We start from the raw sequence: 264,889 nt of genomic DNA, 5'->3' as shown, positions 1-264,889 counted from the left end.
ATTAAGAAGCGCCGACCCAAACTCCAGTGGACAGGCGAACATCGTTTACAAAGCCAGCTTGACCATACTTTGAATAATCTGAAGTCAGAACATTATTCACGTTCCCTGTCACGGACGCATTAATTTAGCGGCTCAATTTCTAAGTCCCTTTTGTAATGTGGCATTCATCGTCGAAATTCCGACTTTCAACTCAACCTTCATCTTTCGACATTTTCTCCCCATTTAATAAAAAAAAAACACCATAGACATGAAGAGATTTATAGCGACTAGTATAAACTTTTTGACATTTGCAAAAGTGTGTTGTGTGACGAAACAAGTCACATTGTCAAATATGCAAACATTCCAGGAAGCATCGAATACTTCCAACGATAAATGTTTGTTTTTTTCCAGCTTCATAGCGATAGTAATCAAGTATTATTATAGTCGTATACTAAATGACGTCGACTGACCTTGGAGTAAATCGAATCACAGACCGTGTCATATCGATGACGTCATATTCACCTGCAAAACGTCTCGTCCAAGTAGTTCAAGCTCACTCACACACCAGATACAACAGCTAACAGTTAGTTAGTATTTCACGTGATCATAAGGACTATAACTACTGAAAAAAAGTTTCTAACGACATTTATGGACCATCCACGGTCTGAAAGACATCCGCTTGAGTATTGTGTAATTTTGTCATCAATTTGCCGTTAGAGTAGTATTCTGATCAACTATTTGATATTTGACTTTAAAGTTTTCAACATCATCGCCGGACAACTATACTTTTTAAGTAACGCATGTGTAACGTTTACGCGTTAACGATAGCATCTGTGTGTTTCTAAATACTTTACACAAAAAATACGACCGTGTCATTCAACTTCGGCGTCTCATACATATTTCATTGAAGATGGCATTTTACACATCTTGTCGGTTGAAACTTTTTATACTGTGTGTTTACACGATGGTGAATATATTGACTGTTACGTCACAGCGAACAACGTACGACTTTTCACCAATATACACGAGAACAACGACAGTGAGGTAAGATTTAGTAGATAGAATAGAATTAGACAGATTTGTTTTTAACCTTTTTCTAATAAAATATAATTTGACGGTGAGGGGCACAAGCGTTTATGGGATAAGGACGGTTTAATGAGCTATTAACGCTGGTTTGAATTTCATACCAAATTTTGTTTCAGAAAATATACAAACAATAGATTTATTGCAGCCGTGCAGTGGCCTATTGCCAATATTGAAAACAAATTTGTTTGGTGGCGATTGAAAATAACGTTTAACGTTTAAAGCCGTTAGTTAGTCCTCTTAAAAACGTTTTGTGAACAACATGCACTATCATAGTATATAGGCCTAATTAATATGATGGATAATAGGATTGTGTTACATCACCAAAAATAAACGTAAAACACGTCGTTAGGCTATCATACAATGTTAGCATTCAAAATAAACATTTGATATAAAACATGCCATCATACAGCCAAGGAATCATTAATTACTGGCTACATGCACAAGTATGTTCTAAAAATAAAGGTGTACTATGAGCTAATTACCTCACCGATGGTGCACATTATGGAGTCACCCGATAATATGGTCGTTCAGTGGAAAATATAATTTTGAATTTCCCAATCCAGGGATACAGTAGTACTAATAAAAAACATATACAATTGAATCGTCGTAAGCGCAACGTAAGTGTTGACCAATCACACGCGATGGATTGTTAACTGTCGCTTGTCATTGGTCAACTCGCTTTTGCGTTGCGCGTACGTCTTACGTTGCGTCTCTCGATAAACTACTCAGTGTGTGAAAGCCAAGCACTTTTTATTTAATCTGATATATTAAAGAAATAATAATAGTAAGTTTACATATATGCATATCCGATATAGTAGCTGTCTTGTTTATTATTGTAGGCCATACTGTGAATCGCAAAGTCACTTGGACTTAGATCCATGACGCCTATTTAATTAATGTCACTTTATGTACATATGAACATTTTACTGTTATGTTTTACTTTCTTTTCTCTCCTATTTTACATCTTCTCATCAAAAAAAATTGTTTGATCAAGTGAAAATGTCATGCTTCTATAATTTTGAAATTATTTTCTGTATAGGCCTATAATTATCTATCGTCGATCTTTATGGTCTGTAGTATTAAACGGGCCTTTGACAGTCGGTAATTGTTCGTCTGTAGTATAAACGGGCCTTTGGCAGTCGGTAATTGTTCGTCTGTAGTATAAACGGGCCTTTGGCAGTCGGTAATTGTTCAAAATGTCAACGTTACTACAACGATAATCAGTTATCTAATAGAGGGACCACAAACTATAGCCAAGAACTACACCAATCATCAAATCATTCATCCATCATTCTTTCTACAGTATTTGGCCTGTGTCCATTGGTTGTTGGCGCGTGCACCGACGTGTGCTGACCAAACGTGCCATGTTTTCACTCGTTATATCCTGTGGAACACACTGCCGGAAGTCCCACTCATCCCAAAAGCTGGCTTACGTTTTATTCTCCTCGGGTGTTTTCTAACAAATCATTCATGTTGGTTTAATGTGCGCACAGTACTTGAGATTACACACAGTTGACATTGTTTGTGTAAGAGTGTTAAATCTAGTATCTAGTAAATTGTCATTTGGTAAGACTCAAGCAACTCAACTCAAAACAATTTGTCTAAACATTGCCAGTGTAGACCATGTTGAGAAATTTTTGCCAGAAAAAAGTTTGCAAAAGTTTGGAAAAGAAAGAAAAACTTTAGTTTGAAAACAAAAGCTTAATAAAGTTTATTACTAGTGGACCAGGTACTCATTGTGTGCAGCAATGGTTCAATTTCCTTATAGGCCTAGTGTCCAACTTATACCAGTACGGTAGTGGTAAACGTTTAGTGCAGACGTCCAAGTTTGAAAATGGACGTCTTCTTCATTGTTTGTAAATCTCTGTTGGTATGTCAGGTAGAAGTTTGATGTTGACGTACTCGTAACGGGACTCGTGGGCGTTGAGTAGTTGACGTTTGGACGTCTTCGTCTGACATGGACGTCATCGTTTTGATATAAAACGTCAACGTGTGGCGTGGACATCATCACTCGACTTTAACGTATCGTTTTCTGTGAGCGAAACGTGTGGAATGATAGCAAACACAATAGACCTAATAGGCCTCTTAGTTTTATATTGTAGTTTTTAGCAGAAAAAATTCACGTGACGTATCAACCCACCTCTGGGTTGGTAAAAATAATTATAGCACAACTTTTATTATTACAACTTATTGAGGCCTTAATGGTTTCAAAGAATGATACCATATTAGATTATATAAATAAATAATTTAATATTATACCGTGTTCGATAATAAAAAACCAAACATTTCAATTTTTTGTTGGCAAACAACTTGTTTCATCGTCGGTTAGTGAACTTGCATGACCTCCTTAAAACCGGATGCCATTTTATATAACTTGGTTTCAGTTAAAGCGCCTTTTCTCAATTTCTTTTTTGCTTTGTCAGAAACTTTTAAAACAATTCGTATATTTACGTCAAAAAATATGAGTATTCTGGTATGTTTAACTTATTTTTCTAAGCTTTTATTTGTCTGCCTCCAAAAATTGTCTAATTTTTTTGGAAATTTTAGAATCAATAAAGGGTCGAGCGTGTTTATCAGACTGCTAATGAATAATTTCCGCCATAGTTTTCCAATTAACTTTTATTTCTACGTTATTCTTAAAACTTGAAATCGCAAACTCGTGTGCAGACTGTCGTCGTCGCGGATCTCTCCCACGTGCGTCGCTCTATATAATGCCAATGTTTCTAAGTATTACGACAACAATTAATTATAAAGACATGGGTATAATGATATTACAATTAGTTTTAGCCTATCATCAGATCACCTTGTGCCTACGCAAAGCGGATGGTGTGGCTGCCCTTCCCATTGTTGAGAGAAAAATGGTCGCAGTCGTCGACAGTGTAACTTAGGCCTATAAGTAGGCCTACTGAATGTTGGGGGTATGGCAAGATAAACAATCGTGTCCAGAGGTTGAAACCACGTACCACCAAGTCTTTTGGCTATTATACCCCTTTTACACCAAAAGCAAAACTCCGGAAACACACTGGAGTTGACGCCCCGGTGTTTTGGTGTGAAAGGTAAAATCAAGCAACTTTGGAGTTTAAAATGCGGGGTTGAACAGCTGAACATTCTCCGGAGAGCGAAGGGGTATTAGACTTAACATCGCGCCACAACAGCAACAAATCGCATTAAGTTGCTGAAACATATTCAAAGACTCTTCATTCTTCCTTATCACCTTCCTTTATAGTATCCATTAGGATCTCAGGTAAGGATCTGATGTGGGATGCGGATTTTGCTGCATACAACGGTATGGACTTAAAAGAAGAGGTTACTAAAGTAAAACTCTCTAACATATCATTATGCTTAAATTTAATTTTATAAAAAAAGTGTGCAAGTGTTAAGTATGCCGCGCTTCCGTGTAAAGTATGTGCCATTAAAAGGGCATGGTAAGGTCTGGTATAAACGGAAGCTTGTAGCCGTTCTGACGTCATATACCATGAAGCTATACTTACGAGCTGTGAACTTGACTCTGATGAGATTTGATTGAAAGATTCAGAATAAGTGGCAGATGATGAATAGATGTACTATAATGTAAGCCAAGGAATTTTAGAGGTCAAAACATGAAGAAACAATTGATTCCAATTAATCGAAATTAAATTGTACTCAATTGAAAATTCCCCGAGGTGCATCTTGTCGCCTGGCTCAAACATGTCACCATGGAATAACATTTTTTTTTAGTTTTTAGTAAAATGGTGTGTCACTTTGGTTTGGCTCTCCAAGGGTATTCCACAGTTACACATGTAAACTGATTTTACGTCCAAACAAAGCCAAAGAAAAGTATTTGATGAAACATTGCAGAAAAAGAGGAGAATAAACTTCGAAGTTGTGGAATAAAATAAAATGATCTTTCATTGAATTTTACTATGACGTTTAAGAGTTTTATTACAAAATAGTTGTTAGACTAACTAACTTTACATACTACAAAAATTATCAAAAAAATAAACTTTTATAATTATTAAATTGTTTCGATATCGTATAATCGATTAGTATCGATTTTTTTTTATTTGGGTGCAAAACAGCGACACCAGCGTCAACTTCTTGTATTCTCAACCACTAACACACCGACGACCGACACCATGTGGCAATTACAATTTTATTTTTAGGTAATCAATAAAATACAAAAACTGTGCTTTATAGTCTTAGTTTACTTACTCTCGTATTGCGACGGATTGCTTTAATTGTTTAATTTAATTGTCTAATACCGCCGAGACTTTTTCTTGTACCTATCTGGGGCTGGAATCCAGGGACTTACTTTAAGTTACTAGGCCCCTGGATCTTGCAAAACCTAAGCCTGACTACTCTGGCTACGCAGGTGAGTAGGCCTACGTCGGCGTCGGGTTCTTCATAGGCTTACCGAAACTTTTAGTGCTTAGAACGTCTTTGTCTTTTTTAATAAATGTAACAACCATAAAAATTGTCCGCTACAACACCACACAGTCAAAAGGGCGAATTTTTTATATTTGATATATTTCATTACCACCCTTTTAGGCTTTTCAGCTGCAATTTGTAAACAATTCAGGCCAGCCAGAGGATATGATTGATAAGTTGTTGTACAGTGTGTTTTCCGTAAACCTATACGATTCAGTGAATTACATACCGTCCTGAACATTTTTTCAGTGCTATGCCCTAGATTTTAGTCATTATATTAAAACATTATTTTTGACCTTGTGTTAGAACAATAGTCATACCATGAATACTGTTAATATGAAAACCATGTTCTGTTACGTTGGAGTCCTAGACCTATTTTCATTTTCAGATGTCAAATTAAATATTTCTGTCCATTTCTTGGAATGGTATCATACATGGCGACGACAAAATATATTTTATTTAAGTTAATTCTATTCTCGTCTTTTTTTTTTCAATTGTATTATTTCCATCATTTCGTTGTGACCTTTAAAAAACATTAGCAATTCATCGGAGAATTTTCAGAATAATTTTTATTTGTTTTAGACCTTCGGTATTAAGTTTATATGACAAGTACATGTGTTTCAAAACACTTGAACATGAGAGGCTGAGACTTAAATCAATTTTACAACTGTCACATGTCAAGTCACATTAGCACTTTTGTTGAAATCTGATTTTATGTTGTTAACGGAATAGAATTTTATGATATAGTTCAGAGATGTAGCTAAAAGAAGTATAATAGTACTGCTTTTACATCGACTAACAATTAAAACTCTAGAGTTTATACACATTACAACGGGGCATCAACACCAGACTTCTGTATGGTGTGTGCCCCACCGTGTGTAGAGTTTCTCTGTGAAAATGAAAATTTAGGTAGAGGTTTCTTGGTTGGGTGGATTCAATTGAACCTAAAGTCATACTGTACATATTTGTTAAAGTGGGCAAAGACTTTGAAGAGGGTTTGAGTGTGTCTGTCCTGCCCACTTCTGCAGAGAACAAACATCAATGATGGTACTGTGTCTAAACTTGAATTTGGAGGATCTCTGCTGGGGAATTGGGGTGGGTAGTGAAAATTGAAAATTTCAGACAAGGAGAGCGCCTCATCTGCTTCATGCTGGCTACGGCCCTGGAATTTTAAGTTACACTCAAGGAAGCACCGTTTCAATTCAATATTGCATGTATCATGTTGCGATTCTTTTATTGGATATTATTTGACAGTAGACCTACACAAACCATAAAACAAGGAGTATAAGAAGCGTTACATTTCACCAAAGTCGAGAAAAATTAGTAGTCATTCTGTTTTGCATTGAATTCAAAATTGTTTTGATCAATGTCAGCCTAGTTGGGATAGCCCTGCCAGATTTAATCTCCACCCAATTATGAATGAAAATCCCTGATGTATGTCTGATCATTGCAAAGCATTGTCTAGGCTTTTCCTGTAGTGCAATGAATTTGTCAAAAGGATAGTTTTGCTCAATATATTATAACAGTTGTGATATGTTGTAAATTATACAGAAACTACATTTTTCAGGTCAAAGTTCACAGTCTTTATAACTGGTCTACTGTAAAATTTCCATACACATCCACGGCCAATCATCCAGCTACAGTAGGACTTTCACATTTTAGTTAGTTTATTGAAGTATATAAAGATCTCACTGAACTCAGTTCAAATTGAGCAAATCAGCAGATCAAATTGACCTAAAAACAACCAGTCGAATTTGTGCCTACTATAGCTTACCTGGATAAACCAACATAGGCCATTTCCCCTTTGAGGAAGAACAAAACCATGAACCGACTACATGTGAATAATCCAAGTGCAAACAAACCATGGTTAAATTTAGTACCATTTTTTCTAGTGTGAACAATGCTTTAGTGTCCATTTCCATTACAGTGTCCGTTTACACTAAATAGATTATTATCTTATTTTGTAATCTTTTATGTTATATGTACTATTAATGTTATTCCCAGTTGAGTTTGTATTTAGTCACCAGCTTGTAAATAATTTATTTTGGATGCTACAATTTGATGATATAGTGTATTTCAAGCTATTTATAATCAGGTATCCGGTAACTATTTGATTTTGTTGTAATTTGTTACAATTGTAATTCTCAAGTGGTGTCTAGATGGTTTTCCTAAATTGTATGAATTGGTCATTAAAAAAAGTTGATGTGAGTAATATTACTGCAACGCGCTGTGTATAGCTTTGGTGTATTACTGAAAGTGAGTGAAAGTACAGAATTCAGATCTATTTCATGACAAATTAACTTTTATTTTCTTAAACTCTGTCTACACTATCAAACTCTATGTGTAAAAAAAATGCCATGTGCCCATATGGACATGATGATGTCATATCAGTACCATATATTTGGGTACATCACACTTTTGTGTCAAACTAGTTTGATAGTGTAGACATGCGTTTTACTGCTTTGTTATTCTTATATCAACATCTGGACAATTAATTGAGAAAACACTTTAAAATCTTCAATAATACTATATTAAAGGTTATTTATGGGAGCTTATTTGTTCAAAAACAAATTTATCACCGTAGTTAAATAATGTATCATAGGTACAGTATGTGCCACAGTAGTACAGCTCTATTAAAGTAGGAAAAGATCCTGTAGAGAGTTCTGTTGACTTCCACTTCAGTGCTCTGATGTCTCCTTTTCAGTGTTCTGATGACTCCTTTTTATTGTTCTGATGACTCCCTTTCAGTGTTCTGATGACTCCTTTTCAGTGTTCTGATGACTCTGAGAAAGTGGAAAGTGACACTACTGATTAAGAAATCTTGATAAACAAAAACCTTGTTAATGTTCTACTTGCTCAACTTGTAAACTTTTGTTTTTGTCAGATATAATATTTGCGGGGGTAAATGTTGCACAGGCTGGAGTTATGACTCATCAACAGGATCATGTACAAAACGTAAGTACTGAGCTAATCCCCCCTCCCCCTCCCCAATTTACCTGACCTTGTGTTCCAATTTTTGTTAAAGGTCACTGTTCTAATCTAATATTTAATAATTAATATAATATTAAAAGTATTTTTTTTTTTAAACCTTTTGGTTTTATTTATAAACTTAAATCACCCTGAGCTATGTTCATTGAACCGCAAGAATGAGTTAATTTTGACTTAAAAAAAAAAAATGTTTTTATTATTATTATTTCATTTCCAAAAACACAACGCGCCACCAGCTGTGGCAACAAGACAAAAACACAAAAAAATGTTTTTTTATAAATACAATAGATGAATAAATTAAATTTAAAGATATAAATTTGAGTATCGATACAAATAATTTCCCCTTTTTCCAATTTTGATAACATTTAAAAAACATTTTTGAAGAAAAAAAAGTCACAAAACCCATGACAAAAAACAGTATTGCTTTTATCCGTCATTTTAAGAAACAAGAAATCTTTATTTATGGAGCATATAAATGTACAAAAATGAATTATGCCTTTACAATTATGATTTATAGTGCAAAAGTTCAAACATGTACTGTAATAATTAAATTGCAATTTCAACTTGCATGTTTTGTGTTCCAAGAACTAAAAATAGCCAGTTCTGAAATCGGTACCAGATATCAATTGTTGCTCACAATTTATTTTCCAGCGGTATGCGTTCCGTACTGTAAAAATGGTGGGAAATGTGTTCGTCCAAACTATTGCACATGTCCTACGGGATACACTGGAAGTTATTGCGAAAGGCAAGCCATATCGTCCACGAGAACTCAGTCACAACCGGTGGGCGGATATAGACAGCTATCCGTTTACCGAACGTCATGGAATTACAATAGTAAGTTTCCAAACCGAAAATTTCTTTTGATCTTAACTAACATTTGTTCTTGTTTTATTATTTGAAGCGGTACCAAACCCATTAACAGCTAACTTATGCCGCATGCCTATCAGTGCGCCAGATAATTTCCCCAGATCGACACAATATGAATTGTTTTTTTCATTCTCGCTCAAAACATTAACAACGCTTGAAAAGTATTACCGGCTAATATCAAACATATTGTGCATGTGTAACAGCATGATCTTGCAGATATATACTAAGTTTATTTACTACTAACAATTTTTTAGTAACTAGCTTTTATCAAAGTGTGACGAATGAAACATATTTACAGTCAACAAAATCCCTAGTTTAGATTGATATTAGTAATTTTACTATGCATTACAGAGTACAGTTAGTCTGTGAATACTAGAGTTCTTTGTATCAACGTGAACTTTAAACTTGAGAATAAAATCCATGGGTGGAAACAGTTATTTTCTATTTTGTTGGATAAATAAATTGTTTCAATGTTATAAAGAACTTACTGTATTCTTGAATGCAATATATTTTTGATTAACACCCTAATTAAAATAGACAGTTTTATGGTTCTTGACATTTTCTACAAATGTTATTGTTAAATTATTTTGACCAAGGACTTGTATTGTGGGAGGTACAGTAGACAAACCATATAATATAATATAAAACTATTATTATACTGTAATGCCTCTTACACTAGTACCATTAGGTGAATTATAATTATTTAGTTAAATTATTTTACATGGAAATGTTATAGATTGTGAATCTAATACGTATTAATGTACAGTATCACATTACATATTATCTCAATTAATCAATCAATCAGTGAATTAAGTGAAATAGTTATTGGCAATAATTTTGATGTACAGAATAGATCCATGTTATGTTAGTACTAGTATATTTATGTCAAAATCTATTTATAGTATTCTTTGGGTGAATACAATAGTGAAATTATGATTGGCATAGATTATAAATAAATTTAAATGAATGATCAATACTGTATGGTCAATAAGTATAATCTCTCAGAAGAGTGTATTTCCAGAAACATTTTGTCATGCCACCTAAGAAGATAGTCATTGCTCAAAAGATAAAAATAACCTTTAAATAGGTTATGATTATACTAACTAATCCACAAGCCTTTGGGACGTCGTTATAGATACCGATTTGGTTAAGTGCAATCAGAAGTTCCGGTTTTATTACGCTTAATAATTACATGATGGTCTACCGGTGTTTTCCAATTTAAATTTGTTGGTGTATTGTATATTCGGAAATCTGTTAATCCTCTAGAATATCCTCTGTTTTTGTTAATCCATTTTGGATTTAGACTCAATTAGTATGTTGGTTTACAATGATTTTAACAGAAAGAAAACATAATGCTTAACAGATTTTTGCTTTTAATTAGATTTTCTGGTTTTTTAATTATAGTCTCATGTTTCATTTTTTAAGGTGTGTCATTTTCAATTACTTTAAAATATTGTTTTTTAAAAGTACTTCTTTTGCAGTTTTAATAATAGTATTTGGTCAGATGTTTTTCCCTAATCTGACCTAATTTGTACTGTATATTAAAATACATTGAGAATACTTGTGAAAAAATGTAAGTAAGTCAGGTCTCGAACCCACGACCTCCTGATCATTAGCCTGGCGTTCATACCTCTATACCACTGAGCTTGCTAGGTGTTAGATTCAAGCCCAATTAGTAAGCAGCATGTACTGCACCAACATGATTGTAATTGTTACTACTACTACTACTGTGGAGTAGCAAAGCTACTGATTCATCCTTATGAAGTAATCTGTCTATTATATAAAAGAACTGTAAACCGAACAAATTAAATTGTTAAAGACCTTTAATAAATATAAAAAAATGTACATAACTGTAGAAATAGACATTCTCTTTTGATGTTCTTTCATTTTCTTTAGGAAACTGAAGTTCAAATATTACTAACTCAATTGCATGTATGTTTCAAACTAGATTGGTTTATATGAAGAGATGACGAGAGTTTAGACAGTGTATGAAAATGGTGAGATAATATTAAAAAAGGAATTAATGGCTAATATATTATTATTGAATATATTTCATGCTATACTAATAATTATCATAATTGATAACTCATCATCATCATAGCCACCGCCACCACTACCACAGTCATAGCCACCGCCACCACTACCACAGTCATAGCCACTGCCACCATCACCACCACCATCACCACCATCACCATCATCCCCACCATCACCCCCACCATCACCATCATCATCACCATCATCACCATCATCCCCACCATCACCATTGCCACCACCACCATTGCCACAACCACCACCACCATCGCCACCACCATTGCCACAACCACCACCATCGCCACCACCATCGCCACAACCACCACCATCGCCACCACAACCATCACCACCATCGCCTCCATCACCATTGCCACCATCACCATATTCCACCACCATTGCTACCAGCATCACCATAGCCACCGCCACCACCATCGCCACCATCACCACCACCACCGCCACCACCACCATCGCCACCACCATCGCCACCACCATCACAATTGCCACCATCACCATCACCAGCATCACCATAGCTACCGCCACCACCATCACCATTGCCATCACCACCGTCACCACCACCATCGCCACTACCATCGCCACCACCACCACCACCATCATTATTTAATCAACATAATCATTACATGTTGAGGTTTCTTTTGCAGCTTTGTCTTGCACTACATATCATAGTCATAACGTGCATGCTCACATCCTCTAATACAATTATTAGACTCATGTTCATTAATTAGGGTATGCGCCTAAAAAATCCATAGCTATAATAATGCAATAATAATAATAGTATTATAATAAAGATATTTTTGTAAATTATAATGTAAAAATAGAATATTTAAATAAAGTATTAAATAAACAATAAACCAGAGTTTGAACATTTAGACCTTGAAGATTTTCAAAATAAAAATAAATTAACCAAATAGTTAAAATTAATTATAATTTTTCTATCACGCTTCTGAGACGTGTTCTCAATGTGTATTCTTTGTGTCATAGGAGGTACACAGATATCGTCACAAATACAGCCACGCCCCACCACCCCAGGGGCGTGTTACCGCAGGATAAGCGGTAGTCGTTGTGCAGCGCCCATTACAGACATGACTACCAACATGGAGGATTGTTGCAATTCAGTAGGGATGGCCTTTGGATCGCCTTGTAGAAGCTGCAGTTCCTATTACAGTAGGTAGCTCTCAGCAAAAACAATCATTTTTACCTTTTTCTATCTCCACCTTACTAACTTTTCGATTTTTTTTTTTTAATGAAAATTGTAGTTCTAAATCTGAATACCCCTTTTTGTATAGTGCAAGAGAATATAGCAGCTCCTATAATACTTACTGTTATAACAATTATCTGTGTATGAATATATAGGTAACACTTTTTTGACACATCTTGAAAATATTTCACCCACAGAATAAACATTTTCTGCAGACAGATTTTTATAAATCTACATATTATACGGTTGAATAAATAACTTAATAGTAAACTTATCATAAAGTAAAAACATGAAAGTGTGTTTTTATTTGTACATTTATAGTTTGTTTAGAATGTATTCATCTTTATCAATAGCTTACAGTACATTAGCTAACATACTTCTTGGGATATTTTTAAATACTTGACTGGTTTTGTTGTTAAGTGATGGCTGTGTAACTTCCATATAACCTTTTACAAGTTTGTTATACTGTAAGTTGACAGATTAAATTTCTGTCAAAGTATTCAATTATTGTTGCTTATGAGCGTTTTTTTCCTTCTAATATTGAATATGTTGTAGTTCTTGATAAAACATTCATGGAGAATTTAAAGAATTTTAAAATTTTGTATAATTGAGTACTCATAATTCTATACATTTCTTTTGAAAAAATAAAGAGTACTTATACAATAAAACGGCTTTACCACAGTGCTCGTCAGATCACCAACGTTGGGTCTGCTTAGATCATCTGGGAATATCGGGTACTGTGTATGGAGCTGAGGTCCCATTAGGCATTGCTGACTCTTGTGGCAGCCCCTGCATCTAGTGTCTGCCTCAGAGGTATTTGTCCATGCCTTTCCTCTGGTCAAGGTGGGCATTGGATTAGAGAAGCCCTTAATCAATGATATGACCAAGCAATGTGGTTTAAACAGTCCTGGCTTAGTTTCATCCATCATTCAGGTGAATGTAAAACTAATTGTCATTGGTGACAGACGTCGGCCATAAACTAAAAAAAACAAAACAAAAATTTCCATTAGGATGCACATATTCAGAGGACATCTCTATTAAGTGGAAAATGTTTTGATATTAAAACCAACACTTTTCAAGAGACACTCTTTAGAGGACACTTTGTTTGGTCCCAAGCTAGCATTCTATTGTATTTTATAAACTGAATATTATTTGACAATGCAAGAATTTACAGATAGGCTAATGTATGACTATGTACATGTACATATTGGTTTAAAAATATCTGCTGTTTACGTCACGTCTGCATCTATTCAGGATTATGTTTTAACCCTCTGACATATAAAGTTAAGTATAAATAAATGTTGTGTTTAATCCCTCAATTAGGAAAATGACAAATGTATAACTATAAATTTGAAATAAGTATACAATGATTTGCACAAATGTAAACACTTACACAGGGTTTTAGTTTGTATACCTGATGTTTCATCTCATTAAGTCATCGGAATGATCCATTATAAATGATTAAAATTACTTACATTTTTAATAAAATTGTTATTTTTTATTTCATGAAAAATATATTTTGCTTGTGATAACATTAAATAGTTAAAAGAATTGATAATAAAGCGTGATAACAAATTTAATCGCATCCCGGTTGGATTATGACCAACATTTAATCAATTCGTCCTTTTAAACGCCCACTACGTTGTTCAAACCTTTATTTTTACATTATCTCGTTCACAATCACACTCACAAAAAAAGATAACAAACAATTTATTCAAATTCAATTTATTCAAACCTATAAACCTCATTGAAACTAATCGTAGCAATATTCTACTGCAGTTATTGCAGTAACTCAATATTTTGTGCCTAATTTACCTGGATAAACCGACATTGGTCTATTCTCTCTGAGAAGAGAGCTACAACTCGAATATATACAATTTTATGAAATACACCTCTCAAATAATGGTACATTCCATGAACACACAACTATCATCATTTTTTTTGAATACATTAATATGATTTTAGTTTCTTTCAATGTACTGTAGAAGCCTTTATGATGATAATAAACAGTGTGTATGATTGACCTAAACAAGTTTAATTTAATTGCATAATAGATTAAGGAAGAGTAACCAAAATATAGTATATGCAGTGAATAAATAGGCCTAAAAGGATTTTTAATGAGATTTTAATGTCAAACTTTTTATAAAAAGACCCAAATTATATTACATAAATCTTGTTATCTAAATTTTAAATCGATAGAAATTATGAAGTTGTATATTATAATAAATATTAATATGTGTTTTTTTTTTTTAAGCTGCTCTTTTTCACCAATGTTAAACTTCAATTCGACTTGTTTTATATGAAGATAATAATAAAGTGTTATCGTATTGTATCTTATAATTGTGACATGTCCCTAAACAGTTGACTCAATATTTGCAGTTTCTAGTTTTTATTCCTATTTTTCATATATACAGTTCTTTGACCTTTGATTCAAATTGATAGAATCCTTTTGACTTCCATTTGTCCCACAAACGACTTTGTTGCTATACCTGTACAGGAAATTAAATTATTATTACAATAATATTTTATTATATTTTATTTCATTTTAATTTGCTGTTGAAATATAGAAATGTAAATCCAGGTTATGTGATAGAAATGTAACGGCTAAAGTTTGTCTCAATTTTCTACCCAGGTGATATTTTAATAATCCCCACAGGTGTACTAGTACCAATGTTATTTTTAAACATTAGTTGAAACTTAAAATAGATTTCAACGTATCTAGGTAAAATTAAATTTAGATATTTAATTCATTTCACAGTGAGTTTTTGATTTAGATAAATATTGAGAAATGATTGGCTAACTTAGTTTTCGTTGCCAGGTGACACCTGGATTTTCAATGACACCTGCTATCGCATGCTAATGTTATTTAAAATACATTCAGTTTAAAGTGATGTTTTATATTTTATGTTGGACTTATTTCTTTTATAATAATATATGCAGTGTAAGTTCTATTGCATATGAAATTAATAATTTGACATGGAGAAATCAAATATTGATATAAAGTTTTCGGTATACCATGTATATATAGTTCTGACAATAACTGTTGAGTTTCTCAAGGTTTGGATCATATACTTTGAACTTTTTTATAAAATGTTTCTATATATAACTTATGTTTTTAGGATTTACGAGGAAAACCCATAATTAATTTTTAGTAAAATGATTGCCAGGAAAGTAATATGGTAGAATACTTCTCGGCAAGACACTTCCCATGCCTATTGGCATTTTCTAGCCCTATTTTCCCCTCTGTATATTATTATACGATAACAGATAAGTGCCTACAGGCTATTCGGATATCAAATTATGACCAAAATCATAACTTCATTTTCGCTCATTTCCTTCTTGGATGAGTTCAGCTGAAACTAACATGAGATGTCTTTTCTTTTCTCAAAAATTTCCAGATTCCAATCCACCTTAATCATTAAAAAAAAGTTTGTTATATTGGTTTTTGTAGCCCATAGTTTCAGCAAATATGGAGGTTGTTTCATACCCGCTGAACACCCACTAGCTAAGCCTTGATGCAGATACAAAATCTTAATATTTTTTAGCAGACATCTATGTTTCAATATATTCAATCACATTTGTATTGTCAAAAACAGATACTTTTCTAATATCTTGTGCCTTTAGTAGGTTGGTCTTTCATTTGGAAAGTCGCCAACATAGTAGATCCACCTTTCAAGAAGTCTGAAATAAAGTGAAACTAATCTTGTTTGATGGTAATCAAATTTAGATGATTCCTGCTCTGGGAGTTTCTATCTACTTGCTGTGCTTTGCAATTATTTTATTTTATAAGTCTTGAGTGTTAGTGAAATGGACAAAATATTTCCCAAAACAACTCAATATCATACTTATGTAGTTACTGTTTGAATGTGCAGTTTTGTATTAGGAAAATATGTAGCTTTTAAAGACATGTTTGAGTCAGAAAAAAGGTGTTTGTGTAGTTCATACTATACACATTCGTTCAGTATATTAAACTCTGGGTAAAAAATGTCTGTTGTTAATTATAACATATAAACATTTGCAACAACATTGATAATAATCCAACTTATTTTTCATCAGCAGTAAAGCAGAACAAGCGTTGTAATATAAGCAACTTTTTTAAAAAGTGGTGCTACTGGAGCTACCCTTTAACCTCTGTCTACACTATCAAACTAGTTTGACAAAAAAAAGTGTGATGTGCCCAAATATGCTAGTAATATGACATCATCATGTCCATACAGTATATGGGCACATCACATTTTGTCACATAAATTTTGATAGTGTATAGACAGAGCTTTAAATATATTTTAGAGCCCCCTTAATTTGTAGTCTAAATCTCCTATGCGATGCATTATATACAGTTTCAGTAGTAGTTTTTTTATTACAAGGCTAGTACTTTAATAGTTTAATATTACTGTATGTATCAGCTGCAATAGGCAAACATTAATAAAAAGGAAAAATAAGTCAACATTCATCCACTGTACACCTGTGCTTATAAGCACAACTTTAGCTGTATGTTATAGATAGTATTCCTACCTTACCTTACCTTTCCTACTCAATTAAAGCAATCAAAGCTAATAATTACATTCATATTCTCTCATCAAAGGCAATTCACGCCGAGTGTTTCTTATTCAATTACTTAACGATACTAAAAGCACACAACATGAGGACTACAGATAAACAAAATATCAGTACTTAAAGGGGGATTCTGGGTTTAAAATTGCTTTTAAATATCGTTTATTTATTAAATAAAAAATATTATAACAATATAGACATGTCAGAATGAAGAAGTAATAACGAGAATTTAAAAAAATTAAATTTCATATACATTTTAGGGTAAATTCATGGAAAGTCTGTTTTTCAGCAGCTTAGGGAAGCTCATTAATATTCATGAGATATTCACAAAATCACGTCATCAGTGGATTCCAAACTCGCGACGTCAAGCTTGTACGTTGTGTTTGTCAACTTGCATCTCTAGCTCTCTCCCCTGTCAAACGACGACCACCCGATCATTGTGAAATACATTTTTGTAGATTTTCTAAGCTAGGCCTAAAGTGTAATAATAACAGTAGTAGCATATATTTATTTGACATTTAATGAAATACAAAATTTACTAGTACAGATTACGGAGTCATAAATTATATACTATTTTTATACCTCGAATAGTACAGATCGTATATCGGCTTCACGTACTAGGCTAGGCCTAGCCTAAATCATTTTATTCATGGGTGAGAGCCATTTCTGACTAGGGATTCCATGCCACGATGGCTACGTTAAAACATTGGGGCCATCATGGGCCTAGCTAGCCTACTACTAAAGTAAACGATTGGCCCATAAATATCAAAACTCAGTGGATTCCAAACCCATCCTATCAACCAAACTCCTAAACAATCTAAACCTAAAACGTTCTACAAAATCGGCTGTAAATATTGAGGCAAAACGAGGTCCGATCGCCTTCCGCACGTATGGTGTCCCGATCGTCTAATAAGTAGGCCTAAAATAGGCCTAGTTTACTCTCCAAAAAAGCGGATACTGCATCAAGCAAGTAGACCAGGTAGTAGGAAGGAGACCTAGCCGATCCGGCCCAGTTGAAAATTGAGCTAGCTAGTGTAGTAGACCCTATGCGAATTGATACTACCAGGCTTTTTACTATAGGCTACACTTTTTAAAATTAGCAATACTGTACTTATGTTTACAAATATTCCAACTCTCTCATTCGAGCTATATTATATATACCATTCCGGTAGGTCGGGTCGACCTTCAATCAAATACTGTGTACATCGTTCATGTTGTGATTATAGACGGGGTATACTCGACCCGACCAGTTTGGTATTGTATATTGTATCTGCTTATCACGTGACGATGCCAGGCATGGGGGGAGAGAGCACGTGTATCGTCGTCTCGCTCTCCTCGCTCAGGAATGTATACGTTACGCTTCATTGATTTTGAAGGCTTTCCCTAAGTCAGTGCGAAAATCGGCAAACGTAAAGTGCAAACATATCTAATTTTTCACTGTTTTGATGGATTTTCATAAAAAATTGACTTTATAAATGGGAAGACCGACTAAAATTACATCAGATAAGTATAATTTTACAAAAGTAATTGATATGGTTAATGATAACGAGTCGTCGGAAGATTGACCATTTCACGAATTTCCTATTCTGTAACCACAGTGTGATTTTGCCGTAGCTGCACTTGTAATCTGGCCTCATTTCACAGCCTTCGTTCTGCTTCACTGGGCGCTTATATAAATTGAAACTTTTACCGTTCAAGAGACAAACAAATATATTTTACATTTTTTACTATTCATTTTAAACCCGGAACCCCCCTTTAATGTTAGACATAATGCAGACAGAGTTAGCAACATGTAGGAACAAATTCATTACCTTTACTCAGCTTTCCCTATTTTAGTCGTCGATAAAATTTCCAATTCCTTACGGATCTAAGAATGCGAGACATGGAAGTAACTTTTTTTTTATTATTAATAAGTTGGCCTGTGTTACATAGCATTCTCACGAGGCATTTCTGTACAATTAAGGCAAGTGTGTTGTATTTAGCTATCAGCACTGTACCTTGGCCTAAGCACCAACACTCCCGACATCCTTATGATTAAATAGAAACACCTTGTGGTTCCAGGCGCAAGCTGCAGACGTTCCCGTTGTCTCGCATGTCCATGTGGCGCTGATCATACACGTAGTACTGCCTATTCTCTTGAGGGCGGTCTAATCTTGTTACAGGTGGTGGTCATCGTGTGGATTTTAAATTTGATTATATGCTAATACCCAGCAAGTATGACATCATTAATGTAATGTGCAATCATACAGTACAATAATGATTGATTGATAGTTGGAAAAGAAAGTTGAAAGATGAAGAATATTCTCAAGAAAAATTCCAATCATTTGTTAAAATCATGCACGTACAACTAATAACGTCCAAGGTTCAACTTTTTTAATCATGTTTCTTGACAAAACATCCCTTCTACAAATTAACAAGTCCTTCAGAACTTACAAAATACATATTTTTAATAGTTACTTTATCACAAACATTAGTTTTTTTGATAGTTAGATTGAAGGCCATTATGTATTTAATTTGTGTTCAGTGATCATAACTTTTAACATCATTAATTTTTATAATTTGACATTACTTTTATTTTTGTAGCTCAAGGCCACCAATGCCCCAGAGGATTTAAGTCTGACACCCATAGAAGATGCATTGGTAAGTACTATTTAATCGTTCTAGCCCCCACTCCCGTATCCTGCCTGGTTGAAGGCCAATTCTGCAATTAGAATTAAAAGGGTGAGATTTAAGGACCATTACTGTAATGTCACAACATACTTTTTCTTATAAATCCAATTAGATTTTATATCTATTTTAAAATCTTAACAAGACTGATCAGAAGTCCAATGCCAATAAAATGGAATTCCAATTAATGTCTTAATATATGAACAACCCTTGTTGAAAGTTTCCACATATCACATACCTAATTTATGAACCTTTGCTGTTTATTTACATCTTTTGTAGTACTGCTTCTCAAAATGTTCCAGTTATAACCTTTAAAAGTAAAGTAAAGTTAAAACACCTAATATATAAATATATACAGAAAAGTTGCCCAAAACTCTGAAAATTTGTCTGGCTGTTTTACTTTATTGTTTTCAATTAGCTTTTTTTTTGTATCTCCATTGAGATCCAGCCACTGATACCCACAGCATTGTCATTTTTCAGTGCTTATTTTATTTTGTATCTCCATTGAGATCCAGTCACTGATACCCACAGCATTGTCATTTTTCAGTGCTTATTTTATTTTGTATCTCCATTGAGATCCAGCCACTGATACTACTCACAGAATTGTCATTTTTTCAGTAATTTGCCTTTGGATTTATATACAGAAAAGATCAATCTATCCTATCCCGATGTGTAGAATTTGGTATACATAGGGAAAAATAATTTTAAGAATGGAAACCGAGGAAGGAATAGCATACCCTTACACTCTGAAAGGATTATTGTGTGAAAAGTGTCATTTCAATCGATTGTATAGTTTCATAGCCTTTGATTCTCAAATTTGTGATTATCATACAATCATATGATATGAAAACTTCTTACAAGAGAATATACAGTATTAATAAACAATTTTAAGTCTGCTCTAAAAAATGATTTAACTCCAAAAGAAAAACCTCAACGTTTTGTATAGTATTGTAGGCTATATTTTTGTATTTGTATATATTTTTTTTAAACATAGTTCATCCGTTCTTTTTTTTTTTCATATTTTGTTTTTTTATAATGATTGTCATTGGTTGTCTAGAATAAAGTATTATTAACAAAATCTTCTTAGAATCGGAGGTGACGTGATGATTGTAGGTAGTTGAAGTACCATAGAAGTTGATCTAACTGATAAACCAGGTTTCAGACAGATTGAATCTTAAAAGGAAATTAAGCCCAAAAGTATTTCCTTTGTAAAGTGTTGTTCTTAAGACATAAGATATTCGGACAAAATTTAAAGCTAGATGATCATAGAGGGAGTTTGATTTGATTCCTGTTTTTTTTTTGGACCATATTTAATGAGGGTGATCCATCCAGCAACTGCTGATCATTAGGGACCATCAGAGGTTCACAAGACAAACATATACACAATATGCTCTACATAAGCAAAGTCTTATTACAAGTCTTTGGGAGTTGTAATTTTGTCTGTAGAAAAAATCCTGACATGTGACGGGACTTGAAAAAGTTTTTTGACTCCCTCCACCCCAAATGCACCCGTAGCCAAAGTTGTAAAACGTTAATAACACCAAATTGGAAAAATGCTCAAGGTAAAAGAACCTTTAAATACAGAGCAACAAAAGAATGGAATCTTTTACCAACTGAAACTAGAACAAAAGTAACTAGAAAAAATATCTATAAATTCAAAAAAATATCAACTCAAATGTCATGTCTAACTAATCCTGCATATATGTTTTTTATATACTTTTATTATTTTACTTTGTATGTATATATGTGAATGTATGTCTTTTATACAAAAGAAATTTTTGTGCATATCTTTAAAATTATGTATGCTTTTATTTTGTGTATATATGTTTACTTACTTTTAAACATTGTTGAACTGGACCATTTTGAAAAGCAGTACTACGTTACTGAAAATGCAATCCAGTCAAAAGAAAGAATAAATAAATAATGCAAGGGTTGATCGTGGAATTTTCCCAAATAATGTTAAATTATGTGTAAATTATTCGTTTTTAAATAATTTTTTTGGAAATACAATTTAGTACTAGAATCAATTCAGTCACATCAATCAATGTATAATTCTCAGTTATAACCTTTAAATGAAAATACATATTTGACAAATATGTTCATTTTCTGGCGTCAATGAGGGAAAACGGGGAGTGAAAGGAAAGTGTTTCACGCTGATCTGGCACAAGCAACCTGTATTTCCATTAGTGTTATATCCCTGTGTTCTATCACAAAATGAAACCTATATGATTAAAGTAAAGAAAGCATTAGTTTACTTTGATGCATTTATCCAGTTAAATACTTGTTTATCTTTATATGGGATAGATTTAAGCCCAGTAGATCCTTTAGAATATTAACTACTTTCTGGCTGCTTGATAGTGTCATTTCTTTGTCTCCAAAATAGGTTTTGGCCAAATTATTTACTGTAAAATACTTAAGAAATGTTAAGATACAGTGATCATTTTAATCAAAGTTTCATTTTACGGACATATCTATCCCTGATTACATCCATTCAATACCTCAAGTTCTGCCAGAAAAAACCCTTCAGTTGTAATTAATTAAACTTGAAAAGCCTAGACATTTAAATGCGTATTAGTCTACCTACAGCTCTGTCCACACTCAACACACTTTATGTGACAAAAACTGTGATGTGCCCATATGGACATGATGACGTCATATCACTACCATATTTGAGCATATCACTACCATATTTGAGCATATCACTATCATATTTGAGCATATCACTACCATATTAGGGTACATCATTTGTTTTTGTCAAACTAGTTTGATAGTGTAGACAGTTAATGAAACTTCAATATACAATGTTGTATAAATTATAAAAGTTTGAAATTATTGAAAGATAAACTACTGTTTAATGATTTGGTCTTTCAATTTATCTTGGTACCGATTTTAAAATGTACTTAATAATAATTTTTCTATTTCTGGAATCGATTTTATCAACATAATAAAAAAGTGTATAGATAGAAGGCATGGCCTCCTGCATTTTTGTATCTCTACAGATTTTAATGTATTATGTGCATTTATATCCCATCAAAAGTTTATGTAATTATTAAAATTGAAATTAGTTTTTCCATTTTTAGCAACAAGACAACCGCAATTTAAAACCAAGAAATCATGACCTCTTCATATCTGATATTGATCTTTCTATTTCTCTTGATTCTAATTTCACTGACATCTTGTGTCATACAGTCAAATTAAAATGCACATTCCATCAAAAAATATTCATTAATGCTGAAATCTGTCTACTTTTAAAGTCATTTTTAGCAACAAGACAACCGCAGCCAAAGTTTATGAAATGCATGACCCCCTACAAAATAATTTGACGATAATCTTTCTCCTTATTTTAATTAGACTGTATATGCAGTTGTGTACATTCCTATTCCATCAGTCAGTTTAGTTTAAAAATTGATTATTCCTTTTTTAAGATAGGAGGCGGCCAAGTCCTGAGAAGCCAGAGACTCAACTGGTGCTAAGTGCAGTTCATTAGTTCGAACTCTGGTTAGGGCCTTACTTAGGTTTGGGTGGTGGTATGATTTTCCACTTTCTTCTCTTTACTTGATCTTCCACAAAACTTTTGGTGTTCTTATGTTTTCAAATTCATAATGAGATATAAAACAAAAATAAATCTTATTTAAATTTGTTGTTTTGTTCTTTGTAGACGTGAATGAATGCAGCAGCTTTGAGCATCTATGTATGCACGGTCTTTGCATCAACACTCTTGGAAGTTATCGTTGCGATTGTAACTATGGTTATGTGAGCGATTCATCCAACACGCAGTGCGTCCGTAAGTTACAGTACAAAATTATAGCGTTATCCTTTAAGCTCATTATCATTAATGTATACATAGAGTAAACACCTGTTTTGTGTGTAATGAGACATGGATTATTCATTTCAAATATGTAAATTAGCAATTCATTCAATGATGTTAATCATCGGTTTTTCCATTTTTAGCAACAATCATCTGCAACTAATGTACATACAAATCATGTCCTCAATCTGATATTAATCATTTAATGTCTCCATTTTTTAATTCCACATGTGAAACACATGTAGGAAAACCCATTAACAAATTTTGTACATAATATTTTAATCTTTTTAAACCAGGAATACAAGCCAACTATAATCAAATCAAAACATGACCTGATAACAATCTTTTTTATTTCTATTCTAACTCCACTTCTCTCGATTTCAATTATAACTTTGAATCTATATGATGTACAAACTTCTCAAAAACTACATTTTCTTGATATCTATTCTGTCTATCTGTCTTGTCGTAAAATTTGGTCTTCCGTTTTTAGCAAGAAGACAACCGCAACCGAAGTTGTAAAACATGACCTCTGTGTAATGACTGGATCTCGTACTCAATCTTTCATTTATGCCGATTTTAATTATCCATCAGTCAAATGTAATATGTACACACCCAACCCCTAAAAAAAAATCATATATGACTGAGTATAGTCCCACCCTCATGTATAATCCCAACCTCATGTATAATCCCACCCTCGTGTATAATCCCATCCTCATGTATAATCCCACCCTCGTGTATAATCCCATCCTCATGTATAATCCCACCCTCGTGTATAATCCCATCCTCATGTATAATCCCACCCTCGTGTATATTCCCACCCTCGTGTATAATCCCACCCTCATGTATAATCCCACCTCTAAGTTCACTGATACAAGACTTTTCTAAATCCCAAGCTTCAGTATTAATCCCAAGCTTCAGTATTAATCCCAAGCTAAGATGATACAATACGAATTTAATCCCACCCCCCTAATTTTTGTCAACTTTCATATCCCAAGGACTTTACCTGGTATATTTTAACACGCTTGTTTTATTTTCTGTAGGGCAGAAGCATGGGAGATGTTTTACTAAAGACCAGTGTGTGATAGATAGTTTATCAGGTTTTATGTCCGAAATGGATTGCTGTTGCAGTGGAATCGGCAAATCATGGGGGGATACATGCATCACATGTCCAGCACCTGACACAAGTAAGTCTACTCTAATTTTCATACGAACATTAAGAAATCATTCGGACAATTAAGCACCAACTAAATTTTATTTTATTCACTTACAGTATCTTTGACTACAGTAGCATTACTATTTAAGTGTACACCAGGACTTAGCATAGCTTAATTTTCAATTAAGATCACTTTAAAATCTTACTGAATAACATTGTTATACCAAGTCAAACTGTCTTCTTCACGACCTGGTTTTAATAAAACTTAATATAACCAACAGCTTTCATCATTGACACTATATAGTTTGACATAACTTTGCGATTCTTCTTAACAAACTTGGTGTACGTAACATGGAAAACATTTCAAGATGATTTAGCATTATTTGTTGGTACATTTTTATATGAAACCAGTGAATTGAGCGCATCATGGCGGATATTATTGTTTGCCAGCCCATGCTTTACTTATTACTTATGTCATGGCAAGCTAAATTTCCACGAACTAATACACATTGGAGAATACTAAATGCACAACTTAACCAAATACAAGGGTTCCTCTAGGGTTAACATCTCTATTTGTGGCACTGTAGCTTGGTAGGTAACAAGCTTGCTTACCAATCTCAAGGTCATTGGTTCAAATCATGTCATGGTACCAGGAATTTACTCATGATAAAGTAATGATCTATCAATGTCAAATTTGCTAATGTGTATAAATATATAATATAAAATATTAAAAGTGTTAATACAGTATATGTTACTCATTGTTAAGTAGTAAGAGTACATTACTGTAGAATGCCTATTAAATGGACACATTCGTTCCCACACTGTGTGTCCCTTCAATTGGAGTGACTCCTGAATAGAGGTTGGCTTTAGTGTTAAAATATATATATATATGCTTGTCATTCATTTCATGGGAAACTGTGTCTCAAAAGAGGGGTTCTGCCCTATACAGTATTTTGGTTTATATTCCTGCTATCATTCAAATGATGTACATTTAATAGTTTTATGAAAACCACCTGGAGGGAATAATAACAGTATGTTAAGCTTTATGTTGCCAACTAGGCCTCTTTAGGTATTTCAATTATACCTCTCACATTATAACTTATGAAAACTTCACAGTTATTTCTCACATTAAAAACTTTACATCCTGTTGATGATGTGCACGGGTCAAACTCTTTAAATTAATGGTTGAAATTAAAGTATATTTTGATTGTTTAACGACGGTAAAGGTAAATAAACATGATTATATACAAACCATGATGGACATATACAGTTTCCATAAACCTGTCATTGCATCCTAGAATATGTGTTCTGATTTCTTTAATATAAAGATAATACACAAAGGTGGCCTCTTAAATTGTAACTTAATAGAGCTGAACATCCTTTTTGTAACATTTTTAACAAATGTTTGGCCATGATATAAGTTACAAACACATTGTTCATTTAATGATATCTCAATCTTTAAAATTAATTATTTTGTCCAAAAATTCATTTACAAAAACATCCTTTTCAGCAAAATTGCTTCTTTTTTCCAAGAATTTCAGTAAATAAAGACTATCTTTATATTAAATCCTAGCTTAATCTCCACAATTGCTTTTTTTGCCCAAAATTTCAATGTTTAAATCATTCAAATTCAACCCTGACAAATAAAAGAGTTATATGACAAATGGAAAATTACAATATGCCATTAAATCAAAATGTGCTTTAGAAGAGATTTGTTCTCACAGTAGAATAATGAGTAGACTGTTCTTATGAAACTAAACCTTCAGTATTGAGGTATTTTGATAGAATAATTCAGCGGAATACCTCCTTAGGGACATTTAAAAGTAACACTTTCTAATAAAACGAACAAGTGAAAAATGTTCTAACAATGTGACCAACCAACACACAACCATTCATGGGGCAGCTGTATTAAGGCCAATTTACCTAGATGTGCAGTAACGGTAAACTGAAAACTGCGTAGCTTGTCCCATGTATAGAATCTGTATCTATCCTCAGTGGACTGCCCATCCGCTCATAAGGAATAACATAGATAATATATTATTATTACTGTTACCGCTTGTCTGTGTAAATCGGCCTCTAAGGGCTCTACTATTATAATATCATGACATACTTTATGTGGAATAATGGTTTTTGGTAAACGGAAAACTGCGTAGCTTGTCCCACATATAGAATCTGTATCTATCCGCAGTGGAAACTGCCCATCCGCTCATAAGGAATAACATAGATTCTATATTATTATTACTGTTACTGCTTGTCTGTGTAAATCGGCCTCTAAGGGCTCTACTATTGTAATATCATGATACTTTATGTGGAATAATGGTTTGACAGTTTTGTTTCCTCTGCTAATTTGTTAGAGTTTCCAGCTTCAGGAATGTTTACGTTCAAAATGAGCTATTATACCCTGCAGGTGTTTGTCATTCATGTGACTTTGCAAATTCCTATCTATCAATGTTAATAATAGTTTGTGAAATCCAGTGTTCATAGAAAATATATAGCCTGTGGGTTACTTTGACAAAGTGTTCTTTTATTAATGTTTAAATGTTATATTTCCCCATATTTTTATCCTAACATTTAAACGTAATAAAATGTGTATAGCATGGTATAAACGTAGATCTCGAGTACACCAGCAGTGAAGTCAACTGATACTAAGTATCCGTCAATGACGGCCATGTGTCTTCAGAAGAAGACGGCTACAAGAACAATAACCGTAATCACTGCATCTATTGGTTGAAGGGGTATTGAAGGAATGCATTGAAAACTGTCCCAAATTGTGTTTTAACTTCAGCTGGACGTTTAAAATTTGATTTGTTGTTTTTAAACATTTTATAACTTGAACATTTTCTTTTATAATTATTTCAATTTTGTTTTTATTACAGTGGAGTACCGTGCACTATGCCCTCAGGGTAACGGGTACAAGTATTTGCCTGCAAAAGTACCAGACACAGACACAGAAGGTAGGTAACAAGATTTCTTAATGTAATTCTATTTCTATCTAAATTCGGATTATAGTGCCTACAATGATCAGTACACGTATAGTACAAGTATGCATTTGCAATATAAACTATCATAAACCAGTTATTCTACAGACAAATAAGTACACAATTTTTTTTTTTCTGCATGACTTGGCTAATGACAAATTGGCACTAAATCAGTATAGGACGTAGCAGGATCTTAAAGTAGGGTTTTATTTAAGGGGCGAGCACGCAAACTAATTCCACAAATTCAACTACTAATACTTTTAATGAATTATTTGGCAATATCTCTGACTATTGACTTTAACCATTTGAATATTTCATAAGTCAACTACTAGTTCAGGATAATAAACTATTTTGATTGGACACTAAAGTGTCATTTTTGATTTACTTTCTTCTGTTGATTGTTTTGAACTGCATTGTCATTCATTATATCAGTTTTTTATAGCTTTATTATTATATTTGGGTGGGGGTAGGAGGTTAAAGGTAGATCACCTATTAACACAGGTAGAATTTGGGTGTAATGGGAAGGGGTAACAATACACCTTCTATCTGAACACATATAAAGAAATTGAGCATGGTATCTAAAGCTCTGTCTACACTGTCAAACTAGTTTGACAAAACAATTTGTGCCCAAATATGGTAATGATATGACATCATCATGTCCATTAGGTACTCATCAAATCTTATATGTGAAGTCTAAAGCTCTATGTACACTATCAAAGTTTATGTGACAAAAAAATGTGGACATGATGATGTCATATCACTACCACATTTGGGCATATCACTACCATATTTGGGTACGTCACACTTTTGTTGTCAAACTTGTTTGACAGTGTAGACCGAGCTTCAGGATAATGATTTGTTCATTTATATTTTTCAGTGGTTCATGACTCAAGCAGCCAAACACAAACAATGTGTGAAAAATTCAACAACTTGTGTTCAAATGGCAAATGCGTCGGGACAGATCAACGGTCATACACATGTACTTGTAATGAGGGGTACCAGACTTCAAGTAACGGTCTGGCGTGTGTGCGTAAGTGCTATAATATGTTATTTTTATAAGGTTATTTTTTTAAGGTCTTTAAGTCTAGTGAGCTTATTTTTAGTCGCGTGGACGCGACTCTATAGTTCACTATGTCGGTCTGTCTGTTGGTCCGGTATCACTATGCGTTTTAGCACGCGACTTATGGCTGTTGGCCTTGTTCTTATTATGTTACAGTTAGGAATAGCCTATGATACAGGCATGTGTACATATATTATATTGTATCACAGAATTTGTCTATTATACTGGAAAAATATTATAGATAAAATAATGGGGATCAGTACTGTATTTTCTTTTTGTATTATATAAGCTTGGTGTGTTTTTTGTTACAGCTAAAGCTGTTGATAGGTGTGCAGCAAACACTAATCTATGTCCAAATGGACGTTGCGTTAGTCTAAGTTCTAGTTATCGGTGTATATGCGATGATGGATATCGTCCCACAACTAATTCTGCTTCATGTGTTCTGGGTAGGAATACAAACTTTTCAATTTTTATCAATTGTGGTAGAGGCCTGTTTCTTGTCAAAAGCTTATAAATAGATAATAATATTTAGTTGTCGACCTCATTTCAGTTAAAATTTGTTTACATCCTAATTTTGTTGACATTTGGGTTCAACATTTTACTGAAGAAGCCACCCTATAAAACATTTTCACTTCTGTCAATTATTATTATTTTTGTGATGCTAATTGACTACAATTTTTTTCAACTAAGATCCGGGATGGATACTCTACAGTAGCACATAGTTATACAACACTTCAAAGGAATTATTATAGATATTTTGTTCATCAATTTCCAATCAATTTTCTTGCAGCTACACCAACAAACAAATGCACGTCAAACCGTAATTTATGCCCTAATGGTCGGTGTATAATGTCCGGTTCAAATTATCGGTGCATATGCAACAGTGGTTATAGAGCCTCTAGTAATGGGGCAGCTTGTATTGGTAAGTATGTGTATAATAATATAATATCGTTTTGATTTAGTTTTTCGCTTTTTTATCTCCACTGAGATCCAACCACTGATACCCACAGCATTGTCATTTTTCAGTGCTTATTTTGTATCTCCATTGAGATTCTGCCACTGATACCCAAAGCATTGTCATTTTTCAGTGCTTATTTTATTTTGTATCTTCATTGAGATTCTGCCACTGATACCCAAAGCATTGTCATTTTTCAGTGCTTATTTTATTTTGTATCTCCATTGAGATCCAGCCACTGATACCCACAGCATTGTCATTTTTCAGTGCCTATTTATTTTGTATCTCCATTTAGATTCTGCCAATGATTTTTCAGTAATTTGCCTTTGGATTTATAATAATATAATAAAATCCTGGAGGGTACTTTGGATATTTTTCAGTGCTTATTTTGTTTTGTATCTCCATTGAGATCCAGCCACTGATACCCACAGCATTGTCATTTTTTTCAGTAATTTGCCTTTGGATTTATAATAATATAATTTATACAATTGTAACTAAATATTTTGAAATAATTTATCAGGATCCATAATAGTTTCCTACTTTTATAATTCAGCTGTACCAACAGATTTGTGTGCAGTCAACCGTAACCTGTGTACAAATGGCCGATGCGTCAGCTCCGGTACAACCTACAGGTGTATGTGCAACAGTGGTTACCGACCTACAAGCAATAATGCTGCCTGTGTGGGTAAGTCATGGATAAGTGCATGAAGTGTGAGTTTCCTCAATTAATGATGGACAATCTGGTATAATACTTGGAGTAGGAGATATTTTTTGGCATGGCTTGATCGCTTTAATGTGTTTGTGTGGCTTGAGTCATGTGTTTTATTTAAATTGACTACATTATAAAGAAAATTATTGGAGAGCCACTTTGATAGTGCTTGCACTGTTGGCAATCCACAGGGTACTCCATCCACACTTCGTTTGTTAATGTTGGTTTCTTTCTGTTTGTATACCTGGAAATTGAATAAATAGATAAAAAAAGATGACTGCACTTTTTAAGTTTCAATAATCCATGGATTAATGAAGAGAAGGATACGTATCGACGTGCAGTCTTTGACGTACAGTGACATACATGTTTACGAACGACATGAACATACAGTAGTACAGATGATGAACTAAAGGCCGGAACAGTAAACAATAAAATGTTTTCGTTTATAAAATATAATATATTTACAGCAATTCCTACCGATAAATGCGCAACGACCCCCAATCTTTGTGTTAACGGTAGATGCGTGAGTGCCGGTATCAATTACTTATGTATATGTAATAAGGGATACCGTCCCACAAGTAATCGGCGCACTTGTCTTGGTAAGACAACTTTAAGCATGTATCTGGACTATGCTGCTTGAGTCAGTCCTTCTCTTCGTTTGTATCATCGTCATGTTTATATCTTGAACCAAATCAAGTACTGAATAATATAATAAACCATGATCTTCACTTCTGTTTCAGTATTCTGCAGAACATGCCATTCAGATTTTGTTACTTTTAAGCTTTAAAACAATAAACTAATACTTAGAATGGTACTTTCCAACACTGTAAAATGTTGGTCATGTTCGAAATGGGCAAATAGTCTAGAAAATGTTTAGTAAACAATATCCAGCTAGATCAGTTTGGGAGGGGCTTATAAACTGAGGGAATGTTTTAGTAAGGGCATGTGGCGCAGTGTGTTGGACTACTGATCATGAGATCGAGGTTCGAATCCAACTCTAGCCGCATTGCTTGTATCCTTAGGCAAGATACTTTACTTACGTTTGCCTCTCTCCACCCAGGTGTATAAATGGGAACCCGGTTAGATTAAGATACAACTTTGCGCTGATTACTAGCTGCATTATAGGAGTTTGATCAGGAAAAAATGACTGGGGTAATAATGTTCAGCGCTTAGAGGTTTCACAACATTAGGCGCTATATAAATCCAGGATATTATTATTGTTATCTAGCTAGATCAATTTGAGATGGGCTTATAACTGAGGAGCTGTTCTAGTAAACAAGAATATCCACCTAGATCAGTTTGGGATGGGCTTATAACTGAGGGGATGTTCTAGTAAACATCAACATCCAGCTAGATCAGTTTGGGAGGGGCTTTTAAACTGAGGATATGTTCTAGTAAACATCCATATTCAGCTAGATCAGTTTTGGATGGGCTTATAAACTTATGAAATGTTTAGTAAATAATATCCAAATATATATTAACACTAACAATATATTGTAATATCATCATTCCTATAACATTGATATTAATAATGCTGGTTCACGTTGCCAGTTACCGAACAGCATGTCACCTACACAGTACTTCACCTGGAGATGTTCCATAAACTCCATATACTATATATACCTGTAATTTTGATAAAATTAACATCATTTTAAAAGCATATGGTATTTTCTATTACATTAGCAATAATAATCTTTCTAAATCATTTTAATCTACAAATCCATTTTACTGTTTAAAAGCATGATAATCATTTGATGAGTGCTTTTTTTGCTCTGTTAAACATTTTTGTTAATTTGTAAAATGTATACATGCAGTAATTCACAATGATTATTTTCCTTTTTGAAAGAGAAATATCTGATCATCATTGTCTCAATATTATATATTTATTAGTTTTCTTATAGATAAGTAAAAATTAATGAAAAGAGAAGACAATATATTTTTTGCCAGTGTAGCCAAATGCTACACAACACCAACTTATTACTAAACATTTATAAAAACTATGTTTCGTACCCCATATTCAGATTTATCAGCAGTTGAAAACGTTCCCTGCTTCCTTCTTCCCGATGCTATTAATAACGGTTAATGCCTTTGATCTTTTCAGCTGTAGCGACAGACAGATGTGCAGCAAACCGTAACCTTTGTAGCAATGGCCGCTGCATCAGCTCTGGTTCCAGTTATCGATGCATATGCAACAGTGGCTATAGGCTTACAAGCAGTGGTACAACATGTATTGGTAAGACGTACTGTCAAACTTACTGAGAACATTTATTAATCAAGAAGAAAAGATTTGATTTTAATCTTAATGACTCTTCTATTTTTTGTAGCTTATTCTATTAACAGGTGTACGGCAAACCTTTGTGCAAATGGTCGATGTGTAAATCTAAATACTGGGTATCGGTGCATCTGTAACCGTGGATATCATGCTAATGACAACGCTGCTTCATGTGTTGGTATGTTTATGACACAGTCAAATCTTTACCTTACCTTAGTTCGGCCCCATCATCCACTGTTGAATTTAATCTGAAGCCTCTGCCATTCCTTTCTGTGCTGTCCTAGCCCAAGTTGTACCTGTTTAAGATATGATGTCGTCCATCTCTGTGTTTTTGTCTTCTCCTTCTTTCGCAATTCTCGGCTGCCATTCCATCAATCTTTTGGTCCATCTCTTTTCTCCTTTAATTATTCACGTTTTAATAGTTTATTTAATTTATTTATATTGGATGGATAACCAGATGCCCATAATACATTACAATACAGAACATGCGGTTGAAGAGGAGTGTTATACAGAGTATTAATGAGAATGTGTAGAGGGAAAATATGTCTTAATACTATGACCTGTTATTCATATATATAAATAAGTTATATTTTAAGCAAATTTGTTTTGTATTTCTGCATGCTACTACAAAAAGCAGTACACACTTTGTTATCAGAGTTACTTTACAAGTTACTAAAATGTTACCTCTTGAAGGGTGGGTGGCCAACAAAAATGTGAAATTAACATTTTTCAAAATGTTCATTTATAACAATATATTAATTAAAATGTTAACGCTTCAGATGTGAATGAATGTTCATTAAATAATGGACGAGCAGTTTGCATACACGGTACTTGTACCAACACACCAGGAACATACCGTTGCGATTGTGGTAAAGGTATGGTTCACCGTGGAAATCATTGCATAGGTTAGTAGCTATGTTTCATTGTTTTTTCTATCTAAACAAAACAAGATTGTTTTTTCTCTAGATTTCAGCAACTTGGACAGAAAACAGTAATTTTCTTACTAGGTCTAGGCCTACACTTTGTTAGGTATTCCCTGTATACTACCTGTATTTAATGTTTCATAACACACATTACTGTTCTATTTTTTTTACATGAAAGCCCCCATAGGAATAGGCTAACAATCAAAATCTTTATTTTGTATTTTATAATGATTTTACCAGCAGACAATGCTGACGTATATAGGTCACAAAACCTCCCACACATCCTAATAAAAACATTGCAATACTTTCATTTTTAACATTTTTTCTAGTATAACATCTGTAAAAACATTTCATTCACTATCTACTCTGTACATTTCTAAACATTTCCTGAATTAGTTACTGCAGTAACTGCATTTGTATTATTTTTTTTATAAAGGTGCGAATTTATTTTCTATTTTTAGATGTTGATGAGTGCAAACAGGGCGACATATGTAATGGTGCGCCCTGTATCAACACACTGCGTAGCTATGTGTGTATGACTCCTAATTGTAACACTGGATATACCTACAAGGATGGAAAATGTGTTGGTATGATTGTTAAATATTTGTTACATTTTTCAGAGAGGAAAACAAACGAACAAAATGAAAAAGCAAATGAAATAAGAACACAATAATTTATATCGGCCTGAATAAATGTGACAATGAGTTGTCTTAAAAATGTGTTAAAATATATTTTTTTTACCTCAATATTCTTTCTAAAAATTTTATTTCATATAATTTACATTATAGAAGAATATTAGAAAATTATGAAAAAGGTGAATATTACAAGAAAGGAATAAAAATGAAGCAATTCTACAAATTATATTTAATAAATTGTTCTTGATTATATTTGCACAATAGAAAATATGAGGTTAAAAAAAATCAGAATAACAATGAATATGATATTAGATATATTGAAATTATGTATTGATCTTTTGAATTTAATATGAATTGGTGGTAGTAGTAGTAGTGATGAACGCCACAAAAGAGAAGAAAACAAATTTACATTATTAACATGATTATTATGTACAGTATTATTATCCCCACTGGTGCATCCTTTTAAACATGATATTGTATTTTTAAGTATAGCGCTATCGTATATGTTTTTCAGATGAAAATGAATGCGATGGCCAGCCTAACCTTTGTCCCTACGGAGATTGCGTGAACGTTGAGGGCTCATACCGTTGTGATTGTAATGAAGGCTTCCGTGCTATTAACCAACACTTATGTGATGGCAAGTTAATTTTTTGTTTTTTTATTTTTTTTTTATTTCATAATTTATGTGTATTTTTGAACTGCCACAGAGTACTGAAATAGACAAAATGATATATTTTCAACAAAGTATATTTAAAGATGTATTGTCAACATAAAAAATAAAGGTGTATAAAATCAAATTTGAAAAGGCCATTTTATAGTTTAAATAACGTTTAATTCACTTTTGCCAAATAAAAAACAGACCAAAAAACATGATTTCGCTTATAAAAAAGAAACAGTTACATTTAACTAGAAACCTATTGAGTTCCAGACAATGAGATTACGGTTATCTATTCAATCATCAGATACTTAATTTTATTTGTTAAATAGAATAACTATATATGCGACATTAAAATGAACAATTCATCAAATTTAAACTAATTAATTTTTGTTTTAAACAATATACAATATGTAAACATTAAAGTTTTTTGTGTGGTTTTTTTTTCTATCAATTTATTTAGCCAATTAAATGTTAAGCTGCGTAATTATTCTAATGTGAGAGGTGGTTATCGATTTCCTGTTTGTATTCTAATGGGGCATGATATTATTAAATTCCAATTAATTTAAAAATATCTTGTAAAATATTGCATGATACACACCTACAACATAATTAGAATATTGCTTTGTTTTTGACAAATTGTTATTATAGCAATTATTATTTTATTACTTAAAATTGTTTTTGCCAAAAACACAATTGTTGTCTTTCCACTAGGACCTTGTTCAGTCTCTATTTACAACAAAGCGGTTAAGTAGAAAAAACTATAGTTGGTAATTTAAAATGCACACAAATGAGCTAGTAAGCACGATATATATAGAAACAGTACTAAACAATCTTAAGCTCTGTCTACACTATCAAGCAAAAAGGTGTGATGGACATGACGTTGTCATATCACTAACATATTTGGGCATATCAACACCATATTTGGGCACAACACACTCAAACTGATAGTGTAGACAGAGCTTTACTAAATGTTTTTATTTTAGTTTGGACGTCCATCATCAAATTTGCATTTCAAGCTGTTGGGAATTTTAGAATGTAGACGACCTCTTTGTTTCTGCGTTCCTATGTTGATGACATTCAAACGATTTTGAAACATCAGCCGAGACTTATGTTTCATGACAGCCCCTGGGGGTGGTCATGTCCCGTTATTTTTTTTGATGCAGTGCTTAGTCAAAGAGAATCACTTTAGAAGAATTAATTTGAAAGTTAAAACAGCTGAACCTTTTATTATGAATGATATAAAAAATAACCACTGTAAAGACAAACAAATTTAAGTTTAGGCCTAATAATGAAGATTGTGTTTTAAAAAATCCATGGGTAGAATAAATAATCCTATTTTTCTCAGGTAGAACTCGAAAACCCACAACCTCCCGTTCACTAGCCCGGTTGTCATACCACCCAGGTATGTCTAAGGTTTTGATTGGAGCCCAAAGAAGCAACGGGTACCGTACCATCAGGATAATTGTTATTTTATATCCATCTTTAAAGGATACTCTTCCACAATCAATCAAGAATGCCAACTCTATTGACATCTTCAAACAGTTGCTGAATCTCTTTCACATAGCATATGAAATGACATAATTTATACCTAGTTCGAGCCTTGTCGTCATAGAACTTTAGAGAAATTTATTTTGGTTAGGGGCTATACAAAAGACAATTATTATTAATTTATTTGAGATCCTGCAGGTGACAAGAAACTTGTTTTCTTCTAATACAGGATCCCCAATAATGGTCTTCAAATGTCTTAATTATATTATATATATTGTTATTTTCCCATTATTGAAATTAATAAATGTTCTTGAAATTAAATGAAACTTCTACGATAAAGGATTTTATAGTAAACTGTAGTTACATTCTGATAATGCAGTATATATTTTTTTTATTTAGCACTGTTTTTTTTAATGATTTTATTTGACTTGTGTTATTTGTACACATGCCAAAAGAAGGCATTGCTAGGATTGCCATGGGACACTCTGGTTAGTTTATTGTCAAGATAAATGATGGCAATCTCTATCTTTTTCTAAGACAGGATATATTTTTATTATGTTATTTGTGAAATGAAATCAATTTTGAGGTTACAATTTGTCCTTGTTAATGTTAAATTGTATAGTGAGGACTAAAGGTATGTTCACACAGAGAGTGAACTCAATTTAGACCGGTACAATTTGTTAACTGATTGAGTAGTGAAGATTATATAAAAGTCTGTTCACACTTAATCTATTGGTTTTTGTCCTGTGTTTCCTGTGAGGTACACTAATCTAAATGTGCATTCACACTAAGATTTTAATAAATTTCATGGTCAACAGTTCGTCCTTATTTGGAACACCAAACAAGTCATTATTTTATCTGTAACAGATTAGTGATTAATATTTTACTTAATTTTGACAGTTTAAGAAAATCATTAGTAAGTATATCGTTTATAATTTTTGCATATTTTGTTTGTTTACAGATATTGACGAATGTTCCACGGATCTTGATTTATGTGGAAAGGAAGCCAACTGTGCGAACAACGAAGGATCATACAGATGCTTCTGTCCAAATGATTTACAGTTTGATTTTCAATCAAAGAAATGCCATTGTAAGTTAAGAGGAATTATACACAGTAGAACTCTTCATTTGGGACATTTCTATTGATAAATAAGAGGAAACTTTCCTGTGAAACAAATGAGTGGCAATAACCTCTATTAAAGAGAAACCGTTCTGAAGGTGTCCCCTTAATAGGGTTTTTACTGTATTTCTGAGGTCTTGAACTAGATTTTCAGAATTTGGTGTAGTTACAAGAACTATCACAATTTTCTATTTGAATGCTTTCTAATCATTATCGTTATCTAATTTACAGCATTAGACTCTGAGGAACGCAAGATGTGTTTTGCCGACATTACTGACGCAGAGTTGTGTGAACAAGTTATCAGTAATAACGCAACACGACAGGAATGCTGTTGTACTATCGGGACTGGCTGGGGTGACGATTGCGAGTTTTGGCTTTGTCCTCTCTCAAATACAGGTAATGAAAGCCACAACAAATTACCCTTTCAATCAATTATTTATTTTTGCCTACCGTTCCATCCTTTTTTTTTTAACAACCATTCTATTTCTTTATCTTGAATCTTCTTTTTTCTTATTCTGAGAAACTTTTTTTTGTCGTCCCATGTTGGTGAAAGAACAGATGTACATAGCATGAGTACAGGTGGGACTAAAGTTCAATGACCCTAGATGATGCGCAAGTGAATTGGGAATAAGGATATACACCCAGGAATTCAAATACATCTCTGGTTTATATCGTTTGATTTGTTATATTTGTAAAAACATCTGCAACCTTTCTTTGCCATCACAACTACTTATAGTCTTAGATTTCCTTTTGACATGTGTCAATCTTTACGAGATGTCAAACTTTACGTCAAAGTTTACTGTTATCCCAGTCCACTTTCTTAAAGAATTGGGAGAGACCAAAAAAGTGGTTCAAAGTATATTATCCCTCAATAACAAATGTTTGCTCTTATCTCTTATTATTTATTTACAGAGGAGTTCAAAAAGATATGTCCTAATGGGCGTGGTCGAAAGACGGTTGTTAACCCAGAAAGACAGTCTACATCGGACCAGTCCATTTATATTGACAGTGGCGCTCTCGCTGGTGATCCTAAATATATGTCTGAACGAGGTAAGTCAAATAAAAGTAGATAAACAATAATGATTTGAAATTAGATAAACTGTGACAATGACTAAATGTATTGTTAAAAATAACGGCCAATTTACACAGAAAAGCGGGAAACTGTGTAGCTTGTCCCATGTAAAATCGCCCGTCCGCTCCATGCTTTGTGTTAATGGTCATTAAGAAACAACATAGATTCTATATTTTTGTTACTGTTAACGCTCATCTACAAATTGGCCTTGATACTGTTAATCTGCATAGTGTAATTAAAATTGCGATTCTGCTTTTCACAGGTGTTGATGAGTGCAAAACCTTCCCGTCAATATGTGGTACCGGTATGTGTGTTGACACGCCCCTCAGCTACAAGTGCACCTGTCCGGGAAGGTACTACTTTGATATGAAGCAAAAGGTGTGTCTACGTAAGTAAATGTTTATTCTTTATCAAGTGTTGTATGTCCCAGAGAGTTGTAACTCCCTGGTATATCCATACTATTTTCGTCACTGTCCTACAGGTCTATGGGCATTTATTTCTTCATTATACTGGGTGACCTTTTCAGTACAGGACTGTTCTCCCAGAAAGCCCAGTTCAGAACTCACAAAATTGGATACACAATACACCACCACCCAGCACACATATCTACAGTATAGCTGCCATTCTGAATCTTAGTTTCTCAGAATAAAAAACCCTTCTAAGACAGATTCAAATTAGAAAGGACATTGTTTTGAGCCACTCTTCTGTAAAATGCATCCAAATATCTCTTTCTAAAAGTAAATGGAAGATTTTATAAATTATTTTCCTATTAATATTAATCCATTTCTATGTTTTCAGAGGAAAACGAGTGTTTTAAATACCGCGGCATATGTGGAAATGGAACATGTATCAACACAGATAAAAGTTTTTTCTGTAAATGTCCGCCCAACTATGCCTTTGATAACGCAGGCCGCATGTGTAAACCAGATGACTTGTGCGCCAATCACCGATGTGGAGATGGAGAATGCGTAGTAACGAATGGCGCTGCTACGTGTCAGTGTCAACAAGGTTACAGGCATAGCAGTGTACTTGGCTCTTGTCAAGGTATATCTAGCCCGCTGCTGTTATTTTCTAGGTTAAGAAACCCTGTGTTTTAGACAGAATTTATCAAGAAAAACAATTCATAAAGAAACTTAGTACTATTATTTGCATGTAATGTATACTATTAACTTTTACTTAAAGGTTTCACAACATTAGGCGCTATATAAATCCAGGATATTATTATTATTACGATTGAATGGTGTAAGGTCGAAAAATTAATTACAGATCGAAACAGAATAATTTACAAACGGTGTACACAGAACGTGTGGCGCAGTTTGTTGGACGTTGGACTACTGATCGTGAGATCGAGGTTCAAATCCAACTCTCGCTGCATTGCTTGTATCCTTAGGCAAGATACTTTACTTACTCTCTGCACCCAGGTGTATAAATGGGTACCCGGTTCGATCAAGACACAACTTTGCGCTGATTACTAGCTGCATTATGGGAGTATGTTTCCATACGTGTTTGATCCAAAAAAATAATATGTTATGTAATAATGTTCAGCGCTTAGAGGTTTCACAACATTAGGCGCTATATAAATCCAGGATATTATTATTATTATTAAACAAGTACCATCCTCATTACCATGCATGGTATATTCTATCAACAATTACAAATTATCTTTTGTGTTTGCAGATATTAATGAATGTAATGAGCAAGCTGACATTTGTGGCAATGGTACATGTGTCAACAGACCGGGTGAATACAAGTGCTACTGTCCCAAATTCTACGAATTTAATGAACAACTTACGGCTTGCAAAGGTATGTATGTAAAGCATTGCAGTTATTGCCTTACTTCTGTATCCATAACGTACAAACACAATCTCTGGTTATCGCATATGTTTTGTTAGGGTCATGTGCAAAAATATTATTTTTATAGCGAAGTGTGCTTTTGAGAAATTAATTTCGATGTCAATAGTGTTCAGTTGGTCTTTAAATGGGCAATATTTGGTGCAGTTCTAATGTTCTGGTCTAATTGGTTGCATTCAGGAATTGTCTTTGGATAGAGCGAGTAACGATAACAATCTTTGTTGATTGCTATATGTTTTCCAGTACTGGATTGTCTATTCGTCATGTTATAATTTGTTGATTACTTGATTTACTTGATTAAACAGAAAATATTAATATTATGATTGCTCGATTTGAGATGTGTGATTGACGTGAGGATTGGAATGTCAACAGAAATCGCACAGATACCCAATTTTGTGGACAAAACAAAAAAAAAGATTATTTATTATTTCTTTTTTGTTTATTTGTTTTATTATATTATGCATGTGTTCAATTATATTATATCTGCAGCAACAGATATCGCACAGATACCCAATTTAGTGGGCAAAACATGAAAAAAAAAGAATATTTATTATTGCTTTTTTGTTTATTTGTTTTATTATATTATACTAATACATACTAATTATATTATTTCTCTATTTAAATATATTCTATCTGCAGCTACTGATTTCTGTAAAATAAACAGAGAAGTGTGTGGATCAGCAACGTGTCAGAATTACCAAGAAGGCCCAGGATATGTGTGCTTGTGTCCTTCAAACTATTTCTTCAATGCAACAACACGTTCTTGTCAGAGTAAGTTAGCTAGACAAGTCTGTTTAGAAACACCAAACTGCACTGCAGAATCTTTAATCTTAAACTACAATATCAAACTTGTATGTGCCCATATATGGACATGATGATGTCATATCACTACCATATTTGGGCATACTACTACAGCTCCCATATTTGGGCACATAACATTTTTTTTTGTCAAACTAGTTTGATAGTGTAGACAGAGCTTCACTGAGAAAGCGTATAAATATGTTGTTTTGTTTTGTTTTAAAATTATGTTCAACATTCTCTGTTTTTATTAGGTAATGATGTTTGTGTTCGGTTCGGTGTTGATTGCGGTAATGGTACTTGTGTTACGTCATATGGTAGACCCGTTTGCCGTTGCGCAGAAGGATATAAATTTGAACGTACTCGCAAGACATGTGAAGGTTTGTTAAATCACACCCAATATTTGTAGATTATCAAATGAATTAAATCAGATAAGAAAAATTTACATAACGCTTTACACTACTTGCAAAACAACTTTAAAAGCAAAACAAGAAAACTTACCCCAAAAAATACAATCCAGATCCTCCACAGACGTTACCAGGCTATTCAGGAAATTAAACTCGGAGATGTAATTTTAATAAAATGTTGATTGGACGAAAATTAGTTGCTAGGTCATTCCAGAGTTGTGGTCCATATTTTGAGAAAAGATTTATCACCAGAGGTGGTAGTGACATGTGGAACATTGAGCCTGGTAACATCAGTGGAGGACCTTGGACCACTTCTACCTGGTTCATACCTAATGAGAAAATATTTGATATACAGAGTTTCAATAATAATAATAATGTTGATACATTACTTTCTTGAATGTTTCATGTATTTCAGTTGCTGATATTTGTACAGCATTCCCTGATATGTGTGGTAATGGGACATGTGTATTGTTAAGATCAGGACATCGTTGTGTATGCCCTTCTGGATTTGAGTTTGAATCTCTTTCTAAAAACTGCTTACGTAAGTTTGAAAGAATTTACCTCAGACCTACAAAGTTTCTGGATAACTGTTGTAGTATCTATAATATATAGATGGCAGAAATACCACCCTCTAAGTTCGGATGATTTTTGCAAAAATAGCACCCTCTATGGGTTGGCCACACTAAGTTACTCAATATTAATTTTTTTTTCTCCATAATTCAGTTGGTGTAACTACTTTTACACTGTTTATTCTGTAGGTGTTGACCAGTGTCGAAAGTTAGAGGGAGTCTGTGGAAACGCAACCTGCACAGATTTACAAGGAATTATCGATTGCACATGCCCAGAAGGTTATGAATTTGACGCTCAATTAAAATCATGTCTCGGTGAGTCCATCTTGCTTTGTTTTTTTTCCCTCACAGTAAAACTTTTTCACAGCTAAAATGAAATTGTGAAATACTATTTATTATTATATAGAGCTTTCCTGTTTAGAAGTTTAGTCTTACTAACTAACTGCTAAAAAAATTTTAATACTAAAATATTCATTGCATCATTCATCAGAGTTGGGTAGCCGAGAGGTTAGGACATTTCACTGTCATACAGAGAGACCCGGGTTCAATTCCCCACAATTCAACTGAAAATGAGTATGTGGTTGAAAATACTAGGGAGGATAAGGCAGCGTGGAAAGGCCACCCTGCCACATAATACAGAGGCTTAGTACAATGAGCTCCTAACAGCTACCCTATGTTTAAAAATGAATATGAGACTTACCTTTATTCATTGCAACAGTGATATTTTGTTCCTGATTACCGATTTCTTTATATTTCAGTCTCTAACGAGTGCCAAGTTTTCCCTAGAATTTGTGGTAATGGAACTTGTCAAGATACTCCAACACATTATGAGTGTTCGTGCCCGGCACAGCATCAGTTTGACGAGACGCTACCAGGATGTATACGTAAGTTTAATAGTTACTAAACAATTTAATTCATTTAAATATCTTGATAATGCTTGACTGTGTGTGTGTGTTTGTTTTTCAAACAAATACTCCTTTTACATCACCTAAAAAATTCCGGAGTTTAAAGCTCTGTCTACACTATCAAACTTTATTTGACAAAAAAATGTTATGTGCCCATATATGGACATGATGATGTCATATCACTACCATATTTGGGAATATCGCTACCATATTTGGGCAAACTAGTTTAATAGTGTAGACAGAGCTTAACACATCAACACCTGCATTTGATATTGGATGTAAACTTTAGTGTTTTACTATGCAATGTGAAAGGGATTTAAGATGCATGAAGGATTGGGTTTTACTTACTTTATTTGTTGTTCAGGTATTGGTATGTGTAAACTGTACCCATACACATGTGGAAATGCTACTTGTCTAGATGACAATGGCAAAATAGTGTGTGTCTGTCCTGCACATTATGAATTTGATACTGTCACCAATGTATGTCTAGGTATGTACTATTGTAAACCAACTTTTATACTTCACATAATACACACCCTTAAAGTAAAATGGAATAATCCATGAAAATACTATAATAAGCTTTATCTACACTATCAAACTTTATGTGACAAAAAATGTGATGTGCCCAAATATTGTAGTGATATGTTGTCATCGTGTCCATATATGGGCACATCACATTTTTTGTAACATAAAGTGTGATAGTTTTTGGTGTTGTTATGCATGTTTTGATGTACTTATTTGGAGGAGAAATAACAACAGCCTTGTAATTTTGTTTTTATATTTTATTCATTCATTGCTAACTTAAGTTTTCGTGTCTTAGCTACAATTTAAAGAAAAAAATAAAAAAATATTAATATTTAATAATAATAAAATTTAAAAAAATAAATACAAATGCCATGGTATAGCAGCTTAGAATGAATGTACAGTAGTAGTTTATAATTAACAAGGTCATATACATGGCTGTAGTCGCGTGCTCAAATTTGAGTTAGTGTTTACTGACCGACCATCCAACCAACCGACCGTCATAGTGAGCTGTAGAGTCACGTTTCACGTCACTAAAAATTATGCGTTACTATACTTTGTTTCTTTTAGCTTCAAATGAATGTTATTTGTATCCAGACGTTTGTGGAAATGGAACGTGTGTTGACCTTGTAGACGGATATCAATGTCGCTGTAACATTGGATATGATTTTGATTATGACACCAAATCATGCATAAGTAATAGTTGTCTTAATTTTAACGACTTTCTATCACATTTTTAAAATTGATTGGTTAGAAATAAAAATTAGACGAGCAGCAGCAAATACAACATAATTTTATGTACATTTTAACAATGTTTTTTATTTTTGCAATTTTATTTTTTTATTTATTTTTTTTTTATTTTCAATCTTTCTTTAATACATTGGAATACAAAAAAAAAGCAGACATCACACAGAGTAAAAATAGAAAAATTTTATTTTTGCTTAGACCTACACAATTTTTTAAAATAAGTACTTATCTTATCAGTGCAAGGTGTAAGTACAAATTACCCTTTCAAATAATAGTTGGTGCTTTGTTTTTAGGATCCAGTGTTTGTAATAAAATAGTTGGCCTCTGTGGTGGTAATGCCACATGTCAGGATACCATATTTGGTCATCGTTGTCTTTGTCCAGAATATTCCTTCTACGATCCTAACGATGAAGTCTGTAAAGGTAAGTCTATGAATAAATTCAGGACAGTAACATCTCTGACAAACATGTCACTAGCACTGCATTGTCTAGGCAATCTTAGCAATAATCTAAAGCTCTCTCTAGACTATCAAACTTTATGTGACAAAAAAATTTGATGTGCCCATTTATGGACATGATGATGTCATATCACTACCATATTTGGGTATACTGTATCACTACCATGTTTGGGCACATCACAATTTGTTTGTCAAACTAGTTTGATAGTGTAGACAGAGAGCATGGTTGTAGTTACATACCTGTAGTTCATTGTCTATATATTTTTCTTGACAGAGGAAACACCATATGATCCTTGCACACAGATACCAGACGCATGTGGGGCTGGTGCTACATGCTCGGCTGCTGATGGCCTCATAACATGTACCTGCCCATTAGATCAGGAATATGATGTCACCTCAAGAACCTGTGTTAGTAAGTATAAAATGTAAAATGATTTATATATACAGATGTTTGTGTTTATGGTGATGCTCTGCTGCTAGAGTATGGGTGTTACCTCAGAATGTTTGTTCCTATTTAGAATCATAACGTAACGGTCTTTCATACCTGTTCTGGCACAGTTCTGGTCCGGTACCAGCACATCAAATCAAACATCAATGTTTCATTTTCACGATACCCCCACACGGTTATGCACCAATCGATATGCGCGTTGCCGTGTGAAAACGAAACATTGAAGCTTTGATTTTATTTGCCGGTGCCAGACCAGAACCGTACCGGAACAGGTGTGCAAGACCCTTTAATCAAACCAAATTCAAATTCAACAAACATTTATTTCGTCAAATGCTATACAAATAATACAGAGCATAAAAATGAGGACCAACCTAGAAGTAAACTTGTCTCAGTTAGCCCTTAATTGCTGGTCCCCAATTAGTATTCCGTAATTATCTATACAGTAAATCTTTTTCTCTGTTACAGAAAACCTTGATTCATGTATATTATTTCCTGAGATATGTGGCAACGGCACTTGTGTCAATCGTGGAGTTAGAGATTACATCTGTGAATGTCCAGCAGGATATTACTTCCAAAGTTCTGAAAATATTTGTAAATGTAAGTAACAAATTGTTTAATTTACTATAATGACTAGTTATGTTTATAATAAGCTCTGTCTACAAACTTATGTGTCAAAAAATGTGATAAGCCCATATATTGACACGATGATGTCATATTACTAGCATATATGACCATTTACACACAACGCTGATACAGATTCTATGTGGGACAAGCTACGCTGTTTTCCACTTACTGTTACCGCTCTCGTCTGTGTAAATTGGCCTTTAGGCAGATCTGGCAGTTTTGCAACAGCCCAGACAAGTTTCTGGAATGTTACTCTCTCTTGTTAATTTCTTACAGCTTCAACAGCAGCTCTTAGTGACAGTGTGAATGAGTGTCAAATCCAAGGTGTGTGTTTGAATGGTGTTTGTTTTGACTTGCCTGATGGTTACAGATGTGATTGCTGGGAAGGCTTCATAAAGGTCGGCGACGAATGCAAAGGTAAAACGTTCAATCAAATAGATCGGCCATCTAATCTACGATTTTTCTCTCCAATCTGAGCCCATTTTTATAAGGCCTAAGAGACCATTTCAAAATTATTTTATACTACAGCAGTATTACTACATTTTGTTACTCTTCAACTTGTTTATGTAATTATTTACCTTTTTTTTTTTTTTTCATTTCATTTATTTTTTATATACAATATAAAAAAACATGAAAATATCACACAAAACCAGGCAGAGACAGGATTCCTAAAATACGAACTTAATCACTATCTAGTAGGTCTCCTATTGCACTGATAGCTTTTGCTATCCTGTACAGTACTGTACTTACACATTCAAAATGATATTTCCAGCATTGACAGAAGGCACATCTTCTAGGCCTATTGTGCATCTTCCCCGTAACGTCTGTCTAAATTCGCCTTAATATCATTATTGTTTTTAACCTAACATAACTTCTCCCTAACGCAGCATATTTCAATTAAAGATCCTGGAGTGGTCTTTAATAGGAGGTATATACGTGTAGTTTTCCAATTTGTTTCTCTTTTTCCGAAGCATTATCCATGTAACAAATTAAATGCCATTTGAAATGAAACGGAATGTACTATTAATATTTTTTTTCATTTTTATCAATAAATTGTTTTCTTATTCATTATAATATAATTTTCCTTCAAATCTAAATGTATTGTCTATGAAATAACAGTGTTAAGTGACAGTGACATTCAACCTCTATTAAAGGGACATATTTGGAACATAACAAAGTGTTTCCTAAACAATGGTGACCCCTGTTAAAAGGTTGGCAGTACAGTGTGAATATATAATATATACCTTGTTCGTTCGTTTCATGTTCTCAAAATAGCCATTCAGGTGATGGAACACTTTTCTTTGAAACAAACAAAGAACAAAATATATTTTAAAACTATGGCCAACCCCGGTTCTACTACTGTATGGTAATAAAATTGGAAGTACAAATTTAAATCTTTAAGGAAAGGTTAAACAATATTTATATTATAACTTGGTGATTATTTTAAAGACAATACATTTCTAAACCATGTATGCTCTATTTTAAATAATATAATATAACATTATGATATTTCATAAACTTAATAACCAGATGATTTGTTTAGATGTGGATGAGTGTGAGGACATAGACGTTTGCCAGTTTGGTACCTGTGTCAATGCTCCCGGTACCTTCTGGTGTGAGTGCGAACCCCCTCTACAATTGGATAGTACACAACGACGGTGCATAGGTGAGGTATTGAGTGTGTGAATACACATTAGAAATCCCTATGAAATTTGTGAATTGATTTGAAAGTACAATGTAATGAAAGGAATAAAAAAGTAGTATTTTCACCATTATAATATAACGTTAAGTTTTGAGGTATAGTGACAAAATTGACATTTGACAAGTAATAATAATTTTTTTTTAATTTCACATTTACAAAAATGTTCATTACAGATTAAAATGGCTTAATTACATCATTTGGATAACATAACAATTCTTATCTTGATAATTTATCATATCTTTCAAAATTAATTTATCAACTATACTGTATTTATTCAAATTGAAATAAATACAGTATGAATTTAAATTCTTTTTTCATCATTTTTTTTTATCGAGAATTGCAAGCATTTCATCGAGAATTGCAAGCATTCCATCGAGAATTGCAAGCATTTCATCGAGAATTGCAATCAATTCATCGAGAATTGCAAGCATTCCATCGAGAATTGCAAGCATTTCATCGAGAATTGCAATCAATTCATCGAGAATTGCAAGCATTCCATCGAGAATTGCAATCAATTCATCGAGAATTGCAAGCATTCCATCGAGAATTGCAAGCATTCCATCGAGAATTGCAAGCATTTCATCGAGAATTTCAATCAATTCATCGAGAATTGCAATCAATTCATCGAGAATTGCAAGCATTTCATCGAGAATTGCAATCAATTCATCAAGAATTGCAATCAATTCATTGAGAATTGCAAGCATTCCATCGAGAATTGCAAGCATTTCATCGAGAATTGCAATCAATTCATCGAGAATTGCAAGCATTCCATCGAGAATTGCCAGCATTTCATCAAGAATTGCAATCAATTCATCGAGAATTGCAAGCATTCCATCGAGAATTGCCAGCATTTCATCAAGAATTGCAATCAATTCATCGAGAATTGCAATCAATTCATCGAGAATTACAAACACTTCATCGAGAATTGCAAACATTTTCATACGCATCTGCATGATTATAATCTATTTTTTTCTAAATGCTTTTAATTCTAAATTAAAAACCTGTTCTGTAAATTTGTTATCCTTTATTTAATGCATTACATGTAGTTGGAGAGAGTTCAGGTAAGTGTATATTAAAAATAATTTCTGAAAACAATTATTATTTGTTATTAAAAATTGAAATTCTTTCAAAATAAATGAAAATTGGAAATACTGTGTATACAAAATAGTATACACATTCATTTTGTTTCGTTTATGTATTCAACCACCAAAAAATAATATAATGTTAAGGATACAAACAACATATAAAAATAGAAAAAGCCTGGCAAGGGTTAAGCAAATGGGTTGAGTACGTCTACTACTGAACAATGGCAATGTCATATTATTGTTAGGAGTCGAGCCTGTTTACACAGAACCTTTCCTAAAATATCAACAAATTGAAAGTACATTGTCCCACTGAATTTTTGTTGAACATTTTTTTGTTGAATATGCCTTTTTAATGTCATAATAGTTATTTACTTCACAAAAATTGGATCGAAAACTAAAATACAAAAAATGTAATTTAAAGCCAAAAATAGTCCAAATGGCTGATAGCCAATGGGTTTTTTAAATTGAATTTAACTATTTATTTTGTCATTTTATAGGTGAAAACATTTTTCTTTTTTTTCTACAGTAAGTGATTACAAAATAACCTATCTAAAGTTTTTTAATGTTATTAATCTTCATGTTTACGAATAATCTATTTTGTAACATTTCAGAATTTATCTGGCAACCAGGTGGTCCCGGTATGAATGGCGCCACCCATGAGGAACGTAGAGCAACCTGTTGGTCTTCCAGCGATTGTAGTGGTTTACAGGCTACTTCACAGACCTACACAGAGTGCTGTTGCGGGTCTGGCATCAGTTGGGGTGTCGCTTATTGTGATGTTTGCCCGAAAAAAGGTTCAAGTGAGTGTAAAGTTAAATGTCATCAACTTTCTACTTAAGAGATGCAACAACAAAAATCAAATGTTCAACAATTTCAGAGCAAAATAACTATATACACAAAGCTAGCTCAAAAGCTGTATACCTGCATATTTTTATCTGTTGAGGGGATATAGTTTAATTATTATTCATTTTTTCCTTTTATGCAGTAAATTATAATATTATATGTGGATTACCGAGTGGAATCGACGAGATTGCAGAATTTTATGGTCAAACCGGTTTAGTCGGGAAAGATTCTGCACCTGAATTGTTATATACAAGTATGTAGTTCAAAGTTCATAGTTATTTAACAGTGATTTAACTTTTAATGAAACAGAAACTATTGAAATGACCCTGATTTCAAATCTGAAATCTGCCATACTATTACCTTAATACAAAAATTGTGTTTTTAATCTACCTTTACCACTTGCATGAACAGTATTACAATTGCCAACAATTCTGTTGGTCAGATGGTTGTATATGACATTCCTGTATTTTGCTCCGTCTGACTGGAGTGAAACTTATAAATGACAGCCTATATGCTGTAGTCGTAGTTTTCCCATTTTTGACAACATAGAGTTTAAATTTAATTCTCTACATACAAATGAGGGATATAATTGTAAATTATTATAAATATATTCAATCAATTTTTTCTTTCTCATCACAGCTGAAAATCCATCAAGTATTATTGTATCAACATATCCACCAGTTACTGAGGCTGCAGAGTCATTGACATTCTGTGAGCGCCATCCTAGTATCTGCCCTAATGGTAGATGTATCAACCAAGATAACTCTTATACCTGCGTTTGTAATTCAGGCTTTAAATTAAATAAAAAGAAACGGTGCAGACCCCGGAAGCAGTGAAGCGTAAAATAAGTACTGGCTTATTATGACCCTAGCAACTTAGCAATCCAAACAACATTATTATCGTTGTGATGGGTAACATTAAATTAAAACTAAAAGATTATTCTGGGGCAGATTGCAATAAGGGCTAAAACCTAGAAATTAGACCACTGCAATGGAAAGTCCAAGCCTACAGCTAGTAGATTCTAACCTTCTCAGCTGGCTTAGATATTTAAACTTCAGTCTAGCTCCATTGTAATCTGCAGTTTTTTATGACCTTGATATCAAAGTGTATAATATTTATTTATAGGTCCCCATTCTGCATCGATAAACATGAAATTGCATTAATGACATACTTTTTTTTAAATGAGGTTGTCTGAGACCTACAGCATGAAGATAAAAATGAACTCAGACAAGGCTAGGTTTCGGTTTATGCTTGCCGAATAGGGATCTAGTTCCATAACAATTCAAAAACAGAATGAGGTTTAGTCTTTAATAAGTTTCCCCCCCCCCCCCACCCATAGCAAAAATGTAATTATTTTATTTGCCTGTAATTATCACCACCGTTAAATGGCATTCATGAAAACAGAAGAGTATAAATTAATTAAAATAAATTTTTATAGATTTTTATATTATAAGAACAAAATATTATATTAGTTTACTATCTATATACAAAGTTTTAAATTAATTTATTTTAAAGATTAAGGATTTGGTTTTTGCTGTGTCCCAGACCCTGGGTATAGACACTGTCACACTTACTGCCATACTATCTCAGATAAGCCCACCCTCCTTAATCATTGGGGTGGGCTTATGCCTGAGAACCAACTATTTTGTGTTTACCTATAATCTTATAATACATTACACCAATTTAAGATATGTGCCCAGACCAGGCCACTTTCTTACACCAATATCATTAGTCAACCATTATTTTTAATCTGATATAAATAAAGAATTTCATAAACAGCAAACATGATCCTGGCTGGATCTGCCTTCTGACTAAAGAGAGTGTTCAATTTGCAACAACCGATTTCCGACAAGTTAGTTTATGTTAATCTATTGTACGCATATCAATGCATAGCTCCTATTCTAGATCGTAGCAAATGGAAAACTCCCTACCTTACCTGGCAACGGAAGAATATTAACAAAATAAAATCATTCTTTTATTCAATATTGAAAAAAAAACACATCATATACCGTAGACTAGTCCACCAGTCGGTGTTTCGATTTTTGTCTGAATACGAGCACATGTATTATACATATGAAACGCCATATATGCCAAAATATGTATCTTTTACTAATTTTGGTCTAGAACGTAGACTACATATAGCACTTCACATCTCAACCGGTCAACATTTTCACTTTTGTGTCGGTGTACTTCTATGAATGGATGAATGAATGTTTTATTGGTGCAGCCCCATCTAATGCATAATACACTTCATTATTGAATCACCCAAAAGATGATATTCATTAGTTTTATGCTTTGTTATGAAATTCTATGAAACTAAAATTATTAGTTACTGTTTTTCTCAAGAATTCATCTTATAAAGTCAATGTAAATATGTGTCAATAAATGTGTCAACTTTTATCTTTAAAAAGTTGTGTGAAATGTTTGTTGTTGTGTGAAATGTTTGTTGTTGTGTAATGTTTATTGGTAGTAATTGTTTCACCAGATTCTCTGTACTGTATCTCCACATACAGTATGGTATTAGTTGTGTAGTATCACAGGCAAATTCTGTAATACAGTGTCACAGTGTTACACATGTGATACCTGTATCATGTCATGTTATGTAGGCTTAAAGCCTATGATACATGTGTGCCACAAAGTTTGCCTATAATACTGCTGGTCTTTAAATTGTATTCAGCAGTGCCTATGTGTAGACATAATTACAGTGACTGCTTCATAAACATACGTTGGAACTAACTCAAATCATAAATTCAATTATCTTTTATTGGTCTAACTTCAGAAAAAAAATCTTGTCTACACCATCAAACTTTATGCGACAAAAAATGTGATGTCATATCACTACTATATTTGGGCATATCATTATCATATCTGGGCAGAATTTTAGTTTAGAAAAATGTAGTAACTGCACTGCAGTAGAATCATTTTTTTTATATTAAATATCTATTTATTTTTTGCATTTTTATTTGTAATTTTTTTTATATTAAATATTTTTATTTTATTTTTTGCCTTTTGTAAAATAAAAAATTTATATAATTATGGTTTTCGTTATTCATGGTTTGCATGTGGTTGACTTTTTAAAACATATTCTAAGCTGTTGCATGCAATATATATGTGGGAATGTTGTGATATGTGGATCTACACAGATGTTTAATTATTGAGCGGTGTTACCACATTGGACAGTTCTATCCAAAATGTAGGTATGCATATGTTATCACAAGAGAACTACTGGACAGCTCAACATTGTTGAAGGTAGTATCTGAGGGCCTGTTTCTACTGCATAAAAATAACCGGTTAAAAATGGTGTGAATAAATTAAGTCCAATTTCTTGGGAGCAGAAACAGGGCAATTTTGTGGTAACCGGTTAAAAGGCAGCGCAAAATAAACGGTTAAAAACACCCATTCAATTCGGTTTTAGAACGCCATTTAACCGGTTATTGCTGAGCAATTTTTAGCTGCAACACGAAATAACGGTTATTAGGTCGACAGCTGCTGATTTTGAGTCAACTACACTGCAGTAAAGTTTGAATTAACTGCCAGGACCAATTGCATTTTGGGTAATTCTAACGATTTTTGTCAATGACCACCCACTGATTCAAACGGTTATTTTGGAGCAAAAATTGAGCAGAAATGCAGTCAATATAAAAATTACATTGTTGAAATAATCGGTTTATTCGGCGCTCTGCAGCAGAAACAGACGCAAGTCACCCCTGCCAATACAGGACACACTTCTTAGGCTGGCCTAATGGTCTGTCTACACTATCAAACTAGTTCAACAAAACGAGTGTGATGTACCCAAACATGGTAGTGATATTACATCATCGGGTCCATATACGGGCACATCACATTTGTCACATAAAGTTTGAGCTTTATATATTATTTCAGAGTCTGGTACTGTAGTTAGATTCTATAGTATGACAATAACAAAAATTATTTGCAAATATATGTTTTATTACAAAATAATTGTCAAATCAAATGATATTTTTAAATTTAATTCTTTTGTCCAAATATAAGCGTCTAAAACATTTTACTAAATCAGTTGTAGATTACACATTGTATCAAAGCCACAAACGTTTTTGAATGCTACACTGATCCGTGATTTTATAACTGGTTCTGTGGAGTTGACCACAACAAGAATGTTAAGTGGCCTTTACTGACTGTGAACTTGATATTGTTACTTACTAATAATAGTAAAGTTAAGTCAACTTGAATTATGTAAAAACCAGAATAGCCTTTTAGCACCAAATTCTCTTAACCATGACGGAATTTTATCAATTATCGAAATAACCGCACTTTGGATACAGTTTTAAACAGAAGCCCATTGGGTTGTAGATAGGGATCTGGCTAATTAATATTTGTAAAAAAATTTGGCACTTTTCATATAACAATGCTTGAGATCCAATCCAAAATCAAATGCATTGCTTGAGGTATTTTTACCATTAAAACATTAAACTTGGGGCCCAGTTCATATACTAAAAGTAATACTTAATTCGTTGGATTGTAACAAGGTCAATTTGTTTATAAATATTGATAGCAGTTACTACTACTAGAATCAATAAAAATAAAATACTGCTGACTTTGAATTGGGACTAGTACAATTATTTATGTATGTTAAATATTGTATTTACTATTGAAATAACACAAACATCTGTACACCAACACAAATTTTAAAAGTCGGGGACTTGTACAGTTTACAGTAGACTTGGCCCAAGTTATTTGATTTTTTATGTTAGTCCATCACCTGGCGTTTAGATTTTTGACTGGTTTCAAGCTCAAGTATTATACGTATGAAACGCCATATGTGCCAAATTTATCTTTTTACTAATATTAAGTCAACACAGTCTACAAACTATGATGCATTCCTAAAGCTTTGTTCTTAGGACTAAGATGCAATTGATCCACCAACGAGGGCTTAAAACCAGAAACGTCTATGTTTAAATTAATAAATTAAATTTAATTTTAATTATACTGAAACCAATATTTTACCCAATTTGCTTTGAGATTGTCTCACCATGGTGTAAATATCTAGTTTCATCAAATTATTACTGTTAATTAATAAATAATAATAATACATTATTTATGACATGCGTGAGTGTGTATTATTAATTAATACACACTCCTGCTCGTCATAAATATTTTTACCCATATCTACTTTAACTGAAATTGTTAGTTAAAGGATTATTTTTCTAAACTAAAAACACATAAATCAAAACAAGAAATGTTATCAAATTAAACGAGTACATCAAGGAGAATCTCAAAAATAAATTCCAGAATCATCATAAGGAGTGAACCCCTTGTTTCGTCGTCGTGAACATCATCATCATGAACAAAACTGTCATCATTATCTAATCTGTACGTTATTACTTTCAACTCAAAAGTGCTGTTATCATAAGTTGGATGCCCGTACACTGAAATCGAAAGCGGTTTTGATAAACTTGCAGGTATATCAATGTAGTCATAGCCACATGTTGCCGAACTTATGTCATAATTTTCAAAGTTCGCTTTCTCTTCTTGACCTTCTTTGATATACAAGTCAGCATCACCATCTATTGTGTTCAAGATGATCTTTAAATTGCCGTTAAACTTCCCCAGCGTATAGTGTTTGTAGTTTGCAGCGGCAACCGTTTCATATTTTGTCATGACTTTCGTGGCTTCTGCCGCAAGTCCTACGTATGTTATCAGTGACATCATCAGACCGCAAACTAATTTACACAGTACACTTGCACGTCGCATCTTCACACATTACGCCTTCTTTCCTCCAACTCCACCTTCGGTAAATCAATCTAGCAGTATTAAATTTATAATAAAATTGATGAATATATTAAAATAAAAAACCGTTTCATTCACTGTTTGCAAAAATACTGACCGAGTGCCAATCCAAAGCCATAAATGTAAAAATGTGTTATTATTAATAAAAATTGTCTTAAAAAGGTTAATCGTCAGCAGTCTTCTGGCGCTTTTTTGTACCGGATCAAGCCTTGGTTGTCGCTGTCGCTGTATGTATTAGGCCTACCTCTACTGTAGCATACCTAGGCCCGGGCCATCCACTAATAATGAATAATCTAATAGGCCTAGCTAGTAGGCTAGGCCGTCAATATAGTTTAGGCTAGGCCTAGGCCGTCAATATAGTTTAGGCTAGGCCTAGCCTAGTGTTAGGCCTTACTACAGTAATAAAGGGCTAGAGGCCTAGTATTATTATAGGCCTAACTAGGCCTAGGCCTCTATCCTAGTTAGCCTCTATTATTGGCTAGGCCTAGGTATATATAAGTATATAAGTTCCAGTCTAGGCTGGGTACAACCTACAGGACTGTATAGTCTCGCCGCAGTGACGGGATAATGGATATATAGGAAGAGGGTGGTGGATGAGGGAGATAGAGAGAGCCACACGACGTACTACACAGTGTGGTTTTAGTTTTTACCGTACCACGACGCGACTGGACAACGGCAGCCGGAGATGTAAAGAGGCATTTATCTAATTACACGGAAACCCGATTTTCCTCATGTCACTCGTAAGAATGTCTTTGTGTTGGTTAATAATTGATCAACTGACCTGTTATTTATTTGTTCCATAAACCAGACATATATGGACAAATTGTTTTTCTCGACAAAACGTAACAATATTATAAGTAGATGATGTTTTTCCGGGTTCGTTTTTCCCCTACCAAAAATGGCAATTTTCAGTGACGATGACTATTTTTTTTAATGTAAATTTCCAGAGTGTTTTCAAACTAAAAAAGAAAAAAATAAAATCTTCTTTTGAACTTTTGAACAGAATAATTATTTGTAGTGTTTTACGGCACTACCACGTGACTTTTTTTAAAGTCTGATCGGTCACAATAGAAAATATAAATAGCTTAACCTCACAATAGAAATGAAACGTGTGGGATAGGCCTGTGTATGATGAGAATCGTTAAAGCTCAAAATGAAACGATATTTTGTAGCAGTAATGTGTAGCTTTGTATATATTTGTGATTTTTTTTCAAGAATAAATATTAATATCGCAATTATAGATAAATGGTAAAACCGCTAAACTCTACATCAATCAATCAAGTCAATGTAAGCCATTTGTATTTTTATTGTACGTTAACTAGGCCTATAGGCTACTAATTAATGCGGCAGGAATGTATCACCAACAGTAGGCCGCGCCTATATACAGCTGGGCGTACAGGCTGGTGGTGGAGGGGGAATTGTAAACGTGGAACTTTTTCCTTTGACCGACCCACTTCCCTGGAGCTGACCTGAGCAAATTTTGAAAAATAGTAATATTATAATAATTGCTTGGGACTGATGTAAGACAATTGGGGGAAATAGAGCTGTTAAGTCCACAGTAATGGAACTTTACATGATTTGTTGGAAATAAAAAAACTCAATAATAAGATTCACCAGGACCTTAAATCCACCATGATTGGAACTGCGAGCTAAGAACATTTTAAAAAATAAATCTGCTTGGTCCGATCCCCGGAATTTGCACTTATACTATTGAAATATGAAACACAATTATAAATCTACAACCCACCATGGTTGGAATGAAGCTAAGAACATTTTAATAATAGTCGAGCTTTCGCACTGCAGTACGATGTTGGCTATAGCTTGGTGTGATTGATTGTTCGGCCCGATCATTGGATCCTCGTAGGTTCAATCATGGAGTTATAAAATTTATAATTTATAATTTTATAACTCCATGGTTCAATCCTTTTCAGAATTCCACTTTTAAAGACTTCCAGAGCCGCAAAACCAACTCAAAACGTCAAATATCCTTAAAAAATCAACGTATGCGTAAATTTTTTTTTCTCCAAAAAAAGAATTTGAATTACCGGCGACAGTTTGAATTGAAAAAAATTATTTTACGAATTGCGTTGATTTTTAAGGGATTTTTTGGTTCATTTTTTACGTTTGGTTGATTTTTACATTTGCTTGGTTACGATTTGTGGCTACTTCTTAGACATTACCAGTCCATCTCTTTTACAAACCCGCAACAGTTTTTATATAATTTTTTGTTTTTAGTTAAAATAATTATAGTGAGACATTTAATGAATAAGCAAACTGCCTTAAAATGTGACATTATCATCATCAAAACAGAAAACAACACCTAGAGTACTTATATACCAATAGGAAAGGTTGTATGTAAATGAGGAAGTAATTAATTGTTTTTCCAGATACCAAGGTATGATTGGGACGATACAACACAACAGCAGATACTAGGATCATTTTATTACGGCTTTGCATTTAGCGCATTAGTGGCAGGTTGGTTGGTCGGTAAAACTGGCGGGAAACCAACAATAGTGTTTATTCTTTTCTGTCAAAGCTTACTATCTGTGTTGATTCCTTGGGCTTCAGGCGTGAGCAGTATATTTGTGATAATAATACGGATTTTACAAGGATTGATTGAGGTTAGTTCTCAGTAAAAATATTAAATATTTATGTTCACTATTTAATTAAGCGTGGTTCCCACTAGCGACGCAACGCAAGGACGTAACGCAACGCAAGTGAATTGACCAATCACAAACGATGGCTTATTATGTGATTGCTAACTGTCTATAACTTCGCTTGTCATTGGTTAAAACGCTTGCGTTGCGTTTACGTCCTTGCGTTACGTTCTAGTGGGAACCACGCTTTAGCATTCTAGTCTAATCATCCTAGATCTTCAGTACAAAGTACACTTATAGAACCAAGGTGTATAAAATAATACAACATTCAGGTTTTTCCTATTAATTGATTTTCCTGGCGCAAAAATTCATTTTCCCCTATACATTTATTTTTCAAGTTGATTTTAAATAATTGAAATTCCAATAAACCGCTCACCGGGGCGCAATATTTCTTTTCCTTCTTCTTCTTCTTCATATTTGGAGCCATCTTCATATGTGAAGACTCTGCTCCTCCAACTCTGATTTGCTAGCTCTACTGTATTTGGTTGTGTATTATTATTCTATTTATAGTTATTCTTTTACAGAGAATTTCTATTTAGTTATTCTTTTCTATTTAGTTATTCTTTTACAGAGAGAAACTGACTCCCTTATTTATTCATTATTATTATTATTATTATTATTATTATCATTATTATTATTATTATTTTTTTTTATTTTTTTTTCCCTTACTTCTCCTTTTACTTTTCTTTCTCTCTTTTCTTCTTCTTTTCTTCCCTTTCCCTTATCTCTTTTTTTTATTTTACTTATATAAATATATATACATGTTAGTATGAATATATATAATTAATTATAATTCTCCTATTATTTATTCTTCTATTTATTTTTCCTATTAGGTTAAGGCAGAAACTATAGAGGGCGTGCATATATCATGAATATTCATGATGCATGCATCATCAGTAGGATACAATTATAGAACTGTTGTTAGGGAAATATTGCTGTTCCCTCAATAATTAAATGTGTATCGTTATTCACCAGGGATTAATCATGTCGGCGTTCTATGCCACTATAACAAGAACGCAAGAACGAAGTACACTTATATCTATTGGTCTTTCTGGTAATATCTCATATACGACATTTTAAAAACTTTCCAGTTTTGTACTGACACAATAGGCATTATGATTTAAGAATGCCTAACTATGAAAACGTAACTAATTCCTGAAGTGAACAAAACATTATTTTGCCAAGTATAACTGTAGTACTTGGTATGTTTAATTTCCGGTTTTTTGGGCATTAATAATATGTATACTTAAAGACCGATTTATTAGTGACTTCACCAATTAGAACAAATCCCAGTTATTATAGGCCTTATTACGTCACAATGTAATTCTTAATTGTTTCTGTCCGTGACTACTCTTTGATTAAATCCAATATATTAATTTATATTTTCTTTGTAGGTGCGTCAATATCTGAGGTTTTCTGTTATCCTCTATCTTCATGGATTTGTACTGCTAGTTCCGCTGGATGGCCGATGTCATTTTATACTCGTTCGGTGGAGAGGGAGACTCGGTGGGTGGAGAGGGAGACGGGCATTTGAAGGTGCACCACTGGGGAATAAATATGTATAATTATTTTATTAATCTTCATGTAGCGTTAGGCATATAATTACACACTTCAATATTTAGATATAATGCTTTATAAAACCTTTTTAATACGTTCTTACAGTCTTGTAAACGAATTAATGCGCAGAATGACTGCTGAACGCTGGCTTTCTCTCTGGACTCGCCACTGCGGCCCTCCCCAGGACTCGCCAAACTCAAGCAAAGTATAATAATTATTTCCAATAAAAAGAAGATTAGGAATCACATCAATCGTTATCCACACTGTATTTGTTTACAATTAATTCAACACTGCTACATCCGACAATTTTAACCGTTATTAATGAAGTGATCTCTGGCAATTTCTTTGGAATCGTGGTGGTTGTGTCAAATGTATAGATAATACATACGTTTTTTTTTTAAACAGGCTGTATCTGTTTCATGGCGTGACATAATGACGTCAACTGCTGTGTGGTCATTAATTATTGCTTATACAGTATATGTTATAAGTTTTACTTTTATCCTCACGGAAGCACCGGTTTTCTTTTCTTCAATATTAAAAACGGATACAACATCTGTAAGTAAAGCCAGTGTATGTAGTATAGTCCATTCAAGTATATAAAGCTCTGACTACACTATCAAACTAGTTTGACAAAAAAAGTGTGATGTGCCCAAATATGGTAGTGATATGACATCACCATGTCCATTATGTCCACATCAAATTGTGTTGTCACATAAAATTAGATAGTGACGAGAGCTTAAGTTTTGTCTTGCGCATGAATGACTGATGTGTGTTAAGTTTCATGGACAACACATCACAGAAGGTTCGCTCGAAATAGGAGTGTTTTGAAAACTCAAACAATTTTACTAAATTCAATTTAAAATACGCGTAGACAGCAACAAATAAACAGACTTCATTTTAGTTATTTCGTGATCGAGTACTACCAATAGCAATTCCACAACTTCCTGTTTCTAACTGAATTGAAATTTACCGCTTATTTTCATTTCTGTGTTTTATATATAGGCCTATGTTTTGTTTGCTTTTGAATGTTTTGTTTTGGCGTCCCTGACACAATATTTTGCTTTTTTTGGTGACGCCACCATTTTGAAAATAAAGGTTAATTTTGAATGAAATGAACAATAAAAATAACTGAATTGCACACGCTACGTCTATTATATAGGCCTAATAATTTGCATACATAAAAAATGTTCAACCTTAAAGAATTAATGCAACAATGCACATATAGTACATTTTAAACAAATAATTTCTGACGAATAAGCTTATATTACATGTGTGTTTGTTTCCTTTATAGATCGGTCTTATAACTTCAGTTCCAGCTATTTTAGAAAGCATTGTTATTATTCTGTGTGGAATATGTGCGGACGTCATTATTAAACGCAAATACATGACTGTTATACATACTAGAAAGCTCTTTATTATACTAAGTAAGATACATTTCTTTCTTTCGTCATCAGTGTATATTAGGTAAATTTTCGTATACAATATAATAATACTTGTTTTCATATTTGTACCATTACTGTCTGTGATAATCAAATATACATAACGTGAAGTCTGGTAAAAATAATAATAGGCCCCGGAGGTATTTTTTTTTTTCCTATGAGACTAAGGCAGAATCTTATTGTTCCCTATCACAGTTTTAATGGCCTAAAATAATCAGTATGCTGATGCATTCTCTCTTTTTTTTCAGTGCTTGGAATATCTTCCTTGTGCATGGCTTGTATTGGTTTCTTCGAACATAGTCCAGTAGTTTCAGTAATTCTTCTTACATTTTCGTTTGGTTGTCTTGGGTGTTATACGTCAAGCATCATGCCAAACGTAATGGAAGTATCAAAAGAAGGAGCTGGAAAGATCATAGGCATAATGACGTGTATATCACATGCTGTATTTAATATTATTATGCTTATTCTTGAGATGTTGTTAAAAGATGGCGTAAGTATCTATATAGTAGGCCTGCAGGTCGAATTCTTCGAATGTGTTTGACCCGCATTCTCTATCTTCACAAGAGAACTCAGTGCCTTAAAAAAGAAGAGAAGCCAAAACGCAGACAATCGCAATCTCTTTCTTTTAGTTAATCACACTCCTGTGATCCTACGTAGTTTTTAATTTATATCTCTTTATTTTTTTGCAGAATACAGCGAGTCAATGGTCTTTGATGTTTAGAATAATTGCCGCAATCAATCTATTTGGAATGATTTTCTTTCTAATATTTGCAAAAGCAGAGCAACTAACGAAATCAGATGGAAATATTACAAATCAAGAGATGAAATCTTATAAAACTATAAAAGATTGAAATTACTGAGTTAGGCCCTATTACATAGGTTGTCAATTGAAGGAAACGACTTATTTCCAACTTACTTATGTGGTAGTACATCGACAATTTTATAATTTGGTTGGGTAACTCTATAAAAATGAGGCTGAAGATGCGTAAGTAAGATGGTTAAGTCATCAATTGTTTAGGGCATCTGGATCTAAAGTAGTTTTCTTTAATTTTGGGACGGATATGTGCAACCTTTCGAGTATCAGGAAAACATCCACTCATAATGGTGTTATTTACAGTTCGAGTTATAATAGGAATGAAGATTCCAGGACTAGCTTTTATAAAAGCTGTGGGTATAGGATCAAGTGCACAAGTTTTAGAAAATGAGCCTTTAATAATGAAATTTATTTTTTCTTCACTTGCCATTGCTCCGACAGCTTAATAGTGTTAGATAGACAAATATCATGTTCATCAACCTGGTGTGCAATAATAATAATAATAATAAATAATAATATATTTATACAGGATAAAACAATCAGATAACAGTGTATCTGTTTTACATTGTGGTCCTGTCTTAATCAAAATATACAAAAGAGAAACTTAATTAAATATAATACATGCCACTTTTTATGAAAAGAAATGAGATTTGTATTCTAGCCTTAAAGGACGTAATTGTTGGTGCCGATTTAATATTAATTGGTAAATTGTTCCATATTTTTGCGCCTGCAACTTTAAAGGAACGAATTCCAATTTCAGAGTCATCACTAAGATTGGGTGACAGTGAATCCCTAATAAATTACAATTTTACTTTTGAAAAACTTCATTTGTGGTAGAAGAAGGTAGTATTGGTGATTTAAAGCGGTTTAACAGGTTATTTACAATGTTTTTCTGGTCACATTCTCGAACCAAGGCAGAATAATAATCTTAGCCTTCTCTACCAGTTTGTTTACCATGCATCGTTGATAGCAATAGTTTTTTTCTATCAGAAGGAAGTTTGGATTTCATCCAAGTTCTTTCAATTGGCCATATCAAAGTAATATTAAAGTTATTCACTTTAAGTCAAAAATTCGAGCCAAAAACAACAAGTTTACGTAATTAACAGGTAAATTAATTTGATTACATTTTGTCTGGAAAATCGTCGCGAGCGAAAGTAAACAAAGATTTCAAACCACAAGTATGCATTATGCACGATGCTAATTAGTATTGTTTACAACTCATCGCGGTTGAGAAGGTGTTTTCACACAGATCGTGAGGAAGTTTTATGATTATGCATACAGAGTAGCCAAACAAGCGCGTTGCATTATGAGATATGTTTTTGATAAATAAGTATCATAATAGTTATTAACTTCCACCAAAAATTAGTCGAAAAAAATCATTTAACTGAAATACAGACGTTTTTTTGTTCAAAACATTCATCACAATACCAATGAAGCCTAGTGCAGTGGAATGTGGACTTTATAGAATTATTAGTATCATGAGCCATGTTACCAACATTCTACTCAGGATAATAATAATAATGGCAAGAGCAAAGAACAAAATAAACTCAGAAATAGACAGTGTGGTTGTGTGGTCGACTCCGGAATAAGAAATGCAATTCTAATGCTGAGGTCTCTAGTAGAAAGATCAGTGCAGGTACAAAGAGATGTCTTTGCATGCTTCATCGATTACTCAAAGGCATTTGATAGAGCATGAACATCTTCTAGACATACTACAAGGGTTGGAGGTAGATGGTAAACACTAACTAACTAAACACTAACACTAATAGGATATTATAAGGAACATGGTACTGGAATCAACTGGCAGCTCTTCGTGTGGATGGAGAAGTAAGAGAATGGACTCAAATTAAAAGAGGTGTCAGACAAGGTTGTATCTTTTCTCCAGATTTATTTAACCTATATAGCGAGATGATTTTCAGGAAAATTGAAGGTTTACCTGGCATCATAATAGGAGGAGTAAATATAAACAATCTAAGATATACAGACGACACTGTACTTATTTCCAGTTCCGAAGAAGGTTTACAGAACATTCTAGATAAAGTGGTAGAAGAAAGTGAAAGGAAAGGTCTTAGCATAAATATTAAGAAGACAGAATGTATGGTATTTTCCAAGTGCCAAGAACCACCTACATGCATTTTAAAAATCGGGACTGACACCATTTCTCAGGTCACCAAATTCAAATACTTGGGAAGTATTATTACAGCAAATGGTAATTGTGATGAAGAATTGAGATGTCGTATTGGTAATGCAAAAACTGCGTTCTTATTCAGGAAAATGGATACAATTTTATACAACAGCAGAATTTCGATCGAGACACGATTAAGAGTATTGCAATGTTATGTCCATCCAATCTTAACATTGGCATCGGAATGCTGTACCATGAAAGCACATTTATGGAGAAGAATCGAAGCCACAGAAATGTTATAAGTTGACAATTCCAGTAAAGGTGATCGCTTATACTCGCATGACATTGAATGTGAGTTCAGTTAGGCTTGGATATTCCGACTAGAACTTATAGGCTATTTCAGAAAGTTGTAGCTTGGTTAAGGTGCTCGGCTAGCGATTCCAGGGTCCTGGGCTGAAATCCAAAAAATGACAAACAACCACTCCCAAAGTCTTTACTACTTAGTTTTGTGTAGAACATCTTGTATATAATGTTTGTATTGTGAACGGGATTGCCACCTTGAGAAGGATAGTGAAAGAGATCACAATGATTATCCATTTGACAGTGAAAGTAATAACGGGAACACTTAAGCAACAACAAGCCGCTGTCATGAATAACTGAATAACTGAATAACTAATCGTGCATGCTTACTTTCTTTTTTTAATGAATAGGTCAATGTAAATTTTACAAACAAAACGATATTAAGCTGGTCACGCGTCAACAAAGAAGAATTGGCATTCTATATGAAGTTTCTATAAGATACTATACAAAAAAACAGTGAGTAGAGATTACGAATAGAGTCACTAGATTCATTTGTATTATAATCCAAACGAATGGGATCGACACGACTTCAGTTTATAAAATGAGGCGATATTTTGTAGCAGTAATGTGTTGTTTTGTCTTCATTTGTACTTATTGCGTACGAATAAATATTAATATTGCCATCATACACATGGTAGGACCGCTAAACTCCACAGAGGAACAGAAACCAAACACAAATGTGTCTACGATTTCAAGTAAAAACTCAAAAGGCAACTCCGTAAGCCATCTTAACCTTTTGTTCCGACGATCTACTACAGACTATGGTGACAGCAACACGCTTGGTTCCCACTTTGTCGCAACACATCGACGCAGGCGCAAAGTACGCAAGTAATATTATATTGACCAATGACAATTAATAATAGTACGAATTTGTAACGCGCCAATTCCAGCATTTAGTGATCAAATGCGCGGTGTATGAAAGAGCTCCATCTGAAAGAAAAAGATGATTTTTCAAGGCAGATTTAAAGGCGATAAGTATCGCGTCGTCGTGATTGGCCAAGTTGCAGTGCGCTGACAACGTCCGTTCGCGTTTCGCGTACTCTCCAGAAATGATGTTCGCTTTTCAGATGTTGTGAACTACGTAGACGCATTACACTTACGCTAATGCGGCATAATAGGGATATTTCGTGACTGTGGCGTAGGGCCTTGCTTGTTGACCAATCACGAATAAAACGACAGTCTTAACTAACTGAGATATTCGATAGATTTAGTCAAAGTTTGCTCCTTTTTCTGTAAATCCGTTTCGTATTCTAACATCGTGAGTTTTGTGACGTCAATTTACAAACTGGATTCATTATGTATTTGTCAACAAGCGATGTAAAACCTTTTTAGATTTTTTTAAAATAAAAATACTTGTGCGTAGATAGGCATAGGCCTAGTCTTTCTCTATGTTTGTTACTACGTTGTTGTACGGCCAACAAATTCAACGTTGACTGACGTAATAATTGATTTATTTAAGTGTACTTTTGTTTTTATGCTACTTTTGTTTTCTAGATACCACTGTATAATTGGGACGATACAACACAACAGTATATACTTGGATCATTTTATTACGGTTATACATTAGGCGGAATCCCGGGAGGTTGGTTGATCGGTAAAACTGGCGGGAAACCAGCAATTGCAACTGTTCTTCTCTTGGAAGCCGTATTAGCATCGTTGATTCCCTGGGCTTCAGGCGTAGGCAGCATTCTTCTCATAATCCTGCGAGTTTTAGAAGGTGTAACACAGGTTAGTTTTGTAAAGATTTCATTAAACAAATAACATAGTGCCTATAGGGTATTTTTCAAGATGGACATCCATTGGACACGATCGGAAAACACCCCTATTTAGGGAAAATCGTTCGACCTAATTGTCAATAACTAATTATCTACCTCAATTTAAATAGTAAACAGGGTTACATCAGGTGGTTAAAATCAGTACCGAAAGTACGAACCAACTTTATATACCATCGAGTAAACATTGTAGAAGTAACGCGCGATTTACCGAATTTTGTCCTTACGTAAATTTATATTCAGATGTTATTAACGAATACCTTATTTTATTTCATTTTTTAAATTATTGTTTACCATTTTTACGTCTCAATATTTTTAAACATTGAGGAATTTGTCGTATGTAAGCCTGTGTTCCCGATTGAAGTGCTCTGCTCTAAAAGCCAGGCTTCGGCCCATGAACACCGACTGGTCCCCAGCCCAAAGTTTCTCGCAACAACCATCCAAATCAAATCCTGTCCTATTTATTCATTAATTCTTTCATTTATTTGGTAGAAATTTTACTTAAGTTATAATTATATAAATCCAAAGGCAAATTACTAAAAAATTGCTGTGGGTATAGTGGCTGGATCTAAATGGAGATACAAATATAATAATTAGTTATCCGCTTGGTATACCAAGCGGATAACTCCTTGTAATTGTATGAGATCAATATTTTTGGTTATCCGCAACTTAGAAGTTGCGGATAACCCTTGTGATTGTAAAAATCATTTTCATCTTTATTCTTCTTTCTTTCCCGGATTTTTGTGAGCAGCATATCCCCTATTTCTTGTAAATATATCTTTTGTATAACTTTGTCATTATATGGACATTTACCTGAAGTTGTGCACCTCCATATTTTGAATGACGTCAGAGTTGCGCAAAGTGACTTACGCGCGATTTTATGAATTTCAATGATTGATCATAGGATAAAAAATAAAAGTCATTTTGTATTGACACTTGGTGAAAATTTAGGTCATATCAAGGGCAAACTTTCTATGGATTAAAAATGGCATGTTTTACAAGAAGTTACGCGCGCACGCGCATTTAAAGTTTCAAAATGCGCAAAATTAATTTCTAATCAACTTTCTGCGCTGATCATGACATTTTGAGCATGTCAAAAATTCCCACGCGCGCGAAAAATTTTACGCGTAAGGTGCGCACGGAGCATGAAAAACATGTTTTTTTCTCTTGAATTGTGATTTTCCAGCCTTTCCTAGTCATTTAAAAAAAGATTGACATCATTTCAAATTAAAATGATGTCATACGAACACGTTGATTTATAACATTTGCGCGCGTTTTAGTTGAAAAAGTTACAAAATATTGTCAAATATATGCCTATTTTGAATCTATTATAGCTCTTCAGGATCAAAGGTGACCCCCAATTTTTTTAACTTATTATGCAAGAAGATAAATTGTAGATATGAATTCATGCAGAATTTTTACCTCTCGGATGTTATGACGTCATCGTATGGCCACACAAATGTAAAATATAGGATTTTTTACTGTTTCGTTATTGCTCATCACATTACATAGAGCGCATCTCGCTTATACGTATTCCATTTCACCCGATATTTTAATACTGTCTAGGTCAATTAACTATATTTCGCATGAGTTAAAAATATTTTAATTTTTATGACGTCATCATGTCTAAAAATGTAAATAACGTGGGTCACCTATTTTCATCTTTACAGTAAATTTCAATCTGCTATAGCTCGTCAGAATAAAAAGTGATAATCATAATTAAAAGGTTTTCTGGAAGCTATTGGATTGTAGATACGAATTCATGTGAACATTTTTTCAAATCAGATGTTGTGACGTCATCATATAGCCAGTTGAATAAAAAAAGTCGTATTTTCATCTCTTGCGTAAAAGTTCATTGCGTTTAAGCGAGAGCGCATCTCACTTTCACGTGCCCAAAATTCTTCAAATTTGTATTAATGTAATTATTTAGATAATTATCTTCTAAAATAGTTATCTTTATAAGTCAATTTGATGACGTCATCGTGTTAATAATTGGCTTTAAAAGATGGGTCTCGTAATTTCGTCTATGCTACCACTGTATATAACATATACAGTGTATTCTGTAAATACTGTAATATGCTGTATGCTACAAAATAGGTACAATTCAGCACTGTAAACATATTTAATTCATGTCATAGGATGGCATAATAATTTTCGGCGTTCATATATTTTAAACGTATGTGCATGTTGTGTTTGCGCGGATAACCCGAACTCGTCAAAGTGACGAGTTCAAATCTAGTTTTTCTGTATTATTCTTCTTTCCTTCCTTCCTTTTTGTGAGTCGTGTTCCTCTAAAATGTGTAAACATAACATTTCATAACTTTGACAACATATGGGCATTTACGTGAAGTTGTGCACCTCCTATTTTTGAATGACGTCATAGTTGCGCAACGTGACTTATGCGCAATTTTATGAATTTCAATGATTGATCATAGATTAAAAACCAAAAGTCATTTAGTATTGACACTTTGACAAAATTTAAGTCATATCAGGGGCAAACTTTCTACGGATTAAAAATGGCATGTTTGACAAGAAGTTACGCGCGCACGCGCATTTAAAATTTCAAAATGCGCAAAATTAATTTCTAATCAACTTTTTACGCGTTTCTTGTCATTTTGAGCATGTCAAAAATTCCCACGGGCGCGCAATTTTTTATGCGCGCGGTGTGCACATAGCATTAAAAACATATTTTTTTCTCTTGAATTATATTTTTCAAGCCTTTCCCAGTGATTTTGAAAACAATTTAGACCTTTTCCAGTTTAAATAACGCTATACGAACACGTTGAATTAGACAATTCGTGCGCGTTTTTTATGAAAAAGCTTAAAAAATCGTCAAAATTATGTCTTTTTTTAAACAGTCATAGTTTCTAAAGTAAACCGTTAACCGTTTATTTTTATTACAAAATCTAGAAGTTGATGAGTTGTAGATATCGGATCATGCATCAATAAGGCTAAAAAAACATTGTGACGTCATCGTATGGCCACACGAATGTAAAATATAGGATTTTTGTCTCTTTCGTTATTGCTCATCACATTCAATGGAGCGCATCGCGCTTATCTGTATCCCTTTTTCTCCTACATTTATATATTGTGTAGGTCAATCAACTTTCTTTAGCATGAGATAAAAATATTTTAATTTTTATGACGTCATCATGCCTAAAAATTTTAATTACGTGGGTCATTAATTTCATCTTTACAGTAAATTTTAATCTGTAATAGCTCGTAAGAATAAAATGTGATAATCACGATTAAAACGTTTTCTGGAAGCTATTGGATTGTAGATACGAATTCATGTAAACATTTTGCCAATCGGATGTTGTGACGTCATCATATGGCCAGTTGAATAAAAAAAGTCGTATTTTCATATTTTGCGTAATAGTTCATCACATTTAAAAGGGTGCGCATCTATATTTTACGTATTCAAATTTCTTCTACACGTTAATATGTTGTTCCTGAGATAATTTCCTTCTGAAATTGCTATCTAAGTGTTTCATTTTGATACCGTCGCCATGTTAAAAATTGGAATAAATGGCGGGTCCCGTAATTTCACCTATTCTACACTGTATGTAATATGTATACAGCTTATACTGTTTGCATGTATATACTATATGACACAAAATTCAGCACTAACAGCATGTCATATTCTTCAGTTCTTGTCATAATGCCATAATCTTTATCTGTGTGCAATATTCCAACGTATGACGTGCACGTGGCGTTTGTCGTGGTGCGGATAACTAACTCGTCAAAGTGACGAGTTTCATGTCTAGTTTTCATATTGTTATATATAAATCCAAAACAAACTAGACATGAAACTCGTCACTTTGACGAGTTAGTTATCCGCACCACGACAAACGCCACGTGCACGTCATACGTTGGAATATTGCACACAGATAAAGATTATGGCATTATGACAAGAACTGAAGAATATGACATGCTGTTAGTGCTGAATTTTGTGTCATATAGTATATACATGCAAACAGTATAAGCTGTATACATATTACATACAGTGTAGAATAGGTGAAATTACGGGACCCGCCATTTATTCTAATTTTTAACATGGCGACGGTATCAAAATGAAACACTTAGATAGCAATTTCAGAAGGAAATTATCTCAGGAACAACATATTAACGTGTAGAAGAAATTTGAATACGTAAAATATAGATGCGCACCCTTTTAAATGTGATGAACTATTACGCAAAATATGAAAATACGACTTTTTTTATTCAACTGGCCATATGATGACGTCACAACATCCGATTGGCAAAATGTTTACATGAATTCGTATCTACAATCCAATAGCTTCCAGAAAACGTTTTAATCGTGATTATCACATTTTATTCTTACGAGCTATTACAGATTAAAATTTACTGTAAAGATGAAATTAATGACCCACGTAATTAAAATTTTTAGGCATGATGACGTCATAAAAATTAAAATATTTTTATCTCATGCTAAAGAAAGTTGATTGACCTACACAATATATAAATGTAGGAGAAAAAGGAATACAGATAAGCGCGATGCGCTCCATTGAATGTGATGAGCAATAACGAAAGAGACAAAAATCCTATATTTTACATTCGTGTGGCCATACGATGACGTCACAATGTTTTTTTAGCCTTATTGATGCATGATCCGATATCTACAACTCATCAACTTCTAGATTTTGTAATAAAAATAAACGGTTAACGGTTTACTTTAGAAACTATGACTGTTTAAAAAAAGACATAATTTTGACGATTTTTTAAGCTTTTTCATAAAAAACGCGCACGAATTGTCTAATTCAACGTGTTCGTATGGCGTTATTTAAACTGGAAAAGGTCTAAATTGTTTTCAAAATCACTGGGAAAGGCTTGAAAAATATAATTCAAGAGAAAAAAATATGTTTTTAACGCTATGTGCGCACCGCGCGCGTAAAAAATTGCGCGCCCGTGGGAATTTTTGACATGCTCAAAATGACAAGAAACGCGTAAAAAGTTGATTAGAAATTAATTTTGCGCATTTTGAAATTTTAAATGCGCGTGCGCGCGTAACTTCTTGTCAAACATGCCATTTTTAATCCGTAGAAAGTTTGCCCCTGATATGACTTAAATTTTGTCAAAGTGTCAATACTAAATGACTTTTGGTTTTTAATCTATGATCAATCATTGAAATTCATAAAATTGCGCGTAAGTCACGTTGCGCAACTATGACGTCATTCAAAAATAGGAGGTGCACAACTTCACGTAAATGCCCATATGTTGTCAAAGTTATGAAATGTTATGTTTACACATTTTAGAGGAACACGACTCACAAAAAGGAAGGAAGGAAAGAAGAATAATACAGAAAACTAGATTTGAACTCGTCACTTTAACGAGTTCGGGTTATCCGCGCAAACGCAACATGCACATACTTATAACTATATGAACCTCAAAAATTATTATGCCATCCTATGACATGAATTAAGAATGTTTACAGTGCTGAATTGTACCTATTATGTAGCATACACCATATTACAGTATTTTACAGAATAAACTGTATATGTTATATACAGTGATCATAGACAAAATTACGAGACCCATCTTTTAAATCCAATTATTAACACGATGAAATCATCAAATTGACATATAAAGATAACAATTTTAGAAGATAATTATCGAAATAATTACATTAAAACAAATTTGAAGAATTTTGGGTACGTAAAAGTGAGATGCGCTCTTGTTTAAACGCAATGAACTTTTACGCAAGAGATGAAAATATGACTTTTTGAATTCAACTGGCCATATGATGACGTCACAACATCTGATTGGTAAAATATTCACATCAATTCGTATCTACAATCCAATAGCTTCCAGAAAACGTTTTAATCATGATTATCACTTTTTAATCTGACGAGCTATAACAGATTGAAATTTACTGTAAAGATGAAAACAAGTAACCCAAGTTATTTACGTTTTTAGACATGATGACGTCATAAAAATTAAAATTGTTTAATTCATGCTAAAGATAGTTGATTGACGTTGACAATATTATAATTTCGGGGGAAATGGAATATGTATAAGCGAGATGCGCTTTGTTGAATGTGATAAGCAATAATGAAAGAGTAAAAAATCCTATATTTTACATTCGTGTGGCCATACGATGACGTCATAACATCCGAGTGGTAAAGATTCTGCATGAATTCATATCTACAACATATCTGCTTACATATTAAAATTAAAAAATTGGGGGTCGTGGATGATCCTGAGGAGCTATAATAGATTAAAAATAGGCATAATTTTGACAATATGTTGTAACTTTCGCATCTAAAACGCGCGCAAATGGTCTAAATCAACGTGTTCGTATGACGTTATTTTAATTTGAAATGATTTTAATCTTTTTAAAAATGACTAGGAAAGGCTAGAAAATCACAATTCAAGAGAAAAAAACATGATTTTCGTACTCCGTGCTCACCTTACGCGTATTTTTTTTCGCGCGCGCGGGAATTTTTGACATGCTTAAAATGTTATGATCAGCGTAGAAAGTTGATTAGAAATTAATTTTGCGCATTTTAAAACTTTAAATGCGCGTGCGCGCGTAACTTCTTGTAAAACATGCCATTTTTAATCCATAGAAAGTTGACCCATGATATGAATTATAATTTTATTAAGTTTCATGAAACAATATTTGTTGGTTCTAAAGTTATGATCAGTTATAGAATTTCATAAAATCGCGCGCAACTTACACAACGCGGATCTGACATCGTCCAAAAGCTTGGCTGCACATCTACACTTCAATGTCAATCTTTTTACCAAGTTATACAAAGTTATGTTCACAAGCAATAGAGATATGCTGGTCACAAAAATCCGGGAAAGAAAGAAGAATAACAAAGAAGATGAAAAAGATATTTACAATCACATGGGTTATCCTGCAACTAAGTTGCGGATAACCAAAAAATATTGATCTCATACAATTACAAGGAGTTATCCGCTTGGTATACCAAGCGGATAACTAATTACTGAAAAATGTCATTGTGGGTATCAGTGGCTGATACTGCCAATGTTTGTCTTTCTTTCAGGCACTGGTTTTCTCGGCGTTCTATGTCACTGTAAGAAAATGGATTGTTCCGCAAGAACGAAGTACAATAATATCTATTGGTATTTCTGGTAATAGTTTCAAACTTCTCAGTTCAACGATTGCATGGATGATTGGGTCAGACTGGATTGGGGCAAACTGGATTGGGCCAGACTGGATTGGGCCAGACTGGATTGGACAAATTAAGTGCTAATCATAGCTATCTTTTTATCATTTGTGTTGTTTTTTGCTTCTAATTTATACTATTCTCATGCGAAGTTAGGTATTACGGACGTGTAAGTGACATGCGAACTATTATCATTGTTGTCATATAACCTTTTTTTTCTTCTTTTCACAATAGAGGCTCTTTGTTCAAAATCCATATAACTTTCAATGCTTTTGTATTTCTTTTAGAAATTATTTTTTGTATTTATTGTAGGTTCGTCAATAGCTGATGCTATCTGGTATCCTTTATCTTCATGGATTTGTAACAGTTCCGCTGGATGGCCGATGTCATTTTATACTTGCAGTAAATTCTAGCTCTGCTCTGTCAACACTACCAAACTAGTTTGACAAAAAAGTGTGATGTGCCCAAATATGGTAGTGGTATTCCCAAATATGGTAGTGATATGACATCATCATATCCATATATGGGCACATCGCATTTTTTTGTCAAATATAGTTTTATAGTGTAGACAGAGCTTATAATAGTAATTAAAAACTAACTTAAATGTTACTGTTTTCAGTTTTATTAGATTTATAATAAATAAATAATATCATACAGAATCAAGAAAGGGTCAATAACCTTTATGAACTATAAACAAAAATCACAAACGATGTTGAACTTTTACTAACTCTGAATGTTGTTGAAAACAACTTTGAGACATTACTGAAAGAAACACGACATTAGGCCTAATATCTTAATACAATTCAAAATTTCGGAATTTAAGGGTTCATTTAAAATTGTTCCTCTCAGTATGTGATCATTGTAGACTACCGTACAGTAGGCCTATACATTCATCAACCTAAATTACTACTTAAATGTCACCTTTCTCTCTCTCGTATTTAGGTGCATTTAGTGTTATTGTGTTGATAGTATTTATGCGATTTGTCTATGACGATCCTGAGGAAGATCTTTTTATTTCAAATGATGAACTTACGCTTTTAAAGAGTTTTGATGAAACAAACAATGATACGGTAAGGCTGTACCACGTGACACTTGGGTGATAACCTTAAAGCGTGGTTCCCACTAGCGACGCAACACAAGGACGTAACGCAACGCAAGTGAATTGACCAATCACAAGCGATGGCTTATTCGCTTGTGATTGCTAACTGTCTATAACTTCACTTGTCATTGGTTAAAACGCTTGCGTTGCGTTTACGTCCTTGCGTTACGTTCTAGTGGGAACCAAGCTTAATGTTCATAATTGAGGTCCGTCTGTGCACAGGGAAGTAAGGGTGACTAAGCTCTAAAGCTCTGTCTACACTATCAAACTAGTTTAACAAAAAAAGTGCGATGTGCCCAAATATGGTAGGTGGTATACCCAAATATGGTAGTGATGACATCATCATGTCCATATATGGGCACATTTTTGTTTGATAGTGTAAAAGGGACAGAGCTTTACAAATAACTCATCATCATCTTTTCAAAATAAAGATCTGAATATCAAGGTATCTAACACAATGTATCTTGTATCTCATTGCATAAACATTTTTTTAAACTTCTTATTGTTTTATCTTTGCTCAGGATACAAAATCTGTTTCACTTTGTGATCTGGTGACGTCATCAGCTGTGTGGTCAATAATCATTGGTTTCACGGTATATTGTTTAACTTTTTCTTTCATCCTCACAGAAGTACCTGTTTTTTCTTCTTCGATATTACGAATTGATAGAAAATACGTAAGTATGATCCATTAAGCGTGATTCCCACTAGAAACGCAACGCAATGACGTAGACGCAACTCAAACGAGTTGACCAATGACAAGCGATTTCGAATAATCCATCGCTTGATTGGTTAAAATCATGATGGCTAAAAAACTTAGATATCGCTTACTACGTCCTTGCGTTGTGTTATGACCAAGATTAATACTGCATTTAATTCATGTTATTTTGCCGCAATCATATTATAACAAACAAGCACATTTTAGATTTTTTAAATAAGTTTTTTACAAGTGAATCCAATTTACCGATGTTGACTTTTTTTGTCGAAGTAGTACAATACTATTTCATATGCGATAATAGTACTAATCTTTCCTAGGCCCTAAAGCTTGGTTCCCACTAGCGACGCAACGTAACGCAACCTACGCAACGTAACGCAACCTACGCAACGTAACGCAACCTACGCAACGTTAGAAAATGCCCTTCCAATAACTGTGTTTGCCCCCGCCTGCGTGAAATCAAACATGCGATGTTTCCCGGTTACATTGCATCGTCGGTTCCAATTACGCAATACATCACTTTGCGTCGCTACGTCGCTACGTTAAGCTTCGTTCCCACTAGAACGTAACGCAAGGACGTAAACGCAACGCAAGCGTTTTAACCAATGACAAGCGAAGTTATAGACAGTTAGCAATCACAAGCGAATAAGCCATCGCTTGTGATTGGTCAATTCACTTGCGTTACGTTACGTCCTTGTGTTGCGTCGCTAGTGGGAACCACGCTTTACGTTACGTTACGTTGCGTTCTAGTGGGAACAACTTGTGTTTAAAATAGCCTACAATTATTAGAAATTCTTAACATTCAGTAGGCTACTCTTTTCAAGTATTATAATATGTTTATAAAAAGACTTTATTTTATGACAATGTGTTTTGCTGTTGTAGGTCGGTCTTATAACGGCAATTCCAGCTATTATAGAAAGTATTGTTTCTATTATGTCTGGAATATATGCTGACGTAATCATTCAACGCCACTACTTCAGTGTTATTAATACTAGAAAGTTCTTTATAATAATAAGTAAGATACAGTATATTATCTTTATCTATACCAAGTCGATACTCGTCTGTTCAGAAGGCCGGTAGTTAAAACGTTGTTCTTATATTCATACATCATTTCTTTTCTTATAGCTCTGTCTACACCATCACACTTTAAGCTTGGTTCCCACTAGCGACGCAAAATAACGCAAACTACGCAACGTAAGAAAATGCCCTTACAATAAATGTGTTTGCCCCCGCCTGCGTGAAATCAAACCTGCGATGTTTGCAGCATTGTTGCATCGTCGGTTCCCCACGTGTGATTATGTAAAGCTTGGTTCCCACTAGAACGTAACGCAAGGACGTACACGCAAGGCAAGCGTTTTAACCAATGACAAGCGAAGTTATAGACAGTTAGCAATCACAAGCGAATAAGCCATCGCTTGTGATTGGTCAATTCACTTGCGTTGCGTTACGTCCTTGCGTTGCGTCGCTAGTGGGAGCACCACGCTTTTTGTAACAAATACTTTATGTGATTTGAACGATTGTGGTAGTGATATGACGTCATCGTGTCCATATATGGGCACATCACGTTTTTGGTCACATACAATTTGATAGTCTAGACAGAGCTTAAGACAAAATGGATTTGTTGCCTCAAAATGTTGTCAACAAAATGGAAAATGTTTCAAACCGTCATTATTAAGTAAACAATCAATATGTCAATAACCCGACCCACATCCTGGTTTATCATCCGTAGAGTATGCCTCGAATATTTTCTTTTTCGTTTTTTAAATCCAATAATCGATTGAAATTATATCTATACATTCTTTTTTTTTTGTAGCCCTGGGAATACCTGCCTTGGGCATGTCTTGTATTGGTTTCTTCGAACACAGTCCAATAGTGACATTGACACTTATTACATTGTCGTTTGGTTGTCTTGGATGCTATGCACCAGGTGTCATGGCAAACATTATAGAAGTATCAAAAGAAGGTTCGGCAGTGATCATGGGAATATCGATATCTATAGGACATGGTGTTGTTATGATTGTTCTAATCTCGCTTGGAATATTGATAAAAGATGATGTAAGCTACAAATGTATATAAGCTGTTTTTTAGTTTTATTACAAAATTGTTTATATCTACCAAGCTATCTTCTTTGTTTTCTACCAAGCTATCTTCTTTGTTTTCTACCCAATACTATCTCCACCCTCTATTCACCAGCCTTATGCCTCTTTTGTTTTATTTGTTTTATTCCTGTCCACTCAGGCAGCGCTTGCCTTATATACATCTATCTATCTTGTCCAAGTACATTCGCTTGCACTGATGAAGGGCTAGTGATAATAAATAAATAAATGTAAGGGCGTGTGACGCAGTGTGTTCGACTACTGATCGTGAGATCGAGGTTCGAATCCAACTCTAGCCGCATTGCTTGTATCCTTAGGCAAGATACTTTACTTACGTTTGCCTCTCTTCACCCAGGGGTATAAATGGGTACCCGGTTAGATCAAGACACAACTTTGTGCTGATTACTAGCTGCATTATGGGAGTATGTTTCCATACGTGTTTGATCCCCAAAAAAATGACTGGGGTAATAATCAGCGCTTAGAAGTTTCACAAAATTAGACGCTATAGTAATCCAGGATATTATATTATTAATAATAAAACAAAAACTAATCAGTACGAAGTACAATCAAAAGAGACAATCATAAAAGAAAATACAATATTCCAGGACAAATGCTTACCATAGGCATTTTGAATAGCCAAAGCAAAAATTTGCTTTTCCTTCATCCAATCTACATGGTAGATGGATGAAGCTATTGTTTTTAACCACGTGACTATGTGGCGTAGGTTTTTTTTATATATCTATATATATATATACTTGCACTGATGAAGGGCTAGTGTTGCCCGAAAGCTCTGCTAACTTTTCTGGCTGTTTTACTTATCGTTTTGATTTAGCTTTTCGCTTTTTTTTTATCTCCATTGAGATCCAGCCACTGATACCCACAGCATTGTCATTTTTTCAGTAATTTGCCTTTGGATCTATCTATATATATATATTGTTGTTGTTTATATATAATTTGTTATTGAGCTATGGGGAATTACTTTTTTTTTTCGAAATAAAAGATGAATGAATGAATGGCAATGCACATTTTAAAAATATATCATTTAAAACGTTTAATGTATACCTTCTATTTATGTTTTTACAGAATACAGCGAGGCAATGGTCTTTGATGTTTAGAATAATTGCCGCAATCAATCTATTTGGAATGATTTTCTTTCTAATATTTGCAAAAGCAGAGCAACTAACGAAATCAGATGGAAATATTACAAAGCAAGAGATGAAATCTTATAAAACTATAAAAGATTGAAACTATTTTATTAATGTGATAATCAAAGTAAATCTTGCGATAATGCATCGCCAGATTGGTTTAAATCAAGTAATTCGGTAGTAAGATTTTTTTAAATCTAATTTTTCAAGTTTGAGCAATATATAATAACCAAGGACTTTATTTACGTGTATTACTCACGCTCTAAATAAAAACATACCTAAAAAAAAAACAAAATATGTAAATTAGGCCGGATTCTCTCTTGTAATCATTTTGATTACTGGTGATTTTGGTTTTAAAAAATTATTTTTTTTGGTGACACCATTTTATATTTAAGATTATTGTATTAATCAGTAAACCAAAAGGTATAGCATTATTTATCGATTTTGTGACATTAAAATGGCATATTTAAAAAAAATTAGAAAAAAAAAAAAATAAGGGGACAATAATATCTTTAAACAAATTTTGACACAAAATGTTAAATTTTCTTGTGTTACTGTGTGTACGGCGTCTTGTATGTCAAAAAGTTTTCAGCCAACAGAGGGCGGCATAAATTGTTTAGATTTTTGTTTTCAAAATTCAATTGGTACTGTATATTGTATCTGTCATCGTCGTCGTCGTGGTGTGGAGATCATATCGAGATCGGAGAGAGTGCTAGGCCTAGGTTTACTACTGGGCATCCGGTCATTTGTTTGCACCTGTTTTACAACCTTCATAACGGTTTATTTTCAGTCAGATTTGAGGTAATATACAGTATTTTACCTAGCTAGACTATAGGGAGGGGCCTAGCTAATAATAGGTCTACTAGTACTATCATCTGAGAGTATCACTATCTACTTTGGGGGTTTCTAGGCCTAGTTAGGGGCTACTACTGTAGTGTAGGCTATGACTCGGAGGCATAATAAACCCCAACTTGCCTAACCAAGTTGGGCCCAAACCAGGTCTAGGCCTAGGCAGTATTATAATATAATAATATACACAAATATTATAATATATTAATAGGCCTAGACTAGTGGTACAATATTAAAGTATAGGACAACCTATGCAGTAAGTTGTGTAAGCTACTACCTAGTCCTAGACCTAGGGCGGCTACTTTATAATAATAATGTTTACTCAGTGGCTGCATCTAGGCCTAGCTAGCCTACTCTTGTTGGTAGTAGTTAGTACTAGTCGTAGATCCAAGCTAGGTTCTATCAAGGCCTATATCTACGCCTATTGACTATTGACCTGATCAGGCCGAAAGCCGTCTTTCTCAGGCCTCTGACCCTCGTAACCTAAAAAAAACATCCCTCTAGGAAAATGGTGAGAAAAGACAATGGTCAATGAAGAAAATGGTAAGTAAAAAAAAAAAAAAACCAACATTGCATCCTTATTTTAAACAAAAGTAAAACATTTAAATATGTATTTAAACATAGTTGCTCTACTTGAGCTGTTTACATCCCTGGAATTATCACGCCACTTGCCATGCTTGGACCATGCCATGTCATTATCAGTCAAGTGTACACAGTTAAAAGATAAGGCTTTATAATTATTAGGCATTTGTTTATTTAAAGTCACAAATACCAACAGCTGTATGTACCAGTAGGCCTAGAAAGTAATTATTTTTTTTTTTTTTTGAAATGTTTAATAATTAGTCACAAATTCAAAGTTTCCATGCCTAATCAAGCTATTTGTATATTGAATACAATAACAATTACTAGGTATGTACACTGAATAACAAATTTGTTTTTATTCATTTTAAATAGTCAACAAAAATTGTCACAATTTAATAACCCTAATATCTCTTTAATCCTAATTCTTTAATCTTAATATTTCTTGAATCTCAATATAAAGTGTTCTCTACGTATGTGTCTTCGGAAAGTGGGTAATTGCAAATATTGGTAAAAATTGATTTCAAAGCTCAAAAAAAAAATTAATTTGATTTAAAACATCTTAACTTGATATTATTTCCTTTGTAATAAAAATACATTTTGCTATACTTTTTCAATTAAATTAATATTTTTGGACGACATTAACTTTTTTTGTGATGGATTATAATTGTAAAACTTAGTTGGTAGGTTCTAACATTTCATTTCATTACATTACACTAATACATTAATAAATTGTACAGGTATCTAATACCATCTACTTTCAACCCCAATATCAAGAATTCCTAAACATAATTTGCCTAATATTGTCTACAGAAAGTATTACTATTTTGTTTTGTTTTTTTTTCATTTAAAAATTAACAAACCCAACTCGGACTCTTTTCGTACTATTTTTCCTACCTACAGTATTATGTTAGAAAATCTGGTTATAAAATGTTGGCATTATTATAATTATGTTTACTGGTAGTATCAATTGATATGGTAAAGACAGACATCAAGATAGATTACTGTACACCACCTGAAGTTAATATTTTATTTAAAATAGATTGATCATTTTGTTTAAAACTTACTGGTTCCTGTACATACTACATAAGATCACCTGATATCAGGTGATTGTATTTCATTTGATTTCATTATTGTTTGTTTAACATTACAATAGAATTTCTTTCATGCACCAGAGATAATTAGTTAATAGTAGGTTGAAAGATCATATACAGTACCATGGGGTATGACCAAGTTATAATTCCTTGCATTTGTTTAGTCTAACCCCCTAATTTACAGTAGACTAAATTCTGACACAAGATTTTAATATATTGCATTGTTAATGCAATCTGTGTATAATCCCACCCCTAATTTTGTATAATCCCATCTCCTATTATTTTTCCCATATTTCATACCCAGACCCCATGGGATTATACTTGGTCATATAGTGCAGTGCTCTTTGATTTGACCCAGCATGAACATTTGTCAATTTTTCGTCCACAGAGACAACTATCTAAGAACAATTATGCTGTGGTATATAATAAACAGCGGGCAGAGTGCAGCCGAAGAACAGTTGATTTCAAGGATGGCAATGGCATTGGCGTTTCTATCCATCTTCGTTATGGGCCTGCTGCAGTGGTTTAAGGCTACATACGGTCGTTATGGTCATCTCACAGACTCCATGAGGATCAATGTGAGAGTAGCTTGGATTGTTCAAGAGCTTCCAGCATTGTCAATACCACTGGCGTTGGTTCTCTTTACAGATAGTCCTCAGACTAAGAACCCAGTGAACGTTATTCTTTGTGGTCTCTTTATTATTCACTATTTTCAAAGGTATGTTTTGTTTTTTGTTTGTTTGTTTTTTTGTTTTGCTTGTTTGTTTTGTTTTTTCAAAAGTATGTTTTGTTTAAATAAAGACTATTGATAAAGCACTTTTAAATGTAAACCTACTACACAGTGTAGTGGAAGAGTCAGTTTTATTTTAGTACCAAATGAATTTGGAAATCGCTACTAATTTTTCTAATTTAACCATTTCTGTTGATTGGTTGGAGTTCAGACTCTGTATAATAATAATAATAATAGTTCATTCTTATATAGCGCATATTATAAGCAAGCTCTCAATGCGCTGGACATTATTACCCCAGTCATTTCCTGATCAAACACCTATGGAAACATACTCCCATATATATGTATGTATGGAGTTGTTTATGAGGCAAAACAGTAACTCCGCCGTATGTCTGAACAGGCCATTTAGAGTTCTAGCTTTTTGTTTATAATTGATTAATTTGTTTATTTTTAAATGTCTGTATTTATAACATTTTGTTTTTTTTACCAGAGCCCTTGTGTTCCCGTTTTTGATACGTGGTGGAAAGGATACTCCCATTCTACCGTTTGTTCTGGCCCTTTTGTTTTGTATGTATAATGGATATATACAAGGAAGGTATCTTACAATGTATGGTGAATATCCAAGTAGTTGGATTTTGGATCCTAGGTTTTTAATGGGTAAGTTTGTTTTTAATAAAGAATTTTTTAAAAGAATAATTATTTTAAAGATTAATATTGTTGTTAAATAGTTGACAGATTTTCCTTTATAATTTCAATATTATGTTAATAATAATACGCTGTGAAATATAGAATTAATCTGTAATTTGTTTAAAAGATTCATCAGAATTATAATAAGCATATAACTTTGAGATACTTTAGTAAATCCTTTCTGTTGTCAAAGTTTTAGTTTTTCCAGAATTACGCCACATAGAAATCTGTGTAATTGTTTTGTATACTGGTCATGACATTAATTTTTACAGAAAAAATGTTTTAATTATACATTTATAGTGCTTTGTTTATTCCAGGTATTTTTCTTTTCTTTGCCGGGATGTCCATTAATTTGCACTCGGATTATATTCTCAGAAATTTACGGAAACCTGGTGAGACTGGATATAAGATACCAAAAGGTAAAATGAATTTAGTTGATGTGGACTGCTGTGTGGTGGAGTGGATTCAGAGTCTGTAGGGCAGGGGTAGAGATGCTTACATTTTTTAAGGATCTTTTACAAAACAACAGCTTAGCACCTTCCAGTGTAATTGACAAATTCTCAAATACAGTCCTCTGTAGGCCATACGTTTAACTCTAACCTTAACATAATACAGACAGCACATGTGATACATGTGACACAGAATTGCTTATTATACTGGTATATATGTGGAGAATAAAGTACAGTACAAAGAATCAGTTGTTAAATAAGGGCTAAAATAATATAATCGTAAACAATGTAGCAATGGTTTGAAATTTCTAATCAGTTATAGATTTGCTACACAATCAATCACTTAACACTACTGTACTAGGATTCTCAACACAATCATAGATTTATTTTTTATTTATATTTACAGTTATATTTGCCTTTTTTCAGGTGGAATGTTTAACTATGTGTCAGGTGCTAATTTCTTTGGTGAGATTCTGGAGTGGTTGGGTTTTGCAATAGCCAATTGGTCTTTCTCTGGATTTTCATTTTTTCTTTTTACTCTGTGCAACATTGGACCAAGAGCTTGTCACCATCACCAGTAAGTGCTTAAATTATTTCTGATTTATGAACTAAAACTGTGTTCACACCATGTCGTCTTTTTTTCTAGTTGCTTTAATTACTAAAACTGTGTTCACACAATGGATTATCCCTTATTTATAGTTTAATTAAAACTGTGTTCATGCCATGATCCCTTATTTCTAGTTGCTTAATTAAAACTACATTCATACAATGATCCCCTATTTCTAGTTGCTTAATTAAAACTGTGTTCACACCATGATGCCTTATTTCTAGTTGCTTAACTAAACCGTGTTCACACAATGGTTGATCCCTTATTTCTATTTGCTTAATTAAAACTGTGTTCACACCATGCCTTATTTCTAGTTGCTTAACTAAAGTGTGTTCACATATGATCCATTCTACTTGCTTAATTAAAACTGTGTTCACACTAACTTATTAAATAGGGATGTCTCAAAGCGGAGGTTCTACTGTTAGTTGTTATTATTACATTTTCATACTGTATAGTTACTTGTGCATGATGAAAAAAATGATCTTAAGCCCTGTCTACACTATCAAAGTAAATGTGATGTGCCCATATATAGACATGATGATTTCATATCACTACCATATTTGGGCACATTACACTTTTTTTTTGTCAAACTAGTTTGATAGTGTAGACAGAGCTTTACTGTATAATGTCTTTTTCTCTTTAGGTATTATCTTGAAAAGTTTGACAATTATCCAAAAACAAGGAAAGCTGTGATTCCATTTATTCTCTAAATAATAGAATCAATAACTTTGAACTTTGACATGGGAACAGAGAAAAGGAATAGCTGAAGGAGTAGATTTGAGATTTACCAAGATAGCCACCGTTTTACAGTTGAAAATGTATAATTACATAATATAGTATTGATTATTTGATTATATAATATTTGTTCAATTCAATTGAAACAAAATATATATATATTATGTAGATAGAAATGTTTCTATGTTTGTTTTGATGATTTGTGAAATCAGTCAGAGTCACTAAAACTACTTTGAAAATAATTTTTACTACAAACAACCCAAAATCTTATAAAATATATAACTTATAAAAGATTATAAGATTAGATGTCAGCGTGTATTAGTTTCAGGCATGCCAAAGGCAGAATGTTGGAGCAATGCATTTTTAGCCTTTATTTGACTATAGCCTAGTAGAATAATGTACCGTATATTCCCAATTGTAATCCCACTTCTGGTCTAATCCCACCTCCTACTTTATGTCTGATTTCACAAACAGGCATATCTCCTCTGGTATAGTCCCAGTATTGACTTTTAATGTGGATGTACTTTAGGCCTCTCTCTAGCCAGTTCAGATGAGTTTTGTGCTTACCAATAATTGTTTCCCCTGAATTAGGGTTTCCCGGGTATAGTCCCACCCCGCAAAGTCAGCCCAATTTCGTGTTCTAGGGGGTGTGATTATACCAGAGGATATACGGTACAGTATACATTAGTAGTAACATGCAATGGGGAATTGTGCATTCTGTCATATTATTTAACTTCAACATTGCAGGGTGTAATTTTAAAATATAAAGTAGTTTCAGAATAATATTTTTATAAGGTTTTATATTGTACAATTTAAGTTACATTATTATAACTAAAAAAATAGTTTCTGTAGTAACTGTATTGAACTTTTAAACTTTGACACAGGGCCATTTATTTAAGGCGATAAAACTACACTGATGGAGAATTTGTCATTCTATCTCTCTATCTATTCACTGCTATGAGCTGCCCAGCGCAATTAAAATGTTTTGCCTTAAAACTGATCCGGTCCACTGATTTAAATAAACAGTCCTATATACAATAAAACTTACGTCTTTCATTTAATTTGCATTAAAACAGATTTTTAAATATTAGTATTAAAGATTAGTATTAAAATGTTATTTAGATTTATGGTGTTTGTAACCTAATGTAAATCTGTTTTCAATTTTGTTCAATGTATAGTTTTTTGTTGATGTATAAAAGTACAGAAAAGAAATAATATATATGTGATTTTGTCTATTTGTTTTTTTCATTGTTTTTTTCGTATTATTATTTTATTTAAAGATGTATTGTCCCCCAAAAACATGAAAAATAAAGATTAATAAAATCAGACTTTGAATAGATTATTTTGTAGCTTTAATAAAGTTAATCATTTCTGTAGGAAAAAAAATGGAAAAAATTAATGTTTTCACTTATAAAATTACAAAATAAATGGTTAAATTCAACCAAAAACCCATTGGCTGGCAGCCAATTTGACTATTTTTTGCTTTAAATTACATTTTTTTAGGTAAATACTTTTTTTTTTCGATCCAATTTGTGGTCAAAGTGGATAACTATTTGGTGACATTAAAATGGCATATTCAACAAAAACATTTTTAAGAATTAATTTTTCAGGGGGACAATACATCTTTAATTAATAGTCCCTATGATTGACAGTTGTGACAGCCACCACCAGAACGTAACTCTGAAAAATGACAACGTGTTTTCCCCGCCCATTTTTGTGTAGAGGTCGAAGGTTTAATACGACGACGGACGAACCTTATAATAATTAACCAGCTGCTTTTTTGAGAGAGAGAGAAAAGGTCACTGGTGTTTACACGGTAATTATTGCCTTATTTGTTTACTTTTTACTTGTGTGTGTTTAGAAAAGATTCTAGTTAAGTTTGTGGTTCAAGTTGTTGTTACGTAAACTAGAATTTAGCGTGTTTGTTCTAGTGTTTTTACATTAAATGGCTAGGCCTAGGCCGGTTGTACAGAGGCCGAGCTATGATGATACTCTTTCAGTCAGACAGGCATTTGTTGTTTAAAGGCTGATAATGAGTGATCACCTACTGTACTAGGCCTAGCCTATATGGGGCTGAAATTTTGCAAGCCTAGCTTGAAATAGATAGATTGTAACAAGTATTTCACAAATATTATCTAATGTTACTTACTTATGCTTAATCAATTCATTTGTAGGATATTTTACATTTTCTTTATTTTTCAAAAATCATTTTATTATCTCTATTCTAGCCTAGCTAGGCTAGCCTCTAGCCTTTCTTGTTTAATATGAAAATAGTAACAGGTAGGCCTATACACTAGGCCTACCAGGTAATTTCAGAAATTGTTATAAATGTAGTGGTACTGTATTTATTTATAAATTAATGGCCAAACACCAATTTATACTTTATGAACTACAGTACCCATATACTGATCAGCTCTAGTAGGCCTATTCTATTGTAAAAAATAAGAGGGTTCAAAACTAAGAATTTACTGCAATACAAGCAATACAAATTATTGTAATTATTTTAATATTTTTTGTCATTATGTTAAACTTGCAAGCAAAAAAAAAAACACATCTACTGTACAAAAGATATAGTTTTGACTTCTGAAACATTTTGAGGCAATTTCCAATGGCAATAATTTAACTTTTAGAATAAAATCAGTGGTTTGTTTTTGCAAGTAACATAAAAATAACTGTCTTCTAACAGATTTTATCGACTTGCAAATAATGTGTTAGTTACTGTACATAACACAGTCAATTACCTGTTTACCAAACTGTACTCTATACAAACTTTGACAGAAAATATGTTTGTCGTCTGTCTCGGCTTTCAGGAAATATATTTCCTTGTTTTATTAATCTTAACATCCTTTTAAAATACTCTGTGGTAATATCAATTTACATATAAAAATGTCATTAAAAAGTATTTTCTTTGTCTAGTAGTCATACTGAACTATGTTGTTCTAATTTGTGACGAACTTAAACTTTAACCTTTGACCCTTTTTTTTTTTATCCAGGTCAGTGTATAATAATTCATGTCTTCCAAGAGTTAAGAACAACATGGCTGAACAGTTAGTAACAAAGATGCCGGTAAGAAAATAATGTTATCAAATGTAGTGGAAGCTCTATTAAGGGGACACCTTTAGGATCCATATACTAGGGATGTCTCCTTACAAAATAGAGATGTCCCTTGATTGAATAGGGATTCCCACCATTGAATAAAAGTTTAAATCTGTTACAGTAAATATGGGTAGTACCCTTTTAATAATGGGGTCCCCTGATTTATATTTAGGAGTTGTGCTGTACAGTATTGTTAAAACATACTGTACTTTCCCTTTGTTGAACACTGGAATGTGTCCCCTTGCTGTAACACTGTATACATTATGGATGTCCCCCTGAGGGATGTCCCAAGGAGCTGTTGTATTATATCAATTATGTCTCACTTAAAAGATACTTACAAAATGTTTATAATAAAAATGAAGTTCATGTGTCTATTTTGTTATGATCACAGTGACGTAATACAGTATTAGCCATACTGCTTAGACTACTTTCTAGAATGTAAAAGTATTCCTAATAGTAAAAGGATATACAATAATTTATCAGGAAGCTCAATGCAATATGGGAAAAATGATGTATGCTTGCCACACTGTGAAGTTTAGCTATACAAACATGTTCATGTTGTCTCAATGCCACAGATAAAAAATCATTTTAGTTGTATTAATAACATACATACCTTACAAAATGCACTTATTTGTTAGGATTTTGACACGATCATTATTGGATTGTCTTATTTATAACGATTCTTTTGTTTCAAACACTGAGTCTAAGCAATTAGTATTAACTGCCTACTTAACAACACACTTGCACTTCTTGGCATTCCCTACTTTCTTTGTTTTCATTTTTAGCATTAGCATTCCTGATCAGTAATACTGTAGTATATGACTGATCTAATTTTGTAGCTCCATGTTACAATTATTTTATGCATATTTCATATTCAAAATATTACATTTTTTGTTGATTATTCAAAGTAAGTTTAATTTATTTATGTCTTATGTGAATATATTAGATATATTTTATAAATAATTAAAAATATTACAGATTATTGAACCTGGTAATAATCTATAGTGGTAGTAATAGTGAGCTGTAGCTGGTTTAGTATAATTTTAACATCTTTCGTCATGTGTTTCCTATTAGCATTGATCTTTCTAACCCAGGAACCATTAAATGAATCATGTTTTATCTTAATATTAAATAGAAAACAACATTTGAAACCAAATGTAAATACTGTATGTTATGGAACTTTTTGCCATAAAAAAATTCAATAAAAATATTTAGTATGCAAAATTAATAGCTAAATTATAGAAGATGTAATCCCTCATTATAATAATGCTTGGCTTTTCTAATAAGTAAAATAGAGTTTCTAAGCGTTTTTACACCATCACCTAGTGATACTGGGTTGAATCCTGTGTTGCCACCATAATTGAAGAATTAGCTGTAAATTAAATTATAATTATCAACCGTAAATCAAATTGTTAGAAGTATGTACTTGTTGGTTCTATTTAATTATTTTTATTTGAAGTACACATAATTAATGTAACATCTGGCCTTACTCGAGACAAATAGTATTCTGTCTATGGATAACTTCTTTGTTTAAATTGTGAACTCGATCATCAAATTAGTCATGTTCATCTTTAATATAGAATATACTGTATGTACAGTATGGTCATTTGAAATAAGCATTAAACCTACTAGTATTCATCATTCCTAAATCTCTGTCTACACTCTCAAACTTTATGTGACAAAAATGTGCCCATATACTGTATGAACATGATGATGTCATATCACTACTGTATTTGGGCATATCACTACCATACTGTTTTTGTAAAACTAGTTTGGTAGTGTGAACGAACAGAGCTTAAGTGTGGATTGGTGGCACATAGGATTGGTAAAACATAGATTGAAATATGGCATGAGATTCACTCAAATACATTTGTCTTTGGAAAATGGGCTTTACTTTCAGTTCATTCACATGATTTAAATTACTCTAATTATACTCTTGTTTTAGCTGGCTCAGCAATTAAATGATATGGTCAAGAATTTTACTCTACTGGACATCCTAAGCAAAGAAGAGCAAGAAGACCTGTTGTCCAGTAAAATTGACCTTATCAGAAAACAAAATGAAGAACGCATAAAAAGACATCAGGTGATTATTATTAGTCTGAGAGTCTGGATTAAGAGTCTAAACTGAATCCTGATGCATTGTATTTGTACTACTGTAGTGCTAAAATATATAGAACATCTGGATTAAGAGTCTAAATCCAGAGGCATTGCTTGTGTAGAGCTAGAAATATGTAGAGAATTATTTGGCATCTTTCCAATAGTCCTAACATTAATTTTGAACACATATGTATTTTGAATGCATAAACATGTTTTTGCTGCAATGCATTATAGGCTGTATATTGATGGCTGCATTTTTTTGTGTGCATATTTCAATAACAGATGCACATTATAATAAATATTTTAATGTTTCTTAATTCTGCAACAAAATTAAATTATACTTCAATACAAATTATTTATTAGTTGATGAATTTTTATTTAGGAAATTGAAGAAGATCGGTTACGAGCGGCAGGAAGAGAAGGAGACATTAAACCACCGAATAATCCAGATACTGATTCTAAAGCAATGTCACCCAGTCCAACTTTTCAACAGGTATTTTAAATGCAAAGTAATTACTGTATATGACGCAATATCCCATGGTTGCGAAAAATCCAACTCCATAACTTAGGCTATAATGTAAGGCTCTATGCTGCTACACACCATCTCTCCACTTCTTCCTGTAATGTGATTTGAACCAATGACCTAGAAATGTGTAGGCAAACAATAATCCTCTACCATCATAAATAGAGTACATTATTATGCAAATGCTGCACCACATGATTTTTACAGATTCCATCTCCGCCACAGGAGTGTACATCTCCTCATAGTGCTCGTTCTCAACCACCGCAAAATAGCAGCCGTTCTCCCCAAGATACTAGATCTCCCCCTGGGGCGCAGCAACAGAGCGAGAAGTTCATATGTATACAACTACGCAACGAAGGTAGTGGTCTCGGATTTGGACTAGTTGGAAAGAAAGGAATCGGCGTAGTTGTTAAAACTATTGTTCCTGGTGGAGCTGCTGCTAAGGTAAGTGACTGTCTAAGTGACTTTATACAAATAATGCACAAGTCACAGTGCGTTAGTGGAGATGTGACGCACTTGAGGGAATTTACAATGGTGCAACAACATTGTGAATACCCGAGAGTGCGCCGCATCTACACTAACGCACAAACACGAAGGCATACCAAAACACCCTTGAACTTATTTTATAATTTGGTATATAACATTCTACACAATCAAAGTTTATACAGTTTTGCAAACCTTTAAATTATATTATACGATAAAATAAACTTATTAATATTATTTGAAAAAATATGCAAAGTTCTGTAACCTGAAAAAAAGTGTTTGCTGCCATCACTTGGTGAACATCTGCAATCAATTCAGCATTTGTACAGTATTATACTAATAAATAGAATTTGAATCGTACATCGATCTTAAATTTGTATTTAAAATTTATAAAGTTTAATATTATTAATATCGGTACTTAATTATTGTTATTAAATACAACTTTGAAATATTTAGAAAAAAGATTAATTTAAAAATGATGTACTATATTTAAACTCGGATAGAGTAGCTTATTTTTTTTCATACGCATACAACAGCGAGTAACTTGCCAATTACAGGATGGCTAAACTATTTAATAATTTATCATGCTTATAAGTCTCATTTGAGGCTTAGAGAGTGGAGTTGAAAGAGTTGTGAGTAACAACCCTGGCACTAGGTCAGGATTGAACCTCTGACCTGGGAATTTGAAGGGAAGCATGTTAACCACCAAGCTACAGCTCCAATATGTATTGTTGTAGTGTACACTACTACATTTAAAAAGTAATATTTCACTATGAGAAATGTATTTCAATTTTGTCGACTTTGAAACACAGGATGGTCGCCTTCAACCTGGAGACATGATGGTATACATCAATGACACATGTGTGAGAGGTTTCACAAGAGACCAGATTGTTGATCTACTTATAAACTTACAAAAACAAAGCACAGAGCTTACATTGAGAGTTACACGGGTAAGTCACGACACTTTACATACGGCACCCGTTTACATAAACGCATGAGCACTTTTTTTATGTCTCACTCAAGCATTGCTTATTTCAAAAGATATATAATTGTCCCCCTGAAAATATTATTTTTTTAGAATATTTTTGTTGAACAATCAAACTTTATGTGACAAAAAAAAATTGTATGGACATGATGAAGCCATATCACTACTATATTTGGGCATATCACTACCATATTTGGGCACATCACACATTTTTGTCCTCAGTTTGATAGTGTAGACAGAGCTTTATAAAGAACACCTGGTGATAATACTTTCCTATGTTTAAAAAAAAAGCATTTATCATTATTACTATATATAGTAGATAATATGATTTATCTTTTGGTCAGAACAGCTGTACTAATTCATAGGGTTTAGAAAGCTTGTGTTACGTTCACCTTGGCTGGATCAATCTTTGTGCTTTGTTGAGAAATACTTAAATGTCTTTTTCAATCCTGATTTATGAAAAGAAAGAAAATATGTAAAAATGTTTGCTTAGGTTATTGTATTAATGACTTCACCCTTTCAATGCATATACCCGGTACTACCGGGTATAAACAAATGTCGTTGAACTGCGCACACCTGATATTACCAGGTAATGGAAAAACAATGGTTTAACCGTATTAGCCTATATAGCACCCTCTATATTTTTCGATAAACTTAAAGAAATTTGTAATTCATTAAAACTATTTCATTTTAAATTACTTACAGTCTTTCAGGTAAATAATTGTTTTTATTTATCCAATTTTTGGTAAAAGTGAATAACTATTATGTTACATTAAAATGGCATGTTCAACAAAAAAATATTTTTAAATTATTTGTTCACGGTACAATATATCTTTAAGCAAAGTCATGACTTTTTAAACCAAAGTGTTTATAAATTAATGAATTATTATGTAGGTATTTTGTTTTTCATTTATATTTTTATTCGCACAGGGTCCGCAACAACAATCAATAGGAAATCTCACAAGTCCACCAAGTTCAGCACACAGACTTCACAATGCTGGACGAAATGCATATGGCCCAACCGCCGATAGGAAAATGGTAAGTACTTCTTTGAATATATTCTCTATTAAAGTTTGTGTATTAAGCTCTGTCTACACTATCAAACTAATTTGACAAGAAAGTGTGATGTGCACAAATATGGTAGTGATATCCTCAAATATGATAGTGATATGGCATCAGCATGTCCATATATGAACACATCACATTTTTTTGTCACATAAAGTTTGATAGTGGACAGACCTTTAAACCGTTAAAAATAATCCTTCGACTAACACACAATGTTTTCTGGAAATTTCAGAATGAACTATTATTATTGTTATTAGGTAACTGATAAATTTGGCAGTAATTAATATTATTATGTATTACTTTTTTTGTGTGTTTTTCCATACTCATCCAACAGCGAGCAACACCCCACTTTACTTTTTTTTCACTCATTACCATAAATCATTTTTTTTGTTGTGAAACATGACCACAGACCCCCATGCAGCACTTACTTGCAATGTATATTAATTTTGTTGTTAAGGTAAACAACAAAAATATCATTTTTGTTATAATTGGTAGCATCACATTCATTTTATATAATTTATGCTTTTTAATATCCGATCCAACCAAGAAGTAGTAGGTTTAATATCAGGCTCACATTCAACTACATCAATTTCCATTCATCAAAGCAGGAAATAATACTCGCATAGAAATACTATTCAGGGTTAATACAATGAAAGTGTTACATACATTAAAAAGTGAGAAAAAATAGAGAGCAAAGAAATTTCCGGTTTTCATAGAGTGCCTTATTTTACCAGATCTTATGTTTCATATACAGTACTCTCTGATGTTTTTCATAGAGCAGGGCTAGCAGCATATTGAAAATTCATGCCGCTCCAATTGTCGTGAAAATGAAAAGTAACTAATACTGGACGAGCAAGCTCCTAAATTGGAGCTTGACAGGCAGGGGTGAAAAAGTCTTTAACCAGAGTTCGTAAAGGGATTATTCTTTTATATCACACCTTTTCTTGCCATTTGATAGATTCATTTCAAATCTCGCATACTATACATTGTTTTCTCCCATCATAACGATTGGAGATTTTATTTAATATTGGTAAATGATATGCGTTGACATACCAATCTGTAGAGTGCGCCATCTACAACTGCTGTACTCCACTGCTAAAATACGAGAGCCGCTTTTTTTAATGGCCAGCCTTCGATATTGATGGAAGCAACAGACTATAGTTAGATAAAGTTTGTTATATTACAACAGTAGGTGTGTTATAAAACAAATAATGAATGAATTTTGCATTCTATTTAACTCGGCACTCTCACTCCATGTTTTTTTATGTATCATTATCTACCATTGTTCTCTTGATGATCAGGAGTTTACGGTTGTTAATGACCTGTACATAAAAGAGGACAGGTTTTCAAGACGCAGGGTATCTGAAGATGTTAGTGGAAAGGTAGCGTAGAAAATGCATAAGCACCAAATAAATATATATTTCCTTTAGTGTAATTACTGTATATACAGTACTGTACACTGTTAAAATGCTATATACTAATAGGTGGTAAGGTAAACTTACTTAAAGATGTATTGTCCTCCAAAAACATGAAAAATAAAGATTAATTAAATCAGACTTTGAATATGTTATTTTGTAGTTTTAATAAAATTAATCACTTTCGTAGAAAAAAACGGAAGCAAATTTATGTTTTCACTTACAAAATGACAAAATAAATGGTTAAATTCAACCAAAAACCCATTGGCTGGCAGCCAATTTGACTATTTGTTTGCTTTAAATTACAGTTTTTTAAGTAAATACATTTTTTTTTCGATCCAATTTTTGGTCAAAGTGGATAGTTCTATTAGGTGACATTAAAATGGCATATTTAAAAAAAAATTTTCAGGGGGACAATACATCTTTGATTATTTTGGGTATTACTGCAAAAAGTTATATTCAAGGCTGTGTTACATACAGTAACCTTTAATAATGAAATAATCATGGAGGACGTTTACTTAACATTTTACACCTCATAAGATTGAGTGCTGACATTAATAGAGCTGTTCCCTAATTTATTATTATTCTTATTATTAAATATTATTATGGATTACAATTTAGAATTCTCGCTTAGTTACCAAACAAATATCATACACAATATATTCAATTATGATGTTTTTACTCTTTTTGTTCTGTTATTTTAATTTTAACGTACAAAAGGATATCATAGTAACTTTAGAAAACTCTGAAAGTGGTCACATGACCCGTGTTACTGAAATTAAAGAACATAAGGTAGGGTTTTAATTCCATATATGGCGTATATGCATTTTTGTGATTTACACTAAATTGATTTTTTTTAAATTTTTAAAATGAGTGGTAGAAAACCATTTAATTAATAGACTTTAATTTCATTAAAAGACTTATTAATTATATATATTTGTTCATAATATAGAAGAACTTTTTTTTTAACACTCCTATTAGGGGACACTTTCTTGCAACATGAATATAAATATTTTTTTAAATGGCCAATTTCTATTCATAAGGGACATTTTTTCCCCTGAATGTGTTCCCTAATAGTAGTACATGGATACCATGCCTGATATTTAAATCAACATTTAAAATACAGTATATAGCCTTTTTGTTTTTTCCATAAACCTTTTTGCTGTTGAATTTTAGGCCTAATATTTTAGTTTATTGTGTGCCTCCCTTATACATTGATTGTCGGCATTGCTTAATAATGATATCAAATTTTAAAATTAGTTTGTGCATGCATTGTACAGTATTTAAACCTTAGTTTCTCATCATTCATTATTTACATAATTCTGAACTGGGAAAATCTAAAACTGCCATACATACTTCTGTTTTAATGAATATCAAACAATGAGAGCATGTTGTGGCTTCAATTGTTACATTTATCCCCTCCCCCTCCCCAAAAAATATATTTTATATTGAAACTTAACATAGTTGATTGCTATGGTCAATCAGCTATACTTATTCATCTACACTTGCGATGATATTATAATGTATATATTGCAATGTTTCAAAGATTGTGTGTTTACTGTATACTGTATATTAATTACTAGATTTTACTATTATTATGCCAGTAACATTTTTTGTGTGTGATTAGATACCTATTGTAGTTTGTTCAACTAATATTTGGGTTTCATTTATTATATCATAGATAAATTTATTGTGTATCCTAATGCAGATGGAGAATTATATTTAATTGATAATGTAAAAGACTAACTTAATACTTTTATGATATCAGTAATCTAGGCTACAGGTACACTACTTCTTTTGGTACTGGTCCTAGAAAACCTTTTTGCCAGTGTTAACTAGGCATAAATGTTCATGTTAATTACTATAATACAGTTAAACTTGGGCATTAAAGAATAATTTTATTGATTAATTAAATTCATAATTTAGGACAGATTTTTTACTCATTTCCTTCAAGATATTGTTGATACATTATTGTTCCACGTATCCTTTCTTCAAACTTGCTCTTTGACCTACTATTTCAGACTCTGAATGTGGAGGTGGATTTTGAGGGCGTGCAGCAAAGGCTAACAGGCCATCATCGTGGGCCAGTTGACCAACGAGTCCCTGGTAACCCAGCTCAAAATCCTCGGGTAAACGGTTGGAGTTACAACAGCGTTCTAAGTTATTATCAAAATGTATACAATACCTGCTTTTTAGCCTCTGCATTCAGAATATACTGTAGATCATTAGTTTAATAACCGCATCTTCTTTTTGTTTCTTTATTTTTCATATAATTACCAAAAATGGCAGTGCATTGTTTTTATTGGTGTATTTAATACTGAATTGCATGTTGCATTTTGAGGTTACAGTAAAAGTAATATGTTTTTTTCAACTTTCAAAACTAACTAGTCGATCGATAAATAAAATGGATGTGTGTCTGTGCATCTTAATTGCATATGAGAGTTTGTATAAATCTGGTATTAAAATGCTGAAACTCTGCTCTTGTTTGAGTTTAAGCCCATCTGTACTGGAATTAAGCCTTCTCACCATCTCACCAATGTTCCTCTGAAAAATTCATTTCCGTCTGTTCCATTTTTCTGAACTAAGACTTACTGAGACAAACTTATTATTTCCTAGTTTTCTGTCTTTGGAACTAATTCCCACTTTTCTAAAAAAATTCATCCACTTTCGACTTTTCAAAAATTATTTTTGGAATATGAATGTTTTATTATTAATATCTCCAAATACGTAATTTTATGCAAAATTGTTGTTGTTTGACTATTTACCAAAATGGATGTTGTTTACTTCCCTTAAACAATTTAGTTAAACCTCCATTACAAAAATCCTGCTGATGCCCATCAAAGTACTGTAGACTCATATGCATTTTTCCTTATTCTAAATTCTTCATTCTCTTCAAAAGTTGTCCCTGTCAACGATTTTATGGATTTGATTGACAAGATTGTGATATTTGTTGTTGTTTGGAATGAATGTGCAACTTTATATTGTATTTCCTATGGAATAATGCACTGCTGTTTATTGTATAAAGCTCTGTCTACACTATCAAAATAGTGTGATGTGTCCAAATATGGTAGTGATGTGCCCAAATATGGTAGTAATATGACATCATCATGTCCATATGAGGGCACATAACATTTTTTTGTCAAATAAAGGTTAATAGTGTAGACAGAGCTTTATGTTAGATTCAAACATAACATCATGATACCATGCATCTCCTCCTGTTGTCAACAGACCTCTCAAAACGCGGTCGTTATTCCATTCAATTGATTTCATAAATAATAATAATACATTAATCTTATAACGTTTAATTTAATGCAAAAAGACTCTAAGCGTTTCACATTATTATCCCGGTGATGTTTTATACCAAACATGCCTGGAAACATACTACCATAATATTGCAGCAGTAATCAGCGTAGTTGTTTTTTGACATATACCAGGTGCCCATTTGTAAACCTTGGTGGAGAGAGGCAAATGTTGGTGTCTTTCCTAAGGATACGCAATGCGACAAGCTTTAGATTCAAATTCATATTCTCACGATTAGTAGTCCAATGTCCAATACACATTTAAATTTAAGGATTACTATACTTTAAAATCAGATTTACTGACAACAAAAACGTTGAAATGATAATATTAATAGTAACGTAATTATATTACAAATTTATTACAGTTCAGATGCTGTAATTAAAATTTGGTTTGAAGTTAAAATCGTTGGCCGCGACAGATTCACTAGTATCGTTATGTCATGTTTAGAACTCTATAACCTTAATATATATACATGCATATGCATTAGTTAACATAATCATTTTTTTCAGTTAATTTTTATTTGAAAAACTAACAGTATTTGGTTGCAGGCTGAGTGGATGCATCGCATGCCATCAGAATAATTCAGAATATTAAATTCATCCTCACTCTTTTTAATAATTTATTATCTATATACCTAATTAAATTCTAACAGCATATTTTTATTTCAGGCCCTATATATTATATTTCATTACATATATTATTAAGTACTATTATGTTTATCTGAAAATTTTTTTTTACATTAAATTATTATTAGTCTTTTTTTACTGCTGTATATAAAAATACTAAACAAATACAAAAATATTATTTTATGGTGGTGGTAAACAAACTATGTACTGTATAACAAAGGGACATAATGAATATTTTTTTCCAAATAAATACTTTATTTCATACTAATTTTGGTGATATTTAATTAAAATATTAAATATTATAAATCCTAATAACATCATTTATGTATATTAATTTACTTTTATCATTTTACCTAAACTAATGTACAGATTATGTACTGAGTTTTACTTTAAAGCTCAGGTACAGGCATAGATTTTAAATATAATATCTGGTTAATTGTACATAAATCAAATATTTGTAATAGAAATCAAGACAAAAAAAGCATGAATTTCCCTTAAAATGGTCAAATACAAAATTTGGCAAAATTCTGCTATAAAAACCAGAAGTAGTTTAACCTAATGTAATAACATGTATGGTGACTCCCTAGAAGGTTAAAAAAGATGGATATACGGTGGATAATTTTGGTTATAGCATGAAAATAAAACTCTGAAGTTGAATAAAAATACTAGAAACATAAAATTCAAGTTATATTACATATATGTAGTCATCATTTTTTACCACACCGTTTATTTTTCATAGTTAAAAATGCCTTTCTATTTACAACATTTGTGTACAAAAGAATATAGATTTTAGTGTGTAATTTGAACTATCCCCCCACTGATAAGAAAGTGCTTATTTCCAACAAGCTTGTGTAACACAAATAAAATCCAAAAAATTATGAAACAGAAGGGGAAACTATAGATTGATAATTATTGGAATGTATGATCAATAGAAATTGTTTGCACGCACCTGGCAATGTTAATGTCCTCTAGTGTAGTACATGATAAAGTTGATAAATATTGTACACCTGTATGCAATGTATCAATTATGCAAATTAGCTACTAAATCATTGCACACAATATAATAGATATTAAAATGTCAAAGTAGATGTTAGGTTAGTTATAAATCCATAACCGTATGTATTATAAATATTTCAAACATTTATTGAATTTTTAAATTACAGTATTTTTTTTTTTTTTTTATTTCAGTAGAATCCATATCAAAAACAAAATCATTGAATCTAAATAATAAATTTATTTCTATTGTGGTTGTATTATTAATAAAAATAATCTTACTATTATAATAATGAATAGATAAAAATAAAAATATCCAAAGATGAAATTATAAGAAGAAAAATGAATAAAAGGTGCAATTTTAATTCAGATGACACTACTGTTATTAACATTTTTCACTTTATAAATAAACGTTCAAAGCACACGATAGCATGAAATACAAAGATTAACAAAACAATGACATGTTTGCATTGCACCAATATAAGCTATTAATACTACCATCGTGATGTTTATATTGAAGATCCACTTTTTTAGATTTAAAAAAGTCGGTTTTTACAGAAAACCAATTCTCAAGGTTCCAATTTAAGCTTAGATAGAGCTGTAGAATTTAATAAAAAATGTAAATTTTAGTTAAAGAAAAATATTAAAACATACAATAATTGATAATCTTTTATGTTAAAGTTTCACCTTTTCTTTGAATTCTGACTTTAGGAAGAATGGTCAGAGAAAAGAAGACAGAATATAGATCGTGTAGAAGCAGAGATTCTAGCAATGAGAGAACAGTATGAAAACCAGGTACAACACATGTGGAGACTTGCTTCAGCTTTAGCTGACTGGGTTCTGTGTTTCAGTCTTTCAGTTTCTTTTCTTTCTTTCTGGCAACATTTTAAATGCTACGCTTTGATTTTGGTTTTCAATTATTTTATGGAGGCTAAAGCCCTGTCTACATTATCAAACTAGTTTGACAAAAAATGTGTGATATGCCTAAATATGGTAGTGATATGACATCATCATGTCCATATAGGCACATCACATTTTTTTGTCACATACAGTTTGATAGTGTAGACAGAGCTTAAGGCTATAAGCTAGAGGCTTCGTGAAATCATGGGTATTTTTTTAAGTCTCCTTTCTTGAAGTTAAATCTTGTGCATGTTATATTTGTGTCTTTTTTTATATTTAGGTGATCATTTAGAATAAAATGATCACCTATTGTTATTGTATAAAATCTTTATTTTTTTTTTTTTTTTTTTCTTTTTATTGTTTCTGTACACTATTTTGTGTAACAATTATCTCAAAAAGTTTAATGTCAATGATTACAAAAATTTCAGAATATCTTTCAAATAATATAACTTAATCCTAATAAGCTTTCCAGCGTGATCACTCATCCGTGACGACATTTATACGCCATTTTGCGAAATCACATTATCAATCATATCTCCATAATTCATTATCACATATTAATGAAATTCACTACACGTAAACTTCAGATCAAGGGTAAAAATATTAGCAAATAAAAACGCACGCGCACGTAGGTTCATGCGCGTGATATCGTGCGTTAAAAATTTAAAACGCTCAAAATTAAGTTTTGATCAATTTAGAGCATGAATTAGGCCATTTGCGTGTTTCAAAAAATTACTGCGCAAAAATGCGTTTTTGCGCGCGCGATACTTAAAAAGCGTAAAAAACATGAATTTTTTTTACAAATCTCATTCTACTCACCATCCTTAGTACATTCACCAAATTTGAGTCAGTTCCGACTTAAAATAACGCTATACGAGCACGTTAAAAATGACAAAATGCGCACATTAATTTTACAAAAGTTCTGAAAATGGTGAAAAATAGGTCTTTTTTAAAATGAAAATAATTCTTCAGAATGCAAGATGACCCCCGATTTTTTTAACTTATTCTGGAAGCCATTGAGTTGTAGATATGAATTCATGTACACATTTTACGTACAAAATGTTTTGACGTCATCAAATGGCCACTTGAATTTAAGAATTAGGATTTGTTATCTTTTTGTGTAGATTATCACATTCAACAGAGCGCATCTTGGTTATGTGTGCTCGAATTTCGCACAACTTTCAGTATGTGCTTGCTTAATTAATTATCTTTATCATGAGTTGACACTATCTTCATTTTAATGACGTCATCACGCGTAAAAACTTGAATAACGTAGGCCGTGTAATTTCACCTTCGCAGTAAATTTGAATATCTTACAGCTCTTCAGAATTGAAGGTTACCTTGATGATTATAATTTATTATGAAAGCTGATGAAATGTAGATATTAATTCATATAAAAATTAAGCCTATCGGATGTTGTGACGTTAACATATGGCCAGTTGAAGTGAAAAAGTAGTTTTTTCATATTTTTCGTCAAAGTTATACACAATTCAAAGAGCGCGCATAGCGCTTCTACGTGCCAAATTTTTTTCCAAATCTTATATTTTTTTGCTCAATTAATTATCTTTCGAAATTGTCATCTTAAAGTTTAGTTTGATAACGTCATCATGCCAAAAAATTAGAACATGTGTGTCCCGTAATTTCACCTATGCTACACTGTATATAGATATACAGTATATACTGTACATATTGTATATGGCATATAGGCACAACTCAGCACTATAAGCATATAATAGGATGGCATACATCAACATTTTCCGATCGTATGTTAACGTACGTGCATGTTTAAAAAAAATTAATTTCAGTAAAATGATAAAAATGATCACCTATAATTCGTCAAAGTGACGAATTAAATTCTAGTTTATTTTATCATTTTTTGGTACCCTAATAAATACCTCAAATGGCATATTATGGCCTCAATGGCATTTCGTAGCCAATCAGCTAATTATGATAATATATTTTTTTAATTTATGTGCGTTTGGATAAAGAACCTTTCACATTTTCACAGAAACAACAAGGTGCTGTTACGTCGCCCCCACCCCATTACAGTCGCACCAATTTCTTGGATGATCCGTCAAGAGACGAGGACGATCTTTCTAAAAGAAGTCCTAAACAACACGACAGTTCACAAAAACAGTATGGGGGGAGTAGACGAACCCAACATAGCTATGGGGGCACTGACTTTGAAGACGCTGCGACGCTAGTGGCTAGACAGAAAGGACAACAAAGGCAACAGGTTAGTTGATTATTTCTTTACTTGGTTTATTGATTGTCTTTATATGTTCAAATAATACCTGATTTGCCCATAATAAAATCTTGTAAAAAAAATGTAACATTGGGTATAAATGCCCCTTCTCCCAAATGATGAACATATCTTAAAGATATACAGTATTGTCTCCCTGAATGGGTTTTTTGTTGAATTTAACCATTTATTTTGTCATTTTATAAGTGAAAATATTAATTTTTTCTGTTTTTTTTTCTACGGAAGTGATTAAATTTATTAAAACTACAAAATAATATATTCAAAGTTTTATTAATCTTTTTCATGTTTTTGTGGGACAATACATCTTCAAGCTGCCCGTTGACGTATTAAATTTAACATGTTTGAGAAATATAACATATTTTTTTACATGTAATTCCATAGTAGTTGCGTTGAGTAAGGGTTGATGTACCTTTTGAATGAATGTGTGTTATCATGTACTTACTAATGTGATAACCTTTGACATACTTATCTGACAACTGTTTCATAATCAAGCTTTTAACATTGTTTGCATGTCATTTGCTTGTGCACCTTGGGAACCTTGATAAACCGCCCAGTGATAATGGGAGCTTTTTATACTACAGTAGGACTTTTGAAGTTTTAAGTATTGGCATACATCCAATTTAGTTTGGCAATTTGACAAAATTTAGTTGAACTTATAATTCTGTTCACATGCACATGGCACATTTATTCTTTTTTTAGTGTAGGGTTGTGTTCTAGAGAGAATATTAAACATTCATCTTTTTCCCATTTGAATCTACAATAACAATGTTACTAACCTACTTTAACATTTTCCTACTTTCTTTCATGGAAAACTATCCCATACCCCTATTACTCTGTTTTTTTTTATTAATGGCTCACTTCTTTCCTTCTAATATTAAAAAATTATTAATATTTGGTATCCTGTATGTTGCAACTCCTTGCCTGATGAATGTATACATAAATAAATTGTATTCAAACAATTTTAAGCCCACTTAATTTGGTGTATCTTTCAAACAAAATGATCTATGTAGATATAGCCAAACCCACCTCACTATGTTTTAAGCCAATGTGATCTAATTTAAGTAAAGTTGTTACTATTTATGATGTGTATTTTGGGAGTTTGCACCAATAATAGCTTAATATATGAAAATTTACTTTTACATTTATTAAGCTCTGTCTACACTATCAAACTAGTATGACAAAAGTGTGATGTGACCAAATCATGTCCATATATGGGCACATCATATTTTGTTGTCAGTTTGATAGTGTAGACAGAGCTTTACATTACTAATATGGTAGTGATATGACATCATCATGTCCATATATGGGTACATCACATTTTGATAGTGTAGACAGAGCTTTACATTACTAATATGGTAGTGATATGACATCATCATGTCCATATATGGGTACATCACATTTTGATAGTGTAGACAGAGCTTTAGATTAATGTAGTCATTTGATCTAAACCACACTATTAAATTAATATTCTTGTAATAATTAAATTGAAATTATTATTTTTTAGGCACAAAAAAGTACAGAAATAAGCATGACAGGAAAAGAAAGGAAGAGATATGAAAACTGGAAAAAAGAAAGGGACGAAATCGACGAGCAGCGCATGGCACGCCACAAGAGTTCATCAGGTGAATGGAAAAGAGAATGGGACAAAGCAAAGACAGGAAATTGGTTAGTGTATTTACTTCATGTAATTAACACCCTTTTCACACTACATTAAAATGAGCCTACTAAGATTTCACAGATGACTGGTAAATATCAGATTTTTCAAAACAATATGTAACTATATAAATCTGGTGTACAAGTTCTTAGTAGCAGTGTGAAAAGGGTGTTATTATAATTTTAAAATTCGGTAACAGGAATTAGAGCCTATTCACACTTACAGGTGAAGTAGGCTTATTCTGTGAACCATAAAAAAACTTATTCTGTGCAATTATTTCTTAATCACAATATTAACAGACCATATATTTTTTTTTACAATGTTATTTTTAAAAATGAATAGTCAAAACGATCGGAAAGCAAAACCCACAAAAGGTAAAATGTTGTACTTATTTTTTTTCACAAGCTTGCTTATTGCTCTGCAGCTCACATAGAATTACCTACCAGCATATAACAGTTTGTTCTCTTAAATGTATCTATAACATGGAAATTCATATGGAAAAATACCACCAGATAAAACCCTATTATGAAATGGGTTGTCCCATATTTTTGCGATTTTTTAAAAAAAACATCCATAAGAAAGCAGTAAATTTGTATATCATTTGACGACCTTTAACTGTATTTATCTCAAAACGAAGAGGCTAACTTTTTCTCACATGAATGTTAAATTCCTGGGTGAGGTTTGATAAGCTAATTGTAAGTGCATACTTCATAATCAGTTTTAAACACCATCTGCAAGAGTGGTCTGAACTCATCCAACTCCAGGTAGCCTTTTTTAACATTTCTCTGATAAGAATTATGAAATCATAATGTCACAACAGCAAAATATCTGTCTTGTATGCCAAACAAACTGTAACACTATTGCTGTATTGCGCACTGTATGCTGACTGCCATGTATAAAAACATAATCCTGCATACTTATTTATTTTCTCATTCCAAATTATAATTTTTTGCTGTGCTGTGCTTGTATTGTTTTTGTACATTTATTTATTATTGTGAATTACAGTTGTAGAGTGGTGGTGGTAGTTTATTTGAAATATTAAAAATAATCCTTAGAAAATGCACATTGGGATGTTGTTATCAACACTTAATGCCCTGTTGACAAATTTTGGTCCGTACTGTTCCTTATTCAATGTGTGCCGATTAATGCTACGTATTGTCACGCATATGTTACATTACAAATAGTACCTGCTTTGTGTGAACACTACGACTCGCATTGTTATGTACACTAGGTCATGTGGTATGCGTTGGAAACCTATACGCATGTTGGGCTAGCCCAAAGGTGTCTGAAAGAGTTAGTAGTAGTATTAGTAGTATTTGGTTGTTTTGTGTACTTGTGGTGGTGGTTATTATGCAATAGTAGAGTGTGGTAGTGTTTGGTATATTAATAGTTTTTCAATATTCATGAAGAATCATTGTATTTTTAAAAAATTGTAGAAAGCTTAAAAGGTTGCATTTACAAAACAAATACAGTACAAATAGAAATGTCAGCTACAAGAAGCAAAGCAGTGGAGTAACAGCTATGAGCACTCGCTGGCTAACCCAGGCCCAGAGAGAAAACAAGGCATTCGATGTTGGGGGGCCACTTAGGGTCATAAACCAGGGGCCTCAGACCTTTGCATTACGCCACTGCTTATAAACAATATCCAAATAATCACCATTTCATTCATTCCTCTTCGAAGGATTTGATTTCAATTTATACTGTAGGCCTTTTGCTCTTGTATTGTGACTACATGATCTAGTAATATTTAGATAGTGTTTTAAAAAATAGTCCTTTATTGTAACTCTATTAACATCCACTACAGCTCAATGATCCTCAGTATGCTTAATACTGTACTATATTGCATGGTTGCAGTGTGTCTATTGCTAGTTTATTCTAATTACACAGTTATGCGCATGAGCAGCATGTTTGTAAGACTTTGAGTTATTTTCTACTTCCTTCAATTTCCAATTGACAGGGCGATTTGTTAATACTGGCAATGAGAAGGAAGAGGCTCCTCTGTGCTGGGGTCGAGGACGGGGTCGTGGTCGAGGTGTTAAGAATGAAATGAAATACTCCAAAATAGGGATTGCAAACAAAAAGAAAATGGAGGAGGAAATTAGGCAACAGATTGTAGAAACAGACAGTTTGAATATACCACAAGCTAGCATTGATAATGCGCATGCAACAGGAAATGGCACTAGTAAGAGGGATGATTTATTGACAGGAACTGATGTGACTGTGATATTCCAAGATGCTGAAGTAAGCTTAAAAGAGGCTGAAGGTGTTACAAAAGCAGCTAAAGAGATACCACCTCTTCAGGACATAGGTGCGGAAATGAGAAGTACTCCAAAACAGCCTAAAAGTGATTTACATATAAAAGTACCTGACCCTGAACAGGTTGATTCGATAACATCACCGGATACTTTCAAAACGCCGCCTGGTTTTAATCATGTCCTTAATTGGGCTGAAGAAATGGACAAATTTGATTCAGGCAATGAACTTTGACCCCATTGAATTGATATTTCCCAACTTATATCAGCCTGGTTACCCTTTAATGGGTACATGTATATGCAGCCAAAATGGAAACATATGGTCAAGGATTATGTAATTGGACTATAAGTAGCTTCATGATACTAATGTGGTTATATACTAATGATTTTATCTGTATCTGTTACCTTAATGTGGGGAACGAACCCAAAATTCCTGTGCTGGTTGTATGTCCATACTACCCAGCCTCTCAGCATATGTTTCATTACTTGTGTCAAATTGCGCCATAAATATCTAAACATGACGTATGATATACATACATACATTTCTGCCCTTATTACCACTTGTCATTTTGGGCTCTGATAATATCTACTTGACCGTTGAAATATCCCTGTAATTTGACCAATCACAAGCGATAAGTTATTGGAAATGTCGCTTGTCATTGGTCAATTCACTTTCGTTGAATTTGTGTCCTTGCATGCTTCCTAGTGGGAACCATGCTTTACTGCTTTACAGGTGACCCTTAATTTTTATCAAATTTGGGAATCACTAGTTATAGAGATAACTAACAAATCATAGTATAAACAGTTAAAATCAGGATTTTAATTGTACTGTATGTTGATTTTTTGTAAATTGAGAATTTATACCCGCATGTAGATAAATAATTGTAGACGTTATTTTCTGACTTAATAATTCAAAAAAAGACTTGACTGCAAGAGATGTTTCAATCAATCTTGTAACTGCAAACATCCAAAAGATATATTTTTAGTTTTTAATTTTTAAACAATTAACATTTATTTATTTTTTATCATGTGTCACAATTAACCTCAGGTCACATTGTCTTCATTTGTATTTATTTTACCAGCCTTTAAAGACTATTAAATGTTAAAATAGCATCGTTGCTTTGTTTTTATTGTCATACTTACATTTACGTATAGAAATGCTGGTACCATAACGAACAGATGCTAAACCATTTATTAAGATATTTTGATACTTTGGTTCCGTACTTTATTCCGTTATGTTTATGGCAATAGTTCTTACCAGTAAGAGTTAATGTGTGTCTTTATAGACTTTTAGCTTTATTATGGGGGTACAAATATCGTGTCATCAATATATTTTTTTCCCAAATTCGCTATGTTACCAAAAACTACCACAGCTTGTATGAACAAATAATATATGGTAATATTAATATAGTGTTTAAACTGTGTATTTCAGACTTAAGGTATAGGCAAAAAAAATCCATAAAATCTTTTCTTTTTTTACGGCAGCACTTTGTAAAAAGTTTCTCTATTCAATAGCAACATGTTATACTCATGGAGCTTATTCAAACAACACCTACCTATTCCATAAATTGGACTATCAAACATCAGTATGTATTTTCATGGTTACTAAATGTTTATCTAAGTATAACAGCAAAAATAATTATTGGAATGTTTGAATATTTTATTTTCTTTGAACATAAATTGTTAGATTGTACAATAATGTAATCATAAAAACAAGAAAAATTAAAGAAAAGGGGAAAGTCCCAAAAAGTAATGCTTGTAATATGAGTACCTCATTTGTGCATATTACATTGCAACATTGGTACAAAGTTCTTAAAAATGAATAGTTCTGATCTAAGAGAGAAGAAATAAAAGTGTAAACAATTTTCAGTTAAATTATATTGCAAGTTAAATTAACACAATATTAATATAATCTAAATGCAAAAGGTACTATAGGTGTTATAGCTTACTCCTCCTATCAAGATAATCTAACAACAGGATGCTGACCTCTGGAGATCAAAGGGTTTATCTGTGGCTGTGACACAGTTTTTTCACACTTCTTAACACTACTGACACCACGCACAACAGAGAATGTACATAGTACAGTACTGTTGGTATTTGTCGCAGCCAGACATAAGATCAAAGGACTGTTAGGAGTTCCTATCTTGGCAAGGCGAGCTCAGTTGTCCTGTTGTTATATCTCTTTCCCATGAAACAAACAAGCCAATTAATTATTTGTTTTATCTCCATATATATAATATATCGAACTACAAAAATAGCCAATTTTTTCAAATGGTAAGCATAATTTCTTTAACAATTAGACAAATTAGCCACAGATGCCCAAGGCTAATTAGTGTACATGGTTCAACAATAGCAATAACACTTTGTTATATCCTGAAGAAGGTGTCCCCTTAATAGAGGTTCATTATCTTGCACTGCTTTTATATAAACATAATTTCATCAACAAATAGACTAATTGAAATATTGTCAGAATCCTCCACAGATGGCCAAGACTAATTACTGCACATGGTTCAACAATAGCAATAATTTAAGCCTATTCAAGAGAAAGAAGTGCTTAATTGCTCTTAGCTGACAAAGCCTATCATTCTTAATAATATTAGTAGTTAAGTTAAATTTTCAGATGTTTTGCCCTACTCTCTGATGTAACTTCAGGTGTGGATCAAGGCTTTTTTAAATGGGGGGGGGGGGGGGGGGGGGGCAGTATTAAAAATAGATACAAGTAGTAATTTCAGTTTAGCTGTAAAAAGTAGAAGAGCACACCCCTAGTGCTACAGCTACCCCCTAGATCTGCCCCTGTGTATTTGGTACATTGAAGATGCTTTGCCAAAAAATTGGTACAGTACAATTTACCTAACAAATAACTTGATAACTGAAGCAAGCACTTCCTGGCCAATTATCAAAAGATTGGTCCGAGTGAAATTATGGGTAAACGAGAAAAAAATACTATTTGACCTAGAAACTGGTTCTCATGGAAGGCCTATCTGAGTGTTCTTTTGTGTTCTAAAAGCTAGACAACTCATGTTTGACCTATCGCATACATTTTCTAGATCCAAAAATTAAGAGGTGAATTCATTATCTGAGATTGATATTTGTAGTTCAAGGATTTTATATAATATATACAACTAAAAATAGACAAGTTGCAGACGGCTGATGGAATTTTGTGATTGAATTGTGTCGCATTGTCTCCCTGTTGTTAAACTGTCATCAGATGGCGAAAAACTTGCTTAGCCTATAATAAACTAAAATAAAAAAACTAAAAAATAAAATCAAACTTTTAATAGACCAATTTTATTCACTTTTTAATACAATACATTATACAAGTTTATTCATCATAAAAATATGTATATATTATAGAAAAAGAGTGGCATAAACAAAAGAGGTTATAAAACATCTTTTTGATTTCCTGAAACAAAAATAGTTTAAAATACTTGCCACTTAAGCAAATAAATGATTTCGCTTATAAAAAAAAGATAAATTTAACTCAATACTTCCAGTTGACTTTTTCCCCCAAATTACTTTTTTATAAGATACATTTTGTTTTTTGATCCAATTTTTGGATTAATGTGTGAAATTAAAAAGCCTATTCAACGATTTGTTGTTAGATTTTTATTTTTTCAGCGGAACAAATATTGTCTTTAAAATATATATAAAAATGAAAGACAAATGTAGGCTACCGATTGTACACATGTTCGTTAAACAAATGCGTCCACAACAAATGTTCACTCCAGAACTCATAAATGCAGAAAAGAACAAACTAGTAATTTCAATAATATTATTTCTATCATGACACATGCTTGCTATAAGAGAATAATGGATATAGATAATGTATGTATGTATTTTAATGAAAATGAACAATACGTACATACATGTAGACCTAATTAGTATTCATTATCTTTTTCCAAACAAAACAGCAGCATGCACACAGAAGAAATCTGCACCGTTGCTTGCACGCTACAAAATGATTTTTAATTACACTACTTTTTGTTTACTATGCCAGTGGTAGGATATATATTTTTTGTAATTACGAGAATTACAGCATGATACGACCAGCGAACCAATGGAAATGAAAATAATCAATGCGCTTGCGCAAGTTTTTGACAGTGGACGAATCGGAAGAGTACAAAAATATTGCGCCCCGTACTTTTGCAAACCATTCAAGTGTGAAATCCTTACGAAAAGATAAATATTCTAGGCCAAAAATAGCGAGCGAGTGGGATCGGCTGGATTTTGGGGCTGCTAGGCCTAGCCTATAGAAAACCATATAAAAACGGTGATTTGCAAATGTTTATCGTTGGTATGCAATAAGGTTCCTGTATTGAATACATCCTAATTTTGATCGAAGAACATTGTTATTGAAACCGGTAGTTTTGAGGTGAGTTTTGTCAATTGACCTGGTCCTTCATCATTTTTGGTATTGCCTTGCTTGTTGTGTGCTAAAATAAAACATTAAATAAGCCTAGGCTTGGCCTAGGGCCTAAACTAAAAGCATACCATAGTAGTAGGTAGGCTACCGCGGGCATATGCCTAGGTCTAGATCATAGAAATAGAGTAGGCCTAGAGTTAGTAACTACTTTCCTCTAGGCCTATTTTCATACTGCTTGTAGTCCCCTGCTGGACCAGCTGTTTATAGGAACCCTAGCCTACTTTTAAGATTGCCTGTTCATATGACTGGCTAGGCCTTAGCTAGACCCAGGGCTATAAATTATAATAGATAGGCTTGCCTAGTCACTATACATTTAGGCTATATTATAAAATAAATGGCCCATAAATGAATATAGCCTGAGTTAGGCCCTACATACAGGTCTATCTATAAGCCTACTCTAGCCTAGTCTAGTAAAGAAAGTAGTAGTCGTGTTAAATATTGTTAATGTTGGTCGCAATTCAATTAATTTGAATAGTCTGGGGCTTACATAGCTAATCATAACATATATATCATTTGAAATTGGATTGCGTATTTTTTGTAAATTTATTAGACTTAAGTTTTTTTTTCTTATACATTTTTATAGAAAAAAAATGAATCTGCATGAAGTTGTGTTTCAAAGTTAGAAAGGGTCACTTTATGTCCAAGCGACGAAATGGTACCCCAAAGCAGCCATAAATGATGATTGAACAAGATGAAAATAGTACAATATATAAATAATCTTTTTTTTTGGTTGTAGATTCTATTAATGGTGATATGACCTCAAAAGATGAGCAGAGTTTGAAAGGCCGCCTCTGTCTTGTTTGCGGTGATGTTGCAAATGGCGTCCATTACAATGTGCTCTCTTGCGAGGGATGCAAAAGTTTCTTCTTACGAAGCATCAAGTCGGAAACCATTTTCAAATGCAATCAAGGTGGCAATTGTTCTATGGACTTGTACACTAGAAGGCATTGCCCTGCCTGCCGACTAGCCAAGTGTCGGGACCTAGGAATGACTGAATCAAGTATGCAATGTTAATTTACAACTATATTATCATCAACACCACTTCAAACAAATGGTGTCATCTTACCATTTTTTTTCTCAACAAATTAAGATACTTGAAAACATCAAAATTATAATGTTTATCATGCCAAGAATCACAGAACTTAATCCAAAACAACATACAAATCAACTTTTCTGAGAGTATTTCAATGAAATAGTGATGTTTCAGGCCAGGAATGTTTCGTCCCAACAATTTAGGCCGAAAAAGTGGTTGGACACACGACATAAAAATATAAATCAATTTTTGTTTAGTTATAACAAGCTATATTGTTTTTTAATTTTATTATATATTAAAGATGTATTGTCCAAAAATGCCCCCAAAAAATACGAAAAATAAGATTAATGAAATCGGCCATTTTTTTAAACAAAATTAAATCAATTAATACAAAATTAATGTTTTCACTTATAAAATGACCAAATATACCATAAAAAAAAACATTTGCTGGCAGCCAATTTGCTTTAAATTACAGTTTTTTTTAAATCTAATTTTGGAATCATGAGTGAATCATCTTTTATGTGAAATTAAAGTGGCATATTAAAAAAAAAATTGTTTTTATTATTTTTTTCAGGGGGACAATGCCTTTAATAAAATTAAAAAAGCAATTTTGATGAATATATTTTTTATTTTGGACTTTTAGAAGTGTGGGATCAAAGTCGATTGAATACACGGAAACCTTTAGTAAGAAAAGTAGGCAAAAAGAAAAAAGAAGAACCACCAGAATTGGAGAAGCCGACAGATGCACAAACCAAACTTGTTGAGTTATTGGAAGAGGCATACAAGATGTCCAAAAAAATCTGTAGAGAATATTTGGTAAGAAATTTAACATTTGTGTTTTTGTTTGCTTTCTAATTTTTTTTTTGTAGAATCCAATCTGAACTTGAAAATGGAATGTAGTATTGTTATAGGGATAGTTTATGTGAATTAATTTTGTATTATGTTTTAATTATTCAAAGTTGAAGAAAGCTTCATAACTCTTTCATCTGAATTAATAGTTGTAGATGTGGCATTATTCTAAAAAGGTCGCGTTCATTCATGCGTATCGCCTATTGTTATAATATAACAATACAGAATTTCTTTACTATATATTTTTATGGATCCTTTTTGTTGCATTTAATTCAATAATCAAATTTAATCCCAAGCATTTATTTACCATAGTGTGAATTATTAACAGCATTTTAGAGTCTTTCTAAAGAGTACACCAGAAAGCCAAGCAAGGTTGGACCCATTTTTACCCCCTTGTTTTATATTGCACAGTATTTATTTAAGCTATTTAATGTAAATTTCACAATTTTGAACACTAACATTTTTTCATTCTGTTTCAGGAAAGAGCACCTAGTGGAGAAAAGGTTGAAAAACATATGTTTGAGTCTGGAACCAGCAAAGATTTGATGAATGGTACTGTCAACACAGAAAAGTCAGAAATTGAAATCTGTCAAGAACTTAGGAAATACGCTATGGACACATTTGCAATTGTTGTTCGACAAACTATTGGGTTCAGTAGAAAAATTCCTGGGTTTTCACAACTGGAAAGTCATGACCAGGCTGTTCTGGTCCGTGCTTCTGTTATAGAATCGATGCTGTTGCGGTTATCAGAATTCTTCGTCATCGCTGAGAATAAAATTGTCAATGATCTTGGAGATACTTATGATTTAAAAATGATGTCTAGCTTAGGTTTGCCAACATTTAGTGAATCTTCCTTTAAATTTTTGAGGCAAATTAAGTCGATGAATTTAACAACAGCGGAGTATAGTTTAATGAATGCTGCTGCTGTGATAGCACCAGGTAAGTCATATTTTTAGATAACATGTCATAATCATTCTACTGCAGTTACTGCAGTAACTGCGACAATTTTGGGTAATCGTACCCACATGTTTATCGCATTGATTGCATCATAAGCATCTACATTGAAACAAATTGCAATGGAAAGGTGTAATTACTGCAGTAACTGAAATAACTACTGTTAATGCAATCATACATTATTGTGGTAGAAAAATGGAGTTACTGCAGTAACTGAAATAACTGTTAATGCAATCATACATTATTGTGGTAGAAAAATGGAGTTACTGCAGTAACTGAAATAACTGTTAATGCAATCATACATTATTGTGGTAGAAAAATGGAGTTACTGCAGTACAATAATGTTGATCCCTTATATATTTGTATAATGAATTGTGTGATAATGAAATGATCGGGCTCTAAAGTCTTGATCGTTTAAAACATGTTAATTTTTATCTGAAAAAAATAATTAATTTGGGGACCTGAAGCATACAGTAGACAACCCGAAAGGAAGCTAATATATATTATATAACGCTCTGTCTACATTATCAAACTAGTTTGCCAAAAAAAAGTGTGATGTGCCCAAATTTGGTAGTGATATGATATATGGGCACATCACATTTTTTTGTCGCATAAAGATTGATAGTGTAGACAGAAATTAACACATTCTTTTTAATTTGACAGACCGAGATGAACTCATAAACACACAATTAGTAGAGGATATCCAGTTTGAAATAATACTGTCATTGCAGGCCATAACAAAAGTGAACCATCCAGAAAAACCTACACTGTTTGCAGACCTTATTAATAAACTTGCACTTATGCGCGAAATCTCACAGATGCACCAGCAAGATATTATGAAAATGAAGTTACTACAACAGGATTTCACTCCACTAGTGGCAGAGCTCTTTAACGTCCATTGAATTATTGCTTATGCACCAGCAAGACATAAAAATGAAGTTGATATAACCATATGTGGCACCACTAGTGGCAGAGCTCTTTAATGTCCGTTGAATTATTGCTTATGCACCAGCAAGACTTAAGAATGGAGTTATTACAAGATTTCACTCCACTACTGGCAGAGCTCTTTAATGTCCAAGTTGTGAGGCACATGTGAGCCATCTGTTAGTGTTATAGCCATTGGTGATTTACAATACACCAATAATGTGTCCCCTGAAGGGGTTGTCCTTTATGGTATAACATATTTCCCCTCATTTTTCATGGGAAGTGATCTTAATAGAGTCCTCTGAATAAGGGGTTTTCACGGACAGATTCTACGTATGTTTAAATTCTATTGAAATTATGCTAAACAAACTCAAAATACCATGCACCTTTAAAGCCTTTTAATTGTATTCAAAAGATGAAATTGTAGGCTAGAAATTACCAATTCATTAGTAAAGATGAATAAGCATAATAGCTATATATATTCTTCATAGTTTACAGTCAGTGATTCTGTTATTCTTTTTCTTTTGTTCAGTTGTTGCTCAGTTTTCTTTGTGTGTTATACCACATTTTTGCTCAATTTGCACAACAGACCCTCGCAGGGGGTATATTTGTGCACAACATGGAATCCTTTTATAGGCTACTAGACTAATATAACCAGGGAGCTCCCTGAATACAACAGTCTAGTATTCATTATGAGTGTAGTAATATACTGTAGTTTAATTGGCAACCTTTTGTTTTCACAATGGTAATTATATAAATAAGATTCGTTAAGCGCATAAGTCTTCTGAGTGTGTGTGGACAGCTTCGTAGTTGCATTAAACATGAACACAAAAGTCTGTAGTGTTAATAAGTAACCCTTCATCTGCAAGACTGTTTTCAGGCCATGCAAATGCATCTCACTTTAGTAGAAAACTGTTACCTTGATTGGTGTATTTATGTGGTCTGAAATAATGTGTGATGGCTATTAAAATAACTTCATAAAATGTTCATTACTTGCCATATGTTAAATGTTGTAAATAAGATTATTTGATTGATTATTGATCAATTATTGTACGCTGATTTTTGATTAATTTCTTTTACCACAGAATTTAGCAGCATTTTTTTTATAATGTTTTTTCTTAATAATATATTTAGATTCAGAAGAATGTTTAAATACAAAAATTGGATTTGAAATTCCATTTATGAAGTTTAAATAAATTTATATTACTAACTACTGTACTATTACAGTAATTGCATTCCACTTTTGTGCAATTTACAACACAATTTATTAAAATTGTCTATCCAGGGTGATTTCAAATCATTGTTTTTGAAGTTTTTTTCAAATAATTCTAGGGGAAAAATATTCAATTTACCTATGGTGTCACCTTGTTTTTCCGAAAATAACCTTTTATTTATAAATATTTTATTTGCACCAAATTCAATTTATTTTTTTTAGTAGTACAGTAGTACAGTAGATTGGCAAAGATGTTTGAATATCATGTACCAGAATGATGACGGTCACAGGAATTTTTTCCCCTGTAGTCTGAATTCTTTATCAGTGTCAGATTTAATTTGGCAAATGACGAGAAATTCAAGTGACAATATTTTCTTTGTCTTGATTGGTGGAGTAATCATAGATAACATTATTTGTAATGACAACCACTTAGTTTGTCATTCCCACAATGCTTTGCTGCACTAGTTACTCAGGTGCGTTCACGTGTGTCACAGTCCACAGTTTTGATGCCTTAACATGTTTTTTAGTATTAAGGCATAGTTTAAGTACAGAATATGTTATTGTATCAATGACTAGAAATGAAATTTTGATATAAGTACTGTATTGTTGAATTTAAAAGATTTTATAATCAAAATGACGACCGATTCTCAGTACTGCATCTAAATTTGTCCAGTGTCACATGTGTTGCCTGTATCATCTAATCTAACCTTCCATGATAACAGCAACACATGTGATACATATGAGATGCTGTATTGAGCAAATTGGCTATGGTACTGGGCAAATATTTTCATATGTGAAGATACAGCACTGAGAATCGGGTGAAAAATTTGAATGATGTGTGTGAACTATATGGATCGTTAAGGGTAATTAAATTTATTTAAGAAAAGATGATAAAATGGATATTACCTCTTGAAATTACTGTATAGGAATATTTGCAATTGTACAGCAGTGTTGTATGTGTGATTTTATATAATGAAATAATCATAAAATGAAGTAAATATGAATTTTAAAATTCAACCTTTTAACATTTTTTAAGAATCTCATCTGATCAGCCTCAATTTTTGATCACATTTTCAAAAAAACTGAATATTTACTATTCTGGGGAATCTATATTCCAATCTTGTAGAAGACGCCTCGTAAACTTTTGCTTGTACAACTTTCGTGTTTTCTTAAAATTGTCTGTATTTTTGTTGTAATGATATTGCTATGCAAGTACTACTGCTTTGTTAAAACTACCAGCATTCCATATGGTTAAAAAAAAAAACCAAATAAGTTATAATCGGGGCAGATCCAGGGAAGTATTAACTTTGACAGTTAAAATGAATTATGTGTTAGTGCTCCTGGATGTGCCCCTGATAATGAAAGAAAGAAGTAAAAGCCTTAAATTTTGCATTTTGAATTGTATAGGCAAGAATATTGTTATATATATATGACACAAGTTCTATATGCTCTGTATGTTTCACTTGTGTTTTTGTAATCACATTGCATATACAGCTTCTGAATAATTCAAAACACTAAAACATTTTTTTTTCCTCAGAATTTAGTGAATAAAAATAAAAATGTAAATAAGTTAATTTATTATTGATACTGTTTTTGGGATTCTTTCTGTATCGATGTCGTAAATTTGCTGTTTGCTCTCAGAAAGAGATTGGCCTACAGTTGCTAATGATACTAAAGAGAACAGATATATTGTACAATATTCCTCAATACCGCAAACTATAAAAAGTATCTAAATTTAATATACGGTGTTATGTTAAAATTATTTTTGTGGTTCACATGTATAGTTTATTTTGTTTTTTGGTAGCTTTTAACATCAAGATATATAAAACAGTATATTTTTATATCGTATATAACTTGATCATAGAGCTAAACCATTGTTAAATGCAAAGTATATATTTAATATTATAATATTCACAATGTCAGGTTATGTTTATAATTAAGAGCTTTCCTATCTAAAATTATGCAATCATAACAAAAATTTGTATTGTGGCAATTACCAAAAAAAAAAAAAATCAAAGCAATTATGATGTAGTATATAAGTTCAAAGAGTATATATAATAAAGTTGATTATAAACTCTTATAATATGGCACCATGTCAGAATCATTCTAGAAAGGAACCAAACCCATACATAATTAAGTGGTAATGCACTTTCGCACAACAATCTCTCCAGCTTGCCCAATTTAAAAACATTCACCCGCTGGGCGGCGGTGATGGTGAGTGACCGGGAAGTCTTATGCCCAGTTTTAGGTGCGAAAGTGCAGTAGCGCCCATAATTGCAGTAACTGCAGAAGAATCATTTTGACACTGTCTCTAAAGCTCTGTCTACACTATCAAACTAGTTTGACAAAAAAAAGTGTGATGTGCCCAAATGTGGTAGTGATATGACATCATTGTGTCCATATATGGGCACATCACATTTTTTTTGTCACACCACATTTTTTTTGTCGCATAAAGTTTGATAGTGCAGACAGAGCTTAATAGTGCTAATAGATGGATATAGATCAGGAAATCACAAACACAATGTTATGACAATAGGGGTTGCTTAAAAACTTGTTGTTGACCAATTATAGGGATTTTTTTAATTTGATTATGTTTTGGAAAAATGTTTCTATCCATTCTAACTATTACCAGGAAGATATGTATATTACATCTCCCTGGTATCACAATATCTAGATTAATTTTTTAAAGCTTTTTATATGATCAGCAATAATAATTGATTAAAATCACAATTTTTGTAATTGTGTGTTTGGCCAAAATGCTATGTAAATGTGAAGTTGAGCATGGATAAAATGAAAAATTATATATATTTTCAATGGTTTGAGTAAAGCCCCTTTTCCACTAGATGAATTTGTTCACTCGAATTGAAAGTTTTGACTAATGGCTGCGTATTTCATATTTTCATCTAGTTTTTGTGACCAAAAATGCACAACCAATCAGAACTCGGGTAGGTTACGATTTGCACGAATAAATTCACTAATGGAAAAACAGGCTTTAGAAAGTACTTGTATTATATGATGTAATCAGTATTGTATTTATTGACATGATATGTACTTTATTGATTTTGTTGTGATTGGCACTAGTGATTGGTGAATAAAATGAAAGGAAAATAGCGTGCCTTTATTTCTTCTTAAGCTCTGTCTTTATGTGACAAAAAAAAATGTAATGTACCCAGATATGAACAAGCTGATGTCACTACCATATTTGTTGGCCATATCACTACCATATTTGGGTACATCACACCTTTTTTGTCAAACTAGTTTGCTTTAGATAAGTTGTCTGAAAAAAATCAACCAAATCTGGGCCTGTTTCATCTTCATCATGTTTAATCCAAGAATGTCGCCATCTACAGTTTGTCAAATTGAAAGTTCAGTGGAGGAAATATTTCCTCCATGATAACGGATCAAAATTGATTTATCATTTTCATTAGTTCTTTATGTAGGACAAAAATAATGGAGTAAATTGAGGCCACCAATATTTGATGTTGCCATTTATTTTAAGTTCATAATTATTATATTATTAATAATTGTTATTCATTGTACAGATATTTATATTTCTGTAACTATATCTACATACATACATACATGCCTTCCAAATCGATAGAAATACAATAAGGATAAATTAACAGTTCGTTTGTTTATTTTTTCCCATGTTTTTTAAATATTTGTTTAGTAATGTATTATTTCAGCTTTTATCTACACAGTATATAGGTTTTATACAAGGATCTATAAAGTTTGTTATGTCAAGAAAATTGGGCTATCAAATATCTCTCCGACCGTGGCAACCTTTTTATATTAAGTCTCGTCTTTTTCTCACGTACTAACTGTGTTTTGTTGACAGCAGACGATCTCACGACATATGTAGTGGTGGTGTCATTCGTTCCAGTTTCACTATTAAAATACTGACGTACTGCTAAGATACAACCGTTATATTAAGCTAATATTTGTCTATATATCCGTGGAATAATTTATAACAAGACAGCTATATCTGAAAGAATTTATGCGATCTCGTTCTTTAGGCCTTAATCTGTAGTATCTAAGATTCAGGAGAGCATGAATGACATAAAGATGGCTAATGCTGGCGGTACACAAAACTCTCATGCTAGGCATGTTAATTACGGACATGGGGCGAACCAAGACAAGAAGAATGGATCTGGAAATATGGCGAACAATCTGAAAACGAATAAGAAATGGGTGCGTTTAGCCACGGTCTTTGCTTATGTACTCTCGGTGTCACTTGTGGCTATCGTTCTTGCTATTTACTACAGTTTTGTTTGGGAGCCGTCCCCAAGTCCGGACCAATGCCCTTCAGCCACTGCTACGGTAAGTACTCTCTTTAGATTTTATTTTTGATTAGTACTTCGTATCATTTTCTGACCCCATCGGGGAGTTGACCCCAATTGCCAACATGTTTTGTATGATTCTTTTGTATTTTGATTTAAAGATAATATAATTACATTGTAAAATCAATAACTGTAATTAATTAATTAAACTGTATATATATAATAATATTGTTTTTTGTACTGTATATGTTGTCTTAGTTTAAATATTTTTTTTAAATGCATTTTATTTATTTATTATTTAGGGCCTATATTAAAATTAACAATTTTAAGTTTTTTCAATGATACTTTTTAATCAAATTTCCTTTACAAAATCTTAAATTGTTGCGAGTTTATAAAAATTGTGCAGGTAGTGATTTGCATATCATGATTTGCATATCATTTTTGTGTTATCTACAATAGATACTGAGTATATACTCTATGAAGTGAGTTCACTATAACATCTATGGTCTAAGTATAGTAAACAATGGATTAAACATGTTATTAAATAGATTATTGTAAATTATTAGGTGAATAACCCCTGATATCATTAGTTTTAATACAGTAAACATATCTGTATCTGCTGTACATATTGTTGAATGCTTGAGTAAAGAATAATTTAATTAATATTAATATTCTCAAGGTTAAAGTTATGTAAAAGCTTTTGAAAAAATCTTTAGTTGAACATGGACATATACTATCATACCATATTATCTCGCTTAATGCCCGAAGCCTTTAGATCTTATGTTCATATTTCAAAGCTTTCACTCTGTTTAATTTTTAAAATCTTTAGCTAGTTGTTATAAATCAAAAATTATGTCTATAGGCTAATTATTGAGAACTTCTTTCTTAGCTATTAAATTAAAATTGGTCTTACATTTTCACTAACATACCTGCTAGCAACAAGTTTGCTTTTACAAGGATTGATTGATTAATTTCATTTAATCGCCTCTTATCAGTTTAATTAAGTTTTTAATGAGCTGATGTTACTAATTAAAAGTACCATTATTAATGAAAACTCACAATTCATTATGTCATTTTAAAACTCAACTACTGTACAGTTCACCATTTATAGTAAAACTGTAAAACTAGGTTTTACTAGTCAATCATTTCCAAAAACCAGGCCTCTCCATGTTTAAAAAAAATTGTTATACTGTAGTACACTATTCCGAACTATCTTTATATTCTGTTAAACATACTGCTCCATACATGTACGTGTATCACTCATTTCACCTATGTATTAGGCTATTGGTATAAATTACTGTAGATGAAAAAAAAATGTCACTGTCAATAATAACCCACGCATTAGTGCGGTAATTATAAATTATTACCATTATGATTCATCGTTTAAACGCAGGGTTGTTAGCTAGTGTCGTTAAAATGTGTGTATTTTGTATAGCTGTGTCTCGTCAACATGCATATTTATTGCATCCTGTATTTACATATGATTTACTGTAAAGTACATAACTTACATTCAACTTGCTAAAGGCAACCAGTACTGTATTTGGGAAAGTGTTAGACTTTGAATGCACTGTTGTTTCCTTGAAAAGAAAAGAAAATGTATAATTCATAAAATAAATTGAACAAAATAATTGTTATTCTTAAAACAATACATAATAAATTATTAAATGTGTGCATGAATAGAATTACTCAATATTTGGTGGGGAGGGAGTTGTTAATTAAAAAGGCTTCAAATTAAGACCCACCCAAATAAAGTGAATATTAACTGTAATATATATTTTTAAAATGACTTGTTCAAAAACAACAGTTTTACTTGATTTACAGTCGACTCTACAACACTTTAATTAGTTAAGTTAGTTTGTCCATACAGTACTTACTACTGTAGTAAAAAATGCAGAAAGTTGTTTTTATTAGATAAAATACTGGGATATCAAAGTGGAAACGCCTTGTACAGCTTTGCTTACTGTAATAAAAGACCTTCCACTCAGCCAAATTTAAACACCACTCCCATCTATCAATACCTGAAGGTATACAGTAGTAGCCCTGCTGTTTTCCACCCTTTTAACTACCCATCCTAAACTAAATACAGGTAGCCTTCTTTAAAGATGTATTGTCCATCAGAAACATGAAAAATAACAATTAATTAAATCAGACTTTGAAAAGGTTATTTTGTATGTAATACTTTCACTTATAAAATAACATTAATTAATCAACCAAAAACCCATTGGCTGGCAGCCAATTTGACCAATTTTTGCTTAAAATTGCAGTTTTTTCAGGTAAATAAATTTTCTTTAGATCCAATTTTTGGTCAAAGTGGATAACTATTATGTGACATTAAAATGGCATATTCAAAAAAAAATTGGTAACAATTATTTTTCAAGGGGACAATACTTCTTGAACTATGTACATCTTTAATAAATTGATACTGAATGGCAAATTCAAATGTTCACTTTAATTCAAGACATTGCATTGAATACATTGTGTACTGTTACATTTTTAATTGGTTGGGATTGTTGCCACCTGTCTCTAAATGTTTATGTTTTTTGTATTCTTCTTATACAGTAGAATGCCATAAAAATACAATGACAATATTGTTTAAACCTATAAATATTGAATAAATATACGAAATACAGTTAGGAAAAATTTCTAACTGTCTTGCCTTTTACCAAACTGCCACTCGAATCTCTCTAAATTTTCCCAGTCTCATAGGAAAATTCCATAATATAGCATCACGTGTTCACTTTTGTACTGTATCATAGACCCAAACCTAACCTTCCATGATACTGGTATCACATGTGATAAACATATCATGCTGTATTATGGAATTTTCCTATGATATTGGGCATTGTTGTATTGTATTTGGACAGCAGCACTGAGAATAAGATAAATCTACTGTAGACTAAAGCCTGGGGTAGTATACTTCCGTGGTAGATCCAAGATTTTTAAATAGCTGGGGGGTTGGTTGGATTTCTTTCTTATATTTCCCATCTTCTATCCTGTTGCTATTAAAAACATCTTCCACCAGTACTTAGCGACATAAAATGAAATGGCAATTCCAATTTTATCTTACAGACTTCAACGATAGCTCAGTGATATTTACAGTTTGATTGAAGACCGATTTGAACCCACCTTTTTACTACGGTTGAATGGAGAGAGAGAAAAAACAAAACAAAATTGTCTAAGAATTACGGTAGACGAGACAGACTTTGAAATGGACCTATTGTTTTTGTGGTACTTTACTCAATATGGAAAAATAATAATATTAGGTGGCAATATGTTATGTTTTATACTGTTATCTTTGTAGAAATCCTATATATGTACAGATGTATTAACAAAGATTTTAGTGTGGGAATTTTGGTCCAACTTTATTTTTAATCACGGAAGAATATATTAATGCCTGTTTGTTGACAGTACAGCCAAGTACTGTATATATCAAATATTGTCTTTACTAACATTATATATCTGTACAAGGTTTACTATAGTGATTCAAATGAACTATGTTTACATGCATAACAGTATTGAGAGATGGCATACACGATTCTTGATTTCCTCCTCATTTCTGCATAATGGATTTATAAATTATTATCACCGGAATTATTGATTTATACTTTGATAATCTGGATTATGCAAAGTTTTGGAACGCAGAATTATATATGTATTTGTCTATTTTTCATTGTATTTATTTTAGTGTGTGAATGGGTGTGAAAGTTTTAACAACTCTACTACAAACTTTTTTTTTTACGGTCGTATTTTCAAATTCAGGCGCCAAGTGTTTCTTAGATATTTTACTATGAAAACATTAACTACTGTATGTATATATTTATTATTAATAATAATATTTATTTTGTCACCAATTATTAAATCTGGAGTGAGAATAGGCTAGCCCAAACAGATTATAACACTTGCTCCATATTACAGCAATTAGCAGAATAAAAACAAAAACAATAATTACAGTAATAAAATATTAAGCAATACAAACTTAAACCCACAATAATGTGTGTCCACACACAGATGACAACTAACATAGAGTAGTTCCATTATACCATGTGAACAATGAGAAGTGTACTGTAACATCCAAACTTAAAGCCACAATAATGTGTGTCCACACACAGTTGACAACTAAACATAGTTCCATTATACCATGTGAACAATGAGAAGTGTACATTAACATCCAAACTTAAAGCCACAATAATGTGTGTCCGCACACAGTTGACAACTAACATACAGTAGTTCCATTATACCATGTGAACAATGAGAAGTGTACAGTAACATCCAGACTTAACATCAGACTTACAGTAGTATTAAACAGTACAGTACCATGAAAGTGGTGTACTAGTAGAGTGTAAGCTCAAGTGTTTAAGTTCAAACATTTTCTCATCTTTCTATTATAATTATTATACAATTATATTTTATTTTTCTAAGTTAAATAATTTTAATGATAGTTATTTTATAATAATATTTGTTTTGATTTTTATTATAGTGTATATATATTATTTAAGACAATAAGACAGGTATAAATATATAGTAAGTTTATATAATGACACTAAATTATTTAGACAATTAATACATGACCACCATGCTTTCAAAATATGTTTTTTAATTCATGTTTTTATGTTAATAACTATGTGCAAAGTCCAATGTCTTAAAGCAGCTTTCCTGTCAAACAGAGACTTACTGTACTACTATATTCACTATCTAAAAATTGATCAAATGGTAAAATCTTTATTGCACTCCCAAGGTTGTGATGTGTTGTTACATTCTAAGTGCACAAATGATCTCGTCAATTATTCCATTCTTGAATTGATAGCCATAACTTTAAGCATAGACCAGGGACATACTGTATGTACACAAATATTTATGGTTGTTGTTGTTGAAGAGAAAATATGAGGTACTGTATACTAAAACTTCAGCCTGAGTACAGTCTAATAGGCTTACAGTATTGATTAAAGTATTCTGTGGTAGATTTAAAGTGTCCAATCTCAATATTATATTTATAATTTCTTACCAATTATAAGAGGTGGGTTATTCATTACACCACATGCTTCCCACACCCTCTTTGGCGACTCCCAACCCCAACCTCCTCCTCTTCCATTGTTGCACAGTTACTTTAGAATACCACCATTAAAAAAATGTTTATACCAGTCTGGTTGCTCACAACAAATTAACATAGGTCAGCCAATTCAGTTCCCAATCGACATAGATCAGTCAACCAAATTGAAATTGGTCAGTCAATTCAGTTCCAATTCCGCATTGGTCAGTCAACCAAATTGACATTGGTCAGTCACTTCAGTTCCAATTCCGCATTGGTCAGTCAACCAAAATGACATTGGTCAGTCAATTCACCATCGGTCAGCCATTAGTGTCGGACGGTGTTGTTTCCCTGACATTAAAATACAACGTGCAAACATAGAAAGCCATTCCAGGTCACACTACCAATAATTCCAAATATTTTGTTAATACTGTGATAATATATTCATGTATAAAGTATTATGTAATAGGGTTCTTGTCAAAATTATTCTACAGCAGTTGTATTTATTTATTTATTTATTTCCCACACTTAACCTTTAGAACGGTGGCGCTCACACTAACTGTGGTGCTGTAAAAAAAACCATAATTAACATTAAATTAATAGTAGGCATAAACATCACTAATTGCGCTAATTACATTTTCTTATAAATGCAAATAACGTATAATGTTATAGTAATCCTTTTAACATGGTTCTACTATATATTTTAATAAAAAATGTACCTATAACCTAACAATGTTGTGGAGTGGTGAAAGATGTAGCAGATGCCTCTCTGAAATAATGATCAATTAATGTGAAACACAACTCTTCATATTTCACTAATGACCTGTTGTTACTGCAAAACATGCTCTAATGAGCATATAGTGATGTTTCTCACTATTTCATTTCTCCTAAACAAAATGTTAAGAGAAATTGTAAATTAGTAGAGTTGTCATAATAAATAAATTATAAATTTAAGACTTAAGGCCAATTTACACAGACAAGCGCTAATGTTAATTAAAAATATAGACTCCGTGTTATTCCTTATGACCATTTACACACCCAACGCGGAGTGGACGGGCAGTTTCCGCTCAGGATAGATACAGATTCTACAGGTATGTAGGACACATCTTTTTTTTTTGCTTACCGTTACTGTGTAAATTGGCTTTAGGCCACTGGTAAGCTGCAGGTGCGAATCCAGGATTTTTCCACCCCTGGTTTGAATATACAGATTGGATAGTTCTCTTGCAAACCCCTCTGGATCCACCCCTGATTTGAATGTAAAACATAATTCTCTTGACTTGTCTGTATTACCTTTAGTATGGTAATATTAAAGTGTGAAATTTGTATTCATAAGTACACACTGTCTTGCAATAAACTTTGCATTTTATGTATGTACTACTGTAGATAAAATGAATTCATCATCGGATGCGGTGCAATGGTAAAGATATTTTGTATTCTGCAAATTCACAATCTGGGAAGTTTAGAAAATATAACTGGTACAGTAACTATACATGATAAAATGAATGTGTTTTCAGGGTTGTACATACACGGTATATATGTATATATAGGAATGGGTTTTTTAAATAGACTACTGTATATGCTTTGCTTTAGAACATAGTTTGTATGTCAGATATATTGTAGACTAAACTTTCTGTCATAGCGTTTAAGTTCAGAATTTATCACCAATATGTATAACATGAATTAGCATGGTAATTCTCCAGATAATGGTGGTTGTTTAGATCATCGACTTTGATTTATGGTCGTAACTGATCATTATATTTGTAGCATGGATAAAAATAATTGAGTAGATACATTCATTTCACATTTTGACATAACGTAATGGATATGCTTGCCAAATATGGCTTCATGTACTGTATAACGCACAGCTTCTCTTTTAATGGCATTGAAAATTCAATAATTTAGATATACTGGTATATGTACAGGATATATCATTGTTGAATCGTGGAGGTACCTTCACAGTTGTGTCACAGATAAGGAAATACATTTAGGGATCATGTCAACATTATTTTAGTTACTGCAGTAAATACATTTCTTTACTGCAGTAATGTATGATTTTAGTATGTTTCAATGTAGTTTATGAGGTAGTCACTGTAATAAACAGTGTGTACAAAAACAGCTTGGTAATATTTCAAACAAACATGTATGTATAAAGACAAAATGCAGTTACTGCAGTCACTGCAGTAGATTAATTTTGACATGGTCCCTGCAGATATCCTTATGGTTATACATTATATAATTTCTCTATGTTACTGTATATAGTAGATGAGGACAGCAGGGTGGTTTACAATTTCTCTGTGTTGGGTCTCCCTTCATAATTAAAATACTGTAGTCATGCTTGAATGATGACATGTCACGCTTGAGAGATTTCTTTTCATTGACATTTGATTTTAGTACTTTTATTAAAGAACAGATGTATAGAAATTTGTATTTATATAGCCTTAAGTACACAAGGGAGGTAAAGAATATAAGACAAGGTCATTGAAATGAACAGCAATATTTCTATTTTGTTTGTATTAATTCTTGTCATTTTTTAATTCAACGTTGTGAATAACATTGGTATAGATAGAAGGTGAATTTACCGTATAACTCTATTAGTAGACTGGTACATGCTTACTGTACATGTTTGTGAAATGTACATTTTTAAGCGGAGAAAAATCCTAATAAATTTGTCATTTGATGGATTCATTATGTGGATTGTCTAAAGTTGTTTTAGTTTGTCGACGTTTCTGTATGTTTACAGTAATTTTAACAATTGGGGATACAGTATATATAATGTATATTATTGACAATTAAAGTTGTTAATTTTGATGATATGTCAAAATAAACATTTATTTATGTTTCATTTTAAGAATTTTCTCCATTCTAAATGTTTTCATACTTCAACCAATTTCACCTTACGTTTTCTTCTTGTGCGAGGTGTTCTTAAGAGTGTTCTTAAGCTCTATCTACACTATCAAACTTTATGTGGCAAAAAATGTGATGTGCCCAAATGTGGTAGTGATATGCTTAAATATGGTAGTGCTATGACATCATTATGTCCATATTATGGGCGTATCATTTGATAGTGCAGCCAGAGCTTCAGAGATCATGTCACAATTATTATACTGCAGTTACTGCAGTAACTACATTTTCAATCATAACAAAAATGTTTACTGCAGTAACTTCAGCAGAATAATTGTGACATAGTTCCTTATAAAATAAAATGGTATAAGCTGATCAATTGAATATTCATCTTTGTTTAACACAAATCTCATGGACATATAATACTGTATCGTTAGTAATAAACGAGTTTCTAAATGTGTATTAAAGCACTCTGTTATTCAAATCAGGTTTTTGTGCAAACTTAAATGTTTGCTTAATAAGTCTAGCATAATTACGTGACTGCGTTTAACTGACACGTTAGCCTTCCCTTCTGGACAGCAATAATCCGGATAATTCACCATGAGTTAGTAGAATAATCCGTAGTAATATTATACATTACGGTGTTGCTGTTCAGTATTATATCAGGGAGTTTAACAACTCGTTGACAACGCTTCTGAAACACTTGTCGGTTAGTTTAGAAGGTTTGGGTAGGCCTTACCAGAAAAAATTCTTTTCTGTGTAGAATATATAGAGATTTTATAATCATATTGTAAATATATCTCTATGGAAATGGGACGAACAACAAATATAATACATCAATTAATATTGTAAAGCTCTGTCTACACTATCAAACTAGTTTGTGTGAAAAAAAAGTGTGATGTGCCAAATACGGTAGTGATATGCTCAAATACGGTAGTGATATGCTCAAATATGGTAGTGATATGCTTAAATATGATAGTGATATGCTCAAATATGGTAGTGATATGCTTAAATATGGTAGTGATATGCTTAAATATGATAATGATATGCTTAAATATGGTAGTGATATGCTCAAATATGGTAGTGATATGCTCAAATATAGTAGTGATGGATATGCACAATTATGGTAGTGATATGCTTAAATATGATAGTGATATGCTCAAATATGGTAGTGATATGCTTAAATATGATAGTGATATGCTCAAATATGGTAGTGATATTCTCGTATATGGTAGTGATATGCCCAAATATAGTGATATGACATCATTATGTCTGTATATATGGGCACATCACATTTTGTCACAAAGTTTGAAAGTGTAGACAGAGCTTTAGAAATATCTAAGTGAATTGTTATATAGGCGCTGCCGACTTGCGTTATTTTATATTTGAAACTTAAGGTTAAAATTTGACAACATTGAAGGAACTGTCTTGTGAAAAAGAGACTTGAAGTTTATAAAAGCTGTTTGACGAATTTCTTATTAACGCAAATATGTTTACTTTAGAGGACCGCCTTTCTGGCAAAACCCCAAATACAAGACCTATAAAAATCGACGATTTTAGCGAAAAAAGTTACAACTTGGACGCAAATCGTCGTCCATAATAATTTTGTAGAATAAGATAAAATAAGTTTAACATTTAAGATGTTAATTAAAGATGAGCCATTTTAATTCGAATAACGAACATTGGCGCCCATGACCGTAATTGTCATTTTTGTATAAAAACTACGATCGATATCTTCATTAAATAAGTTTGTTGATATTTGAAAATCATGAAAACATATGGCATGATTGAATAACGGAGTCTGTAACAACACTTCATGATCGTATTTTTTTTGCATTAACCAATATTGAATTCCGTTTTGTTTAGACATATATAAATTACCTATACATTAGAGATGCAGTCCAGTTGACAACAGGACAATAATATGCAAATCATATTCTTTCATTACATGCGTGGTACAGTATTATTATTATGCACCTGCAGCTTTCTATACAGTGTATTCATAGAACACAAACTCATTGTGATTACACATCACGTCATATTGATCTTTGATTAGCTGTGATGCAGCGCGTACGCAGATACATACGCGCTGCATCACACGTCCTTTGATCGCCGCGTTATTTACTAGAACGATAGTTTTGACATCAAGAGATTTGTATGCGAATACATGTTTAATGATAATGTGCTTTTATACCCATCGGCTTAAAAAAAATCTCATTTTCTGATCAATCGTAGTTTGCAACGCAATACAATGTAAACGTGATTATATAATGTCATTTGTTATTGTAATGCGATTATGTATATTGCCGTAAACCAAAACCGATTATTCTGCAAGGAGTGTGCATATCTGATTGAAATCACGTTATGTGTGCCAACGCGCCGAAGGAGATGGCTGAGAGGAGGGGGCGAACGATCCATTTGGCTTTTCAGTCAATATTATCGCCATGTTGTGTTTCTTTTTATAATTAAAATTGAGTTACAGATAGGCATACAATGTGGTACAGCACAGCAAGAAAACGAGAAATATGTAGTGTGTAGGTGGCATTGTCATTCCAGCCTAGTTATAGTTATGTTATGACAGGCTTATGTCCTATGATACAGGCGTCACATGTGATACTTTTTATAGAATCTGCCTATGGTACTTGGCAAATTGTGGATAGAGAATCATTCGGATTAATTACTTATAATATTACATTCGACATACATTTTATTCAACAAATCTGTATACAAAATGATTCAGTTTTCTAAGGCGGTGGAATTATGATACGAAATATTCGTGTGATCAGAATTTCTTTTATTTCCCAGAGGTCACCAAATTATTACGAGACTTAATTGGAAATTAATATCTAGTCATTTCTCGTCCATTATATACTTTTCGTAAATGAGATAGTGATCCCTCTGTTTTTGTAATATATTTTGTAAGTTTATTACGGTATTGATTAATCTGAAAGGAAAAAATATAATAATATACCTACTATGCAATAGTGTGCGATCCGTAAAGCTCAGTTCCCACTAAGACTCGTAAGCGCAACGCAAGCGCTGACAAGACACAGTTTGTATAATCGCTTGTGATTGGTCTAATTAAGCTGAGTTCACACTGCAGACCCAACGCAAGCTCTTAGACGCAAGCGAGTTGACCAATGACTGCCAGTTCAAATAATCAATTGCTTGTGATTGGTCGATCACTTTCGTTGCGCTTACATCCTTGCGTTGCGTCCTAGTGGGAACCAAGCTTTAAGCGTTGATCAATCATCTCACCTACGTCATTGCGTTGTGTCCTAGTGGGAACCAAGCTTTAATCGTTGATCAATCATCTCACCTACGTCATTGTGTTGTGTCCTAGTGGGAACCAAGCTTTAAGCGTTGATCAATCATCTCACCTACGTCATTGTGTTGTGTCCTAGTGGGAACCAAGCTTTAAGCGTTGATCAATCATCTCACCTACGTCATTGTGTTGTGTCCTAGTGGGAACCAAGCTTTAATCGTTGATCAATCATCTCACCTACGTCATTGCGTTGTGTCCTAGTGGGAACCAAGCTTTAAGCGTTGATCAATCATCTCACCTACGTCATTGTGTTGTGTCCTAGTGGGAACCAAGCTTTAAGCGTTGATCAATCATCTCACCTACGTCATTGTGTTGTGTCCTAGTGGGAACCAAGCTTTAAGCGTTGATCAATCATCTCACCTACGTCATTGCGTTGCGTCCTAGTGGGAACCAAGTTTAAGGACCGCAAGACGTCACAGCATTTAAGCTTGGTTCCCACTAGGACGCAACGCAAGCACCTAGAAGCAACGCAAGCGAGTTGACCAATGACAACCGACAGTTCAAATAATAAATTGCTTGTGATTGGTCAATCACTTGCGTCCTTGCGTTACGTCCTAGTGGGAACCAAGTGTAAGGACCGCAAGACGTCACAGCACAACGCTTTAAGCTTGATTCCCACTAGGACGCACGCAAGCATCTAGAAGCAACGCAAGCGAGTTGGCCAATGACAACCGACAGTTCAAATAATCAATTGCTTGTGATTGCGTTGCGCTAACGTCCTTGCGTTGCGTCCTAGTGGTAACCAAGTGTAAGGACCGCAAGACGTCACAGCACAACGCTTAAGGCTGGTTTCCTGTCGACGTAAGAACATCACTTTTGTTGCGACTACGTCGATTTGTCGTAAGAAATGCGGATTTTACAGGAAACCGATTACGATTGAAAATTTATAAAATCGACGCAACGTAAGAAAAATGGTAACGACAAACGATTTTACAGGAAACCGATGACCTAACAATTGTTGCGTTACGACGTTGTCTTCCGATTTTACAGGAAACCGGGATTTTTGATCTTACGCTTGAATGAACGCCCTTGCGTCACGTTTCTTACGTCTCTTACGAAAGTTGACTTGAAGTCAACTTTCGCAAGAGACGTAAGCGCAATCGTAACAAGCAACCAATGAGCGAAAAGAGTTATGACGTAATGTGTATGTCCTTATAGTGAAATAAAGCCGGACAATAACATTTGTATGTATTTACTACTATAATTTTAGCCTAATCATGTTCTAATCAGGGAGTTTACAACTCATATCAAAATATAATACTCTTATTTATGGACGTGCAATAAACAATCAGCATCGGTAGAAACGTCGCGAAAATGAACATTTGCAACAAGATAAGATATAGAAAGCCCCTTTGTAAGCAATATGATATTATTATGTAACTTTAACAAAAAATTATTTGCTTGATTTTGTATAATTTATATTGTTTTGTTAAATTTATTCTTATTATAGGCCTGTAAATAATGGGTATCTTACTGCAGTAGTACTATCTCATGCTCGATTAGATATGCTTATAGGCCAATAGGCCAATGCCTAGTCTAGGGCCTAGGTAGGTCTAATAATAATAGGAATCTCGAAATGATTTGCCTTTTTTTTAATTTTGAAAACTATTTAAGGCTAGGCCTAGAGGGCCAGAATAATTAATTCATGTTGATTTATACAAATAATACATAGGCCTACTAGCCTAGGCTAGGGGCCTAGGCTAGTTTGATTATTTGGTCAAATCAATTCCTATTAGTACAGTATTAAGCCTAGCTTATCTACTGAAAATAACATGTTGGTGTGCTGCACTGACACTGCTGCTGAGTAGCTACAGGTACAATAACAACATCAACATTTTGCGCGAAAAATGATAAAACCCGCTCTAAAAAGAAACACCAATCAGAGATGTTGTTTCAAATGCGTCATAAATCCGACCGACGTAAGAAAAAAATTTCAACTTTCGTAACAACACTAAAATCGACGTAAGCATACGACGTGTGTTTCACAGCCAAAATTTCAACTTTCGGGAGCAGCATAACTACAGATGTTTCTCTGCGGCCCGACACGATCTTGACTTAGGTCAACGACGTCAAGTTTTTCTCAACTTTCGTAAGAGACGTAAGAAACGTATGAAACGCAAGAATCGTTGCAAAATTCGACTTCTTACGTCGACAGGAAACCAGCCTTTAGTCACCAATCACGTTAATAGATTGTCCGAACAGATCACTTGCGTTACGCTACGTCGTGTGTTGCGTGCAAGTGGGAACCAAGCTTTATGTGACTATCTACGCTGCAGCTATACGAACGTTAATGACGATGATGATAATGACGATGGTGATTAACAAGATCATAATCTGCCAAAACAATTACTCGTCATCTAATCCATCATGATCAACGTTGATTAATACGCGTAAAATATTAATCAGACTATTATTAGAGACTCGTAATGGATAAAATTAACCTAATAGACCAAGCTGCCGGAAATTTAGCGAATGAATTATGCATCAACGTATAAATAGAGCGATGTATTCATCCTTTACGATGCTTATTTATCTGTATCTCTGTCGTTGCTGATTAATACTCGCCTTCATTTCAATTTATATTAATAATTAAATATATTAATAATTATATTTTACCATGTTGCTGATAATCGGCCATTTGAGTTATGATTTTGCAAATTAAGATGATAACAAAGAACCAGTTTCTATGTATAGTAAATGTCAGTATTGTTATTACTATGGATTTAAAAAAGCAACCTCTTTCGTAATAATTACTATAACAACGCGTTGTAGCCATAGGCAACAAGCCTGTAACGCTGGCGGTGCCATTTTAATATAATATTCATATTCTCCATATTATGGTGAAAGTATTAAAATAATTATGCTTCTTGTGCTGTTGTAGATGTTGAGCAGTGAGGGAGATCTTAACCTTATAAGAACTTAATCAAATAGCTTCGTATTGAAAAGTACAAGGAAAAGGTTGATTATGGAGGTATAAAAATAGAATACTCCATGATTGAAGGATGGGTCTTTATGTTTTTGAAAGGTGGAAACAGAAAACATTATATTATATTATTATAAAATTCGATGTTTTCACAACAACAAAAAATGTGGATAACAGCATGAGTCAAAGAACCGGGAAACTTCGAAATCAAAGTATAGAAAATAAAGAGAAGATATAAAACAGCAGCCAACATATTGTAGGCCTTCATGTAACCTTTTCGCAAACAAAATTGTCTCAAATACACCACCACTAACTTATTGTATGATCAGTAGAATTTGTTGTGGTTGAGTATTAAGTCTATACACTTAACAAAGTGACGATTCTCACCTCGCATACCTTTTGTATACAATTGAAAAAAGAAACGCATCGTTGACCAAATTCTAAAGAAGTCAACTTCACGCTTAAATCTCCCGATAAAAAAGAATAAAAAGTCACAGATTTTTTGGACAAAACCAGTGTTTGTCAGACATTTTACATTATGGCGTTTTAGATTTCTGCAGAAATGAACTGAGAGTTGACATACCATGTCGTTGAAAATTAAGTTGAAGTCAGTTGTAGGGTTTGGGAAAGTGTCGCGTGATCGACAACTCGAATTCTCCTTCAGAGGTACGTGATTTTATAAATTTCTGATTTTATTGTTATAACTTTATTTTTTACATTGGCATATGAATATACTTTAACTTATATTACGGCTCTGTGGCCTGAGATGTGTTCCGTATGGGGGGCCTGGTTGGTTCCTGGTTGGTTAAGCACCGAGATTGAAGGTTTTTACTTATATAAAGTGGACGAAACTTTTAATTATGTATAAATATTAGTGATATACAGCCTAGCTGTCATTCATTATCTGGAAATATCGTTTTTTTATATTAGCCTATCCAATCGAATTTTAACCATCCATGCCAAGCCCGACATAGTCTAATGGTTGGATATCTGCATAGGCCTATAGCAAATTATATTATCAGGCACAAAATGAATATTCTGAATCAATTATATAACCAATATTCTAACTGGAAATATTATCGAAGAAATACATAAATTGTTCTCTTGTAGGAACTGTTCAAAAATCCTGCGTTCAGACGAACACTTCATTTGAATTGGTTTGGAATGAGGTAAGAATAGAGTAATATGGAGGTAAAAAAAAATCTCAGGACGATTTACACCCGCCTACCCTCTTAAAATAATGGAATAAACTTTTATGAACCAAGTTGGGCCGCGGCGCGCGAAATTCTATTTTGTTTGCATGCTTTTCTAAAAAAGTGTTGTTTGTCGTCTGCTGCTCCCACGATCGGAAATGGAGAGAAAAGGGGGGTTTACCTGCTGTGGATGGTGGATGACTGATTCTAAAATGTCATTTTGCATAATGTTTATTTAAGAAAATATTTAGTTTTGGCAGCATGCCTACTAGATAGGGCGTAGCCTGGGCTAGAGGAGGCAGGCGCGCAACGCCAACGTTATTTAGGCCTTGCCTAGCATATATAGGAGGCTAGGCTAGCCTAGGGCCTAGGCCTAGGCTAGGCAGGGCTAGCCTAGGCCTAGGCCTACTATACTAGGCCTAGGCATAGGCCTAGCCTACTTAGGTCTAACTAGCTAGGGAGGCCTAGGCTAGGTAAGCTTATAGTTTGACCTAGCTAGGTAAGCTTATAGTTTTGACCTAGCTAGGCCCGGCAGGTAGCCTACTACTAGCCTAGGTAAGCCTAGGCCGTAGTCTAGCCTAGGCTTATAGTAAGTAGGCCTAGCTAGGCCTCTAGAGGAGGGCCTAGCCTAGGCCCCCATAGCTAGGTTCCATGATGGCCATCCAACCATGATTTCCATCCAACCATGATTTGGCCAGGGACGATTCAGTTCAGGCCAGGTTTGTTGTTTTTTTGGTGGTATTTATCAAAAAGGGGTGCGCATTCCCTTTTCACATAGCTAAAAATTAACCTGTCTGTGCTCCATCACAGTCGAGCCATGGTCGATCCATCCTGCTGGGTATATTGACCTTGGTTTTGAATATACCTTAATGACATTAACTTTCATTGGTAACTAGACAGGTTGGGAAGTCTGAAAATCATGGTTCTTAAACAGATGTTTATTAGAAGACGTCTATATTATAATATTACTAAATTGTTTGAAGTACTATATTTCATTTTCTTAAATTCCCAGACATTGACATGGCCAGTGGGAACTGCGATCACAGAGAGAGAATGTGTCAATATCACATTAATCGACTACAGTAAAATATTTAGCAACAAGTAAGTCAATCTAACAAATTTAATTTATTGATTATGTCGCTCAAAAGAGGTGTCATGTTGTAAATAATACATTATATTTATATATTTTATACTTTAAAAGTGTTAAGTTTAACACTGGTGTAATTTAATATGTATTGTAGTAAGTTTGCCATTTAAATGCTGAGTTATATTTTGCATTTCACACATTGGATGATGGCACTGTACTTGTTAAACCTTAAAAGGTCACTGAACTTTATGTTTTGTTGCTGATCTTAAACATGAGCAAAACAAGTCTGACATTACATACATTGTCAACTAAATTTAAGTACAGAATCTCAAATGTCATATTGTTATGTTTATTATCAAATATCTTTCACATTTAAAATATTTAAAGATATATTGTCCCCCTTTTGTTTTCAATTTTGTTGTTGAGTATGCAATTTTAATCACGTAATAGTCACTTTCTTTGACCAAAAACTGGATGGAAAATGATTTACCTAAAAAAAATTAAGAAAAATTTACCTGAAAAAAATTTAAAGCAAAAAATACTTTAATTGTATGTCAGACAATGGTTTTTGGTTAAAATTGACGGTTTCGTTTGTGAAATTGAAATATTTTTTTTTTTTTTAAGAGAAGTGAATAACTTTATTAAAACTACAAAATGTCCTATTTAAAGTCTGATTTTATTCTTCATTTTTTTCATATTCTTTTTTTTGATATCTTTGTTACAGACCAGTTGGCACTTTCCAATTATACCTTCAACACCTGATTACGACTGGAAAACTTGAGATCAATGAGCGTCTACTTGACAGCAATAACCGTGTACTTAACGTAAGTCTCGTTTTTATCAGGCCTATAAACAAAGAATAACACGTTCTTAGCGGTACTAAATGATACATCTAAAATATATAGCTTTCTTACCAAAAATTATTTAGTAATCATTTGTTACACACCTAATTGGTGACAGTGGCTTAGGCTGCTTTTGTGCTTTCCTGGCAGCTAGTGACTATGATTTTTTTATATTTTCTTCTTGCGTCATGTTTGTTGATTTTATTATATTTTGTAAAATGTATCTTTTGCCTGAATAAATAATAATAATAAATAACTCAAATGACAGATGTAATTAGGAACATGTCAATCAAAACAAAATATGATAATGAGAGATTAAAAGAAAGATGCTAAAAATCATTGTTTCTCTGTTTTTTGGGGTTTTTTTTCTGTTTGGTTCATACTCAATACAAACTAAATAATATATTTATTTTCTACATTTAGATTTCGATCCTTCTTGACCTTACGTATATGCACCCAGAAGGCCTTGTTGGTGATTGGTCAGATTTCCGCAGCTCATATTATCATGCCCACTCTATGGACGAGGTCCTTTTGGAGAATGAGTTCTTTGATTCAACTCAAAAACCAACCAAACAAACCTCCAAGAAAAAAAGGTAGAAAAAGTTGTTGCCAAAACAAACGAATGGTTTTAATACGTCTTAGACTTTTTTTTCATGGCAGAGACTTAGGTCATTTTGGAATAGTACATTTGATGCTTAATTCCAGTTTACCGAAGGGAAAATTATAATAAGAAAACACTATATGATATGTTTTAATAATTAATAATACTTAGAAAACTATATTGATTTGCAATGTAGTTAGCTGGCCTACATTTTTAGAGACAATTACAATAAATGATATGTACCACATGATAGGGTATTCATATCTGCACATATTGTCAGCATATGGTGTTTAGTGTTAGCCTCTCTAAATAAGGTTTAATAAAAATAAAATTAATATAATGTTAAAATAAAACAGTTAAAACAAAGTGAAATGATTATGTCTTAAAGGAAGAAGAAGACCAAAAAGGCAACTGGCGACACAAATAATGATGAAGAAGTCTCCTATATTGATGAAGAGGAAGGTAAGTTCACAGATAGTGGTACTGTAGCTTGGTGGTTAACCTAGTTGTTTACCAATTCCAGGGTCTTTGGCTCAAATCTTTGGTCTGCCCCTAAGTATACCACAGGCTAATTTTTCTTCGGCATATACAGTACATTGACACTACCTAATGCCTCAACATCATGGGTATTTTTCATCATGTAATTGTTGTTTCTGACTGTTGTTGATGTTTTCTAATGTATACAAAAAGATATTTTTTTATGATATAAACTGATAATAGCAACAATAGGAAAAAACCAGGCACAATATAATAATCAACATTTAAGTAAATGTATTTAATAAAATGTATAGATCATAGAGGTATTATAAAACTAGAGAGTCAACTCTAACTTACTATATAGTTAGCTGTCTTGTTTTATAATACCTCTACCAATCACACTTAAGTGAGGTATTTCCCTTAAATCCTAAGAATTTCCCTTAAATCAAGAAAAAATTAAGGGTTTCACTTAAGTGGTATTCACAAAGGGTTTAAGGTGAAACTCTTAACTTGACCTATTTTCCCCTTAACTTTTAAGTGAGCTCAGAGGTCCCTTAAAAGTTTCCTTAACTATTCAGGTATTATAAGACTAGAGAGTCAACTCTAACTTATTAGTTAGCTGTCTAGTTTTATAATACCTCTATGGTACTGACCTGGTTCTTCATAAACTACACTAGCATCCTATTTATATGCACCTTTCACAATGCTTATAAAAGAGTGATTTTTTATTTTTAAGAATATGAGGATGATAGCAACTTGACAGACAATTATGTTTTCCAAAATCAGCAAGATATTCTGAAACTAGGAGATGCTGGTGTGGAGATGAACACACTGCCAACACAGAAGAAGGACTTTCAGGTATTAATGACAATGAATGATCAATTGTTTGTTTGTACCAGGTGACCTCTTTAGTCTCCCAGAGGTCCTAGTTATGAACTGTGGCTGTGATGTACTTGTACAATACACTAGGGTAACTCCATACTCATCTTGACAGATGTACTAGGTTCTTTAAAGTGCACATGAGCTAAATGTGTACACCGGACGGTTTATAGTCCTTATCTCGTTCTACCACCAGAACCATGATGATTATGATGGCTGTGACAATTTACATTATTATCTTGACAATGATGGTTATTGAGTATTTTGATGACATTTACCTTGACAGCAAAAACTGTTGATTATATTTGTGCCAATTATTATCTTGACAATGACAAATGTTGATATATTGGTGACAACAACCGTCCAATATGAAATCTGTTGGTTATGGTGGTGAAAATGACGTTAAATTGGTGACAATCTCTTCAATGAAAACATGTTAAATATATTTGTTGCAAAAATTCACATACATATGTATGGAATCCGAAATGAGTGTTTAAATGGTTCTATTCTTAAACACTATACCTATTTTCGTGATTTGTCTATCCGAGCTTAGTGTGAATGCAGCTTTAGTGCCTGCAGTAAGTGTAAATGGATTGTTCACATGTATCATATAACCTTATAAGTAACTGCATTAATTATGTATTATGTGTATTGTTCCCCGCTAGTTCTATGTACATATCTTAGAAGCACGCCAGATTGCTGGTTCAGAAGTCTTCCCCATCGTGTCGGTCCAAGTTGGAAACATTACCAAGTTTACTCACATGAAAGAATCTACCAACTTCCCTTTCTATGACGAGGTAATAACATTTATTTAGAATTATAAAATACATTGATTGGAGCATATTCAAGAAGGTTTTAATAACAAAATCCTAAATACTGTATGTAGAATGGATGGGAGTAACCCATGTTTTGTGGTTCAATGCAGCCCCTGTGGATGTATATGTTCCTTCTATCCTCTTGGGTTCCTGTAAATGTTCATTTTAGCCCCCTGGGCTCCTGTAAATCTTCCTTTTAGCCCCCTGGGCTCCTGTAAATGTTCATTTTAGCCCCTGGGCTCCTGTAAATCTTCCTTTTAGCCCCCTAGGCTCCTGTAAATCTTCCTTCTAGCCTCTTGGTGATGAATCTTTGGATACAAAGACATGACATGAGAATAATTTTAAATTATTTATCCATTTGTTTTCGTAGTTGTTTGTGTATGACTTCCATGATTTTGAGTCTACAATTTTCGACAAAGTTATTACATTTAAGGTATGTGATTATCTGTCACTTTCTATGATTATTGTTAAATAGGTTAACCCTTTCACTGCACAGCTTTAGTCCCACCTATGTGCACAATATTTATGTGTGAAAAAAATATGATTTTAATAAATTGCAAACATTTTTAATCATTTATTTATTTACACAAACCAAAAATTAAAATATGTTGATAAAATATTTTTCTTTACTTCTACAATACTACATCTTTCCACAGGTGTTAAATTGTAATAACAAGTATTTGAAGACGGGAAAATTAATTGGACTCTTTAAATTGGATGCTAGTGTAGTTTATGAAGAACCAGGTAAGAACCGTAGCGGTATTATAAAACTAGACAGCTAACTAATAAGTTGACTCCCTATATGATCTATAGTATACATTTATAAAAGATAAAAATGTTCAGTGAAAATACTAATAACCACATATATACAGTATAAATGAATTTTAAAAAAAGTATAAATAAATTTTATTTCATTTAATTTATTTCGTCAATTAAAAACATGATAATACAATACAAATAAACATAGCAAAACTCATGACAGTGACAGGATTAAAAAAAAGCAAACTGAATTGCTGTAGATCTTTTCTCCTCTGTCACGGGTGACAAATATAATAATTAAAATCATTTTATTTTTATATAATTTTTATTTGAAGGTCATGGCTTTTATAAGAAGTGGATGATTCTGCTTGATCCAAAGGACATCAGTGGAACAGAGAAAGGTTACTTAAAAGTCAACTTATACATCTTAGGACCAGGAGACCCACTTGTGTCACAAACCACTGAAACCAAAGATGAAGAAGATGATATTGAAGCGTAAGTCCTTTGCAACTCCCCTATTCAGGGAACACCCCTATTCAGGGAACACCCATATTCGGGGACACCCCTATTCAGGAAACACCCCTATTCGGGGACACCCCTATTCAGGGAACACCCCTATTCAGGGAACACCCATATTCGAGGACACCCATATTCGGGGACACCCAAATTCGGGGACACCCATATTCGGGGACACCCCTATTCAGGGAACACCCCTATTCGGGGACACCCATATTCGAGGACACCCATATTCGGGGACACCCAAATTCGGGGACACCCATATTCGGGGACACCCATATTCGGGGACACCCATATTCAGGGAACACCCCCATTAAGGGGACACTTGGTTGGGTCCTTAAAGTGCCCCCTAATAAGGCTTCTACTGTATGTATGTATTAAATTATGTAACCACACAGAATATTAAATTTATATATTTCATTTTTTAAAGAAATTTACTTGTGCCAATTAATACGTCACCAACAAGACAAGTCGCCCACTACACAATCAAAATCTACCGGGCAGAAGGCTTGCCGGTCATGGCATCGGACATCCTGGCCAACGTCAAAAAAGTGTTTACTGGGAAGTTCAGTGACCTTGTTGATGCCTTTGTTGAAGTCTCATTTGCAGGTCAAAAGGTTTTAAAAAAATTGTTATTTTTATTTGGTTGTTGATTAGTATATAAATAATGAATGTTTAGGAGTTCAATGGTGAGAATATTTCATGGGCTGAAATATTCCCTTGTACAATTTAACGAGGTGGAGTGCACACGTAAGGTTGGTTTTCAAACACCCCAATAGTTTCTGAATTTGAACATTCAATAGTGCCATTCAATATCACCTTTAAGTATTAAAGGTTCTGTTTTATTTCATATTTTGTCCCGTTCTATGTTATGTACCAAGCCTTTTTAGGTTTTTTAGTTTATTACTTGTATTTTGTTATTGGACACAATTAAAAAACCTATGTATGTTTTAATTATAATTTTTATCAGGGTCGTACATCCGTCAAGAAACATTCTTATGAGCCAAATTGGAATCAAGAGATTGTCTTTACAGACCTCTTTCCGCCACTTTGTAAGAGAATGAAGATCCAAGTTCGGGACAAATACAGCATCGTTGATGATGTCATAGGTACCCACTACATTGATCTATCTAAAGTATCATGGTCAGACGATAAAGGTATGTTATAAAAAAAACAACACAAACATTTGATGAATGCATATAAATGACATGGTACTAGCCATCTGGTTCATTACATTAATACCGCATATGACGGAGTATAGTTCCAGGGAGCCTGTGTATGAAATTTGGAGAATTTTTGAAGGTGGAATCAGACTAACTTATGAGGTGGGATTATACTAAATTAGGAGGTGGGATAAAGACTAAATTAGGAGGGTGGGATTAGACAAAAATAAGAGGCTGGTATTAGACTTAATTAGAGAGTGGCTAGAATTATACTAAAGCTATTAAATGGGCCAACAAAGAAACCAGTATACATGTTGTATGTCTTTTTTACAGGGTTCCTACCTATGCTAGGTCCCGCATGGATCAACCTGTATGGTTCAACAAGAGGTTTCAACATGTTTGACACCAACTTCCAACTGAATGACAGCGATATGGAAGGTTGTATGTACCGAGGGCGCTTACTTATTTCAATGGCATGCGAGATGGGGAATCCAAGTGCCGCTAGTGCTATACGTGTTGATACATCACCTACTCTGCAAATATCTGAGGTTTGTAGTTTAGTCATCTGATTGGTTAAAGACAAAGCAAACTTAAGCTCTGTCTACACTATCAAACTAGTTTGAAAAAAAAAAGTATGATGTGGTCAAATATGGTAGTGATATGCCCAAATATGGTAGTGATATAACATCATCATGTCCATATACTGTATGGGCACATCACATTTTTTTGTCACATAAAGTTTGATAGTGTAGACTTTAGATTTAGTATGTTTAGGGCCACATAAGGCCAATTCATACAGCGTCTACGAGGCCCTTGGTTGATACAGGAAGAAACTAGTTATTAATTTTAGTCTTATTTGATTTTAGAATGCAGCTGGCAGGAAAGAGGACTTTTGTTTCTTTGGTTGTATCTTTGATGCCTCGATGATTGACATGGGCGTGTTTGGTAATTACTTTGATAAACGAATGAATGAAGGCAATCTCAGTTTTGAGTTTACCATTGGTGAGTGTTATCAGTACTACATAATTAATTAAGTTCAGTCTAATTATGGATATAATGGAGATAAATACTATCGAAATATATATAAAACTATGCAAACTTATGGAGGGACACAAACACACAGATCTACACACCATCAGTCTGTCTTTTCCACAACTGTCAACACATAACTTTTGTTGTTTTTTTTAAAAGGTAATTACGGAAACATAATAGATGGTAAAAATATTCATCTCCTGCCCTATATGGAACCAGACGAGGAGACTGGACTCATGCAAAGAATCGAGGTTGACGAGAACTGCAACTCTTTGACACAACCAATGCCACCCGTGCAGATGTCGAAGGGCTACTGCTATATGCCGTACGATGAGTACAAACAATGCGTACATTTGCGCTTCTCTACGGAGGATCATCGACGGAGGTTTTTTGATGAGAATATTTTGCAGAGAGTTGCTGATGATTTGGTAAGAAATTATTTTTCATTTTTGATGATAGCATATTATACAACTACTCATTTACAACAGGGGAAAATATGTTTTATCACCCATATATAATGATAATGATGCGTAAGTAGGGTCCTCTGGGACACCGTGGATACTTTACAGTGAAATGAATAAGAGGCAATACATGTTTCAACACTACGACCAATTGCTATTCACCCTCAATAAGGGGACATTTTGTTGGAACCCGAAGGTGTCCCCTTAATAGGCGTTCTACTTTAGTGGACTTAGAGAATTCGTTCACTGTTATTGTGAGTCTTAAATGACATAATCTTTAAGGAAAAACCATGATATATAATAATATAAAAAAGATAAGGCAAACATATACCTTAAGCTCTGTTTACTGTATCAAACTAGTTTGACAAGAAAAGTGTGGTATTGATATGACATCATCATGTCCATATATGGGCACATCACTTTTTTGTCACAGATTTGTTAATATAGACAGGGCTTTATAGTAGTAACTTGGCTTAATTTTAGGAATTCAAAGTTCAGTTATTATTTGAAACTTTAAACATGTTTTGTTTTTGTTTCATTTCACATTTATGTACAGACTCTGACAATTATAATACAGTGTGATAAAATAAAAATATACAAATCACCTTTGACCTTTTACAGTATCAGAATATAATATAGTATTTTCTTTCATAGGAGGAAGATCTTGATAACTGTATATTTCTGCATTCTACTGATCACCCAGATGCAGTATTGTGCTTTAAGAAGATGGTCAAAGATCTGTATAACGAACTAGAGTAAGTTTGAACTATCTCTCCGATCCCTCTCGTGGCGCGTGGCCTTTCTGAATTGCTTCTGGTGATACAGGGGCCTAGCCTTCTTAGCTAGGGGCCTCGCATTCAGACGCCGCTTTTAACACTTATTTATGAGCACCGTTCTGGGGCTTCCTGTCGTGTTTCGTAAAGTCCCTAATATCTATCTGACATTGTCGTTTGTGACAGATGTCTGCCTTATACTATTACTACTATAATTTAGATAGATGTTCCACAAACTATAGGTTACTGCCCAAATTGGGGAAATCAATGTCTAGTAACTTAACAAACATCATTGATATACGCAGCTATCATTTCGGAAGTAATGTCCGCTGCCAGATTTGGTACTGGTTATTATTTTAGGCCAAGTAAAAATGTAAAATTAAAATACGCAATTTTTAGAAATTTCTGACATGAAATTTGGTCATTCGTATTCAAGAGTTGAAACACAACTCAGTGATGTGATATGCCCATATATGGACATGATGATGTCATATCACTACCATATTTGGAAACATCACACTTGTCTAACTAGTTTGATAGTGTAGACAGAGCTTTAGTTTAGGCTGTCAACATGTTTTTAATTTTACTTGTATATTTTCAGTGGACACCAAGGTTTTATGAAGTCCACTAACTCAGCTAAGCTACCGAACAAGAATAAGCTGGATAAGAATATTTATAAGATGACCATTGAGAAAGTAGTAAGTTGAAATACCATACATTAGGTTAACTAAAGACATGATCGCACTGGTCAATATAACCTGCTAACCGGCTAAAAGTCCAATCCGAACGATTGTGATTCATGTTAATAACACATGTGAGTTAATCGTTGTTGTAACATCACGGTCACATTTTGGAAAAATTACGGTAAAAATAACTGTGAAAATATCCAAGTGTGAACGATGGTCAAAGCTACCGTGGTTAAATTTACCATAAGTCCATTGCGAACAAGGGTTTAGTATGCCTCATTGGTTGAATGTTTATACAAATTTTATTCTAAATGTTTTTTATACAATCAGTTCAATAGGAGACCTGCTAGATAGTGATTAAGTTCGCTTTTTAGGAATCCTGTCTCTGCCTGGTTTTGTGTGATGTTTTCTTGTTCTTTGTCCAGGTTTTTTTATATTATATTTTTATGGAATGGAATGAAATGAAATGGGTCTATCAGATGTAGACAATATCCCCATTTATTTTTTTTGTAGAAAAAACTTGCGAAAGAAGTTAAGGAAATGAAATCAAGGAACATACAAACAAACATTGATGGTAATCTATCTACAGGCAAGTTAAGATGGGCAAAAGGAGTCCTACAACGTTTGCGTACCATAGCTCAATATGTGAGTGAATGCTTTACTACTAACTTCAAACATTCAAATTCAAGATTAGATTAAAGAGTTTCCAAAGCTACTGCCATTCACAATCAAACTATTATATTGTCTTTCATTATATCATTTTTTTCTGCAGCCGCAACAGTGTATACCTGATCTTTTTATCTGGATGATATGCGATGAGCGACGTGTTGCTTACACACGCATACCTACACGCAAACTCATGTTTTCCAAAAAACAGGAAGAAAATGGAGAACTTTGTGGTAAAATGCAGACTATCTTTCTAAAGGTTTGTTTGATTCTCTTGAAATATCTTTTGCAGTATGAATTGTGAAATAGAATTATTTGACGCAATTTCACAGTATAATAGTAAAGACTCCATTTCGCATGACACTGTAGCATTGCAGTGAGGAAGTATATATAAAGCCTTGTTCGCACTTACTTATTTTGGTTGCTGGTTAAGTTAAATTTAATAGAATGCTGTCTAATATTCCCTCAGGGTTTAAATAACCAGGCTTAAATTTAACAAGGGTAATCGTATTTCCATTTTATACAGTAAGTTGTATCTATGTGTTTTACCCAAAGAAAAAAATATTCCATCCGCTCTAAAAATGATTCATTTTAATGTTTTTAATTTAATGCCAGCTTCCTGGTAAATGGGCCGCCGGCATGAGTGGTTGGAAGGTACAAGCCAAGCTGGAAGTGTTCCTGTGGCTTGGCCTGAACAAGGAGCGCAAGCACATTCTACCAGGTTTACCAACTGGCTACGATCCACGCTATGGAATTGGTCGTATACCAGCGCCGAAGAAATCCCTTCCTTCTGTGATTAAATATACAGGTATTTCTTACAAAGCCAGTATTCATCGGATTTCAATTTTTGAATATATATATATATATATATATATAAATGAAGATGACATTCTCACAGATTTTCTCATCTTTATCCTTTCAAATTAGTTAATTTTTAATTACTCAGCTAACACTTGACACGCGCAATATTTTTTATTTACTCATGATTTTATAATCAAATTCATAATACTGTATGACATTTTTCACAGATAAATATCATTTCCAAGTACGTTGTCAACTGTACCAGGCACGTAGTTTGATACCCTCTGACGATTCCGGCTTGTCCGATCCGTTTGTGCGTTTCTTCATCTCTGGCCAATCTCAGGATAGCAAGATCATCTTTGAAACGTTGAATCCGTCTTGGGGTGAAGTACTTCTCTATGACAAAGTCACAATTTGGGGCACCAAGAAGAATCTGAATGATGAACCCCCAATCTGTGTTGCAGAGGTCTATGACTTTGACCTTGGGGTATGTTTCACCTTCTGTATTAAAACAATTTGCTTCATCCTACTATATAACATGATTTTAGAACAATTGCAAGATTTACGATTTTGCCGTGCGTGCTCGCCGTACGGCAGTCGTCGTAAATGACTGTGATGTCAAGTGTGTTTATCCACCTCATGAGTTTTAACTGTTGTTAACAGGTACCCGTCATTTCAATTGTTAATTTTACCTGCATTAAGGCCCATTTACACTTACTAGGACGATAATGATCGATGATAAATAGACAAATGTGCATTTTTCGATGTTATTGTTTTTATTTATCATCATGATCGGAATTTAAAAAATTTTATTTTGATCAAAGACAGCATAAATGATTATCCTATAGTTATAGAACGAAAACTTTTCTGTTGACTTTTGTTTTAAGTAAAAAAAATGCATGTTTATATATTTATAGTCGATCGTTATCGTCCTACTGTAGTGTAAATGCGCCTTTAGGCTTACAATGGACATGTTTAGACTTAGTTATTAACCTGGGTATTAGTTGGTTTCATGGACCAATACCACTAACTCTGGTGGCTAGATCACCAATTTAGACTGAATGTTCCCTTGAAATTAATCTTTTTGTGCCTTGCAGGGTGAGGAAGAGTTTATGGGTCGAGCATTGATCAAACCAGTTGTAAACTTTACAAGCAAAGCGTATACATGGCCTGAACTGTCGTGGTGGAAGATCCATAGAGGGTCAATGGTTGCCGGTGAACTGCTCATGGTTGTTGAGTTAATTGAGGTAAGTTTTTTATCGGGTTGTTTAAAACTTTGTTAATTAAAATCGGTTGTTGTTCGCATGTAGTTTATATTAGATGGTGCTTTGAAATGTTACTTGTATGCATTTCACAAATGTTCACATAAGGGGGGAATATGTATAAAAACGGAAATATTTATGAAAATAATAACACTAGGTACTATAAATCAAACAATTATATATTAGCATTCAGAATTAAATAAATTGTGTGTAAAGTTGATGGAAACCTGATTATTTCTAATTTTTTTTTTGGACAAAATATTTACTAAAAAAATATTCATTTATTTGTGTCTATTGATTTGATTTTTTTCTGTCTGTTTGTTTTCAGTTAACGTCTACTGGTAAAACGCCAAACGGTGTACCAGAGATAACCCGTCTGGAACCCGAGAAACCAGAGGAACCTCCGCCACCGATACCAATGCCGATTGAAATAAGACCAATCTTGATCAACTACAGAATTGAGGTAAATTAATTAATTGCAGTGATTTGTTCATAACATATCCTCAAATGTTGTGGTTGTTTTATTTCATTCATAGTTATTATACTAAAGCTCTGCCTACACTATCAAATTTTATGTGACATCAAATGTGATATGCCGATATATGGATATGATGATCACATCACACTTTTTTTTTCAAACTAGTTTGACAGTGTAGACAGAGCTTTAATCAATTTGTAACTGAGATATAATTGAGCGCACTCAATAGTATAACTTTATTAGAAAATGAAAGTTTACTCCACATTTTCTAATTTTTCGCGTAAAAACATACTATTGTCAAACAAACATGGAAGATCTTTTGAAATGGAGCATCCCAATATACCTTGTAGACCACTAACAACCAATTTTGTTTACTATTCAATTATTCAAGTATTATAATTTATATATTCAATATTAGTATTATATATTGTTGTGTATTACGTTTATGAATTTCCTTTACAGGTTTTATTTTGGGGTGTTCGTGATCTGAAACGTGTAATGTTACTTTCTGTTGATCGCCCTCGGTTGGAAGTCGAATGTGGTGGACATGTGCTACACTCAGCTACAGTTGCTAATGCTAAAAAGAATCCAAACTTTGAAGACAACGTTAGATATTTTGATGTTGTGAGTATTTTAAAAATGTTTTCGGTAGAGCCTCTCATCCTGCAGAGATTGTTAAAGCCAGCATTTGAAACAGATGTCAGAGGCCAGATAGCCACATAGTTGTTAAGGCTAAATAATCTTATAAGATGTATTCCCCACAAAACATGAAAAAAGATGATTAATAAAATCAGACTTTGAATAGGCCGTTTTGCAAAATAACCAACAAAAATAATGATTTTACTTATAAAAAGAAAAAAGAAATTGTTAATTTTAACCAAAAACGATTGTCTGACAGACAATTTAAATATTTTTTGCTTTAAATTACATTTTTTTAGGTAAATAATTTTTTGTGAATAACTATTATTTGAAATTAAAATGACAAATTAAAAAAAAGGAGATAATATATCTTTAAACTACTGTACAACAAAAAAACAAATTAATTCAATAATATTTTTTGAATATTTGTTTAATTAAATTTTTGTTAAAAAGCTTTCAATTTTTAGTGAAGGAACCAAGGTTGATGATATTTTGTTATTTTTGTTTGCACTAACTAGGAGTTGCCAGAGAATGAGGTATTTTGTCCTCCGTTGAATATCAGAGTTGTTGACTGCCGAAACTTTGGTCGGTTTGCTTTGGTTGGAACTCACGTCATCCACTCCATTAATCAGTACAAGATAGACTATGAAGGTATGTTCAGGAATCATTTCAGAAATATTTTACTGCGGTTACTGCATTTTTTACTGTATGACTTTTAGTTTTTAATGTAGAAGTTTATGAGGTAAAAAGACATTCTAAATAATCTAATAAAAAGGTAAAGCGTAAACAAAGTACCGACTTGCAGTAGAATAATGTCTTTATTAAACTAAAGCTAAAAACTTACTAAAATTGAGAAATAACCAAACTTGCATACACCCAAATCTTTGATGATTTAACTGCACATGATCACACTAGACATCCAATTTACTTTCATTGAAAAGATAATCAGATGTAAGGATAGATGATTTCTTTTATATGATTCAAAATTCAAAATCATTTTACTTGAAAAAAAAACCCATAAATAAAGCATTATCATAATTTACAATTGCTTATGAAATGGATTAAAAAGCCTTTAATGATGAATGATTTGTTTTTTTAGACATGCCACCATTGGAGGTGGAAAGAAATCCTGCAATCACAGAAAATGGAAATTCAGAGTCTAAAGGTATATTGAAAACAACCAGTACAGGCGGCCTCACCAACGATGGTTACACTACAGATGGCTCCTTATACGGTGAGTCTGTGCGCAACGGTGGTATCAAGACATCAACAGTAGATGAGAGGTCAATTATCGATGGCCTTTCAGAGAAAGGGCATCTAGACAATGGATCAGCCATCATTACGAAAAATTTTTCAACTGTATCCTTCGGGCCAACCGGAATTGTAAATGAAGCTTACGAAGACACGGTATCAATTCAGATTGAGGATGATACAGAGTCAAAAAGAAAAGGCCCACCTTCCGAATCGGGGTCTATTCGCTCTCAAAGATCAAACGGCAGTGTGCCAAAAAATGTCACGTCATCACGTAGGGGCAGTGTTACTTTCTCAATGTTTGACGAAGTTATGACGCAAAGTAAAGTTGACCTGAAAACCGTGCAAGGACTCACACTTTTTGGGCAAACTGAAGGAGAGGAAGTCGGAGAAGAGACGGAAGATGATGGTGAAAATAAAGAAGATGAAGAACAAGTGGATGGAGAAAAGGTTGATGGAGAAAAGGTGGATGGAAAAGAAAAACCACCCGAAGGACAACCGGTAAATATCTATCTATTTTTAGGTTTTTCATTTTGTTTAAAAATGTTGTCTCAAAATAATTATAATGCTATTTGCCTTGGTTTTCTATTTAAAACATGTAATTCTTGAATCTGTAGAGTGAGTCTTAATATTTATTTATGAAACAAGAATGCGAAACATTTATTTAAATATACTGTATGTATTGTAGATAGTTATCTTTTTGTAAATGTGTGTTTACTAACTAATGTAAATTACTGTTTTTAGTTGTCTTTGAATTATTATTATTATATATATTGTTAATGTTCTCTACTGAACCACATTGGAAATCAGTGCTTTAGCATTGAAAGTGTCATTCAGTATAAAGACAGAATAAATAAATAAATAAAATAAATAGATATGGTGGTTTGTTGATGAAGTCAAGGGCAGGGCTAGTTATTAAATTTTCATAATAGAGTTAGCAGATTTATCATGAACTTATTGTCCTTTCCCATTTTCTAAATTCTGTATGTTTCATCTCCTCATTGGGAGTGGGGGGACCACTTTCCCCAAGAGAGTAACCTCAGTCTCCCTAATATATTTATTTTCTTGATTTATACAGGGTGCAATTGATGAAGCCCCTGTCCCTCAAGCAGCAACTACTATTGCTGATGATGGTAATAAAGATGACCCCATTGCAATGGACTGGTGGACAAAATACTATGTATCTAAACATAGAAATGAAAAGGTAAATATATATATATATGTGTATTGCACTGATGAAGGGCTAGTGTTGCCCGAAAGCTCTGCTAACTTTTCTGGCTGTTTTACTTCTCGTTTTGATTTAGCTTTTCGCTTTTATTTTGTATCTCCATTGAGATCCAGCCACTGATACCCACAGCATTGTCATTTTTTCAGTAATTTGCCTTTGGATTTATATATGTGTATTCATTCATCAATTGAAAATTATTTCCATCTATTGTCATTTGCATATAAAATATATTTTTATTTATAGCAAGAAAATGAAGAAGTGATTGATGATGATGATGTTTCATCTATTTTTAATGAAGGTAAGATTTTTTTATTTTTTTTATTTATTATTTTGATGAATTGGTAAGTGAAATTTTGATTGACTCCACTAATTTTTTTTTTGTAATTATAACTAACTTGCAATTTAGCCTTTGGCTACCAATGTGTATTGCATTGTATTAATCAAACTTATATATATGATGTATATTTATGTTCTATATGTATATTATTTCAGCTCCTACGACAAAAACTAAAAGACGCAAAAAGAAAGGAAATGCCTTTAACAAGTTTAGAAAATCTTTAAAAGGCAAAGAAGAAATAGATGAAGAGGTGGTAGAAGCTATGCAACCATCACCCAGTGATGTAAGTTTTTATTACACCCCCCAAAAAATGCTATGCAACCATCCCCCAGTGATGTTATTTTACACACACACACACCCCCCTCTCTAAAACTGATGTTAGTTTGTTATTACAATCCCCCACAAGTGACGCAACCACCCCACTGATCCACTAATCTACGCACCCCCCTCACACTTAGTAAAAGTCTACTTTTCAGTTAGACATCACCATTACAAGCAATAAAAGGCACGCTAATTTGTATTTTTGTTTATAGATTGAATGCATTGACTGTAATCTTATAAAGGTAGGTTGCTTTACTTACAATTATTATTCATTTGAATTAAGTAAAGATCATAGATCATATGTCTGATTTTCTAGAATTTCTTGTTTTTGTTCTCGTTTCTGGGATTCAGTGAGTCATTAAATGAGTTTTGGATCAGATTTTTTACCATACTACTTTATGCTAAGTACATATGTAGAACAAACACTGCAAGTCATTTGTCTTTGTTTTCAAGATCTACAAAACAGAACTAGAGTTTGTTCCAGAGTTTGGAGGTTTCACAGAATGGCTTAGAACATTTGACATTTATCGAGGCAAAAATGACAGTGACGAAGCTGATTCTAGTGAAAGAATTGCAGGAGAATTTAAGGTATGTTATCCAAATGTTATTCATGCATTATTTTACAGTAGAACCTCTATTAAGGGGACACGTTTGTTAAAACCTTTTCTTCCCTCATTCATTTCTTGGGAAAGTGTCCCCCTAATAGAGGTGTCCCAAAGGATGGGTTCTACTGTATTAATAATAAAGTATAATAATGATCGGAAATGATGTTTAATTTGGCTATTTTAAGGTCACATAATAGTTATTTACCTCGACCAAAAATTGGATCGGGAGAAAAAAAGGTTTATCTAATAATTTAAAACCACAATATAAAGAAAAAAAGATTCAACCGTAACCCCATTGTCTGGAAGTCAATGGATTTCTTGTTAAATATAATTTTGTCTGCTTTTAAACCAAATTCATTTTTGTTCATTTATTTGGGGGCGAAAGTTAATAACTATTAAAACCTACAAAATGGCCTATTTAAAGTTTGATTTTATTCACTATTTGTTGTGTTTTGCGGACAATGCATCACATTTCAGAGATAAAATAATTATTTAAACTTTTGATCACAACATGTAAAGAATGTTTATGTTTACCTTTAGGGATGCTTCTGTCTTTATCGTCTCCCAATGCCAGACGACAAGATATTTAGGAATGTGTTTGGTTTTGAAGCGGATCACTTCTACTTTGAGGGCCTACCATCTAACAAGACCATGGTAATACTCGTCAGAGTCTATATCATACGAGCATTTGATCTCCATCCAGCAGACATCAATGGAAAGGTTAGTAATATTTAGAAAATATTCCCATTTTCAGTTATTTCATATTTAATCTGAATAGTGAGTGAGTGGCCGATAGGTCAAGACAGTGGAACCGTAATCCAGCCATAACATTGGCAATGGTTTGAGGCTCACTCGCTCCATGGTTGGTGGTAGAACAAGTCTTTTTCTTATATCGATGTTTGTAGCACTGTTGCGTGGTTTCCCACTTTTGATTACGTAATACGTCACTTTACGTCAATACATCGCTGCATTGAGTTGTGTTCTAGTGGGAACCACGCTTAACAGCTCAGCCATTCAACGTGCTCAATAATTTTATGTTATTTTCTCTGTTTTTAAAGGCTGATCCTTATTTGCAAGTAGAGCTTGGGAATAAGACAGTTTGTCTTAAGGAAGAGTACCAGTCAAAACAACTGAATCCTATTTTTGGAAAGTAAGAATTTGTTTGCTTTATTAATAGAGTTCATTTCGCATAGTCTGAACATGTATAAAACTTTACGTGACAAAAAAATGTGTTGTGACCAATAATGGACATGATGATGTCATATCACTACCATATTTGGGCATATTATACCATATTTGGACACATTACACTAGTTTGATAGTGTAGACAGAGCTTAATACAATTATACGCTCTTCATATTATATAAAAAAAAAATCCACTACATTTTGCAAATAAAGTAATGTCAGTTCTTTAATGTACATTGTATGTACAATAGACAGGACCAATGTCTTTACGTCCCATTCAAAGGATGAGAAAATGAGACTAAAATATTATGTTAAGCAATGTTATGCATGCATTCATTAAAGTAGAACCTCTATTAAGGGGGCACATTTGAGTATTTCTTGTATTACTGTAAGCGAAAAACAGATAATAACATTTTTTTTTAATCAGGTGTATTGAATTTGAAGCAACATTCCCAATGGAATCATTACTTCACATCAAAATCTACGACTGGGATTTAGTAGGGCTTGATTCACTAATTGGAGAAACTGTGATTGATCTAGAAAATCGTCTTTTTAGTAAACATCGTCCAACCTGTGGACTACCCGAAGAATATGCCTTGTAAGTCTAACTTCTTAAAATAGATATTTCATTTATTTTATAAAATGACATGAAGTAAGAACTAAAATAATAAAAAATGTTTAAAACTGTCCTGTAGAGTTTTCGTCCTATAGGGTTTTTGTAAGGAAAATTAATTGTAATTAAACGAAAAAATAAAATTGTACATACTGTTAATATATGTTTTCTTGTTATTATACACAGATATGGCTACAACAAATGGCGTGACCCCGAGAAACCTACTGAGATTCTACAAAAGATTTGCGAAGAGAACCGATTTGAACCGCCCATCTACTCCGGAGGAGGACAAGTAACGGTCAACGGTTTAGATATTTATGGAGACGCCAATTTGGTGGATGATACAGGTTAGATTTCCATACACTTCAATTAATTTTAATGAATTATTTTAATTACTGATAGTTGAACTTAATTGTAGTTCACTATTTATCACATGTGCACATTAAAGAACTTGGTACACTATTCGAAAAGAGTAGGGGATCATCTCCCGGTGTGCTGATCTGATAAGCACTGCACTGCTGACTGCCGTGGGTCCGTGGAGTTCATAATCGGAATTTCCTCTGTTTTTAGTTAAAGTTTGAGGACCAGAATACCTTTACCTTGAAAAGAGAGAGATTGATCGTTTAGCAATACAGTTGACATTTTTCTGATCTGTTTTTCAAAAAGTTGTCTATAGATTTAAGAATACTACAGTATTTTACAAAGAGTTTGATATTTTATAGGTTTTTCTGTACCAACGAATGAACATGCAGCGTTGGAAGCATTGTTGAACTGGGAGGATATTGCAGAGTACAAAATTGCTGAGGAGCACATAGAGACACGAATGCTGTACACTTCAGAGCGACCTGGTGTAGAACAGGTAATCCACTACATTCTAATAGACTTACTATTTTGCTTACTTTTGGATACTAGAATCAGTTGTCATCACTCATTGTGTATCGGTGCTGTCTAGCGCCACTATATGTTCTTGCTTTTTTTTTTTTGCTTTTCGCTGGTGTACCCCATTGGGTACAACGTTCTAGTTTTGTTTTGTTCCTCACCTAGGTCACTCTTTAGTAGTTAGTATCTAAGGATTTTTATCTCTTTTCCTAAGTCATATGAAAGGCTGTAAAATGTTGTCTTTCTTAGCCCAAATGCTGTACCTAAAATATTTAGTTCATTTTTCACAGGGCAAAGTTGAAATGTGGGTAGATATGTTCCCGTTGAACGGACCCCAACCTGGACCTCAGACAGACATCTCGCTTCGAAAACCAATGAAGTACGAACTGAGAGTGATCATTTGGAACACAGAGGACGTAATTCTGGTAGATGACTCCTTAGTCAGTGGGGATAAGATGACCGATATATTTGTAAGAGGGTGAGTGAATGAAAACGGATAAGTTTGTTACTTGTAAATGTGGAGAAATAACTTGTATATTGCATTTTAGCTGGGCGGCGAATGTGTGGACAACACATACATTGAACATCCAAAACACCAAGTCCTAATTTGTCTCTCCACTACAGCAAGTGAAATGGACCAGTACATTTCCAGGGAATAATTTCGCCAGTGTAGCATAGCAAAAAGCTATACAAAACAACCATATTTGCTACACATTTCTAAAGTTGTATACAAAACTATGTTTTTCGACTAAAAAATTAGTTTTAAATTTTAAAATGAAATTTTTCCCTTAGAGGTAATGTTTTCGTTTCTTATTTAGATGGTTAAAAGGTGTTGATGACGATCTTCAGATTACAGATGTCCACTATCGGTCTCTCTCTGGTGAAGGAAATTTCAACTGGAGATATATATTCCCCTTTGACTATCTTGAAGCGGAACGCAAGATTGTGCTTAAAAAGAAGGAGTATAAATGGTCAATAGACGAATCAGAGTTCAAGATTCCACCAAAGCTGAACGTACAAGTGTGGGATGCTGATCTTGTCTTGTCTAATGATTTTCTAGGTTGGTATATCAACCCATATAAGGACATGTGGTTCAGTGTGTTGGACGTTCTGATTGTGCAATCGAGGTTCGAATCCAACTCTCGCCACATTGCTTGTATCCTTAGGCAAGATACTTACGTTTGCCTCTCTCCACCCAGGTGTATAAATGGGAACCCGGTTAGATCAGGAACCAAGCTGTATTATTACATCTGAGAGTGGATAAAAGGCCTATATCATACGTTAGGGAGAAGTTAGACAAATTGTTAGGTTCATTAATAATAGTGATCATTTACAAAATGTTCCTCATCTAAAGCTCTGTCTACACTATCAAACTAGTTTGACAAAAAAAGTGTGATGTGCCCAAATATGGTAGTGATGTGCCCAAATATGGTAGTGATGTGCCCAAATATGACATCATCATGTCCATATTTGGGCACATCACATTTTTTTGTCACATAAATTTTGATAGTGTAGACAGAGCTTAAAGATTGAATTAACACCTTATTTTTTAACACTATAGGGAGTTTTGAGCTTGATCTCACCAACTTTCCTCTCGGTACTAAGACTTCCAAAGCCTGCAAACCAAAGCGGTTGACAGATCCCGCTGTACCACATGTTTCTCTGTTCAAGTTGAAGAGAACACGTGGCTGGTGGCCGTTTGTTGTCAAGAATGACGAGACTCAAAAATACGAACTAACGGTGAGTATAGGTTTACTGCTATAGAATCTTCTGTGCGACTATCCTTCTACATTCATTATTACTGCCTCCAGTATTGAGAAGTCAGCAGTATTATTCAGTAGTGTCTAAACTAAATTCCAACTACAAAAGTCAACTCTCCTAATACAGGACACCTTTGGGCTGGCAGAATATGTCTGGTTTTCCAGAAAGTCTGGTATTCGGAATATGTTTTTAATGGTAAAAAGGAAATTGGAACCTTTTAGACCTCAAGAAAAGTCTGGTATTAGGAGAGTTTCCGGTATTCAGAGAATTCGGTATTGGAAGAGTCGGCTGTAGTAGTATTTGACTTTTTCACTTTTTGTTCTGAAATAAACTACACCATTTAATGACATTCAAACTAATTTAGTAGTTTTTTAACATAGTTATACTGTCTACTTTTAATCAGGGCAAAGTTGATATGGAAATGATTCTGATGACGGAAGACGAGGCACAAAGGTCACCAGCAGGTCTCGGAAGAAAGGAACCTGATGCCATGGAAGCACCAAAGTATGTCACTAACTTTTTTTTTTTTGTTAATTCATTTTATTTTTGGTTTTATTCATTTCTATAACAAATATTTTTCATTTTGTTTTCTGCTTGTTTTTGTTATCTTAACATTTATTGGCACATTTTGTTTTGTACCAAAGAGATCTGGTGACACCCATTACCTAATAATAAAAACATAATTTTGATCTACAATGTCACATGCATCATGAGGATAAATATTTGTAGAGAGGACCCCTCATGAAGTAAATCCCATTTGAGGATTTATAGGACTATCCCTGGTACCATACAAAATAATTACGCTTTTTTGTTTCTTTTAATCTGTATTTGTATTTGTATGATATCAAAATAAATCAAATCAAAAAATCAAATTTATTTTTAGTACAATGTTAAATTTTAAATTAGGCTTCGTAGCACACAGTCTTTTACGCATGAGCAGTTTTAGTTTATTCACAATATTTTCTTTTGATGTTCGGAAACTAACATTTTTATTTTACTTTCTTTTTTTTTCAGTCGACCGGATACGTCTTTCCTATCGTTCATGAACCCTTTAAATGCGTTGAAGTACCTAATTTGCGTTCGTCTCAAAATAATCATGATCAAACTTACCATCATACTTCTTATTTTGGCGTTCATCGCGCTTTTCATTTATGCATCACCTGGCTATGTTGTCAAAAAAATAATTGGTGCTTAGTTTCGCGAATATTTTAGGATTTCTGAATATAGACAGATTATTACTGTAATTTTAGGATTATATTGTTTAAACACTAACTCAAAATTCTTTGAACTAAGAAATTGTACACACTGGACTCGGTGTTCTCCTAAAGCTGGTTCTGCCAGCAAGATTTACCAGAATTAACTTGCTCCAAAACTGGTAGTAAAAATATATTATATTAACACTTGTCTAGTAGTGGTAGGCTAGGCATTTAAAACTTGAGCAAACAGGGTATACTGTCAATTGTTGATAGATAATACAGTTTATTTTTGCTTTAATTGTATTTATCCTACATTAGATTAAACCTTGTTCTCACTGGACTTGAAAAATGGTAAATTTAAGCACGGTAGCGTTACCAAATGTCATCAGAAGATTTGACTATCGTTCGCACTTGATATTTTCACGCAGTTAGTTTTAACATGGTCGGTAAAAGTAACTATTGAACTGTAGCCAGTGTTTGGATTGGGGTTTTCTTGATCACTTTAGCTGGCGACTCGGTTAATTTGACCAAATTAGGTCCAGTGCGATCAAGGCTTTAGATACATCTTATGATCAACTAGGAGTTTGTACTGCACTTGATTGTCAGCAGTGGCGTAACAGCTATGAGTGCTTACTGGCTAAACCCAAACGCCTGCGACCTCCAGCGTTATAACTTGGAGGGCCACTTAGGTTTCCTAAACCAGGGGTCTCAGGCCTCTGCGTTATGCCACTGATTGTCAGAAATTGATTTCTAAATTTGTATATCACTTGCACGCTACAAACTAATACTAATCAATTCACAGTCATCTCATTGTTCACATTTGACCAAATTTGAAGCTGGTAACAGTCTACTTGTAAGGTAATGACAAAACAATATTTCTATGTTAAAAGATTATAATTTGATGTTTTTATAGAAAATCAACTTTTATACGAAGATAGAATATTATGTGCAATTTAGCTTTTTTTAACTGTTTTTAGTAAATTTAGAAGTTAGTAAAAAATCTTTATTGAGAAAATTATGACTACTGTAATTACAGCCACATGTAATGGGTAGAAAATGCTCATCAAATATAAATATACAAGTTTAAACTTCATATAAAAATAAGAAATTCTCTGATATTCAAATTCGGACACTAGGCTTATTGTTTACTATGCAGAGATACTAATTTTATATTTAAAAAATATTTTAATACTATTTATTTTGTTATTGTCATGTTGATTTCACATGGAAAGTATATAATAATTGTAAAGGTTTAAACATATACAGAAGAGATTAGTATGAGTCTTGTGTTCCTACATCAGATGGTGCACCATTCTACTATAATGTCTATTTCAAAATTAATTTAAAACGCATACTTATAACATCTCAGGCACAGAACAAATTCTAAACCGCCTGGTGATATATATTATAAACTTAGAAATTAACATCATATATTAATAAATTTGTGTGGGAAATGTGATATGTTGTTAATAAATCATATTTTGTAATAATTATATATTCTTTTTTTTTGATACAGCAAATAAAAAGTGCATTTCTCAAGTTGACATTTGGCCATGAATGAATAGTCAACTCTCCAAATACCAGACACCTTTGGGCTGGATAATATGTCTAGTTTTCCGGAAAGTCTGGTATTCAGAATGTGTTTTTAATGGTAAAAATGAATCCTTTTGGACTTCAAGAAAAGTCTGGTTTTGGGAGAGAATTTTCTTTTTTGGGAGAGTTGACTGTATTACCATACTATCAGGGTAATTGCTTTAGCTGTGCTATTCGGCCCGATTGCACAATTTAGAATCGCACTCCTTACACTATCTTTCATTAAAATTAATATTTGCTTCTTGAGACTCTAGAAAATGAAAAAAAAAGTTTTTTTTTTCTTTAATTTTATTTAATATACTATGTACTACTGGCATGGTATATGAAGTATAAAACAAATTATTACGGTACAAATCGGATACAATGAAATGGAAAAATGTAAATTTCAAGGTCATTGGCAAATCAGGGCATTTACTTACAAATGGATCATACTACATGGCTAAACTTACTGTACATTTGTTTGTATATTACTGTATATACTTTATATATAGGTTTAATAAGTTATTTTGTTTAAAGTTGTGATGGAATTTTGGTTTGAAATTTCACCGAGGTTAGGTTAGCAAAAATACAGAGAAAATAAACCATGTCATCTGTATCTACACTAAAATAACCTTAATTAACTGTTAGTTAAGCCCCTTCTTTCACTTCGCCTAAAGCTCTGTCTATACTATCAAACTATTTTGACAAAAAAGGGTGATGTGCCCAAATATGGTAGTGATATGACATCATCATGTCATGGGCACATCACATTTTGTTGTCACATAAAGTTTGATAATGTACGTAGCTTAACAAAAACTCCACATGTACTTTAGGCCTGATCACAAGTTTTGTATGGTCTGTGCCAGGCATGTGTAAATACAGAGTTTTGCTAGGCGATGTTAAAGGGGTATAAGACTATAGCATTACTAATAAACCACCACCTTCCCATGTAAACCTACCCACACAAAATTATTACATTTGAAACTCAAAAAATTTAAAATTGTTCATAAGTTATATTTTCTTGTAATGTACAATATTTTACATTTTTAGCAGAATTCGAATTTGATTTTTAATTAGCATTATTTTGTGAAATTGCATCTCTTCTGACATAGTCAATGGTCTAACATTAAGTACTATATCCGTAAACCCCTGCAATATCTGCATATAGTTCTTAACAGTAAAAACGTATAGCTTGGAATTATGGAATATTTAGATCAAATATGACTTAATGCTAACACATTAGATATCAATATAATTGCTCAGTTGTTCAAATTTATCATGTTTCTTTATTGCACATTTGTCAAGAAAGCAGTGGCGTAACGGCTATGAGCACTCACTGGCTACACCCAGGGCTCCAGAGCTTAAGGGGCCCCAGGGCATGTGTACCTCAATGCAATTTTCTAGCATTGAAGGGCCCCTAGGAGTGTTAAACCAGAGGCATTTTCCCCCTGTGTTATGCCATTGCAAGAGAGGTATGTAAACATCATTGTTTAGTATCATTAGTTTATAAATTAATGTAACATTGTCTATTCTCAGCACGTCTTGTATCATCCATCTCGATGAGAGAGACCATGTGTTTTCTTTTGCATACATCTTTTAAGACTTGTATCTTTCCTAAATTCATTAAACCAATTCCGTACATCTGTTTAGAATCGTAATATGGCGTTTGTCTGCGTCCTATATTTTGCAGGAATTCAAATGTTTATTTACGTAATTCTTTTGCTGCACATTTAAAAGCATGCTTTTAAATGTGCAGCAAAAGTCACAAAAGTCATGTCTTCTTATTTTGCAGCCGATCCTCTTCCAGGGGCAGATCCGGGTTTTTTCTTCTAACGGGGGAGCGCTAATATATTAAAAGTTTGTCAAATATAAAGTAGTTCATAATTCTAGCTGTCAAAATGGTGAGTGACCCTAGCGCTCCCCTACCCAATGGATCCGCCCCTCTCTTCCATGTAAAATCATTTTCTTCAAACTGTTCTCGTCCATGTCTTATTTGCAGCCTATCCTCTTCCAGGGGCAGATCCGGGGTTTTTCTTCTAACGGGGGGAGCGCTAATATTAAAAGTTTGTCAAATATAGTAGTTCAGCATTTCTAGCGCTCCCCCACCCACTGGATCCGCCCCTTTCTTCCATGTAAAATCATTTTCAAACATTTCTATAGAAACGATAGTTCAGTCCACATTTTTTCGTTCCCAAAAATCAGCCTTTTTGTTCCATAATTATCTTCTAACCATTAAAAGTTTCAATTTGTTTTTTGTTGTATTTTCACGTTTTTTCTTCTGATCATTCAAAGTAGTTATCAAGAGTTTTTCATCAGTATTTTCAGGTTTTCCCTCCTGCGTGCCAATTCAACAGTTTTTCATCAGTATTTTCAGGTTTTCCCTCCTGCGTGCCAATTCAACAGTTTTTCATCAGTATTTTCAGGTTTTCCCTCCTGAGTGCCAATTCAACAGTTTTTCATCAGTATTTCCATGTTTTTCCACTTGAGTGCCCATTAAGTTATGAACAGTTTTTCATCAGTATTTTCATGTTTTTCCTCCCAAATGCCATGGGAAGTTATGCTATCAACATTTTTTCATCTCCTTAGTATCCATAAAAAGTTATATTTTTAACAAGAGTTTTTCATCATTTTTCATCAATATTTTCATTTTTCCCTGTTCTTTAAAAATTATTTATCAAAAGTTTTTCATCGCTATTTTCATCATGTTTCCAACAAATCAGCAGTCAGTAAAGTTGGTGACCTTTCTCCGCAGTCCACCAATTTTAGGAGGATGCAAATTGGCACCATCATCAATGATGCGCTTTTTGGGTTCGTCTTTGTGCAGGCTAGTAACACACAAAATACTTGTAGATACGGAACAAGTAGAACAATGACCCACAACCAAAACGGCAGCGCTAGAATGTTGGCTTTTAAACGCTGAAAGACGTTGGAATGTTCATTGTCTTTTTCTAATATTGCTTTGTTGTTTGATATATTCTCCAATGCAAAGATATTGTAGGAGTCACTAATTTCAAATATGTAGTATGCCAATGCAAAACTAACTGCTAGGAATACTGCAAGAGCAAGCCAGGCAACCCGTTGACGAAAATTCATTCTGGCAATCTTTCTAAAAATAAATATATATAATACAGTATAAATATATTTAAAAAGTTATTCTTGTATTTGTTTTTCATTTAAAACAAAATCTCTCCACATTATTTTACATGATGGCCAGGATCGAAGCATATGCTACTCACTGGTTATAGAATAGAAAAATTATAAATAATCTAGGCCTAGCTAATTAATCAGTTGCGTTCGAGCTGAATACAGACAGGCCGTTGTGCAGGGATGCTAGCTAACTATTTGTCCTAGCCTAGCTGGTAGTGGTAGTACTAGGCCTAGCATGATACGCTTGCAAACATGTAAATACAGCTCATGAACACAGTACTGATATGAGCGATTGCCTGTTTAATTATTAAATGTTATAATCACACATTTAAAATCATTACCATACCAAAATAAACACGGGCAAACTGGACTTAAAAATGTTTGTTGTCTTTCTCAGATCCTCCTGGCATCACACACCTGGATGTACGTGACGTGTGTGATGTACTTCCACGTGACATCATGGTCAGGTGACTATCTATGATCGATAAAAAAATTCCAAATGCCATTTTATTTTGTGTTTTATTTTAGAGACTACGGTATTTGAATAATTTTTATCGTGATAAAAGATAGTAGTAGATAGTAGTATAATAGATAAATAAATTAATAATAAATACAGAGCTATAAAAAAACAACAATTAAAACGAAAGTAGGTCTACAAACGAAACAGAAAATCTTCTATAGGGCCCTACAAACAATATCAAATTATTATTGCCGGATTGCATAAAAACACATAAAAAATATAATTCCCTTCTTACCCACTGAGATAGTATCGATATATTGATTCTGCCAACTTCCTGTCCGCTTCTTCACAGACATGTTTTTGTATGGTTATATCAATTCCATTACACGTTGGTAATAACTAATTATAATCGTTTATCGTTTTTTTTTATCTTGCTTTTATTTGCACCTATTCAGTATACAAGTGCTATCTTCAAAAGTCAGTTCTGTTAACTGTTATCTGCCTGAAAAAAATAAACGGAAAATATTGAGAAAAAAAATATCAATTGTTGTTATTGTGCCTTATAATGCTATAAAACCTAGTATCCTATAAAAACGCTAAAAGTACAAACTATGATTCCCATATACTTATATATTTACCAATAATGTATCGGTGGTTAAGAATTTATTTTAGATGACCACACCTCATCCGTCCCAACTTCTAACATTTTTTTTTTAAATTTCGTTTTGTTTGCACGTTGTACATCACCGGACCAGTTGTCCGTAATTCCAACAGCCAGTTCTGTCCGTCTGCATAGTTTTCGAAATGTTTTTTTTTTATATTTTTTTTTTATTTCGATTTGTTTGCACGTTGTACATCACCGGACCAGTAGTCCGTAATTCCAAAAGCCAGTTCTGTCCGTCATATTTTTCGAAATGTTTTTTAAATTGTGTTTTTCTCGAGTACAGTAGATCATGTGACATCTTCAACTGTGTCACTTCTGACCACACGTCATCCGTCCCAACTTCTTCACAGGCACGTTTTAGACATTTTTCTAACATTTTATGTTTGTTTTATAATTTTGTTTTGTTTGTACATCAGTACAGTGACCATAGGCCCACATCTTCAATAAAACATCTGCATGACAAAAATAAACAATTAGATCAGATATTGTGTCTGAACAAACACTTAGACATGTAAAGACTACAAATTAACTAACATCCTTACCTCTGCAGATGTGAAATCGATTCTCCATTTACTTGATGACCCCCCTGTCCCCATTCCATTACTTCTTCACAGACTAATACATAGTCTAATCTTCTAAATGTTTTTTTTTTGTTTTTCAATTTTGTTTGTGTTTGCACGTTGTACATCACCGGACCAGTAGTAGTCCGTAATTCCAAAAGCCAGTTCTGTCCGTCATATTTTCCGAAATGTTTTTTAACTTGTATTTTTCTTGTACAGTATTTGACATGACTCAGTCAACATATTCTGCGTGACAAAAAGAAACAGAATGTATCATATATAAGGCCTTAAACAATATTAAATTCAAATAGTGGTTATTATTCATTGTGTCCGATTATCTGACTCTCTTCTTACCTACTGTATAATCGATAGCTAAGATTGATTAGTTGATTTTTCTATATTTAAATGACAATTCCTTGTCCATCATTTCTTCTATTTAGATGACAATTCCCTGTCCATCATTTCTTCACAGGCGTATCATAATTTTTTAATTTTTTTTATTTTAGTTTGTTTGTACGACGTACAGTTGCACGTAGAACATTTAATATTGTTGATCAACAATCTGCATGACAAAAAAGAAACATACTGTTCACAAATAAATGTGTTGCTCATTTAGGCCTAATATTGCAATAATAATATAGCATATGAACGAGTATAATCCCATAGTGTGTCTGTCTAAAACATTACAAGTACAAATCAATTTCTGTTCTTTTTACTTACCTTGTAGAAAGCGATTCTCTGTTTACTTGATGACCCCCTGTCCCCTCCCAATTACTTCTTCACAGACTAATACATAGCCTTCGATATATTTTTTAACTTGTACTTTTCTTGTACAGTAGACCATTTAACATCCTCAAAAGTCAGTTCTGTCAACATCTGCGTGACAAAAAGAAACAGAATATATATATTATATATATATTGAATTCAAATGTTACATAAATATTATTCATTGTGTCCGATTGCCTAAAACAATATACCTATTAACATGACTCTCTTCTTACCTACTGAATAATATCCATAGCTAAGATTGATTCTTCTGTTTAAATGACAATTCACGTCCATCATTAATTCTTCACAGACATGTTTTAGACATCTATCATCATTTTTTTTTGTTTTTTTTTTAAAAATTTTAGTTTGTTTGCACGACGTACAGTTGAATTGCACGTAGCACATTTAATATTTTGATCAACAATCTGCATGACAAAAAAAATGACTACTGTATTTGGGCATATCACTACCATATTTGGGTATCATCACACTTTTTTAGAGTAGACAGAGCTTTAAACATTAAAATTACGAATCAATTTCTGTTCTTTTTACTTACCTTGTAGATATAATATATCATATGGTTGAGAACTCGATTCTCTGTTTACTTGATGACCCCCCTGTCCGTGACCCAATTATTTCTTCACAGACTAATACATAGTCTTATCTTCAAAATGTTTTTTTTTGTTTTATAATTTCGTTTTGTTTGCACGTTGTACATCACCGGACCAGTAGTCCGTAATTTCAGTCCGTCAGTGTCAGGACCTACGAGCAATATCAATGATTTAAAATTAATACATCTAGCTGTCACCATGTCAAAATAAATAATATTAAAAATAAGGGGGGTTTCCGTTCATGTTTCGTTCGTGTTGGGACTTTATAATTTAATTAATGTAAATTCCCTTTCTTTCGTATAAATGTGTGTAAAGATAGGTTTAAATCCTGCGCGACCAACCCATATTCAGGAGACACTTCGTTGGGTCGACCGCGAACTGAGACTCTATATTTTTGTAAAGGCAGAGAAGAGTGAAATTATTCTTCCCTGGTATTGGCAAACGACATTTCCGAGTTATAAAAACGCGCCAAAGAAGCTACTTGTATTCTTATCATAAATTAAGTCTGACCTACCGATTTCGACGCATTAATCCGGCTTCATTGATGACACATTAAAAAATAAAATCAGATAAAAAAAAAAGAAAAAAAGAAAGAAAATTGATCTATAGCATGGCGGTTGGGCTCTCGTCTCCAGAAAGCACCTGGCCTGGTAATGGGAATAAAATCTCCTCGGCCACATTGTCGCTGACGTCACTGTCGCCATCTTCCAAGCGTCTAAGTATCTCTTCGTGCCTCTTTCTTTTCTCCTGCATTCGCAGTTCTCGTGCAAGCCTTTGCTTTTCCCTCATCTGTTCGAAGGTGATTGGTTCAGATTCACTGATGCGTAACCAACTTATTTGCTCATCCGCAGCTTTCTTAGCCTAACAAGTTTTAATGTTTTATATATTTTACTTATATAATAATATTATATTTTTAAAATTGATTTGTGTATGACTTATTTATTAATTAAAACAAATATTTAAAAAGATAAAGATAATTATAATAATATAATAATGATAACGATGATGATAATGATAATGATAATATATATTCCTCCAAAAATATAAATAAATACATATATATAAATGAATAAAAAATACAGGAGGACAGCAAACAAACTGAGGAACAAGTTCCTATAACCTTAAAGCTTTTGACTGCACTTAGAAGAGAAAATATAAATTATAATTTTAATTTAGAAATTAAATTAAACTTGATATAGTTATATACAATTAAAATTTGTAATCTATATTATTTCTGTAGAGTAACCCCTATTAAGGGGACACTTTCGGGACTAAACAAAATGTCCCCTTATATAATAAGGGTGTCCCGGTAATAGGGGTTGGGTAGTGCTTCATTGATTGGTGGGTGATCAATGAGGTGTCCGATGAGGGATGTCTCGAAGGAAGGTTCTGCTGTATAATAAATAATAAATTTAACCAGAAATAAATGTATCTATATATTTTACTATGTTTCTCAAAAATCACATCACAAACCTTTCGTTGTTTTTCCTTCCTCTTGTTTTCCTTGTTTATCCTCTTCGTTTCTTCTTCACGTAATCTCTTACGCTCTTCATTTTCCAGTTTCTCTTCTTTCTGCCTTTCCTTCCTTTCTCTCTTCTCCCTCCTCTCTTCTTCCCTGGTGTCAGCGTCCAGCATTGCCTCCAGTTTCGGCAGTTTCGATCGGACATCGTTCAACGATCTTGGTTTGATCAAACCTTGGTCTATCAGTTCCTGCAGGATTTCCTTTTCGCTCTTGGTTGGTCTTGTAATACTTCCCAGGTGGTTTCGAGCTGGAAGAATGGGTGCCAACATCACGTCATCATCATAATAATCCGTCTCTTCTAGTTAGTAACAAAGACAATTTTTTTTCATATCGTTAAGTTCTGTCTACACAATCAAACTTTATGTGACAAAAAAAAAAGTGATGTGCCCATATATGTTGTCAATGTCACATCAGTACCATATTTAAGCATATCATTAGCATATTTGAGCTCATCACACTTTTTTGTCTAACTAGTTTGATAGAGTGTAAGAGCTTAACTCTTCCGTAATAAGCAAAGTAAAAATATCATGACTTTAATGTGCTCCCCTGGCAACGGCACGCGCGGCGTTTGAGAAATGTTGAGGAACATGCGTCAGGGGAACAAGCGCGTTCAGTTCTGTTCGCTCACGTAAGTGATTCGACCAATCACAAGCGATGGACCAACCGAATTCGCCTGTGATTGGTCAACTTGATGGCATTTTTGCATCCACGGCGCTATACAATCTTGCTCTTACCGTCTGATACTACTGCTGCTGCCAAACTGCTCTTAGATTGTTTTGGAGTCAAGCTTTTTGGAGTAGTAACAACAAACACTTCAGGTTCTGGTGGCTGAACATCTTTTCGTCGGCGTCTTCTAAACCAAGAAAAGCAGCCCCTTGAGCGCTTCTTACTACTACAGCGGCTAGGCTGTGGAGTTTACAAATACATTCGTTTTAATCAACATAATGCAAACATATTATGTTTGGCTTCTTCGTTTGTTTGTTTGTTTGATTGATGTGTTAGTGATTGAGTGATTGATTGATTGATTTGTTGCTTGTGATTGATTGGAGTCGAGCGAATGGTTAGATCGTCGGTTTGAATTGACTGATTGGTGGGTTAGTTATTGATTTATTGATTAGTTACTGAGTGATTAATTGGTTGGATGGTTCATGATTGATTGGTTGGTTTATGGTTGGTTAGTAATTTATTAATTGATTGTTAGTTGGTTAGTGATTGATTTATTGGTTAGTAATTGATTTATTGATTGGTTAGTGATTGATTTATTGATTAGTTACTAAGTGATTGGTTGGATGGTTAACGATTGATTGATTTGGTTTATGGTTGGTTAGTAATTAATTGATTGATTGATTGGTGGTTGGTGATTGATGTATTGATTGGTTGGTTAGTGATTGATTGCTTGATTAGTTACTGAGTGATTGGTTGGATGGTTAACGATTGATTGATTGGTTTATGGTTTGTTAGTAATTAATTGATCGATTGGTTGGTGATTGATTGATTTATTGATTGGTTAGTGATTGATTTATCGATTGGTTGGTTAGTGGTTGGTTGGATGGTGGTTAACGATTAATTGGTTGGTTTATGGTTGGTTAGTAATTAATTAATTGATTGATTGGTGGTTGGTGATTGATGTATTGATTGGTTGGTTAGTGATTGATTGATTGCTTGATTAGTTACTAAGTGATTGTTGTTGTTGTTAACGATTGATTGGTTGGTTGGAATAGTAATTGTTGATTAGTTTAATAATGTATTAATTGGTTTAGTAATTGGTTGATTGAATGATTGATCGGTTAGGGATTGATCGGTTATGGATTGATTGGTTAATTATTGATTGGTTAGGGATTGATCGGTTAGGGATTCATCGGTTAGGGATTCATCGTTTAGGGATTCATCGGTTAGGGATTCATCGGTTAGGGATTCATCGGTTAGGGATTCATCGGTTAGGGATTCATCGGTTAGGGATTCATCGGTTAGGGATTGATCGGTTAGGGATTGATCGGTTAGGGATTGATCGGTTAGGGATTGATCGGTTAGGGATTGATCGGTTAGGGATTGATCGGTTATGGATTGATCGGTTAGGGATTGATTGGTTAGTTATTGATTGGTTCATTAGTGATTGATTGGTTGGTTAGTGAATTGTTGACTTGTTATCTTAACAAACTCACTGTTTTTTCCCTTGGTTCCGAGGACACCTCATTTTCTTGATTATCAACTACAAAATTGCCAGCCGGCGTAACCTAAACAATTATTATTTGATTAATATTAATGATAAAAAATGTTATTTTGTTGATAATAGACCTACTAATTGTAATTATATCAATGTCTATCGACATTGCCCATCCCCATCCCCACCATCCAACCCACCCATCCATCCAGCTATCCAACCCATCCATATCGATCCAATGGGTGATTGGGTTTGTTGGTGGGTACCCACAAACCCACTCACCCATCAACCAGTCCATCCATCCACCTACCAACCATCCACCAACCAACCCATCCATTAACCCACCCATCCATCCACCCACCAACTCACCCATCCATCCATCCAACCATCCATCTACCCAACCCAACCACCAGTCCATCCATCTACCCAACCCATCCACCAGTCCATCCAACCATCCATTCATCCACCACCAACCAACCCATCAAACTAGCCACCTATCTATCCATCCATCCACCCACCCACTCACTCACCAACCATCCATCCATCCACCTGCCAACCATCCACCACCAATGGCACCCATCCATTCACCCACCAACCAACCAACCTATCCATCAACCTACCCACCCACCATCCATCCATCCAACCACCCATCCATACATACAACCACCCACCCATCCACCCATCTATACAATCATACAACCACCCACCCACCATCCACCCATCCATACAACCACCCATCCATACAACCACCCACCCATCCACCCATCCATACAACCACCCACCCATCCACCCATCCATACAACCACCCACCCATCCACCCATCTATATACAACCATACAACCACCCACCCACCCATTCATACAACCATACAACCACCCACCCGTCCACCCATCCATACAACCACCCACCCACCCATCCACCCATCCATACAACCACCCACCCATCCATACAACCACCCACCCATCCATACAACCATCCATCCACCCACCCATACAACCACCCACCCATCCATACAACCATCCACCCATCCATACAACCACCCACCCATCCATACAACCACCCACCCATCCATACAACATCCACCCATCCATACAACCATCCACCCATCCATACAACCACCCACCCATCCACCCATCCATACAACCACCCGCCCATCCATACAACCACCCACCTATCCACCTATCTTTTCATCCATCCATGAACACGCACCCCCACGTACCCTCCACACACACATACGAAACCCCACCAACCACCACCCATACACAACAAAAACCAACAAACTTCTTAAGTATCCATCCAACCATCCACACGTCCACCCACGCACACATACACACATAGGCCTATATATATATTATAAAGTTCACTAAAAAGCGAAAAGAGTAAACATCTCTAACCAATAAAAAAAAGTTTTAAGTTTGCTAGTAGTTACTTACCCTCACGTTGAGCTTAACTCGCTCGCCAGTCGCTTGGTTGGCATAATACCAACATCGGATGATCTTTTCACCGGTATGATTTCCATTCAAATCGGCAGTATAAGGCGGTTCCTTGGCTTCAATAATGCCAACAGAGGTTGAAAATCTAAAACATCCCATTTTAGGTTGATAAGTTAGACGATAACGTACTAATAACTTGATAAAAGCTTAGCAAATTCTATTTGGTAACAACTAGGTTGATAGCGTTTAGAAATATACCTTGTATTGGTAACGAGGCAACAAATCAGGCGCGCATACTACATCACGTTGCTAAGCTCGGCGCGCCACATCACTACGCGTTTTTATCAACTGTATTTCCATGAAAATACAGGTATTGTGTTTATAAAACAATAGAAAGGTAAATATATATTAACTATAATTATAATGAATAGACGTAATAACCTCAAAAATAAAATCCTCTTTATAAAACAGTATCGCATTACAGGATCTTTTTTGTCAAGTGTAGGAATACACGTCAATGTGGTGGTTCTTTTCCTCCGTGACGTGAACAAGGCTCCGATTTCACTTCGTTTTGATTGGTCAATAGTTTTCAGCAGCAGACGCGTCACACCATCAACCTGAGACTAGGAGCAGCTGCTTAGTATTTTAGCCTACTTTGTTTTGCAAAATGCAATTATGCATTAGAATAAAATAGCAATAAATCAAATTATAGGGATTACTAAATTGAATATAATTTTGAAGATTCTAAAAAGTACACTAAAAAAGCGAAATATTACTTTCCTAGAAGCTTTCCACACCTGCACAAATATATAGAGGGCGCACGACAAATAATTAAAATAACACTGGACGGACGTGTTTTGCATGTTTTTGTTTGGCAGTGTAATTTAGGGCGTGAAAAGATTCAGTTGTTTGTATTTTATTACACCCTTATGGTGGGTTTGGTATTTCAACCTACGAAGCAATTTATACATACATAAGTATGATACGAATTGGATATTGGATGAGCGAGAAAAAACGAAAGAAGATTGATTTACAACAAGTAGCGGACCTGTGTCGGTAAGTAAGGTGTGCGCTCTCGCCGCAAGCAAGGCCTAGGCTGCTGCTGCTCTGTACTGTATGAATATGTAGTTAGGCACGTTGGAGGGGATCGGAGTCCTACAAACCTGTAGTTGAGGAGGCCAAACTGAACTAACTACCAGAGAGGGAGCCTATTTTTATGCCAGCTGGTATTTGTTTATTTTAATAAGCAGTGTTAATATTGTATTATTATGCAATTTCGAATTAGTTAGAAGAAGATAAATAAATGCTTTTTGATTTATTTGAAAATTGTAAAATAAAACCCCATAAATTTTTTTTGATCGAGAATTGAGTGGGTTAAAATGTGTACTATTGATTGTCAATTGTACTTGTTTTGTCTGTCAGCCTATTATTAAGAATATATATTATGTTATTGTTAGTTAATATAAAACCTATATATAGGCTAGCCTATATTTCACCTTAGAGCAGCATTTGCCTTTATTTATTGTTTGTCATGCACGATTTAAACCTTTTTTTGCGATTTTACACATTTTTTAATTTATACCTTAAATTGCGTAAATTTGAAGAAAAAAAATTCAGCTGGGAATCAAAGTATATTTATTGCACAGTTTTGGGGTGCATATTACTCCTTAAATTAACAGGAGCGCTCTGCATTTTATTCATTTATTTGTTGACGAGTTCCCAGGTTAGCCTTTATTGTCACATGGTGTTCACAATATAAAAGGCTTAAGTTCTTGCACAATGACATTGAACTATTGATTTGTTTATTTAGTATCAACCTATTATTTCACTAGTAAATTCATTGAGACCTCCTTTCACACTTCTTTGTTGTACAAGTATCTCTATATATTTTGTTTAAATTAGTTTGATTACCTTAATGTTTTACATAACTTGTATTATTTTTGAAGTGTGAAAAATTGAATAAAAGAAAGAAAGACATAAAATAAAGATTGATAAATCAATTGTATTGTTTTTTAAATATATAAGTTTAAACCAATTTAATTAAAATTTATAATTTAGAGTATAAATTTTGTAGTCCTTTTTTATAAAACAGCTTTAAATCTTTCTTTCTGTAAAATAAAAATATTGAAGAAAATTGTGTATTTAACCCACAATTATGCAGATTTACATATTTTAAACGCAAATTAACTATTTTCAATTCTCTGATTTATAACTTCACCTTTATTGTTTTATTTAATAAAAGTTTTTTACTATATTAATGTTAAATGTTACATTTTTAAACTGTTTACATATTATTATTTACTTTGTAGATTACAAGGTATAGAGACAGAAGCAGTTTTAGTGAGTATACAATTATAATTTCAAAATTATTCTACTGCAGTCATTATATATTTTACTGCAGTAACATGATTTTATTTTTGTTTCAATGCAGTTACTGCAATAAACAGTGTATATGATTATCCCACAAAAAACATTTTAAATGATTGCATAAAGTAAAGAGCTCACAAAATAACAGTTACTGCAGTAACTGCAGCGCAGTAGAATAATTGTCCTCCAAAAACATGAAAAATGAAGAATGATATTAATAGAAAATACTAAGGCCATTTTGCAGTTTTAAATTAATCTATTGTGTGACACTAAAATGCAAAAGTTATTTTTTCAGGGGACAGTATATCTTTAATCTTTATAATTAATCAATCAATTCAGTTTAAATTAGTCATTCAATCAATGCAATTCATCAATCAATTTAGTTTTAGTTTGAACTATTATTAACAAAAAGATATGACAGTTGTAGTTTAGTCCATTTGGGCCCACACTGTGATTACAACACAGTAGAGTTTACTCAACTGGGAAGTGAAAGTTCATAGCAGATTGACAAGTTTACTGACTTGCAGTTTAGTAGAATTGTATGTCAGTTATTATACAGTCAAAAATTGATAAACAACTTTTTATTTAATGTGTTATTTATTGGCAATAGAAACAAGGCACTCTGTTTATGATTAAAACAAACAGTAAAATGTCAGTAAATCAATGACCACAATATTACCACAATACAGGATTTTGAAAGTTGGTAGTGACAAAACATGACACAAGGATTTCCTCTGCCGAATTATGGGTTGTTTAAGAAAACACAGGGACAGAATTTACGTTAATACCCCTAACCTTTCACATTCCCTCTGGAGTTTATATGTATATACTGGTGACTGTGTCAGCAAAGTAGTTTTGTATGGTGTCTGTCTCTGTGTGGGTAAACTTATAGAGTTTTGCTCGGAGAAAAGGGACACACAAGTATTTTATTGTACTATAATGCTTATAAACTAATAAATGGTGTTTTTATCCGCTTATAAACTGCTGCACTTGACAAACAAAGCTTGTTAAATACTTAAGAACACATTTGGTAATTGTGTGGTTTCATTATTAAGTAGGTTTTGTGTTGACTGTAGGTTATAATGATCGCATACTAAAAGGAACAAAAAAGCAAAAATCAATATCTCTTGTTATTTGAAATTCAAAGAATTTCTATCTATTATTATTGTCTGGTTTATGCAATTTTTATGATCAATATATATTGTTATTTTCAGATATCGTTAGAACAAGATTTAGAAGAGCAAGGACCGTTTGATGTGATTTTACATAAAGCAACTGATATCCTGGTACTTGCAGAAGACGGAGACGAAGATGCAGCGACTTCCATGAAAGGTTGGCAGGTAAGCAAAGATATTCAATTTGTCTTTTACTTGTTTGCCAAACACAAATTATATTTGTAATTGTTTTTGTTTAACCTTATTTATAGAGGGTGACCCTAAACAGCATATGATGACAATCAATGGGCCCTCACGATGAGTTGTGATTGATTATGAGTTTGTGTCTGTGCGTGAGACAGTGTCACACAATTTGTATACTGAAATATTCTAAATTTTGGACTGGACTATGTCAAAATTATTCTACTGCAGTTATTAATATTTTTACTGCAGTAACATATGATTTTAGTTTAAATTCAGTTATTCTGAGTCCCTGTGATCTATACTATCAATGTAATCTCATTTTAATCTTTTTTCTTAGTCCTACATATCACGTCACCCTTCAGTACTGGTCCTTGATCCTCTTGACAGCATTGCCCAGCTGATTGCCAGGCCTAGCACGTATGGAGTGCTAAAACAGACGTTAGCCTCATTACAAGGTACTGTAGCGCTATAATGTGAAATGTTTAACATCACGAATGAGGCCTCGCGGGGCGTCCCCTTCCACACCCCCTCCCCCTGTTCCTAAATAGCTGCAATTTAGCATGTCATTTAACAATTAATTTTAGGCCCTGCCCCCACCCACACTCCTATTTCAAAATCCTACATCTTCCACTAAGAACACCTTTTAGTTGAAACAAGAAATTATGTAATAATAATAATACTATTGCTATTATTTGAAAGTGGTACTACTAAGTGGATGTTTTGGACCACAAATCTTTATTATTATTTTTAATACTATATTGATTTAATTTCAGATGTTGAAACACCCAATTTTGTTGAGTTAACGAAAGCTGATATAGATGTAAACCTTACATTATTAAAAGATGCTGGAGTAAGATTTCCATTTGGTAAGGAAAAATGTCTTTCTAAAGGCCAACTCAGACAGTCTTGTACGACAAGGCCTGATGAGTCGTCTCATCGATAAAAAATTAAACATGTTTAAAGTTCTCCCGACGATGTAAAAACTACAAGACGATTCCTCTCGTCGGGATTCAACTTAGACAGCACGGATGAGTCAAGACGTTTTGTTGGCCTTTAGTAGCACTAGGCCACTGTGTGTATGAATGAACAAACTAACATGAGGACAAGATACATTTAATATTCTTGTAGTGAGACAAAAGATGACATTTGTTTTACTGGTTGATACATCTAAAGACTTGAGTAGCTAACTTATGTAATTTTATTTTTCAGTTTGTAAACCTTCTAGAGCACATGGGTCGAAGATATCGCATAAAGTAAGTAATATTTAATAATGGTTTTAACTTATTACAAAAATATAATTTAATATCTTTATTTATTAATACTATAAAGACAATATTCATAATGTATTTTAGCAATAGATTATGTCCCATATTTTGAAAGTTATTGAAACAAGTAGTAAAATTGATAGATTCACTGATTGTGTTTCAATAACATAGTATAAAGATTCAAGATTTGAATCTCGAAACTAACTCCAAATGAGAGGTAAATCATGATTTGACATTTCTATATGTTCGTGTTGTTATTTTGGAGTTATGTTTTATATGTTAACTAAAATTACATAGAGTGTGAGTAATATAAAATACAGCAGCTAGTAGAATACGGCCTTACCATGTTGAAACACCGGTTCTTGTCAGATCACCGAAGTTAAGCAACTTTGGGCCTAGTTAAAGCTTGGATGGGAGTCCATCTGGGAATACCGTATAGGAGCTGGGGGTCCCATTAGGCATTTGAAATCAGCACTGCTGACTCTTATGGCAGCCCCTGCATCTAGTATCTGCCTGTTTTGGCTTATGCCTCTCCTCTGGTTAAGGTGGGCACTGGACGAGAGAAGCCCTTGGTCAATGTTGGGCCCAGCCAAAGGTGCTTTAACAAGTCCTGGCTTAATCATCATTCAGATGAATGTAAGACTAATTGAGATTATCGTTTACGACAGAAGTCGGCCATATATATATAGTAGAATAGAATTACAATATAATTATTAAAAAATGACAAAAACCATGCACAATTTCAGAATGTTGTCTTTTTAATAAACATGAGTATGTAATTATAATTAATGTCATTTATGTTTTTAGATGTCTATAATTTTCAACGAATCTGGTCTAAAAGACGTGAAACCACCTTGCGTTGCTCAAACCTTCATTAAACACAATGCAGTTCTACATAAGATATTCATACTAGGGGATAAACACTTTATTGTACAGAGACCCTCTCTTAAAAACTTTTCTGAAAAGGGTAAGCATTTTAATATATTCTTTATACTAATTATTGTGCCAGATTGGTTGGTCATTTTGAAACTATTATTTAACTTTGTATACATACCACACACTGTATGCAAAAATAAAAAATGCAACAGCTATAGCCAGTGGAACAGTAGCCTTCAACTATGAAGTTTGATCCTAAATGAAAGAAGAAAAAGTACTCTATGAAAATACATCCTTATATCTTTTTACCAAAATAAGTGTAAAAAAAAACAGTTTGTTTTTGTATGTATTTCGACATTTTAATATTGTCACATTTGACGATGTAAAATTGTATAAATTTTTATATGTTTAACATACATAGTAGCACATATGGGTGGATTGCATATAATTTAAAAATGACATAAAACAGTAAAACATGATGAGTACACAATGTGTGTACTGTATACAATCAATCATGGTTTTATACATTATTTTTTTTTAGATTCAACACTAGAAACAATCTTTTTTAATAGTCATGATGTGTCAAAACCGGACTCGGCATCTTTTCTGAACCAGGTAGGCACTGTAGTTTAATAACCACAAAATTGGGTATAGCGGTATTTCAGTCAGTATTATGACGAATGATGGACACTTTCCTGAGTTTGAATGGTCTCGCCTTTAAAGGGTTCTCCAATGTATATCCCCAACTCATTTATTTACTACATGAAAACATTTTTGTAATATATTTGTAAATTTATATTTTAAGTTAGGGTGCCACAGATTAAAAGCTTTGCTTGCTTGTGGTTATCCTGTTTTTCACACTTTATTGTACTTAATTTTTTATTTATATTTTTATGAATGTTGTGTGAAAAATAAAAGAATCAATCAATCAATCAAACTCCCATTAAAGCTCTTTCTACACTATCAAATTTTATGTGACAAAAAAAAATATGATGTCATATCACAACCATATTTGGGCATATCACTACCATATTTTTTGGCCACATAAAGTTTGATAGTGTGGATAGAGCTTTAGTAAGTGTTGTAGTTAAATTGAAACAATTGACCGTTTACAGCTTGATGACAGTGACTGCAGATCTTCAGGTAAAGAACCATGTGAAACGACAATAAACAAACTTGTAGAACGAGTATGCAGCCAGTTGAATAGCTCCCTCATTGGTATTGATATCATTGTTGAAAATGAAACGGGTGTTCACTACATTATTGACGTTAATGCATTCCCTAGTAAGTAGCTTGTTATTTTATTTTTATTTTGTTCATTTGGCCCAGGAGTCGCAATATCAGGACTGAAAGATGTGCGGCTCCATAATAAGTAGCTGTGTGTGTACTAGTACACCAGGGTAACCCCCTACTCGTCTCGATAAGATGTACTCATATTTTACTTTGCCAGATGTCATTGATGTCTCTGCCATTAATCAACACCATTGCTATATCGAGCGGGACCGTAATTACATAGCCATACTCACACGCTCCATGGTTCTGGTGGTAGAAAGAGTCTTCTCGAATAAGGAGTATAAACCGTAGGTCCAGTGTACACATCTAGCTCATGTGCACTTTAAAGAACCTAGTACATCTTATCGAGACGAGTACGGGGTTGCCCCTGTGTACTAGTACATCAGTCGTTGACTGAAGAAGTCGCCCATTATAAAAAAATATTTCAATTATAAAAAAAAATAATTTTTTTTAAATCGGATCATTGTGACATTATTTTTTTACCCCCATTGTTAATATTTCTTGGATAATTACTGCTTCAGGTCCAACAGCTTTTAGTCGGATAAACAAATTGTTTTTATAATACTAGGTTATGAAGGTGTTCCAAATATTCTGCAGCTGTTATCAGACTACATTTTACAACAATTATTCAAAACATCAAACGGACGTCCGCAACATTCACAAGAAAATGGATTCACCAAAAAGCTGATCACAAATGCCAAGGATGTTATAAAAAATAGTCTTTCCATGGACTCCAAGAAGCAGGGTATGGTGAATGGTTATTCAACAACGGAAACGAGGAACCAGGAACTAGCCACCAGTCTTTCCAAGAACCAAGTAAGGAACGAAACCAATGCCAGGAATCACTCAACCGTTAAGGGTGAATCGAGGAACCAAAAATTGGTAAATGGGGTGTATTTATGAGATGAAAGACGGGTAACAAACTTAACAAAAAAAGTTTACTGTAGCTATTTAATGTATAATTTCTAATACAGCAATATTATATCAATAACATATTCATTCTCTTTCAGTGCCGATTAAAAACACCTGATTCTCTGTACTGTATCTCCACACATGGCATTATCTGTCCATTATCTGTAATACTGTGTCAGATATGTATCACATATGATGCCTGTATTTATATTAATGGTTAGGTTTATGGCCTATTGCATGATACAGTCATCACATGTGACTCTGTATTACAGAATGTGCCTACGATACTGTACAAATTATAGATTTAGTACTGATATTCGGCTATTAAACATTAGTACTTGTGAAGTAGTTTTGAATGGCAGCAAAATCTGTTATGTTGAAACATTCCCTTTTAAAACCCTAATCCTCTAGTCAAACAGATATTGTTTTCTCCCCTGGTTTGTAGCAAAAACCAAAGACGTTACCCCCTCTTAAAGTGGAGCTACACTCAGACTTTCTCAGCTTATATTATGTTTAAGTATGTTTAATTGAAAGTGATTACATACAAAAAACAGGGAAGATATGGCAATATTTTCCAAAAACTAATTTCTAAAAAATCGGTCAGAAAATAGTGTTTTTTACTACATTACACTTTTTCAGTAACTTAGGGGTTATTAGTTTACAATACGTCGCAAAACGCGTTACACTTAGCGACTGACGCGTTTTAGTAAATTATGTGTTGGAAAATGGCAAATCAATTTTATACCAGGGAGTTGTAAAATAATTTTTACAACTCCCTGTTTATACACACAATTAATACGATTTGTTTAGGCCCAAGTAATATTTCCGATAAAAATGTCAGCATAATTTACATGTAACATCATGATTTGCACTGTACAACAACAGCATAATAATCTTAATCAAATTGCTTATTAATTTTAAGCTAGGCCTAGCTAAATCGTCTGCTTGAATTCATGTCTAGGTAGGACTGTAGTCATGGGTTCGAAAATGCTTGGTCGTTTCGTCCTATTTATCATTCCTGGGTTTTCTCGCACATTAAGAATTGTGAAACACAAAATTCTCTACAAAACAAGACTGGTATTGCTCAGAATAGTAACGGATGTGGAAGCTTATGTCTGACTGAAAAGCAACTATTCAGGCACCCTATCATGGCCCATGGGTAGGCCGAGATTGGGTGCCAGAACAAACTTCACTGCTGTAGTGTAAGGCTATCAGGCAGCCAGCTAGAGGCCAAGCAGCATCGTTACATACCTAGACTCTAGTAGGCCTAGCTTTATTGAATATATAGTCACGTCTTTCTCAAATCTCGTTAAATTTGACATTTTAGTAATAATCTAATAATCACTTATTACACTGTGAAACATGATAGGGTCACATCCAGAATGTTTTAATATACTTTTCGCCCGTCAAAAATAACATCGCGACAATAACAGATCGCCAGCTGCAGTGTGAAAAATGTCGTGAGAAATGTCACGTGATCATACTCCCTAGCAAAGTAAAAAACCCAATTGGACCCAACGGGGGAAAGTGTCTATTTACGCGAAATTGCGCAATGTATACGCAATAACAATACCAGAAATAAAAAGATCTGGAAAAATTACATATAAAAACATTTTACTTTTTTTTTTTAGTGAAGAAATTAATTTTTTAGGAATATTCAAATATACCCCCCTTTTGCATGTAAAAGAATAGGAAATTACAAGGTATCCCCCCAAAACGCAAAAAGGCGTGATTTTCAAGAAAATCATACTCATTGAAAAAATTTTCAAAAAAATATGAAGTATGAGGGATGATATTTTTAAAGAATAGTTGAAATGTATGAAAAATAGCAATTTCCTGGGTGGAGCTCCACTTTAAATCAATTTTCATCCGCAATATCAAATCCCAAATAATTGGGAAAACCTAAAATTAAATTGTTATTCCAAAGACAAATTTGTAATAACTATCAATACTGTGGATAGCAGTGACTGGATTTTAAATATAATATCAATATACATTTTTGAAATTACAAACAAATTGTACACATTTTGGGATTCTTATGGTACGGATTGTTCAAATTGAATTTTTAAATTGTTTTCAGGCATTAATTTTGGTTTATAAATAAACTTGAAATCCAATTCACAAAAATTTATAGTACTGCATTTACAAATAAGGTCATCAATTATATGATATAAATTAAAAATAGTTACTTAGTTTATCAACAACATAAAATATTTTTCCAGTGTCTGTTCGTAAATAAAAACAGAGTTTTTATATTTTTTAACAATTATAGGATTATTTACGGTATTGTAATTTGAACCACCAATTGTCATTAACATCTGTTTTTTTTTTAATTCTTCTCTTCCACGCTATGAACCCATCTAGACACTTACCTTCCACCAAATTCATTTTTTAATTTTATAAAAATCAGTCAAAATAATTATCTTTATTTTCACCATTCCATGTGTTGTCTCTTAAAACCTACCACTTTTGGTTGGCAAACTCGTAAAATGTTGTAGTTTTAGGGTTTATTTGTTGGCTACTCAATTTCTATTGTCCACCACATTCATATCACAATGGATTGGCACAATAGGAAAGATTATATACCCCTTTTACACCGCTGAGCTTATAACCTGTGTCGTGTCTGGATAAATTTCCTTTTTACACCTGATTCATCATTTACCCAGGCGGTTCAGCGACCCGAGTAACTTTTTACGTCAATACAGTACAGTACAATCAGTACACCTGCCTACATTTCCACATTTTTGTGTCTCGGGTACGACTCTGGTTATACAATTCCGGAACAACTCCGCATTTTTACTGGCGGTGTAAAAGGGGTATAAGACTGTAATTAGCTCTGAATATAATAATAGTAGTCACTATATCTTGTATCAGGTATATTTTAATATTGCAGATAAACAAAATAGTTCATATTCACAGTACTGAATACAACAAAAGCTGCTAAATCATTAAAATAATAAACATAGTATAACTAAAATGAATAAGAATAAGTAGAATAAATAAACCTGAATGATATTTACAGAGTAAACTGGTGAAATGGTCTCTAAAAAGAATCAAATTTAATGGGGAGATTAAAAGGAGCATTCATTGTATGCTTTTAGCCTATTTTAAAGCTCTGTCCACACTATCAAACTTTATTATGCAACAACAAAATGTGATGTGCCCATATATGGACATGATGAATATTACTACAGTACCATATTTTGGCACATCACACTTTCTTTGTCAAACTAATTTGATAGTGTAGACATCTTAAGTTTTTTTTTTTTCAATTTTCATTTTTTTTTAAATGCTTTTTTATCCTATTGGAAATCATATTTGATTTCTGTAATATAGTATTTTTTTTATATCTAAAAAAATGGTATTACTGTATTGAAATATATGTTATAGATGCTATAATGTAAAAACACGTTGAGCAACTTACGGTCAAGATGTAGGAATTGACCTCTCATATTGTTATAACACTGCCTTGTTTGAATTTGTTATCTTTAGCCAACTATATGTTAATAGTTATGTTAATAAAATGTTTGTTTTTTATGCAGTATAACGGAAGTTTGTATTTTTTAAAATTACTTTTTACTTTTGTACAATTACGATTATATAGCAAGCTTGATACAAACATGATCATCATAGGCCCTACAAAGGTTTTTGATGTAAAGTTTATTTATTCAAATATGCAAGACTACACAATGGTATGTACATTTTTATATATTTTTTTACCACAACAATAAGAAATGTTATTAATTAATATTTAGAGCCTTTTTTACAAGGCTGTGGACATTTTTGTTTTAAAAAAATATGTCATCAATGAACAATTTAAAAAATACAATTTAAATTGTACTGTAATCAAATTATTTACACTATATAAAAATAAATGTTGATTAAAAAATTTAAAATATTTTCACCAGGGAAGAGTTAAATTACAATTAACTCTTCCCTGATTTTCCACTACACATCTTTTAGTAACCATGGCAAGAATGGCTTTATTGTTGGTTAGGTGTAAGAGCAGAAGATGGAATGGCATCATGGTCCAGATGGCTTCTCTCAGGCTTTCAGAAGATCTGCAAATCTTTCTACAGCTAGGACTGCTTTATTGTTCATAACCGGTGAGGAGTAGGAGCAAATGATGCAACCAGTTGGAATTTTACAGATGATAAGTCCGGCATCACTGCTTTTGGCATACAAGCTATGAAAAAAAAATTTTTGAATTTAAAAAAAAAATTTACAGAATTGAACTGTCTACAAAAACCACTAGACCCCTAGCCGCAGTATCACACCACTACGCCAGCCAACCAGTACATGAGGTTATAAAAATGTGCATGCATGAGCGATTTTCAATTGACCAATCAATTGCGTTGATTCTGCCAGAATCCTAACCACTTTCTTAAAAATATTTTTGCTTTAGTGAATCCAAAACAACACTGTACCTATTAAGTGTCTTATTGTAAATATAAAACTTAGTTTTATCACTTCTGCTGTTTATTGCAAGCTCTATTGTATCGCATTGTACTGCCTGCCCAGAATGACAAACATCTTGAAGGCTCTTCCATTCAGACTTAAAAAGAAATATTTAAATGTTAAGATATATTGCAATATTTTAGTAAAGCATAGATAGTGATATTATAGATAGTGATATTATAGTGCTATAATTTCTCTATGGTTAAAGCTTGGTTGCCAATGATGATGAATAAACCCGAACTGTTGCTTGTGCATTGCCACCTGCACATAGATGAACCAAGTTTAAACTGGTAAAAAAAATATTTTTTTTAATCACATAAATATTCAATTTAAAATACAATATATTCCATTTCCGGCTATAATTATTTAATTAAATTGGCATTCGGTAGTTCTATGTGCATAAAGATATAATAAATATAATTTATTATATTATATAATATTAATAAATAAAATAATATTAATAAAATCACCTTTTCAATGTTTTCTAGCTTTCCTTGTGAATACAGTTTACATCCTCGTTTGGACAGCAAACAAACTCCATCTACTAAACCAGTTTTAAGTAGATTTTCTGTATATGAAAAACCACAATTTATTTTATTACAATAAAAATTTTCATGGTAACCCAAACACAAAAGGGGCGAAACGTCCTGTCTGCCCTTTACTGGGCTAACTAGGCTAGTGTGACATCAATCATCATCTATCTGCTGAGTAGCCTATAGTACTAGTAAGTAGGCCTAGCCTAGCTAGCTAAATCATAATGATGAATGACTCGAAAACAACTATATGTTATTTCAACCTAAATAGTCTTCAGTATTGAATTGAAATACCTGTGAGAAAAGATTCCCAAGAACTACATGCTTTTTCACTCATTTAGCTCTTTTGAAGAGATGTACGTGAAAACTGTAAATTTGAAACTTTTGTTTTTAATATTTTTGTTTTGAAAAAATGGGCATGTGCTAAAAGCAAAAACTAATTGATTGGCTTTAAATTCGTTCTGGGCCGCATGTAAAATGTGTGCAGCACATATATACGTACGTACGTATAAAAACAATACATTTCGTGCTACCGATTAGGCTATAAAACGCATTTCTTTTACTGAAAATTGTAGTAAATAGTACCAGTACTTAGTAATATGTCATAAGTTCAACTTAATTTGATATTATATTATTTCTATTACTGTAATTAAATTATTAGAGAGAGTATTAATTGATATACCGCCCTCAGGAGGTTGCTATGATAAATAGAGAAAGCGGAGTCAAATTTCAACCGCAATTTTGGACGGTAAAACTATGGCAAAACAAGAGGTTGTAAGCGTAAGTTTTCAAATGCATTCATACAGGAAGTAAACAACTAATGTATATTATATGTGTGTCTATCTTATTGAAATAAATTACTTGATTTACTACTAAAACTACAATGTAAAGTTTGGTAGCGTCCGCGATACGGCAAAAATATTAAAAAGGACGCCTCCTCAGTCAGATCTTGGTCGTTGTGTCACTCATCAAACGCTGAAAAGCCAGTTTTTGGACATTTTGTTTGATTAAATTGAAGATTTTTTCCTTTTTCCTCCCTTTAGACTCCGTCTCCTAACAAAGGCCATTGGTACTGGAAAGATGAAACACAGACACTGGAATTCCAAGCAAAGTATGCTCATGACGTTTAGAAATCCAATCCATTTAACAATGGTTTCGTGGTGTAGTGGTTATCACGTCTGCTTTACACGCAGAAGGTCCCCGGTTCGAACCCGGGCGGAACCTACTTTTTTTTTTATTATTATTAATAGAACTCAAAATCCAGTAAATTGATTTAATTCAATTTTCAACATTTTTCCACAATTTTTTCTTTCTTTTTTATATATATGGAAAATAAACTTTTAAATTTAAGCAGCCCCAATTTTGTTAAAGGTTTTTTTTTAACAGTTGCGTATCATAACCATTTCATTTTTAAAGCATTTTCTTCATTCTCATCCCAGCATAACTCATAATATCAATGAAAAGGATAGAAAAAACAGGCGATCAAAAAACATTACATTCGCTGATGCAGGAAAGAGAGACAGGTATTTTGATATTAATAGGATTTTTTTATGTTTGTTATATTTAATTTGTTTTTATCTAATTATTTAGCAATTATTTTTTTCTATATTAAAATGAATAGAAGAATAGTTTATAATAAGCCCAAAATAAAGAATTGTTCCCCAAAAACATGAAAAATGAAGATTAATAAAATCAGACTTTAAATAGACCATTTTGTAGTTTTAATAAGTTATTCACTTCTGTAAAAAAAAATATTATTTCACTTATAAAAAGATAAAGAAAAATGAAACAGTTAATTTTAACCAAAAACCATTGTCTGACATTTTTTTCAGGTAAATCATTTTTTTTTTGATCCAGTTTTTTGTCAGAGTGAACTATTATGTGACATTAAAATGGAATTTCAACAAAAAATTAGAAAAAAAATAATCTTTAGGGGGACAATATATCTAATTACTCAAAATTATTTATCCAGGAAAAACTAAATTAAAATCATTGGAATGAAAACTTTTTCCATCAATAACGCATTTTCTTTTGAATATATTAGAGCTACACCAGTCAAGATGGAGAAAGGTCAGGGAGCTGGGGGAAGAGGTCATCGGGGACTGACTAATAAATCAAATATGAAGGGAGCAACCAAGGAAACTACTGTGACGCTTGAAAGAATAAAAGGTTAAAGGTTAAAGTTCATTTTAATTTGAAAAAAAATGTTTGTGTTTTGTATTTCTGGTATTCATGAAAACATGAAATACTGTAAAAATTTTGTTGTCTTTTTTTTTTACTACGATTACTTTTATTTTATACTGTACATACTTTTACTGTTTTTTTTTTACTGTCCCACAATTTTTGTGAGTGCCAATATTCTAAAGGTGAAGAATAAAAGAAAATAATTATGCCATTTTGTAACAAAAATTCACTACAACAATATGCATAAATGTAACTTTAGTAAATTGTATTTGCTTTTGCTTCTAATAGATGTTACACTCGCAAGTTTAAATGAAGTGAATTTTTCAACTGAGCTTTTTGAAATGAGTTTATTAAGGTAAGAATACTTCATTTTCACGAAATAAACACAATTTAAAGATGTACTATATTGTCTGTTTTGATTTTTTTTATTTCATGCGCATCCAACACCAAGCAACTCGCAAATTACAGGATGGAAAAACTATTTTATAATGTATCCTGCTTATAAACTAAAGTCCCATTTGAGGCCTGGCGATAGGTCAGGATTGAATTACCCTGGACCCTGAGATTGGATAGAAAGCATGTTAACCACACTCCAATATTTATTATTAACAACAAAAATCATTGATTGTGTACTGTATCTGAATGTTTCATACAAATTTGTTAATAATTAATTTTGTCTTTTTAGTCTTGAACAATTTGATGTGTTTTTACTTGGCCTTCTCAACTATTTTGCATCGTTCTTTGATAAGATTGCTCTTGAAAATAAACCAAAACCTATGACCACGTAAGTAAGCAGACATTAGTTGGCACAGTTTGTTGTTTAAAGAACCTAGTACATCTTTCGAGACAAGTGGGGTTACCCCGGTGTACTAGTACACACACAGCCATTGTCACACACAGCTACTGATCATAACAACTGGGTCCTCTGGAAGGCCAGTCATTGACTGAAGAGGTTACCCAGTATAAATAAATAATAATAAAAGAAAAACGTTTTTCTATTTAAATTTAGTGAACCTAGCCAAAAGGAAAAGAAAGAAATGGCAAGCATAATTGGTAGGATGGATGCTACTCAGAAAGGCCTGGCACAGAGCTATTGTGTTCTTGTCTTAGGCCTAGGATTGCAATCTCACCATCACATGGCCTGTGGAGGGTAAGACATTTATATAACAAAATTTATCAATGGTAAATTGATTTAATTTACTAATCAATTAAATCAACCTATTAAACCTATAACAAACTTTAATTGAATGTTTTAGCTTTTATATCTTTTCAAAATGTATTTATCACTTGTGTTTTTCAGAAGTCGAGTGTCATCAACTTACAGAGATAGACTAATGTACGAGTCATTGTATAAGTTTTGTGTATACGTTGTTTGGATTGCATTTAGAAGGAGAGACTACGATGTTATTCATAAAGAAGTTGGAAGGTAAATTCCCCCAGTAAAAGAAAGACGAAGTTGGGTCATGCTATGACGTTGCTTGCAGGGAAGGTGGGATGTGCTTCCTTGCTTTATTAAACTACAGACACATTTTGGTGTCGACGACCAACGACACATCAATCCGTAGGTTCTACTGTAGGTCACCGCAAATCGAAATGCCCTCTGCAATTGTGTCAATCTGCTTACAACTTTGTTGCTTAAGCACTATGTTTATTGTTACTTACAGATTACTTAGATCAGATGTGTTCAACCCAGCACTACGTGTTAAGAACGCACCAGCAGAGGATGATTTAGTCGATACTGAGAAAAAATACCAAACAGAAATTGATTATGAGAAATGGAAGAGTGACTTTCTTACACCAGCACAACATAGAAAAATGAAACCGTGAGTTTTGTATGATGTATGTCGGGTGTGGTGTTTACTTCGTAACCCCAGCATAACTGAAGTTAAAATTACACCTTCTTTATGTGTAGCATAGCAAAGCATGTTACAATCAAGCTACATGAGAAGTTGAATTAGAATATTAGTATTTTAGAAATCATCTGTTATTATTATATTATTTCAATTATACAGTACTTTTATTTTTTATAGAAAACGCCCTGCCATCACTTCAATTATTAAGTAAGTACCCCAACATTTTTTTTTTAAATAACTAAGACAACAAATACAGTACCTGTACTCTTGTAACAGAAGTTGTTCACTGGTATTAAAGTTGCTTTGCTTTCTTTTTGTGTTTTAGCCAAAGGTCACCAATGTTAGTGTCTGTGTTACCAACTCCAAAAGAAGAGTCAAATTGGTTGTTCAACACTCACAAACCAAATCATTCAGGGTAATTAATAATTCATCACCTACCTAGCTTAAACTTGGTTCCCACTAGGAAGCAACACAAGGACGTAAACGCAACGCAAGCATGTTGACCAATGACAAGCGACAGTTTAAATAATCCATCGCTTGTGATTGGTCAATTCACTTACGTTGCGTCTACGTCCTTGCGTTGCGTCCTAGTGGGAACCAAGCTTAATTGAGCTTAAAAAAAATATAGAATTACGATTTGATTTTTAGAATTTTTCCAAGTATAGTATTCCAAGTATTTGTATGTTTGTTTGTTAGCACGAGAGCACCTACAATTTTCAAATTATCATTCTGAATTTTTCGGTGTAGATAAGTATGTACTAACAGAAAATATTGAATTGAAATTCAAGAAAATCGGTTTATTAATAACTTATTAATAACAATAACAAAAAAGAAAAGTTTGTATTCTTTTAACATGGGCCGAAATATCAACATGCACCCTCTGTGGCAATATTTTGCCAAGTACTTCACTCAGTTTCTGAGTGCTTTCATTTTTTCATTACTGTAAATTAAATAAGATCTTGATTTCCTTTTAGAAATATGAACATTCACGAAGACAAGATTGCATTTGGTACAAAACTCTCTAAAAAGTAAGTTACTATGTTATTTATTTTGACTGTACTTTGAATGTTTTGTAATAGTTTCATGCATTTGTTTTGTTCTGCTGAGGCCAGATGTTCAATTGTAATTTTCTGTTGTATTATAGAGTTGGTATACTGGGAGAACCATTAAGTGGATTCAACCAAAACACACTTGCAGCCGTTGGATCAGAACATGATGAAGAGCGAGAGGACACCGAATCTAGGAGAGGGTAACTTAGATGATTTAATTAATGTATCACATTGAGACTGATGTAGGCCTATGTCATTATTTTCTTGTACGAGTCTGAACTAATCTATAGGATTAATCAAACACATTTAAAATCATTTTATTTTTTAATAGGTCAATTTTTGGAAGTGCTCTTTCCAAGAATAGTACACCAGCACAACATGGTAAGTAACCTTTCACCTTAGCACTATTATTTAGTGTTGCTAGTGGTATGTGAATCTTTCACTATCAAAGCTAAACCCCAAAACAGCTGTGAATACTCCCACCACAATAGTTCTGTAATAATCAGCATGATGATTGAGGGAAATCATAACGATGAAATGGTATAAAATACTAGCTTTTATCATTTGTTATTCAATTTGTTAATTAACAGAACATTGATTAAAATGGTTTTTTTTAACAGGTCTTAGTAGACAGCTGACTGACGTCTCACATGCTGTGACTGATGTGTTTTCTGATATGGAAGATGACTAAAATTATATGTCCTAGTTGGCTGTCCATACTCATTAGGATGGGGAGTGTAATGCTTCCCTTCAATCAACAATACTCACCTCACTTAGTTGGCTGTCCATACTAAACTTATGAACGCCAGCAAAATTGATGTGTTTGGGTTCCAGAAGTCAGATTATTTTTTTACATTTTTTAGCCTACTAGGGGTTGTAAAATGTACTTATACTATTATTTATTATTTTTTGCATAATTATGAGTTTTTTACTTTAATTTTACATTGATTAATTTATAAAAATGTAATTCTAAATTGTTGTGTGAAAGTAGCTACTGATCTGATTTATACTAAGTAAATTAATATAAGTGTAGAACGGTTTAATATTAATATGTTAAAAAATAATATTTTAAGAAAATAATATAAATGGAATTTGTATATAATATTGTATATAATTTTTGAAGAAATTGTTTGTTTAATAATATGTATATATTGCCTTTAATGACTGTACAATAAACTATTTTCACACAAGAAACTATTGTGATATTGCACAGACTTACAGGTTACATTTCCTTGCAAACCCTATTTGAAAGGGAAATTAAATCTGAATATTTTGTGAGGAAAAAAACTTGGTGTGATACTTTCTGTCGACAGTTACTTTAAAATATATTCTAAATTTTAAAGTTTAAAAATAATAAGTATTTAAAAAAAATGTAAGTTTCCCGTGCCGGGAATCGAACCCGGGCCGCGTGGGTGAAAACCACGAATCCTAACCACTAGACCACACGGGACTACTTATTCGACGTCGTGTTATATGCGTCACTGATCTAATCAATGATACGCTCAGGAAATGAATAATTGTCTAGTTCGCTGATTGGTCAATTGTCTTTGCATTGACTCCATGGCAATGAAGTTAAGTACAGTATTGAAAATGTAAATGGCATATGTATTAAATAAAATACAGATTTTTTTATTGAACAAATCACGGAAAATATCTGGGCCTACCACACATTCTATGATTTATTTAATTACTCCATGATAGGAAGAAGGAGGTACGATGCTGTGTTTAATTTACGTTTTTAGGCAATAATTAAACCCAGATAAGTTTTATCACTAGCCCTGGTTAAATTAAATATCTGTTTTTTGATATAGAGGTTGAAATTTTATTGGACTTTGCCCCGCTCTTTATAAATAGCACTCAGAGCGCAATTCATCTATTTAGTAGGCCCTATTATTTAATTTTATAAAAAAAGATTTAACGGATAATTTTGTTGATACTAAGATGTATTTTTTTATATGTATGTATAATGGCCTGGTTATTGTTATAGACCTAATTTTATTTAGCAGAGGCCTAATAATTGCAAAACGCAACCGGGCCTATATAGTACAGATAGAGATAGATACGTATTCCTTTTATAGTATCCAAAATAATGGAAATTACAATGCTTGCCAAAAATAAATACAAAGGAAAAAGAACTATCTTACTGACTGTACTTCTATCTATCTTGGAGCGCCTTTGAGATTTTTTATTTAGATCATATTCATAAAATAATATATCATCATAAAATATTTACGCAAGACTGCCTACATAAAAAAAACGTAGCAAATTGTTCAACCACAGTGGGACGTTGGGGGCGTTTCGAATTGTTTTGAGTATTTTTGTGTGAAACGAATATCGAGAGCGCGATGTTCAACTTGAAATTTACTTATTAAAACAACATTTACAAAGCACTTGGTATGATTTTATAGTTAAGATTTTTTTGAATGGAGTTCTGATGAAACTCCAAGTAATATAGTATTGGTAAACGTTACTCGGCATACAGTTTAACTCTTAGTGTAAACTAAGCCTTAGTTGTAGGCCTACTGGATTCTTTAGTTTAAGCGGCGATGGGTGCATGTCTGTTGTCGTAGAGAGTCTGCTTCAGTCATGGTTACTTCGCCCCAATATATATATTTCGGTCCCCACATAGCCGTTTATAAAACTACTTACAACTTCATTGTGTATAATAATTAAAAACATGCGTTTGCGAATACCGGTCCGTAATTGTGTGTTTTAGGTACTGTATGTATTTTTATTCCTCCATACTACTATTCATACAGGCGGCCCGTGGTGCTCGAGATGGCACCACGGTATAATAAATGTACACTACAGTATTTTAAAGTTAACTAAATACCTGGACCCATATGATTAGGAATAGTGGATGGATTTCTCCATGTATGCCTACTGATTAATTATAGTGAAATCTTTAGGTTTATTTTTTTCTTCAGGAATGGCTGAACTGCAAACCTTGTTTTCTCTTGAACTGGATGTAGAGTTTGTTCGTGTGCAGGCATCTGGGGTTATCTGCAGAATACCAGCGGTAGCATTCCGATTGATGGACTACCCAACATTACTCTTACATCACATGAGTCCAGTTAATGTTCAAAGAGTAAAAGACACCATCTCTGAAAATCAACCAGAAGGCCCAGTGCCATCTCAGTTGAAAGAACTTAAAGACCACAGAGGAAACTTTGTTTTCAAGAAAGGAAAATCTTGCTTATTTAAATCAAACATTGATAATTTGGTTGGACATTTAAGCAACACGCCTCTTTATGTTATGGTGCTTGACATGTGGCCAAATGTACCAAAGCTTGTCGGAAATTGTTCTGTCCCACTACAGAATGCCATACAGAAGATTAAAGCCGATGTGGAGAGGACTGGTATATCTGTGCCAACTGTTCATGGTTTCAAGGACATTTACAAAGTTTATAACTTAATGGGAAGTGAAATTGGTTACGTCTCACTTGGATTTAAGCTGTTAAGTCTCGGAGCAGGTTTAATATCACACATTCCTGAATCTTCAATCACCAAACCAGTTTCTTCTAAAACTACTGCAGATATTTCTGAAAAAACAGTGTTGCCAACTCCTAAGCAAAAAGAGAATATTGTACTGCAGAACTTAGAAGAGCCTTCTGTTGTTGATGAACGTTCAAGAGAAAGAGAAACTGCTAAAGTAACCAGTAATTTATTAAGGTCATCTTCGACTCAAACCCGACGACGACTGGTGAAGCCTAGAGCACATACAGAACATAAACATTATGTACATGATGCGGACAAAGAACCTAAAGATGATGATTTAGGTCTTTTCGTAAGCAATACTCTATGTCCACCACCTCTTTTCTTTAATTCTAGATGCGAAGATTTACAAAAGAAAATTAATCATACATCTAATAAAATAGATTCTAAACCAGAACCAGAAGAAAGTGAAGATTCATCTGTTGGTTTTGTAGAAACTCATTACATCTTTCCATCAGATACTAGTCAACAATCCGTCAGAAAAGTTCACAGAAAAAATCACTCTAAACCAGAAGTCATTGATTCAAAACCACAAACACAATCGGTTGGCGTTCAGAGTTCTCCAGATGTTAGAAGTATTACATCCAGTCTTATCAACCAGAACCTACCAATTTTAGCTGCCCTTATGAGGGAGCTTTCAGTTCTTCAAAGTAATCGTCCGCTAGTAGTGCAACCAAGTCATCCATCACATCAAGTAAGAACACCGACTGTTCCTCTAAGAATGAATGATGAAATGGTAGGCTTGGAAAATGAGTCAGAAAAAGAAGATAGGTTGAAGCATACTGATAAAGTGAAAGATGCGAGAAATAAACGGCCTACTTCATCTAAGAAGAAGTCTAAATTAACATTTGGTATGACACACTCTCAAAAGCTCAGACTTCAAATGAACAACCCGGAGCAGCTTAAGACTCTAGAGAAAGAGGAATCAAGACAACAGAAAAACAATGGAAGGATGGGGTCTACTTACAAAACCCAACAGAAAGAGAAAGGGCACAGAAAAGAAAGAGATAGATTTGATGCATTTGCTCAAGGTAAGTCTAATGTGTAAAGCTCTGTCTACATTATAAAAGTGTAAGTGACAACAAAATGTGATGTGCCCATATATGGTCATATCACTACCATACTTGGACATATCACTACCATATTTGGGCACATACTTTTTTTGTCAAACTAGTTTGATAGTGTAGACAGAGCTTTACTATACAGCAACCTGTTATTAGTTTTTTGCTAGGACTGATAACCAATCAATCATTGTGTCATTGGTTATCGCCTGAACCTTCAAACCTGTATAGAGGTAAGGAGCGAGGATGTCCCAATATTTCCGCATCCGCACAATGAACATAGTTTAGTCGACGATCGTCAGTAATTCCTTTTTGACTATAATTTAATTTATGGCATATTATTTTGTAGAGAAAGACGAGTTGGAAAGCAACAAGGAAAATGAAACACTTTATGTTCAACCAAGACAGAGACCTGTACCAGCGCCTAGGCAATCGAAAGAAAGTTTGTCAAGCAAGAGTAATACAGAAATAGCTATAGTAAAAGATGAAATTCAAAGTTATATGAGTGTTAGAGGTATTGATAAAAGTACTGATCAAGAAGAGTCAGTAAATGAAGAAAATAGTCGTCATAGCTCTAAAGGTAATGTTTTTTCTGCATCAAAGAAAAGCTTACTATACTGCTTTTTGGCTTATGTTTGTGTATGAAAATGTATAGAAAAAATGCTTGGCTGTGCATCCCACCTTATTAAAGATATTTAAAAAGACGTTCACCTAGTCTCAAGGTTATTTTAGGGCTTGCACCCAGCTGAAGAAGCCTCTGGGCACCCTGAAAAGTAATAGTTTCCCCACCACTTAACTTCTCTAGCCACAACTTAGGACATTTCAATTTTGTGTCTGTAGACTACTATGTTGCTGTGAGTCAAACGTTTACAATGTGCTATTTTACATTTCTTTAATTTGTTTTTTAAAGATCAAAGTGAGGCAAGCAGTCGGAAAATAGAGGTACATATACCAAGTGTTTCGAATGACGACACATTTGAAGATGAATCCGATATAACAGGTGACTTTACTGACCAATCAGAGGCTGGTGATATTACAGTTAATCATGTTTCCCCAAAGAAGACTATACAGGTGCCTGGTTTCAGTGTTGAAACTGAGTCTCAACAAAACAATCCAGAAGAAAGAGATGAAGGAATGGATTTTGATAAAGAAAGAAAACCTCATGACTGTAAAGATAGGAAATTAGCCACAAACCAATCAGTGAGTGTTTCTCCAGGCAATCAGCAAATACGAAAAGTTGAAGTTTTGCCAAAGGACGATTTTAAAACAAAATCTGAAGAATTTGAGGAAGCTGCCGATGATGAAGGAGATGTTCTGGAAGGAGCACATTTTGAAGAGAATTATTCAACTGATTTTGATGCTATTGAAGATGACCAAGATGGAAAGAATGATGTTTTGGGATATGCTGAGTTTGAAGGAACTTATTCTTATGATTTTGAAGACCCAGATGCCGGACCACTTGGAGTGGTTGATGATGATTACGGAATCGATAGTCTTGCCTCTCTCAGTACAACATCATCGTCGCCAGAAGAATCATCTGCAAGTCAAGTTAGTTTAAGGCAGCCGGTGTCACATGCCAACAGACTACAGAAGGGAAGTTTAGCGATACCTAAACCAGTGCTTTCTTCAAAGTCTCCTCTGCCAAAGAAGATTAAACAAAATGTTGATGTGTCGATGAACTTGGCAACAGGCGGATCTAGTTTGCAATCGGAATTCTTAACTGGAGATTCAGACATTTACCAGTCAACGGTTGGAACGGGTAGAACTCGATCCAGTGACGATTATAATAGGTCAAATTCTGACGTACTTTCTGTTAGTAGCAAAGAATTCTAATTGTTGTTAAAGATGTCCTACATCCTGGTTGCCACTCAACGCAAGGGCGTAAGCGCACCGCACGTAATTTGACCAATCACTACACGACGAATCATACTGTCAATTGTGATTGGTCAACTCAGTTGCGTTGTGCTTACGTCGTTGCGTTCAAGTGGTAACCAAGCCTTAGGCAACGACAGACGTTTAGATAACCAGACTTGTAGTGAAGGGTAGGAGTCAGTAGTTGCCTTCGGTGTAATTTGGGCATGAATCTACCGCTAGCAATCAGACAAGCTTGAAGGTCTAGAGTTATGAACACTGCCTAATGATCTAGAGGTTGTGGGCTCCCCTTGAGTATTCTCAAGTGTTCTAAGAAATCGATGGCAGAGTACGGCAGGCAGAGATGCAAGATATCAACTGGTATAAACCAGTTATTATTCCATAGTTGTACCAATTATATTGTACACTTGTTGTACTTGCACTTATATTAGATACGGTTAACCCATTTTCTAAAGAGCTTTCATTGACATTATGTCATAATTATTGTAGTGAACTATAATTGGATGTACAATACTAATTGTGAAAGGTAGGTAATAGTTACTTCTAACCACTGCCACTACACAAAGCGTACATACTTGACATTTTTAACCCCACTTAACTTCTTTTAATTTTTTTAACTGTTACCTTTATTTGAAATATGATCCTGGAATAAAAATTAGTACAGTATTAACTTTCATGGGACTATTTTGAGATTGAAAATGCATTTGTTACTGAATAAAATGCAAAGGACCAATATTGACCGTTGAACGTTTAAACAATAGAAATTGGTACTTTTAATTACTGTAGTTGACCAGTACGTACAGTTGACGCCGCGCCGAATTTTACATTTTTACGTCGTTTCACTTCGCCGCTTATTCAACTGCGTACTATTTAATCTGAGTCTGCGGCGCGTATTCGATTATTTCAGCGGCGCTAATTTTACCGGTTTTGTAACTTACGCGCTGGTACGAACGCTAATCGCAGTACTGTATGTGAAAATAAGTATTGAATTATTCGTATACTTCTTACTATAGCTACTAGCCATTCTCATTCTTACTCCTGAGGACGATCAAAGCATATTGATCGAAATGTCGAGAAACTCAACAGTTCTTTTCAGAACTAATATACGTGGTGTACCGCAAACTTTATGTCTACATAGCTACTCCACAGTAGTGAAATACAATTATCCTCCTTACTGTAGAAAACTAGATCCGATCTGTCCTGATTTGAACCCGGAAACTTTCTCATATACACTCACTATACCAGGTATTTTATATTATTCAGTGCCGCCATGCGGTAATCGCGGTATATAATTATAATATCCCTTCATGAACCGTAACTAGTCGTAACAAAAGTTCTTTAAAATAGATATATTGTACTTTTTAGTCATGCATAAGCGGGTGCATAAGTCAATAAAAGGTTCTATAAAAGTGTACGGAGCCTATTGTGCGGCTGTTGCATATTCTATTAACGCTGTGGAGTGTTAAAGCCAACCAATAATTCGTTTAAATCATATACTGTATTGTACTTCATCGTCGCTTAACCTTACAGGCCGATTGTTCGATGTACCGGTTCGTAGTATACTTATTGTAGAAATGGCTGTCATAACAATCGCACAGTTTGTACTAGCCTTTTTCTATGCGTTTGCAGTCTGTCAAGGTAATTATAGTAGTTATTTTACATTTTGTCGATTAGGCAAAGGCGTTCACAAGTAAACATTTAATTATGATTAATTAATAGGTCTAGTTAATTAACTTAATTTTATTCTTAGTAAAGGTGTAGGTCTGTCATCTTTGAAAAAATTTTAAATGAGATATATAGACTTACCATACAGATATAGTTTAACAAAATATATCTAGGCCTACTGACCATAAGCGATTGAAAACTGTTCTTTATATTATATTTTCGATGTTTTGACTTATGCCTTAGACAAATGTCTTTGCTTAAGCCTACGGTACTGTTTTGCGAATGCAAATTACATACTTTCATATTTGACTACATTCTGTCATTCTTATTCACATATAGGAGATCATTTACAGTCCATCTTAGTATGTCCAGAAGACGTGGAAACCCCGTTTGAAATCGAGGAAAACGGAACGTTTTACGCTTCCGTTTCATGGGTTGAACCTGTAATAAATGTAACAGCAATCGGCACAAATGAATGGTCTCTAATAAGGATATATAACCCAGGCGATACATTCCCACTTGGAGATACGGTGGTCGAGTACACTCTTTCAACTAATGCTGAATCAGCTGAGTGCAATTTTACAGTATCTGTTATTGGTAAGTAGGCCTACTGTCTCAAACTTTCCAATACTTTTGGAGTTGGTCATTCAATTGGCTCTCGGTAGGGCTGGATCCTGGGTTGCGCTTCCCTTTTGAAAAACCCTAGATCCTCCTCTTTGATAATAATATAGCATTTTGTATGTATGAGTCAATTGGGCCTCATTTACATTCGTCACTTGTCACTTCTCTTTTACAAGCCTATTCTACGAATGGTCACTTAATGATGTCATTGCTACATTATGTCATCAATTTGTTTTTAACTATGGGTTAGTGAAAATAACCCCAGTTACAAAGGTGTTTTAAGTTAGTTGAAATAAAATCAGTATATTTTAATACTTTTAGTACGGATGATGAAGATCTTTCTGAACAATTAAGAAGTTGTTCATTTAAGAACTTTTCATTTACGGACTGCTTTAATGTAAATGGTCGACTATTATGATCAAAATTTTACAATTATCTTAGTAGTAATCGGGAAGTGTATATAACATAGTTGTTGGTAGATTGTATTATTCCATAGTAAGCCACCACTAAACACCATACAAATGTTTTGATATAATGAAGAAGTATAATAATGCCTTTGAAAGCTTTTATAAATACAGCCCGTGGCATATTGCACCTCATGAACTATAGTTCTCACAATAAACAAACAAGTTAAATATCCCCATTGTTGGACATAGTGAATAAAATGATGTACACAAAATGATTGTAGGCCTACTCTGAATTTCTACATGGTAAACCCCGTTTTTTTTTTAAAGCGATCCTTAAAAGATGTGAACTTGTATACTTGTGATATTTCTCTATTTGTGGTACAGCAAGTATGCAAACATCTTCACCCTATTTGTTTGCATTGTAATTGTTTCTTTCAGCGCTGTTTGTACTTGCAGCGTGTTCTCTTTAACGAGCAAATTTAACGTAAGGTTTCGTTCTGAAAACAATATTGACAATAAAGAAATAATAATAGACATACCAACGTAGATTATACGTATTTTAAGGTCTGCTCAGAATAAATATAGCACAACAATATATAAGTTCAAATGTAGGTTACAGCCTACAAAAAAAAAGAATCCTGAGACCTATTATATTTTAACAGAAAAAAGAAGAAAGAAACATATATACATGATTACATTTTAACACAAAGAGAGAAGAACGAAAAATATATACGTAATTACACTTTAACAGAAAAAGAGAAACTCAACCGCCATTATATACCGTTCTTAAATAAAAAAGTAGTTTACAAATTCAAGGAAGAAATTCGAGAAAGAACTTCCTAAATGAATGTATGCTTGGGGATATCCTGTCATTACCAAATATTATAATAGCAGTATGATCTTTGATTAGATCATATGATCTAAAAAAAGAAATTCGTTTCGTTGACAAGCTCAAACAATTATAAATATAAAAAATCATGAATACAAAAATACAAGTGTAGATAAAAAGATCTTATAAAAATACGAATAAACATCGAACATAGACAAAAATATAAAAAAACACTATATCGTAAACATATAAAAAAATACAATATATATATAGCAGTATATAAATATTTTTAAAATGCAGCGTTACATATAGGTTATAACAAATTACATATGTCTTATACTTTTAAACAACGATACCAACCTTTATCATGACACAAGTCTACCGTAAATAGGCCTAATAGTTCATTCAATTTATTTACAGATGATGAAGATCCAATACTTACAAACTGCCCAAGCAACCAAAAAATCGATATTATGGGAACTGAAACCTCAACTGAAGTCACATGGACTGAACCATCGGCTACCGACAATTCTGGCAAGGTGACGGTTACTTCAACTCACGAATCAGGAGATACCTTTTATTCAGGAACGACAGATGTTGTTTATACGGCCGTCGATAGTGGTGGAAACTCTGTGCAATGCTCATTTCAAATCATAATATTGGGTAAGACGTCATTATTATTTAAACCAAATTCACCAAGAATTCATAAGTTACCGGTTACTTTTAATAATTTAAACTGCAATAAGATTGATATTTTCTCCGATAAAGAAGATCATGCCTGATTTATATAGGCTTTGTTTTCGCAGACTCGAACAAACTAAACAAAATTGTGGCTAGTCGCGGTGTTCATTGATGTTTGTTTTTGAACGAATAAACACAATAATTTAAACTCCATCATTGTTTTTGATATCGATGTGTCTATTCTTTAGTTTTTACACTTGACACGTTAGTTAATTTACATAATTTCTTCTTCACAAAGGTTATCCTCAAAATGTATACGCAAGGACCGACAACGTCTACATAGTTGGCGAAGACGATAAAGTAATCACAGCGAATGAGGTAGATTGTCTGATAGCTTGTATTGAAGAATCTGACTTTATCTGCCAATCAGTGGATTATAGATCTTCTCTTCAAGAATGTACGCTAAGCCGACAAGACATAGGGTTTGAAGGAATCACGATAGAAACAAATAGCAGTTTTGTCCACTGGAACAGATTAATAGGTCAGTTCATACCATAATATTCTTACATTTTTAAACCAACAAATCTTTTTGAAGTTGTTCGGGTCACTTACCTTCATAAGAATCCCGTTAATATATGTTCACCTTTTCTATTTGAACTGTTATTCAAAATTATCCAAGCCTACATTGCTCAAAATATTTTTCGTGCATTCTATTTTAAAACCCCAGACATATCTGTTGTTATATCATTTCAAAAGAAATATTTATTGACCATTTAATTTCCAAACAAAAGATAGATCAGATTTCCCAGCTCGACCCCTTTATTTTTAGTAAATTCATTCAACAATTTTTCAAATTCCAGTATTTGTTAAAGTTATTGCAATTGTGTATGTAAGGAGGGAAAACGTAATACTTATGTAATCTTTTATTATCTCATGCTTTATATCATTTTAACTCATAATACTCTGTAATATATTGAATCTTAAAAGACTGAGTGAGTGAAAATGGCAAGAAATGCCGGGAATACATAATTATTCTTTGTCTATACAGATAACACTGATCCATCAGTTGAAGGCTGTCCACACGATTTGACTAGATCAACGAACACTGGTGTTAACTATACGACCGTACGGTGGGAATCACCTGTATTTAGGGATAGCTCTGAAATCGTATCTATAACAAGGACCCACAACTCGTCGGACATATTCTATATCGGTTCTACTGACATTATCTACACGGCTACTGATGCCTTCCAGAACAGTGCAACGTGCAAGTTTACCGTAACAATTGAAGGTAGAAAATAACATGTTAACAAATCAAATAAAGGGGAATGCAGACTCTATCCGATAAATATTCCAACGGAATTAGCTAAGAAACAAATAATTTATGGACGGCAGTCTTTGCACTACGTCTGATGACTTGAACCTAATACACATTAGAGTTCGATTACACTCACTTTAATAACACTGCCTTTTGGTTACACTGTACTTTTTTACGACACTAGTTATTGATGACATTATAGCTGTTGATGACATTATATCTGTTGATGACATTATAGCTGTTGATGACATTATAGCTGTTGATAACACTAGCTTTCGATAACACTAGCTTTCGATGACACTAGCTTTCAATGACACTAGCTTTCGATGATACTAGCTTTCGATGACATTATAGCTGTTGATGACACTAGCTTTGATGACACTAGCTTTCGATGACACTAGCTTTCGATGGCACTAGCTTTCGATGGCACTAGCTTTCGATGACACTAGCTTTTGATGACACTAGCTTTTGATGACACTAGCTTTTTATGACACTAGCTTTTGATGACACTAGCTTTTGATGACACTAGCTTTTGATGACACTAGCTTTTGATGACACTAGCTTTTGATGACACTAGCTTTTGATGACACTAGCTTTCGATGACACTAGCTTTCGATGACACTAGCTTTCGATGACACTAGCTTTCAATGACACTAGCTGTTGATGACACTAGCTGTTGATGACACTAGCTGTTGATGACACTAGCTGTTGATGACACTAGCTGTTGATGACACTAGCTGTTGATGACACTATCTTTCGATGACACTATCTTTCGATGACACTATCTTTTGTTAAACCTAAAAGTGCATTAATGTATTTCTGCAAAAAGTTCTAACTAGATCTTATCACTCATTCTTTCTATACCATGCGTGAACGCAATAATTTTTATACAGGCCTATTCTTTTCGTTTTTATTACTTTATCTTTGATCTTTTTAACTCAATGCGTCGTGTTCTTTTATTATATTAATTCTTAGGATAGCACAAACAGAATTATGATATATCTTGTTTTTTTACAGACACGGAAAACCCAGTTTTGTCCAATTGTCCCGAATCTATAAAATATGTGATTCCTGATCAAAACACAATGGAAGAAACTGACCAAATTACATGGGATCCGCCATCTTGTGCAGACAATTCTTATACATATGACCTATCATCTACTAAAGAGCCAGGCTCGGTATTTACCAAAGGTGTTACCACAGTGACATATACATGTAGAGATGAGGTTAATAATATCGGTACTTGTGAATTTACCGTGCTTGTGAAAACTATAGATGGTAAGTTGTGACAAAACAATTTTGGCTTTCCAAAGTTACGCCCTGTCAGTACCTTCTTCTTTTTTAATCTTTATTTTCTTTCAATCTGATTGCCTCCAACCAATGCATTCAACAGATCAAAAGAAAACTATTAGTATGGCTATTCGTATTATATAGTTTGTGTTAAATAATAATTGTTGTGATCCGGTATAATTGTGCAAACCTGAATTCTTTACTGAAATTATTTTGTAGAACTTGCTCGAATAGACATCCAATTAGAGTTAGCAAACGTAGCATTCTCCGATGCGTTATTGGACCGGCAGTCGGAGCAATTCAAAGCATTAGAGACCGACTTAATATACATGGTAAGTATGTCTGTTTGTCCATGTTTTCATATTAGGCGAATATACATCGAGTGTTTTGTGAATTATATTTAGAACGTGTTGTTGTTATGAACTATAAGATTCAGGGCAGAGACCACTTTCTATATTCAAGCCCGGTTTGTTCACCATTATGATAAATAGTTACTGTTATACTGTCGGCCTAGTTGAATATTGAAAAATATTGTTATTTCGTCTCCCAGATATTAATTGCACTTCGTTATTTCTTTTTTTTTATTAATATCTGGTTTTGTTATTTATTATTTCTCTTTATTTAAATATTATAAATCCACATAGAGTACATCGGTATCGTTGCTAGATGGTGAGCCATATGTAATTTTTATACAGTATTATTTTTCTATGTTATGTTATATATGACTTTTGCCAAATAAAATGGAAGCAGAGTTTTTTCACACCTAATATTCAGTAACTAACAATGAATACCTCTTTCACTTGATACTTGACATCGTTTTATTCATGTAAACGATGAGTCAATTTACTTTAACAAAACTTCTAACTTGTGTTTGAAGAAGAAGTACTTGGAAAATACTCTTGTTTGTGTACTCCATTTTATAAACTTAGAAAACATCAGCTAAGTAAACTGTAAATAACGTTCTGTTTAAACGAACTATTCGTTCCAATGAATACCAGTCACGATGACTTAGGCCTATAATAGCAAAACATCATGCCTGTCCACACACAACAATAACATTGGTAAAGCCACAATAATAAGACTATACCCTGTCTTTATGGTGGTCCTTTTTTATATAGGAAAGTATATTATTGAAGTTTACTAAAAAGCAAACCAAGTTTAAACCTTTGTATTTATTATTGTCATTTGTAATTTACAAAGAAAACGTAAAAAGAAAATAAAAGAAGTTGTCATTGTCAGCAAAAATTACCAATTTTATGAGTTCCATTTGACCGAAACATGAGCTTTATATTTATATACGTTCAATTTAAATTCTTATACAGTTCAGTTTTCACATAAAATGCCTGTTTTTGTATTAGATTAATGGCCTGTACGCAGATGAAGACAATTTTGAAGACAGTGTCGTTAATGGGTTTAGGTATCGTAACGCTCAGCTTTTACTTTTAGTGAATTGTTTCAAATAACTAGGCCTACTCTTTCAAAATAAATGTTCTTCATTGCCAAAGATTGTACTTGTAATTGGTAACAATGCCTTCACATACTCATTTATTATTATTTATTCTTTATACTGGGTAGCCTCTTCAGTCAAAGACTGTTCTCCCAGAGGGCCCAGTGTGAACTAGTACACCTGGGTAACTCCCTATTCGTCTCGAAAGATGTCCTGGGTTCTTCAAAGTGCACATGAACCAGATGTGTACACTGGACCTACGGTTTATAGTCCTTATCCTAGAACCATGGAGCAAGGGATCTTCGAACACTTGCCGATGCTATGTACTTATTCTACATAAGCAAAGTCTTAATTTTTCAGAAAAGAAAACTTATTTCAAACCCATTTCATTAAGTCCCGTCATTTAAAAATCACATTTCCACCTTACAGTTCTGGAAGTGTGATAGCAGACGTCACCATGTTATATTTTAACGAGATAGACGAAGACCAACGGCGATATTATTTGGACATACTATTGATCCAAACGACAAACGGACAATTAGGTGATTTCAAGATTGGAAACATTTCAGTTGAAGATAATGGTAAGTTGCACCAGATAAAGTTAGAATTAGTATTATTTAATGTTTACGTTTCATGAAAGTGGAATTGAATGAGAATCTAAATGAACCATTTTTATTAATTCGGTCTCTATTATCGGTGAATTTTTGAACCAATAAAGTGCGCATGATCAGTCATTACCAAACCACCAGACTTCCAATCACATTGCAACAATTTGTCCATCAGGTCAAATGTTAAAATGATCGCATTTATCCGTTAATTATCGGTTAATTTTTCTCGAGTGGAATCGGTTAAACCCTGTTCCCACAGGCAGTTTATTGGTTAATGTTTGGCTGCGGAAACACGGCCTAAGTTACCGGTTTGACGCAACGCAACCTCGGTTCCCATGATGCGGACACAAGACAAGAACATAAGAGCAATGCCAATAATTTGACCAATCGCGACTTGATAGATTGTCCGAACTTTCGCTCTTGTTGGTCAACTAACTTACGTTGTTGCGTCTGAATAGGAACCAAGTTTTTTCGTTGAGTTCGTATTAGATTAGAAGTGCAATGTTATGATTAAAAGAAGTGAATAAATGTTTGTTTAAATTGAATTAAATTGAAATTGTGTATAGGAATTATTTTTATTAGGCCTATTTTGTACTGTCCTTCACCTAGACAATCATTTAAATCCTCGGTTATTTTGTCCTCAATTAACTCCATTGTGTGAAATCTAGATTATCGCATTCTGTAGACTAGCTTATTTTGGTGAATTTTGATTTATTTTTGTTCAAGTTGACTTGGTTCTGGGTTAAAAATAAACTATCTTGTATTGTCGTGAATTCTTCTAGTAAGTTTATTACTGATTACTTCGTTCCAGAGTTTGTACCATTAGTATTGTGTCGAGTCTGTAATTAAACTAACCAAAGTTCGTTTAATATCCAATCTCTATCCTTTAATCAAAATAACAAACACGACAAACATCGTTAAAATTTAAATGGAGGCCGTAAAATGTGAATGGTCGATCAAAAGAGGGTTCAATATTTTTGATTAACGTTTAGTTTATCCCAATTAATACAGTAAAACCCCTCCTTAGGGGACACCTCTATTCAGGGGACACTGAAATGAACGAGGGCAATTATATGTTTCATCATTTCCGCCAATCGCTATTCAAGGGGTACTTTTGTACTTAATTGGGATACTTTCTTTTATCTTTCTTTCATTCAATTTTTCACACTTACTTTTCACACAAAAATAATACAAGTTAAGTGAAACAATGATAACAGGTATCATAGTAATAAACAATATAATAAGTTAATCAAACTGATTTTTAAAAAATATATAGAGATACTTGGGATTCTACCCCGCGTTCTACTTTGTTTGCAGGGGAATACGTTTTGGTGGATGCCTGCTATACCCTACCATGTCCAGATGACATAGTGTGTCAGGCTGCTGGCTTAGTTTGCACTGCACAATGTGATAACAACCCGGAATACTGCCTCAACGATGCATCATGCGTCTCATCGGGTAATTTAATAGAGTGCAGGTATGTTTACTGAAACCGTACACCCAAATAAAGACCACCTTTAAGAGATATTTGCACTGGTGACAATTAGTAAGTGCTAACGCTTATAAGTGAGAAACAAAGTTCTTTACTTCTCGCAAAACCTTCACATTGATCTGGATTTAATTTTAGGTCCCACTAGGACGCAGCGCAAGGATTTAAGTGCACCGCAATTAATTTGACCAATCACGACGCGATGGATCGTCTAATTGTCGCTTGTGATTGGTCAATTGACTTGCGTTGTGTCTGCGTTTTATCGACCCATGACTGGCACCAAGTATGCATACTGTACGGTATGAGCTAGCTACAATGATGCTTTTTTAGGTGATCATTTAGAATAAAATGATCACCTATTGTTATTGTATGAAATCTTTATTGGTTATCCGCAACGAAGTTGCTGATAACCTCTTGTGATTGTACGAAATCATCAACATCAACATCATCTTTTTATTTCTCTTCTTTCTTTCTGTATGATTTTTGTGTAACGCTTTTCTCTGAAACTTGCAAACATAACATTTTGTGAACTATGTTAACATTTTGACATTTATGTAACGTCGTCAAGCGAAGCTTTTCATGATGTTTACAATTGCGCAACGTGACGTACGCGCGATTTAACGATTTTCTCGTATTTAACATAGGTCAAAAATCAAATAACATTTTAAATTGAAACTTTGCACAAATTTAATTTATATCATGCGCTAACTTTCTGTTGAACAAAAATTGCGTGTTTTACACAAAGTTACGCGCGCACGCGCATTTAAAATTTCAAAATGCGCAAAATTATTTTCTAATCAACTTTCTACGCGTTTCATGTCATCTTAAGCATGTCAAAAATTCCCACGCGTGCGCAAATTTTTACGTGTGCGGTGCGCACGTAGCATTGAAAACATATATTTTCCGCGTGATTTATGTTTTTCCAGCCTTTTCTAGTAATTTTACCAACTTTTAAACAATTTGGGCTTAAGGTTACGTCATACGAGCACGTCGAATTGGTCAATTTGCGCGCGTTTTTGATGAAAAAGTTCAGAAATTCGTCAAAATTATGCCTTTTTTTAAACAGTCGTAGTTTCTAAACTGCACGGTCAACTTTTTGTGGATGACATATTCTGGAAGTTGATGAGTTGTAGATATAGGATCATGTATCAATATGGCTAACCGGACATTGTGACGTCATCGTATGGCCACGCGAATATAAAATTTAGGATTTTTGTATCTTTCGTCATAGCTCATCACATTTAATAGAGCGCATCTCCACTCATCCGTTTTCCATTTTCACCCCGATTTTGATATTGTCTAGGTCAATCAACTATCTTTCGCATGAGTTAAAAATATTTAAATTTTTTTGACGTCATCATTCCTAAAAATTTAAATTACGTGTGGCATTAATTTCATCTGTACAGTAAATTTTAATCTGTTATAGCTCGTAAGAATAAAATGTGATAATCACGATTAAAACGTTTTCTGGAAGCTATTGGATTGTAGATACGAAATCATGTGAAAATTTTGCCAATCTGATGATGTGACGTCATCATATGGCCACTTAACTAAAAAAAGTCGTATTTTTATTTTTTGCGTAATAGTTCATTACATTTAAAAGAGCGCGCATCAATATTTCACGTATTCAAATTTCTTCTGCACGTTAATATGTTGTTGCTGAGATAATATCCTTCCGAAATTGCTATCTTTGTATTTCATTTTGATGCCGCCGCCATGTTAAAATTTGGAATAAATGGCGGCTCCCGTAATTTCACCTAATCTACACTGTATGTAATATGTAAACAGATTTTACTGTTTATACCGACTGTAATGGAATAGCCCAAATCGTTTATTTCCTACCTATTTCTATAATGTAGCAGGCCAAATAAGACGTTATTTTTACAGGATAGAGAGAGGCAAACAATATTTTTCTCATATCAGAGCCGTTCATCGTTGTTAGGAGATATGTGATTTCTATTACATTTCTGGTTTTGTTTGTCAGTTGCTTGTCCGGCCTGTAGGTCATAATGCCAACGTGAACGCTTCCTTTTGGCCTCAACCTATCCCCTTAATGTTAAAAGGTACGTCGTTAAACGTCCATGTTTCACCACTTGCGCAGCGGATAACCAAACTCGTCAAAGTGACGAGTTTCATGTCTAGTTCTTTATTTCTCTCTGTACAGATTTTGTGTAACAATTATCTCAAAAAGTTGAATGTTGAAGATGACAAAATTTTCACAATATCTTTCAAATACTGTAACTTAATCCTAATAAGCTTTTCAGCGTGATCACTCAACCGTGACGTCATTTATACGCCATTTTGTTAAATCACATTATCAATCATATCGCCATAACTCTTTATCACATATCAATAAAATTCACAATACGTAAACTTCAGGTAAAAGGTAAATATATTAACCAATAAAAGGCACGCGCACGTAGGGTCATACGCGTGAAATCGCGCGTAAAAAATTTAAAAAGCTCAAAATTAAGTTTTGATCAATTTAGAGCATGAATTAGGCTATTTGCGTGTTTCAAAAAATTACTGCGCAAAAATGCGTTTTTGCGCGCGCAATTCTTAAAAAGCGTAAAAATACGAATTTTTTGTAGAAATCGCATTCTACTCACCATCCTTAGTACATTCACCAAATTTGAGTCCGTTCCGACTTAAAATAACGCTATACGAGCATGTTAAAAATGACAAAATGCGCACATTAATTGCATTAAAGTGCTGAAAATGATGAAAAATAAGGCATTTTTAAAATGAAAATAATTCTTCAGAATGCACGATGACCCCTAAGTTTTTTAACTTATTCGGGAAGCCATTGAGTTGTAGATATAAATGTATATACACATTAGACGTACAAAATGGTATTACGTCATCAAATGGCCACTTGAATTAAAAAATTAGGATTTTTTCCGTTTTGTGTAGGTTATCACATTCAATAGAGCGCATCTCCGCTATTTGAGCTCGATTTTCGCACAAATTTCAGTGTGTGCTTGCTTAATTATTTATCTTTATCATAAGTTGTCAGTGTTTTCATTTTGATGACGTCATCACGCGTAAAAACTTGAATAACGTAGGTCGTGTAATTTCACCTTTGCCGTAAATTTGAATATCTTACAGCTCTTCAGAATTGAAGGTTACCTTGATGATTATAATTTATTATGAAAGCTGATGAAATGTAGATATGAATTCATATAAAAACTAAGCCTATCGGATGTTGTGACGTTAACATATGGCCAGATGAAGTTAAAAAGTAGTTTTTTCATCTTTTTCGTCAAAGTTATACAAATTTCAAACAGCGCGCACAGCGCTTCTACATGCCAGATTCTCTTGCAATTCTTATATTTATTTGCTCAATTCATTATCTTTCGAAATTGTCATCTTTGAGTAAAATACGAATTTTTTGTAGAAATCGCATTCTACTCACCATCCTTAGTACATTCACCAAATTTGAGTCCGTTCCGACTTAAAATAACGCTATACGAGCATGTTAAAAATGACAAAATGCGCACATTAATTGCATTAAAGTGCTGAAAATGATGAAAAATAAGGCATTTTTAAAATGAAAATAATTCTTCAGAATGCACGATGACCCCTAAGTTTTTTAACTTATTCGGGAAGCCATTGAGTTGTAGATATAAATGTATATACACATTAGACGTACAAAATGGTATTACGTCATCAAATGGCCACTTGAATTAAAAAATTAGGATTTTTTCCGTTTTGTGTAGGTTATCACATTCAATAGAGCGCATCTCCGCTATTTGAGCTCGATTTTCGCACAAATTTCAGTGTGTGCTTGCTTAATTATTTATCTTTATCATAAGTTGTCAGTGTTTTCATTTTGATGACGTCATCACGCGTAAAAACTTGAATAACGTAGGTCGTGTAATTTCACCTTTGCCGTAAATTTGAATATCTTACAGCTCTTCAGAATTGAAGGTTACCTTGATGATTATAATTTATTATGAAAGCTGATGAAATGTAGATATGAATTCATATAAAAACTAAGCCTATCGGATGTTGTGACGTTAACATATGGCCAGATGAAGTTAAAAAGTAGTTTTTTCATCTTTTTCGTCAAAGTTATACAAATTTCAAACAGCGCGCACAGCGCTTCTACATGCCAGATTCTCTTGCAATTCTTATATTTATTTGCTCAATTCATTATCTTTCGAAATTGTCATCTTTGAGTTTATTTTGATAATTCCATCATACCAAAAAATTAGAACATGATGTGTGTCCCGTAATTTCACCTATGCTACACTGTATATAGATATACGGTATATACTGTACATATTGTATATGGCATGCACAACTCAGTACTATAAGCGTATGCATCATGTCATAGAATGGCATACATCAACTTTTTACGATCGTATGTTAACGTACGTGCATGTTTAAAAAGTTTTAATTTCATTAAAATGATAAAAATAATCACCTATAATTCGTCAAAGTGACGAATTAAATTCTAGTTTTGTCTTTATAGTTGTACAAGTTCTGATTACTATGGCATTAGATGTCAAATTGTTGATAAATGGAGTCGTAAGTAGCCTATATGTGTTCATTCGTTTCTTAGTTATACCTAAATACAAGACATAGATACACTTTACGGTCACATAATAAATATAAAATGTTAAGCTCTGTCTACCCTATCAAATTTTATGTGACAAAAATGTGATGTTCCCATATTTGAACATGATGTCATATGGCACTACCATATTTGGGCATATCACACTTTTCTTGTCAAACTAGTTTGATAGTGTAGACAGAGCTTTAGACTCTGCTCGGCTTAATAGAATAGTAGGCCTACTTTCAGAATTTAAATAAGGTTTCTATTCAATTTTTCCATCTTTTTGCAACTTTGTTTATTTTCTCTCAAAGATGCCGAAATAGCTGCCTTAACATTTGGATGTTTTTGGGCAGCGTTGCTACTACTCGTGCTAGTGTTGTTGATAATCAATAAATGTAACGAGTATATACAGCAGCCAAAAAGGTAATTATTTCAATGAATTCCTTTCATTTAATAGACCACTTAATACCACATTATTTTAAAGTATAGTTATAAAGTAGGCATAAAAACACTGATTTATAAAAAAACGTAGCTCGTTTGACCGAATTGTATAAGCTATTTCGCTCAAATGGGTTGTTACCTGTAATTCGTTGGAACGGAATTCTGAATTATTAATCCGTTCTAACGAATGAGTAACGCAAAGTATATGTTAAATCGTTTAAACAAATTTAAGTTCCGTTTAAAATTGACACCAATTAATTTGAAAACGTTGGTAGACTAATTCTTTTGAACAAATTGATAGGCTATTTCGTTTGAATTGAGTTTGGTAATTCGTTTGAACGGGTGTAATCCGTTCGAACGAAATTAATTCGTTCGAACGAATTAATAACATCGTTTTTCGTATCTATTATATCATTTTACGCCATGATTATGATTTTATGCCAGGCACAGTTCGACTGATAGTGTTGTGGTTGAGAAATCCAATTACGAGAATAAGGCTTACGTCATAGACCCATCTGCAGACGTACCAGATTCCATGGCAGTATTTGACGTAGATGAAGAAGAAGATATCGATATAGGGCAAGACAACAACAATAGCGAAGATTTAGAGGAAGAGAAAAATACCTACCATTACACTGGATCAGTAGACGACGAAAACAAAGATGACGAGATTAGTATAATATTAGGCTCTACTGAAAAAGTCCCGTCGTTTTCAGGCTCGCTAGCCCATTCGTCATTGGGCTCGACTAATCGGATCCATTCGGCATCGGGTTCGACTAATCGGATGCACTCGGTATCTGGGTCCAGTTTGCACAAGTCTCTATCAGGAGCTAGTACAAGCCATGCGCCGTTGATCGCATAACACAAATGTTCTTATTTTTAATTTAATCGAATTCTAAGTATTATTAGCATCGTTCAGTTTGCCAAATGACGATTTTTATTTAAAAGAGTGCATTATGGTACACATAGAACAAATATTATTTCGCCGTCTTTTTACGATTTTACAATTCAAATGTTGTTTTTATGTTGAATTTATGATTCAGATAGTGTTATTATTAGATTAATTAGGTAATACCCAGAAATCGAACAGTAGTGTAAAGTACTACGTTTTTGGAGGCCAGATTGACTAAACAGTTTGCTATGGGACGCCGACAAATGTGACGTCATGTGGACACTTTTTTTAAAACAGTAATTAGACACGAGGTTTGTGTCGGGTTCCTATCCGAACGCAGATGGTTTCACGTGATTTTGTGTGTGGTCATTCAATATGTAGATAGTCGTTTGTCATTGGTCAAATTGCGTTGCGCTTACTTCTTGCTTTGCGTCCTAGTGAGACGAATGCGTAACTATAATCGTAACACAATGAACAGTAATGTACATAATTAAATTACACCAAACCGTTTGTAGTTAACGACAATACTACAGCTGAAGTAGGGCCTATTCGAATTTTTGGCGGTCGAACTTCATAGAACGTTGTTAAGCGTAGGCCTAAATGTTGAATGTAATTTTAATTACTTTGCAAGAAATATCTACCTCATATAGAAATTGACCTTTACAGGAGGTCGTCAATAATATACCCACAATCCTATCCGCACAAAAACAAAATAGTCATAACATAGCGCCTGATGTTGGGTCGCATTTTAGCAGTTTTTAGAAAACCAAAATACAAAGTAGAAATGAATACAAAACCACAGTAGTTTAGAGTAATTATTTGGGGTTTTAAGCTTGGCAACAGAAAACTAACACAACGGGAAATCGTGTAATTTTGTTGGATTGTGTTAACACATAGACATGTCCTTATTGGGCCGTTTAATTTGTAAGGACATTTTCTTATAATTATTGAATCTTGAATTAATTTCTATGATATTTTGATTGATACACAAATAAAAAATAGGCTTATAAATATTTGTTTAGATTAAGATTAACGTAAGTTAATTAAGTTAATTAGTATTACATTGTTTTACTGTTTTAATAATAAATTTAGGCCTACTATTATTAAAGAGACTGATACTGCGTACCTATTGCTTGTTGTAATGTTATGTGTAATTAATACAGTTGTCATTTTATTGTCTCCCATTATCATCCTGTCATCACAAAGGTTAGATAATATATTTCTGAGCATAAATGCTTGACTTCATCAAAATAATGTTTTATTTTATTATAATTATTTATGAACAAACCATAAAAGTAGAATAAAACGTACAGACAGGAATAAGAAGGATGATGAATATTCTGCGTCAGTAGTGAGCCCTCTTTAGTTGATGTAGGATTAAACAAAATGGCAGCTTCCATGATAACGAACGTGTATGTCGGTTCTGGAACGGGTATTTTCAAAAGTATGCTTATTCACCGATTTTAATCGTATTTATTTATGATGTTAAGTTTTTAATGAATTAGTGAATTATTATATTTTGATCTAGACATAAATTAAGCCCAAAATCCGGTCCATTTTGCTTTTAAAAAGAAGCTAGCTAGGCTAGGTAGCCTAATATTAATTATAAAAGATAGGCCTGGCCAGGTCTATTATTATTCGGCCCTGCTGACTGGGTGCTGACAGCTTACTGCGTAGACGGTTCATCCCACTAGTTAGGGTCTAGCCAAGGCCTATCTATTACAAGTAACAAGCTAGAAAATGTTTTTTATCTTTTACTATCTATAATAGAGGTGGAAGTGGAGAAAAAAACGTCTACAAATTATTGTAATATAGAAAAGTTAAACAAAGATGAAGAAATTACATGTATGTGCTGGGCCAACCAGCAGCAAACACAGGTAAGACTACTAAGTACTATTATTTTATATACTAACTACTAGTAAATAGGCCTAGTTGCTCTTATAATTTATTTGACATTTTTAAATTTATATAATACAGTATAATATGACTATAATTGTCCTGAATTTATATTTAAAATTCTATTTCAGATCCATCTTGGTCTTCGAAACCAGACAGTGAAAACATTTGACACAGAAGAAAAATGTTTAAAGTCAAGTGAAGACTGTACAGGAGGAGATGGACCCCTGAAAGGCATTGGTGTCCATGGCGACAACATAATAACATGCTGTGAATCTGGAGTGTTGAAAGTGTGGGATAAGTTAAAACAGGAGACGGTACGGTTACTATTTTCAAGCTACAATGTTGAATTTAAAACACAATAGGGAGGTTTTGCAATGCTACGAATACGATAACGAAAATGTCACATCACACACAGCGGCGCTGTTTGAACTGTCGACCCACAGTATTTTTTTCTCTCCGTTCTCAATTTGATTTTTTACTTTTTGGTTTTATATGGTGGTTTATAGTGTTATTTATTATATTGTGTGCTCGGAGTTTACAGTAGTCTTATTAAATGATCATCTTTTCGTTGGATCAAGTTATTGCTTTATCAAGTCACGACATTTTTTACTAGCTTGAACTACTCGCTGTCTTGCAAGCTTAGTGCATACCTGGTGTGACGTATTTGTAGCATTGCGAAACCTTCTTTATAAATGAACCAATCTTCAATCATTGTTAAACAATTTACATCCTGATTTAGATTTTACACTGTAGAATATTTGACATTGTGTTTGTTTACATCGTAGAGAGCTGAAATAAATGTTGGTGAAAATGTTTATAAATTAAGACAGAATGCAGAGAAACCCCATATATTTGCAACAGGTGGAAAAGAGAATTGCCTCAAAATTTGGGACCTAAACAATCTAGAGGAACCATTATTTAAGGCCAAAAATGTAAGTGCCATACAGTAGGTCAGGTAAATATTTTATAATTAGACAAATACATAAATTTGATATTGGACAAATACATAAATTTAATATTATTAGTTTTTATTAATTGATTGATTGAAAAAAGATGGTCCTAAATTTAGTAACTCCAATATACCTACTGTTTTTTTCAGTATTGTTAGATTTTTTTTCTCAGGTAAAGAATGATTTTCTAGATTTACAAGTACCTATTTGGGTTACAGATGCGCAGTTCTTACCACAGTCCACAAAGGTTCTTACAGCAACAGGACATCATCAGGTAATGTACATTTAGCAGGTTGTGATTCCATTAGGGGGACACCTTTGGGATATAACAAAGTATCCCATTAATATAAGACAGGACATCATCAGGTAATGTACATTTAGCAGGTTGTGATTCCATTGTGGAATACCTTTGGGACCTAGCAAAATATCCACTTAATATATTGTGTCCTCTTAATAGAGTTGGCCATAGTGGTAAATCATATATTTCTTTTTGTCTCTGTAATATCCCAAACTGTAGTTTAGTTATAGGATAAACTAAAATAAAGAAATTATTTTTTCTACAGATTAGAATATATGATCCAGACTGTCAACGAAGACCTGTGTTTGATATGAATTACGATGAATATCCAATTACTGCAGTAGAAGTTTCATCTGATGGCCGGTTAGAAATATTTAAAACATTCAAACAAGAACTAGAAAAACAAGATAACAATTGTAATGGTATTAGAAAATTTAGAAGCTAAAATACCAAACACTACTGCATAGACAAAGATCTGCATAGTTTTCTTGCATAGTAACTCATTGTTTTGGGTTGGTGTTACCCTATCAGCAAATAGTATAGTAGCTTGTCAAGTCTCCATTGTGAAAATAGTGCCCCAGGGACATACACATGGCTCCTGCGCTTATATACAAAATAAACAGTTAAATACCGGCTGACTTCCAGAAAATGGGCTTGCATTTTTTTTCCATTAAATTTTTGTGAATATGATGGAGTAAGAGCAGTTTTCTGTTTGGGCTCATGTCTATTACTTGCTCCTGGCAAGATGAAATGTAAAACATACTTTTAAGAACTTTTGCCGAATAAATATTATTATTATTATTATTAACTATGTGACATTGAAGTGGCCTATTCAACAAAAACAATTTTGTTCAGGGGCAAAGTATATCATATGTATAATTATTATTTATTTATTAATAATATCATATGTATAATTATTATTTATTTATTATTAATATCATATGTATAATTATTATTTATTTATTATTAATATCATATGTATAATTATTATTTTAGGTCTGTCTTTGCTGGTAATACGCATGGAAGGATGGCGCATATTGATCTTAGAAACAAACAAATTTTGAAGGTATATTCAGGCTTCTCTGGCAGTATACGATGCATTGGTATTCACTCTACAGAACCATTGGTAGCTACGTGCGGACTGGATAGGTTTCTACGACTTCACAACATTCACACGGCTGAAGTCATTCATAAGGTAACTGCATAAGCAATCATTTTAAAATCCAGAAAAATTACATTAAAGCTCAGGTACAGGCATGAATTTTAAATATAATATCTGGTTAATTGTACATAAACCAAATATTTGTAACAGAAATCAAGACGATAAAACATGAATTTCCGTTAAAATGGTCAAATACAAAATTTGGCAAAATTCTGCTATAAAAACCAGGCATACTTTTTTTCAGTAGTTAGGTAGTTTAACCTAATGTAATAACATGTCTGGTGACTCCTTAGAAAGTTAAAAAAAGATGCATCATCAAAACAATCTACATCTATATAGTTATTTTGAGTTTATATTTTTGTTTAGGTATATCTTAAATCAAAATTGAACTGTCTGTTAATGAAATGCACAGAAGAATTTCAGGTAAGCTGTTTTTTCATATTGTAATAAAATGTCATTAGTTGGTTCAACATTTAATATATTTGATGTCTTGTGTGCAGAATATATGTGAAATATAAATTGGTTTTTTTAGGAGAACGAAAGCACTAAATCAAAAACAAATTCATCGATTGTTGAGAAGGGGAGTAAAGACGTTGACAGTGACGATGATGTTTGGGAGCAAATGGGAGATGTTGCGGAAGATTCACCAAAGAAAACAAAACGATCAAAAAATGTGAGAAAGAAAACTAAGAAGGCAAGAATAAAATGAATAAAATATTTTCATATTTTTTATTTTGTTCAATTTTATAAAATTGTTGTCATTAACAAGGGTTACCATGCATACAGAAGTCTGCAAAGAAGAAACAAATTAAAACATTAAATTTAAGCATTTATTCAAAATAATGAATGCAATAAATTGTACAAACACACTGTTACAGTGATTTATTTTTTTAAAACTGTTTCCCCCTATCTTGTAATGGTATCTTCCATCACTATTTACTGACCTTGGTATATTCTTTAGTATTATATGATTAATGCATGGAGGAATCCTCCATCATTGATGTAACACCTAATAATAATATAATATTTATGCATTGTGTAATTTATCTACATATTTGACCAGAGATGATTTGTAAACTTTTGACTGAATTTTCTTCTTTGAATACAAACTTTGATCTCTGAAACTCTGTCTATACTATCAAACTAGTTTGACAAAAAAAGTGTGATGTTCCCAAATATGATTGTGATATGCCCAAATATGATAGTGATGTGACATCATCATATCCATATATGGGCACATCACATTTTGTTGTCACATAGTTTTAGGCCTGATATTTGTGTGCCACAATACAGGTGTATGGTAGCCATGAAGGAATTAGGTTATTGGTCACTGTTGTTATTGACCATGCAAGTTCTTTAGTTCTTATAATCCTCCACGGGACCCTGTGCCCAGCCAGCTTGAATCACCATCCACTTTCACATCATCCAAGAATATCATATCTCAAACTCTTGCCTCCCAAGGCTAGACTACTCTGCCGTTCAGCTTATTTATGCTAAGAATATTAGTATTAAACGCATTGTTTATACTGTTCAACCTTCACTTGATTTCAAATCGTAGAGCTCCACCTCCTCATCAGAGTCAACATATGTTAACAGATTATCTGTTTGTTCTCCTAAATATTAAAGTAAAATGTTATTAATTTTAACTATGTTGTGGTGTCGTAGTTCAATATACCATCATCAGTGTTGTAACGCAGAGGCTTGAGGCCCCTGGTTTAGGAACTCTAAGTGGCCCTCCAGCGCTGGAGGCCTCGGATGTTTTTTTTATTTCTTTTTCGACATATTTCAATGCTCAGGAGCCCCCATAAGCTTGGGTTTAGCCAGTGAGCGCTCAAAAGCTGTTACGAAGGTTATGGGTGTATGGGGGTCACTGGTACGTCTTTTTTTAGTACTCACCATTTGAAATAACCTTTGGAAATAGTATCGTGTCTTCATAATCCCATTTGAAGTAACTGCAAATTTAAAAACATATTTCTGTAATAAAGATATATTGTCCCCCTAAAAAAGTTTGTATTTTTCAAATTTGCCATTTTAATGTCACACAATATTTATTCACTTGACCAAAAACTGGATCGAAAACAAAATTATTCACCTGAAAAAAAATGTAATTTAAAGCAAAAAAATACTTAAATTGGCTGTCAGACAATGGTTTTTGGTTAAAATTAAACGTATATTTTGTCCTTTTATCAGTAAAATAATTTACTACTAGTTTGATAGTGTATACGGAGCTTAATAATGAACTTACATTACTATACACATGATAATCCCAATTAATGCAGCTACGATGAGAAAAGAAAATCCAGGCATAAAGTCCAGTGTAGCAGGGTACAGGTTGTTGAATATGACAGACCCTATAAGATGACACATGGTCTCTAACAGGGAACCAAATGCAAACATTGCTCCTGTACATGCAAGATAAAAGAAAGAGTCATTTTAACCAAGGGTTTTGTTCTTATTTATACTATGTGGAGATTGTTTTTTTTTTATTTTTACACCATCGAACAACAAATACAGTACTCCACTATTACAGAGTGGGACACCCAGAGGCTTACTGTAGTATTCAGCGCTGTATTAGCCATAATCCTGGAACTGAGACTGACATTTAAACGGAGCATGTGTGGCCGTATTCACCAATCACACTTAAGTGAGATAGTTTTAAATATTAAGTATTTCACTTAAGTCAATAAATATTTAGGTATTTCCGTTAAATTGTATTCACTATAGAGATTTGTTTAATTTTAAGTGTTTCTCTTAGCCTACGTGTGAATGGTGAATACGGCCACTTGGGTTGGCAAGCCAGGATGTCAACCACCAAGCCACAGTACCCATACTGTTGGGCGGACGATCTACTTTGTTTATGTACTGTAACTTAGCATAAAAGTCAAATTAATTTGTTTTGGTCAGTCCCTGTGGACAATTGATTTTCACGCTTTATTTTTAGAATATTGATTTAATTACCAATATATTTAAAAAGTTGCAAACATAAAATATTAGATATCAGTGAAAGGAATTCACCTAGAGCGAATCAACAATGAGGTGACCTTGATTTATCAATACATATTGTATGTGTAGCATGGTGGGCTGTTCATTGAACTACAATACATAAACAGCATAAAGATCAAGTAAGTTAATCTCATGTTGAGAGCAATAAAAGATCGAACAATGCCTTACGGAATTTATGTAATGGATGATCAACTCACAACACAAGTTATTTTTCTCCCGTTCCAATTTATCGTCCTTATACAACGTAAACGGTTTTGATTTCCAAGGTTCATTACTTTTTTATTCGGGATTCATGTTTACTTAATCTTTGATAGTTTTCAATGAAGCTATCAAAGAGTATGTTTCCTACAGTAAGTGTCAATGTTGAATACAGCCACCGGATTTCAACATAAAAGATGACAGAATGGCTTAAATATAGTAAATGTATGTGACCATTTTTGTTTGTAGTATTTCATTGTAAAAAAACATTTAAACAACATTAAAATTCACTAATCCTTGTAACCCTGTGAAAACAGGAGCACGATGAGACAAGTGAGAATATAATAAGTTTCTGGCCAAAGGGTCTTTCACACCTGTTCCGGTACGGTTCCGTCAAATTAAACCGAACGTCAATGTTTCGCTTTCACGCGGTTATGCTTATATCGACACGAAAACAAAAATTGACATTCAATTCGCCAGACCGGAACAGGTGTGAAGGTGTAAACCGGAGTGTTGGTATGTAGGTATTTATACAAATATTTTAAATGCCATTTCTTATTTTGGATTCATTTAAAATTGTCATTGGTTTTCTTTCTTTCTTTCAAACCTATCCAACTCCACCATTGTATCATTCTTTTACCTTGACCTAAATCGTAGAATTCATTACCATGGCATATTCTCGGTTTGTTTCATTTGGAATTGCTAATCCCGATTTAAATATAAAAGAGAAAGTTTCTATTGTGTTCTGTATTCAAACATGAATACATAGATATTTCGACCTTGAATAAAATATATTAAGCTCTACATGGTGTAGAAATTGCTCAACCTAGTAGTTGGTAAGCCATACTTTAGATTTGGCCATTTGTAAAAGCTGAAAATTGTAATTTTTAATTTTATTTTCTCAATTTATTTTGTTTGCGAAAGGTGATGGGGTGTGTCGGGGGAGGCCCCTTGGTATACCCCTTACCTGGGGTGTGTTGGGGGAGGCCCCTTGCTATTGTGGGGGAGACCACTTGGTATACCCCTTACCTGGGGTAAGCTGGAGGAGGTGTGTTGGGGTAGGGAGGTCCCTTGGTAAACCCCTTACCTGAGGTGTGTTGGGGGAGGCCCATTGCTATACCCCTTACCTGGGGTGTGCTAGGGAGGCCCCTTGGTATACCCCTTACCCATTTCATCTGGCTCCACCAGCTTTGACCTGAGTGATCCTAAAACGGCACCTGCAATTCCAGCCAAGCTGCTCACAACCGGCACTTAAAAAAAACAAAACAAAGACATGTTAGTTAAGCTGTGTAGAATAAAACATATGCCCTATGCTGTGAATTAAGGGGATACTGTAGGTGTTATAATATAATAAAACATTTAGATACACATCTGTTGCCTCCTTCAAAGACTTTCACTATTAAAACTTGATTAAGCCATTCTGTTTCTGTTAAAATAAAATAAATTAAAAAAGGTTTTAAAAAACCTGACTTACAGACAATTCCCATTTACTATTTTGTTCTCTTTAAATTTTGTCTTTTCTAAAAAAAGATTCCAACATTTATGTTGAACCATAATATGTTTCAAATTGTGTCGGCATTATGTAATGTTAATCTAACAGTAGTTGTTGACATTTCACTCGTTATATTTCCCAAGGGGAATCACATAATACAAACAAAATGAGTATTGTATAAATAGGTTGCTAGATGTTTCAACAACCATATGTTTTATCTGGTGCTGCTGTATTTAAAAGTAGATACAGAATATATTTTAATGGAAATGGAGAACTCTCAAAAAAGTATGTGTAAAGAGTAAACATGAAATAAAAATTAAAAATATTATTTTAATTACTGCATAAAGAATTCTTTCATTCATTCATGTACACCTACATTTTATACAGTAGTAGTAGTAGTAGTAGGACACCTCTATACAAGAATGCTCCTATTAAGGGGACACTTTCCCATAAAAATAACAAAGCGGCAATATATGTTATAATACTATGGCCAACCAGGGGACATCCTTATTAAGGGATACATTGGTCCTGAAGATGTTTCCTTATTAGAGGTTCTACTGTATATCTTTTGCAAATAATGTCTTTTTATTTAATTCAGAACAGTTTTTCTTTCCAACTGTTTTAATGTATTGTTTAACTGGACCATTTTAAAGAAGAATAGCGCATTACTACTGAACATTCATCATCATAGCTGACCTGTATTTACAAGGGGTACCATAACGTATAAGGGGTACCATAATGGATTTGCCTCTTACCAAGCATCATGACAGCTGTTGACTTGGCCATCGCTATCATAATGTAACCAGACATGTTAGAAGCGAGGCCCACGATTGTCAAGTTAAAGTCGTTATCTTGCGTCCTCTGACTCTTAAAATGGAAGAGTAATGGCATTGTTATCAATAACGCTGCTGCCCTCGCGATGTTACGTAGAGCCATGTACACTGCGATAGTAAATGTAGACCAGCTCAGAGGAGTGTGTTTTGTATATAACACCGTCAGTTCCATGTCACCTAAAAAGTATTAAAAAGTTAACAAATTTATCAAATTTGAATTTCTTAAAATTTATGTGGTTTTACTGTGTAAAGGATCATGTCAAAGATTCAACTGCAGTTACTTCAGTAACTACATTACATTTCTGCAATAGTGTATGATTTTAGTTGGTTCAAATGTATAGAGCTTTATGCAGTTACTGTAACATGTGTATACCCCACCAAAAAAATAATAATAATTTGATATGGTTCCTTATTTACAATATATAAAGTTGGTGTGTAAACAGTAAATGAATATTTACTTATCTCCTCACACTAACAATAAGCAACACACAACAATAGTACAAGTAGGCCTACTGTATACAACCAGGCCTATATTACAACCAGCACAATCATGGATAATCATTGTAGCATAAAATATTGGCATTCTCATATGTTGAATGTTTTAATAAATCCCTGTTTGTGTTTTGGAATATGACCCAATTAGTACAACGTTACCTAGTTAACACAGAGGTCATTCATTCATTCTTTTCCAATATTTACTAATTCAATGGTGGAACAAGTGTGAATAATATCATACATATCGTGACAAAAGGATGATGGTTTGTTTACATTATTGACGAGGAAATTTGACAACAGGTGTGTAGAATCAATAGAGCATGGAGAAAGAACAAAAAGTAAGTGCGAAATGACCAATACAGACCGGAAAGCGCCAGCATGTGTAGCATAGCTATGACTTGCAACAGTAGTAACCATTTCCGTTTCTTGTTTTCTCGCTCCACGAAACAGACCGTGAAAGTCTTACGCATATTTTCTAAAACGCTGAATCCAAACCCAGACATCCAACCTCTTCGTTTGGCCATTGCATCTTCTAATTTTGACGATAGTCTCTGTTTTGTTGAAAGTGATTCAGGTAAAATGGCCATAACATATCCTACAGCGGTTAAATTTAATAAAAAACAACATGCGTACACTGCGGGTATGCTTATTTTTTGAGCGATTGACCCTGCTAATAATAATCCAATTGTTCCTCCTAAGAACACCATAGATTCTAACATACCAAACCGCTTTGTTCTGTTTGAACTATCGGTAATGTCTGTGATGTAGCTAACTAACGCTACCTGACACGTTCCCATGCCACCGCATATTCCTAAAGCAAAACTGCTTATTAACATATATCGAATTGGTAAGTCTGTATAAAAGGAGTTTATCATAAAATTTATTGATGCAACACAAGCACCGATTAATGGAAATGCAATAATAGTTCTACGACCAAATTTATCACTGGCTGCTCCTAAAATTGTGCACATTATGGCTCCAGGAATGTTCATAGCTAAGTTGAGTTTGAGGATCCAATGCGACGTCTTGGATTGTACCTGGTTCTCCAGTTGTGGATAATTACCGAGTTCCTCACATATGCTGTCATCGTGTTCTTCTAGGCAGACCTTGTGTAGAAGAAGGAGTTGCGTCACTGGAATCTGCATCATAAGACTGGTGATGAAGAGAAAGAGAACTGGTTCCACGGTCACTTGTCTACAACAACCCATTGTGTTCAAAGAGAATCAACGATGTACTGTTTCAGAGTTCCTTCAAGTGCAGTCCTTATGAAAGAAAATTAAATACATGTTTAATTTTTACTTGGGAAATTAAAATTTATCAAATAAAACAGTCAATACTATATTTTAAGATAACGTTTCTTACTGAGGGTAGGACAGGGCGTCAAAATCGCTTTGATTTCTCAGTGAGTATTAAAGGAAATGGTTGACCTTTTTACTTACAAGTGGTATATAAACAAAACTCTCATTATTCTGTATGGTGCTATTCATCAGGAATGTCTATTTATCCTTATACTTGAACTTTGGACAACGATTTGTCTATTTAAACTTCTTCAAATGATGTGGGTGGGCTAAAGTTTATAAAGGTTAGTTTGTTTTTGTTGCTAAGCTTTTTTAAACAACTGGCTATAAATTTTATAATAAAAAATAATATAATACCAGCATATATATAGAGTTATAGGCGATACACATTTAAAGTACTTGTTATGCCCAGAAATAAGAGATTTTAATTAAAAATATCATTCTAGATAATTTACTATTTTTTGTATTGTATATATTTAAATATATACAGTATAAATCCAATACTGGCAGCTACTGGCTATAAATATTATAATAAAAAATAAATATATACCAGCATTAGAGTTATAGGCGATATATACCATTAAAAGTACTTGTTATGCCCAGAAATGAGAGATTTAATTTAAATAATATCATTAAATATCATTCTAGATAATTTACTATTTTTTGTATTGTATGTATTTATTTAAAATATATATATACTTAATGTTCTATGCCTAATGTGTTTATATATATACCGTAATATGTAACATTAATAGTGGTTGGTTTGGAAATTATTAAATATAAATTTAATAATTTGTTAGATGTAAAATATAGTTGGTCTACATTGTAACATGTGAAATTGAATAATATAATTAAATTTTAAAAAAACCCTGAATTAACAAATACATTAGAATTGAATAATATTAATAACAAATAAAATAGATACCCACATTTAAGTGTCACAGTACTCAACCCACGCTATATGATACTCTTATTTTTAACAGCATCGTCGTGTTTATAAGGATAGCAACATAGCACCACAAAATGGACCTGCAGCAGAAATGTTCGGAACAATTTTAAGTCCCAAATTCACCGATAAAACATCCCTACTGGTTAAGTAACGTACTGTAAAAGTGTATAGAAAATAAATTTGCTGGTAATATTTTGTTGTCACGCCCCCAATACAATGACACTCTGCATGCATATGGAAAAGTTTGTGTGCCCTTGATGGGCTGTTCGATTATTGTATGGGGGATACTCAATATATTTATCATTATTTTTATTAAATTTATAACCGTAACTTATATAATTATTTATTTTATTTCAATAGAACAAATTGTTAACATGTCTGTTTTATGTTCTTTATACAAATATATGTTTATAAGGTTATTTACAAAATCTTTTTCATACATTTTACCAATTGTTTTTTGTTTGAGACCGGAAGTTACGTCCTCGTGATGGTAAACATAGAAGGCGACGAAGCATGTCACGAATATGGAGCTATATATCCAATACCAAATTGGCGAGTAAATCATGTTTTACTTTAAATTAAATTTATACGCTCTTCCACAAGGTCAATTGTTAGTTATACATACAGACTATATTAAAACAATGATTTTGAACACGTAGGGCATTTCTTTGAATTCCTTCCTATCGTCGTTTTGTGGTAATTTACAGTTTTTTTTATGTTTAACAAACGTACATAATCAATTGCGTCTGCATCGTGGTAGACTACAACTTCCGGTAGTGACGTAATCAGCACATTTTTGGTAATAAAACTTTTTCACTAAGCTAGGGAATCCTCTAATATCAATATTCATTAGGCCGTACTTTAGTTAGCCAATCAAAATAAACGTATAAACAATTTTGCGGTGATGTTAAAAAATACTTTGAGACTATTTGAGGTGTTGGTACAGTTACCCAGTTTTATTCTTAGTTCAGTCAGTCCCAACTAAGACTATGGTAAAAATTAAACCATCTGGTTACAGTTAAACACAATGATAAAGAATAGGAATTTAATATAATATGATAAATGACATTCACATAGCAATTTATCACTGTGTTTTACTATAACCAATTTGGTTAGGGTAAAACACAATGATAAAGAATAGGAAACATTTAACAATATGATAAATGACATTTACATAGCAATTTAGCACTGTGTTTTACTATAACCAATAGGAAAATATGATAAATGACATTTACATAGCAATTTATCACTGTGTTTTACTATATGACCAATTTGGTTAGAGTAAAACACAATGATAAAGAATAGGAAACATTTAATATGATAAATGACATTTACATAGCAATTCATCACTGTGCTTTACTATAACCAATTTGGTTAGAGTAAAACACAATGATAACGAATAGGAAACATTTAATATGATAAATGACATTTACATAGCAATTTTAGCAATGTGTTTTACTATAACCAATTTGGTTAGAGTAAAACACAATGATATAGAATAGGAAACATTTAATAATTTGATAAATGACACTTACATAGCAATTTAGCACTGTGTTTTACTATAACCTATTTGGTTACGGTTAAACACAATGATAAAGAATAGGAAACATTTAATAATTTGATAAATGACATTTACATAGCAATTTATCACTGTTTTTGACTATAAGCAATTTAGTTAGAGTAAAACACAATGATAAAGAATAGGAAACATTTAATAATTTGATAAATGACATTTACATAGCAATTTATCACTGTGTTTTACTATAACCAATTTGGTTAGAGTAAAACACAATGATAACGAATAGGAAACATTTATTAATATGATAAATGACATTTACATAGCAATTTATCACTGTGTTTTACTATAACCTATTTGGTTACGGTTAAACACAATGATAAAGAATATGAAACATTTAATAATTTGATAAATGACATTTACATAGCAATTTATCACTGTGTTTTACTATAACCAATTTGGTTAGAGTAAAACACAATGATGATGAAACATTTATTATATGATGTTATTTACATAGCAAAATATTATATTAAGTATATCTTATTATCTAAACGTTATGATAAAGAATAGGATACATATAATGTAATATAATAAATACAAGTTACATAGCTTATCATTGTGTTTTACAGAACCAATTTGGTTACACAGTTAAACACAATGATAAAGAATAGATACTGTTTTAGGTTATATAACCCTAACCCTAGTTTGCAGCGACATAATAAATTCATCGCGAAAAAATACTTATCGTATTCAGAAACTTTTGAAATTTGGTAGATATGTTCAATAGGTTCTATAAAACAAACAAAAAGTACAACTTTCACAAAAATTCGTGATTTTAATAATTTGCATTTCTAAAAATGTACACTTATGAAATACCATACATTCCCAACACATTTTTACTTCATTGGTGATTCCCAGAAATCAAAATAAAACGAATATGATATTTGTTTTTACATTATAGATTTAAGAACCTATATTGAACATATCTACCAAATTTCAAACGTTTTTCAAGACGATACATATTTTTAGCGATGAATTAAGTATGTGATGGCTTCAAACTAGGGTTAGGGTTAAATAACCTAACAGTTCTATTCTTTATCACTGTGTTTAACTTTTAACCAAATTGGTTATAGTAAAACACAATGATAAACTTATCTGTAAATTTTTCATATTACATAAATGTTTGATATTCTTTATAACATGTTTATAATAGGATGTATTTAATTAGATATTTTAGGCCTACTATTAATGACGTAGAAATGCACACTACATCTGAAGTAACTTTCTACTTCATTGGCGATTTTTACAAAAGAAAAAGACTATTTTTGTTATGTATATAGAGCAACTGATATAAAATGTCTTGTATGATTTTTATCTCATTTCAATGACATTTTATACTACAATTCAAATGAAAAAGCATCACAAAAAATACGTCTGGTATTCAAAACGTTTTTAAACTCGGTAAACATGTTCTATGGGTTACTCTTTACACAGAAAAAATGATGATATTCTAATCGTTTTATTGTCACACTTTTGGTTCCCATTTGTTATCATTGTGTGTAACTGTAACCAAATTGGTTATAGAGTAAAACACAGTGATGAATTGCTATGTAAATGTCATTTATCAAATTATCAAATGTTTCCTATTCTTTATCATTGTGTGTAACTGTAACCAAATTGGTTATATAGTAAAACACAGTGCTAAATTGCTATGTAAATGTCATATATCATATTATTAAATGTTTCCTATTCTTTATCATTGTGTTTCACTCTAACCAAATTGGTTATAGTAAAACACAGTGATAAATTGCTATGTAAATGTCATTTATCATATTATCAAATGTTTCCTATTCGTTATCATTGTGTTTTACTCTAACCAAATTGGTTATAGTAAAACACAGTGATAAATTGCTATGTAAATGTCATTTATCATATTATTAAATGTTTCCTATTCTGTATCATTGTGTTTAACCGTAACCAAATTAGTTATAGTAAAACACAGTGATGAATTGCTATGTAAATGTCATTTATCAAATTATTAAATGTTTCCTATTCTTTATTATTGTGTTTAACCGTAACCAAATTGGTTATATAGTAAAACACAGTGATAAATTGCTATGTAAATGTCATTTATCAAATTATTAAATGTTTCCTATTCTTTATCATTGTGTTTCACTCTAACCAAATTGGTTATAGTAAAACACAATGATAAATTGCTATGTAAATGTCATTTATCAAATTATCAAATGTTTCCTATTCTTTATCATTGTGTGTAACTGTAACCAAATTGGTTATATAGTAAAACACAATGATAAATTGCTATGTAAATGTCATATATCATATTAATAAATGTTTCCTATTCTTTATCATTGTGTTTTACTCTAACCAAATTGGTTATAGTAAAACACAGTGCTAAATTGCTATGTAAATGTCATTTATCATATTATTAAATGTTTCCTATTCTTTATAATTGTGTTTAACTGTAACCAAATTAGTTATAGTAAAACACAGTGCTAAATTGATATGTAAATGTCATTTATCATATTATTAAATGTTTCCTATTCTTTATCATTGTGTTTAACCGTAACCAAATTGGTTATAGTAAAACACAGTGATGAATTGCTATGTAAATGTCATTTATCAAATTATCAAATGTTTCCTATTCGTTATCATTGTGTTTTACTCTAACCAAATTGGTTATATAGTAAAACACAGTGCTAAATTGCTATGTAAATGTCATTTATCATATTATTAAATGTTTCCTATTCTTTATCATTGTGTTTAACCGTAACCAAATTAGTTATAGTAAAACATAGTGATGAATTGCTATGTAAATGTCATTTATCAAATTATTAAATGTTTCCTATTCGTTATCATTGTGTTTAACCGTAACCAAATTGGTTATGTAGTAAAACACAGTGCTAAATTGCTATGTAAATGTCATTTATCATATTATTAAATGTTTCCTATTCTTTATCATTGTGTTTAACCGTAACCAAATAGGTTATAGTAAAACACAGTGATGAATTGCTATGTAAATGTCATTTATCATATTATTAAATGTTTCCTATTCTTTATCATTGTGTTTACTCTAACCAAATTGGTTATAGTAAAACACAGTGCTAAATTGCTATGTAAATGTCATTTATCATATTATTAAATGTTTCCTATTCTTTATCATTGTGTTTAACCGTAACCAAATAGGTTATAGTAAAACACAGTGATGAATTGCTATGTAAATGTCATTTATCATATTATTAAATGTTTCCTATTCTTTATCATTGTGTTTGTTTACTCTAACCAAATTGGTTATAGTAAAACACAGTGCTAAATTGCTATGTAAATGTCATTTATCATATTATTAAATGTTTCCTATTATTTATATGGTTATATAGTGAAACACTGTGCTAAATTGCTATTGTATTATGGACGAGTTCTGAGAAGAAGTATTTAAAGCTACAACCAATCAGAACAGTGTTAATCAATATAATCCATGGCTACAACCAATCAGAAACGTCCAAATCGCAATAACCCCTAGGCTAACATCAATTATTGGCCCGAGTAGCCTTTTAAACCAGACGTTGCGAGATTTAAAAAGTAAAACATGATTTACTCGCCAGTTTGGTATAGTTTATATACCTGGAATATGATAACACCACCAAAATGCATTCCAACGATTTTGTAGTATTATTTTAAAGTTTACTTTTTTGTTTTTTAAATGTTTGAAAGTACAAATAATCGATCTGCAACCCTCTGCCTTAAATAGGTAAATTGTTTATGTTATTTAAAGTTGTGTAAAGTTCTTCAGACTGAGGTTAAAAAGCAGTTATTGCTTGGCTATTCTAAGCCAGCAAACATATGTGGCTGAACTGAGATTTCAATCACGTCTAGGGCGAAAACCCCCTTTTGCCTGGCAGAAGTGAGTTAATGAACTCCAGGCTAGGCATCTGCTGCACCCTAAACTTTTTATTAATGTGTTATAATAATGTTGTGATTTTGTCGTTGACATGATTTAATGCACTAACATACCTTTTGTAAGACTTAATAATTGATTCATTTAAAAAAAAATATTTTAAAAATGTGTAGGCTATCTATTTTTTCCATGTGATGATGTAGGCCTAGGCCTACTTATTCCATTTCACATTATTGCACACATTTTAATGAATATCATACTGTAATAACTGACTGATACTATGTTATTCTGTAGTAGGTGAAGCCTCTACAATCTGTTTAGTAAGTCAACAATGAGTGGAAACATAGCAAGGATGTTTAATCAAGAAGACATTCCAAGTGGAGAGCTTGCCTCTGGTACTAATGATACACTGGAAGAACAACCAGCCAACAGATTAAACAACAATGTGGAACTTAGGGAAGATGATGCCAATAATGATATATCCCAAGTAGCTGAAGAGCCTGCGGATCCTTTTGTTCTTAAAGACTTAACCCCCGAATTAAAAGACCAACTTATAAATTCCCTAAAGAAAAATAACATAGTGAATGAAGATATAAATCTACGACCTGAAACCCCAATTAAAACAGCTAATAATACAATTGTGGCCAACCAAAATCAAGGTGCCTCATCATCAAATTTCACTGACAATCTTGTTGATTTAAAACCGACTGTGCCAGACCGAAATCATATTACAGACGCCCTAGAAAGTAACCTTGAAATGTTTACTGCCCTCGGAGGAATTGACCGTGCGTCGTCCGCAGATTCTGAGGCAACGTCTCTTTCATCCAGACAGTCATCAAGAATTATGCGTTCGTTCTCCAATGATGATGATGCCTCGAGCCAATCATCATCTGTCAGGAGTCATCAGGTAATACAGTTGTCTGATCTCCACCTTCGGGACACCCAATCCCCCCACCCCCACCTCCTGATAATAATAATAATAATAGTTCATTCTTATATAGCGCATATAAGCAAGCTCTCAATGCGCTGAACATTATTACCCCAGTCATTTCCTGATCAAACACCTATGGAAACATACTCCCATATATGCAGCTAGTAATCAGCGCAAAGTTGTGTCTTGATCTAACCGGGTACCCATTTATACACCTGGGTGGAGAGAGGCAAACGTAAGTAAAGTATCTTGCCTAAGGATACAAGCAATGCGGCGAGAGTTGGATTCGAACCTCGGTCTAACGATCAGTAGTCGAACGTCCAACACACAGCGCCACACGCCCTTATAATAATAGATTTGGATTTATAGAGTGCATAATGTAAAGACTATGCACTTCACATTAAAAAATAAAAGGAAGCTAGTTTTAATAGCTAATAAAAATAAAACAAAGCTAATTAATCTGTTTCGGGCAATCAATATTGGATGACTTCCTGAAGTAGTCATAAACTTTTGACCGTGTTAAAGATTCAGAAAGTTAATAATTCCTACAGGATTGAAATTAAGCATTACCAAATTCTACACAATTACGGTACCACTTTATTGCAAAATTAAATAGCTAATCAAAATTTGTTAATGAAAATGAGTTCATCACATGACTAAAAAAAAAAATATCTGTGTCACTGTCAATCATAGAAATAGAATAATGTGTGTAGTTTTAGTTAGCAAAGTAGGCGAGAATTTTTTTGTTTCGGGTAATCATGAAAAAGCCATCAGGAAGACCAGAGTTTCCTTAGTTAAACAATAGTTATTTTTTTACTAAAGCTTTATGTTTCTGAATTATATTTTTTGCTTATTTTGAGAATGTTTATTTTACCCACAGAGACAAGGTAGTACAGGGCTAAGTGGATCTAAGAACTGGGTCCAGTTTGATGAGCCTCAGAAATCAAGCAGGTCTCATGTTCCCATACAATATACAGGTAAATCAATGTTTAGTACTACAAAACTTCAAATTGAATTTTTAATATTTTCTTGAGTGATACAGTATTTAATAATACTTTCTGTTCTGCTTTTAAACTTTTGATTTGGTTCTAAAATAAACTGAACTGATATTCACTTAGGCCAGAAATATGTAATTAATACTGTAAAATTATGTTACATACATAACATTATAGGGTCTCTTCAGCTGTACTGCTGTTTTAGTACAGCTGTTAGCTACCCTCAACAAATAAATAAAAACACAATAATAATATTAATTTTGTTTCCCCTTTCCACATAATTGTACAAAAATGTAAAATAATTGCACAATAGTACAGTATGTAACATTATTGAGTACTCTACTTTGAACTTCTTATCATAATTTATTATGTACACAAGTAATTAAAATAGTTTTGTTTCTTTGTCAGATAATATTGAACTATATGTAGCATAATTGTTTCAACATTTGATTTCAACTTGAGTTCAACTTTATTCATATCACAGTACAGTACAAAGTGAAAAGGAGCCAAAAATAGCTTTCACTAATCGAGGTTTGGCTTCTGTCAGTGTCACAAAAAATAAATTAGTCAAAATGCATAAATTTTGATCTAACAACAATAATTCAATAAGAAAGAAACAGCAACTATAGAAATAAAGTAAACAAGGGCTAACATTAATGTTTTTATAAAAGTAAAAATTTAACTTCATTTATGAATTCAAATCTTGAAGAGGTACATTTTATAGCTAAGGGTAAATTATTCCAAAGCTGAACTCCATTAAAAGAAATTCTAAATTTTCCAGCATCTGTACATTTATTTATGTAAATATATTTGACATTTGAAATTGTGAAGTTAATATTCGATCTACTATCGGTATACATACTGTACTGACACTCTGTCAAACAGGTCATATGTACAAACAATTGAAATCAATGAAATGATTGTTTTATGTGTCAATATGTGACACTGTATTTAGAATTTTCCTATGATACACGGGCAAACTATACAGATGCAAGAATTGGCTTGAATTCCAGTCCAGGGTCTGTTAGTGTTTGCTATAGTTTGAGGTAGTTGATAGTTTTATACTGTATGTTTTAAAATTTATTTAAAATGGCTAGTTTAAGGAAGCTAAGAATCAAATGATGTCTATTATGTCTTTATCATATTTACAGGAAATTCTTAAGTCTTTCCCAGGCATGGCATGGATCATATTACCTATCATTATTAGGAACAAATCAAGTTTAAGGAAAAATCCCAAATGTGCTGAATCAATATTCAAGTCTTTTGTCATTCTCTTATTTTTTTTTTTTGATCTATTGTACAGCCGAAACTAGGCTAGCCTCAACTCTCACTCCCAATGTTTTCTTGTCGTCAGATGTCCGGCCAAATTAGGATACCGATGTGTAGGGCGGCTATAGAAATTGACATCTTCTAGCTTTAGATAGGATTTTAATTAGTGAACAATACATTGTTTTTGTGCATTGTCAATGGTGTTTACTAACCCTACGAACCACCCTAAGATCGACGCATAGATAATTATCATAACAATACATTATAACAATATTTCGTATTCGTACAGTAGGCGACATTCAGAGAACAATGACCTATGATCTACCTATGCGTAGGCTACGAAAGGTTATGCGTAGATACGAAGCAGTCATTTCTTGCTGTACTGTATGACCCTTGCATATTGTGTCTTTGGTTGTATGGTTCTCAAATTTGCTAAAATTGAGAAATGGAAAAAAAAAATGTCTTCATTTGGTTCCATATTAATGTCTACTTATTTTTGTGAATGCAGAAACAAATTCTATATATCATGCATGAGACATAAGACAGATTAAGAAGTTCTGGTCAATTGTTAATTCGTTACCGCTATTTAACACTTGATCTAATTGTTATCATTTAATTAAATCAATTTCATAGGTGAAAGTTTCTAATTATTATGCAAACGTGACCTGGTGGCTTAATTAAATATCTTAGAAATCAATTGACAGAGGATAAAAACTTATTGAAGCATGCAATTTGATCAATCTCAGTCAATCGTTTTGTGCCAGATGTTGACAGCATTGTCACACGTTTGTATTCAAAAATTGACCTTTGACCATTGATTTTATGGTTCATTGAACACTTGCCAGTCTGCTTGCGGAAAGTGTGAGGGCAGGTGTTAATATTTTGATAAGTTCAATACAGTACTCATTGGATATTCAGTTCTGTACTGTTTATTAAATTATGGTGATTTTTATGAATTGCTTAGGGACCATGTCAACATAATTCCACTATATTGTAGTAACTACTTTACATTTTGTGTACTCTTTAACCTGTTTACTCTTTAACCTGTTTACTCTTTAACCTGTTTACTCTTTAACCTGTTTACTCTTTAACCTGTTTACTCTTTAACCTGTTTACTCTTTAACCTGTTTACTCTTTAACCTGTTTACTCTTTAACCTGTTTACTCTTTAACCTATTTACTCTTTAACCTGTTTATGCAATAATTTAGTAAGCTTGTTGGGTAATTCTACACACTGTATTCTCCACATTGAAACAAACTAAAATCATTGCAGTAAAAAATATAGTATATACTGCAGTAGAATAATGTTGACATGGTCCCTTAATTGGTAAGGTAGTTGGTTGCCCTGGGCTAGTTAAAATGCAGGCAAACTATATACCGATTTTATATGATAGATAGAATGTGTTATTATACAACATGGAATACATACTTGAACCAGCAATTTATAGCCCAACTAGGCGTTTGGCTACTGTAGCTATGTACAAACCTCATTTACAGTATACGCAACCCCTTTAAACTTTGACGGCACAATTATATAATTTTTTTTTCATTGAATTATTTTTTCTTTAGCAGCAGCCTCTACTATTTTATTTTTGATTTTCACCTAGGTATAGTTTTCTTTTAGCAAGACTACATCAATTTAATTAATTAATTTAATTAGTAGAGAACACAAAAACACCTAAAAAAGATCGGTAAATCATGTTTTTTTTATTGTGTTTAACGTCTCTGTAATACCGTACTAATCCACACACCCACGCTTCTTTCGGTATCTTTAATTTGTAATGAATAAATAAATCACATATTACAACAGAACAAACAAGACACAAAGGATTTATAATTATCAATTTTAATTAGAACAGATTCTGAGATCATGTATTTTAATGAAAATCTTTTTGAAAACATCTGACTGCTTTATTAAAATTCTAGATAAATATTAATTTTTTTAATTAATTTTGAAAAAGAATTTGCTGACATATTGTGTAAATATACAATAAATTAATTTTAATTTATTGTGCTTGCTTTGAAAATAACGTATTGTTAAAGCACACACACACAAATGTACAGTAATCAGTTGTGAGTCATATTATATGAGAAAGAAGGAAAAAAAGCTGCTCTTTAATTTGCATCAGTTAATGCACCAGTAGATATTATTAAATGTGCAATACCAATACGAGACAGGCTGGTTGCTAACAGTTATTCATCTTCGTCGTCTGCTGCTTTCGATGAAGTCGTTAATTCAAAGGTGCTCTTATGGTAATAGAAAAGTGGGTAGGCTGATTCAGTGTTGACTTGCCTCCATGCTGTTTTTCTCTTTCTTGGATACATTACAGTTGTATAGTTTCCTACTATAAGTGTTATTCTCTGTGGAAGGAAATAGTATGTATAAGAGGTTAGATAAAGGTACTGTAGTATTATTATTGTTATGTTTTAATTTTAATTAAAAAAAACTCAGTCTTTGTTAACTAAGCTGCTATCAAAGTGGTAATATATGATGGATGGAAAATATGTGTATCGTTCTGTGGTTTTATTATAAGTATTTATGGATCTGTATGGTAAACACATTTAGTTTTGTTTAAATTAAATTATTTGTGGGTAATTTTTATCCTGCATATCTATAACAATAACATTAATAAAACAGTAATATTATTTACCAAGTTTCAATGATTTTACATTTTGAATGGAGCTGTTGAAACTAACATAAAAGAAGTACCATACAGAGTGTCGGATCCAGGATTCTGAAATAATTTGGGCTTGATGAGGACCTAAAAATTGTAAAAGTGCTGAACTGAACATGTCCCTTCTTTTCCATCGCATCAAATTTAATAATTAATAAACATAAAATTAGATAAATATTAACCATATAATATTTTTATTTATTTAGCTGAAATTGACACCAACGCATTCTTGAACCAACAAATTCCATTTACATATTTGATGATGGTCCTGTTTCTATCAAACTTGACAACAAAATGTGATGTACCCATATATGGACATGATGATGGACACATCACAGTTTTTTTGTCAAACTAGTTTCATATTGAGACACAGGGCTTTACAAAAATAATTTAAAACTTTATTCACATATAATTCATTTCCTTTCACAGAAAAGTGAATCTTTAATTGAAATCATTATAAGCCAATTTAATTCTTCATTGTATTCCCAAGGTTAACAACATCTATGGAATGCCACAAGCAGCAATGTGCTGGTACAGAACAATATTAATGTTTTTATTTAATTATCCTCTTAAAACGAATCATTCAAATGCACAGATAAAATGTGCAAAGACAAAACCATTATTAAATGCGTTTCAAACACTCAATACACTCGGTACACTCAACTTGTTTGAAACTTTGACTTTCTCAAATTTTGTAATGCTTTGAAAACCAAGAAAGTTCAAAGGTTGTCAAATGTTTCTACTACCATATTGAACTATTCAGTAGGAAACCTACTACTGTATAGTAATTAAATTCACTTTTTAAGAATCCTTTTCTGCCTAGTTGTATATGTTGTTTTTTCTTGTTCAATGTATTGTGTTTTTATGTATTGTCTGGAGACAAAATAAATACATTTTTTGGAAGCGTGCTTTGATAGAGCTGACAGTTTTTGCATAAAGTGCATTTTTTACACTACTCTCTCTGTGCTATACAGTAACTGAGGTTCCATTTCGGGACAATACATGACATGTAAAAGTCCCTTCGATAGACCATACTGTACTTTACATTTTTTAACTGTGATGAGTGGAACGTTCCATTACCGTCACGGTCTGTTGAATTACTATTTCCTTCATCTACCATCCCAAAATGAAAGCTTGTTATTGTATCATCTTCAGCACATTATTATGCTACATTAATGTTCTTGGGACATAGTACATTAACATGCTAATGCGATATGCACCTGTCATTTGACATTAAGATTTAAGACATATCTTATACACAGTTGTAAAATCCTTTGTTAACATTGGAGTTGAAACTGTATGATGGAATTAACAGGCCAATTTAATGTATGCACATGTAATATAGTCTGTTTCTGCTGGATAGCGCCAAATAAACCGTATTTCAAAATAGATTTACAATGTAATTTTTATATTGACTGCATTTCTGCTCTGCATCTCTGCTCAATTCCTGGCAGTTAATTCAAACTTTACTGCAGTGTACAGTACAGGACAGAATTATTGCAAAAATTGACTCAAAAGTTGACTCAAGGTCAGCGGCTGTCGATCAAATAACCATTATTTTGTGTTGCAGCTAAAAGTCGTCCAGCGCCAGTTACCACAAAATTGTCCTGTTTATGCTCCCAAGAAATTGGACTTAATTTATTCACACCATTTTTAACCAGTTATTTTTATGCAGCAGAAACAGGACCATAGTCACATACAGTAATGTAGTCACATTGGCTATAATTTTTGAAATGATTAAATCGGTTTTTAAATTTTATTTTCACAGGATCTTCCATTCGTAGTAGTGATTTAACATCAGAGAAAAGTTGGGTGACAGACGACAGACAATCAGACTTTGGAGAAACACATGAAACCCATTCTCATGATTATATTCGTCTGAATTCAACTAAATCACCAGTACCAGAGAACTGGGTGACATTTGAAGACAACTCACAACCGGTACCATCAAGACCAGCCAAACCGGAATCTCCTATACCATCTGCTCGTGACTTAGGAGCCAAGACCCCCGACACTCCGACAGCTGTTCCTACTAATTGGGTTGCTTTTGAGGATGATGAAAAGCGATCAACAATTTTGCGATCACCTATTCACCAATCATTGACAGGAAAATCTTCTGGGTCCCAAGCGTCTAGAGAGTTGACACTGACTTCAACATCTGAAGAGGGAACTCCAACCAGAGTTCTACCAGAAAGGAATATTCCTTCTCGAGGAAATCCATTTGCAGAGGAACTCCAAAAACAAAAGGATAGTGCTTTCATTGAACATGCATTACAGAATCGACCAACTTCTCCATATAATCCATTCATAGGAGGTGGAGGAGAGGTGACTTCACCGGTAAGAAAAAATTGGCAAACCTTTGACGATACTCAACCAGATAAAAATCCATTTAATGTTACACAGACATCACAAGCACAGATATCGCAACCATACCAAAGACAAGTATCAAATCCAATTATACCAGATGTTCCATCTGGTGAAGTCGTACAGGACTATGCTCTTTCACAAAAGGCAACAGGATCAAAAGACAATTGGGAAAACTTCATCGCTTCACAAATGGGAAAGCCAAAGTTAAAGAAGGTTGGCAGTGACATCACCTCCGTCACAAATACCCATCAACCGTTTGACCAGAAGCCAACCATTCTCCAGCAATCCAGAGGGGCTTCTGTGTCATCAGCAACAAATAGACCAGTATCAACTTTAGAAGATCCATTAGGCGAAGAGTTTATAGATACGTACCCTATACCAGAGGTTGATTTTGAAGCAGGATGGAAGCTTATGCTGCGACATCCTGGAAAGAAGAGGCTTGCAGGTGCCAGAACGTGGAAAACAGTCTTTGTAAAGATCACTGATGGAAATATTATCCAACTATTTGACAGTGAATCATCTCGCGAGCCATTCAGTGAGATTCAATTGCAATCCAATTACGAAATTAGTGACCCCACATTGCAAAGCTTCGACGGAATGGGTAAAGTTCATAAAGTGTACCTTTTCTATATGTCTTACGTGGAGAAGAGGAAATACAGTGCCAATGCACCGTTTGAAAAAATGAAAAAAGCTGATGAGTTATTAAAAATAGGATCAAATTCAGTTGATGATTTGAACTCGTTTGTGCGCTGCGTTAATGATTCTCTTATGAGTTTGGAAGTTTCCCGAGAACGTGGCGTACAGTATCATAGCGAATGCGTAATCCTCGATGTGGTAGATCGTTTCCGTGCCTTAATAGGTACTGAAGGTGTCGTTGAAAAACAATCCACTTCTGTTAGTATATCTTGCATTGCGTTTGTGTCAGGAATGCCGGATTGCGCAATAGGAGTAAATGACATTCAGCGGAAGGATGTTGAGGTCACAGCGCGACAGGATATTATACCAAGCAAGACGGAGAGATGGTTAAAGATGGAGGCGGTTGAATTCCATCATTGCGTCGATAAGGAAGCATTTATTGACTCGCATTTGATTAAGTTTACGCCATTGGAAGCGTGTAAGTTTGAGTTAATGAGGTTTAAAGTTAAGTCACACTTAGAACAGACACTCCCTCTCATGGTAAGAGTGCAGCTTGGAGGTGAGGGACATCATTTGCAATTGAGAGCTGATGTTATTGTTCGAGGTAAGTGTTGCAAATATAATATTTATGAGATATTTTGAATATTTAATTTTTGCAGCTTTGACATTAAAGATAATTTAATTCAAGATATTTTTAATATTTTCTGTAAGAGTATCCTCGTAGTGTATGTAGTCACCAGTCAGAGTCGTCCAAGTCTTCAACCTAATTAACTGTTTGTATCGTTTAATAGTTGATTTCCTCCTTTTCTCTTTAACAATATACCAATCAATTCTTTCTCTTTTAACAAAGACATTCAATATGTAACAAAGTAAAAGTAAAATGTTCTTTTCGTAATTAGAACCCTAATGACACACTCCTATCAAGGAAGATTCGTTTCACCATTTTATATCCGATTTCTTTATAATATACACGTTTCAGTGTAGCGTTTCACAATTATGTCTAAAATTTCACAAACTTGATCTTGATTTCTTTGTATAGAAAGTGCACGTGTCTGATCTATTTCACTAGAAATTAAATTGAATGTTGTTTTGTAATATAAGTGTATAAGTTTAAATTGACTGTTACAAACATTTCAATTTAGTGATCCACTTTATAAGTATATCCCATTCCCAACATGCAATGCTCTCTTCCTATTTATGTGTACATAAAAAACTGTTTAGATTATTAAAGATCATAAAAAATAAAGATTTTTAAAATCAGACTTTTATTAGGCCATTTTGAATGAATATTACAGTTTTTTGAGGTAAATATTTTTTTTGCACATCCAATTTCTGGTTGAAGTGAATAATTAATGTGACATTAAAATTCAATATTCAACAAACAAATTTAAAAAAAAATATTTTTCAGTGGGACAATATATCATTAAAAAGCAAAACTGCATGTTTTACTAAAATTTTAAATATGCTTTTCTTACAGGGAGTCACGAGAGAATGTCCTCTAGTCACTGTGTGTGTTGCGACATCGTAATACGCATGCCGATACCTCAGAGTTGGGTTCATATATTCCGAAAGAAGAAAAGGTTTGGACAAACTTCAGTGAAATCGGCGACAAAGAAATCAGGAAAGATAAAAAAAGGTTTTGGATTTTTAATATTCATAGTAGTTGTATCACATGATTGTGATGGTTGATTTGTTTTGTCACGCCTCACCAAGCAATTTACTAAATTAAAGATTTAATTCTGACATTAGTAATATGGTAACAAAATGATATGGAAAAATTCTCCAATTATTAATTTTTAAGGAAATATTTACTGTTAATACCCTGTGTTACTGTTTTATAAGCTGCAATTTTCTGAAAAAATGTGTTAATTTTATATATTCGATGATGTAAATTGTGATGTTATTGCAGACTACTTTAATTGGCTATTTTTAGCACTACAGTAAATTGTTCTCAATGTTATTGCTACTCTCCATTTTTCAAATACAAAAGCTATTATTATCCACCAGATTTAATAAATGTTTGTTGTTTAGACAAGACATAATATCTATATTGCTTGTCTGATATAAGCTGTAACCACCAGGAACCCTTATAAACTGGTGTTGTACCTCATATGTTTAAGCATGGTTCCCACTAACAACGCAACTAACAAGGTTAGAAAATGGCCTTCCAACAATTGTTGTTGCCTCCGCCAGTGTGAAATCAAACCTGCTTAGTGTTTTTGCCTTGCGTTTGTTGTGTGCAATCAGTCTGATTCGATTTCCACATAATGTTGTTTGCACCACACTTTACGGCACTTTGCATTGATACATCGCTGCATTGAGCTGTGGTCTAGTGAGAACCACTCTTTAGTGGCATGATAGAGAATGATAAAGAACAAATTTAAAATGTATTTTAAATTTTTTTCAGGAAGCAATCACCCAAGTCTTTTAGAAACTTCAGTAGGAGTAGCCAAGTATGAACATGCGTTTGGTGCAATTGTTTGGAGAATTCCAAAACTTCCAGAGAAAAATCATTGTATGTATCTATAATGTTTGTTTTTTTCGTTTCTGAATTATACATTTTAAAGATGTATTAGGTAATAATAAATAAATCAAATAAATGTATGCATGTAGAGCAGTGTGGTTTGGACGTTGAGGTCGTGAATCCTACACCCATCGCATTGCTTGTATCCTTGGGCAAAACTCTATACTTGCGTTTGCCTCTCTCCACCCAGGTGTATAAATAGGTACCTGGTATAGGTCAAAAACACAATTGCATTGATTACTAGCTGAATTATGGGAGTATGTACTGTTGTTTCCATATGTGTTTGTTAACAAAAAAGAATGGAGTAATAATGTGAAGCATTTAGAAGAATAAGAATGAGTATTCTTATTTATATTTTAAAATGATATTACTATAATCAAGTCCTGTTTGTTTTTCAGATGGGAATTCCAATCACATTTTCATGTGCCATTTGACGATGGCAAACAGTCAGTACATACCGAAGACGTTCCAACAGAAAGCTCACGTTGAGTTTACCATGCCGCATTCCACGGCCTCAAAGACAATCATACGCTCCTTGTCAATAACCAATGAACGAGCACCAGAAAAACGTGTACGCTACTCTGCACGTTACGAATACATGGTGAATATCGAGAACCATTATCTCGCCTTAGGAGCCGAGACGGAGGATGATACTACAGGGTGTAGTTTGCAGTAGTATGATACGATACAAGCCTACATGAATATAACGTTTTATAATCTGTTGTTTTAAAAGCACGACTTGCTATGCAAATTTTGTTGGATTCTAATGTTTTGTGCTTTTGATATAGTGATGTTTTGAATCTGTCTTTCTGTTCATTATTTTGTTTTAGTGTTTTTAATTTACTGTTCATTTTATTTCTGCTATAACCCACCTCGTCTAAACTGTTGCTGTCTGTACAGTTAGAGGAAAAATGGCAATATCAGTTCCGTGGTCATGTTGAAAGAGTTGTTCAAAAATAATATAGATTATATTGTTTGAAGGTTTGCATGGCGAAATCGAATGTTAATATAAAGTTTGCGGTACACCACGTTGTGTACCGCAAACTTTATATCAACAATAATAGATTATCTAATAAAACTCCTAGAAAGTAGGAAGCCTTTTGCCATTTTTCCACTGACTGTGTAAAGAAAATTGAACCTTTTGGGTACAATATTAACAATTTAAAATTCAATATTTGGAGAGTATGGTTTTGTCTCACCGTTCACAATGTTCATACAGTACTGTATATTAAACTAATTTTTAACCCCGCCATTAATTTTAACTCCACCATAAATTTTACAATTAGAAATTCACTTTTATTATTTCTTTTATTTCTAATATAACTGAAAGTTGTTAAAGAATAATTTAAACCGCACAAGCCCCATTTTTCCACTGTGCGTTTTATGTCCATGTATTGTATTGTCTCTTATATTCATTCGACTTTTGAAATTTAATGTTGAAATAATAATTTAATTACTCTGTATGTTTAGCACCACTTAAACTGCACAAAAGTCTTGCATTGGAGAGCTTATACATTTTAGCAATGACCTAAAGACTATGATGTCATATAGAGATATACATTTCAAGTCGTCAGACCTAATTTTCTTGATTTTAGGTTCAGGTTTTATGACCATAAGTAACAATACATACTGTACATGCAAATTAAAGGTAAAAAGTCGTCAAATGAGAGAGTTTGACAACTTTGATAAATCCAATCAAACAAGAGGGAAGAATTGATAGTAATGTGGAACACTGAAAAAGTATAGCTTGGGAAATTGTAGTACATAATTATTATTTTTCACACAGTATGTATGGATTCATATATTATATATATTTTTACTAGCACTTTTATCTCATCACTCTTATTTTTATGCAATAATCATTATTATTAACTTATTTTATTAACTGTAAATAGATATTAATCGTTTTCAATATATGCTATGGTGGTTATTTGTACAGATAGGTGCTAATTGGTACAAATTTATTCAGAGTAAAATATGTTGTAGGTTTTGAAAATATTAACTCAAATTTTAGGTATGCACTTCAATCCAAGAGTTTTAGAATGAAAAATGATTTTAATACTTTTTAACAATGTTTTAAGGTAAATACTTGAGTAAGTTCTGCTTTTGTTTCATTTGTAGGAGCACTGTACAGTATTTGATGCTGCAGTAAATTATTAATATACTGAAGTACAAGAATAAACTGAAAACTTTTAATTGAAAGCTATGACAAACAGTAAAATCAAGAAAATATAGATATTTAAAACACCTTATCTGTGATATGTTTATCACATATTACAGGTAAGATGCCCAATAAAACATGTAACTGACCCCAGGTAAAGTCCTGTTTTCAGATTAAATTTAATATCTTAAAAAATGCAAACAAATGTTAAAATGTCAGCTTGATCTTGTGCAATTGTTCATTTAAACTTTGAAATAATTTTTTTTATAGTGCAACCTTGATATAATATAGCTAGTCCCTGCATTCCAGAAAAATAAAATATGGTAGTTCATATATTCCAGTTTCTAGTTTTTTACATACCTCTATGTGAACATGTTAGCTAATCTCCACATTCCAGTGTGAACCAGGAGTGTATAGAAACTAGAGTTATTAAAAGAAGCAATTAAACTTACACAGAGTTTGAGTTTATATATACTGTACGTATGTAAACTTTTGTTATATTCATGTATATTTGAGAATTCTGTACAATGTTTATATTTGAGAAGGGAAACATGCCTATTACCCTGCCCTTTACACACACCCCATCCCCACTTTTCTGACTGTTTATATTTGTGTTTTATTCGGTTACGTTTTGTTATGAACATGCATATTAAAATTAAACTATAATTTGAAAAAATTGTATTTAAATAAGAACCGGTGTATTGTAAATAAAACTATAGGAGTTTATTGAGTCCAGAGTTAGATGTTGGTATGATGTACTACTTATTTTTTTAATTGTAGAACATTTATTCAACTTGATTATTAAGCAATTAATAATGACTGCATTTAAATTATAATTAACATTAAAATAAAAGTGTTACAAAATTTGACGATTTGTTGTTTATTCTGTTAGTTTATGTCATGTCACCAAATAGTAGATCTTATAGTTTGATCTGAAAGAAAGGTTGTATGTTTACTTTATACTACTGTAAAAAAAATATATCTACAGTACATACAGTTTCAAATACTTTAAACTTCTTTATTTTTCAAAATTGTGTACAAATTATATTTTGTAGGCTATATAAATCACAAATCTACACTATACAATGTGGAAAAAAAAATCGTTGATAAAAATAGCTTGCGTAGAATTAGAAATGTTTAAGGCCTAAACAAAAATATGTTAGCTAATGTTAGCTATTATATTTCGTATTCATTGATCTCTTATTGTAGATCAATAGCCACTGTGTAGTAGGTATAATATAACATTGTGAATATAATTGTTTTAATTCATTTTCCAAAACTGCAGTTGTACGAATGTGACGTATGTGCAATTTATATATGTTAATTCAGTCTCAACTATAAACGTCTGTTATTTCTTCTCGTCGGCTTCTTTATCTATTAATGCAGAGCGAATGCCAATCTTCTGCAGTTCTTCTATTAACTCGCCATTCTGATGCATCTGTAGCATGATATCGCATCCTCCTAGAAATTCTCCGTCCATGTAAACTTGTGGTATTGTGGGCCACTCGGAATAATCCTTGATGCCTTGACATAAATAAAAACATTTTGCAAGTAAAATAACTTTTTAAATAATTTAGTATTTAGTAAGTTTCGTTAACATACATGCAATACTAATTGTATCTACATTTTATATTATTACTATTTATAATATAAGATACAGTAATTACAAAATCCAATGTAAAAGGTTACAAAATGCATTCCAAAATGACGACCCCCACCCCCTCTCTCTGAATACCAGTACAGTAACAAGGTCTGCTTGCTTACTTCAGGGTCGGGAGATGTATTATTTTTACACCTTCCTGCTAATATATATTATTAAGCTATAACAATACGTTTTGCCATTTATTGTGTTACCAATACCTTGTCGTAAATCGTCATCATCCAAAACATTATGACTTGCAAAGTTCACATTGTGCATTTTGAGGATCTGTACCACAGCATTGCTGAACCCACACATCGGCTGCTCTTGATCACCCTTCATAAAAACGACGACTTTATTGTCTTTAACTAAAGATTCTATGTTTTCTTTAGAACCTGAGTTTGCAGAAAATAATCTAAATGCTGACAAACGTGGTAAGGTTTGTCTTAAAAGCGGTGATATACGATAAATTGAGTTCATTTTGTAACCTAATTCTGAGTACCACTTTCTAGGCCTAAGTTGTTTTTAATATGTAACCTTTGACATGGGTCTATGGTGATTGTTTTAGAAACATGTAGAAATCTATTTATACATATTTTTTAATACTTATTTTATTAGATTAATATTCAAAACAAATAAAGAAATTATTTATTAGCTTTAGTATTTTAATCATAATTATCTGTTTAGTAAAAATGCGTTAAATGTTTTCCTTTTATCAGGAAACGTCTGGCTAGAGCCAACACGACACGTATGGATAGGCAAAGACTAGAGCCAACACGACACTTGTCTTGTTTACCTTTTTTCGCCGGTCGTCTTTAGGCCTAGCCTGAAATTGTGTCACTTTACTGTGTGCTTTTTGAGGACAGAAATGCAAGAAGCTGTAGAAACATTGCGTACAGCCGTGGCAAGTGGAAGAACTGATATAGTAAGATCGCTGATTCATGCTGCGAGCGAATGTGAGTTTTTGTCTTTTGCTTTGTCGCCTGAGACGAGGTGAAGAAGAAGGTGGCGATTGCAGTTTTCCCCAGCCTGGTCGATTCGTCCCATAACTATATTATTTTTAGTATTGAATACAGTATTTATTGTAAAATATTATTAATACACCTTTTAGAGTTTAAAGGGACGGAACTGTACGACAAAAAAACAATTGTTTTAAAATGTCTTTACCTTTTATTTGTTTGACGAATTTCTGTAGATTGTAGAAAAATATTTACTTTTAATTTATTTCTATTTTTAGGTGAAGAAAAAGATGATGGTGCTATCAAAGTATTAGATGTTTTAAATTCAAACTTTGTTGGTGAAGGAACTGTACTACACCAAGCTTGCAAGGTTTAAAATCTCGATATTTTAAGGGCTTTTAATTTAAATAAAATTTAAGTTTGAAGAAGAAAAATTAAGTCTGTAGATACTGTGAACATTGGCCTATTTTACTAGAGAAAAATTTAATTTGTTTATGAGATTGTGTACATTTGTTCGTTTATACATTATCACTGCACACATAGGATATAAAAAAAGAAAGGTTTAAACTACATTTTAAAACTGCGCCTGGGTGGGTTTCATTCCTATTATATTTGTAATTACCTTCAGCAAAATTGATTTATCTTTCCTCCTTTCTACTATAGAATGGACAAGCTGATATTGTTCGTACTCTCTTAATGTTTGGAAGCGACCCAACAATTAAAGATGACCAAGATAGACTGGCCTTTGACCTCGTTGATACACCCAAAGTCAGAGCAGCATTCAACGATGCATTTTTTCAGGCTGTTGGACAAAATAGGTGAAAAAACAGATTTTGTCATTTATTTAGAGTTAGTTAAAAATATATTTTTAATACATTCTATAGAATATTTAATATTATATAATAAATAAATATAAAGTATTATTTTTTGTTTTGTAAATTTACATGATTACCTTTATTCATTTCCTTTATTTCGGATAGTACTGTACATCCATATACAAATCATAAAAAAAAACAAAAAAGAGAAACAATTTCACCAGAAAATAGCACAATAGCAACCCTAACCAACAAAACCAATCCACAAAACCAACCTACAAAACCAACCTACAATATCCTAATTAAAATATCAATTTGCGGCAACACTGATGCAGGTTGTATTGTGGAAGTACAGTACGTTAACTATGGTTTTTATTGGACTTTCATGAATTCCGTTCTGTTTTTTTGTTAATAAATCATCATTTAAATTTAATATGTTAACCTTCTAGCAGATGCTTATAAATAATAAATAAATTGTGTTTTTGTTTTTACTAGGTATACACTTGTTTGTAACCTAATAGACTGTGGACTGTCATTGGACACTGTAGACACAGAGGGCAGTGGCAACACACTACTACACTGGGCAACATCATATAGTAATCTGAAAATGGTCAAGTGTTTACTGGGTAAATTGTGCTGACAAAGTGATTTTATTTACTTATTGTTCAATCAGGTTAAATGTCCCCCCACCCCCCTCTTTCTCTTGAATCGATGTTGACGTTGGTACGTAACCATATCATACATGCCAACATCTGAAGTTAAAAAACGAGAGGTGGTGTTTTGTTTAGGTAAACAGTGTCCTCAAGAGGTAAGGAGTACAGTGTGTGATGTCACAAGTGGTAATGTGTGGTGGCTATGTGAGGGGAATCCCCTTTCTGTTGAGAAAAAAATTAGAAAATTAGGACCACAGATTGTCATACAATGGCTTAAATTGAGAAAATGTGGAAAAAAAGCAGGAGCACAATATTTATCCTGGGGTATGCTATATTACAGATGTGTGTGTGTGTATTAAATATTTAATTACTTTAACCAAACAAAGCCATCCAGGTTAAGTGTATCAGATTACTAAAATGTAAATTAAAATTATAATATCATTTGTTATAGTATATGAATTGTTTAATTAGACAGGAAAGTACTAGTACTGTCAGCTGTGAATTGTATGGAGTATTTCTTTCATCTATTTGCTAAGTTTGTAATACAAGTGTTCACTGGAACCAACAGACTTCATACCTTTTTTTAAAGTATTCTCAATGTACTGATAATACAGTACAATTACTTAAAGATGTATTGTCCCCCTGAAAAATTAATTCTTAAACAATTTTTGGTTGAATATGCCATTTTGATGTCACATAATTAGTTATCCACTTTGACCAATGTAATGTATTTACCTGAAAAAAATGTAATTTAAAGCAAAAAATAGTCAAATTGGCTGCCAGCCAATGGATTTTTGGTTGAGTTTAACCATTTATTTTGTTATTTTATAGGTAAAACATAATTTGTTTTTCTATAGGTGTGATTAAATTTATGAAAACAAAATAACCTATTCAAAGTCTGATTAAATTAATCTTCATTTTTCATGTTTTTAGGGGACAATGCACCTTTAAGAGTATTGCAAAACCAATTAACTTTAGCTTCCTGACAATGTAATAGTAGTTATATTAACATTATTTATCATATTTTAAACTATAGACCATGGTATAGCTGTCAACCACGTAAACAAAGATGGTACTGTTCCCTTGCATGATGCGGTGTTGCGCAAAGAGGTCGATATTATACGAGAGTTGATTCTGTTTGGTGCCAACCCGCAAATACGAGCCAAAACTGGGTAGGATAATCATTTATCATTTGTTTATTTCGTGAACATGTCTTAATTCAAACCACTTGTCCATAGAATATATTACTCCGGTACCGCATCCTAGACTATATACAAAACTCGCACACATGCTAGTTCTCCAATGTGTATTTATTCTTCAGTCCAGATTTATATGCAAAAATGAGTACTGTCAACTCTCCCAATACCGTGCTATCTGAAAAACAGAAACTCTCCCAAAATCCAGATGCATTAAGCCAGCCCAAAGGTGTCCGGTATTGGGAGTTTTGATCATACGATCATTCGGGAAACCACCTCACGACATTGTGATATACCTAGACAAATAACAGAAATAGACCAGTCAATATTAGGTATTCGACAATGGAAAGTACTTAAACAAGTCATGCCTCAATGACTTTGCCTCAATAACTGTGCTGCAAGTTACACAATACAGGGTCTAAGAATACAATGGTCAGTTATACATTTAAATAGGTACAATGACCTCACCTTGACTTAATACCTGTGCTATAATAACAATAGTAGTTGTTTGTGCATTATTTGTGGTATGAACCCATTCCATATGGTAACTGCTTTGTATGGTATACTGCTGATTGTTCATACTAGTAGGACACACCTTTTTTCATCTCTTTCTTCAAAATGAGGTAATTTATTGCTACATTTATGTGTTGATATAAACTTTTTTACGTTTGGTGCATTTGACAAAAATTAGCCTGGTCACACTTTTCCATTCTAAGAATTCATGGAATTAGAAAACGTAGTTTTAAAAAGGATGACCAGGGGTGTGTTAACATTCTTTCAAGGGCTAATACATTATTGAAAGCAGGTAGTAACATCGATATGTGGCGCTGTTCATCAGTGACGCGGGGGGTTCAATTTGCTCATCAAACTTTTATAAACTTTTACATCAAACTTTTACAAGCAATTGTATGTTAACATGAATTTCCTTTTGGACAAATAAAATGAACTACAAACCGATTGCCCTACAAACTTAGATTATTTCACTGTTCACTGTATTATACAGTTGAAATAAAATATGCAAGAAGACAAACTTTTTTACCTGTTATTAACAAAACACTTGGCATGACAAAATGGTATAAATAATTGGATGGTCTACTAAACACCTCACATTGCCACCACAATTCTGTACACAGATAAAGAAATAAATGTGTACATTTTGGAACATGCACTTGCGTTTTTTGGTGGAATTGGCCTTCCATAGCCGAGACCTTATCCAACTGTCCAGGTTGATTTTCAAGTGTCTGTCTACACTATCAAACTAGTTTGACAAAAAAATGTGTGATGTGCCCAAATACGGTGGTGATATGCCCAAATATGGTAAGTGATATGACATCATGTCCATAAATGGGCACACCACATTTTGTTGTCACAAAGTTTGATAGTGTAGACAAAGCTTTAAGTAATTTTTATTTATTTTTACAGTCAATTCGAAGGCAAGTCACCTTTAGATGTTGCAGGCGACAATGAGATTTTACTGAATGCCCTGAAAAATGGACTTCTAAATGGACACATTGAAAATGAAAGTAAGACTGAGTTACATTTAATGAACAGTTATGTTCTGTAAAGCCTTGCCTACACTATCAAACTTTATGTGACAAAACAAATGTGATGTGATATATGGACATGATGATGTCATATCACTACCATATTTAAGCATATCACTACCACATTTGGGCACATCACACTAGTTTGATAGTGTAGACAGAGCTTTATTAATAAGACAAGCACCAACAAATGTAATCGTACACTAACAATGTTTATTGCTACCATACTTAATCAAAGATAACTGGACAATCTGCTGACCAATATATATTCTTATTTTTGTTATTATTTAGAAATTGAAGAAGGTTTTAATGCAGATTATGACCTAACCAAGAAACGTACTGCAGAAAAAAAAGATGAGAGCAAAAATAAGCAGACGAAAGCGCCTGCTGTAGCAGCAACAGCTGAGGTATTGATTTCGCCAGAAGATACATCAATTGATGCAGTAAGTTTTGAACCCTCCTATTGGCAAATCTTACCACTAATGCCTAGGTTAGGCCTAAAGATAACTGATTGTGTGGTATCTCTTTACAGTTGTCGGAGTCATTTTCAAAGCCCATGTTTCAACAACCTGATTCTACTAATGACGCTCGACTAGACAAACTGTGGCCCCAACCACAACGTCTGATGGAGATTGAAGGCAACCCTGTACATTTACCAGAGAACATCAAAGTGCAAATAGTACCTTCTGCAAAGTGTGGTAAGGCTATACCGTTTTATCATCACCCTATTCTGAGTACTGTATCATTAGTTCAGTATCATAAGCAAATTTACAGTGTCATATATGTATCACATGTGATGCCTGTATCATACTCTATCTACCTAATTTTAACATAATACAGGTGCCACATGTGATAAATTTTCTATGATTCTGGAGATATAATGCCATATATGGAAATACAGTACATAAATATGATGATTATCGCCTTAAACAGACAACCAGTTTTGAACAGTCGGTGTATAGCTTGTTAACTTTTTAATGATCTTCTTTTCTCTTTTAGGTCTGCCAGCGTTGGCTGACATATGGAATACCATAAGTATATCTTTTGAGGAGTTAGGCTATCACCTTATCTTAGAAACAACCAACCACTTTAAAAGTACAAAACCTGACATCGTTTGTAGTCTCAATCGTATGCTCTTTGGAAAAGACGAGAGTTATCGACTTACAATCAATCATAACCAGGTATGTCTGTTTGTCTGTTAATCGCATGAGACTGATGGCACACAAACTGCAGTATGTATGAACATTACAGTATTTATGAACTTTGACATTTGACATAATATATCTGCATATGAGATTGAAATACCATACTATATTTTACTTTTTGTAGATTCAAATGACAGCCAGTGATTCTACAGGCCTGTGGAACTGTTTATGTACGTTGCTTCAGATCATTCGTTTATGTAAAGAGGGTGGCATTCCGTCTCTACAGGTAACCCTTTTTTCTGATTTTATTGCAGTTATTTACAAATGAAAATAAGGTTAAAGATATATTGTCCCCCTAAAAAATATTTTTTTTTTAAATTTTTGTTAAATACTCCATTTTAATGTCACATAATAGTTACCGGTATTCACTTACAGTTACTCACTGGATTGAAAAAAAAATTATTTTCCTGAAAAAAATGTAATTTAAAGCAAAAAATACCTAAATTGCCTTTCAGACAATGGTTTTTGGTTAAAATTAACCATTTATTTTGTCTTTTTATAACTGAAATAATTATTTTTGTTGATTTTGTTTTCTACAGAAGTGAATAACTTTATTAAAACTGCAAAATGGCCTATTCAAAATTTTTATTTTTCATGTTTTTGGGGAACAATACATCTTTAACGTAATTGATTTAAATTTCTTTTAGATTTCTGATTGGCCAGATGTCATGTACAGAGGTGTAATGTTTGACATTTCTAGTGGAAGAGTTCCTAAATTGGTACAGTAATTCTTTGCATTTATACATTAAATTAACATTAATATGAAAAACTATTTTGCTTATTAAATGAGTTTTTTTTTTTTTCGATTTAAAGTAAAAGTCAACACAAACATTTAATTTACTTGTATTTACATATATTTTATTTCAATATTTTCATTTTCACAGGACTTTCTACTGTCATTGGTTGACACTTTGTCATTGCTTAAATTTAATCAAGTGAGTTAAAACACCAAGTCATAGGCTTTCTTAAGGCCAATTCACACAGATGAACGGTAACGGTAATAAAAATATTTACACAAAACGCAGAGTGGACATGCATTTTCAGCTCAGGATAGATTCTATGTGGGACAAGCTGCATGGTTTTCCGCTTACTGTTACCGCTCGTCTGTGTAAATTGGCCTTTACAGTATGGATGACCTTATTTTCGACCCTTCATTTGGTAGATCAATTATGAGATTTAGAGGTGGTCTTCCACATTCAATCATTCATTCACACACACATTTATTCAGTTATAACAATAACTGCACCCGCACTAGAAGCAAATGCCAACAACAGCAAAGTATAATGTGTCATCCAAACCCTGAACTTGAACTTTATTATCGCAATTCATTATATAAATAAATTGAAGTTGAACATAAAATATTGTATATAAACAAATAATGAATGTTTATGAGTGTAATGGTACAAATAATGGCATGAGGTGAATGATGAAAGGTTATATATCAACGAGGCAACGTACACGAAATAAAGTACTATTAAACGATCGTTTAATAGTGCGTACTATTGCACGCCATGTGACCCACATTCGTCCAATCAAATGACAGGAATTTATTTAAGTGTTATATAAAAACAAATATAGAATATCATTGCACTCAACAAGCATTCAACTACAGTATACTACTATTATAAATAATTTTGATTTTTTAGTTACATTTATACATGATGATTGGTCAAGACACCAGTATGAATATTGTGACAATGTATACACCAAGGTATGTTAACTCAGTATTGTCACAATGCACATATCAATATTGTCACAATGCATACACTAAAGTACATTTAATTAATATTGTCAATCATATACACCAAGTTTAAACATAGTTTTGTTATTTATTTATTTTTTTTTTTGCATCTATATGTAATTTTACTTTCCATGGACCAGAGATTCCGAAATAAAAGATTGAATGGAATATCTGATTTAAAAAGGTACATTTACATTGTCGCAAGGTATACGGTATGCTACTCAATTATTTACCGTGGAATGTTGTGAACAAAACATACATTGAACAACGTTATTTTCCAGTGAATTGTTAGACATCGACATCTACTGCCAAAGTCGACAAGTTCAGCTTATTCCTCATTTAGACATGTTGAACAACAGCGCCCTCAACCTGAAGCAATGTAAACTAATCCAAAGTATTATCTCCTGTTTTCCTTCAACAAAGTAAGTATAATTATTAATATGTATTCTATAACTTAATAATATTACATAATATTGCATATTATATTCCTGATACCTTGCACATCAATTTTTTTTATACAGTATTTTTTTTAATGTTACCATAATATTTTTTTTTGCACTAGGTTCATTAACTTTGGTCCACAGATTACAAACCTCTTATTTCCTACAAGCAATAAAGAGGAGGACAGTGACAGCCTTAAAACTGTAAGCCTGTGTGACAAGCTTAAGCTGATAGGTGTTGGTGATCATCATATTGTACAATACTGTGCTAACCTACTGCACTCTTCACCGCAAGACATTCAAGCCTTCCCTAATGGAAGTATTGCAATGGAGTATGGCTATGAGGTATGCTAAAAACAAATCATTTTAAAACGGCCTTTAATGATCAGTTCCTTCCTTTGAACTGGATTGGCAACCCTCATTAAGATGGAAATAAATAAATTTAACATCAAATATTTCTAAGCAGATTCTGTAGTAGTAAGCAGATATTCTAAGGGACCATGTTAAAATTGTTCTACTGCAGTTACTGCAGTAACTACATTTTCTTTGCTCTTTAACCTGTTTGCCATTAACGAGCTTTCTTTGAGGTGTATTATGCTGTGTATTTCATAGACTGCCCCATAATCGTCTACATTGAACAAACTAAAATCATATGAATATTTCTTACCGTAAAAATGTTTAGTTACAGCAGTAACTGCAGTCATTTTGACATTAAAAAAAATCACTTTAAAACGTATTTCAAAGTATTCTGTGGTAGTAAGCTGGGCACTTGAGTGATAGTGTCCATTTTCACTACAAATACAGATAAATTAAAATATGGAAGAAGAGGGAAGAATGAAAAGATAATCATTCTTCTGCGATAATCCACAAACAGTTTTGCCATTTATAATGTAAATAATATAATAAAAAAAAAAGCATTTATAATGTGCCATATATCCAATGTTATTCTTTGTTTTTTTTAAAATGATTTTAGGCTGATTATGATTTTAGTGAATTTGGAAAAGTGGTGGCAGAATCTGGGTATGTACATTTTTTTATTTTTAGGTCATACAAAATGGTAGAAGGTCACAAAGGGTCTGTTATTTAACTGGTTTAGTTGATGGATTACCCACCTAAATTAGTGATAATTATATTAGTGATAATTGGTTCATTAAACCAACATAACTAGATAACTAAGCGTAAACAGTAGGCCTAGTGTTAGACTAATACAATGGTAGCTTATAGTCCATAGACTTACTTAAATATGAAATATTTTTTATTATCTTTACAGAAACTGTTTTTATACATGCCCTGGCACACAAGCTTGGAATAGGTAAGTAACATGAATCACAAATTTGACTTGGTGAGCCTAAAGCTCTGTCTACACTATTAAACAAGTTTGATGTGCCTAAATATGGTAGTGATGTGACATCATCATGTCCATATATGGGTTCATTTTTTGTCACATAAAGTTTGATAGTGTAGACAGAGTTTTTTTGTCTTTATTGGGACATGTTTCCTCCCCACCATACCTCAACACAGTTTTAACAGTTTCCTGGTCGAGACGACAATTGAAGACACATTGATTGACCTGACCTATATTGTTCATTTGTCAAATCCAAAGCTCCATATTATCGAATCAGTTGTATTGAATGTTAATGTTGTACACATTTATTTATTTTTACTTCACAGTATTGGAGGCTGTCCTGAGGTAGCTGTACGAAACATATACAATGCTACCCATTGTTCACGGATATACGACTGTGCTGTTGGTTTATTGGTCACTGATTGGGCGGGAGTTGCCCACCTGAATCATGAGTTGATTAGCTTACCCGCTTACGTTACCGCGGCTGGTTTAGCATGGAATACGTATACTAGTCTAGTAAGTAAATGTTTGATTTCCTAACAATCTTGGGTTGTACTGCTGTGATATTATAGGGTTTGGTTTTCAACATGTAGTACAATGGTATTGGTAACTAGCATTTTAACTACAATGCTGCGAACCCAATGGTAGATCCCCTATTAACACCTTCCGGAAAAAAATAAAAGGCCAATTTACACAGACAAGCGGTAACGGTAAACGGAAAACCGCCTAGCTTGTCCCACGTATAATTTGTATCTATCCTGAGCGGAAACCGCCCTTCCAATCCCCGTCATAAGGAATAACATAGATTCTATGTTTTGCGTCTGTGTAAATTGGACCTAATAAGGATATCTCCTAAATAGTGGTTGGCCGTAGTGTTAAAACGTTGTCCTTCGTTCATTTCATAAGAGAGTCTCCCCTTAATAGGTGTCCCTAAGGAGATGTCCTACTGTAAAAAGTTGTCCCTAAAACACTGAAGATTAATGTGACAAAGGAACAATGCAAATAATGAATCATTCAAATATTTAAATTGTCAGATGTTCTGTTAAATGTTAGTTATTCTTATTTTTAGGAATCCGTTCATCAGAACCTACCAGAATTAATCAATCTTCACATCTGCCATCACGAGCGGTCAGTACTTGGTCAGGTGGTAGTTGAGATTGGTCGTGCAGAGACTTACTTGATGCGAGCCTCAAGGAACCAGTCGATGGACAGTTACAAGAATCTGCCTTCTCCAGAAGGATCATTCTTTTATCAGGTCATCAGTAATCCAGATGGTCTAGAGTTAAGCCATTTGACTCCGGACATTATGCAGGTATGTGGACTGCCATGAGGTCATCTGTGAAGGTCAGTTTAGTCAAGCCTGTCTTTCATACTCTCCTGACCATATACAAATTATACCATACCGTAATTAAATTTTGAGAACAAAAAAAAAAACTAGCCCTGATGTTGCTCTACAATGTTGTCATTATAAGATTATTTCTTTTAGCCTATTTTGATTATTATCATTACAATATATTTTTATTTTTGTCTTCTTTTTAAAAGAAATCCCAGAAACACCTGCGCAAGTGTCAAAATGCTTTGCATAAAGTAGCATCTACTGACCCTAAGCAGTCTGAGCTTGAACTACAGCTAACGGTGGAGCTCATGATGTGGGCTTGCAAGTATGTATTTTTTTTGTACAATTTTGCATGTTTTCGCATTAATTAATATTTATATCATTTATTTGATGTCTTTAGGCACATGTGGCCAAGGATTACCAATAGTAAATTAATCACTGTCGTATCAGATAGGTGGTAATCCCCCTAAGCAGGGGCTATTTTGTGAATCAGTTCACTGGATTAACCCACTACTCGTCTCAAATAATAAACTGGGTTCTTTATGGTGCACCTGGACACTGTACACTAGATCTACGGTTTATAGTTGTTATCCGAAAAGACTTGTTCCACCACCAGAACTAGGGGCGAGTCGGCCTCAAACCCATGTCAATATCGTTGGCTCTTTAGGTACGATAAATGGCGCCCCTGCCTTAACCGCTCGGCCATTTGACTCACTCATACTTCTCATTTGTATACATATGTGAATAATCTAGCTTTCTAGGTAAATCTATGTTTTCACAGCATAGTGTTAACAGTTATAATTATCCTTGCTTATTTTACTGGAATTAACTGTCCCCCTGAATGAGATGTTCTACTGTCATTATTTTATAGAATTTCTAGATCACTATTAGTAGCTGGTACAAAACCAAATGAAAAACATGAGGGGCTGAGCATCATCAATGTAGGCATAGCAAACCTGTCTGCAACTGCTAAAACTGATTCTGCAAATAAGTAAGGCTTTTAAAATATCATTTTTTATTAATATTTTTAATCTAAAAACATAATTCTATGATCTGTTTTTACAAATAGAAAAAAAATAAATATAGATATATACACAACAGGCAAAGAACATTAATTGTAAATCGCCCGGTGATATACTGAAAATGTATTGATTGATTTGAAAATATATATTATTCTCTTTTGCCTTTCATTGGTCCATTTTAATTTGTGAATGTTTTTACTGTGTAATATATTCAATATTTCTAATTTCCAATCATCAATATATTGTACAATATATATTTGATCCATTTTTTTAATCAGTACTGTGATACTGAAAGTATTATCAAATGGAGGACTTAAAATTATGCCTAAAAAAAAATATATATATAATAAGATAAAAAGTTAATATAAATGTATTACGTATTTGTTGCAGAATATTGCTGCTGATTGAACGTTACAAACAGCTGTGGTTGGAAGTTAACCACCCATCCGGACTGACCGAGTCGCTCTCTGTCTTTCAAGATATTCTTTTAAAATTAGTAGGACCAACCAAAGATTCAAAACCCATGCTTTGAAATTACTCCTTCTGGGGTAACTATGACTGACATTATAATGCAGAGCATTACAATACATTATAACCTCTATTAAGGGGACACCTTCAGGACCCAATAGTTTTTTCCCAAATTAGGGGTTCTACTGTACTACATATCATAACACGATAATTTTATTTAAAACAATTTAAATGTACCATAGGGCTGATGTAGTATACAAATAATGAATGTTTTTGAATGGAATGGATAGAATATGTGTTAAAAAATGGACTGAGCTTAGTTCAATATACTACTAGTCTATTTTTGTGAGGGCGTGTGGCACAGTGTGTTGGACGTTGGACTATTGATCGGGAGATTGTGAGTTCAAATCCAACTCTCGTCGCATTGCTTGTATCCTTAGTCAAGACACTTTACTTACGTTTACCTATCACCACCAAGGTGTATAAATGGGTACCTGGTATAGGTCAAAACACAACTTCGTTGATTACTGGCTGCAACAGTATGGTAGTATGTTCCCAGATGTGTTTGATCCAATACATAACTGGGGTAATAATGTGAAGTGCTTAGAAACTTTGTGTATTAAGTGTCATATAAGATCAATGTATTATTATTATTTTCCAGCAAAGACAATTATAATCATTATTTGTTTTATAACACACCTCATGAAAGAAAATTTTAGTCAATAATTCGCTGCTTCCGTCTTGAATCAAGGCCCATTTAAAAAACGTGATGCTCAGAATCTGGTAGTCGGGTAGTCTCTTGTTACAGATTGGTTCTCAAATGTGCAACAGTCACCAGTTGCACAAAATTGTTAAAAAAAAACCTAATTATGATTGATCCAGATAACGCACAACCTGTCATACGTATTCAACCAATCAAATAACACGGATTATATAGTTTATAATACTGCAGAAAGTCTGTTGACCTTTAGGGTAATTTATTTGTGTAAATCAAAAGCGGTGGCATATGCGCATGCATACTACTATTTTCACCTACTTTTTGAGCAACCAATCAAAATATTTTATCCCGTAAATTTATTTGTTAATCTAAGTTGGAATTAAAGCATGTTTATTTAGTGCCTTGTTAAGCAAGTCGCCAATAGTACGTAAGTTGTATATATTTTCAAAACACTTATTTTCAGATGAACTATTTATAATATTTATTTAAATATCAGCTATAGGGTATTTGAATTCATTAATATGATATTAACTTACATTTCAGTTGATTTTATATCATTCAAAAAATCTTAATGAGCACTGTTTTATTATTATTATTAGTAGTAGTATTATTATTTTGTAATTATTATTTCAACCCTTTTTTTTTCAACGATGATGTGACAGAATAACATGATCTGTTCTGCACATTATACCTCAATATATATTTTAAATAGTCAATATTTCGTCCTTTTTTCGAAAAAAAAAACTCTACTATATAGGGATTTTTACAGAAAATGACCAAGGGTAAAAATTTGCACTTTTTTTCGAAAAAAATACCTTTACAGTATACAGGGAAAAAATCCCTGTACAGGAAGATTTTCTAAAAATGGCCAAATATCGACAATTTAAAAGGTATATAATATTGACGTAACATGCGCAGAAAACATTATGATATATGTCCTGTGGGATTTTTTCCGAAAATGGCCAGATTTTGACCTTTTTATTTTTCGATAAAACTGGTTACTATAGCATATATGACATGCGCCGAACCTATTATTCGACTCTGCGCATGTTTATTATGCTATAGTAACCATTTATGTCAAAAAAATAAAAGGGTCGAAAATTCGCTATTTTTCGAAAATTTCCCTGTACTATAGTACAGGGATTTTTTTCCAAAAATGGCCAAATTTTGACCTTTTTATTTTTCGATAAAACTGGTTACTATAGCATATATGACATGCGCAGAACCTATTATTCGACTCTGCGCATGTTTATTATGCTATAGTAACCATTTATGTCATAAAATAAAAGGGTCGAAAATTGTCTATTTTTCGAAAATTTCCCTTACTATAGTACAGGGATTTTTTCCAAAAATGGCCAAATTTCGACCCTTTTATTTTTCGATAAAACTGGTTACTATAGCATATATGACATGCGCAGAACCTTTTATTTGACTCTGCGCATGTTTATTATGCTATAGTAACCATTTATGTCAAAAAATAAAAGGGTCGAAAATTGGCTATTTTTCGAAAATTTCCCTGTACTATAGTAAGGGATTTTTTCCAAAAATGGCCAAATTTTGACCTTTTTATTTTTTGATAAAACTGGTTACTATAGCATATATGACATCCACAGAACCTATTATTCGACTCTGCGCATGTTTATTATGCTATAGTAACCATTTATGTCAAAAAATAAAAGGGTCGAAAATTGTCTATTTTTCGAAAATTTCCCTTACTATAGTACAGGGATTTTTTCCAAAAATGGCCAAATTTCGACCCTTTTATTTTTCGATAAAACTGGTTACTATAGCATATATGACATGCGCAGAACCTATTATTCGACTCTGCGCATGTTTATTATGCAATAGTAACCATTTATGTCAAAAAATAAAAGGGTCGAAAATTGGCCATTTTTCGAAAATTTCCCTTACTATAGTACAGGGATTTTTTCCAAAAATGGCCAAATTTCGACCCTTTTATTTTTCGATAAAACTGGTTACTATAGCATATATGACATGCGCAGAACCTATTATTCGACTCTGCGCATGTTTATTATGCTATAGTAACCATTTATGTCAAAAAATAAAAAGGGTCGAAAATTGGCTATTTTTCGAAAATTTCCCTTACAGGGATTTTTTCCAAAAATAGCCAAATTTCGACCCTTTTATTTTTCGATAAAACTGGTTACTATAGCATATATGACATGCGCAGAACCTATTATTCGACTCTGCGCATGTTTATTATGCTATAGTAACCATTTATGTCAAAAAATAAAAGGGTCGAAAATGGGCCATTTTTCGAAAATTTCCCTTACTATAGTACAGGGATTTTTTCCAAAAATGGCCAAATTTCGACCCTTTTATTTTTCGATAAAACTGGTTACTATAGCATATATGACATGCGCAGAACCTTTTATTTGACTCTGCGCATGTTTATTATGCTATAGTAACCATTTATGTCAAAAAATAAAAGGGTCGAAAATTGGCTATTTTTCGAAAATTTCCCTTACTATAGTACAGGGATTTTTTCCAAAAATGGACAAATTTCGACCCTTTTATTTTTCGATAAAACTGGTTACTATAGCATATATGACATGCGCAGAACCTATTATTCGACTCTGCGCATGTTTATTATGCAATAGTAACCATTTATGTCAAAAAATAAAAGGGTCGAAAATTGGCCATTTTTCGAAAATTTCCCTTACTATAGTACAGGAATTTTTTCCAAAAATGGCCAAATTTCGACCCTTTTATTTTTCGATAAAACTGGTTACTATAGCATATATGACATGCGCAGAACCTATTATTCGACTCTGCGCATGTTTATTATGCTATAGTAACCATTTATGTCAAAAAATAAAAGGGTCGAAAATGGGCCATTTTTCGAAAATTTCCCTTACTATAGTACAGGGATTTTTTCCAAAAATGGCCAAATTTCGACCCTTTTATTTTTCGATAAAACTGGTTACTATAGCATATATGACATGCGCAGAACCTATTATTCGACTCTGCGCATGTTTATTATGCAATAGTAACCATTTATGTCAAAAAATAAAAGGGTCGAAAATTGGCCATTTTTCGAAAATTTCCCTTACTATAGTACAGGGATTTTTTCCCAAAATGGCCAAATTTCGACCCTTTTATTTTTCGATAAAACTGGTTACTATAGCATATATGACATGCGCAGAACCTATTATTCGACTCTGCGCATGTTTATTATGCAATAGTAACCATTTATGTCAAAAAATAAAAGGGTCGAAAATTGGCCATTTTTCGAAAATTTCCCTTACTATAGTACAGGGATTTTTTCCAAAAATGGACAAATTTCGACCCTTTTATTTTTCGATAAAACTGGTTACTATAGCATATATGACATGCGCAGAACCTATTATTCGACTCTGCGCATGTTTATTATGCAATAGTAACCATTTATGTCCAAAAATAAAAGGGTCGAAAATTGGCCATTTTTCGAAAATTTCCCTGTACTATAGTACAGGGATTTTTTCCAAGAATGGCCAAATTTTGACCTTTTTATTTTTTGATAAAACTGGTTACTATAGCATATATGACATCCGCAGAACCTATTATTCGACTCTGCGCATGTTTATTATGCTATAGTAACCATTTATGTCAAAAAGTAAAAGGGTCGAAAATTGTCTATTTTTCGAAAATTTCCCTTACTATATAGTACAGGGATTTTTTCCAAAAATGGCCAAATTTCGACCCTTTTATTTTTCGATAAAACTGGTTACTATAGCATATATGACATGCGCAGAACCTATTATTCGACTCTGCGCATGTTTATTATGCAATAGTAACCATTTATGTCAAAAAATAAAAGGGTCGAAAATTGGCCATTTTTCGAAAATTTCCCTTACTATAGTACAGGGATTTTTTCCAAAAATGGCCAAATTTCGACCCTTTTATTTTTCGATAAAACTGGTTACTATAGCATATATGACATGCGCAGAACCTATTATTCGACTCAGCGCATGTTTATTATGCTATAGTAACCATTTATGTCAAAAAATAAAAGGGTCGAAAATTGTCTATTTTTCGAAAATTTCCCTTACTATAGTACAGGAATTTTTTCCAAAAATGGCCAAATTTCGACCCTTTTATTTTTCGATAAAACTGGTTACTATAGCATATATGACATGCGCAGAACCTATTATTCGACTCTGCGCATGTTTATTATGCTATAGTAACCATTTATGTCAAAAAATAAAAGGGTCGAAAATGGGCCATTTTTCGAAAATTTCCCTTACTATAGTACAGGGATTTTTTCCAAAAATGGCCAAATTTCGACCCTTTTATTTTTCGATAAAACTGGTTACTATAGCATATATGACATGCGCAGAACCTATTATTCGACTCTGCGCAAGTTTATTATGCAATAGTAACCATTTATGTCAAAAAATAAAAGGGTCGAAAATTGGCCATTTTTCGAAAATTTCCCTTACTATAGTACAGGGATTTTTTCCCAAAATGGCCAAATTTCGACCCTTTTATTTTTCGATAAAACTGGTTACTATAGCATATATGACATGCGCAGAACCTATTATTCGACTCTGCGCATGTTTATTATGCAATAGTAACCATTTATGTCAAAAAATAAAAGGGTCGAAAATTGGCCATTTTTCGAAAATTTCCCTTACTATAGTACAGGGATTTTTTCCAAAAATGGCCAAATTTCGACCCTTTTATTTTTCGATAAAACTGGTTACTATAGCATATATGACATGCGCAGAACCTATTATTCGACTCTGCGCATGTTTATTATGCTATAGTAACCATTTATGTCAAAAAATAAAAAGGGTCGAAAATTGGCTATTTTTCGAAAATTTCCCTTACTATAGTACAGGGATTTTTTCCAAAAATGGACAAATTTCGACCCTTTTATTTTTCGATAAAACTGGTTACTATAGCATATATGACATGCGCAGAACCTATTATTCGACTCTGCGCATGTTTATTATGCAATAGTAACCATTTATGTCAAAAAATAAAAGGGTCGAAAATGGGCCATTTTTCGAAAATTTCCCTTACTATAGTACAGGGATTTTTTCCAAAAATGGACAAATTTCGACCCTTTTATTTTTCGATAAAACTGGTTACTATAGCATATATGACATGCGCAGAACCTATTATTCGACTCTGCGCATGTTTATTATGCTATAGTAACCATTTATGTCAAAAAATAAAAAGGGTCGAAAATTGGCTATTTTTCGAAAATTTCCCTTACTATAGTACAGGGATTTTTTCCAAAAATGGCCAAATTTCGACCCTTTTATTTTTCGATAAAACTGGTTACTATAGCATATATGACATGCGCAGAACCTATTATTCGACTCTGCGCATGTTTATTATGCTATAGTAACCATTTATGTCAAAAAATAAAAGGGTCGAAAATGGGCCATTTTCCGAAAATTTCCCTTACTATAGTACAGGGATTTTTTCCAAAAATGGCCAAATTTCGACCCTTTTATTTTTCGATAAAACTGGTTACTATAGCATATATGACATGCGCAGAACCTTTTATTTGACTCTGCGCATGTTTATTATGCTATAGTAACCATTTATGTCAAAAAATAAAAGGGTCGAAAATTGGCTATTTTTCGAAAATTTCCCTTACTATAATAGTACAGGGATTTTTTCCAAAAATGGACAAATTTCGACCCTTTTATTTTTCGATAAAACTGGTTACTATAGCATATATGACAGGCGCAGAACCTATTATTCGACTCTGCGCATGTTTATTATGCAATAGTAACCATTTATGTCAAAAAATAAAAGGGTCGAAAATTGGCAATTTTTCGAAAATTTCCCTTACTATAGTACAGGGATTTTTTCCAAAAATGGCCAAATTTTGACCTTTTTATTTTTTGATAAAACTGGTTACTATAGCATATATGACATCCGCAGAACCTATTATTCGGCTCTGCGCATGTTTATTATGCTATAGTAACCATTTATGTCAAAAAATAAAAAGGGTCGAAAATTGGCTATTTTTCGAAAATTTCCCTTACTATAGTACAGGGATTTTTTCCAAAAATGGCCAAATTTTGACCCTTTTATTTTTCGATAAAACTGGTTACTATAGCATATATGACATGCGCAGAACCTATTATTCGACTCTGCGCATGTTTATTATGCAATAGTAACCATTTATGTCAAAAAATAAAAGGGTCGAAAATTGGCCATTTTTTGAAAATTTCCCTTACTATAGTACAGGGATTTTTTCCAAAAATGGCCAAATTTCGACCCTTTTATTTTTCGATAAAACTGGTTACTATAGCATATATGACATGCGCAGAACCTATTATTCGACTCTGCGCATGTTTATTATGCAATAGTAACCATTTATGTCCAAAAATAAAAGGGTCGAAAATTGGCCATTTTTCGAAAATTTCCCTGTACTATAGTACAGGGATTTTTTCCAAGAATGGCCAAATTTTGACCTTTTTATTTTTTGATAAAACTGGTTACTATAGCATATATGACATCCGCAGAACCTATTATTCGACTCTGCGCATGTTTATTATGCTATAGTAACCATTTATGTCAAAAAGTAAAAGGGTCGA

At 33.1% G+C, this 264,889-nt stretch overlaps 20 protein-coding genes and 2 non-coding genes across 31 annotated transcripts; 16 read left to right on the top strand and 6 right to left on the bottom strand.

Moving 5' to 3' along the window:
* Positions 1-536: 536 nt before the first annotated feature.
* On the top strand, positions 537-52,023 carry LOC144852316 (uncharacterized). Its single transcript, XM_078710095.1, has 40 exons — positions 537-1,023; positions 8,357-8,427; positions 9,112-9,294; positions 12,358-12,540; positions 19,709-19,765; positions 23,451-23,576; positions 24,641-24,784; positions 27,630-27,707; positions 28,609-28,761; positions 29,103-29,237; positions 29,582-29,713; positions 30,300-30,431; positions 30,923-31,054; positions 32,557-32,688; positions 32,780-32,905; positions 33,507-33,632; positions 34,112-34,237; positions 34,800-34,926; positions 35,404-35,461; positions 37,332-37,521; positions 37,783-37,947; positions 38,464-38,601; positions 38,886-39,011; positions 39,422-39,667; positions 40,301-40,426; positions 41,114-41,245; positions 41,527-41,652; positions 42,095-42,220; positions 42,438-42,563; positions 43,007-43,132; positions 43,518-43,643; positions 44,246-44,371; positions 44,716-44,844; positions 45,154-45,291; positions 45,793-45,924; positions 46,228-46,368; positions 47,495-47,617; positions 49,350-49,538; positions 49,724-49,834; positions 50,221-52,023. The coding sequence occupies exons 1-40, from the start codon at positions 890-892 to the stop codon at positions 50,415-50,417; spliced, it is 5,394 nt and encodes a 1,797-aa protein (XP_078566221.1). The 5' UTR covers positions 537-889; the 3' UTR covers positions 50,418-52,023.
* A 1,433-nt stretch (positions 52,024-53,456) lies between these two features.
* Positions 53,457-55,996, bottom strand: LOC144851739 (UPF0669 protein v1g209471-like). Its single transcript, XM_078709338.1, has 2 exons — positions 55,882-55,996; positions 53,457-55,361 (listed from the first exon to the last, which is right to left on the bottom strand). Exon 2 carries the CDS (start codon positions 55,309-55,311, stop codon positions 54,808-54,810), a length of 504 nt encoding a protein of 167 aa, XP_078565464.1. The 5' UTR covers positions 55,312-55,361; positions 55,882-55,996; the 3' UTR covers positions 53,457-54,807.
* A 3,516-nt stretch (positions 55,997-59,512) lies between these two features.
* On the top strand, positions 59,513-62,425 carry LOC144852088 (sodium-dependent phosphate transport protein 3-like). Its single transcript, XM_078709793.1, has 5 exons — positions 59,513-59,563; positions 59,967-60,116; positions 60,853-60,985; positions 61,249-61,490; positions 61,690-62,425. Exons 2-5 carry the CDS (start codon positions 59,994-59,996, stop codon positions 61,849-61,851), a joined length of 660 nt encoding a protein of 219 aa, XP_078565919.1. The 5' UTR covers positions 59,513-59,563; positions 59,967-59,993; the 3' UTR covers positions 61,852-62,425.
* Positions 62,426-76,914: 14,489 nt separating this feature from the next.
* Positions 76,915-78,646, top strand: LOC144851533 (sodium-dependent phosphate transport protein 3-like). The gene is made up of 2 exons (XM_078709048.1): positions 76,915-77,094; positions 78,219-78,646. The coding sequence occupies exons 1-2, from the start codon at positions 76,972-76,974 to the stop codon at positions 78,378-78,380; spliced, it is 285 nt and encodes a 94-aa protein (XP_078565174.1). The 5' UTR covers positions 76,915-76,971; the 3' UTR covers positions 78,381-78,646.
* A 302-nt stretch (positions 78,647-78,948) lies between these two features.
* On the top strand, positions 78,949-85,225 carry LOC144852084 (3-oxo-5-alpha-steroid 4-dehydrogenase 1-like). The gene is made up of 6 exons (XM_078709788.1): positions 78,949-79,081; positions 81,191-81,520; positions 82,023-82,189; positions 82,537-82,638; positions 83,095-83,245; positions 83,919-85,225. The coding sequence occupies exons 2-6, from the start codon at positions 81,213-81,215 to the stop codon at positions 83,983-83,985; spliced, it is 795 nt and encodes a 264-aa protein (XP_078565914.1). The 5' UTR covers positions 78,949-79,081; positions 81,191-81,212; the 3' UTR covers positions 83,986-85,225.
* A 530-nt stretch (positions 85,226-85,755) lies between these two features.
* On the top strand, positions 85,756-106,780 carry LOC144852083 (uncharacterized). Of its 9 annotated transcripts, none has more exons than XM_078709779.1 (15): positions 85,756-85,826; positions 87,004-87,076; positions 89,052-89,189; positions 89,586-89,696; positions 89,934-90,170; positions 91,022-91,159; positions 92,125-92,232; positions 93,561-93,641; positions 94,395-94,466; positions 95,696-95,803; positions 99,305-99,388; positions 101,502-101,729; positions 103,261-103,421; positions 103,753-103,784; positions 105,368-106,780. In XM_078709779.1, the coding sequence occupies exons 2-15, from the start codon at positions 87,047-87,049 to the stop codon at positions 105,895-105,897; spliced, it is 2,058 nt and encodes a 685-aa protein (XP_078565905.1). In that variant the 5' UTR covers positions 85,756-85,826; positions 87,004-87,046; the 3' UTR covers positions 105,898-106,780. The 9 variants fall into 9 exon arrangements, with proteins under 9 accessions (XP_078565905.1, XP_078565907.1, XP_078565909.1 ...); XM_078709778.1 differs by having other exon boundaries at positions 85,799-85,826; positions 87,002-87,076; positions 95,696-95,848; XM_078709781.1 differs by lacking the exon at positions 94,395-94,466 and having other exon boundaries at positions 95,696-95,848.
* Positions 106,781-109,800: 3,020 nt separating this feature from the next.
* On the top strand, positions 109,801-115,080 carry LOC144851939 (bile acid receptor-like). The gene is made up of 5 exons (XM_078709607.1): positions 109,801-110,034; positions 110,822-111,085; positions 111,762-111,934; positions 112,447-112,906; positions 113,585-115,080. The coding sequence occupies exons 2-5, from the start codon at positions 110,839-110,841 to the stop codon at positions 113,821-113,823; spliced, it is 1,119 nt and encodes a 372-aa protein (XP_078565733.1). The 5' UTR covers positions 109,801-110,034; positions 110,822-110,838; the 3' UTR covers positions 113,824-115,080.
* Positions 115,081-118,889: 3,809 nt separating this feature from the next.
* LOC144851708 (uncharacterized) lies at positions 118,890-127,052 on the top strand. Its single transcript, XM_078709299.1, has 2 exons — positions 118,890-119,378; positions 122,408-127,052. Exons 1-2 carry the CDS (start codon positions 119,109-119,111, stop codon positions 122,426-122,428), a joined length of 291 nt encoding a protein of 96 aa, XP_078565425.1. The 5' UTR covers positions 118,890-119,108; the 3' UTR covers positions 122,429-127,052.
* A 7,769-nt stretch (positions 127,053-134,821) lies between these two features.
* LOC144852082 (otoferlin-like) lies at positions 134,822-159,411 on the top strand. The gene is made up of 42 exons (XM_078709777.1): positions 134,822-134,860; positions 135,659-135,747; positions 136,458-136,557; positions 136,999-137,168; positions 137,565-137,638; positions 138,390-138,511; positions 139,198-139,329; positions 139,718-139,780; positions 140,004-140,091; positions 140,442-140,601; positions 141,053-141,239; positions 141,593-141,779; positions 142,119-142,333; positions 142,652-142,787; positions 142,977-143,245; positions 143,933-144,033; positions 144,653-144,749; positions 145,251-145,382; positions 145,510-145,662; positions 146,019-146,211; positions 146,432-146,691; positions 147,302-147,451; positions 147,795-147,929; positions 148,407-148,568; positions 149,102-149,234; positions 149,683-150,335; positions 150,913-151,038; positions 151,306-151,360; positions 151,555-151,682; positions 151,933-151,962; positions 152,174-152,308; positions 152,866-153,045; positions 153,384-153,475; positions 153,938-154,108; positions 154,310-154,470; positions 154,846-154,982; positions 155,293-155,480; positions 155,821-156,062; positions 156,564-156,742; positions 157,167-157,267; positions 157,778-158,817; positions 158,850-159,411. Exons 4-41 carry the CDS (start codon positions 137,026-137,028, stop codon positions 157,956-157,958), a joined length of 6,051 nt encoding a protein of 2,016 aa, XP_078565903.1. The 5' UTR covers positions 134,822-134,860; positions 135,659-135,747; positions 136,458-136,557; positions 136,999-137,025; the 3' UTR covers positions 157,959-158,817; positions 158,850-159,411.
* Positions 159,412-166,344: 6,933 nt separating this feature from the next.
* On the bottom strand, positions 166,345-171,067 carry LOC144852196 (uncharacterized). The gene is made up of 5 exons (XM_078709945.1): positions 170,858-171,067; positions 169,426-169,497; positions 167,998-168,169; positions 167,215-167,561; positions 166,345-166,602 (listed from the first exon to the last, which is right to left on the bottom strand). The coding sequence occupies exons 1-5, from the start codon at positions 171,014-171,016 to the stop codon at positions 166,345-166,347; spliced, it is 1,008 nt and encodes a 335-aa protein (XP_078566071.1). The 5' UTR covers positions 171,017-171,067.
* A 639-nt stretch (positions 171,068-171,706) lies between these two features.
* LOC144851472 (inositol-tetrakisphosphate 1-kinase-like) lies at positions 171,707-179,397 on the top strand. Its single transcript, XM_078708963.1, has 10 exons — positions 171,707-171,913; positions 173,167-173,197; positions 174,439-174,564; positions 174,920-175,037; positions 175,356-175,448; positions 175,792-175,835; positions 176,655-176,814; positions 177,265-177,338; positions 177,839-178,007; positions 178,585-179,397. Exons 1-10 carry the CDS (start codon positions 171,837-171,839, stop codon positions 178,917-178,919), a joined length of 1,227 nt encoding a protein of 408 aa, XP_078565089.1. The 5' UTR covers positions 171,707-171,836; the 3' UTR covers positions 178,920-179,397.
* Positions 179,398-182,749: 3,352 nt separating this feature from the next.
* Positions 182,750-184,332, bottom strand: LOC144851473 (uncharacterized). Its single transcript, XM_078708964.1, has 4 exons — positions 184,214-184,332; positions 183,857-183,954; positions 183,356-183,483; positions 182,750-183,114 (listed from the first exon to the last, which is right to left on the bottom strand). The coding sequence occupies exons 1-4, from the start codon at positions 184,254-184,256 to the stop codon at positions 182,973-182,975; spliced, it is 411 nt and encodes a 136-aa protein (XP_078565090.1). The 5' UTR covers positions 184,257-184,332; the 3' UTR covers positions 182,750-182,972.
* A 278-nt stretch (positions 184,333-184,610) lies between these two features.
* On the top strand, positions 184,611-190,160 carry LOC144851471 (protein phosphatase 1 regulatory subunit 36-like). Its single transcript, XM_078708962.1, has 15 exons — positions 184,611-184,699; positions 184,963-185,030; positions 185,359-185,442; positions 185,964-186,088; positions 186,392-186,458; positions 186,789-186,887; positions 187,113-187,253; positions 187,404-187,529; positions 187,768-187,926; positions 188,134-188,163; positions 188,282-188,371; positions 188,931-188,984; positions 189,101-189,205; positions 189,337-189,386; positions 189,626-190,160. Exons 1-15 carry the CDS (start codon positions 184,676-184,678, stop codon positions 189,694-189,696), a joined length of 1,293 nt encoding a protein of 430 aa, XP_078565088.1. The 5' UTR covers positions 184,611-184,675; the 3' UTR covers positions 189,697-190,160.
* Positions 185,071-185,143, top strand: Trnav-uac (transfer RNA valine (anticodon UAC)). The gene has a single exon. It is a non-coding gene; the product is annotated as a tRNA-Val (tRNA).
* Positions 190,161-190,383: 223 nt separating the features above from the next.
* Trnae-uuc (transfer RNA glutamic acid (anticodon UUC)) lies at positions 190,384-190,455 on the bottom strand. The gene has a single exon. It is a non-coding gene; the product is annotated as a tRNA-Glu (tRNA).
* An 874-nt stretch (positions 190,456-191,329) lies between these two features.
* Positions 191,330-196,099, top strand: LOC144852060 (uncharacterized). Its single transcript, XM_078709753.1, has 4 exons — positions 191,330-191,399; positions 191,933-193,531; positions 193,911-194,141; positions 194,472-196,099. The coding sequence occupies exons 2-4, from the start codon at positions 191,935-191,937 to the stop codon at positions 195,392-195,394; spliced, it is 2,751 nt and encodes a 916-aa protein (XP_078565879.1). The 5' UTR covers positions 191,330-191,399; positions 191,933-191,934; the 3' UTR covers positions 195,395-196,099.
* An 820-nt stretch (positions 196,100-196,919) lies between these two features.
* LOC144852103 (uncharacterized) lies at positions 196,920-212,792 on the top strand. Its single transcript, XM_078709810.1, has 13 exons — positions 196,920-197,071; positions 197,438-197,695; positions 199,376-199,618; positions 199,935-200,177; positions 200,685-200,927; positions 201,972-202,232; positions 202,464-202,576; positions 203,603-203,661; positions 204,121-204,272; positions 205,617-205,776; positions 210,266-210,321; positions 210,661-210,772; positions 211,235-212,792. The coding sequence occupies exons 1-13, from the start codon at positions 197,008-197,010 to the stop codon at positions 211,650-211,652; spliced, it is 2,382 nt and encodes a 793-aa protein (XP_078565936.1). The 5' UTR covers positions 196,920-197,007; the 3' UTR covers positions 211,653-212,792.
* A 267-nt stretch (positions 212,793-213,059) lies between these two features.
* LOC144851644 (WD repeat-containing protein 74-like) lies at positions 213,060-217,637 on the top strand. The gene is made up of 9 exons (XM_078709207.1): positions 213,060-213,126; positions 213,453-213,559; positions 213,710-213,895; positions 214,367-214,513; positions 214,704-214,805; positions 215,095-215,192; positions 215,826-216,024; positions 216,358-216,414; positions 216,524-217,637. Exons 1-9 carry the CDS (start codon positions 213,069-213,071, stop codon positions 216,698-216,700), a joined length of 1,131 nt encoding a protein of 376 aa, XP_078565333.1. The 5' UTR covers positions 213,060-213,068; the 3' UTR covers positions 216,701-217,637.
* On the bottom strand, positions 217,466-224,406 carry LOC144851643 (lysosomal proton-coupled steroid conjugate and bile acid symporter SLC46A3-like). The gene is made up of 7 exons (XM_078709206.1): positions 224,240-224,406; positions 222,377-223,274; positions 221,440-221,694; positions 220,359-220,442; positions 218,237-218,393; positions 217,888-217,943; positions 217,466-217,604 (listed from the first exon to the last, which is right to left on the bottom strand). Exons 2-7 carry the CDS (start codon positions 223,218-223,220, stop codon positions 217,522-217,524), a joined length of 1,479 nt encoding a protein of 492 aa, XP_078565332.1. The 5' UTR covers positions 223,221-223,274; positions 224,240-224,406; the 3' UTR covers positions 217,466-217,521.
* A 4,941-nt stretch (positions 224,407-229,347) lies between these two features.
* On the top strand, positions 229,348-244,114 carry LOC144851385 (stonin-2-like). 2 transcript variants are annotated; one of them, XM_078708810.1, is made up of 7 exons: positions 229,348-229,541; positions 229,983-230,595; positions 231,500-231,596; positions 237,326-239,164; positions 240,038-240,196; positions 240,968-241,075; positions 241,483-244,114. In XM_078708810.1, the coding sequence occupies exons 2-7, from the start codon at positions 230,020-230,022 to the stop codon at positions 241,758-241,760; spliced, it is 3,057 nt and encodes a 1,018-aa protein (XP_078564936.1). In that variant the 5' UTR covers positions 229,348-229,541; positions 229,983-230,019; the 3' UTR covers positions 241,761-244,114. The 2 variants fall into 2 exon arrangements, with proteins under 2 accessions (XP_078564936.1, XP_078564937.1); XM_078708811.1 differs by having other exon boundaries at positions 229,983-230,606; positions 231,523-231,596.
* Positions 244,115-244,237: 123 nt separating this feature from the next.
* On the bottom strand, positions 244,238-245,403 carry LOC144851387 (glutaredoxin-related protein 5, mitochondrial-like). The gene is made up of 2 exons (XM_078708812.1): positions 245,106-245,403; positions 244,238-244,769 (listed from the first exon to the last, which is right to left on the bottom strand). The coding sequence occupies exons 1-2, from the start codon at positions 245,362-245,364 to the stop codon at positions 244,594-244,596; spliced, it is 435 nt and encodes a 144-aa protein (XP_078564938.1). The 5' UTR covers positions 245,365-245,403; the 3' UTR covers positions 244,238-244,593.
* Positions 245,404-245,686: 283 nt separating this feature from the next.
* Positions 245,687-258,899, top strand: LOC144851477 (uncharacterized). The gene is made up of 22 exons (XM_078708970.1): positions 245,687-245,840; positions 246,122-246,213; positions 246,507-246,661; positions 247,154-247,284; positions 248,348-248,483; positions 249,930-250,030; positions 250,343-250,494; positions 250,584-250,749; positions 251,051-251,232; positions 251,381-251,482; positions 251,904-251,975; positions 252,141-252,191; positions 252,903-252,967; positions 253,279-253,419; positions 253,560-253,782; positions 254,411-254,457; positions 254,708-254,749; positions 255,109-255,298; positions 255,852-256,094; positions 256,325-256,443; positions 256,990-257,109; positions 257,531-258,899. Exons 1-22 carry the CDS (start codon positions 245,753-245,755, stop codon positions 257,670-257,672), a joined length of 2,760 nt encoding a protein of 919 aa, XP_078565096.1. The 5' UTR covers positions 245,687-245,752; the 3' UTR covers positions 257,673-258,899.
* Positions 258,900-264,889: the final 5,990 nt, after the last annotated feature.

Source organism: Antedon bifida, chromosome 9 (genome assembly GCF_963402885.1).
Source record: "Antedon bifida chromosome 9, ecAntBifi1.1, whole genome shotgun sequence".
NCBI classification, from domain to species: Eukaryota; Metazoa; Echinodermata; class Crinoidea; order Comatulida; family Antedonidae; genus Antedon; species Antedon bifida.
This window is presented reverse-complemented; position numbering and strand designations above follow the sequence as displayed.

Bases quoted from the DNA above. Each gene is read 5' to 3' on its own strand.
- LOC144851473 (XM_078708964.1), bottom strand. From the start codon at position 184,256: ATGAGTGAAAAAGCATGTAGTTCTTGGGAATCTTTTCTCACAG. The intron at 183,955-184,213 runs GTATTTCAATTC...TTTCATATACAG, and splicing joins TTGGGAATCTTTTCTCACAG to AAAATCTACTTAAAACTGGT. The intron at 183,115-183,355 runs GTACAGTGTTGT...TTTTTTTCATAG, and splicing joins TACAATAAGACACTTAATAG to CTTGTATGCCAAAAGCAGTG.
- LOC144851385 (XM_078708810.1), top strand. From the start codon at position 230,020: ATGAGTGGAAACATAGCAAGGATGTTTAATCAAGAAGACATTCCAAGT. The intron at 239,165-240,037 runs GTAAGTGTTGCA...CTTTTCTTACAG, and splicing joins AGCTGATGTTATTGTTCGAG to GGAGTCACGAGAGAATGTCC. The intron at 240,197-240,967 runs GTTTTGGATTTT...AATTTTTTTCAG, and splicing joins ATCAGGAAAGATAAAAAAAG to GAAGCAATCACCCAAGTCTT.
- LOC144851739 (XM_078709338.1), bottom strand. From the start codon at position 55,311: ATGCGACGTGCAAGTGTACTGTGTAAATTAGTTTGCGGTCTGATGATG.
- LOC144851644 (XM_078709207.1), top strand. From the start codon at position 213,069: ATGGCAGCTTCCATGATAACGAACGTGTATGTCGGTTCTGGAACGGGT. The intron at 213,560-213,709 runs GTAAGACTACTA...ATTCTATTTCAG, and splicing joins CCAACCAGCAGCAAACACAG to ATCCATCTTGGTCTTCGAAA. The intron at 214,806-215,094 runs GTAATGTACATT...TTTTTTCTACAG, and splicing joins CAGCAACAGGACATCATCAG to ATTAGAATATATGATCCAGA.
- LOC144852088 (XM_078709793.1), top strand. From the start codon at position 59,994: ATGACGTCAACTGCTGTGTGGTCATTAATTATTGCTTATACAGTATAT. The intron at 60,117-60,852 runs GTAAGTAAAGCC...TTTCCTTTATAG, and splicing joins TAAAAACGGATACAACATCT to ATCGGTCTTATAACTTCAGT. The intron at 61,491-61,689 runs GTAAGTATCTAT...ATTTTTTTGCAG, and splicing joins AGATGTTGTTAAAAGATGGC to AATACAGCGAGTCAATGGTC.
- LOC144851939 (XM_078709607.1), top strand. From the start codon at position 110,839: ATGACCTCAAAAGATGAGCAGAGTTTGAAAGGCCGCCTCTGTCTTGTT. The intron at 111,086-111,761 runs GTATGCAATGTT...TTGGACTTTTAG, and splicing joins CCTAGGAATGACTGAATCAA to AAGTGTGGGATCAAAGTCGA. The intron at 112,907-113,584 runs GTAAGTCATATT...TTAATTTGACAG, and splicing joins TGCTGCTGTGATAGCACCAG to ACCGAGATGAACTCATAAAC.
- LOC144852316 (XM_078710095.1), top strand. From the start codon at position 890: ATGGCATTTTACACATCTTGTCGGTTGAAACTTTTTATACTGTGTGTT. The intron at 12,541-19,708 runs GTAGGTAGCTCT...TTATTTTTGTAG, and splicing joins AAGCTGCAGTTCCTATTACA to CTCAAGGCCACCAATGCCCC. The intron at 31,055-32,556 runs GTAAGACAACTT...TGATCTTTTCAG, and splicing joins TAATCGGCGCACTTGTCTTG to CTGTAGCGACAGACAGATGT.
- LOC144851477 (XM_078708970.1), top strand. From the start codon at position 245,753: ATGCAAGAAGCTGTAGAAACATTGCGTACAGCCGTGGCAAGTGGAAGA. The intron at 253,420-253,559 runs GTAAGTATAATT...TTTTTGCACTAG, and splicing joins TCCTGTTTTCCTTCAACAAA to GTTCATTAACTTTGGTCCAC. The intron at 256,095-256,324 runs GTATGTGGACTG...TCTTTTTAAAAG, and splicing joins TGACTCCGGACATTATGCAG to AAATCCCAGAAACACCTGCG.
- LOC144851472 (XM_078708963.1), top strand. From the start codon at position 171,837: ATGATACGAATTGGATATTGGATGAGCGAGAAAAAACGAAAGAAGATT. The intron at 174,565-174,919 runs GTAAGCAAAGAT...CTTTTTTCTTAG, and splicing joins CTTCCATGAAAGGTTGGCAG to TCCTACATATCACGTCACCC. The intron at 176,815-177,264 runs GTAAGCATTTTA...ATTTTTTTTTAG, and splicing joins TAAAAACTTTTCTGAAAAGG to ATTCAACACTAGAAACAATC.
- LOC144852060 (XM_078709753.1), top strand. From the start codon at position 191,935: ATGGCTGAACTGCAAACCTTGTTTTCTCTTGAACTGGATGTAGAGTTT. The intron at 193,532-193,910 runs GTAAGTCTAATG...ATTATTTTGTAG, and splicing joins ATTTGATGCATTTGCTCAAG to AGAAAGACGAGTTGGAAAGC. The intron at 194,142-194,471 runs GTAATGTTTTTT...TGTTTTTTAAAG, and splicing joins TAGTCGTCATAGCTCTAAAG to ATCAAAGTGAGGCAAGCAGT.
- LOC144852196 (XM_078709945.1), bottom strand. From the start codon at position 171,016: ATGGGATGTTTTAGATTTTCAACCTCTGTTGGCATTATTGAAGCCAAG. The intron at 169,498-170,857 runs GTAAGTAACTAC...ATAATTGTTTAG, and splicing joins GAGTTAAGCTCAACGTGAGG to GTTACGCCGGCTGGCAATTT. The intron at 168,170-169,425 runs GTGAGTTTGTTA...TAAACTCCACAG, and splicing joins CGGAACCAAGGGAAAAAACA to CCTAGCCGCTGTAGTAGTAA.
- LOC144852084 (XM_078709788.1), top strand. From the start codon at position 81,213: ATGCTGTGGTATATAATAAACAGCGGGCAGAGTGCAGCCGAAGAACAG. The intron at 82,190-82,536 runs GTAAGTTTGTTT...TGTTTATTCCAG, and splicing joins GGATCCTAGGTTTTTAATGG to GTATTTTTCTTTTCTTTGCC. The intron at 83,246-83,918 runs GTAAGTGCTTAA...TTTTCTCTTTAG, and splicing joins AGAGCTTGTCACCATCACCA to GTATTATCTTGAAAAGTTTG.
- LOC144851643 (XM_078709206.1), bottom strand. From the start codon at position 223,220: ATGGGTTGTTGTAGACAAGTGACCGTGGAACCAGTTCTCTTTCTCTTC. The intron at 220,443-221,439 runs GTAAGAGGCAAA...GTTTTTTTTAAG, and splicing joins AACAGCTGTCATGATGCTTG to TGCCGGTTGTGAGCAGCTTG. The intron at 217,605-217,887 runs GTGAGTACTAAA...TTTAATATTTAG, and splicing joins TCCAAAGGTTATTTCAAATG to GAGAACAAACAGATAATCTG.
- LOC144852082 (XM_078709777.1), top strand. From the start codon at position 137,026: ATGCACCCAGAAGGCCTTGTTGGTGATTGGTCAGATTTCCGCAGCTCA. The intron at 144,750-145,250 runs GTAAGTTGAAAT...TTTTTTTTGTAG, and splicing joins AGATGACCATTGAGAAAGTA to AAAAAACTTGCGAAAGAAGT. The intron at 156,063-156,563 runs GTTGGTATATCA...TTAACACTATAG, and splicing joins CTTGTCTAATGATTTTCTAG to GGAGTTTTGAGCTTGATCTC.
- LOC144851387 (XM_078708812.1), bottom strand. From the start codon at position 245,364: ATGAACTCAATTTATCGTATATCACCGCTTTTAAGACAAACCTTACCA. The intron at 244,770-245,105 runs GTATTGGTAACA...ATTTATGTCAAG, and splicing joins TGATGACGATTTACGACAAG to GCATCAAGGATTATTCCGAG.
- LOC144851708 (XM_078709299.1), top strand. From the start codon at position 119,109: ATGAATGACATAAAGATGGCTAATGCTGGCGGTACACAAAACTCTCAT. The intron at 119,379-122,407 runs GTAAGTACTCTC...TTTATCTTACAG, and splicing joins GCCCTTCAGCCACTGCTACG to ACTTCAACGATAGCTCAGTG.
- LOC144851533 (XM_078709048.1), top strand. From the start codon at position 76,972: ATGGCAAACATTATAGAAGTATCAAAAGAAGGTTCGGCAGTGATCATG. The intron at 77,095-78,218 runs GTAAGCTACAAA...ATGTTTTTACAG, and splicing joins GAATATTGATAAAAGATGAT to AATACAGCGAGGCAATGGTC.
- LOC144852103 (XM_078709810.1), top strand. From the start codon at position 197,008: ATGGCTGTCATAACAATCGCACAGTTTGTACTAGCCTTTTTCTATGCG. The intron at 199,619-199,934 runs GTAAGACGTCAT...TTCTTCACAAAG, and splicing joins ATTTCAAATCATAATATTGG to GTTATCCTCAAAATGTATAC. The intron at 210,773-211,234 runs GTAATTATTTCA...ATTTTATGCCAG, and splicing joins TATATACAGCAGCCAAAAAG to GCACAGTTCGACTGATAGTG.
- LOC144852083 (XM_078709778.1), top strand. From the start codon at position 87,047: ATGGCTGAACAGTTAGTAACAAAGATGCCG. The intron at 89,697-89,933 runs GTATTTTAAATG...TGATTTTTACAG, and splicing joins CCAGTCCAACTTTTCAACAG to ATTCCATCTCCGCCACAGGA. The intron at 103,422-103,752 runs GTTAGTGTATTT...AAAAATGAATAG, and splicing joins AAAGCAAAGACAGGAAATTG to TCAAAACGATCGGAAAGCAA.
- LOC144851471 (XM_078708962.1), top strand. From the start codon at position 184,676: ATGGCAAAACAAGAGGTTGTAAGC. The intron at 187,927-188,133 runs GTGAGTTTTGTA...TATTTTTTATAG, and splicing joins CAACATAGAAAAATGAAACC to AAAACGCCCTGCCATCACTT. The intron at 188,164-188,281 runs GTAAGTACCCCA...TTTGTGTTTTAG, and splicing joins GCCATCACTTCAATTATTAA to CCAAAGGTCACCAATGTTAG.